The sequence below is a fragment of the Haliotis asinina genome, chromosome 16, assembly GCF_037392515.1.
Source record: "Haliotis asinina isolate JCU_RB_2024 chromosome 16, JCU_Hal_asi_v2, whole genome shotgun sequence".
Lineage (NCBI taxonomy): Eukaryota > Metazoa > Mollusca > Gastropoda > Lepetellida > Haliotidae > Haliotis > Haliotis asinina.
In genome coordinates this window covers 19,268,619-19,556,976 of record NC_090295.1, presented here as the reverse complement: position 1 = coordinate 19,556,976, position 288,358 = coordinate 19,268,619, and the positions used below count along the sequence as shown (strand labels likewise).

The window sequence follows — 288,358 nt, the reverse complement described above, 5'->3', positions numbered from 1 at the left end:
ATAGTAGTAGTAGCAGCAGTAGCAGCAGAAACACTGATAGTAATAGTAGTAGCAGCAGCAAAAACATTGATAGTAATAGTAGTAGTAGCAGCAGCAAAAACATTGATAGTAATAGTAGTAGCAGCAGCAAAAACATTGATAGTAATATAGTGGTTTTGTCAGTCGTAGTAGCAGTTGTAGACGTATTTGTAACAGGGACAACACTGCAGTAGTACATAAAAGCAGTAGGAGCAGGGTAGTATCACCTGCAGAAATAGCAACGCTAGCATACCGAACAGCAAAAGAAACGCAGGCTTCGAAGAAATGAAATGTCATATAAGTAAGTGTTCGTGTTTACTATTTAAACGTTTGACAAAATACTACAGCTGCGTTTCTTTTGCTCGTCAGCACTGTTGTAGTAGCTGTAGTTGCGGTTGGTCAGCACAGTTGTAGTAGCGGTAGTAGCGGTTGGTCAGCACAGTTGTAGTAGCGGTAGTAGCGGTTGGTCAGCACAATTGTAGTAGCGGTTGGTCAGCACAGTTGTAGTAGCTGTAGTAGCGGTTGGTCAGCACAGTTAACGCGGTAGTAGCGGTAGTAGCCGAAGCAGCAACAGTCGAGGTGAGGGACACGTCTGCATGTTTTCATGGAAATCTCAACAATTTTGCTCCCACAAATCAGAAAAGGCGTTTCACTATTACAAACAGCATACACTTATAATAAATTGACAGAATAAGCCAGTTTGAATGTTGTTTTACGTCGCGGAGTTACAGCAATATACCCAAAACATCTGGTGAAAGCTTGAGACACCATCTTCACCATCAGCATGGGAGGATGCATCACAAACCACTGTCTGACACTGTGACAAACGCATCAGCAATTTGCATGCACACCATGGCGTCAAGTCAGCTACCAAACTCCCAAACAAACACATCTAATGCCATGGTAAAGGCCACCAAGCCGGGAACATGGATAACCATCACCAGTATGCCTCCTCCCCCCTCCCCAATACACACGCATGTAAGAGCAGATGAGGCATGTGTGGATGCAGTTGTCGTGTCAACCATCTACCACGCCCTGTTCTCTACAGAGGCCACTGGCCAAACTGGCACGTTCGATAACCACAGCAAACATGCCCGTCATGTAAGTGCGCAGTTGTCCTGTTTTGGACGGTTGCTATGTCGGACAAACACAGTGGAATTTCGAAATCTCAGCGATAAACAAGTGGAAGGGTAAATAGAAGCACGGAGGCACATCTGCGCCGTCAAAACACGAGGTGCTGTTAAAATCATGATCTGCGCCATTTTGCAACTTATTAACCACGTTATATCATAGCGATCACCAGCGCAGTCTCAACAGATCAACATGATCCGATTACTGGACGTGTACTATGTTATGAGAATGCTTAAATATTCTGAAATATTTCAAAAGCTGAGCATTACAAGTGATGTATGATTATGCATTTTTATATAAAACTCTATCGGACTTTTACCGAACACAATGTACATAAAATCAGGCGACATCAAATCGTGATGAACTTTGAACTGTATTCAAGGCGAATGTTATGAATGAAACAGTAAGATTGTTCAGAGTTACCTCCCTTCGTCCTGAATTCCCGCAAACCTCGATGTTTGAACGTGACCTGAAGGACTATTTTTGTATGTCTGTTACACGGTTGATAGGAAATGTATTGCATATTAAAACTGAGAACAGGAATGTCAGGTCAACGGGTTGTTTGTCGTTTGGAAACAAACACATTTCCCAACCACGATGCCTTTAAAAATATTTCACGTGATTACAACAGGGCGTTATGAATGGCATCACGTGACTGTCCCACACAGTACTTGCGCACTGAGCATACATGTCATTTCAACATTCTCCAGTAAGTAGTTAAACACAGCCATTTGATCGATAACGGAGAGACTTGACGCACCCAACCCAACGAACGCTGTGCACTGGTACACACACTAACTAATTTCCACATAAAACCATATTGTTTGAAATAGAGCTTCGTAATTGCTTCCAACGTGCTATCAAATGACTCAAGCAAGCTTTGGTATTGAACAGCTCGAGGCACTGGTAAGTATCTAGGGCCCTAACGCAGGGGGAGGGGAAGGGGGCGGCGGACGTGCATCATAATTCTACCCTTACTCATCAGCGAGGAGTGCTCAACTTTCAAATTCCAAACGGAAACCTGTCGACAGAGATATGCCTGGAGGGATGATGGAAATTCTTTGTTCACTTATAGTATATAAGTTGGAGAGTTGTTAGTAATGTTGTGTGAGCTTATTGCGCACACGTCCTGCTGGAATAATTTTTGAGATTCCTTTATCTGTCACAAAAGACGTATTGGTTCTATTTTGCGAACTTGTTTCTAAAACTTGATTACAGTTTTTTTCATTTTAGAATTTCTACGAAGTGCTTCATAAACGTTTCCAAAGGTTGTAAAATATGGTTAAAATATAGTTATAACCGTTGTAGTATATATATATATATATAACTTTAAAAATTACGACTCCTTTACATTTATTTATTCTGTTCTGACAAGATAAAAATTGAAAAAAGGTACTAAACATATACAATATAAGACAGAGAGGTGCAATCGCCACAAGTTTCACTGAACAAGTTAACACCCTTCAAGATGTTGTCCACGTGCTTGAGAGAGATCACCAAAGCCTACCTGATTCTTCCCATTACCTGCTGGAAGTGAACAAGTTCGATCATGAACATAAATCAAGTTTTGCGAGAACAAAGGCCCGTGGGCTCGCGCTCTTCCCACCCACGCACACGTGCCAATCGGCTTTGTTGGCGACTGGTCACAAGCGGGGTCGGGCCTAACATTGCATGGCCCTAGCGCATTGACATTCCGCGCGTAACTGGGGACTCCCGTTCAATCGCAATAGGTTGTCTTCAAATGTTTGAAAAGCTAGCCACACAACGGGAACAAAGGGTACAAGATATTAATGCGCAATAAACGCCATTTTATTTGTTTCGGCAAAGTGTGTGGGTGGCTGTTTTGATGAACTCTTATCATTCGACCGATCGTTAGAATTACTCATTCGGGCGAGTCAATTAATTCTTTAGGAGCGCATCTGCGGAATTTTACATAAATCCAATTTCTATAATTGCTTTGTTCCAAAGTCGTGAAAACAATCTCTACATGCATAACACACACGGTGTACATACAAAATGTTAACACCTTTTAACATGGCCGACTAAAATAGGAACAATGATCAATAAAAACGGCACAGATGAACTCAGAAAGAATAACTGGATAGGTGTACAGAGATAGAGTTTAAATTCGTATAAAATAATTCCTGGTTGGAGATTTTGAAATTTTAAATTGGTCTGGTTACCTTAACCATGCTTCGCGCAGTTTTATCAGTTTCCGACCACGTTTTTCTCAGTACCGGGCGATAGGTGTAGGTAGAAGGCGAGTTGACTCAGTACAAGTGACAATTACTTGAGTCAGGCGTGGCACACGTTTGCACATCAATCAATAGCAATCGTGAGGCAGTTCAGCATCTTCAAGTATAGCCATTGATATATTCACAAAATACGTCCTTGGCTTAATAAATCCAATGGCTTGAATTGACCAGTGTTGACCAGTGCCTCAACCATACATTTAATTACATCATGATAATATTCCTCTGTTCCAAGAACCATGTGACAGACTGCGCCTGGTTCCGTGAAACGTGCCACGAAAACAGGGGACATGTTTCCGTTTCCCGAACCACTGTTCAGATACGCATTCCAAGGTTAACAGATGAACATCGTTTGTTAAACGTAGTTACTGAATAGATACACAGAATCCAACTAACCTTGAATCGAGCTGAGTTAATTGCCGCTCCTTCGAAAACACGAGGCATACCAGGACGTGTTGAAGCCGTCAGTAAAAAAGGTGTGGGGAATCCCCTGGTTCCCCGCTCACTGTGTCTAAGCGATAGCGATGACGTTAGCACAGCCGACGGCTGAGACACTGTCCCACGACCACGCCGACAGTGGCCCTTGCGGGTGGTTATCTGAGAAGCACGACTACCCGACTAACGATCTCTAATTCAAATCGTAAATGCCAGCCTGGCGACAGAGCAAGGATGGGATGGGCTCGATCTGAACTTAATGACCGGTCGTTACCACGTGGTCACACGTCTAGCGATATAATCAGTAGTATAATACTTGTAATATCAGTTCAGACGATTATTGATATCAGACAGCAAAATCGTACTCCAGATTCACAATTAGAACGGATTTTACCCAATATCGATCATGACGAGTTTTAGTGTGTTCGGTTTCTGAAGGGTTGAGGTATTCTCCTGTTCAACTTCCTTGTGTAACACCAAGAAAGGATATGACACGAATTACTGCCCGGTCGGCAGAGCGATCACGGACCATCGTTTTCGCGCCTTTTCATTGGTCAATGATAACCAGGAAATGTGTTTCCAGCCCTATACACAACGAATAAGTAGGTTAGATCCGGCCGACAGTTGTAGAGCGTTGTTGTTTCATCCGATCTAACAGATATGAGCAATGTCTGCACACCTATTCATTACAATGAACCTGTCGATTGTAAAAGTGCTATCTCACGATTATCATAAATATTTGATAATCACAATTGCTCTCAGTTATGAATACACAATATCTGTTTTAATAATATTTCTTGGAAAATTAAATAAACCCCCAAACCTCCGGTGTCAATAACATGTTTACAAAAGTCAAAATATTTATATGACTGGCCGAAGTAATTGTCCCGATATCTGTGATATATGCAAATTATGCTCCGAAAGAAACTAAGGCTAAAGTGTAGGGCCCCTAACAAGCATATTCATCAACTGGCTTCACACACTAACTGGTTACACCCTTCGCTCGACAATCTAATTTTTAATTTTAAGTTTTAAAAAAAAATAATTAAAAAATCACTGACTGAATCACAGACGTCAGTAGACAGATTGCGGTCATTAGTTATTTTATACGTCTTGAAGGTATAACACTCGTTTATATGAAAATATACTATTCAGAATCTCAACATCAAAATCATGCTTTCTAGCGATTGTCACAGCAATATCTGTTTGCAAATATCATGGTGAATAAAAATCACATTTGACAAACGCCCACTAATATACATACATATATATTGCGAGAGAGAGAGAGAGAGAGAGACAGAGAGAGAGAGAGAGAGAGAGAGAGGGCACAAGACATGACGAAGGCACCTGACTGACACATGCATATATTCTAAATAATGCTGACGTGATTTATATGTAAAAGTATTTACACCTTCAGGTGACATACTGCATGTCTGTCGTGAGATTCCTTCTGAGAAAATGTCGGACCAACAGCCAAACAACGTTTCCCTGTCTGATTTGAATTGAGAAGGGACTGTCATACAGATCCGGTTGTAGATAAAATCTCTCCACACCCAATGATGTTGACGTCATGTCGTCATGTGTTGATAGAACCGTTGTGTAGGTCGTGGTCTGTAGGTCTTTAGCCGTGCACGATCTGTATATCTGAGTGTCCTTTTGCAGACTGACGTTGTGTCATGACAAGGTGTTTTTCAAAGATCACTGGAGTTTGATAAATCAAGAGTTGAAAATGTCAACATGACATGTGAGAAAGCACGAACAACGTAAATGCGATCAGAAAATTCTTTGTGTGTGTGTGTGTGTGTGTGTGTGTGTGTGTGTGTGTGTGTGTGTGTGTGTGTGTGTTGCCAAACCCGGCATCTGTCCAATCCGGTAAATTTTCAACACCGGCATAAAATCTCAGCCCCCATCCATGGCTTGTACATTTACCATCATCTCTACAATCCATCACTTTGTCTAAACCGGATTATTTCTTCAGTCCCAATGAGTGTCGGTTTAGACAGCAACCACTGTATTTATGTATGTATGCATGCATGCATGTGTGTGAGTGTGTGTGTATGTGTGCGTGCACGAGCCCGCGTTCATTTGAACGTATGTCTGTCTCTAAGATAAAAGCGGCGTAAAATTACACTCGGCCACACAACTTTCAGTGTGGTCTGGTGTCTCTTATTCGTCATGCCTATCACTGCCTATCCCCCCCCCCCACTCCCCTCGCCACACACACACACACACACACACACACACACTTGAATAACCAAACAATGCAAACTAATTACCCATCTACTAACCTAACTTCAACCCACACATGCTGTACTACTCACACAAAACACATCAAGCCACGACAAACAACTGCCGCTGTGACAAACAACGTTCACTCACATCAACAAATCAATAACAAAAGAATAACATGAATGAGTTACGAATCTACCAGAACCATATCCCAACAGGACGTCATCCGTCAGTCATGTCAGCATAACAGAAACCTCCAAAATACGAAGAAAACAGATCCGACACGATTAAATCCGTTAGTCAACAAAAAACGACATTCAAAAACATCAACCCACAACAATCAGTCGCCGTTGTCTGTCAGTCAACAAATATGCCATTCAAACCACATGGACAAAACCAAAAACATAAAATACGAATGAACTGTGAACCTACCAGTAACATATCCAACCCGACTAAATCCGATAGTACAATGCCAGGCGCCGAGTGCTCCCACCGCCATGAAGAAGACTGAATAGTGCCGAGTCACTGGCAGCCGCTAGCCTATCCTGTACAAAACTGGGTGTGAGATCATGTGCCTGTAGTACTCTATAGTAGGTACAGCTTCATTGACAGGACGCCCACGCACACGGTGCGGAATGTCAGCCCAGTCGTCGCTGTTTCGACTCGGTGAATGCGTAGTGACACACTTCAGTCTAACAAGAAACTAGGAAACCGATATGTGCTCTACAATCCCAATTGTTTTTCCATGGGGTATTTTTACTGTTCTCTCTACTTCGACCCATTAGGTGCTAAGGGTGATGAGAAAAAGTGTGGGCAATGAATGGCTCACTCTGATCATGTTCAGTCTGTCTAGACCGTTTAGTTTACGGGTGAAACGAAACGGAGTGACTATGTCTACAATTAAAGTGATAGGCATCCTTCAATCTGCGTTAGAAGACTGACAAAATGGTTTGAAACGTATTGAATTCACTTTGATGAGACTCTCAGTTAGCCCAAATCTAGCAACACTTAGTTACCCTTCAGTCGTGAAAAATAGTATGAAAACATAGAAAAGCTGTATTTTTGAAGTCCAGTCAAAATAGAACTGTCTTAGTATTACATCGTATGAATTTTTACGACATCTATTTTCACATCTGTTGATTCCTCATTCATTCAAAAATCACTTCGTCCAGAATCAGTAATTTAAGAACGTTATCTTTTGCATCTTGAAACAAAAACAGGATCTCCGTTATATAAGACAGTCAGCCCTTTATGTAAAGCAATAAATAAACTGGTATTTTTGGATCACGGCTACTTATAAGTAAACACGTTGGGCGTAGTGTGTGATCGCCTGAGATCGTGTCCATTTTACACTACAGTAGACGTGTGTAAACACGTCCATTAAACCCATAAATTTCAACCTCCTCCCAAGCATTAACAGTTAAAACGTGCTTTGATGCACAGCTGTGTATAGTGAACAGGCGTACAATGACGATATCGGTAAGTCCTGTAAGTATAATGATATATGTTAGTTGTGGAAGCTTTGAACAACTCGACCAATCACCAGTCATACTTATCCATGTTCCTAGCAAACTGGATTAGACCATATGCCCTTTATCAGCGTAAAGATGCGTTCAGTGAAAAGACGATTTTTGTTAATACCTGACTACTTGACGGCATGTCGTAATGATGACTGGGATCCCGGCCGTCAGACCACTGTAGACAGTTCTCACAGCGATGTGCGCATGTAAACAGTGGAACCAGTCACGGGACTAAGAAACTGCGTGCTTGGGACGTCAGGCGGTTTTTGTCCCGGCATATTGCGTGGACTTATTTATAACGGCCATGGGTGGTGGGCAGAGATACAGGGTAAACCGGATGTAGAGATGACAATCACTTAAAGTGTCCGATTGTGCAAGCATACAATGGCAAGGCAAAACGTCTCCAAAACTGAAATTAATGGAGACAAGTCAGTAAATAAATTGTGAATCAAAAGCGTCATATTTAAGCTTCTTTCCTTAGGTGTGATATGATTATACACCAGTTTTCATAAGGATATTTGGACGTTCATTTCTACGTTGATACACAATGAAATTAATGATCCTGCCATGGATGGCGCAATGGCGTATCCTGTTTGCGACACCATCTATCATGGGACATTTTGGACGCCCCCCAAGCTTTCGTTTGCAAAACAAAATACAGCGTGACTTCTGAAATGAACACAGATTTTGAGCTATATTTTCTCAAAATAAGTGAGTTCAGTTTTACACCGCCTTTAGCAACATAACGGATGTTGACACCTAATTGGGCTTCACACATATTGTACCCAGGTGCTCGGCGTAACTACTAGGCTATCCCACGCCCCTTTCTTAGTGAGTGAGTGAATGAGTTGGGTTTTACGCCGCACTCAGCAATATTCAAGCTATATGGCGGCGGTCTGTAAAAAATCAAGTCTGGACCAGACAACCCAGTTACCAACAACATAAGCATCGATCTGCGCATTTGGGAACAGATGACACGTGTCAACCAAGTCAGCGAGCCTGACCACCCGATCGGGTTAGTCACCTCTTACGACAAACATGGGTTGCTATTCTACACCCCTTTCTCAAAATGAAATGGCATATTTTTTAACGGTCCACTATCAAATGTTGAATTTCACTCGTTGCCAGCACGTGACTATAAAGCGGTAAGTCATAATGTAATATTCAAAATTCCTAACATTTAATAATGTGTGAGGGTGGGACATATGTTCCAGCAACGGTGTCTATTAAACTCCAGGACATAACTGTTTAAAGCAATCCATTCTGGACACGTGGTGAAAATGACAAACGAGTCAGGTGTCAGACTGGCTGACTTGGTTGACACATTTCACCGTCGCTCCGTTACCCAGATCGATGCTCAGTATGTCAGTCACCAGATCGTCTGCTTCTGACTTGACTACTTTCAGACTACCGTCGTAAAGATGGATTGTTACATTCTTATTGCTTGGAGTATGTTGGCGGTGGGCTTTGATTACGATACTTGGTTTATCTGCATCACATCCGTAGAAGTGATGAAAGTCACCATGGACATACCCACCCACCTCTAGATGGCCGAACGGGTTGCCACTGAAACTCAGTTAAACTTAAACCGAACTCACCACATTCAGGGTAGTCTGTCGGACAGTCCGTGAACCATGCTAATTTTCCCTAATTCTTTGCCCTCGCTGCAGTGCTAAAAGCCCTAAAAGAAGCAAGGCTAGATTTACCCAAGTTCAGGAAAAAATCTCCCAACTATCTATGACACCTTTTTAATTTAAATGGGTTTATTTGTTACCATCAAAATCACATATATTTAGGGACTATGCGTTTGTCTACATTTGGGATAGCCTTGTGGTTGAAGCGTTCGCTCATCACGCCAAATTCCCGGGTTCGATTCCCCACATGGGTTCAATGTGTAAAGCTCATTTCTGGTGTCCACCGCCGTGATATGCTGGAATATATAATCGCCGTAAAACTAAACTGACTCACTTCACTTTGGTCTTTCCTTGTTTCTAATCAGGTACGCGCTGTGTGCTCATCGATTCTGTGTACATTTCAGTCTGCAAGAACCTGTGACCCAACATTGCAGGTGCTCTCGGTACTCAGTGCCCTGTACTGTACGAACAGTAAGATGCCGAGATCAACCGCTGTCACAAACAAATAACGCAAGTCATGCACCAAAAAAGCCCAGGTCGGTATGAGACAAGATCTCTTTAAGAATTTAATTCAAGTTCTTCTTTTAATACAGCCACGGAACAATTAAGAAAACAAGCCATCTGTGCGGTCGATTTAGTACACGCATCATTCTCAATAAACACCATAAACTGGGACAATAACATTGCACTTGAACGACAAGCACATGACATAGGGAGTGCAAGCTCATACACTGAACTTGTACTGGGTCAAAACAGATGTCGGGCAGGGTGAGGTGATGGGGTGGGGGACGGGTTGGGCTTAGGGTCATGAGGTGTGGCAGGTCAGCGTGAAATGTTGGCGGGGGTAGGGGATGTGGATGAGTATAGAAGTTAACCAGCGATGCGGGACAGGATTAAATAAGAGGGGGTGGGGTACAGGTTTCACTGGATGGGAAAGGACAAACGTGAAAGTGTTCGGACAAATATGCATTTGCAAAGGCAGGATTTGGAAGGATTTGGGTGTAGGGGTGGATGGGAGCGGATGTAGTGATTAAACCAGTGCTACGAAGGACAGTTGCGCTTTTTGATGATGTCCACATTGTAGAACCAGATGATTCTGATAGCTTCGGGAGGTCGTTTTCACTGGAGCGTTTGGAACATGCATGTGCGTGTGCTTCTCTCTGTACGAGGGTCTGTTTGTGTGTCACTCTGCATATGTGTTTGCCGTTTTTTCTCTGTGTGTCTCTATTTGTCTCTTTCCATTTCCTGGGTGTTTTTCTTTCTATTTGTCTCTGTGCCGTTGGTGTCTCACTCCCTGTCTGGGTGTTGTCTCTCTCTCTCTCTCTCTCCCCTCTCTCTCTCCGTCCCTCTCTCTCCCTCTCTCTCTCCCTCTCTCCCAGTGATAAGATGTCACGAAGTACGTGCAATGTAAAAGTAAAGATCAGATCGATGAGGACGTTACACTGTATACACAAAAGCTTAGTCAGTGCGTTCATGCGTGATGATGTCATCTAGTACACTACCCAGCGACTTCCGTTTCCAATTAAATCAGTGACTATATTCATAATTAAATAAAATCAGTAACCCTACATTTATAAGGACATCACAACGTTTTACGTACACCTATTTTTTCACTCACATGTGTGTGCGTGTGCGTGTGTGTGTGTGTGTGTGTGTGTGTGTGTGTGTGTGTGTGTATTCATGCATGAATGTGCGTGTGTAGGGGTAGGAATGGATACGGGTATATATGTATGTAATGATGCATATATTCATGTAAAACACACACGAGATGAAAAGGTAAACGTAAGCGAAACGTTATCTAACATTTATATATGACACCATTTATATAATCGGACATTGCAACACAGCCAGCATCACAGAGTTCCGGTTTGGAGACAGCTGTGCGTCCGATCCTTGAGTGGGTCGAGAGTTACAAAACTAAATACATTTACCATGATACGGATTCGTGATGACACCTTAAACCAGGGATAATCTGCAGCACATATATAGTCACTGTGCTTAAACTCACAATGAATTATCAAACGTCAGGTGAAAACATTATTTTAGACGCACGAAATGCGTTTAGGACATGTTTAAGAAAAATATTTAACTTCGTACATCCCATCTTGTGTCTTTTGACAGGTGTTAATTTAACGTGTAGTCTGTAAGTCTTTCTGTGAGACCATCCATACCGCTTGGTGCAAGGAGGCGGAGTGCAGTCGACGACGTTGTTCAGAAAGCGTTGCAGCGGGAGGCGTAACAGACTACCATTAACTTCGTCATTCATCGGAAAGGTTGTCAGTTTGAGTCCATAGAAGACTTTTGTCAGAATATCGCGTGTTTTGCAGTTCACGGTCAACAGTGCGTGAAAGGACCCCTTAATAAGCGGCGCGACCGGCTAAGAGGCGTCTGTTGTCTTCATGACGTCTTTGTGCGTCGTGTCGTCATTTGGTACAGACACAGGGGCTCTTACGTACACTGTACCCGATGTACGCCACAACACGGGTAGCTCCGTACTCCAAGTGTACCCTTTACGGGAGCATATCAGTCAAATAAGAACGTAACACAGATGGACCTAAAAAACAGCATGGCGTGACTTCTCTTTGTTGTCAAAAATCAAATCATGCGATGGGGATAAGATAGTTTCTAAGTAGAATATCGTTTTGGACAAGCCCAGCCCAACCAGGTTATTAATGAACTAGCTGTCCATGCACCAAGCAACTGACAGTTAATCGCATTTCAAAATTGTTTATAGAGAGTTTTATAGCCTCTCCTTCCCACTGTAAGGGGTCTTTATACAACAGCGTATATCCCCAACCAATAAGATAAATAGTTGCATTTCTCTGCACATCACACAGTAGGCTACTTTTATAACCCGGCCGCTTGTATATTGTAAAAGAATCGAAAATACGGTTGTAACGAAGTAAAACGAGTCACTTTGAGTTCGTGATAAGCTTAGCTAACTGTGCTTGCGGGCTGATAAAGGCAAATCTAGTTTATCTGTCTGAACCACATTACTTTTGCCCCCACCCGTGAAGGTCCTGGGGTAAAATAGGCCTTCAGCAACCCATGCTTGCCACAAAAGGCGACTATGCTTGTCGTAAGAGGCGACTAACGGGATCGGGTGGTCAGGCTCGCTGACTTGGTTGACACATGTCATCGATTCCCAATTGCGCAGATCGATGCTCATGTTGTTGATCACTGGATTGTCTGGTCCAGACTCGATCATTTACAGACCGCCGCCATATAGCTGGAATATTGCTGAGCGCGGCGTAAAACTAAACTCACTCACTTTTGCCCCCACCCAATCCTATTTACAATGCAACATCTCTAGAAAAAGTAAATTTAGATTTTATTAATTTGTTACGTTCATTGGAGCTCTTTTTCAGGTTAGACGGGGTTATTTTGTGCATCGGAATAATACACATTCAGGCATAGATATTCATTCTCGTCCTCCTTGGGAGAATACAGTCTAAGTTGGGTAGAAGGTTAACATTATCATTACCATCTTACCGGGTACCCATTTGTAGCTGGGTGAACACAAGCATTATCAAAGTCGCTATCGTACGAAGGCATCACCTGTATTGTCAATGCTCAGAACCAAGGGTAATAATACTGACTAAATGCATGGTCAAAGTGGTCAATTCTTTTTAAAAACGACCTTCAAACAATCCAGTATGTCTGGTGGTCATTGTCACGTGACGCTGACATATCCTCGTGGGCGTGAGACCGAAGGCTGTCCAGTGACCTTGACATAATACCACCTGCCGAAGTGACTCAACGCGCCCTTCCTATAGTCTGTAAGTGCGGGGGTGGAGGTCACTGAAATGGTCAGTGTGCCTGTTTATCCCTGGAATGTGCATGGGTGGTGTCATTAGGGTACCTTCCGGTCAGCCGGATATGATTTACGAATCTTTCGTGTTTGTTTAATGTTGCGCGGACGCTGAAGGCTTAGCAACAGAATAATAGCCAAGGGATTGCTACTCATGTATGTGTTGGTTGTTTATTAGTACAGCGTGTAGGTATTTGCTCGGTGGATAATACAGCGGGGTGTTCATGAAGAACGTCAGATGGTTTTGTTGTCTCAACGAAACGAGCGTAGCTGTGTTGACAATCCGCCCTCTAAGTTCTTTAACTATGAACCCTTTTCTGTTCATTTCAGAGGCTAGAAGCTAGTATGTCCGCTCTCGCGAGTCCACAGAATACGAAACGAGAATTCCTACCCTATGAAACACAAAATGATGATATCGTTTATCAAGAATAATCAATAAACACAACATGACGGTGCACAATTGGCAGAAGAGTCACGTCCACAACACGAGTGTGACATATGTTGCCGTGACACTTCACCTATCGCCCCGAAGATCCATACTGCAACAGGCTCCATTACAAACACTAGTACTGAAATAGAATATTGTAAAACAACAAATTCGGCGAAGCCATGCCGAGTCAAGAATTCTACAGTTCCGAAAAATAAAGATATTCTTTTCTATTATAATTAAGTGCCAAGGTCACAACACATCTTGAAATATTTTCATTTCAAATACTATATATCAGTTTTGCCTTCCACCATAGAGGACCAGCAGATACACAGACCACTAAAGTACCTACAAATGAACCTATGACATCATAGGTTCTTGTCAATAATAATTTTGTGTCAATACTAAATGCCAATCGTGCCTTCCACAACAGAGGACCAACAAATATACACCTCATCTGGCACGTCTACATCAAAGTACATCAATATTACAACATATAGGCAAATTTCATTTATCCAGACATTTGTTAATCCGAACATTTTACGCAGAACAAGATCCGTCCGGTGTAATGAGGTTTTATTGTGATGAATCTGTAACCTTATCATTAAACGATCGCAAGTGTCTTGATTGGCAGAAATACGGTCTGTGGTTGTGCTTAGGATTACTGCCCTTATCATCGACGAGTGTTGGAGTAAGTGAGTTTAATTTTATGCCGCTTTCAGCAACATTCCAGCAATATCACAGCGCGTGACAGCGGAAGTGGGCGTGAGAAGTCTTTGTTGTGCTTGTCCACTGAGACACCATGTCTCAGTTTATCATAGGTACCGCTTTCGGTCACATTTTTTCTAACCCGGAGCGCCTCAGTCCTAGTTTAATGCTTAAGGGAACGGTAACAAAAAGTACCATGTTTTAATATAACGCAGCCGGGAGTGAACAATTGACTGTCCGTAAACAAACCCTGTATCAAACACCACTGCCACAATATCAATCGTACATTATGCTAATAAAATACGACATAGATCCTCACCCTGTATGACACCTAGATAGTCAGCCCTGCTACACGGATGCCAGTGTTTATTAGTGTATTGCGAAATAAAGGCGTCAACGTGAAATCCCTTGTGAACCGCCTACACGTCACATCACCTGATGTCGTTCATGTCGGCTGTCCCAACAGAGAAGTCCACGTGTTTTTCGGATCAATGTTCTTCCATTCACCTGTACACTTTGCCATTGACTCACAGATTAATTTAGGTACATCGTGACCGACTTGTTTGTTTGTAGGTCTATTCACAGTGTGCGGGCTGCTGATAACGCTCGGTGCGGGACAAGGCGTGAAGTAAATCTGGCCATATCGAGCATTAAAACGTTAATTTAAAGTCACGAAGAAAAGTTGTGAATGCGTTGAATTTGACTGACATATAACCCCTGCAATTATTCTTTCAACAATATATCTCTCTACTCTGCTCATTTCTCAATATTTTAAATAAAATTAACATTTATTCAAATACATACTTTAAATAATCATGGCACAGGTCTAACCCGCGTGTAGCAACATCAAGGCGGAGACCTTATAAGAGTCAATCATAAATCCATGCCTGCACAACGCAGGATAGTGTTTGTGAATATTACTATATTTACAATATCACCCAAGTATCTCAGGAAGTATTACATAAGATATTAGCATTAATTTTTCATATGAAGTGGGCATTTAAATTTGCATTCATGTATATAGCAGTTATTATTATCATTATTTTATTAATGTGAGTTATTGTGTTGGTCTGGGAAAATGTATCATCGTTGAATACCGACAACACAAGCGTTCACATCAAAGGCACAACTGCATTTCATTCACCCACGAGTGAAATCGATATCTGAATGTGTTGTTTCAAAGGGAAGTAACTCGTGGTAACATAAAGGCAAGAAACCACCATTGTAACCCAGTTCGGTAATTACTTAACTAACGGCCCTTCTACATGTGTCATTCAACAGATTCTACCGATGACGGAATTTTACAAGCTAATATTATCTATGAGCAATGTCCCACAATGCAAAGAAACTAATTTCGTCAGCCAATCGGAAAACGTTACGTGGGTATGAATATCCAACAGACCTTATTTCTATTTTTGGAAAGTGTGCAATATCCGAGGTTAATAACAACTGCGCAAAAAGACCTGACGAACACGTGGCCACGGTGGGTTATATAACCCTTTCTAAATACTCATGACGAATAATGATAAGTGATAATTGATACGCTTTTTCTCCAGGCAGATTGACGATGGTTTGTTTACACTGGAGATATGAAATTTTGTTACAACATGCGGATTGTCGCTGAAAGGAATGTCAGTCTCAGATGTGTGAGAAATGTCGCGTGTGTTTATAACTCGTTGCTCTTGACTGCACGTGGAATGCTGTTCGTCAAATAATTCAAGCACCAACAAAGCGTTGTCGTAATTACATCACGAACGACGGCGCGTGCCAACACCGCCCTCGGCAGGTGAGACATAGCTTGGTTATCAAAACAACACGACGGAATAATGACATGGAAAAACTCTACAGCAGGTGCGAGCAAAAACGTTCCATAATTTACGTAGTTAGTGGAACTCCTCTCAGTAACCCAGCGCACCTGCCTGCCTGCTTCACAAACACAATTTTGAGTGACACTGTCGCATTTACAGACAGAACTACCTCACAAGCGAACTCACCTCTGAACATCATCTGGGCGTGTGTTTTTCAAGTCACATGAGGTTTTCGTTGTAGTTTACAACGCAGTAGACGAGACCGATGCTGGTTGGAACTTTAACCAGGAATTCTTAGCTCCAGGGAGTTGGGACGAGAAGCTTTCACATGAAGTACATGTATTGTATGTACATGTATTTCACACTAATGTGCGTTTTCAAGAAATTCCCTTTGAAAGACTTTGCACGAGACAAACGTACGTAATTGCTAGAATAACACTGGTATGACATGATAATACACAAATGCGTCTCAAAAACATTCAAACATTCTTGGGGATGGTATAAATTATACAAACCATCACAAAGTAATGATGAAATACAATGCAATAATTACATCAGAACTTACGGTTATTCGATATAGTCCATCCAAAAGGGTTGCTCGTCATGTCCAAAGGGTGAGGGCGGACTGAGGGTTGTTGCCTGTCCCTTCACCGTTCAGCGCCCCGACCCACAGCTTGTATCTCTAAGTGTGCGTCAGGTGAAACCTAAGTCACTCAATGAATCACACCTATACGTAAGGGTGTATTTATAGGGTTGCTAGAACTTTCCTATCCTCGTCAACCGAGCACTCCTTCACTGGAGGGGAACCCCGACCTAGTTTCAAAAATAGCAGTCTCCGCAAGCGGGGGATCTCCCAACCTGGCCCGAGTGCGCCCTCTTCACTGTCAGAGATTCGTCGAGTGTTTATATCATATAGGTATGGTCGTACAGATTCGGAGGTTTACGAGAAGTTAATTAGTATGATACTGCGCACTTTATATGACCTGTTTTGACTCACGGATAACTCATTGTTATCGATCCGTTCGCTTCATCACAACGGTGGTTTCTTAGCTTTCCAGCACCGTGTGAGCCTGTCTTGTGTTAACGCGCAGTAGGCAAGGCAGTTCGCAGTTTGTTAGACTAACGCCTAGTCTCTCAGTGTGTATATCTTTTATAGTAACCAACAGTCCCATTTAAGCTGAAAAAGCGCCCAAGGGAGACCAGAGATTCAGAACCTTGGGGGAGTCCAGACTTACTTTATTTATGGTTTTATAACCACAGAGAGTGCTAGGTTGTAACGACAATGAGATGGTTCTGGGACTGGGAGACGACAGGCAGGGTGCGCGTGCGTGTGCGTGTGCGTGTGCGTGTGCGTGTGCAAGCCTCGTTCTCTCCGTTTGTCTGTCCTTCTCTGTGCTTGCGTCTCCCAGCAAAGTGTTGTACATTCAGAAATAAATCCGAATACACACGAACCTTGTTTATGCAGACTCCTGAGTTTTCCCAGTGGTTATATAGCATTTGTTCGGATTAACGAAATCCACATTAATGAGGTTTCAATGTTATTTCTTCCGCTAAATGTATGTACTCATTTGGCTTACAGAAACAGAAACCAACGAATTATTATTTTTTCATCTATTGTGGTCTGAACGTGGACATTAATTCATGAGGTAGGTGGGACAAACAGTTACTTATTATGTGGTGGAGTAGCCAAGTGGTTAAAGTGTTGGCTCGTCACGCCAAAGACCTGGTTTCGATTGACAGCATGGGTACAATGTGTGACGCCATTTCTGGTGGCCCGTGATGATATTAATGGTGATGATATAAGTGGAATATTGTTGAAAACGACGTAAACCAAGACCCACTCACTCACTCCAATAGGTAGTGCATGTATTTTGTTTGTTTGTCGTTGTTGTTAGAGATTGATTACAATGGATGTACGGCCCGCACAGAACTGCCGAATGACTGCCAAACCTGCAAATTGTTTGAACCCTAGAGAAGAAAGGACTTTTATACGACGTTGGCTGCATTTGTTTTATTACTTTCATCATTATGGGGCGGTGGGGAAGCGACCGCCCGTCACACCGAAGGCCCGGGTTCGATTCCCTACATATATGTGCACTTTGTCGGTGGCATGAGTTCTAATCAGAACCGAAAAATGCCACCTTGTCCCCTATCCGCATTCTCCAAGTGCAGGTGTATGCTGTATTATTTAACATGGGCCAAACCCTGCGAAATGCACTTTTACAGGGGGTAGTTTCTCTCCGCTCCATGCGACTGTTATGGTTGTCTCTATTGTCCTGATTCTCCAAGTTGCTTCGATTGCCCTAGTTTTTCAAGTTTTCTCCAGTGTCTCAGATAAACTGATTGTCTCAATTGTTCCGGCTATTCCAGTTGTCTCCAATGTCTCCTATAAACTGATTGTCTCAAATGTTCCGAATGTTCCAGTTGTCTCCAATGTCTCAGATAACCTGATTGTCTCAAATGTTTCGTTTTTTTTTTCAGTTGTCCCCAATGTCTCAGATAACCTGATTGTCTCAATAGTTCCGGTTGTTCCAGTTATCTGACTACATAAACTGAAGTGACAACTAGCAAACATCAACGATGGGCCGATACTGGTGACATGGAGTAGACATTTTATTGTCGTAATGTCAAGCTTTGCATAGAGTGGACTGATTATTTATCAAGCAAAACTATTTAATGGAGTTAATCGAGCATGTCAGTAAAGAACAGATTCGCTCAAAGCAGTTCATGATGTTTGTCATGGATTGTGACCATGTTAGGTGGTAGGTTAAAATTATCAGGAGGGGCACGATTTGTGATATTATCAATCAAATTCACACATATACAGCTATTTACACTACCTAAAGTGCTATAAATGGAAGGAGAGATGCGTCAGCAGCAAACTGCGGGTAGACATGTGTTAGTAACGAGGTTTGATCAAGCCTCTAAAGTGTGCCCAGAAGGCGAGAGTAAAACGCATGTACAGCGTTGCAAATATTTAGCATGCTCATCCTTGCCTATGAAGGCTTGTGACAGAAACTTTAAGGGGCACCAAAAGCTTCGTATACCTAGGAAATACACTGGCTGCTTTCAGACACACAACAGGTACTTTGCAGTTGCAGGTTGCACATTTATCAGCTGAAGCTGTCTAAAGCGGCACTCATTGGGACTAAAGAATTAATCCGGTTTAGACAATGTACTGAATTGTAGAGCTGATGATAAATATACAAGCCACGGATGGGACTCAGACTTTATGCCAATATTGACAGCTTGCTGGATTAGACAGATGCCGGTTTAGGCAGCTTCCACTGTATACGTAATACATTTCCTGTGAATATAGACGCACGACGTGGTATAAATTAATATACATTTCAAGAGATCCAAATCACATATTTTGTACTTGGGATAGAACAGACAAATACCATTTGGTCACCAATCGGAACACATGGGTCAGTACTTCAAAAACTGAATTTGTATTTCTATGCTCCATGTGATTGTCATAGTTTTTCTTTTGTTCAGATTGTCGAAGCTGTTCCGATTGTCCTAGATACCACGATGGCCTTACTTGTTCCCGTTGTTCCACGTGTCCCAAAGTGTCAAATAAGACAACCTCACTTGTTACAGTTGACTCAATTGTCCCAAAATAACTCCTCATCAGTGGTCTCAATAGTTCCGGGTGTTTCGTCCCAGATAACTGGATAGTCTCATTTCTTCCAGTTGATCCAGTTGATTCAGTTGTCCCAAATTACTCTCAACTGTACCGCTTGTTCCAGTTGCCCAACTGTCCCATGTAAGCCAGTTGACTCAGTTGTCCCAAATTACTCTCAATTGTACCGCTTGTTCCAGTTGCTCAACTGTCCCAAGTAAGCCAGTGGTTTCAATTGTACCTGTTGTCCCAGCTGCATAAGTGGAGACATAATAGCAAATTGGCTATATTTGTTGACAGAACCGAACCAGTGGCATATTATCCAAATTATCTTCCTCACGATACAGAAATTGTTAATTTTGTCTTTGAGATAAGGGATTCAAATGCTGAAAATAGGTAATTTGGTGTTTATTTTTTGGCGGAGATACCAATATCACAAGCAGCTGAAAATCCTTCAGAAAAATGGTGACCAATGGTGTGGCATTAACCCCAGCCTTTTTCTCAGAGCACATATTACGTGTTCATGTTCGAGCCCTTCAGCTTAGAAAATGGATAACACATGGGTTAGCATGTCAACCAGGAAGTAATCAGCCAGCGATATAAAATAAAAGGAAGAGAAAGGTTATATTTCATCGATTTATTTTGCAGTTTCTGAAGGCTGACAAGGTGGTTCGGTAACCTGCAGGGTCACAGTTCCAGTAATGCTGTTCAATGTCCATCAGTATTTTATGAATGCAGAGATGCAATGTCTTTTAACCGGTTTGTCACCCTCTTTTGCCACCTCCTCCTTTGCCCAATCCGTCTTTGCCACCGCCACCCCCGTTGCTAAATCCGCCTTTACCACCGCCTATCTTGCCACCTCCCTTGCCCCCGTTTCCTTTTCCACCACCTCCTTTGCCACCTTTGCCGACTGCTTTGCCACCGCCTTCTTTGCCACCTTTGCCGACTGCTTTGCCACCGCCTCCTTTGCCACCTTTGCCGACTGCTTTGCCACCACCTCCTTTGCCGCCACCACCGTCACGCCCACCACAGGCTGACCCAAACAGAAGTGTAAACACTGCAAGAGAAACAGCATGTCAGTGGTTTGACATTACAAGCCATTGCATGCTGATGTCTTAAAACATCAAACAATTGCCAAGCATAGCTCAAAACTGCATTTAACTCTAGTTTCTGATTAAACAGTCAGAATGACGATGTTAAGTTAGGAACTCACCCAACCCTACTACGAGAGCAACTTTAAATATCTGCATCTTGAAGTGAACGCCTCACCACCTTTAGACCAAACGTTGTGGATGACATGCGGCAGCTCATAGTTCTTTATATACATATGAAACAGGAAATCAAAACACGTGATATCAATACTAACACTGGATGAGGCATGACACTGCATCCTCCTTTTGCACCGTTTCCCCCAGTTTTTGCTCCGAAATACCATTATATTACATAATGTCTCTTTGAAGTTTCTCACTTGTCATGTCATGTCCATCTTTCTGCTTGGTTATGAAGGCATGCTGTGTATCTGTGACTTAACTTGGAATCCCCGCGTTCTTACATTGTTGAATCGCCTTCAAGATATATTGAATCATCCAATCAGGTCCCAACAGTAGCTGTAAAATGGATTGGACTGAAGGTTATCTAACCTGATCTGACAATAAGGACACATCAGTGAGGATCTGCGATGTGCTGATACTGGTTACTTGGCGTAGACTTTTTATTGTCTTAATGTCGTGCTGCGTATTAAGTGGATTGTTTACTTTATCAAACACAAGTGCTGACGGTGTTGTACATTTGAATAACGGCATAGAGCATGTAGCTGTTATGTGGAGGTTAATGGAGTAAGTCAGGAGAGTTTCATTTCAGGCAGTATATGCAGTTTGTCATTGCTTTTGACCATGTTCAGTGTTTGTTTATATTGTGTTTCTACACACAGCTATATAGGATTCCTAAACTGGGCTAAATGGAAGGACAGGTAATTGTTAGAGGAACACATTACGTTTCATTAGGGAGGTTTGATGAAACCCCAAGCTTGACCAAGTGTGTGCACAGTGGCGTAAAAGTCACTACTATCTTGATATTGTTGGATTAATTGTAATAACTCATTGCTGTGGAAATACCCCACATCTACGTTTTTGGAAACAACAACATAATTATTATTAACGAATATTGCTGAGTGTGGCATAAAACTAAACTCACTCAAAATGTCCAAGTTGTTTCCGCTGTCCCATTAGTCCCAAACCTCTCAGATAACCTAATTGTCTCAGTTGTTCCAGTTGTCCTTAATAACACGATTGTCCCTATCATCCTAGTTGTCCCAATTGTCCAAGGTTGTCCCAACTGTCCCAGACAATACGATGGTCTGAATTGTTCAGGTTGTTCCAGTTGACCCAATTGTCAAAGATAGCCGATAGTCTCAGTTGTGCCTGTTGGCCCGAATTTCCCAGTAATTCAATGGTCTCAATTGTTCTGACTGATCCAGTTGACACGATTGTTCCAAACAAACCAATCGTCCTCTTTATCCCAGTTATCCTATTTGTCCTAATAAATCAATAGTCCCAATTGTTCCAATTGACTCAATTGTCCCTGTTGTTGCAGTACCCATTTCCTCCAGGTACCTCAATGGTCTCCAAGTGTCCCTGCTGTTGCAGTACCCCAATTCCTCCAGGTAACCCAATGGTACCAACTGTCCCTGTTGTTGCAGTACCCAAATTCCTCCAGGTAACCCTGTTGTACCAACTCTCCCTGTTGTTGCAGTACCCAAATTCCCCCAGGTAATCCAATGGTCCCAATGGTCTCCAATTGATCCTGTTGTTCCAGATGACCAAATTTGTAATGTGAGGCTTAACTGTAAACAGAACAAATACATTTGTAAGCGGAACCAGGTCACTTACATATCATCCAAATTACCTTCGTACTATGCAGAAGTTGTGCATTTTGTCTTTTGGATAAATGTATGCAATGCCATGAAATAGTGTTTTGGTGTCTACTTTTAGCGAAGATACGAACAGCATTAGCAGGTGAAAATACTTCAGAAAGATGGTGATCAATGGTTTAACTTTGAACATAAGTTTTTTCCTCACAGTATTCGTAAAAAAATGAGGTTTCTCGTTACATGTTGCTATTGGATCCCTTATCGTAGACAATGGATAATCCATGTGTTAACATATGTTTTACTTTGTCAACCAGCAAGTAATCAATCAGTGATATAAAATAGAAGAAAGGGAAAGGTTATTTTTCATCGTCTTATTTTCCAATTACTGAAGGTCTGACAATGTACAAGTTGGTTCGGAAAGCAGCAATGCTGTCCAATGTCCAAGAGAGGTTTGGGAATGAAGAGATGCAATTCTTTTTAACTGTGGCATCAACCTGTTGTGTCATCGTCTCCTTTGTCACCTCCCTTGCCACCGCTTCCTCTTCCGTCATCACAGCCGCCACGCCCACCATAGGCCGACCCAAAGAGAAGTGTGAACGATGCAAAGATAAGAGGCATATCAGTGATTTGCCATTGCCATAATTTGTATGGTGGTTCTTTTATACAGGTGACAACTGTCAAGCGTAGTTCATCAATTCATTTAGTTGCATAACAATTGAAACAATTAGTCTGTTACCATAGTTAAAACTGACATTCAAATTTATGATAAAACATGGGTTAATTCTTGGCAACATTTGTGATATTATCAATGTGTTTCTACACACAGCCATATACTACCTAAATTGCCCTAAATTGAAGGAGAGATGTTGTGCAGCAAATTGTAGTCGAACATAGTGTCTGTATATCAGACAGGTTGGTGTTAGAAGGTTAGGATCAAACGTCAAAAGAATGCACAGTATACGACAGTAAAATGCATGTTTATACCTCCAAATATTTGGCATTCTCGTCTTTGCCTGTGGAGGCTTTGGACAGTCACTTTGAAAAGGTCTTAAAAGTTTCTTATTGGTGAAATTCGCAAGCTTTGTTTAAGGCAGAAGGATTTATGTTGCCGTTGCACGTGTACATTTGTCAATAGACTTAAAACATTATGATGAATCGAGCATGTAAGAACAGATTCACAAAAAGAGGCACATGTCGTGTCATGGGTTTTGACCATGTCAGAACTATTCGTGATGTTATCAACATGTATATATATACACACAGTCTTTTACTATTCTTGATATAAGGAGAAATCTTGAAGCAGCCAATTGCAGGCGGATGCTGTGAAGGTGTATCAATTAGGAGGGTTGATCAAAGCTCAAATTTGGGACGGTGGACGAGGGTTAAACGAATGTCTAAGCCCAGAAATGGATACCTGCTTGTATGGTATGGGGCATTGTCCATTACGATAAAAGACCTCTCTGGTAGGACTGGTACTAACTAGTTTTTAACCCAATAGAAGAAAACCGCACCATTCATCTCGGAATGGTAGTCACTTATATCCTTGGACTTTGCCCTGAATACCAAGTCTCAGCCTGGGAGAAAGCCTTTGTTGGAGAAACCAGCATGGAGAATTATTAGTCTCTCTCCTTTCCCTAGAGGCAGCTTCTACGTGGCCCCTTATCACCCCCATCGGGTACTCACTGACTGCTGGCAGTGTACGAGGCATTGACCCAAGTACACTGGCTCGAACCCTTCCTCACGGTTCTTCTTTATTACCCTGAGAAAATTATTTCTCAAGCTAACGATATCAGGACGTTCAGAGAGTACCTATTCTCCCCCGAAATTTTCTGACAACAATACCCGAAAGAGTGTAAGAGTTGCCTGTGTGTGTACTTTGATACACCGAGGTTGTCTTGATTCAAAAGTTTTTAAAAAAAATTCACCCTGTATTTTATTTTCAGAAAAGAGCTTGTTGATCGACTGCCTTACAAGGTTCTTTTGATAGTTGTCCAAATGTTTTAATTTGTGTGATTTTGACACGACCCCTACCTGCTTTGCATCACCCTGCTTGTCAGTACCCTTGCTGATACTCCTAAGGCTTTTGATGCCCGCTTACGGAATGTATTCATGGCATAAAATGGTTTGCCCATTTCGGCTTCAGCACGGGAAAAATCGTACATTTTAATCATCAACTGTTTCACGTCAGCATTCAATTTCATTTCTCATCAGGCATGTATACCCCATGCACGACGTTATAGTGGCTGTTCCGTTTCTGCGGTTTCACCCAGCCGCGACTAATAACAACTTTTGCCTTTTCAATGATGATAGGTTCTTAAAGAACTTGTTTTGGTGGAGTCCGGAAAAAATGTTCAGATATCCGAGAGCTGTTGGGTATTAGTAAATGATAAATATATGTACTGTTTATATTTCTGTGGCAGTTTTATACAATGATAAAATTTGAAATTCATCGTCCATCTCTGACTCAAACGGACTGTGCTTGAAACCAGACCACAGACATTATCTAAATTACAAAGGGTAATGATTTGTATGTAATGATAATGATAATGATAATGATGGGTAATGATTTTTATGTAATGATAATGATAATGATAATGATGGGTAATGATTTTTATGTAATGATAATGATAATGATAATGATGGGTAATGATTTTTATGTAATGATAATGATAATGATAATGATGGGTAATGATTTTTATGTAATGATAATGATAATGATAATGATGGGTAATGATTTTTATGTAATGATAATGATAATGATAATGATGGGTAATGATTTTTATGTAATGATAATGATAATGATGGGTAATGATTTTTATGTAATGATAATGATAATGATGGGTAATGATTTTTATGTAATGATAATGATAATGATAATGATGGGTAATGATTTTTCATTTTAGATGCTGCATTCACAGCTATAAACGTTTCAGAGGACTGTGCACATAGTTTCATGTTTAACCCGACTTTCCTTCATTCTTAGCGTATTCGTGTTTCAATGAGTGAGTTAGTGAGTGAGTCAATTTAGTTTTACGCCGCAGCCAGCAATATTCCAGCTATAGGGCGGCGGTCAGTAAATAATCGAGTCTGGACCAGATAATCCCGTGATCAACAGCATGAGCATCGATCTGAGCAGCTGGGAACCGATGTCGTGTGCCAACCAAGTCAGCGAGTCTGACCACCCGTTAGTCGCCTCTTACGACAAGAATAGCCTATTCTACCCCGGACCTTCACGTGTCTCGTGTTTCAAAGTTTCTGCGACGCGGTGAATTTCTCTGTGTTAGACTTTCTTTTTTGTGTCACTATGGACTTTTCTCACAGTCATTAGATTTTCAAGGCGATTTCAACTTTATGAAGAGCAGAAGCTCCAGCATTTGGTGCCAACATTTCCAAACATTTGAAGTCTTGTAGGTGGTGTTCTTTCAACGATTTCAAAGAGAATCATAAGACTCTGATCAAACCGGTGTCAAATAAAACTCACTCGCATATTTCTCACCCATTTATTTCCCTAGCCTTAAAAAGCAAAATGAACCGTCCTCAATCACAACACGCGTTCCACCCGAGCTCCAAGTGCATCCACGACCAATTGCTGCCCGCATCACCACAGCTGGATGCACACATTCCGGGGTGACTGCACCGCCACAGGTGACTGCGCATGTGCGGCGTGAGTGCACCGGTGTAGGTGACTGCGCATGTGCGCCGTGAGTGCACCGGCATAGGTGACTGCACATGTCCAGTGCGAGCGGGTATCGACCAGACTTTGACACCGGGGCTGACAGATGTGTCGGGTCGTCGTCATCTTCAACGCGGTGAACGAGATGCCCGCAAGCTCGAGGTGCATGGCCAAGGTGTGTCCTCTGACAATAGGTGGCACTGCGTGCGACTGGACTCGCTAAGGGTAGATGAAGCTCGATACGAGTGTTAATCATCCCAGTAGGCTGATAACACGAACTATCAGACACGCCTGGTTGCAAAATATTAGATGGAACCGAAAGGTGGTTATGTCACACAGTGCATACGTTCTTTATAAACCCAATAACTGTGCTGCTTCATCCTTTACAATTAAAATTTAGTGCAATGAAATAACGCTGGCAATTATGACTCCCCGGGGAAGGTCACGGACTAGGAATTCCGGAAATATATTTGGGAGCATTTTTTGTTTTAGCACACTCATTATTCTAAAGTGAGTGAGTGAGTGATTTTAATTTTAAGCCGCTTTTAGCAACATTCCAGGAATATCATGGCGATGACACAGGAATTGGCTTCACACGCTGCATCCGTGTGGGGAATCGAACCAGGGTCTTCAGCGTGACAAGTGAACACTCCAACCACTAGGCTATCCCGCCACCTCCAGGATTCCGAAGACTGAATGTGTTTAGTCTAACGTCAATTTCAGCAGCGTTTCAGCTATATGGCGGCGGTCTGTAACTAATAGACCCGTGTGGTAGAGCAGGCCTTCAGCAATCGATGCTTGCCATAAAAGGCGACTATGCTTGTTGTAAGAGGCGACTGACGGGATGGGGTGGTCAGGCTCGTTGACAAGATTGACACATGTCATCGTTTCCCAATGTGCACATCGATGCTCATGCTGCTGATCACCGGATTGTCTGTTCCAGACTGGATTGTTTACAGCCATAGAGATGGCATGTTACTGAGTGCGGTGTAAAACTGAATTCATTTACTCACTGTAAATAACCGAGTCTGGATCAGACAATCCAGTGATTAACAACATGAGCGCCGAACTGCGCAACTGGGAACCGACAACGTGTGCCAACCAAGTCATCGAGCCTGACCAGAAAGACTTCCACCCGTATCCTCTATTAGGTTTCTTTCTAGTCAAGTGATATCACCAGAATATATATATTCCTCATCTGACAAGGATCAGTTTTAACACGTTGTTTTAACTGTATCTTAACAATATTAAAAGACATATTCAACTTCTAAACAAACCACTCGAAGAAATTCTCCCCCAAAGTTAAAGTCATCCCGTCAGTCGCCTCTTACGACAAACATGGATAACCGTCACGGGACATGATTCATGAGAGTTCGAACAGTCGGAAACATAACACGTTCAAGGTGGTTTTGTTCTTTCACTGAGTGGATGATAATCAGACTTGAACATTGTTAACACTCCAGGTCGACTCGGGCATAGCACAATCTGTTTGTGTTGCACGTTTGAGGTGTGGGTGTCACAGTCGTCTCAAACGTCGAAAGTTTAGCTGTACAAGTTGCGTCCCCGGGACCTCACAGAAACCCATGATCTTGGGTGCGAATGCAGATTTTGTTTCCAGTGCTAATTGGAAATTGCTTTCATAATTTTCTTTTCCAAATATAGTTTTCTGTCATTTAGATTTATATTTCAATTGTTTTCTGAAAAGTTGCCAAATTTCAAGAAGTATATTTCACTTGCCTTTTCATATTATTAATTTTCATAAGAGCCTAGCAGAAAGTCTAAAGGGGTGCTTGGGCATTGTTCGGTCATGTGACCCAGAGCACGTGCGGTTCGTGCAATCCAGCCACATGCTATGACAGTGGAGACGGCATGACGTACAGGTGTGTACATACTGACAAGATTGTTGAAACACTCATTTCGCTGAACGTCTCCTTTCAGTGAACGTAGGTCCAAAGGCTAATGGTAGATACCAGCTTAAATATCACAATTACTCTAGGATTTGTGAAGTATCGTGCTGACAGTGTCTAACCGTGGAGATCGCCGCCATATAGCTGGAATATTGCTGAGTGCGGCGTAAAACTAAACTCACCCACTCTAACCTTGGAGGGAGTCGGTGGGGTAGCCTAGTGGTTAATGTGTTTGCTCGTCAGTACGAAGACCCGGGTTCGATTTCCCCAGATGTTTACAATGAGTGAAGCCCATTCTCGTGTAATATGGCTAAAAGAACGGCGTAAAACTCCATTAACTTACCGACTGTGACTTTAATGTCGTCAAACAGTCACCAGTACACCAATACTATGTAAACGGCTGAAACATGGAATGAACATTACAAATATGCTTTATATTGAATAGACTTTATATTTAATGGTGTGAGTTTCTTGGATCTGTAGTTCATACATCAATACTGAGCTTGAATCAAGCTGATACACCGGATATAGTGGACATGCTGTTTTAAGAGGATTTGGACACAAAACATCACTTTTCTGTAGCATTTAAGGCCCTGTCTGTTTCTTTTTCATCCAAGTTATTGTGTAAATTGCCTTGACCTGTTTTACTCAACAGAGATTTAAGTATGAAAATACCATTATCCCGTTTACGAATGTTGCTGAATTTTTATATTATCTTATATTGTAATAATGATAGTTTCTGTTCGTCAGAAACCTCAGTGTTACTTTACTTTATGTTCGTTGGGACTTGAGGTGAGTGTTGTGGTGTTTGGGGGTTAGGATGTGCTTTTGTGTGGAGTCGAGGATTAGTGTTTTCTGTTACGGACGTTGCATGAAAAGAGAAATGCAGATTGCATTACTACCGCCAGTATGAAAGAACGAAATGATTACGCATGTTCCTTTAAAGAAATTATTTGTAAGTCGGATGAGCAAACTAACTTAAGATTTTGCCGAGGAGTCGGCATATCACAGATGAATAACGGTAAATAATTGCTGGATCCTCCCCATGGGATCTACGGGAACCCGTATTCTCAAGAAGAGGCACAAGTCATTATGTACTAGGTATATGTGCTAGGTATATGTGCTAGGTATATGTGCTAGGTATATGTGCTAGGTATATGTGCTAGTTATGTGCTAGGTATATGTGCTAGGTATATGTGCTAGGTATATGTGCTAGGTATATGTCCTAGGTATATGTGCTAGGTATATGTGCTAGGTATATGTGCTAGGTATATGTCCTAGGTATATGTGCTAGGTATATGTGCTAGGTATATGTGCTAGGTATACGTGCTAGGTATACGTGCTAGGTATACGTGCTAGGTATACGTGCTAGGTATATGTGCTAGGTATATGTGCTAGGTATATCTACAAGGTATATCTACTAGGTATATGTGCTAGGTGTATGTGCTAGGTATATGTGCTAGGTATATGTGCTAGGTATATGTGCTAGGTATATGTAGTAGGTATATGTACTAGGTATATCTACTAGGTATATGTGCTAGGTATATGTGCTAGGTGTATGTGCTAGGTATATCTACTAGGTATATGTGCTAGGTATATGTGCTAGGTATATGTACTAGGTATATGTGCTAGGTATATGTGCTAGGTATATGTGCTAGGTATATGTGCTAGGTATATGTGCTAGGTATATGTGCTATGTATATGTCCTAGGTATATGTGCTAGGTATATGTGCTAGGTATATGTGCTAGGTATATGTCCTAGGTATATGTGCTAGGTATATGTACTAGGTATATGTGCTAGGTATATGTGCTAGGTATATGTGCTAGGTATATGTACTAGGTATATGTGCTAGGTATATGTGCTAGGTATACGTGCTAGGTATACGTGCTAGGTATACGTGCTAGGTATACGTGCTAGGTATAGGTGCTAGGTATATGTGCTAGGTATATGTACAAGGTATATCTCCTAGGTGTATGTGCTAGGTGTATGTGCTAGGTATATGTGCTAGGTATATGTGCTAGGTATATGTGCTAGGTATATGTAGTAGGTATATGTAGTAGGTATATGTACTAGGTATATCTGCTAGGTATATGTGCTAGGTATATGTGCTAGGTGTATGTGCTAGGTATATCTACTAGGTATATGTGCTAGGTATATGTGCTAGGTATATGTACTAGGTATATGTACTAGGTATATGTGCTAGGTATATGTGCTAGGTATATGTGCTAGGTATATGTGCTAGGTATATGTCCTAGGTATATGTGCTAGGTATATGTGCTAGGTATATGTGCTAGGTATATGTGCTAGGTATACGTGCTAGGTATACGTCCTAGGTATACGTGCTAGGTATACGTACTAAGTATACGTACTAGGTATATGTACAAGGTATATCTACTAGGTATATGTGCTAGGTGTATGTGCTAGGTATATGTGCTAGGTATATGTGCTAGGTGTATGTGCTAGGTATATGTGCTAGGTATATGTACTAGGTATATGTAGTAGGTATATGTACTAGGTATATGTGCTAGGTATATCTACTAGGTATATGTGCTAGGTATATGTGCTAGGTATATGTGCTAGGTGTATGTGCTAGGTATATCTACTAGGTACATGTGCTAGGTATATGTGCTAGGTACATGTGCTAGGTATATGTACTAGGTATATGTACTAGGTATATGTACTAGGTATATGTGCTAGGTATATGTGCTATGTATATGTGCTAGGTATATGTGCTAGGTATATGTGCTAGGTATATGTACTAGGTATATGTGCTAGGTATATGTGCTAGGTATATGTGCTAGGTATATGTACTAGGTATATGTGCTAGGTATATGTCCTAGGTATATGTACTAGGTATATGTGCTAGGTATATGTGCTAGGTATATGTGCTAGGTATATGTGCTAGGTATATGTGCTAGGTATACGTGCTAGGTATACGTCCTAGGTATACGTGCTAGGTATACGTGCTAGGTATACGTACTAAGTATACGTACTAGGTATATGTGCTAGGTATATGTACTAGGTATATCTACAAGGTATATCTACTAGGTATATGTGCTAGGTGTATGTGCTAGGTATATGTGCTAGGTATATGTGCTAGGTTAGGTACCTATCCCTTTCTGTTAAGTGTTCTGTTTTAGTCTGAGAAGATACGTAACCTTTAAAAAAATAGAGCACAGCTTTGCTTGTGCTTGAGTTATTTGTTCTTTTCATCTAAATGTTCCGTCTTGGAATGACAAACTAGTTAATATTGAAGAAAGGGACTCTCAGTGAACTCTCAGATAACCGTCATGTTAAACAGGAAGGCATTCTGAAACCGTTATGTTTTAAAGCTTGAATGACATCTCTCCGTGAAACAGTTGAAATCTTTTCCGGCTGCCACGTGAAACAGATAGCTTGCTTCCCGTTATGTACACCGGTCCATTCGTCATCTCGACAGTGGATAGGCAAGTCCCCTCTGTGTTCCATCAACGTCTAGCAGCTAGCGGCACTCTGTGCATATACATACCTTCAGTTACACGTGTATGTGATGCTGATAGTTGAACAGCCCACAGTGTACCTCCCTGTTAGCTCCGGTGACACGAGCACGGGGTGGAGATGGGGGGAGCCACACGCAGTGTACCTCCCGATAGGTGCGGTGACAGGTGCACGGGGTGGAGATGGGGGAAGCCACACTCAATGTACCTCCCTGTTAGCTCCGGTGACAGGTGCACGGGATGGAGATGGGGGAAGCCACACGCAGTGTATCTCCCTGTTAGCTCCAGTGACACGTGCACGGGGTGGAAGTTTGGGAAGGCATACACAGTGTACCTCCGTGTTAGCTCAAGTGACGCGGGTACAGGGTGAAGATTGGTGAAGCCACCCATGGTGTTCCTCCCTGTTATCTCCGACGACACGTGATCGTGATGGAGATGAGGGAAGCTACTCAGTGTACCTCCTCGTTAGCTCCAGTGACGCGTGCACGTAACAGAGATGGGTTCAGTGAAAGTTTCGACAGCTGCACGTCAGATCCTAATTTTCCTAATTTTCAGATCCCACAAAGTATATTAAACTGCAACTCAAGTCTAATATGATATGACAACTTTCTACTGCCTGAAACCCCCACCCGACCCCTTTTGGATTATTTTATCGAGAAATGTGTTTGTGAAAATATTCGTTGGCTTGCAATCAGCATTTTGTTTTCATTTTCATGGGATTTGTATCCAACACTACGGGATTTTCTGTGTTTTCAGTCAACGTTTCAAAATATGTTCGGCACAACAATCACATTTTCATACAGAATTCCCTCCACTCGACAGCCATCCTAGAAAATAGTGAGTGAGTTTAGTTTTACGCCACACTCACCAATATTAAAGCTATATGGCGGCGGTCTGTAATTAATCGAGGCTAGACCAGACAATCTAGTGATCAACAACATGAGCATTGATCTGCGCAATTGGGAACCGATGACATGTGTCAACCAAGTCAGCGAGCCTGACCACCCGATCTCGTTAGTCGACTCACGACAAGCGTAATCGCCTTTTATGGCGAGCATGGGTTGCTGTAGGCCTGTTCTACCCCGGGTAGACCTTCACGGGTTACTAGGAAGTAGACATGCGTAAACGTGATCACCTCTGTCATCAGTTAACTGGCATTTAATCCCAGAAATAGAGTTATCTTATCTACAAATATATATCTACCAACGGAAATCTAAATGTAGCACAGGGCAATCCCAAGAACTGAGGACTCGCAAAACCATTCATGACTTGAGATGAGCTCAGTTAACGTTTTATCTGAGATCTGGAGGTAGATTATCTTACCAGCTTATTACACTAAAATCCCATTCACGAACACATAGCGTGCATGCTTTATGACAGCGTATCAGGCTAACGCTTAGTCTCTGAACATATTCTGATAGTAACACATCAACCAATTTGAACTGAAAAGGAGACCCACTGAGGTAGGAAATACTGCACCTGTGAAAATGTAGACTTGCTTTAGGGGTTTTAGCATTGCAGGAAGGGCTCTGTAGTAGGGGGAGTAACGTGGTTCGGTGACTGTGAGTGAGTTTTTGTTTTATGCCGCTTTTAGCAATATCTCACCAGAAATTGACTTCACACATTGTACCTATGTGGGGAATCGAACCCGGATCTTCAGCTTGACTAGCGAACGCTTCAACCACTCGGCTACACCACTTCCCCTCTTCGTTAAAGATCAGTGACATTGACCAAATTTTGAATAAGTATTTATAAGTATTTATAAGTATTTATAAGAATGAATAACCAGACACACAACACGGTGCATTTTCTGGACCACGGCCTCCTTTCCCAAAGCACTAAGGTGATCGTAAGTCACTGAGGTAACCTAGGTGGAGTGTTAAAGAATGGGATTTTTAAAGTGAACCTTAGTAAAGATTGCTTCGTGAAAGGAGCCAAATGTGCATGATGCAGGTGTTTAGAGGTGATGTCGTAAAGGACAAACCATATACTTAGGAATGTTAATGAACAGACTTTGTCGCTGATATTGCATGTAATTTATGGCATCGAACTACGTCTACTGTTTCGTAATAGTGACACTTAAACAAAGTACTCTTCAGAATCCTTTCAACTGGAAGGAAAGTTCCACCTCAGTGCACCTCTTGCAGAATAACAATCACCGTCAAGCATGTTTTCTCCCCCGTGGCTTATTATAATATGCAAGCTAATAAAAAGCTAAATACCAGTATTAACATTCTAAGTATTTCTGAATGAGTCATTACAAGTCATGCACCGTGGCATGACGCCATGCTACGATATTTAAACATTCTTAAAATGTCACATTTAATTCATGGGTGATGTCCTGTGAACTTTTGAATTAATGCGGAATTCCAGTCGTTTAACTGCTGTAAGCTCATCTAAAGATGTTTCAGTTAATCGACTTCGAGGTACACCGACTTTATTGCTGTCATTTTCAGACAGTTTCGTGAAATATGCATCACCTTCGGTCCGGAAAGAATAGCAAAGTAACAAAGAAAACCGGGACAAAAGAGTCTTTTTAAAGTGAAGTGAATCGATTTGCTCAGATTTTTTTCTCTCGTAATTTTGCCGTTAGTCACCAGTCTGTCCAATCAGTCCATTGATGACTGGACCAGTTCTATGGAATTGTACCGGAGTTTTACGCGATGCCATGAGGAATGTAACCTTGAACTCTGACCTATTGGCGCGTGCCATAACTGTCTCGCCCACGCACATCACGTGATCTAAGTTAAGTCAGGTTGCCCAATGAGGCTCGAGTGCAGCTGTGCGGCTGCGCAATGGGAGAGACAGCATCTGTCCACATATCGCTCAATGGTGAACGCATTAATTTGTTATCGCGCTGCACGAAAAATCGGTTAATGTATGTATGTGTGTGTGTATGCGAACAGTTTCCGTCTGGCTGGAGACTGGTGGAGGGAGGTGGGGGAGCCGGTGGCTGGGGGAGCAGGGATGGGTGGGGGCGGACAAACCGAGTCATCATCATCATCTGTTGCAGGGAGAGCAGATGTTGGTCCTGTCACTGATGGGATGGTTGACAGAAATCTGTTTGTATGCTCCTCAAGCGTTCAGTTGGATCTTCTGCCGAGTGGAATCGATTAGAAATAGGTAGTACGCAAATGTACTCTACGAACTTTCCCCAGGTGATGCAGTGCAGTTTCAGAAATCTCAAGCCGTTAATCTTTGCACTTGTGTCAAGCATACTGTACACAATACTTTCAAGTGCATATACTTGCATCTAATTAGACACGCGGCTGCGTCTTGTGGGAGTAGGGTTAATCGAAAGGGATGAAGTGCACTTGAAGTATGCAAACGTTTCGAATAACAGTTTGTGTGTTTTAGGCAATATTTGGTTCATACTTTTATTTTTGTTGAGAACATAGCATGGACCTCCAAACCCGAGAAGGCCCGGGATACAATTTATCTTCAGCAACCTGGACTTGTAAGAGAAGGTCGGGTGGCCAGATTCGTTACCTTGCTTGAAACGTCATCGTATCCCACCAAGGCAGATCGGTGTTCATGATGTTGGCCACTGCATTGTCTGGTCCAGATTCAATTGTTCACAGACCATCGCCATATAGTTGGACTATTGCTGAGTGCGGCATAAAAGTAAACACTCTTAGGTGGATCACGAAATACATTAGTTGTAGCGTATTACACAACAGGATACAACAGAATGAGTATGCTTGAAAGCATGTTTCATGTTTCTAAACATCACTGGCCGTCCTCCGCCGTGATATTTGCTGGAATGTGTAAAAGTAAACTCACTCACTCACTCCAACTGTATCATGACGGATATGAACAAAGTAGAGTGACGATGATTTTTACGACCCACGCACTTACATCAGAGACGTTAAGAGTGAGAGGTGGTCTTCGTGGACCGATGCTCATGATGTCAATCACTGGATAATACGACCAATATTCGCTTATGCACAGATCGCACCAGAAATTTGCTTGACACATTTTACCCATGTGGGGAATCGAACCCGGGTCTTCGGCGTGACGAACGGACGCGTTAACAACTAGCCCACCGCCACGTGTATAAAATTAGTGAACGAACACATCCTTGATTGATCCGAAGCAGCATGTGTCCATTTCATTTCATCACTTGGACACTCCTTTGAGAACGCTGTCTTTAGTGATTCACCATGACATCACGGTCTCGTTTGATGAAAGCTGTTATTGCCACAGTCAACCTGAAAGCAGTGGAATGACCTTCACCTTGCTGGAGAGAAAAACAAAGGTTTATGTCATGTTGTCCCGCTGGGAGACAATTGATGAGGACGGAGCCAAGTATGATGTCGTCACTGTTATTCATCTTAATACCTCTTCTATTGATGCTATGATCTTCTTACGAACACAAAAGGTGTTGTGGCCATAATATAGTATACTGTTATGTACAATTGGACTATATTCTCATCAAAAGAATTAAAAAGAACGTCGCGGTGCTTTCGTATATAATGCGAAATACGAAAATATATGGGTAATCTAGTTCGTTTGAGTAGTGTACATAATATAACAGTTTTGTATTAAAAGTTAAAAATAGTGAGCTTTTGAATCTTATGTAGTTCTAAATAGTAGGGTAGGCAAGAGATAAAAGCGTGAGTGGAGTTCGTGCATTTTACCCATGTCGGTAATCAAACTCAAGTCTTCGGCCTGACGATCGAACGCTTTAACCAGCCCTCTACCCAATGGCCCCGAGCGATGAGAAACACAGGAATAACGAATGTTGTCATTATTTATAGATCGTCGTTATATCGATAGAACATTGTTGAGTGTGGTATTGAACATCATGGAAACAAATGCATCACGCATTTAACACTAAGTGGGTGGATGTTGCTGTGTTGGAGATGAAGCGAATAACATATAGTTGCCAGTCGTTTCTCAGAGAATCAGATAACAGAACTGGAATCATAATCTTACTATGGAATAAGGGATACGAACCATGCTGGCCTACAGGCCTCCCCGGAGCCACAGTTGGCTGTGCCTTGAGTGATCTGTATAAAGATCTTCGAAACCGATCCATTGTCAATTTTTCAAGATTTGACAAGTCCGTCCATGGATGAATTTGATCGGCCATTTGCAACTAAAATTCGTTGAATTTTGTGTGAGTCAGATGTCATCTTTGAATTATATCGCCACTATGTGTATTTCGTACACACGAGCTGGTTTTCGTTTGTACTCTCCTTTTCAAATAAACTGAACAGAAGAATACCAATATAAGACATAAAGACATTAGGTATGTTGTTTTGAATGTTTCGCTCGCTCCGGGGGCTCGTTTGATCCAATACAGAGTTATGTCCCTTGGACACGCCAGAAGTCTGTGACTGTGGAATAGAATATCGCTTCAGCACCATATTTTCGCGTTAAAGTAAAGCGTTTGTAAGGCATCTCGCTGAAGATCGGGTCCATTTCCCCATACTAGAACAGTGTGTGAATTCCCTCAGTTCCTTCCTTCCACACACACACACACACACACACACGCACACGCACACACACATATATACTCAAAATCGACCTGCGGGTCCGATTTATGAGATCAGTCATCTATCAGCTATTACTAAGCGTATTATTCACGGCTCTTATGCACGTCGTGTAAGCACAATGACTGTCGCGTGTGTCACAGTACACATCAATATTCATGCACCTACAGTGCACGAGACATCACACCATCATATAACTGTTTTCAAGGTGCCACACGCATACATGTGTGAAGCAGGGGCGGAAACAGGTTTTTGAGAAGGGGGCAGGGGAAGGCACAAAATTTAGCAAAGGGAGGGTGCACTTTTCATTTTTACCCGAGTTTCAATGGTCATTTAATAAAATATTCATGGTCATTCAGGATCCCTGCAATCCACCCACCCCACTCCACCTCTGGATCTGCCCTACCTCTGGATCAGTCTGTGTGAAGGATATACATGTATTGATTTTTATTGAAGGTTGATATACTGAGTGCAGACAAAGTCAAATGCCCTATTTATTTGCTCCACGATTTTAATCTGAATTTAAGTCTGAATAAGGCAGACCGCAGGTATTTTCGGCAAATATTCCTATTTCACCAAGTGAAAGATATGGATCTTTTGTTTTTGGATAAATACACCGTAATCCCTCGAAACCGGCATTCACTGAGCATAATGCGTATTGCCGGTATAGCGGGTGTGCCGGTTTAGTGAACTTTTCCCTTTTCAACCTGAGTCGATCTTAAGTGTGCGGTAAAACACAACTGAACAATGTGTCGATAGTCGTTACATTGTCTATTCATCTATACGTGAGTGAGTGAATGAGTTTAATTTTACCCCGAACTCAGCAATATTCCAGCTATATGGCGGTGGTCTGTAAATGATTGAGTCTGGGCCAGACAATCCAGTGATCAGCAACATGAGTGTCGATCTGCGCAATCGGGAACCAATGACTTACATATGTCAACCTAGTAAGCGAGCCTGACCACCCGATCCCGTTTGTCGCCACTTACGAATACGGGTCTATACATCAATAAAGATAACATGAGGAAAATACAACGCAAATGTACGCGTACAGTACATCTTCCATTCACGTTATAACATAACCTATGAGGTGAAAAAGTCAGTAAGTTTAGTTTGTTGTTGCCTTGATAGACTGTAACCCATAACAAGCTGATTTCCGATAGAGGTTGACCCAGAAATATATAGGTATACACGAAACTGAACTGAGTAAATCACTGAATATAATAATCATATAATAATCATCAGTCAATAACTTTGAGCGCAGTTTCTGGCTTACTACAGAAAAGATGGTTCAAATGTGTGTTAGCAGCAGAAAGAAATAATGATTGTATTTCAGTAAATCCTCAGACTTTCCACTCTTTGATCTCATGATGGAGGCCTGTCTTCGTTCTCCGCACCAGAACATTGTTGGAAGTGGGCAGGAATTCTGGGTTTCCAGAAAAATATGCAACAATACTTGCCAAGTAGATTAGAAAAAAGCCAGCTCATAATTTAAAATCTGCTTTATTTGTGCAGCTGTCCATTTCAGAATCTTGTTTTCAGGGCGTCTGCAGCTTTCATTCATACAAGGGAAGATAACTCCGATTCTTGTTGCTAAGCGCTGTCCACATTCGGCACGACACTTCGCGTGTTTTACAACTGCTTCTGACAATTACGATAAATAGATTTGCAATTTTTATACCGCCACCAAAATTACAAAAGCGGGTCGTTAAATGTAAGGTGTCTTACATTCACGAATATTCTCCTGAGGTATTGAGAACAGACCTCGTCGATGCGGACATCTGACTTAAAATCATACAGACGTTGGACCAAATTGGACTGGTTTTTGATCGCTTATTACAATCCTTATTACTTGTAGTTGTATAAGTTGATGTCGATAACTCTGAAGATTGCTGAAGTTATTACCTGAATGCGCATGTCCTCATGTTTCTTCCCATCCGAGTAGTGGCGGCATTAGTGGTAGAGGGAGAAGAAGTATGTAGTACTAATAGCAGTAGCAGCACCAACAGTACCAGCAGTAGCAATAGTAGTAGCAGTAGTAGTAGTAGTAGTAGCAGCAGCAGCAGTAGTAGTAGTAGTAGCAGCAGTAGCAGCACCAACAGTAGCAGCAGTAGCAGTAGTAGTAGCAGTAGTAGTAGTAGCAGCAGCAGCAGTAGTAGTAGTAGTAGCAGCAGTAGCAGCACCAACAGTACCAGCAGTAGCAGTAGTAGTAGCAGCAGTAGTAGTAGTAGCAGCAGCAGCAGTAGTAGTAGTAGTAGCAGCAGCAGCAGCACCAACAGCACCAGCAGTAGCAGTAGTAGTAGCAGTAGTAGTAGTAGTAGCAGCAGCAGCAGTAGTAGTAGTAGTAGCAGCAGTAGCAGCACCAACAGTACCAGCAGTAGCAGTAGTAGTAGCAGTAGTAGTAGTAGTAGCAGCAGCAGCAGCAGCAGTAGTAGTGGTAGTAGTAGTAGCAGCGGCAGTAGTAGTAGTAGCAGCAGCAGTAGTAGTAGTAGGAGTAGCAGTAGTAGTAGTAGTAGCAGCAGCAATAGTAATAGAAGTAGTAGTAGTAGTAGCAGCAGCAGTAGTAGTAGTAGGAGCAGTAGCAGCAGTAGTAGCAGCAGCAGCAGCAGTAGTAGTAGGAGGAGCAGTAGCAGCAGTAGTAGCAGCAGCAGCAGTAGTAGTAGTAGTAGCAACAGCAGCAGAAGCAGCAGCAGTAGTAGTAGTAGCAGCAGCAGCAGCAGTAGTAGTAGTAGCAGCAGCAGTAGGAGGAGCAGTAGTAGTAGTAGTAGCAGCAGTAATAGCAGTAGTAGTAGCAGCAGCAGTAGTAGTAGCAGCAGTAGCAGTAGTAGTAGCAGCAGCAGCAGCAGCAGTAGAAGTAGGAGCAGTAGTAGCAGCAGTAGTAGTAGCAGCAGCAGCAGTAGTAGTAATTGAACAATAGCATGTATGTATGTATGTATGTATGTATGTATGTATGTATGTATGTATGTATGCATGCATGCATGCACGCATGCACGCATGCACGCACGCACGCACGCACGCACGCACGCACGCACGTACGTACGTACGTACGTACGTATGTATGTATCTATCTCAAAATGCGACATCGGTACTACGCCGCTGAAAGTATAAAGCGGTCAACGACCTTCACCTTATCATTGGAAAACAATCGACCAGGATAGGATGACTCGAATCATGGAGATATATATAGTTCCTAGTAATGTTGACGGCGACCTCGAAAATCGTTGTGATTCACAATGACTCTGGGATAAAAGTTTGGCTTCACGCCATGTCGGATTCATGAAACTAGAACAATTTTCTTTCGGAAACAAACAGTTGTTTCTTGCTGTGTTAAGTGTATGCTGAAAAACAAAATAAACGTTGCCCGGAAACGGAAACAGATTAGTCACCAATGGTCAGTTTGAGCAAATGTTGAGCTTCAGTTTATGACGAATGAGTATTGATTGCCATTTACTGTCATTGCTCTCTCAGTCTTAAACAGTGCGAGAGATGGGATGAGTTACCTTAGTTCAAAGACGCTTTGAAAAGTGTCTTACATCTGTGAGTAATCCATAATCATTTGTGTTAGAACTCGTCTCCAGGAACGCATTGTCATTCCTGTTATAAGAGGTCGGTTGGGTAGCCCAGTGGTTAAAGCGTTCGCTCGTCACACAGAAGACCCAGGTTCAATACCCACATATGGTTCAGGCATGCTCACAATTGTTGTGAGAGGTGACGAATGGGGTCGTGTGGTCAGGCTTGGATAACTGTTGGCTGGATCGAAGCTCATGATGTCGGTTCCTGGTTTGTCTGGTCCAAAATTGATTATGTGCAATGTTCACCATAAAACCGTAATAACTTAAAAATTATTGATTGATTGAGTGAGTGAGTGAGTGAATGAAGGAATGAAACAGCACCCCTATCCCCTCCCATTTCCCAAAATAAACCACAAATACAACAATCGACTGGCAGACAAAAATGTTACTAAAACAAAAAAATATCTATGATGACGGTGATGAAATACCACTTTGGACAATACTTCTACACGGCAATGACAGTCCGAGATTCATAACCGAGCACCGAAATAGATTCTAACCCTCTATCACAAGATCCTGTAATATCCAAGGGGCGCACATATGCAGGGTGTCAACAGGGAACACAAACATCCATGACCAATATAACATGTTGTGGAATTCTATCGCCCTTTGTTGTGACGAGTGGAATTGGGCCAGACAATGGCACACACATACATATATATATATATCCTCGCCAATAGGATCCGTCTAAAAAACTGACATGCCTAATGCGGGTTGCTTGGAAACCAGAGCGAAAATTCCATGCTTGTGTGTCTCGTCTGGCTTTGCTCTATGTCGTGGAACGTTGTTAATGCGGCAAACGTGCTTGTTTACACTTTGTCAATCACCCACTAACGTCTGAATCTGAGTTCAACAGTGACCTTGGGTTATCCTAGTTTTCTTCTTCGCATCGAAGACCGGGTTCGATTCCCCACATGCGTACAATGCGTGCAGCCCATTTCTGGTGTCCCCAAGTGTGACATTTCTGGAAAATTGCTGAAAGCGGCGTTGACCTTTCACATCCACACGCCGCACATAAATGAACAACTGTTCAGGGCGGTATCCAATCAAACGTACTAATATACCGTAATTCTTCAAACAAGCGCCGGAAATAAAGCAGGTCGCTAACAATTACAGTAATTACAGACCCAGTATAAGCTCCAACGCTCCTGGCATCTAATATATATAAGAGCCGGGTCTGGCACTTCGTTGAAAAAAAAATAACTACCAGGGCGTTTATAAGGAGAAATACGGTACTATCTATAATATGTGTCATGCAGCTATCTGTGTGGAGTTGCGGCCCTTTGTAACGCCAGAAACATATTAGCCTTTCTTCAAGTCTCGGTCCCTGTTGATAATGTTTCCAGGTTTGTCAACATCGACTCTCGTCGATTTTACTAAAGTCAAAGACCTGCATCACTAAGGGGTTTTCTCCAACATTTCGCAGGCACTAGGTAATGTAACTTGAATGTATGGATTATTGTAAGGGACGCTCTCGCGTTTGGAACGCGTTTATAAAAGGTGTTGAATATTGAAGCCAATTCACAACTCAACTCGTGTCGCGCGGATGGGATTGTTCTTCACCAGAGCTCCGTATCAATAGAGCGCCACGAGTTACTTCCCCTTCAAACACTTGGCCACAGGTGTTGTCTGTTGCAGATTGTTACACCCGAAACACTACAGATTTCAAATTACTTGTTTGAAAAGAAATTAAAACAAATGAGCTCGCATCTTTAAATAAACAGATTATTTTAAAATGAGTACGCACAGATTGAATCACTCCGTTGAAGTTTCATTCCTCTCATGAGTAACTGTTATCGTAAATGACTATCGATTGAAGGCATGACTGTTAACTATGAGCTGCGACTCAGTCCCTAAAAGCGTTACTCATGAGACTATATTTGTTACGCGGATTGGTATATCAGTGATGTGTCATCCAGGTCACGTGGCCCCGAAATCTGACCATCTAATTTCCCATAATCCCCAGACGCCTGTGTATGTGATCTGTTAATGACTAAAGCCCGACAGTCTGTACTCATCTGGTTTAAGGGACTGATTATTAATACTGTAAATCTAGTTTGATATTTCCTGGAAGTGATGAATCACAGTATGAGTAAGTCGACTATGAGTAGCCTATGCAGGTCTGATAGAGTTATATCGCAGCAAAAGTCAACACCTTCTTAGCCTGGGCACTTTAAGTCATCACCTTGTTAATATGGACAATGTAAATCAACACCCGTTAATCTGCACACTGTCAATCAACATTCCGTTAATCTGGACACTGTCAATCAACATCCCGTTAATCTGGACACTGTCATTCAACAACCGGTTAATCTGGATACTGTCAATCAACTTCCCGTTAATCTGGACACTGTCAATCAACATCCCCTTAATCTGGACACTGTCAGTCAACATCTCGTTAATCTGGACACTGTCATTCAACAACCGGTTAATCTGGACACTGTCAGTCAACTTCCCCTTAATCTGGACACTGTCAGCCAACATCCCCTTAATCTGGACACTGTCAGTCAACATCCCCATAATCTGGACACTGTCAATCAACATCCCGTTAATCTGGACATTGTCATTCAACAACCGGTTAATCTGGACACTGTCAGTCAACATCCCCTTAATCTGGACACTGTCAGTCAACATCCCGTTAATCTGGACACTGTCAGTCAACATCCCGTTAATCTGGACACTGTCAGTCCACATCTCGTTAATCTGGACACTGTCAGTCAACATCCCCTTAATCTGGACACTGTCAATCAACATCCCCTTAATCTGGACACTGTCAGTCAACATCCCGTTAATCTGGACACTGTCAATCAACATCCCGTTAATCTGGACATTGTCATTCAACAACCGGTTAATCTGGATACTGTCAGTCCACATCTCGTTAATCTGGACACTGTCAGTCAACATCCCCTTAATCTGGACACTGTCAGTCAACATCCCGTTAATCTGGACACTGTCAATCAACATCCCTTTAATCTGGATACTGTCATTCAACAACCGATTAATCTGGATACTGTCAGTCAACTTCCCATTTATCTGGACACTGTCAATCAACATCCCCTTAATCTGGACACTGTCAGTCAACATCCCGTTAATCTGGACACTGTCAGTCAACATCCCGTTAATCTGGATACTGTCATTCAACAACCGATTAATCTGGATACTGTCAGTCAACTTCCCATTTATCTGGACACTGTCAATCAACATCCCCTTAATCTGGACACTGTCAGTCAACATCCCGTTAATCTGGACACTGTCATTCAACATCCTGTTAATCTGGACACTGTCAGTCCACATCTCGTTAATCTGGACACTGTCAGTCAACATCCCGTTAATCTGGACACTGTCAGTCAACATTCCCTTAATCTGGACACTGTCAATCAACATCCCCTTAATCTGGACACTGTCAGTTAACATCCCGTTAATTTGGACACTGTTAATCAACATCCCGTTAATCTGGACATTGTCATTCAACAACCGGTTAATCTGGATACTGTCAGTCAACTTCCCGTTAATCTGGACACTGTCAATCAACATCCCTTTAATCTGGACACTGTCATTCAACAACCGATTAATCTGGATACTGTCAGTCAACTTCCCGTTAATCTGGACACTGTCAATCAACATCCCGTTAATCTGGACACTGTCATTCAACAACCGGTTAATCTGGACACTGTCAGTCAACATCCCCTTAATCTGAACACTGTCAGTCATTATCCCCTTAATCTGGACACTGTCAGTCAACATCCCCTTAATCTGGACACTGTCAGTCAACATCCCCTTAATCTGGACACTGTCAGTCAACATCCCCTTGATCTGGACACTGTCAGTCAACACCTCGTAAATCCGGACACTGTAAGTCAACATCCAGTTAACCTGGACACTGTAAGTCAACACCCTGTTCACCTGGAAACTGCAAGTCATTATCCTGTTAACTGGACAATGTAAATCAACACTCCGTTAACCTTGACACTGTCAACAAACAGTCAACAATCCGTTAATCTGCTTTGTAAGTCAGCATACCGTTCATGTGGACACTGTGCGAAAATACCCGTTCATCTAGACACCGTAACTCAAAACCCCATTAATCTGGAACACATTGAACAACTCGGGTCAGCGTGAGGATCGAACCACAAGACAACCCCTCCACCCTTTGTTCCGCAGGATCACACACACCACTTATTATCACACGCACGTACGCACGTACGCACGCACGCACGCACACCGTTGTAGAGAACCTGGCCAAATACCCTCCAACCCATTATTAGCATATCCACTGACAAGGAGAAAAGCTAAATATTAATAAATTTCTTTATTCTGGCTATCATTATCTATGGTGCAATGTAAGGTGTTGATAGTGAAGGTTCCTTGAAGATCTGCTTGAACCTTTGGTTGAACCACTGACTGAACCTTCCTCCAGGAACGCCCTTTCTCATTTTCTCCCGGGGCCTGTGGGAAAGACGGACTGTGGTAACTCAGAGACTCTCCAATTTGTCACAGGCTATCATATCAATTAATCATCTGTTCTCAAACTGAACCGCCCATGAAGAGCCGGGACAGAATTGGTCTCCATTTAGTAAGAGGATGGTCATGGTCTCTGACTTCGTTGACACATGTCATCGTATCCCAGTTACGTAGGTAGATGCTCATGATATGTTAATCACTGGATTGTATTTACTGGTATTTCCAGACCTCCACCATTCAGATGGAAATTGCGGAGTGCGGCGTAAAACACATTCTTTCGCTCATGGAAAAATTCAAAACTTTTAAAAGTCTGTTTTCGCAATATATACATTCAGGGCAAGCCAGTTTCACATCAACCTCTTCTAAAAACGTCCTTAGAAAGAGAGCTGCGTTTTACGCCACGTTTAGGCAATATTTTAGTAATATCAGCAGAGGTGGGCTTCATACATTGTAACCATCTGTGGAATCGAACCCGGGCCTTCAGCGTGACCACAGAACACTTTAACCACTAGACTGCCCCACTGCCCAACGTCGTTAAAGAGCACCCACGGTAACTTACAGGCACCAGACAGGTTCTCCCTCACTTCGCTCATGTCTAACATGTCTGTGAAGGTGACGACACTAGGGTGTCTGGGGCAGCTGGCGATCAGTCGGTCGAAACAATCCAGACCCTTAAACATATCCCTGAAACAGAAAACATTGCGAGTGGACACTGGTTGCCGCTAATCAGTCATTCAAAACCAGAAAGCAGGTTCGACAGCCGTCATCATGATTCTCACAACCATCACCATCATCACCATCATCAGCATTATCATCATCATCATCATCACCATCATCACCACCATCATCATTATCATCATCATCATCATCATCATCATCATCATCATCATCATCGCCACCAAATCCTCACCCATGGGTACATTGAGTGAACCCCATTTTCTAGTGTCCCCCGCCGTGATATTGCTGGAAAATTGCTAAAAGCGGCGTGAAACTAAACTCACTCACTCATCCATCCATCCATCCATCCATCCATTATCACAATCATCATCATTCACAATCACAATCACATAAAATACACTGTCTCTATAATGACCGCACAGCTTACTGACCTGCATCTGGTGCTGAGGGAGGAACTCGACGATGAAAACTTCTGTAGTTGACTGTTGCAGACAAGAAGCTCATCAGCCGGGTCTGCCACGTTGCAGGTGTCGCCAGAGTTGCTGTTGGTGGTGGTAACTAAACAGATGAAGGAGCATTAGCTGTAAGGGTTGGAGTGAAAAGGATGTAATATGAGGGGAACACCATTCTCTTGATGATTTCGGCTCAGTAACATCAATGTCATTAGAGAGTGAGCGAGGTTTAGCGCGGATTTAGACAGCATTCAAGAGTCACTATTCCAGTGACAAGTTACGCCATCGCCTCCATAACATTATGCCAGAACAGAAATAGTACGAACGCCTGAAGATACCGAGTGATTATAATTTTCTTAGCAGAAAGTAAAGATATCATGATATTAAGACACATAACTGACCTTCCACAGGTCCCTCATCGGGACCAACATCAGGAACGGCATTTGAACCTGAGAAAACATAAACGATAATACAATGCAATATAACAAGTGAAATCATCATCACCATCATCCATAGGACCTGTCAATGCTAAAATCATTATTTGCTATTGCTGCTGCTGCTGCTGCTACTACTACTACTACTACTACTTCTACAAATACTAGTACTACTCCTACTGCTGCTGCTACTACAACTACTACTACTGCTGCTACTGCTGCTACTACTACTACTGCTACTGCTGCTACTACTACTGTTGCTGCTGCTATTGCTACTACTACAAGTACTAGTACTACTGCTGCTGCTGCTGCTACTATTGCTACTGCTGCTGCTGCTATTAATACTACTACCACTACTACTACTGCTGCTGCTGCTATTACTACCCACACCACAATCCTTACTCCTACGATGCTCCGATGCTACACCACCACCAACATCTGCATCTCCTGCTACTTTCACTCCTGCTGCTATAACCACTTTTACTTACAGTGCCCATTAATCATCTCTCGTAGATTGTCAAGGTGCATAATTCTGCTCATGGCCATCACGTCTGGCTGGTTGGGACATTTGCTCATGATATCATCCAGACAGTTGAAGCCAGTGTTAGCCACCCTTGAAACAGACACAAACACAGTACGACCAGCTTGTCCAAACAGTCAAACTTGGCGTTACTTGGGGCTTTGGGGAAAGGGACCCTAGAAATGTCCCCATGTTAGTTACGTCATCCAATCTGCTCTTAACCAAGATGATGAGTGGCATGTTGATTTAAATCACTAGAGAAAGGTAAGTCCATTGTTCTCGGAGGCGTTTTATTAGCTTTTCTGATTATCTGACCTTGGACAATTATTTCTATTAAAAAAATATTGTATTTGTTTTGATAATATTCGTCATGCCTAATACATCACACGCGTATTAAATAAGCATGCCCTCATGGTGTAAGCCGTTTAGTCACTCTCTTAATGGCAGGTTTTTAAAATTAACTCAGTTAAGGTGATTAACCTAACCTGGGACTGAAGAAATAATCCGGTTTAGACAATCTGTCGCATTGTAGAGCTGATAATAGATGTAGAAGCTGTGGATGGGACTGAGATTTTATGCCGGTATTTACAACTTGCCAGATTTGACAGATGCCGGTTTTCACAGCTTCCACTGTAATTATTATTATCCCATGCTGTACGTGCTCATGGTTGGTCTTATGAAAGGAGGAGAAAGGTTGCATTTTGAGGTTTTGCAAATATTACAGATTGTGTACAATTTCATCAAAAACCCGTTCCCGATTTCCACGTGTTTCTCTCGCCTGGTTCACTCTCCAGCTCACCATCCCAGGATTCACCATCTCAGGAGCCTCCCGTCCCACAGTCAAGTAATTTAAATCCTCCCTCTCCCAGTGTTTATCAATTTCAATTCAGTTCTTAAATAACCTGAAGTTTTACAACTTACGTGTGGTTATATAAATAAAAAAATAATAATCGGATACAGATGGGCGGGTTTTACAATTTGGGTTGCATGATTATAGAGAATACACATACTTATTTTAGCTTCTTCTTTCTTATATTACATGCAGTAATCAAACATTTAGCAAGATTACACGCGTGTCTAAAATTCTTTAATTCATAACGCTGGATTAATTTAAAGACAGATGGATTTTTACAGCAATATGGGTCCATATAGTTCTGTCTGACATTCACACATAAAGGCCAAATCCAAACAAAGTGAAACTCTCGTCAGCATTATTGATATGCATTCTTTACTCGTATATTTATATATTTGTATATTTTTACATTCAATAGATAAAGTATGCGCAGACAAGCGAAAGTTAGTATTTTCTATAGATTCGTGGAATAGATTTTCCAAATCCTCCCGTTTCCAACGTTGGTCCAACAGACTTTCCCATCCAAGGGCGCAAATTCACACGTTTAATGAATAGAACAGTGCCCCGTGTATCCGAACACTTGTGTTTTTATTGAAATTGTCCGGGTAAACGAATTTTCGGATATCTGAACCACGGACCATATGTACATGTACACAATACCCCATAATGTCATCTAGCGTTAAATTCACCAACACCCACCCAAGTCCATGATCTCCCGACTACAACGTAAGTCCGAAGTTCCAATGTTATTCTAAGACTTACCCCTCAGTTAAACGTTTCATTCAAAATGCTACCCCAAAGCGCCGCTTTATTCCCAAACCTTTACCTTACTGAGATTTCCCGTAACCAAAGACAGCCCCAATGTGCCCACCAGACAAACAGTGCAAATAGACACAAAAGAAGCTATATACTTTACTTCCACCACTTTGTGGAGTTGAGAACAAACTGAATTGATTTTGACTAAACTAAATGTGACGTCATTTCTCCAAACAACGTTACGTAACGTCGTGTTGGTGGTGTGCGGTCCTCTGCATAGAGCTCAGGTCACAAATCAGTTGAAGTTAAGCGACGTAGGTTGCGGATGGTCTTTGGATGGGTGACCGTGTTTGGCAGTCTGACTCCTGAGAGTTTCTTGGACTTCTGTCCCACCCCACAACGAAGCAAATGTGATACATGTCTGCTAACCTTAGCCAAGTACGTTTCTTCCATATTGCCTCTGTTCATCCAGCAGAAAGTGGGTACCCGAAGGATAAGTGATGTGGCTGTTAACCTTCTTGCGCCTCATGGGCAGCTTGGGTTATCCAGGGTAATAATATCTCTGAAATCTGTTAGCGCTTCGAGCACGCTTCGGCGTGGAGCTTAGTGCAATATAAGAATCCATATTATTATTGTCCTCCAAATGTGCAGACAGACAGTTATGCAGACCCCCTGAGATAACAACCTTTATAGTTCAATGAACAGATTAGCTACTATCTGTTATCTTCACATTATAATGGAATAGACCAAATACAAAATGCAAGAGGAAAACTAAAGCTATATTATTTACTTTGAAAGCTGACCGAAAACACATTAACCTGACATTTGATTGCTGCAATATTTTCAAAAACATTTGGGTTTAACGTTCTCGTTCAACGAATTGAACAATATTGAACATATTGTCAAATGACATCAAAAGTGATTGGGGCATTTCAGAAATTGAAGCTCCTTCTAAACAGAAAAACACCAGTTTTTCATCAGGATTTACACCCAAATCTAGCAAGCAGCCACAGTTAAGACACCCTAACAATTACAACAAAAAATTGAACAAGAGTTTGGTACTTACATGATTCCATTAGCAGTTAAAATATGGAATAATATTCTATCAGCTATTAGGAACTGTTCTATCATTTAAATCTTATATCCATGTGAAAGGAAAATGTGCACCTAGATATCAATCATATGGAAATCGAAAGCTGAATGTTTTGCTGAACACAAGCCTGAGATGCATGAAGAGTACTCTTAATTATGGTGTATTTAGAATAAATATATAAAAATGACACATCATGTCAATGTGACATGATGTGAGAAAAGCTGTCATCACTCCCTTGCATACTAATCAAAGTAAACTCTTACAATATTCAGAAAGTATTGTTAAACTGAGACTGGTATGAATCTTATGTTACGTGGCAATGCCGTTTTCTGATAAAAAGGATGTTTTCAATATGTACATATCTATTTCTGCCATCTATCCATATGGGTCTAACAAAACAAACTTCTATTTACCCCAAATTAAACTTTTTCAAACGAACCTGTTTCAAGTTCACCCTACTCTGCTCATTGCGACAGTGGACTTCCACTATGCCTTAGGTGTTATCATAACTCACCTTCTAGTTCAATGTCTGTCAACCGACAGTCTGTCAAATGGGTGTCTGTCAATTGGGAGATAACTTTTATTCATTATTATCATAATGTTTCCTGACATTAATCACCCACCTACACATCTCGCTCAGATTCTTGTTTGGGTTTTGCTTTATAGTTTGCATGGGCTGGACACAGCTAATGAGTTGCCGACTGTGATCCGATGGGCAATTGGCATCAACTGAAATCAAGAAAATCACAGGCCTCTTAGCAGTCCTAGCAGTATTCTTGGCCAAAATGAGTGGAAGGCCTAAAATATCCATGTTTTATGAACTAAACGAATGGCGCCTACAGACCACAAATCACAACCGGTAAAAGTGGGCATTTGCTTTGTTCCAGTACAACCCAGGAGTGATATACAGCATATCTTACACGACTTTCAGAGCTCCACCAATATCATACATGAACTCAGTCTGTTATATCCACCCCAGACACTTTGAATAATGAAATAATATACATACATCCAGGTACAGACATTTATCACTTACGAAGTAAAATACACACCTCCTTGTCCAGGCGGTACCGTACCCGACGTACCTGTAAAAAAGCATGAAACAGTCATACAGGTGCGTTCTACGTAATGGGACGCTCCTCCTTAGAGAGAGAACATGATCGATTCTCATGGTGATGGCAATAAGGACATTTAGGTTTTGAACTAAAGCCCCAAAACTTTCAAGACAATACTGGAAAAAAGTCTTGACTCATAGTATTGAATACATAGTATGTTTTTCACCCATGGGCGTGATTTTTTAAAATCGCTGTCAGTTAGCGGAGTCAAGTCAAATCGAGCTGAAATTTGAGTCATGATACTTATTAACATTTCAGTTTTTCATTCATTTCCAACCTCCAAAACATTTATTCTGGACGAAATAAAACACTCTCTCCCATGGGCCTGTCCCTGCATCTTTATTTTTGCCAAATCTCTTGTGAGAGAGTGGCCACAGTGCGGAGAGTTTCTGGACTATTGTGAGTCCAGAATTAAATTGTGACGTGTTATACAATTTTGGGATCCTCACCAATAGTCTAGATTCTCAATCGTGGTCTGCCATTATACATTGCCTTTCAGATTCGTTTACATGGAAACAGTTTAAGTCATTTCTACGTGCAGACAGCATTATTTTCCTGTCCCTATTTGAAATCCCTGTTCTCAACGTTCCGGTGCAGCAATTCTTGATTAGACATAAAGATAGGAAAGTATAATAACCTGTCAATGGTACACAAAATCTGTTTTACTGTGCACAAGATTATATTAACTGTATTGGAGATGAAATATACAGGAAGAAAAAAGTATTGCAACACCGAAAATGTGTACCTATGAAAGTACTTCAAATAAAGCCATACAATTTTTGTTGAACAAAATAGTGAATATGGCATGTATGGAGCATCATACACAAATAACACTGTCTCAATGCTTATCTTGCGAGCATGAGAAACACATGAAGCAACGTACCCGTTCATGCAAAGCATTTCAGTATCTTAAGAAGCACGATATAGGCAGAATAAAAGTTAATTTGAGTGTCACACTACATTGCAAACAAACATTATAATTATGGTTATACTGAGCTATCAATACGTTTGTGCATATGATGGGACCACGACAAGTATCCGAAGCCAAACGATGGCAGATTATTGGAATGAAGGATGCAGGCCGTGAAACTGGCACGAAGAATTGGACCATTTTAGCACTGTAAGCCGAATAGTGAAGAGGCATCAACACACGAATGACGTCAAAGACCTGAAACGTACAGGACAACCCCGCTGCACATCCAGAGAAGATGCTGCAGCCTTTTAAGGCACGTACGGCGATCCCCATTTAAAAACAGTATTCACCTGCGACATGACAGGTTACCTAATCGACCCATATCCACCAAGACCGTTCGCAATCGTCTCAGAGCAGCTGGATACCTGGCTCCACGACCCATCAAGAGACCTTTGTTAATACCAGCACACTCGTTTGGCTTGGAGTCGCAATCGTCTGAATTGGAACCTGTGCACGTCACTGATGGTCGGTCAATGGCTTGGAGACAGCCAGGGACAGCATATGCTCAAAGGAGCATCCAGGAAGCTGTGCCACTTGACAGACAGTAGCGGGAAACCTTACCGGACATCGGTATCAACAGGAAATCTTGGACAGGGTTGTTGTTCCACATTGTGACAATCACACGATTCTGACAAGACCAGTTTACATGGATGATAATGCCCAACCGCACAGACCTCGAGCTGTCAGTGACGTTTTGGGATGAAGTGCCATCACTACTCTTTTTGGCCCGTTCATAGCCCGGATATGAACCCCATCGAGTATGTGTGGGATATTCTGGCCGTAGAGTACGTGAACGGGTACCTCCGGTTCAAAATCTGGCACATTGGGAACAGGCGCTGCAGGAGGAATGGCGACGTTTACTGCAACGTCTGATCCAACGTCTGATCCAGGGTACGAGGAGACATTATGATGTTATATATGAGGGGATACACAAGATATTGACTGTGCAGGAACTGTGATGATTACCCTTGGGTTAGAGACAATTGAAATTGCAGTTTGAAATTCCACCTAGTATTTCCGTTACAGCCATAGTTAATTGGGTAGCTGTATTTGTGAAAACTAGCCTTGTTTTGTTACAGAGATGAAATGCATTAAATGTCTCAATTTGAAAAAATTCACTTGTTATTCAGATTCATTGAAGATGATAAGGTTCACTGAAAAGATTTAGTCTGGTCTTTCATGCGCGAAATAACCACACTTCGAGTTTACACATGACTACTATGTTGACAATCGGGTGTTGCAATACTTGTTTCTTTATGTATATACATATCCTCTTTGTAAATTATATAATGATGCAGGAAATGTATAAAATTTAGTACTCATTTTGCATAATACAATTACAATCTAATACACGCCCTTTACTGTAAAGATAGAAATATTATAATATTTTTTTTCAATATGTATACATGAAACTAGAGCGGCTACTGTTAAAGCACAGACCTGGAATCTTTTATGTGCGCTTGTTTGGCCTTAGTCTGATCGTCAGTCTCATAATCAATGGATTTTCTGTGCATAGATCTGGAACCTTTTATGTGCGCTTGTTTCAACTTTGTAATTTGTAACTGACCTTTGGCCTTAGTCTGTTTGTCAGTCTGATGAATGGATTTTCTCTTCCATCATCTACAGACTGCCAACATCTTATTAACTAACATTAGTAATTAAACATGTCGAAAGGATCCGATAAAAAGAGCAGTAGTGCAGTGGCAGGGAGCCTGCCTATCACGCTAAAGGCCTAACAAATCCACGGTGGTAACAGCAAGTTTCGGATCCCGAGACATTTGCGAAACATTTTTGGACTCGATACTTAGATCCGCATTGTCTAAGTTCACTCAGCTAAAATGGGTACTCGTGAAGATGTGTTGGAGCGTTTCGTTCACTACGCCTAACAGCCAGCATGGCTATATAATCCTCAGATGAAATAGTATTGGAAAGTACGACAATGTCCTTTTACAGAGGATAGTAATGTACGTAGCACTGAGCAGGCAGTGTGCCTGGATATAAGTGCCACGTAAGCGACCATTACTATCACTAAAAGTCTTGATAACTGCTGGTGCATCTGTGTAAAAATAACATACTGACGGAAACAAATAAAGGAACACCATGGAAGTGTTTTGGGATATCTATTCTTAGATCTCCTTTCAAAGCGCCATTCAAGTCATGAGAACTGGAAATATTAGAGAGACACTTGAATCTTCCCGTGTTCTTATCTTTTTCATCTTTCAGTATATGTGTTAATTTATATTCTGCTACACTCCATTCACTTGGTGAATGCTCATAGAGCTAACCATCAAAGAAGAACACATTATTACCCCGGCTAACTCAAGCCCCCTGTGAGGCGCGAGAAAGTTAATAGTTACATGATCTGTCCTACAGGGTACCCATTTTTCCGCTGGGTGAACAAAGGCAAATGCATAAACATGCACCCTGTGAGTGGAGGAAGAGTACATACAGATGTCGTTGACCATAGTTCGGAGTCCATCCATGTTCAGGACGTTCTTAAAAGCCTGGACGTGAGGCGTGTGCTTGCAGTCATTCAGAACATCATCCACACAGCCAAGGGCAACGTTTGCAGAACTATTAAAGCATAGAAAAAATACTCAGTTTAGATTAAATCCATCGACGTTCTATGAACTGTCGTCTGTGCACACAGTTATTATCATAGGGCCTATTTATACAGACCACATGCCCACACAACTCGTATAATGAACGGATATTTCAGTTCAATGAACTGGTATTTTCCCCCTCGGTCATTGGACTCTAATCTCAGCGGCACATCGCATTATCAGTCTCAACTCACTGGGGATCATACAAAGTATGCGCAGACAAGCGAAAGTTAGTATTTTCTATAGATTCGTGGAATAGATTTTCCAAATCCTCCCCTTTCCAACGTTGGTCCAACAGACCTTCCCATCCAAGGGCGCTAATTCACACGTTTAATGAATAGAACAGTGCGCCGTTTATCGGAACACTTGTTTTTTTCTTGAAATTAAAAACACTAGGCGCACCGAGTGGGTTCATTGAGGTGCACAGGGTTGTGTACTGTACACTAGGGATTGTGATCACACTGAAATAATCTACACATAAATTTCATTCCAAGGGTTTTGCACCCGGTCACAGGTGGGACTGATCCCGACGCCTCAAGCTTGCTGAATCACTAGCCTAGTGCCTTTGCCAGCTCGCCCACTATGCCCCCACTTGGTAAGTACCTACTTTGACCAACGTCGGAGTACCAACACCGATGCACTAACCACTTCAGGAGAATCTCCCAATGAACAAACAGAATTGAGCTCATAAACGTGAGAGGCGACGGGAGGCAGAGTGGAATGTGTAGACGACTGACACTTAGTCTCTGAATATGTATAATTTTGACAGAAACAAAAAATACGTTTAAATTGAAAAGGAGCCCAGCGAGAAGGGACAATCAGAACCCGAGGAAATCTAGACTGGCTTCATGTAGGGCTTTAGCGTTGCAGAAACGGCTGGACTGAAGTTCATCGTCTGTGATGCACACTAGAACTGAGTCCTAAGTCGCTTTTGGCAAAAGTCCAGCAATATCACGTCGGGGGACACCAAAACTTATCTTCACACATTGTACCCATGAGGGGAATCAAACCAAGGTTTTCAGCGTGAAGAGCGAAAGCCTCAACCTCCAGGCTACCCTACCGCCCCAAGACACGCTAGAAATCTCCCGAGCTGCTAGCCAAGGCCATTGTGGGTCTTGTCAGCAAACATAAGCCGATGTTTGCGCTTGTAAAATATTCCACATTTAAAGTCCAGATGATTTACTCGTTACGTCATTAATTTTATACACACATCCCAATTTTAGAAGGGACAGTCCTTCACCCTGACGACACTTATTGCTGTTGATGGTATCGTGCACCATTCGCTTTCACATGCTGGCCAAAGATGGTTAAATGTCGTAAATGTCGTAAATGTCGTATTTGACGTCTATGGTTTACTTGCCCGCAAACTTCAACGTTGACGACCTGCGGGTTCAATTTCTCCAAGGGTTTCACGCAGGTCTGTATTCTGTCTTCATAATCTGCTGGACATTCACTGTCCCCTGTGAACGAAAATAAGCAAGGCTGAAAATGAACAGCCAATCGTGGTGTGTGCGTGTGTGCGTGTGTGCGTGTGTGCGGGCATGTGCGTGTGTTTTTTCATGCCAAAGGAATATTCCTCCGTGTCTCTGGAGGAGGCATAGGGAGGCAACTGCAAGACTAACTGCCACCGTTTCTGGGTGACCAGGAGTAAACATAAAGTGATTTTGGATATTCGGGTGTAATTGAGAATTTGGTGCCTTTGTAATGGTGAATACACGTTTAGCCTACCCGCAACAACAAACACACACTTACCGAGTACATAAGAGTACATTTTACCCCCTCAAGCCATACATATTAAAGAGTCGAACAGCTTGTAAGTGGAGACACATGAAACATCAGGCAGCATGATGGGAGACACTAATCAGGGGGGCTATTGCGTTATCGCGAACACCCGGTGTTCCTGATTTTCAGCGAACCATACATATCGTTTTCCGCAGCAGTGGCCATGAATTGTCAAACACTTAAAGGTCACATGCAACCAAAAAATAAAATATAATTAAAACACCATTATCACTTATTCATGACATATAATATACATTGCTGCATGTAAAAAAAAACAAACTTATAAGTGTACAATTGCGATTCAAAAGTGCAAATTGCACTTGGGCTTACTTCCCTTGAAACGAAGCCCTCGGGAGACCAAACCTAGTCATAACGGGTGCCTGTGCACTCAAGTGTAACGACGGCTTCCGACTGGCTGGTTCATTTGCTGATACGCTGAGGGCCATTGTGTGCACAGAAAGATGATCTGTTTGATGGGCATTTTAGAAGTATGGCGAGTCACAAGAAAGTAAGATTCTTTATGGATAACAACTCCTTTAATTGTACTTGATGCGCCGTTTCAGAGTGGATTCATATACTGTTGTCAAACAAGAGAAATTGTTATCCATAAAGAATGTATATAGTGATGTTGTGGTTGTGATGTTGTTTCAGAGTGGATTCATATACTGTTGTCAAACAAGAGAAATTGTTATCCATAAAGAATGTATATAGTGATGTTGGGTTTTGTGAATACATGTTCTCTGAAATTGCGTTCGATCCAATAAAAAATCATCTCAGTTGAGATGGTGAAATACTGCGTGGCTGGAAACTGTCATTCGTCCAAATACAAAGCAGGGCTTGAAATTGACAAGAGTTTGCACCAGTTTCCGTCAGATCCAGTCATCCGAGAAAACTGGATGTAGTTTGTCAGCAACCCACAGATATAAAAACATGCCATGTGTACAAGTATCACACCTGCCTAATTACATAATATGGGAGAGACAGGACTCGGGTGCACGAGTCATAAATCAATTTATTTTGTTTACTGCGTATAGCCTGATAGGTTCAAATTGCATGTGGCCAATGATTGAAGCTGTGTATTGCATAGTGTTTTTAGCAAACCGGCAGGCAGACATATAGGTGTCAATAAACAAGAGGCTGCTTACTACAATCAACAAGTGCTTTACGTAACGAGTAGATTATTTACTTGCTTGTGTACACAACCATGGTTAGACTACTGTTCACGACCTCATACTCCGGGTATACATACTGTTTCAAGCTCCGAGAACCTATTCACTGCGCATGCGTTATGAGCACAGCGCATCACAGCTGTTGAAACCACCTTTCCCCCCAACGCTGGGGGAAGTTTTATGAATCGTTTGAATTCCGATTTCGCAAGCTTTTATTTCATCGCGTTTTTTTCATATTTATAGGCTGAATAGGTATTTTTGATGATTTGTTTCAGTAATTGCATATCGAAAGGTATCAGAATCTGCAAAGCTGCGTTTTACGTTGCAAATGACCTTTAAGACCGGTTATCCACAGGCTTTGATGTTTTATGTTCATGTTACACTGTCATGCATACATCGTGATACTGTAAAACGGCAACATACACACTGTAATGCAGTTAAAATGTTATCCGCACATGATAATTCAGTCAAACGGTCATATTCACATTCTAATGCTGCAAAACGGGCGTAAACACATTGTAATGCAGTCAAACGGTCATATTCACATTCTAATGCTGCAAAACGGGCGTAAACACATTGTAATGCAGTCAAACGGTCATATTCACATTCTAATGCTGCAAAACGGGCGTAAACACATTGTAATGCAGTCAAACGGTCATATTCACATTCTAATGCTGCAAAACGGGCGTAAACACATTGTAATGCAGTCAAACGGTCATATTCACATTCTAATGCTGCAAAACGGGCGTAAACACATTGTAATGCAGTCAAACGGTCATATTCACATTCTAATGCTGCAAAACGGGCGTAAACACATTGTAATGCAGTCAAACGGTCATATTCACATTCTAATGCTGCACAACGGGCGTAAACACATTGTAATGCAGTCAAACGGTCATATTCACATTCTAATGCTGCACAACGGGCGTAAACACATTGTAATGCAGTCAAACGGTCATATTCACATTCTAATGCTGCAAAACGGGCGTAAACACATTGTAATGCAGTCAAACGGTCATACATACATTGTTAAGCTGTGAAACGGTCATACACAGATTATGATGTAAAACGACCACACACATTATGATTTAAAACGGTTATACACACATTAGTATGATGTAAAACGGTCATACACATATTGTTAAGCTGTGAAACCGTCATACACACATTATGATGTAAAACGATCACACACATTATGATTTAAAACGGTTATACACACATTAGTATGATGTAAAACGGTCATACACATATTGTTAAGCTGTGAAACGGTCATACACACATTGCTGTGATCGAAAACGGTCATACACACATTATGGTGTGAAACAGCCATACACACATAATAAAATACACATATTATTATGATATAGAGCGGTCATACACACATTACGATGCAAAACGGTCACACACATTATGATGTAAAGCTGTCATACACACATTGCAATGCTGTACAACGGCCATACAGACATTGTAATGCGATAAAGCGGCCATAGACACATTGGAAAGCTCTCATACACATATTATAGTGATGTAAAATGGTCATACGCACATTGCAATGCAATCAAACGGTCATATACACACATTTCAATGAAGTGAAACGGGTTCTTGTCAAACTTTCATACACACATAGGGCTGTTATCAAACGGTCATACACACATAGGGCTGTTATCAAACGGTCATACACACATAGGGCTGTTATCAAACGGTCATGCAGACATAGGGCTGTTATCAAACGGTCATACACACATAGGGCTGTTATCAAACGGTCATACACACATAGGGCTGTTATCAAACGGTCATACACACATAGGGCTGTTATCAAACAGTCATACACACATAGGGCTGTTATCAAACGGTCATGCATACGTAGCGCTGCTGTCACTCATTTGCGATGTTGTCAAAGTTGATTGTGGCTGCATTGGTCAACACCCTTACATACTGCAGATTCATTTAACAATTAGCCATTACTGCATGCCAAAGTACAAGTAGATTAGGGTGTAATTATCACACATAACTATGTCGTTATCTAGGCCTACCAATTGCACTAAGTATAAGGTCAGTACAGCAACAGTCTGTATGACCTTTCAGGCGGGAATACATACATTTTGCGTCATTCGAGAGTTCGGTAAGTTTAATGACAAAAGACAAACAGACAGACAGACAGACACACTGACAGACAGGCAGATCTTTCTTGGATATATTTGCTTCAGGGATTGTTTGACAGATTACGAACATTATGTACATGACTTTATGTCAGAACAGCAATAGCATTATCAGTAAACCAGGTATATAATTTACCCAGCAGAAAATTGAAGGTAGGGTGATGCTCTGATATATGACCCACCTTCATTAGGACCAGTTCCAGGCCCCTCGTCAGGACCACCTGTAGGACCCTCGTCAGGACCACCAGTAGGACCCTCGTCAGGACCACCAGTAGGACCAGCATCAGGACCACCTGTAGGACCCTCGTCAGGTCCACCTGTAGGACCAGCATCAGGACTACCAGTAGGACCCTCGTCGGGTTCACCAGTTGGACCAGCTTCAGGACTACCAGAAGGACCCTCGTTAGGACCACCTGTAGGACCAGCACCAGTACCTGCTCCAGGGCCTACACAACAGAATGGGTATCTCTGTTTTGATTGTTCAGAAATCGGAATCTGAAAGAAATCTTAAAATGGACTGTTCACAAGTTCCTAATATACTCAGGCCGTTTCATGGAGTTATTTCAGCTGAAGACCATATCTTCAGGAACAAATATGCTTCTGAATTCTGGTGTAGATGCTATCCTGGGATATTTTTCTTCCCACTGACTGTCATATTTTACAGTTCAGATTGTAATAATCATACAATTCTAAAGTGGGCAAGATATTGGTTAAGTTGAATGTGAAACAAACAAATGCTGACATATCTGAGCCACATAGCTCCTCGTCCGATCAATATTCAGCATTCTAGTCATTTGGGCCATCTCTGGACGACCACGACATACTCTCGCGTAGTCTTCCAAACAGTCCAGGGACGCTGTCACTGAGCTGAAACAAGGATACACATATCATCATCATCATCATCATAATCATCATCATCATCATCATCATCATCACCATCATCGTCACCGTCATCGTCGTCGTCCTCGTCGTCCTCGTCGTAGTCGTCGCGTATGCGTCGTCGTCGAAGTTGTCGCCAGATCGTCCTCGTCGTTCATGTCCTCATCTTCAAGAACATCATCGTCGTGGTCTTCGTCGTCGTCATATGGTTGTCGTTATATTCCTCGGTAGCGTAATAATAATCACAAAATGGATTTTTCACACAGTGTGTGGAAACGTTGGACAACTGATACCAGTTTCTGTATGAGCAGTTGTTCCCGCTCACCTGCATGACTCAGTTGCATCTGCCGTCCCGGATCCTATGTTCCTCATCGCGTTGCCCATATCTTCTACACATCTCTGGATTCGTAACATGAAGTCAGCAGGGCACACATCCTCCTCTTCCTCTTCTTCTTCCTCTTCTTCTTCCTCTTCTTCTTCCTCCTCTCCCGTCTCACCAATTTGAGGCTCTTCAGGCAACTCATTTGCCTCAACACCTGCAACAGATCAGTAGAATAAGGACTGGGGATGAGGGAAGACCTCCTCTTCAAAGGTTTCTTTTATTCTGTGTTTAAGCAGTTACTTGTCATTGAACCATACCTTCTTGTATAAAGTGTCACAGATATACAATGTTACTGTCATGCGTTGTACTATCATTACTTTCCACGCAGTCTCCCTGAGCAAATTCCCCGTCTGAATATATTCACACATGTATGCATACAGCTCCTTATTGTATCACATTTTGTGATTTCCGTAACTATACTTGCCTGTTCTGACTGACATATCGGTACGTCGACCGAATCTTTTGCACAGATCACAAATGATCTACAGGCCATTCTCACCACTTACAGATCATTCGCTTCAGAAAAAGACTATTCATTCCACTCACACACCGTTCTGTCCTTTCACAGACTTACAGACTTGCAATAGGTATCGTCGTAATGTCCCGATGTGATCGTGCCTATCGTCGAGCATATGAGGACATCGTTGCAACGTTTTGCTCAGACAATTCAGCGTTCTTCTAACTTTGCTGTAAACAATAAACATTCGACAGAATATTTTTACAATACGCTGTGTACACAGAGGGAACATAAAGACAAGATATGGTCATGGATGTAGCCATGACACTAATGTCTGCTATCGTCAGGTGCTGGGATATGTGAGGTATATTTTACTCAGTCGGTACTGAAACAGGGAGACAAAGGCAGATGTAGATAGAGAGTGCACATGTAACAAAGCCACCTGATATTGTCAGGTGTTGGGATATTTGACATATTCACTCAGTTCACTGTGAAACATATGGATCCAAAGGCATGGCTTTTCTGGATCACTACGAGATATTTACTGGCATTTTATATTCGATCTTCCCACAAATCTCTGCAGTCTGCTAGCACATCTTGCTATTCTATTGACATCATCAGGGGAACATCGTGAACGCGGAGCAGGATCCGTTGCCAGAGTATCTGTTTCAGAAGCTACTGTTTCAGGAACATCTGTTTCAGGAGCTTCTGTTTCCGGAACATCTGTTTCAGGAGCTTCTGTTTCAGGAACATCTGTTTCAGGAACATCTGTTTCAGGAACTTCTGTTTCAGGAACTTCTGTTTCAGGAGCTTCAGTTGGCACATCTGGACCTAAATAAAATCGACGCATTAAATTTGCCATCACACAATAACGAGATTTAATGCCTTAAATACAGAATTGGAAAAGGAAATTGGTTCTGGGCTGGTCCTGAATAACATGGTATTGCTCGAGGGCTCCTGTCACAGAAAGGAATGCGCGTCCTGACAGTGATCATTTTCATAAATCTTTTGACAGTCAATCACTTTCCAGAATCTGACGATTATGTTTGCCTGTATGGATGTAAATATGTGAAAGGATATTGAAGTCTTTGATGCGGGTAGTATACCTAGAGGGGAACGATCAATGACAAGGATCTTGGTGGTACGCAGGAGCTGTGATCGAATATCGAAGGGAAACAACTTTTTTTTGCGACAACGATAATCTATTGCGATCAACTGTTGCAATGGGTTTTTTCTCCATAAATTGTCTCATTTAAACTCACGACCCAAATGGATTGTACAGTTCATATGAAATAAAAAGAAGCTGAAGTAGTTTCAGTCTCTTTTAATTACTGACAAGAAACTTGAAACCCAGATCAAGTCAACAGTTAAAACATAAAGTCAATGAAGCGGCAAGTCTGAGCTCAAACATCCTGTATTGAACGGAAGTCAGTTCCTAAACTATCTGCCTGGACCTATTTGAGGAAAGGAGGAAGAAGAAGTGCACACTTTTGAAAAAGGGGGGAATGGGGTGAACATTCATTTTCACTCGTTTTCACGGATCATATAACAAACTTTCAGGACAAAATGTGGGGTGGGATATCGATATATCGATAGCTTTTCGTATCTGCCATCGATTAATTGCTACTGGAGACACAACTATTGTAATCCATCGATGGTCCGATGCATGGTTACGGTCTCAGTAATAGACCTGATGAATCCATGTTGCCATGGCTCGTGTGAGAATTTAGCATGATAACAGTTATATGCGAGTTAAAAGATGCACTAAAGCAATCGTTGCGATCTATATTATTAGTACAACTCGTTGACTATGTGTTGTTGCAACATGTCGAAACTGGATAGCTTACGTTAACTGATGTTCCTGCATGTTTCGGAGACTATCATGCAGGTATGAATGACCGCTTGGTGATAAGAGCCTCGGTGTCTTGAAATGCAAACATTGGGGTATTGGGGTATGTTTTCAATACAATGTAAGTAAAAGAAACCTTTTAGAGATCATATTGATTCTTAATATACTTACATTTTTGGTTGAGGCTATTCTGAATCATCACCATCTGCCCAGTCATATGTACCTTCAACGGTGGACAGTTTTCCAAAACCCTTTGCATACAGATAATCGCCCTCCTGCCCTCCCTGTAAACAGACAAACAATAAGTTAAATTGATACATTGTTTCTGGACTGCGTTTAAAAGAATATATTTTTATGGCATGAAAACACCGAAGAAGGAGTGAATGGATTATATGTAGACGGGTCCATGGATCATTACAGAGGAGTCAAAGGATTAAGTACAGGTGATCCCATGGACTGTGCACATATGGATATTTGGATAATTTCAGCGGAGTCCAAGGATCATGTACACAGGATCCCAGGGATTATGTACACAGAATCCCACGGATTATGTACACAGAACCCCATTGATTACGTACAAGGGAGTCCGTGGATTGTGTACAGAGGTGTACGGGATAATGGCGACGAGTTGATGAACTATGTACATGGGGCTAGGGATAAAATAGATAAGATGACGTCATGAGCAGTCCATGTTTTTCTTTCAGAGAAGACCGTGATTGTTTATTGAGGAATCATTTGACTGTGTTTTGTCGAAAAAAATGTCCATGAGTGTTTTTGTCGTTTTTAATTGCGGTGTGATGTCGTTTGAGATGTCGTTCTGTGAGAAGACAACCTTTTAGCACACAAATCGTGTCAACACTATTTGATTGTCATATATAATAAAAAAATGCTTATGACTGAGCTGGAATCGCAAAACGTCTTACGAATCATTAAATATTCTTTTGGTTCTTTTTTGCAGATCTTGTTGGCAAAACTCAAAACTCATGATATTGAGTTTGTACGAGGTCTTTGAATGGCAACTAGAAGTAATGCGAGATGCGACAAACACAAGGAACAGACTTTTTATAGGCAGCGATTTCGTTATTATGAGAACCCCGATGAAGGAGTTTAGGATATACTCCGAAACGTTGTGTTTCTCACATTGTAGAACGTGGCATTTACAGAACCCTTCATTACCAAGTGAGTACATCCATAAGTTATTGATTGATAAACCAGCCATATATACAACGGTCAACGTTCGGAACGTTACAACCCCATCCCTCCTCATCCCTCCAAGCCCCCCCCCCCCCCCCCCCCCCCCGATGGGCCTTAGCCACAGATCTGCATTGTATTATTTGACCCAATCCATTCCTCAGCTGGGTAGTCCAGTAGTTAAAGCGATCGCTCGACACACTGAAGGCTTGGGTTCGATTCTAAACATAGGTACTATGTGTGAAGCCAATTTCGGGCGCCGCTCTGTGATATTCCTGGTATATAAACTGTCTAAAAAACTGCACTCACTAACTTACACCCAAAGATTAGGTCACACGCACCTGCAGACATCGTTACGTGCTCCGTCACTTCCTATTCTGTTCAGTCTTCCATTACACGTCGCTAACTCCATCGCGGCATTCCGTATACATTCTTGGCCACGACTCACGCTGGCTGGAACAGAAGACACTCCTTTGTGTTACACGCTATAATGTAAATATGTGGCTAATTGTGTAGATCGATGCTCATGTTTTTGATCATTAGATTGTCTGGTCCAGACTCGATTATTTACAGACCACCGCCATATGCAGGAATATTGTTAAGTGCAGTGTAATACTCACTCACTATGTGGAGAGATGAAATAGTAAGTGTGACATATAAGTATACACCTTCATTTATTCAAGTTAGATTTCTGTAAATCGAAAAAATGCAATTTTAATAAATTCCATATGCATATTTTTTGTCTCTGGGAACTGTTTTTTACCCATGTCATGTGATATTTCAGGCTACAGATTTTCGAAGCTCTCTAACATTAACTTACGACCATCTTCGCTCAAAGAGAGCTCCAAAATCATTGCTCTAAACCATATCCGAAAGACGTCTAAATCGTCTTAAATCGATTTAAATTTATCTGACTGAAACTCGATTCTCTTTATCATGCAAGTGAACAGGATACTCCTTTATCATAGCTATACTCCTCCTTTCACAGACCTCTATGTCAACAAAAATCAACAAACATGTTGGCGCGTGATGGAATAGTCAATGAGTGAATGAAGTTAGTTTTACGCCGCTTTTAGCAATATTCAAGCAATATCACGGCGGGGGACTCCAGAAATTGGTTTCACTCACTGTATCCATGTGCGGAATCGAAGCCAGGTCTTCAGCGTGACGAGAATCCTTTAACCACTAGACTATACCATCGCCCTAGGAAATGTTTTGTTGTTATTGTTTGTTGAGTGTTGATTGTATGCATATGTAGCTTCATAATTGGGGTGCACCCTAAACCACTGACCACTGCTTTGATGATATACTATTCGTGAGAAATTAGTCCGTCCAGTGACGAACATCGTTTCATACGTTATCGAATGGTCTCATGGTTGTCAGTTGTCAGTAAAGAACCGACAATCCTCAGAAGATCCGATCTGACTTTTCCCAAATTAGCTATTTACGACTGTCAACAGCCAAGCATGGCTGTTCACTGGGTCCAGTCTAGTAAATTGATTTCTGGCGATCTCGCAGTTTTGAGCCAGAACTGGTTCTTAAACGTACGCTTGTCACAGGAAATCTGGTGCCGGAAGTAAGCTGGGACACGTCTAGTATATCCAAAGTTGGCGTGCGCAAAGTACCGGAAGTAGCTAACATGCCATACTGGGGGCATATTGGAACAAGAACCTGAACCTGAAACAACGCGTTCGCGTCTGTCTTTGAATCAGACTTAAACCATTTGTTGAGATATAGTCCAGAACAACTTGCCAGCGGCCATTTTGCATAACCTGCATTCGTCAAGAATGATAATATTGATAAGCATAATTCCTTTATCTAGGATGACGAATGCAACCTTTCCGTCATATCAATTGGGAAAGTGATTGCTTCTGTTAAATAACACTTCCTGCTGTTAACCTTTTTCATGGAACCTCGTATACGGCGGTCAATTATATGCTGAAATTACCGCAGTTAACGGCATGAACCATTGTGAAATACTTTAATCTATGTTGAAATTGCTTGCATATATTAATGTATGCATTCATTTCAACTGGCGACTTATGATAAGTGTATCCAAAATAGAAACCTTTACTTGGACTGTTTATCAGAATGACTGAAGTCTTTCGCGGTGAGAGAAAAAAAATGTTTTAATGCGTCCTAGGAAAAATACATTACTTTCCGTACTTGATGGTGACTGTACACCAGGGATAGTAACTTCAAAATGGTACTAGCCTGAAATGGATTTAACCAGACCAGACAATCCAAAGAAAATAATTCAATTTCTACTGATTGTTTTCCGCTGTTTTTGTGTCAATATATATCAACGCAGTGCTTTGATCTTGCGATGTGATAGTTCAATGTTCAAACTGTAATTGTCAAGTCAACATGTAAAGCTCTGCTTGCTAAAAGATACAACTGGCACATATACCACTGATTTTATCATCAATACAGAGTTCAATAAGATAATGTAACTAATTTGAGAGAGTTCACTTTTCAAATTATAAAAATAACAAGTGCAATATTCAGGTCTTTCGAAATATCAAGGAGACTTACAGGCAAACTGTTCGAGTTTTCTTGTCCTTTTAACTGTAGCATAATGGCTCCAAACAAGAAATGAAGAATGGTGTTAGACACAGTGACTTCTTAACTATAAAACTTTAAATTCTGACAATGTATGTAAGCGCAGTGTAAAAGCACAAACACGTCCTGTTTTGATGCCATAATTTGACAATTTTACAGACAAACTGATCCAAGGTTGATCTACTAGCTGATTGCTGTGAAACAATTTGTGACTCACCCAGTGCTGACAGTGCAAGAAAGACGAAGTTGTACAACATTGTACCTGAAGCTCCCAACGTGCGCACCAAGGGTCTTGAATCACTGCTGTGTGAAGACCTGCGTCAGCTTATACCCTAATTCTTCGCCACAAAGGTCAATCCTATATTGGAGAGCTCTGTCGTGACTGACATTATGGTTTATGCATTCGCAAGGGCGGATACCGACATAGTTTACAACAACGTGAAAAATTACGCTCTAACCTACTTATGTCATACAATAGAGTTACAGTTAACTGACTGTGTAATAAAAGCACACTTGGTCTGCAGCAGCCTATCCTGGGTGACAAGAAGTGAATGACTGGACCGGGTGGTCAGAATCGCTGACATGTCAAAATACAGCAGTTGCGTGCATCGATGCTCATGATGTTGATCACTGGATTGTCTGATTATTTTCAGACTGCCGACATATAACTGGGATATTACAAATAAACGTTTCTACATTGTTGATGTTTTTAAGTCTGCTTTAGGTTTCATTTTTTGTACTTTATAATTCAACTCTATTGATGGAGGCTGTACTTGAATAACAGCCAGAATTACCGACATCCTCACCTCAGAGGTGTAAAGTTGCAGAACTCAGGGGATCGTGCATGTAAAGAATCAGTGAAGCGGATGATGAGAGAACTCAGTCATGTGTAGAGATGTGCAGGGATACAGTACTTTAGTGTCTAAAGGATAGTGTCTGATGGAATGTGGATGGGAGTTTTTAGTAGGTGTGACTATATGTGATGGTCTATCGAGGCAGTCCAATGGACACGTCCAGAGATAGTATTATTGTTATGAAGGATTCTGAGGATAGTGTATTCAGAAGTATGTGTATATGATGGTCTGCCAAGGTTTTTGTACTCCCGAGTCCGGGGAATATGTTAGTGTGTCAAGGATTCCAGTTATAGTATATTCAGAAGTATGTATATGTGATGGTTGCCGAGGTTGTCCGTTTTTATGGACGTATCTGGGTATAATATTAGTTAGCAATGGATTCCGAGGACAGTGTACATGTGATGATCTGTCGAGACAGTTCCTTTGTATGGATCTGTCAAGGATAGCATCAAGCAATCAATACAAAGTGTAGTTTTTGGTATGCAAATCATGCATTGAACCCTTTACTTCAGAAGAAATATATCTTCCGCGTTTTCTGCATATGAATTCGGTCTTTAACGAAGGAAGTTGATCAGTAAGTGAAGACATTGTGGCGGCAGTGTGTGCATATGTGTTCCTAAAAACCGGGAGAGAGAGAGAGAATCATACTCTGATGGAATTGTTCATGATATGTCTTTGTGGAAGAATTATGACTTTTGCCTAGATATACAAATTTTGTAATTTTGTACATATTCTGTAATGGCGCCGTTTCGACATAGCTCCTAATGCTGTTATCAAGCAAGTGATGATATTGTCATAATTCTTCGTCAGCTCAACTTCTAAAATGCCCATTGAAGACGTAATTTTTGTTATTCTAATTAATCATTCCAGAAACATTTCTTTCAAATTTCAAGTACAAACATTCCCAAGGGATAAACACTCCCATTCAAGTCTTTACAACAAAACACCAAACATTATCAATCAGATGCGTCTTAGATATTTGTCTTTCTCTTAAACAATATCATGCCGAAAAGTGTATTGAAAATCAAATCGTTTTTCAAACTCACTATCATACTACGTTACTAACATGTACATGAATAATTGTACAGGAATAATGGCGAATGGGGGTTCAACTCTACACCAGTCTGCTACACTTTATGCTAGTGGACCCGTGAAGATCCGCGATAGAATAGGTCTTCAGCAACCCATGCTTGCCACAAAAGGCGACCATACTTGTCATATGAGGCGACTAACGCGATCGGATGCTCAGGCTCGCTGACTTTCTTGATACCTGTCATTGGTTCCTAATTGCTCATGCTGTTGATCACCGGATTGTCTGGTTCAGACTCGATTATTTACAGACCGCCTCCATATAGCTGGAATATTGCTGAGTGTGGTGTAAAACTAAACTCACTCACTCCGTTATACTAGTGAGTGAGTAAAGAAAAAACAATTTCTATGGATAGTCAACTTTAATACTTCAATGACTGCGACGTCGGTGTACGTACAAACACCGTTATCAGTTATCAAGGAAGCACCTTCGTCGCACTTATTGCAATAAAGAAGCTGATTATCAATATAACCTGTACAACTTCTTAAATGCCTCTCTAAAAACTAATGAGTGAGTAAATCAGTGAGTGAGTAAAACATTGTAACTAGAACCTTCAGAAGAAGTATGCTAGTCTAAAGTCATTTCATGTATGATCAAAGTATTAAACTGATTGTATGTTAAAAGTACACGATTACATGGCTGATCAAAATGCGATTAATTGTATGATCAAAGCATGTGATTTAGTGTATGATCAAAACATGCCATTAAACGTGTGGTTACTTCATGACATTTACATACTTGTGTATGATCAAACAATCATATTAAATGTATGATCAAAATATGAAATTAAATATGTGGTCAAAGTTTGCGATCATATGTGTGATCAAAGTATGCCATTAAATGTACGATCAAAGTACGGTTGCATTGCTGGAGAGTACAAATTATGGGCACGAAAATCTGAGGGAGATAAACGATTCTAACTTCGAGCAGGACCGAAATTGAGTGAAGTTCCGTGGAAAGCCTTTTTTTGACCCGATGACTATTTCAGGTATTTTAATCAAGGTCGGGGTTTGGATGAAACTCCATTGCTCCACACATATGAAATGAGACACGGCAGACATCGGACACTCACTCACTCATCCAATCACTCACTCTTCAAGTCACTCATTAAGTTACACACACTCTACCATCAAAAACTCCCCTATCTACTCACTCACACTTCCACCCACCCACTCACTTTCCGCTCACTCACTCGCTCGCTCACTCACTCACTCACCCATCCACTCATTCACTCGCCATTTTACCAACTGAACCACTCACCAACTCAGACTTTCAACATCACCTGTGATGATCCAGCCACAACGATCTGAGGTGATATGGTGATATTCCCAGGACGGATAGAGAAACCAGTATCCTAATTACCGCCTACTCACATGTCAGAATGAATGTCAGACCCAACAACCCAACATATGCATGTATGATAACTTAACTCTACTGGACTAGCATGTTGAAAAGCCGTGCTCTGCCAAATACGATATGCATATGTCAAAGTGCGAGTGAGTGCAACACATGTATGAAATATCCCAACTGCATGACGACCCAGAACCATCTGGGATCCTAAAGGTGTGTATGTGTTACAGCCAGACTGTGAAGTCGGTCATTTCGTGAAATGACTAAGAGGGTCAGACATTTCACGTCATTTTGTGTAACAACTATCAATATACTTCAGTCATTTCATAATTTCATGTCATCTGTATGTGATGGGTTCGTTTGGAAGTTTTAGTCATTTCACGAAATGACTGATTTAACAATCGGACTGTAACATATATACCCTGAGGTGGGGAGTGACCAAGGACATTCCCGGGAATCCATACAAGGATGTGTGATTATTCTAGCTGACCCCTCGTGCTCTATAATTGAATGAAACGAGCCATCAAGCTGTTAGGGTCAATGGGAGTCTCATGCATCATTGGTGTGGATCGCTGCTCATGTTTTCTGGTTGCATAATCTCAACCATCGCCCACTGCATTTATTGTTTTGAAGATGCGGGCAATAAATACGCAGTAAGTCTTTCGTCAAAAGGTTATAACAGCTGCCCGTTTTATAAGCGCATTTTTGCGATTGTTGTTGTATTCACTTAGGAAAAGTTTCTACATGAACTGGTATATGCACTGAAGTGTCTTTGGATCAAGCGTCTAAATAGCATCATTATTTGACCAATTCAGCAACGTGCATACGTGCAAGCATCCTTGTTTATAGGACCACTTCCGTGGTGTAGTGGATACAGCGTCCATCCGGAGAGCGGAAGGTCGGGGTTCGACCCCCAGTCGCTTCATACAATATACTTTGGCACTTGTTGGTCTCAACATGGCGCTCGGCATTAATGGCTTCAACGAGGACTGGTCGGCTTGGAGTCAGTACAATGTGTCTCAGTGGGGTATTACTGCTTAACTGCAGCATGCTATCTAAGGGAGCTAGCACTGTAAAACCAGCTCGAGAGCTACATGTAGTACCAGCAGCCGCACACCAGTGCACGTCGTCATCTGTGCAAAATATTCTTAAGTGCGTCGTCAAACCCAATTTCACCTAACCGCATCATGTATGTAGGCTGTTTTGCTACGATGACGTGTCAACCAAGTCAGTGAGCTTGACCATCCTGTCTCGTTAGTCGCTTCTTACAAGCATGGATTGCAGAAGGCTAATTCTAACCCGGATCTCTGAGAACGGCCCTATGTATTCATTCTAGAAACTGCAAGTCAACATAACCCTGGATCCCAGATGGTTCTGGGTCGTCATGCAGTTGGGATATTTCATGCATGTGTTGCACGCACTTGACATATGCATATCGTATTTGGCAGAGCACGGTTTTTCAACATGCTAGTCCAGTAGAGGTAGTTAAGTTATCAGACATCCATGTGTTGGGTTGTTGGGTCTGACATTCATTCTGACATGTGAGTAGGCGGTAATTAGGGTAGTGGTTTCTCTGTCCGTCCTGGGAATATGACCCTTTTAGTCAGTCACAACCCTTGTAGAACTGCAGCCACGACTGTCCATGTGTCCATCACCTCTCATCGCTGCGACTGGAGTAGGCGGTAATCATAATAATGATAGCATACTTGTAACGCTCATATATCCATGTTTATGCATGCTCAGAGCGCACAAAATAGAGAAGAGATTAAAGGAAAGAGCTATAGTTCAAAGGCTATCAGGGTAGTGCTTCCTCCGTCCGGCCTGGGAATATCACCGTTTTTAGTCAGTCACAAGCCTTGTAGAGAGCTGCAGTGAAGACCGTTCGTCCGTATGTTCATCACCTCAGATTGTTGTGGCTGGATCGTCATCACAGGTGATGGTGAAAGTTGGTGAGTGGAAGAGTGAGTGAGTGTGTGTGTGAGTGGGTTGGTGGAAGAGAGCGTGAATAAGTGAGTGAGTGAGTGGAGTCAAATCTAACGCACCTTGCACAGAACCTGTGCTACAAGCATGTTACCCCACCAGGAATTGCATAATCTCTCTGGATGCCGTCGAAGACGTATATACAGCAAAAATATATTCGAAAAAAATAAATAAAAAAGTAAATAAATCAATGAAATAAAACAAACAAACCAGCCAACACCTATCAATATGGAATTAAATATATCTTAATCTGTATTTGTCAGTTTAGGAGGGCTTGGTCTTTAAGTATTTATCACATTGCAGCTGGGAAATTGAGCTTGAAACGGGTCCCTGTTTATATTCCGAACCAAACCACTGCCTTCCAGTTGAAACAGAGGAAAGCCTAATCCAGTAATAGTACTATGTGACATGAATGATATTTTTGTTTTATACATTTTAATTTATATACGTGGGTACATATTTTAATTGTGTCCGTAATTTTTTTCCATATTAATGTGGAAATGGATTAGATATTGGAAGCCCAAGTCACCGTCTTGACACATTCCAATCCCCTCCCCCCACACCACCACCCTTTCTCTCTCTCTCTCTCTCTCCCCCAATATGTTGTCACAATGCATGAATGTATGAACGATCAAAAATATTGAAAATGATAAAAAAGACGGATGGTGTTGGCTTTTTCCTCGCTATAATAGACGATTTCGATGTGGACGGACAGAAGTACAGTTCGTTTGATTTCATTTCAGGCCGATGAATTGCTCACAAATACAAAATCTAACTAATGTAACAAAACCAAATTTGGCACAGTACCACGAAATGGATGAAACGGATGAAACCTACTGTTGAATTTCACTTTAAACAAAACTTTAAGTCGAATAAAGTGAAAACAATACTACGAGCCCTCATAAGTGTACCTTGCCAGATGAACAATTAAATCTCAAAATTGTACTCAACGTAGGATAAACATTCGTGTTTAAAAATGATTATGGTTTCGACTCTCTGTTATTGGTGTGCATTACTCTCTCTCTCTGTCTCTCTCTCTCTCTCTCTCTCTCTCTCTCTCTGTATATATATATGGAATAAAGTTCGAATCGTAGTACTACTGCTTATGTTGTATTTATCGTTGAAGCCGCGGTGGCTGAGTAGGTTAGGCGACATACTTTGTGTGCTGACGATTAGGTGCATGGCTCAGAGGGTGTGGGCTTGAATTCTGAATGTGATTCAACCTAACAAAAGTGCTACAATCCGTGTTTTACTGAGAAAGAACAATCCCAAATATAGCATGTGTTACATTTGTCCACATTCTAAACAGCATGGTGTATTCGTATACCGTACATACTATGCAAGCTCCCCTAGACTGAATTTAGCAGTCAGTGTTTTTTCCGTTTTCACGTTACAGTGACCATATGGCAAGTTAGAAGATAATTATATAATTATTGTAAACCATGTCGGTATCTCGGTCTGTGTATTAACGAGTCATAATGTCAACTGCGACAGAGGCCAGAACTAAGCGGATGTACAGTTGACATTTCAGACAGAGAATTGGGGTATAAACCAACATAGGTCTTCACACAGCTTCATTACAACATCCTCGGTACACGCGGTGCCAAGCTACGGAGCAATGTTGTCCAAATTTGTCTTCCTCGCAATACTGGCGTTGGGTAAGTGAAAGTTGTATTTCATATCCTTTAAACATTCATTTACATCGCATGGATCACTGGTTGTGTCAAATCACATGTTGATGTTGCAGAAATATTCTGAATGCTATTGGATACAAACTTGTACCTCGTGTTATCGTTGCCTTCAAAAGTTCGGGCTTCAAACAAATTAGAGAATACTTTTTTTTGTGAATGAAAATAGAAAAGGGCGAACAAACCAATTACCCAAAGATGACATTACGCTATTCCATGCAGTGTATGCATGATATATTGTAAGTGATTGTAAAGTGTCTAGGTTTATAGAAGCTCCAGCTTCTGTGAATAAGATTTCATGGCAATTTTAGACATTTAAAATAAACATGCTTCTGTATTTACTAAAAGTATTTCAATATCCTCTTGATCTTGACAAAGGTTTGATTTATCTCAACATTTGGTGTAAAATAGAAAGTTGTGACAAAGGTTTTTGCAAGGTTTCGTAACAGTTGCCCTTCATGATTGTATATTTGCACAAATGTAAAATATGTTCAAATAATCAACCCAGTGTTTACCGATATTAAAGGGTACTTTGTGTGATGAGGAGATGGCCACAACGCTGGAACATACACGTGTATTGCACGGGAAGTTTTTATGGAAATCTGGGCGCTTATTGGTCAGATCCGTCGGTGCTTTCTCTTTGTCTTATACCTTGTCGTCAGTTGAATCATTTTGTACATATTGCAGCTGTGTTTACAGGTGAGGACTGAGTGTATAGATGATTATGACAATGGTGACATGTGATTTACTTAGGACTTACTCAAGGAGTCCTCAGTGCATGTTTGTTTGCTTTGTTTGAGCTCTTCTTAACTCAAACAACTCACTCCCACATCGATAAAGTGAGTGAGTGATTGAGTTTAGGTTTAAGTAGCGCTGAGCAATATTCCAGCTTTCTTGCACATGGCGGATCATTAGGAAAGAAAGACATTTGAATAATACATGATATATACGATATATGATATTTAATCTACATGGCGCCTGCCTCCAAAAAGTTTTAATTTTTCTCAACGGCGCTGAAGAAGAGAGTGAGAGAAACCTGTGAAAGGAATTTTGTGAACAGGTGGGGCTTAGGCCGTTTTCGAAAGTATTTACAATTGATTTCTGTTATCGTGATATGCACGTGAAGAATCGATAATAATTATTATTGTAGGTGCCAGAATGGTATGACATGATTTAATGATAACTTGTCTACCAATGACCTGTATGCTTAAAATTAGAAATATGTGGGTATTACATCAATCTGTCAACCAACCAACATCCGAGGCAGGCGCCCGAGAAGAATCGGGTCAGAATTGATCTTTAGGAACCGATGCTTGTTCGAGTCGACTATTGGGAGCTATTCGTCTCTGTCTTAGTTGACACATGTCATCGTATCACAACTGGTAGATCGATGATCACTGGGTTGTGTGGTCCAGATTCGACTATTTACAGACCAGGATGTTGCTGAATGTTAAACAACTACCAAACAAAACAACCCGCAGCAGCAGAATACATGACACGATCTTTGATTGACCATCACGTGTTTCAAACTAGGAAGGAGCGGTAGGGTAGCCTACGGGTTAAAGTGTTCGCTCGTCACTTCCAACACCCGACTTTGATTCCCCATATGGGTACAATATGTGAAACCCATTTTTCGTGTCCCTCTGCCTTGATATAGCTGGAATATTGCTAAAAGCGACGTAGAAGCTTAACTCACTCACTCAAACTAGATTTTTATATAAATAAAGCAATATTAACTTTCTGGTTGAAAATAATTCCAATCAGAACGTTCATTCCAACATTTCAGACGTGTTCATGTTCAGATACATTAACAATGAGTAGGTACTTGGAACAACAATATTTCGCAATATGTACAATCAATTTTCACACAGAGTGGAATGGCTGCTATCATTATCACTTTAATTTCGTCTTAATATGTAACTGACCGACCTATACAGTGGCATCGGAAAGGTTAACAGCAGGAAGTATGTATTTGACAGGAGTAATCACCTTCCCAATTGATCTGACAAAAAGGTTATGTTAATCATCATAGCAACGGACTGCGGTATCCCACCCACAGAGCGTTCGTAGATTTACGCCATTCGTAAGTTCATGGTATAGCTTTACGATACGTCGGAACGGGCGCTTAAGTTTATGGGTTGAGGCAAAGACTTACATCGTTAGATGTGCATGTGCGGAAACATCGAAAGCAAACTGTCGTTCCCATTTTGAGTTTACTGCATCATTTGGAAGAACTTCACAGAAAATCAGTCTGTTAGAATGTATTTTATGTTAACACACAACAGTCAGTTATTTGTCGTATTTGTCTAAACAGGTAATATACCTCTGGCCGCAATGGAAATAATACTGCAAGTGTTATATGGGCAACAGCGGAAAGTCTGCAAAACAGCTCGGTGTAATCAGTTAAGTACGTTAAGAGGTTCAAGAAGTCAGGCTAGCTGAATTATGAAATTCATCACTGAGAGTGTGGGGATATCGTTTTCAGTTTGAATTGGTTTTTCAATCGCGATCGTATTTGATGAGCATACTATCGGAGATTTATATCATTGACCCATCAGAACTGTTGTTGCACACTAAGGTGAATCAGAGCGTTCAATAGCATGTTATGTTGGAGATGTAACCATATCAAAACAAGCAGGAAAAGGACAAAGTCTGACTCTACCTCTCGTAGTGGACTCCTGATTGTTTGATGCGATGCCTTCCTCAACCAAGGCGGGGCGGCGAGGTTACCAAGTGGTTAAAGCGTTCGTTCGTCACGCTGAAGATTCTGGTTCGATTCCCCACATTGCTAAAAGCGGCGTAAAACTAAGCTTACTCACTCACTCAACCAAAGCACATGCCCTGCAGTTATGGAGAAAGTTGCATGTCGATGACGGAGAGTAATGACCAGTTATTATCTTGTCCAGGGATGGTGACTCTCTGTCCACCACTTCATACAATCTTCGTTTGAACTGAGACAGACGTACAGGTTCCAAGAAAGAGATATGGTACCAGGTGTATATTTTGAAATGACGTACAACTGCAGACTGGGATTCCCAAAACGTCAAAACTTGAAAAGGTACCTTGGCATTGTTAATCCAACTTGTAGCAGCACCGAGTCGCGTCAGTTTTCAGGTTTCAAAGACGTCACCAAACTTTGGACGAAATATCGACTGATGCTTGACCCTTTGCAGTCAATGCATGGTTGTCCGGCGTGTTCCTCTTTCCTGAAATATGAAGTTTTAAATTCTTTACTTTTGTTTGTGCAATACATCAGTAAATGAACATTGTGACTGAGATAGTTAAATTTTATATTGAAAAAATATCGTATAATGAGATTTTTTTCAGATCAATTTCGACCATTTGTCTAAAATCAGCATTTTGCCTCTTCGTGTAACTCACGGACAATACATTTTTCCAGCCAGCGTCAGTCACAGTCAAGCTTGTGTACAAAGTGCCGCAATGGGTCTGTCGAGATGTTTTGAACCACTGGGAGCGTATTCCATGGGGAATGTAGCAGCGGAGAGGATGCCCAGCTTCTGCAGGTGAGAGTTTGGGGTAGGGTCTGGGATACCTTCGACAAAGTCATCCAAGGTAAGGGATCTCACTACAACGAAAGAGAGGGATATGGGGCGAACCCCTCGACAAAGTCACCTGCTGTAAAGGCGCCATCGAGGACGATATACTAGTGTTGGAATGTGAGATGGGTGGTGGTGGTGGTGGTGGTGGGGGCATCTTGCATAAAGGACCTCTCGAGGACGACGTCCAGAGCAGAGAGCTTACGGCAAAGAAAGGGTGGAAAGTAGGTGGGAGCACCTTGAATGGCGTTCTTCGACGTTGGTGTCGAGAGTAGAAGTGCACACGAGAACGATATGTTGGAAAGTGGAGTGGGGGCACCTTACAGGGACGATCTCTCGAGGACGGTGTCCCTGCGAAAAGAGCTCAAGACAACGAAAGAGTGGAAAGTTGGGGATGGGAGTTCCTCGCATGGATACCCTCGCGACAAAGTGGTCCAGGGTAAAGTGTAGACGAGAACGATGTGCTGGAAAGTGAGAGTGCGGGAACATTGGGGATTGTCACATGGAACACCCTCTTGGTGGAAGTGGGTTACATTCTTTTAAAGTTGTTATAATTGCGTATCCTTCTCAGAGTCACAAATCTTCCACACCTCGTTTTGCGTCATTGTGTCCTTTTAGAAGGATGTGAGTCAGTGTGTTGATGACAGAAAATGAAGACGTCCAGTGATATTGTATGAAGGAATCCATGGACAAAGTAAAGAGGAAGCGAAGACTAATGTACGTATGAGTTGATGGATCATGTGCAGATGCGTCCAGAACAGAGTCGAGTGGCAATTTACAGAGGAATCCAGTGAAAAAATGTAGAGGATTTTGTTTGAGCGTTAAGGATGTTGTTTAGGGGATTCCATGGATAAATTCTGAATAAATCTAGGGATAGTACATAGGAAACTCCAGGGGTAATGTATGGAGAAGTACTTAGATAATGCAAAGAGAAGTCCGGGGATAACGATGTACCGTACGAGTCCTTGGATAATGTGTACCGACGTCCAGGGGCATTATATGGATAATGTACTTGGATAACGTATAGAGAATTCCAGGGATAATGATGTATGTACGAGTCCTTGGATAATGTATAGATCTAGGGATAACGAGTTTGATAAAGTAAAGCGAAGTCCAGGCATAATGTATGAAAGAGTACTTGGATAATGTATGCAGAAGTCCAGGGATAACGTATGTATGAGGACTTGGATAGTGTAGAGACGTCCAGGGATAATGTGTGTAACAGTTCTTGGATAATGTAAAGAGAAATCTAGAGATAATGTATGTAACAGTTCTTGGATAATGTTTTGAGAAGTTCAGGGATAATGTATGTAACAGTTCTTGGATAGTGTACAGAGAAGTTCGGGGATATTGTATGTAACAGTTCTTGGATAATGTTTTGAGAAGTTCAGGAATAATGTATGTAACAGTTCTGGATAATGTTTTAAGAAGTTCAGGGATAATGTATGTAACAGTTCTTGGATGATGTTTTGAGACGTTCAGGGATAAGGTATGTAACAGTTCTTGGATAGTGTACAGAGAAGTTCAGGGATAATGTTTGTAACAGTTCTTGGATAATGTTTTGAGAAGTTCAGGAATAATGTATGTAACAGTTCTTGGATAATGTTTTAAGACGTTCAGGGATAATGTATGTAACAGTTCTTGGATGATGTTTTGAGACGTTCAGGGATAATGTATGTAACAGTTCTTGGATGATGTTTTGAGACGTTCAGGGATAATGTATGCAACAGTTCTTGGATAATGTTTTAAGAAGTTCAGGGATAATGTATGTAACAGTTCTGGATAATGTTTTAAGAAGTTCAGGAATAATGTATGTAACAGTTCTTGGATGATGTTTTGAGACGTTCAGGGATAATGTATGTAACAGTTCTTGGATGATGTTTTGAGACGTTCAGGAATAATGTATGTAACAGTTCTTGGATAATGTTTTGAGAAGTTCAGGGATAATGTATGTAACAGTTCTTGGATAATGTTTTGAGAAGTTCAGGGATAATGTTTGTAACAGTTCTTGGATAATGTTTTGAGACGTTCAGGGATAATGTGTGTAACAGTTCTGGATAATATTTTGAGAAGTTCAGGAATAATGTATGTAACAGTTCTTGGATAGTGTACAGAGAAGTTCGGGGATATTGTATGTAACAGTTCTTGGATAGTGTACAGAGAAGTTCGGGGATAATGTATGTAACAGTTCTTGGATAGTGTACAGAGAAGTCCTGGGATAACGGAAAGAGGTTTCGACGTTCTCCTATTATTATTGTTATCCTGACTTTATTCCATGATTCAAGCAAGTTGTAGTTATATAATGTGTATATTTGCAGCGATGGTGGCGAAGCTATTAGTTGCATGTACAGGCTGTTTGACGAATGCCCACAGCTGAGAGTAGCCATGGGGGGAAACCTGGAACTAATTGAAAACAACATCAACAAAGCGTGTAAGTATATAAAGAAGATAACATAAGTGCATTGGTTAAGTGCATTTTCCATGCGGTTGCAGAGTGCGCAGACAATATAATTATTATTACCCCTAGGGTCACATGACTTATCCTACCGGGTACCAACTTTCACACGTTTACATGCAAGAACATTTCTGAAGGGGAAGAGTCACACGTTTACATGCAAGAACGTTTCGGTAGGGGAACAGTCACATGTTTACACGCACGAACATCTCTGTGTTGGAATAGCATATGTATACATGCACGAACATCTCTGTGGTGGAATAGCATATGTATACATGCATGAACATCTCTGTAGGGAAACAGTCGTGTGTTTATATGCACGAACATTTCGATAGGGGAAAATTCACATGTTTACATGCACGAACATCTCTGTAGGGGAACAGTCACACGTTTACATGCCCGCGGGTGAGCATATGTGCAGTTGCATACAATAAACTGTATCTATGCACAAATACCTGTAATGAGGAATATGGCCACTTTTGTACATGTGCAAACTAATGAGATCGAATAGGTTTTATGCCGCACTCAGCAATACTCACGCAATATGCCGGTGGTCTGTAAATAATCGGGTCTGGACCAGACAATCCAGTGATCAACAACAGGTTCACTGATCAACACAAATTAGGATACGATGATACATGTCAACCAAATGTGAAGGTGAACAGTAGTGTGTATGACATGAAGCGCTAGAACTTGGAAAACAGGAGGTCCTGTTTTAGGGTGTTGGTTCCGAGTGTTTGGTGCCATGTCACGTCCTTGTCATTCATCTTCACGTCCATACAAACACAAATTATCACAGTTAGGATAATGACCACTGGTTCAAACTACATTGAACTTTTTAATAACATAACGGACAAACAACAACATTTCTGGTCTTGCCAATTACCAATGTCCTTTGTAAACCCCGTGTAATACATTTAATCGTGTTAAAGTGTGATTGGTTGTTTAATAATACATGATGATTCTATTCAGGTTTGGGTGTACAAACAGAAGCTCCTGAGATAGATGCTCCCGAAACAGAAGCTCCTGAAACAGAGGCTCCCGAGACAGAGGCTCCCGAGACAGAGGCTCCCGAGACAGAGGCTCCCGAGACAGAAGCTCCCGAAACAGATGCTCCATCAACAGATCTCAACACTATTTCCCAGTGTTCCCGTAGGGATGTCCGGAGGATGCAAAAATGCGCCAACAGACTGCGGAAATTTATGGGCAGATCACAAGTAAAATGCGGGTAATTATCTTGTGAGTGAGCGAGTAATGTTTTACTCCATTAATAGCAAAATTCCAGCAGGTATAGAATTAGGGTAGGGTAAACCAGAAAAAAGCAAAGATAAACAACATCTGAAAAAAGCACCTAACCAACCAACCAAAAAAAAAAAAATATATAAAAAATAAATAAATAAACAACAAAAACAACAACCAAAACAAACAAAAAAACCCAAACAAACACCACCACCCAAACAAAGACACAAACAAACAAACAAACAAAAAACAACAAACAAACAAAAAACCACAAATCTCTCTGTGTATATTTTCTCATTATGAAATAAGTGAATATATCAAATATCCAAACACTTGTCCGTATGTTGTGTATGTATTCTCTGCCTCAATGCATGTTTCCTTGTTATTACAACGAATTTTCGCTGTTAACAGTAAAGTGCGGAGAACCATGGATTGTCTGGAAACAACTACCCAACGATGCTCTGACAGGATGGGCCCTGCAGAACTGCCTCTGGATACAATACGAGAACAGCTCTTGCAGAACTGTAATTATAAAATGATTAAAAAATAATCAACATAAGGATGCACTTTGAACTTTTGATTTTGTGATCTGATTTGTAATACTTGATTGCTTTGTTGTTTTACGCCGCACTCAGCAATACTCCAGCTATATGGTGGCGGTCTGTGAATAATCGAGTCTAGACCAGACAATCCAGTGATCAACAACACGAGCGTCGATCTATATAAATGGGATACGATGACGTGTCAGCAAAGTCAGCGATCCGTTAGTCATCCTTAACGGCAACTTGGGTTGCTGAAGATCAGTTTTAACCCGGATCTTCATACTTTACATGTAAAGGTACGATACAGTGAATACTTTCATGTTCATGTTTCTGCTGCAGGCATTGAGACGAACGAGCTGCCTGAAGAATTAACAGGCGGGCCACAGATTGGAGAGGAGGTAGAAGAAGGTGAAGATGGAGAAGAGGAGGGGGAGGAAGAGGTGGAAGTGTGTCCCCCTGACTTTGTGTCACGGATGCAGAGATGTGTAGAGGACATGAACAGCGTCATGACGAGCTTTAGTTCAGGGTCGGCAGACTTAAATGATGTATGCAGGTGAGTGGAGAAGAAGGTTGATGCAGCAGCGATATCAGTTGTCCAACATGCCGGACACAATGTGTAATTGCAACACTTGGAATTTTATAGTCCCGGTAACACTACCGCTATCACCACTTTACTAGTACTATTTCTACTACGACTACGACTACGACTACGACTACGACTACGACTACGACTACGACTACGATTACGATTACGACTACTACTACGACTACTACTATCACCACTACTACTACTTGCTTGCCTTAAAAGGCGACTCTGCTTGTCGTAAGAGGCGACGAACAGGATCGGGTGGTCAGGCTCGCTGACTTGGTTTGTCTGGTCCAGACTCGATTATTTACAGACCACCGCCATATAGCTGGAATATTGCTGAGTGCTGCGTAAAACTAAACTCATTCACTCACTCACTCACTACTACTACTATCACCATTACTAGTACCACTACCACTACTACCTCTATTACTACTACTGCTGCCGCTGCTGCTACTACCACTACTACTTTTACTACTAGTACCACCACTACTACTATCATCACTGCTACTATTACTGCCACCGCTGCAACCACTTCCACTACAAAATATAGTCTATCTCCAACCGAAACGTTGGCGCCATTCGTACAATACAATCTTAAAAACGACAAAATATGTATACTCTACGATCACTTCTTGTTTGCAGCGCCCTGAACTCTGCCGTGACCTGTGTGGGCGACTACATGGAGGCTTGCAGTGACCGTCCAGAAACCGCCCAACTGTCCCGCATGCTGAACATGGACCAAATGAGGGCGCATGTGGCTACGATATGTCAGTATGCCTTTGACTCACATTCAGCTTTATAAACCTTTGACTGGTGAATTGTCGTAGAGGGGAAGACGATTACTTCAAAATGTGGACCAAAATAAGACAAATATAAACGAAAACGAAATATCCCATTATTGTTAAACTCTACACAACGCATACAAGTAAATCACGCTGAAGATCCGGTTTGGATTCCTCCATGGGTAAAATATGTGAAGACCATTTCTGGTGTCCTCTGTCGTGATGTTGCTGGGATATTGTTGAAAGCAGCGTGAAAATGAACTCACTCACTCAGTCCTCTTGATGGGCGGTGGAGTAGCCCAGTGGTTAAGCGTTTGCTCTGCACGCCGAAGATCCGGGTTCGATTCCCCACATGGGTACAATCTGTGAAGTCCATTTCTTGTATTTCCCGCAGTGATATTGCTGGAATATTGCTAAATGCGGATTAAAATCATACTCACTCACTCCTTACACGCGAAGGGACGTAAGACGTTTAAATTCCTTACCCGTTCATCAGTCATTGGACTGTCTTTCATAGCGTGCCAAAATACCTCGTATCTATTACATCAATTGTATGATAAACAAGTTAAATAATGATAAAAAAACGCCTGTAAACATAAGGGATGGTGGAGTATCATGTGTTTATGAAATCTCGTGGGAATTACTGAATATGAAACAGGGCCCTTATTCTCGAAACGTTCGTAGCCCTAAGAATTCTTAACTTTGATCGTAGCCAATGTGTTAATTATGGGTTTAAGAACTTCGTAGGGTTTCGGACGTTTCGACAAAAGCTAGCCAGAAGAACTGATATGACTAATACAGATATCCATATTGTTGTGTAGGTCCTGCAGGTGGTGCTGGAACTGATGGAGGTCCTGAGGAAGGTGAGTGCTGTGGCACTGCTCCACTCTGTCATTTTCTGCACCACTCTGTCCTTTTCTGCTAAGCATGACAGCATCCCATTGGTGCTTAAGATAGCATGCTATTTCCACTCTGTTATAATGTCAAGCGGGCGATAGCATCCCTCGGTAGCCATGTCTTCATTTTCTGCTGAGGATGATATCATCCCATTGGTGGTTTGGTCATTATGCTATTTCCATTCCGACAAAATCAAAGAAAGTATGACAATGTGGCAATGTCCCTTCTTGGATTTCATATTTGGAAGCTCAGGACTTATGGTGTTTATACTGATAAACGGGATACACTGATAAATGTAGGTTTAATTACAATGTGTGTATGACCGTTTGGCTGTATTACAATGTGTGTATTACCGTTTGGCAGTATTAAAATGTTTTTATGAAAATTTGGCAGTATTAGAATGTGTGTATGACCATTTGACAGTAATACAATGTGTGTATGACCATTTGACAGTAATACAATGTGTGAATGACCGTTTGCGGTATTACAATGTGTGTGTGAGTGAGTGAGTGAGTGTGAGTGAGTGTGAGTGAGTGAGTGAGTGAGAGTGTGTGAGTGAGTGTGTGTGTGTGTGTTTGTGTGTGTGTGTGTTTGTGTGTGTGTGACCGTTTGGCAGTATTTGGCATAAAGGATTAATGCTAATAAAATTATTCGAATGGATCACTGGACATCTGCTACAAAATCCAGAGCTCATGAATAAGACAATTACCATCTAATATTAGTGTCCTCGTGCGCTCTCGACCTGAAGCCATATTAGGATTGAAGTGTTCCCGAGTGTCCTGTTCGTGAGACACTGAATATACGCCCTGAGGAAAATCGCTCCTGCTATACACGCGTTCCATCCACAATCTTCTGAATTGTCAGTGGTGAATGAGTACTGATACAGGGACGGCTTTGAAATCTTGAATTCAGTTTATATCAATCTACAAGTGCATGCTGCTGTCTCCCCACATGGTCTCGCAACTTGTTGCGTTTACTTCAGAGTCAAGATTCTTTTTTAGTTTCTACATAAACCACGATCGGTGGTACTTGAGCCAATCGACGAGCAAGTATATGATATACCCACTTTAAGATTGTTGTTTAGATTTCTGTTTCGATGTGAAGGTATTAATACTTTATAAATGTAGACAGGAATTTCAATTCTTTTACCTTAGTACTTTTTATTTGTTTCTAAGGAAACAACAGACACTTCACAATGGAACAAATAATGGAATTATTCAGCAAATGTAGAAGAAATATGAATGTATACGCGCGTGTACTGACTCTCTGTGTATTATTATCCTCTTACCATGTATAGCTATACTCATCTTCTTTCTCAGGGGACAGCGAGTGTCCAGCTGGGTATGAGGACAGAATACAAGCCTGCGTGGCACCTATGCAGGCCATGAACCCAGAAGTCATGAACGTGGATAGCATAGACGATGAAACGTGCAGGCAAGTAAACCAAACAAATGCCAATTACACAGCATACTCTTCAAAAAACGTAGGGGATCGTCATTTTATTTACGATTAAAAACATTTAGGAGATTAAGGAGTCAATCAAAGTTGATATGATATTATTGAATGTTTTCAGAGTGCATCACCATTTGCACTTCCTTACAACCATAGTTATTTGGAATGTAGTCGCTTTTGAAAGATGATTGATGTATGGCATGCACTTTGCATGTGTACGATTTTCATTTTAAAACAAAGAACTAGAAACAAACTCTAACCAATGTGTGATACAAGATGAGTGTCAAAATTAATGTTATAAGTGGTTTCTCGACCTTCTTGAAAAACGTCAAAATAAAAAATGGGACCCCCATGCACGTGGGTTACTGCGTTGTGCATGTGCATATCATGCGTTGTGTTCAGGGGTGGTAATAGAGGGAAATGGTGGTGCGTTCATAAGATGTCTGTCCTTGAAACGTTTATTAACGTTTACACTTCCTATCCAAATTGAAAGTTTATTATCCCTACTTTTTTGAAGAGTATATTTAGCAATGGGTTGAAACTAATTTTATTTTCAATAGAAACGTGGACTGGTGAAATAGTTAAAATCAATGTCGATCCGATCACAAAGAAGACTGGAAGACTGATTTGTGCATTAATTATGTAAAGAAAGTGAAATTCCTCGTGCGTTAGCAGTGCCAACGTGAAACAGATTAGATTGATTCATTGAGTCTAGTTTTAGGCTGCTTTTAGCGATATACCAGCAACACCACGGAGGGGACACCAGATATGGCTTCGCACATTGTACTCGTGACGCATGACTTTGAACGCTTTAACCGCTTGCCTACCCCACTGCCTCTAAGGCCCGTGAAGGCCCCGGTTTAGAATAGGCCTTCAGCAACCCATGCTTGCCATGGAAGGCGACTATGCTTGTCGTAAGAGGCGACTAACTGGTGGCCAGGCTAGTTGACTTGGTTGACACATGTCATCGGTTCCCAATTGTGCAGATCGATGTTCATGTTCTTGATCACTGGATTGTCTGGTCCAGACCTCATTATTCACAGACCGTCGCCATATAGCTAGAATATTGCTGAGTGCGGCGTAAAACTAAACTCACTCACTCACTGCCTCTAAACAATCCCCAATCCTGCCATCCATTTCATTCAAGTCTGACTCTTTAGATGCTTTGGAGTTTGTAACAGATATCACCTCAAAACTAAAGATTTTACGATAAATATAGGTTGATGGTCGGTTTCGAACTTTTGCAATTTCTCGAAATCAAAAATCAATTTCCCAATCGATGATGATGTTTCTATATGTATCTATAATGATCTTATCACCCTTATTATTACCATACGTTTACAAATACAACGGTTTACCAATGGAAATCTGTGGGAAAGATTTGGAAATTCCCCTTCCGGGTCCGGAAGCGCGGGGTCCGGTTATGCGAGTCCAACTACTGAACCTAAAGTTTCGTTTCACTTAAAAATCGCCCGGAAGGCGGGATTTCCGGATGTGTGGGGTCCGAGTACACGGGGTTCAACTGTATATGCAAAGTATTCGATTCGGTCTACATTCGCTGTTTTCAGATCGCCGACATGTAGCTGGAAGATTGCTGACTGCGGCGTCAAACTAAACGCACTCATCCACTCTGTAAATGTTTGGTTGAGGCCGTGGACGGATTGCAATTTTTCAGTTTTTAAACTGATTACGTGGAGTGTATAAATTAAAAAGAAAACACCAACTAAATGGATATTGTAAAAATACCAATTGATTTGTCAATTAAATGACATGGAGTGGTGTTATTACAGCCCGGGGTAATGTTCTGATAAAGTTCATTCGATATTTACATGCAACATGCATCCGTTTCTATCCAAGACGAATCATGCAAAATGAGAATAATGTATGTTACCCACATACTCGGATGTGACCAGTGTCAGTTTTAGGACCTACATCATGAAATGTCATCGTGTATTGAATCTGATGTACAATCCCCGCGGGGAAAACGTACATGTGCATAAATTGTAGGAAGGGTCACTTACATTGCACATGCTCCACACATTGTACCCATGCGGAGACTCGGACCTGGGTCTTCATCGTGACGAGCGAACACTTTAACCACTAGGCTACCCCACCGCCCACCGACCACTAAATGGACAAAACAACATGAGCGCACGGTCGCTTCTCCGCTCGTATATCGCTCCTGACGTATGGTGAAATCAGTTATTTCGTGAAATGACTAAGAGGGCCAGCCATTTCGCGCCATTTTGTGTAACAACAATCAATATACTCCAGTCATTTCATGAAATTTCACTTACTAACTTAACTTCCAGGAGTTAAAAACTTTCAACATCACTTATTGTCAATAACAGAACCATTGTGACAGCGACTGTTGCCGTGTCCAGGGCAGCCACACCTCACAAACCCCTGTCCACCATATATAGATGAAACTAAATTTCATGAAATGACTGAAGCATGTTGATTGCTGTTACACAAACGACTGACCCTCATACTCATTTCAGGAAATGACTGAAATTTTTAGTCATTTCACGAAATGACGGATTTCACAATCTGACAGTAACACAATGCTTCGCGCGCAGTGTCAGGAGCGATCACACATCAAACACTATAAACACCCCCTGGCTCACTATAAACATTAGGTATATTTTCTGTAAAAAATAAAAATTTATATAATTACTAAACAAAACATAAAAGCTAACAGAATAAACACAAACCAAGGCATCCGGTGATTCATTCCTTCTACAATTTCTGAGGATGACATGTGGTCAACCAGGTCAGCAAGTATACATTACCCTTTCCCGTTTGGATAGCATGGCTGAGTGAGTGAGTTTAGTTTTACGCCGCACTCAGAAATCTTTCGTCTATAAGTCGACTATCTGTAAATAAGTCTGGACCAAACAATTCAGTAATCAACAGCATGAAAAACTATCTACGCATGTGATACGATGACATATGTCAACCAAGTTAGTGAGTCTGACAAACCGGCCCCGTTAATCGCCTCTTACGACAAGCATGGGTTACTGAAGATCAATTCTACCACGGATTTTACGGGTTGCATTTGTGGAACAAATAAACTGAAATGAACAGAACTGTTAACTTTAACGAGTATTTTTTTACTTGAATAGTGCTGCTAACGTTGCCTTCGACTGTTTGGAAGATATCATGGACGCGTGCAGAAACAACCCTGGCGTTCAGGCGTTTACCCAATTCATGAACCTGGATGCAGCCCGGAGTATGATCAGCGATGTCTGTGAGTACTCCTTATGTGGATCCTCAGGTGTCGCTGTGGTGTCTGGACTCCAGAAATAGGCTTCAGACATTGTAGTCATGTGAGGACTCAAACCCGGGCCTTCGGCGTGACGAATGAACGCGTCAATCACTAAGCTACCACACTGTCCCATTATGTACACAGCTGCACCCTCAGCTGCAGACAACTACAGTATTGTCAGATCTTTCAAACATTTCTTACTGTTTCCGTTTGTTTGTTGTTCAACGTAACCACAACAATATTCATGACATGTGAAGTCAGTTTGTAATTAATAGAACCTGGGACCGACATTCTAGTGGTAGATGTCATGAGTCTCGACCAATGATACGAAGTCCTACGCATGTGAGTCTCATCACACTGTCCGGTTTGTCGCATTTTACGACAAGCAGGTGTTGGTGAAAGCCAGTTCTAATCCGGAAACCACAATACATCTTCCTCTTTGTGTACTATATGCATGTAAGAATTGACTTAGTTTATAAAGGTATCCGATCCCCTGCTACCTTTTTTATCGGTTGCTGAAAGAATGCAAATATATCGATTTCGAAATTGTCTCACTGTTTGAAGTCTACAATAGTTCCGTTCTATCCAGACCCGTGAAGATCCGGGCTAGGACTGATCTTCAGTAAACCAAGCTTGCCGTAAGATGCGATTGACGGGACAGGAAGATCGGGCTCACCGACTTGGTTGACACATGTCATCGTATCCCAGTTGCGCAGATCGATGCTCATGGGGAACATTAATCACTGATTATCTGGTCCAGGCTTCGTTATACAGAGACCACCGCCATATAGTTGGAAAATTGCTGGTTGCGGCGTAAAACTAAACTCACTCACTGACCAATTCTATCCACAGTCCCTCCAATTCTATGTCACTACATGTGAATAAATGCATAATGAATGGTGACATCTATTCACACATTGACGCCACCGACAGGAATTGCAAGAAGACGGATGCCCATCACAACGGCGCAAAGTATTTTCAATCTCAACTCCCTGGGGATCATACAACTCTTGCAGTCAACTAGGCGCATCGAGTTAATGTGGCTTCCCCATTCTTACGAGGTACCCATTCCTAGCTGGGTGGATTGGGACACATAGTCACAGTACTTTGTCCATGGTTACTGCACGTTGCCGTACCCACAACTAGGTGTATGCACGTATTTATGTTCAAATAGTTTGTGTATTCTGAGCCCAATCATTTTTCAAATTTTGTCTTGAACGTTTCGTTTTCTCAAAACTTAACTGTCTCAATCACCATCACCATTACAATCGCTCGTCATCTCAAAGGAGGAGCGTCCCATGACGTATAACACACCTGTATGACTGTTTCGTATTTTTACAGGTGCATCGGGTACGCTACCGCCTGGACCAGGAGGTGTGTATTGTACTTCATAAGTGATAAATGTCTGTACCTGAATGTGAGTATTTAGTTCATTAGTCAAAGTGTCTGGACTATGAGGTGTGTATTGTACTTCATAAGTGATGATTGTCTGTACCTGAGTGTGAGTATTTTAGTTGATAAGACAATATGACTGGTTCATAAGTGATAAGAGCTTCACCAGAAGATTTATGCAATAGTTGATATGTAATATGTGTCTGAAACCCTATCCACAAAGTGTCCGTAGCATCATGCTAGTTTGAAGCCTATAATAAAACGTAGAACTACGATGGGTCATAGCGATGGGAACACTGTCTAGCTCGGGACCCACCAGATTCAGGGGTATGAAAGGTTATGACTGACAATAGATGTCGGTGAGCGTAACTCATGACATGCCCCTGAGCTCCGATCAACAAATCATTCGTAAGGTTACGACATGTCGTAACTGTATAGTTTATCCCAGGCTCACGTATGTCGTAACTCTACACACGCTTTGTGGCTAAGGACCCGGGGCCTAGCTTTTCGAAGCTCTCTTAGCGCTAAGATAGTCCTAAGTGCCATGCGTTAACATTAACTTACGACTATCTTAGAGAGCTTCGAAAATCTGGGCCCTGAAGCACAATGTCACTCATACATAAACGCCGTGTTAAATGACAAGAGGGACAGTTCTGTTCCCATATTTCCCATTGGTTTCCTTTCAAGTGAAGTTAGCCATTGCCACAGCAAATGTATTCAAGATTTCTTCAGACCAAGATGTCTGACACAGAACCTACTATTAACTTTTTGAAGTGAAGCTAACCGTCGATCTCTAATAATGGATGCTCTTCGTGAGATAAAATCTTTTGCGATGTTCACAGACTAAGCCGTGCCTTTTCTCATGAGATGTATGTGTTTTCTGGTTCTTCGTTTCGAATTATCAGTTTTCTTTTTTCCCTTCTTTCCATGTCTCGTGGTAGGAATGGGTGGTCCTGTATACGGACCCCTTACTTTAACCGGGAATGGCTGAAAGTGATTACTTCTTGCCCACAATGTCCCCGGTTATGATCGGAGAGTTGTCGATTCCTGGTCGTTTCTGTTTCGCAAAAGTGGTAAAGAACATTATAATTTTCCCCTCATTTTGACGATCATTGATAGAACTGTAAATGGGTCTGTTGTTTCAGTTGACGTCGACTGCCCGTCGGATCACAAGGCGAAACTCTTGGAGTGTATCGAGCCCCTGCAAAATTTCCAGCAGACACCGTATATAGGTGTTCAGGAGATGTGTAGGTGGGTACATAGCATCACATAACATGGAAGTGGCGGGATGCTGGATGGGCGGGGAATGGGGGTGAGATGGGATGTGTTGGCTGGTTTTGGGATGCGGGAGATTTTATGAAGTAAAGATGGTGTTGGTATATTATGTAACTGTGTAATGTGTGAGGTTCATGGGTGGATGCGGTGTTGCAGTAATAATGGAGGCGATGAGACATCTTGCGTAGGATTTGGAGTTTCAGAAGGCATGGAAGTAACGCTGAGATGGGTGGAGAGCTAGGTATTTGGGATGGAGATTCTAGAGTTACGTTGAGATGAAGAGGCTTTGGAACAGAGACGCAGAACAACAACGTTAATGAGTTGAGTTTTTCTTAAAAAACAACGACATGAAAGGAAAGATTATACTCACGTTTGGAGGTAACGCAGGGATGAAACGTTTTGGGAAACGTTGGGATGGGGATAAACCCGGGAGACCGGACGACTTAACAAAGCTGGCACGCGCAGATTGGGAGTTGGGATGGGATGAGAAAGCCTTGGTAACATTAAGATGAGTGATTTCTGGCAACGTTGGGATAAAGAGCCTTTCGGCAACGTTTGGCACAGGGGACCGGACAAAGGATAGGGAGGCTGGATTAGGTTGGGTTGGGATAGGAAGCTGGGTAACGTTAGGATGAGGAGTGAGTGAGTTTAGTTTTACACCGCACTCAGCAATATTCTAGCTATATGGCGGGGGTCTGTAAATAATTGAGTTTGGACCAGATAATACAGTGATCAACAACATGAGCATCGATATGCGCATATGGGAACCGATGACATATATCAACCAAGTCAGCGAGCCTGACCACCCGATCCCCTTAGTCGCCCCTTACGACAAGCATAGTCGCCTTTTATGGCAAGCAAGCTGAAAGCCCATTCTACCCCGGATCTTCACGGGTCGTTAGGATGATCAGGCTTTGGCAAACTTGGGGAGAGGTACTGGCGGAATGTGAGAAAGAAATTCAAGGGTATTGTATCCAGCCGTCCGTAATGTCTGCACAATTCCCTCTATAATAACATTCCACGATAAAGTAAAGAAATGTGGCAAAAATTTCCAAACACATTACCACAAAATATCATGGGAACCATACGAAGCATGTACACTATCCACAGTCCTTGGGCTTGTCAAAGCCCACAAGTAACGCCTCGTTGGAAGCCAGTGCTTGAGTGAAGGAAAAGGAAATGTTTTTGCAATTTTGTTTGATTTGCTCAAGAAACGTGTTGATGTCTGTTTCAAGGGTTGCTAACACCGGCTTCGACTGTGTGGATGACATCATGACCAAATGTGCCAACCAGCCAGACGTAAACGCTATGAATAATATAGTCAACTTCGACCACATACGGAACATGCTTCGTAAACAGTGTAAGTAGAACATTTGTCACATTGAACGTAGTTGTCGTAGTAGTAGCAGCAGTGGCAGCAGTAGTAGTAGTTGTAACAGTAGTTGTAGTAGTAGCAGCAGTATTAGTAGTTGCAACAGTAGCTGTAGTAGCAGTAGCAGCAGCAGTAGTAGTTGCAACAGTAGCTGTAGTAGTAGTAGCAGCAGTATTAGTAGTTGCAACAGTAGCTGTAGTAGTAGCAGCAGTATTAGTAGTTGCAACAGTAGCTGTAGCAGCAGCAGTAGTAGTTGCAACAGTAGCTGTAGTAGTAGCAGCAGTATTAGTAGTTGCAACAGTAGCTGTAGTAGTAGCAGCAGTAGTAGTAGTTGCAACAGTAGCTGTAGTAGTAGTAGTAGCAGTATTAGTAGTTGCAACAGTAGCTGTAGTAGTAGCAGCAGTATTAGTAGTTGCAACAGGAGTTGTAGTAGTAGCAGCAGCAGTAGTAGTTGCAACAGTAGCTGTAGTAGTAGCAGCAGTAGCAGCATTATTAGTAGTTGCAACAGCAGTTGTAGTAGTAACAAGTTAGGCGGCCAAGATGTAAGCATGCTGATGGTGAGGATGACACTGACATAACTGTTTTTCTGTGGAAATCCTATAAAAATTCCCTGCATAATAACACTGTTATAGAATCTTCTTTGTTTCACACCAGTCATTACAACTAACCTTACTTCATCCATTAAGGTATCGCCAAAACTAACGGCGGCGACGACAATTGCCACGTGGATGACCCAGCACAGGAACTCCTGAACTGCAACAGTCAGCTGCAAAACGCCGCGTCGGCGAGTTCCTCCCTTCGACTCAAATGTCGGTAAGTAAATTGTGAAGTCCGGTCTGCTTTATTTCGTTTGGTTTGCGTGAACGTGAAGAGATGATGATAACGACGACGACGACGACGCCGACGACGACGATGATGGTGATGATGATGATAATTACTGCGGTGATAATGATAATGATAATGATCTATATTTTTGTTTGTGTAAACATGACGGATGATTATGTAATTATAGTAAAGGTGATGATGTGGTGATGACGATGATAGGCTTTATTTTGGCTTGTGTAAAGTGAGTGATGATGATAATAATATGTGCATTTATAGTGCGCCAAACTCAACTCACGAGGTGAATGCTAATAGCACTAACAGTCAACGCAGGCATATTATTACCCCGGGTAGCCTTTATTTTGGTTTTCGTAAAACGAGTGATGATGATGATGATGATGATGATGATGATGATGATGATGATGTTTTCTCTTTCAGGGACATGTTCGAGGGTCTGGATTGTTTCGACCGACTGATCGCCAACTGCCCAAGTCACCCTAGTATCGTCACTTTCACAGATGTGTTAGACATTAATGAAGTTAGGGATACCCTGTCTGGCAGCTGTAAGTGCTCGTTAAAAACGCCATTGAATGAGCGAATATAGTTTTACTCCGCTTTTAGCGCTTAAACTTCCCATCCAAACTGAAAGTTCAGGTTCCCCTGTTTTCAACACGATCACATGGGTTAAAAACATTATGTTCATGTTGTTCCATAATTCCATATGCAAAAAGCTATAAATTTTGATTTTAGTATGTGACGAATAGCTTTCGTGCGATGACATTGATGTTCATCTTTCCCACAGGCCCCGGCAGAAAGTGAGAGGTCCAGGAAAGTTCAAGCGAAAGTACGGAAAAATGATCAATGATATTAAAGGAGCCATCCCTGTCAAAGTCATTCATTGTAACAAGGACATAATGATAACGGAAATAAAGGGAACTTGTTTGGACGTTCATAATTTTAACATACGTAATACTTCCCCACCACATATATTCGTGCATGAGTATGGTTTTACACCGCTTTTAGCAATATTCCAGCAATATCAGGGCTGGGGACACCAGAAATGGGCTTCACATATTGTATCCATCTTGAGATTCGAACCCGGGCCCGGCGTGACGCGCGAACGCTTTGATATCACAGCGCCCCAGCTTTGTCAAGAGGAAAGCCAAATATTGATGCAGGGTAACTTGCGACGTATCACTTTACTGTGCACTTCAGGGATATTGACTTACAGAATACGATCTCGAGGGTTTTGAAAAATTGCGCCCTGGTTAACAGAATCTGCACTAAGCGATGTACAGTCTAGTCCCGATTTCTCCAAACAAACTTAAGTCTGAGTTTTGACTTAAGTTAGTGTTTTTCCTCAAATTTGAGAAAATGCGGGAAAATACATTTCCTAGAATGAACTGAAATCAATATTAAACTCAAATATAGTTGACAATTTGATTTTGGTGGATATATTACTTAATGTATGTGGGCTGAAATACAGCTGCTTCAATTGTCAAACTCAGTTTGAAATTTGAGTAAAAACTTAAGTTTGTTTCGAGAAACCAGGGTCTAATCTACTGTGTCCTGCCTAATCTACTGTGTAAGAGAGTGTTGGCTTTCACCGCGCGGACCAAGGGGTATCGCAATACAGTATTCGCACTTGCGCAATGTGACTGACGACGAGGTGTTATTTTCCAATGTGGGGTCAGAATGAGTGGGGCCGCTGTGTTACTCCAGTGGCTAAAGCGACCGTTTGTCACGCTGACTCCACGGATGAATACTCCTCACTTGGAGACATTGTATCAGTTTGTATACGTCAGATTTGATACGCGTTTCCTCCAGTAACGACTTAATGGGAGTGAGTGAGTGAGTTTAGTTTTACGTCGCACTTAGCAATATTCCAGCTATATGGCGACGGTCTGTAAATAATCGAGTCTGGACCAGACATTCCAGTGATCAACAACATGAGCATCAATCTGCGCAACTGGGAACCGATGACATCTGTCAACCAAGTCAGCTAGTCTGACCACCCGATCCCGTTAGTCGCCTCTTACGACAAGCCTAGTCACCTTTTATGGCAAGCATGGGTTGCTGAAGGCCTATTCTACCCCGGGACCTTCACGGGTCACTTAATGGGAGGTAGAGAAAGGTAGGTGTCTTTTAGGACAAAATGAGGGTCATTTCAAAGATAAAACGAGCCTTTATTAGTGTAAAATGTACAATTTTCAGGGTTTTTCATCCCTAGTGAATCCTGAACATAAATATTTTGAACATGTGTTATCATGTTTTAACTCTAAAACCTCAGTAGTATACGGAATGGGGATTCTAACTCACTATCCGTATAAGCCATATAATCGCCAATTACGCGAATCTAGACACCCTTTTTAGAACCCACATTCCCTATACTACTACCTCCAACAGTATCTCTCAGAGCAGTGCATCACAGCATCAGTGTTCTATATCATACTTTCACAATACAAAATATATAAAGGTAACTGACAACCCTCATGGGTTGAAGCACATCCGTGTCAGGGCAGTTATTGAATTCATTTGAAAGCTGCAAGTGGTGAAACATATCAGTTTCTTACGTAGCATGTGCAGTTATGGAATGCGTTCACAAATGGACTATTTAGAGTGAATGTATTTGTGGTATGAAATACTGTAACTAGACACAATTATATTTGTTAGCAGACATTGCTGCTGGTTGGTGGAGACAGCTTTAACTTAACTCAAACTCTGTCTAAACTGATACTGTGACCTCCTCCTAGGAACTGCCACCAAGCCAGCGTCCTCTAATTCCTTCAGAAATTGCCTAGCTTTAGTCTTAAGCCTGGTAGGAACCCCAGGGTTGCTGATGAAGTACTTGTACTGCCGGACGTCAGCATCGTTAAGTCTGAAACGACCGCCTTCATGACGAAACTTCTGCCTCTTAATCTCAATTTCCTCCACGTTGCTGTCGATGACAACGTTGTAAAGATGGCGGAGGACGGGGTTGACAGCTGAACTGGTTCCGGTTGATGCTGGAAGGTCTCGCAACAACCGTCTCTCCATATCTTTGAGATGGTTGTTTGGAGTTAGCTCCGTGTATTTGACGATCATGTCTTTCTTGAGTATGTCATTTGCCTTTTGCTGTAGTCTTTGAGCTACGTTCTTCAGTTCTGAATTGTTACTTCTCTTTGCTGCATACAACGTATTCAAGTAATATGTAGTCGAAATAAATGAGTCCCCTTGTGACGTCATTTCGTCTTCTATTGCCTTCAGCTCGTTCTTGAGAAATTCGAGTTTCAGCCTTTTGACAAGAACAGGAAACCCGTCAATTTCTGTGATTCGGACTCTTTTCAGAGCTTCGATATCATCTTCATCCGAAATATCAGCAAACGCAATATCGCTTGCATATTTCGATTGAAACTGGCGCAGAAGCTTCTTCGCGACCAACATGTAGTCATCGCTGTCTGACTTAACTGCTTCGTTCCACCGAAAGTTCAGCTCGTAAGCTACCCTTTCCCTGAAACCTCCCCAGAGATCCTTATCGTCAAGTATGCTGCAAATAAGTAATGCTATAATGTAAGTATTGCATGCAGTCAGTGAGTTGAGTTCTGCGCCGCACTCAACAGTATTCCAGCTATATGGCGGTGGTCTGTAAATAGTCGAGCCTGGACCAGACAATTCAATGATCAAAAACATGAACATCGTTCTACGCAATTGATGAGGTGTGTCAACCAAGTCAGCGAGCCTGACCACCCGATCCCGTTAGTCGCCTCTTACGACAAGCCCTTTATGGCAAGCATGGGTTCCTGAAGGACCATTCCACCCCGGACCTTCACTGGTCAGTATGACATGCAATGTGTTGTAGTAGATAAATCTGAGTATCAAACCCGGTTGAAGTGAGATACAGTAGGTAACCCTGTGTTACACTACTGTTGTACACACTTGTCGGGCATTTGTCAACCTCGTCAAATATCCCCAAGTGGGCAGAATAAATCGATGAGAACTGCCGACCATCGAAGATTATGTCAGTGAGAACCAGATCCAACTTGTTTGTCGTTCGTCTGCTTTTTCAATGCAGACACGATAGTAATACAGGGCAGAACCAGCAGACATAGAGAAATAAGCCATTCGAAAGGCAAACCAGGGATCTGAAGCTACGAACTGACCAGCTGGTCCAGCCATCTACTACCCAAGTGTCAGCATTACTTCACCGTCTTCCCCTTGGACCCTCTGTTCGCCCTGTTGTATGTGAAGCAATACAAAACTACCATTCTTTGTTGACACTACGCCTTGTGTTGTTTCAAGATCCCCTTAGGTACTACACCTGCTAGTTACATCTTTGACTTACCTTTTCAGTTTCTGATACACCTCTGGTATCAAAATCCGTACATCTGCACATGCGTAGTCGATCATTTCCGGTGTTAATTTTTCTGTTGCCCAATAAGCAGCATTGCTTTTGCACAATTTGGCCTGAATCATACAACATAGAATCTCGTCAGAAAGGTTGTTTTACATTATGATGGTGCCTAGGTATTGTTTGCTTTCATTTTCTTCAACGCGACAATCAGCGATACTCCAACTATAGAGAATCCACTAATCAACGGCAGGAGCATTGGCCTATGCAACTGGAATACGATGACACATGTCTATGAAGTCTGCAAGGCCTACCATCCATCCGATCCCGTTAGGTTTATTAAAAAAAGCAAACCATCAAAAAGGGACAAACTAAAATACCTATGAATCGAGATGCACTGATTATAAGATAACCTGATCTACAAAAGAGAGTACAAACCGGGTTAATTTTTGACAAACCTAAGACAACGCAAGGCAGTGACGACATCATCAGGAACAACAACGTTGGATCACCGCATTTGTCACACTCCTACCCAGAGTCCCATGTTATGCTGAGTCATCACTGTGCCGGAGTGTGCAACTTTGCAGCAAGAAAGTGACGAAAGGACTTCATGTTGTCTGCACACGGGTCTAGCATTGCCCCGCCAACGCGGACTAAATCGTCCACGCTGGGCGACGCTGACAAATTCACAATTTTGTACCATGTGTTTCCGCTACACGTACATAATATCTGTGACTTGGTCCATTAAAATATTCTGTCGCTTGCTTTTAAAAATCACCCCTAAACACCTGGTGTGTACTTTAATTTCAACGTTAGTATATATACATTTAATATTTTCACCATTTTTTGCGTCATGTAGCTTGCATTATTTAGCGAACACAAGTATGTTACTGAAATAACTTTCCTTTCTTACAAGCTACGCGTAACCTACCTTGACATCTTCTTTTCCCTCAAGGGCAGAGACGTCAGTGTAGCGGCTGCAAACATCCATCAACTTCCGGGAATACGGGAGTTGTCTCCCTTCAGATTTTTCAATGACGAAAAGAGCCATCTGTGGAAAATGTGCAGTTACATGAAACATATACTGAGTAACACAATTCTTAAAACACCAAGATACAGCGTATATATAGGGATGGTTGAAATTAACAAGTAAAAGAGCAAATGGGATGCTCGGTAGGTAAGTGGATATGATGTTTGTCAAAGGCAGTAGCATTAGTTGGTTACATACTGCATACATACCACACGTTCCGAGAGGATCTAACTCGTGAAGGTCCGGGGTAGGTTAGGCCTTCAGCAATCCATGCTTGCCAAGAAAGGCCACTGTGCTTAACGTACGAGGCAACTAACAGGATCGGGTGGTCAGGCTCACTGACTTGGCCGATACATGTCATCGGTTCCCATTGCGCAGAGCGATGCGCATGCTTGTCTGGTCCAGACTCGATTATTTACAGACCGCCGCCATATAGCTGGATTATTGCTGAGTGCGACGTAAAACTAAACTCAGTCACTCCGATGGGATGTTTTAAAAGAGAAACATCACAGAGAGTAGTCACTAAGTACACAATCTAAGTTTACAGTAACAATCAGCCTTAATTGCTCCAAGGTTGTACCGAATGTTATACCTGTACTGTATGTATGTACTGTAATTCCATCCTTTAATGGGGCACACATGAACAGACACGCAGGTACAACCACAGCATGGGTAAACATTCATCAGACACACAGGACACATATAGCAGACACATGAGTACATACACAGCAGACATATGGTACACATACATCAGGCACATGGGTACACATATATCAGACACATGGTACGCATACATACATCAGACACATGGTACACATACATCAGACACATGGTACACACACATCAGACACATGGGTACACATACATCAGACACATGGTACACATACGTCAGACACATGGGTACATATACATCCGGCACATGGGTACACATACATCAGACACATGGTACGCATACATCAGACACATGGTACACATACATCAGACACATGGGTACACATACATCAGACACATGGGTACACATACATCAGACACATGGGTACACATACATCGACACATGAGTACATATACACCAGACACATGGGTACACATACACCAGACACATGGGTACACATACATCAGACACATGGGTACACATACATCAGACACATGGGTACACATACATCAGACACATGGTACACATACATCAGACACATGGGTACACATACACCAGACACATGGGTACACATACATCAACACATGGGTACACATACATCAGACACATGGGTACACATACATCAGACACATGGGTACACATACATCAGACACATGGGTACACATACATCAGACACATGGGTGCAGATGCGTCAGAGACGTGGGTACACATACATGAGACATATGGATACACATATAACGGACACATGTCGAAAATGTTTGGACACTGTAGTTGTAAGACATATACTGTAGACACAAAGGACACAGGTGTACACATGTGCATGCTGTAGTTACATGGCATGCAGTAACAATACTGACGGGGTGATTGTACATAAATGCAATATGGATAGGCGTTTACACAGATAAAATATGAATAGTGTGGTTTTACACAGATACAATATGAATGGTGTGGTTGTACACAGATACAATATGAATGGTGTGGTTGTATAAAGATACAATATGAATGGTGTGGTTGTACACAGATACAATATGAATGGTGTGGTTGTACACAGATACAATTTGGATGGGGTATTTGTGGCCTTGAACAGTGAAGCACTTTCTTATTTACTGTCAAAGATCAAGGTGAGTATTAAGTTTAATCGTTTCACAATACCTGCACGTCAAAAACATTGTTCAGCATGACATCAAACTGGCACTTCAGTGCGGCGCTGTCACCGCTGCACCCGTGAAATACCTACAAATGCAATTGCGAGTACGTTTGGTTTTACCAAGCTTTTAGGATTATTTCAACAATATCACAGCTGGAACGTCAGAAATGGTCTCCTATGTGAGGAATCGAACACGGATCTTAGATATGGCGATTGAAAGCTTTGCCCACTAGGTTACCTTACCACACCGAAGTGCATAGTACAGACGGCTAGTATATCGACATGGCGGAATATAGAGTCAGTGGTGAGAATATTTAAGATGTATTTTGACTATGTGTCTAATCAGAAATATGATCTCTACAATCACTTGACAGACATACCTTGACGATGTCTCGATTTTCCAGAAACGACTTCAGTCGGCCTTCAGTGAAGACTTTAGGCTCAACGAACACATTGAACAAATAGACAAAACCGTCTAGTTTGGCCACCTGGAGAAGAGTGAGAGGGCCCTTCTGTCCCATGTTGATCCCCTCGCAGTCCACAGCAACGACAGGCTCCCGAAGGAGGTCATCGACGGCCTTGACGCAGCCATCGACGTTATCCACAACCTTGTACCGTGTTCCCCCTTCTGCCATCTACAAAAACAAATAGAAAACAACCCCCGTGTCCTTGCTTACATTGTTCCTTTGTTATCAGTGAGTTCACTGGAATTCACACGACTGCCTAATTAGGAAGGTATGCACAACAGACTGGTGTCTGTGTCCTGCCCAGTACGAGACATTCCAAGTTGTTCTCAGGTCGCGAGAAGGGCAAGGGTTGTTATCTTAAGTCACACATAAATGTCACTCTCAAATTTTCTATGTACACTGCTGGGAATGCAGAACTCATTCATTCTTCGTGGTAGTTATTCTCTATCTCGAATAATATTGAATCACGTACGTATGACGTACGGAAATTACCGATATTTGGCGTATGTAAATCGATGGAAGGGAGATAACTGTGTTTTCCTTGTCTACAAAATCTAACAATGGCTACAAAATGAACATGTGCCTCAAACAATTCAAAATTAACATTGAGGTGTTCTGTAAGATAAACAGGTTGTTCACTGGTCCCTCAGAGCCCATGGGTTGATATGTGCTCGATGTTGCTTTACGTTACCGTCGTTCAGGGTACATCAACCCATGGACCACGAGGGACCAGTGAACAACTTAATTATCTACCGAGTACCCCAGTGTTAATTTTCAGCGGTATGAAGCACGGAAACTGGATCATTTTAAGGAATACCGGAGTTAGGCAACATCCCATGGCCAAACACTACTAACACGAACCAAACCAATTCTCACAGTTATGCATTTTTGCTCGCTTGTAAGCGGGGTACATTGAATGGCTCAGCCAATAAGAAAACGACATTTATGTTTGAGGTAAGATAATGTGATTAATACAGTGAGTGACACTGAAACATAGTTTCTGTATAACATGGGGTACATGAGTTTTTAAAAGCGTGCGCTCATCAAGCCAAAAGTCCAGGTTCGATTTGAACATGGTCTCTCAGTTACATCAAGGTGCTATGGTAACTTAGTTTGCTGGAAGTGACGTAAACAGCACATGGGTAGGGGAGATGATGCATAATCAAGCGTCCTCTTTGTAATGTTCTCAAAAGCGGACCCGTTAAGGTCCGTGGTAGAATAGACCTTCATCAACCCATGCTTGCCATAAAAGGCGACTATGCTTGTCGTATGAGGCAACTTACGGGATAGTGTAGTCAGGTTCGTTGACGTGGCTGACACATGTCATCGGTTCCCACTTGCGCACATAGATGCTCATGCTGTTGATCACTGTCTGGTCCAAATTGGATTATTTACAGACCACCGTCAAATAGCTGAAATCTTGCTGAGTGCGGCGTAAAACTAAACTGACTCACTCAAAAGCGACGTTAAGCCATATTCAGTCACTCACCTTCGGTGTGTCTACCTGCACGATCAGATCAAACGGTCTCACAGCACTACGCAGTGAGCAGCTTTCTCCGGACCACAAACCGAAAGCTGAAGTTAAGAAAGGCGTGTATTTGGACTCGTGTTATTGTAACAGGATATGGTGTATCAAACGCTCAGCTGAATTATTACAAGTAGCTGACGTAAGAATCACGCGGTCGATGTAATCAATCACTAGTCACTGTGTCTTTTCGACCTTGGACTTAAAACGCTCGACAATCTGTTCCCTTGAAGATTCGGATTTGAATCTATCTTCAGTAACTCATGCTTGTCGTAAGAGGCGACTAAAAGGATCGGGTGGTCAGGCTCGTTGATGCATGCCATATTCCAAATCGCGTAGGTCGGTGCTCTTGATGTTGATCACTGGATTGTTTGGTCCAGGCTCAATTATTTACAGACCGCCGCCGTATAGTTGATTATTGCTGCGTTTGTCCAGATATATAAACCTAAAGTGATAATGATATGATATAGGTTATTTATATAGCGCACATAACCACGCACTAGTGCATGCTCAAGGCGCTGGCATTTTTCCCTAGATCACTTGATGTCAATCTCAACAGCACATCGTATTTCAATCTCAACTCCCTGGGGAGTATAAAACTCTTGTTGCCATTTGGCGCACCGAGTTTATTGAGGCTCTCTCATCCTAACGAGGTACCCATTCACAGCTGGGTGGACTGCAACATATAGTCGAAGTACTTTGTCCAAGTTTACTGCACGTTGCTGTACCCGCTTTAGGTCATCTCTTGTTTTCTCAGAATAAGTGCATTTGAGGTTTTTAATTTGTAGGGACAGGTTTTACTTTTCGTTGGAAAGACCACTTCCCAGGTTTTACTATTCGTTAGTAAGACAGCTTCCCAGGCTTTACTTTTTCTCACCAGTGAAGGTCCCGGGGTAGAATAGGCCTTCAGCAACCCATGCTTGTCATTTAAGGCGACTATGCTTGTCGAAAGAGGCGACAAACGGGATCGGGTGGTCAGGCTTGCTGACTTGGTTGACAGATGTCATCGGTTCCCATATGCGCAGATCGATGCTCATGTTGTTGATCACTGGATTGTGTGGTCCAGACTCGATTATTTACAGACTGCCGCCACAAGTAAATGTAAATGTAAATATATAAATGTATATATTGCTGAGTGCGGCGTAAAAGTAAACTCACCCACTCACTCATTACTTTTCCTTACGTTATATGAACATCAACATTCAAATGATACGTGAGTGTTTGTAATCAATTGAAACATATCGTTCAAGTTTAAACTCGCATTGCAAATGTTTTATGTACCGGGATTGGAACCCTAATTCTCACCTATGAAGGCAGACGCTCTACCGCACGGCCACCGGGCCGACGAAGGTGGAGGGGTTAAATTATCTACTTATAGTTACTGAAATTAAATTGATGTTACGTGCGCTTCAGTTATTGTTATGTAGCTTCATTAAATGATCATCTTCATTGTAATTACCCATCATTGGCGGTATATGTTAGACAAAATACTTCTCCGAGGTTTTGGTAGACAATGTAAAACCATTGGGGTCGGGAAATCCTCCTCCGGTTCTACATTGGCTACCACAACCTCGGAGGCGTGCTTTCCCCTATGCATATAATATATTGACACTGAACAAAACAATACTGCAGTCTGAGTGATTGAGTAAGGTGGGTTTTACACCGCCTTTTGGCAATATTCGAGCAATGTCATAACGGGGGACACCCATGGTCTTCAAACAGTATGACCATGTCGAGAATTGAACCCTGGTCTTTGGCGTGACGAGCAAATGCTTTAACCCATACTCAAGAATCTGTGCCAAGGGGATCTGACCAGGATTGAAATCACCGTAAAACCCACAAAACACAACATCTGCCAATGACAGCTTTCTGGCTCTTAAATAAGACATGGTGTCGCACATAAAATGTAGTGAATAGTATATATATCTAACAACACTTATGTTATTATTGTGAAATCGAAACGGAAATTAAACCTATGCTCATTATCAGAAGTGGACGTGAGGAATCTAGACTAGCGTTTCGTCTCTGAAAATGCGTTATGAAAAAAATGGTAGCAACAAATCACAACATTTAAACCGAAAAGCAGCCACAGTAAAATGGGAGATTCACAGCCGCTGAATGGCAGTAGCCATAGGGATAAAGGGCTTGATGATAGGGTTTCGGGGACTGTGAGACAGACTAGTGTGTAGGGCTTGCGGAAAATGCAGATGCCACACTGCAGTGAACCGGCTTCCATTTCTCTCGATGTATTTCACGTATATCGAACAAAACCAACTGGGTGTAACAGATACGAGCTGTGACGATCATGCAAATGACCGAAATTGGCTGTCGCCTTTTCTCTTTCTTCGTGTTTTTGGGGAATAAGTTTAGCTTCATCATTTCAAGTCCAGTGGCACAGATCGATGCTCATGCTCTTCATCACTGGATTGTCTGCTCCAGACTAGATTATTTACAGGCTATCATCATATAGCTGGCATATTGCTGAGTGCGGAGTAAAACTAAACTCACTCACTCATCATCATTTCAAATTGCTTTACGTTCGTTGGCTGTTATGTTAAATGTGTGTGCTTGAATGTATTGTCAGAGCAGTTGTTGTAGTCAGGGTATGACAATTCCTGCCTCACTGTCCTAGCTGTTCTGTGTAATAGCCCCCAACTTGTTTTATGTACATTACATACTGCTCCAAAATCAGGGAAAAACAATTAGAAGGGAAAGAGACGCACTGGTGCTTTCAACACTTCCTTTCGATATATTTTCAAAGCAATCGTCATTAAGACCGCTCCTAAGGTTGAATGCGATTAACCATGTCGTGGGTATGAATTGCACGTGTTTGTAAACGTTTGTCATGAACAATCACTACGTCACATGGAGAGTGCATGCAAAACGTTCACGTAATGCACGTGCAATGTGTCGGAAACATGAGTAGAGACATCGATTATAAAAGGCTAAACCAAATTCATCATCTCGATCCGAAATTTACAACTGTCAAGATTGAATGTTGTACTAACCGAAACATCGACATAGGACGTTTGGAAGCAGGGGAGTCTCAGTCTGTCATTGCAGTCCACCATATCTCGAAGTATGGCGTTGATTTACCCAATTCAACTCGATCCAAATTCTTCATAGAAGGAGACGGCCAAGAATGACCACTCCTGCTCAGGACCAGTTCATCCGGGTGTCTCACCTACGTCACCGATTTGCTATATTGCAGTACAGGTACGCATTGTGGCAGCCCACTATGTAATAAGAACGCAGTATGTAATAACAACGCACTACGTAATAACAACGCACTACGTAATATAATCGCCGAAGTCTGAAGTAATATCTTCGACTTTTGAGCTTCAGTCATTTTCCACGTTAACGCAAAAGTACCAGCGCGCTTTGTGATAAAATCGCCCAAGTTAGAAAAGTTTTTGGGCTTTGAAGATTTTTTCACATAGGGCGTTGTTATTACATAGAGGTTTGTTACTAGACTAACACAGTTTGTAATAACCCTCTTTGTAACGGAATCGTCTAAGTGCAAAACTGTTTTGGACTTGGAATATTTGATTAGCCATATCTTACAATGGTTGTCCAATGCAGCCTCAGGCAAATCGTTACATCGACCAAATCCTGCGACCTCGCTCATCCAACCTTTTAACCGCCAGAGGGAGCTGTTTCAAAATAACGTTCGATAGGCGTCGTTCTCGTCAATGCAAAAGTCGGTGCGATACCCTCAGCATCCAAATACCTGATCAGAACCCGATCGAGCATCTATGGGACGAACGCGCCCGTGAGTGTCACCATCGTCTCACACGCTTGAAGAACTTGCCACAGCCTTGCAGGAGGAAACAACCAACGATCTGAGCGGCTTCAAACAGTGATGGCTGCAAGGGGTGGTGTCATCTGTGTACATCTGTGTGTCGAATTTTTGTCATCTATGTTCATGCTTAATCGACTGATGTGCAGCTGAATACGTGTAATAGATTCTCTCATGTTGGGCATATGCATTTCTTTATTTGAAGAATATATTTATATAATTGGGTGTAATGTTTCTTATGTTATATTCACAACCGCCTTGTGCAGAAACTTGGGAATCATCCCGCTCTGTATCTGTTGTCAAATACTTTTAAATACTTCCCGTCACAACATGATTTTTGTATTAAAGTGTAAGTGAGTTAGGTTTACGCCGCTGTTCATCCAGACGTCATCGTACACATGTGGGGAATCGAATATGTTTCCTCGGCCTGATGCGCGAACGCTTTAACCACAAGGCTACGTCGCTCTTTTATCTATGAAAGTAAGGTGTATGAACGTCAGTTGCTAACTGCCCATCCATGAAATATTACCTGTATATAGTGGTAGACACACACATACAATAGTGCAATACAGATACTTAAAGGGCGCTGGGGTGACCTAGTGGTAAACGTGTTCGCTCGCCACGCCGAAGGCTCGGGTTCTATTCCCCATATGGGCACAATGTGATATTGCTGGAATATTGCAGTGTAAAGCAAAAATCACTCACTCACTCACTCACTGATGCCCAATTCGGTCACTTCACTGACCAATTATTTCTAGTGAGTGGATGAATATGGTTTTACGACGCTTTCAGCAATATTCCAGCAATATCACGGCGGGGTACAAAATACATATGCCTCACGTGTAGCCTCGCTGACTTGGTTGACACATGTCATCGGTTCCCAACTGCGCAGATCGATGGTCATGCTGTTGATCACTGGATTGTCTGGTCCAGACTCGATTATTTACAGACCGCCGCCATATAACTGGCATATTGCTGAGTGCGGCGTAAAACTCAACTCACTCACCCACTCCTTTCCGTTGAAGAGAGCACAGGAACAAGAATTTACAACTCCTGTTATTGTTCATTATGAAAAAAACAAACAAAACAAACGATTTACTCTTTTATTTCAAATTATCCCTAATACTGTGCGTTCTAAATGTATGAAGTTTCCGTGTAGTCCAAGGTGGCAGTGTAGTCAAGGTGGATGGATGGCCTTACTTAAACGAGCCTGAAGAAAGTCAAACACAAGAATTATAAGTACATGTATAGGTTGAAAAGACATTTGTTTGAGATAAAGTGTTTGTCAAATGAGCCAGCATGACATATTTCACAACACAATGTTTTAAGGTTATCCAAAATATTTGGAAATCAGTTTATTCAACCTTAAATCAGAAGAGGTTCTTGAGAGGAACCAGACGAAGGGACAAGGAATATCCCAGAAACGTGTAAATAATCAAGAAGAAGTTGACGTCCATAACATTTTGTCGTATATGTTAGATCTGAAGTTATGGACTTTCTTGAACAGATTATCATTTTCTTCAAAATATCCAAGTGAGACAAAACCGATACTGTCGTCTAGAAAACAAATAAACTAGCAAGATTATAAAAGTTAATCCATGTCACCCGTTGGTCTCATGGACACTCTCTCCGTGTCTTTTCGGCATTAATGGACTTCCCAGATGGTCATGATAACAATTTGCGTCAACGGTAATGATTAATTTTGTCTTATAACTTGGCGGTGTGTGGGTTTGTGCATAGACCCATGGTCACAAGCCAGTTGAGGTAAAGTAACACTGGTCCCGGAGAATCCTTAGATGGGTGACTGTGTTGGGCAGCTTGACTGATTGCCATGCCACACAATGAAGCACACATGTGGTCTCACTCCAGGCGGGGCGGTGGGGTAACTTAGTGGGTAAAGCGTTCGCTCGTCACGCCGAAGACCCGGGTTCGATTCCTCACATGGGTACAATGTTTTAAGCCAATTTTTCTGGTGTCCCACCGCCGTGATATTGCAGGAATATTGCTAAAAGCGGCGTAAAACTAAACTACCTCACTCGGTTACATCAGGCAAGTGAGCATAAGATGATTTGGGCGTTTTAGCTCGTCTTTGCGCATCTCATGTTACATGGAAGCTCTTTATCGATACTACACACGTCTGTGTATGCTACGACATCAATATCAAGAAACATCTACATTATTTGTGACACGATGACAAGTGTCAATCAAATCAGAGAACCTGACCGCAAGATCCCGTTAGTCGTCTCTTCAGACAAACATGAGCTGATGAAGACCAATTCTAACTCTGATCGTCACGGGTCTGCAGATAAGCAGAGGTCAGTCTCGTACGCTCATTCGAGATATCCTTAGCTTTTAATGCCAACAGAAGTGCCAAAAATTACAATGGCAGATATACACTAAATCACCTGTAGTGTTGTATTCTCTGAGGACATAGGCACTATATACACAAAATATAGTTAGAGCGCTGCATTGTTTCGTTGTAGAGGTGTCACTGAAAGGTGACCTCCAAATGCATGAAGATTTGGAGAGTTGGTTCTGTGACCTCAATGAGGAAAGAACTGGAGATTTTACCAGCGCTTCAGCCGCCCAAACCTACGATTTCCATAATTTGAGCTGAAATACTGAAGAAATACTCACATACGGAGGACAGCTGTCCGCGCATTATGTGGTAGTATTGCATTGTTTGACTGGAAGCAAGGTTCGGACACTCGGCAATTATAGTATTCATGCAGACTCCCACTGCAACAACATCCCTGCGGTGAAAACGGACAAAATGCAACTGTGAAGAAATTTAACTCCACATCTCAAATGAACAGAATCATGGCTCTGCAACTGAACCACAGAACAAGTAAACTGTTCTGCGAAGTGATAGGATAGGTCCAGTCACGGTGCTTGTTCAACTGGGCTCGATTTCGTTAGAATGGCAAACTTCCATCCAGTGCACCACTTTCCTTCTGCAGGTTTGATTGAAGCAGTATTTCAGCTATATAGCGGTTGTCTGTAAATAATCGATTCTGCACCAGACAGCATGATTAATAGCATGAGCACTGACCTTCGCCATTGGGATACGACGATCTGTGTCAGCTAAGTCACCCGATACCGCTTGCAGAAGACCAATTCTACCCCGAATGTTCACAGGTGTGCTCTTCAGCAACCCATGCTTGTCATAAGAGGTTGGTCAGGTTCGCTGACACAGAATAGGCCTTCAGCAACCCATGCTTGTCATAAAATGCGACTAAGCTTGTCGTAAGAGGCGACTAACGGGATCGGGTGGTCAGGCTCGCTGACATGGTTGACGCATGTCATCGGTTCCCATATGCGCAGATCGATGCTCATGTTGTTGATCACTGGATTGTGTGGTCCAGACTCGATTATTTACAGACCCCCGCCATATAGCTGGAATATTGCTGAGTGCAGCGTAAAACTACTACTCACTCACTCCCTCTTTCGACAAGTATGCGTTGCTGAAGATCAGTTCTAACCCGGATCTTCACGCTTACTTCTGTTGGAGGCTGACACGAACGTCGCATACGCATGCCTGAATACCGTATTTTTTCTGTAACACTCACTCCTCACACGTGAAAAAAACATAGTGTGTTCAAGTTTTTTCGATTTATAATCAGATCTATATTCCAGCTAACGCTGCATGTTTAGAGTGACCATTCAGAGTGAGTGATTTTAGTTTTAGGCCTCAGCCAGCAATGTTCCAGCTATATGGCGGCGGTCTGTAAATATTCAAGTGATCTACAGTATGAGTATTGATCTGCGCAATTGGGAACCGATAACATGCGTGAGCCATGTCAGTTTAGTCTGACCACCCGATATATAGTCGTCTTTTATGGCAAACATGGGTTGCTGAAGACCTATAAATGAAGCCTAGAGGTGAAAGCGTTATTTCGTCAAACCGAGCCCGGGTTCGATTCCCGAAATGAGTAGAATGTATAAAGCACTTTTCGGGGATATTGGATGCTGCTTCTCGCCCACTAATTTTGGAATGAAAAATATCTAAAAATGAAATAGTTACCCGAAAAGATATCTTGGCTGAATTTCGATATGCCAATCCAATATCATTAAAACGATAGTGAGTGAGTTTTCTTTTACTTACGCCGCACTGGGCAATAATCCAGCTATATGGCTGTAGCGTGTAAATAATCGACTCTGGACCAGACAAACCAGAGTCAACATCATGAGCACCGATCGACGTGTCAGTACTACGAAATACATGCAGACTGCCGTCTACAATTATGCTGATTCTAAGAGGGGTGTAAATATTGTGAGTGAAATTTGTTTGTTTGTTTTGTCACTGCAATAACTCACGCGCAAAACTGTTCCAGTTGTTCAGGAGCACCAGTAAATCCACTCAACCTGGCTCCACAGGCAGCTATGTCCATCTCGTTATGACAGTTGTATGCGAAGGCCAAAGTGACTGGAAAGGAAGTCCCATAAATGTCAGGTGCATAGACGCACATGATATGAAACCGTGACCATCTGCTTCGAAACCTTACCTGTCACAAGATACAATTTAATTACTTTATAATAATTAATAATGGATTTCTGTGACCGACTGGTATCCAACTCGAAGCTGTCCAACGCCTCATCACAACGTTTACCCCGGATAATCCAAGCTGCCTGCATGATGCTAAGAAGGTTACAGTCACGTTAAAGAAGGTTATAAACTTCTCCCTCCTGGTACCCATTTTCTGCTGTGTGAGCAGAGGCGATCATAATCATGCGTCAGATTCAGAACATAAAGGATGATCGGAAAATTGTTGGCATGCATTGCCTGATGGATGGGATGTCAACTGTTCACGTGGAAAACAATATTCACTCAGGAACATGGGTACAACCGAAGTTGGTAATCGCTGAGTTGGTGGATAAGTTTAGTTTTACGCCGCACTCAGCAATATTTCAGCTATGTGGTGTCGGTCTGTATACCTTCGATCCTCGATCAGAAACGCCAGTGATCAGCAAACAGCATGATTATTGACCTGCAACAATTATTGACAATTGGGATACGATGACATGTGTCAACCAAGTCCGACCATCCGATCCCGTAGTCGCCTCTAACGACAAGCATGGATTGCTGAAGACCACACCCGTGAAGATCCGGGGTAGAATAGGTACACAGCAACCCATGCTTGCCATAAGAGTCGACTAATGGCATCGGGTGGTCAGACTCGATGACTGATTCATCAGTTCCCAGTTGCGCATATCGATGCTCGTGCTGTTGACCGTTGGATTGTCTGGTCCAGACTTGATTATTTACAGACCGCCGCCATATAGCTGAAATGTTGCTGAGTGCGGCGTAAAAATAAACTCACTCACACTCAGTGCTGAAGACCAGTTCAAACCCGGATCTTCACAGGTTTGGTAAGCATTGAGGTGTCCCTGAGGAAATAACGGTATTAAAGATGATACGTCATGAATTATAAATACAAGGTCTGGTAATTTAATATATTAATGATTACAATGTATGTCACAGTAAGTAAAACGTCGTTCATAGCATGTGTGAGAGGACGTTCATGCTCGGAACGACACTGCCTGGCAAGTGGCAGTGAAACGAATTTATTACCCTTTAGATTTGTATGTGCCATGCTCTGTAACCCTTTTCTCTTCTATTTCTGTAGAGGCGGTGGGGTCGCCTAATGGTTAAAGCGCTCGCTCGTCACGTCCACGGTCGGGTTCGATTCCTCACATGGTTGCAATGTGTGAAGCATGTTTCTGGTGTCTCCCAACCGTGATATTGCTAGAATATTGCTAAATGGTAAAAGCGGCGCTAAACTACACTCAGTTACTTGCCCTGTTTCTGACACGGTGTTGGACAAAAAGCGTTTCGCTGTTATTGTTGGAGCGGATGAACAATGTCGATCGATATTCAAAGGGACGTAACTCGTATCGGCCTAAAAGCCTTGTTACTTGAATTGATATCATCGTGGAGATCGAGAATGTTTCGTGAAAATAACAGTTTATTTCCTGTTTCGGATTTCAGTGGTAAGGCTGTCTGTACTTTCCACAGGACAGGATGGATTTAAGTGTTCTAATTTATTTAATTTAATTTAATGTCTGAAAGATAATAAAGTGTGGGAGTATTGCATTCAGATCTTTACGTTTCATTCCTTGTCATTTGCAAATTCACATGTCAACCCATCAAAGTTCTATTTTTATCCTGATATATGTTCAAAACATCAATGTGTGCGGAAGGTATTTTATGTACAGTCGTAGTACCAAAATAGTTCACGACAATCTACTCAAGGAAAGGAGTGTTTGGTGTTTTGTGGTCATGTGCTAAGGGCCCAGGTCACAAATCAGTTAGTTCAGCAATGTCGAGCGCGGATAGTCCATGGATGGGTTACCGTTGACGTCTGACTCCAGAGAGTTCTAAGACTTCAGTCCTGCCCCACAACGAAGCCCATGTGCGGGTACATATGGTCTCGCCTCAGGTAAGTAAGTATTCTCAAGAACATTGCCTCTGTTCACCCAGAAAATGGGTACCCGGTGGGATAAGTCATGGTCACGTGACGATTAATCTTCTAGCGCCTTACAGGCAGCCTGGGTTATCCGGAGTAATAATACTAGAAATCAGACAAACTATTTTCGAAACGTTCGTAGTCCTACGAACTTTTTAAGTCCATTCTTAACACATTGGTTACGATCAAAGTTAAGAATTCTTAGGACTATGAACGTTTCTCATGACAGCGTCCAGTGAGCAACAGTTTAGTCACATTGACATCAGACGGCATATTAATGATGTATTGTTCTCAGTTACAATGAGATGAGATGTATATATATGTTGAGATGAGTACTTGACGCATAGAAATTTTGAACCGCTTGTGTAGTTTCATGTTCAATCACACCACGGACATTCCAGTTTAGGGGAATCCGAATTTATTGATTCACACGAAGCACTTTGCGAAAAATATGTTCACGCCATGAGTTAATTTTCGTATCAGCTTCGTGTCGAGCAAAAGTAGTTTACATGTTTACAGTGACGCGCAATCAAGCAAATATTTAGCCTGAGCCCCGACACTGACCCCCCAAACCAAAAAGTCCTTTTTTCTTTTTCGAGGAGTGAGTATAATTTTACGCCGCTTCTAGCAATATTCCTGCATTATTAGTGCAATGAAATTAGCTCCACACATTGTACCCATGTGGGGAATCGAACTCGGGGTTTTGGCGTGACGATCATACTATTAGACCAACAGGCTACCCATCGCCCTTGTCTTGATAATGCCGAACACCAGGAAAGAAAACAATAAGTACCACGTACTAACTTTCAAAACGTTTTGGTAAGACTCAGATCGAGCTTCGGCGTTATGCTGACTCACTGAGATACGATTTATTAAATCTTTTCCAAAGCGGGTTGATTGGGATTAGATCCTTTCGAATGCCCTCAAACGCATACAGTCAAATAATGGCTAGCCATATAGCTGGAATACTGCCGAGCGCGGCGTGAAACGATAAACAAACAATAGTTATTTGAAAATAACAGATTTCACGGAGTTGTTTGGACATTCAATGAGATTAGCACCATGTGACTGGCATGCAATGAGATTAACAACAGAGAAAGGTGTGGTATACCATCAGATTAACTCCATGTGTCATACTTACCCATAGCAGAAAGCACGATGATGGTTTTGACGCCCATGATGCTGACGGGAATTGTCACAGCTGGTGCTGATTTTGTTATGAGGTTCTAGAAAAACGCCAACTTTTTATAGCCAAGTGCCCGTGAATTTCGTCATTTTCATATTCGCCTACAGTGACCTATAACTTTGATTGACATTTTTGATGGTAAATTATCTTTGCAAATTACCCCAAATTAGTCACTTCCACCGGGGCAATAGCCGACTGGTAACATAAGTGGAGGACTTTCGTTGCAGCACTGTGAGAATACAACTCTACAGAGTATTTAGTTTATGTTTGCCGTTGTAATTGTTGGCACTTCTGTTGGCATTGAGAGCTTCGGATATTTTGATTGAGTGTACGAGACTGATCTCTGCTTGTCTGTAGACGCGGAAAGATCCAAGTTAGAATTGGTCTTCAGCAACTCATGTTTGTCGAAAGAGGCTACTGACGGGATCGAGTGGTCAGACTCTCTCAAATGGTTGACACATGTCATCGATTCCCAAATGCATAGATCGATGCTCATTGTGTCAATCACTGGTTTGTCTGGTCCAGACTCGATTACTTACAAACTGACGCCATATAGCTGGAATATTGCCAGGTGCGGCGTTAAACAACAAACAAAACCCAAGAGGGTGCGTTTTCAAAACGCGTTTTATTTATCTGAGGTGAACCCCACCTGCACTAGGCAGAATTTTATAAAAACTACCCAGACTGATTTCAACATAATTTCTTACGTAAGGTTTATACGTTGATGAGTATAAGAAAAAAGATGAACGTAGCAATACGTATATTTTGTATAAACCCTGCATGCACATGTCCTGTCGTTGTAAGCTTGACACAGTCATATTTACAAATGACAAAAATTGCTGAAGATATACTATCCTCAAAAAGAGACGCATAGGTAATTTGTAATTTAAAAGAAATCTATACATGACCTATTGTGTTCAAACAGTCGTCAAAATATGCAACAAAAGTGATGTTAACATGGTTTTACACAACTGGACAAGTAAAAATCGATTTTACCTCAAAATGTTGATTTTGTTAAGATTTCTTACAAGGATTAGGAAGGCATCGCATCAACGCAACAGAAATCACCCTCTAGTAAAAATAGTGCGCTGTCTGGCAATACAAAATCCAGATTACTTTCAGAAATCGGCGTTCGGTTTGAATTAGTTTCAAGGTCAAATCACTACGTCACGTCCCGACTCTGCGACACGGAACATCGCCATTGGAGGAATGCATGCTTGAGATTACCAATCATTTGATGCCCGGCGTGTTAGTCTGAGTAAGACATCATGGCTTGGAGCTCGTTGCAACCAAACAGGTATAACACATGATCGTCCCCGTACAGGCACACTCCGAGTTACCACTGCAGCACAAGATCGGTATCTCCGGGTACTACAGTTGCGTGATCGTACTTCCACGGGTGAGAGCACAGCAGCCAGGGTGCCTGGACAACAGAGTATATCCGGAACAGGCTGAAAGAGATTGTTCTGAGAGCCAGGAAACCCGACGTCGGGGTCGTGCTACGTCATCACCATCGCGCTCAGCGTCTCCGTTATCTAAAAGTATCCACTTGGTTATATAGACATTACCCTCTTCTAAACTAGTGTACAATTTCACGCTCTAAAGTCTAATTGTGGACGAGTTAAATGTTGCTTGAAAATACAGCATTTTCGCAACAACTTTCTCGTCCAGGTGTTTATATTTGTGGACAGTATATGACAAGACATTTCATAAAGAAGTATTGATGAACTAAACGTGACGCATTTCAAGACGAATCTAGTATTCGTTAATGCAGCAACGTAGACATTTTCTTGTATTTTTTAATATACTCGAACGCTTCCCGAGACAAAGTCGTTCGTGGGGTAGGCTGTGTGGGTTCGATCTCTGACTTTCTGTGCTAGTGTATTGTTGCCTCACTCTTCCAATATGGGTTTATATCTCCGAGTTGATGGAGTAGCAATGCGGTTGAAGTGTTCGGTTAAAGTGTTCGCTGGTCACCAGCGTTCGATTCCCTACATGGGTGCAATGTGTGAAGCCCATTTCCAGGGTCCTCCGCACTGATATTGCTGGAATATTCCTAAAAGCTGCTTAAAATCAGACTCACTCATTCACTCACTCATTCATCGAACCAGAAGAAGGACCGGTAGGTTTGAAGGTCAGTTTTGGGGGTAAACATTTGCATGATTGTGTGTCTCTGTAAATCAGTCAACTACTTTTGTACGACACGAAACTGCTCACAGAACATGATAGGGAAATAAAATCATGAACATGTTTCTCACTGTTTCTTCTGAACCAATACATTTGGATTGCCCCGACCTGAAGTCCTTGACCTGACGCACTTGACCTGACATCCTTGACCTGACGCCCTTGACTTGACGTCCTTGACCTGACGCACTTGACCTGACGTCCTTGGTCTGAATGAAACTGAAACTGATGAAGTTTTCCATCATTCCAGCCCATAAAACTCATTTCATTCCTCTCCTTGCGAATCGTTTCCCCATAAAACTGACTGACTCATTCACTAACTGAAATACATACCATATCGCAGTCTAATAATAAGAAGATCCTACTCGGACCCCTTGTACCAATTCCGCCTGAATAGTTCTTGTTTCCGAAAGCCATTCAAGGCAGTAATATGTACCATCAACTGACATCAAGTGATAATGACTTAAACCGCCTTTTTCCGGTGTCGGGGCAGATCTGCAGACTCACAGATTCGTAGATTCAAACCGTCCAACTAACGGGATCGGGTGGTCATCCTCGAGACATGGTTCATGCATCGTATCCCATTTGCGTAGTTCGATACTCATTTTGTCAAGCACTGGGGCGTCTGATCCAGACTCGATTATTTACGGATCGTCGTGATGAACCTGGAACACTGCCGAGTGAGGCGTTACTCAACAATGGACATACGATAAAGGACAACCAAAAACCATTAATTTTATAATCGGTATCCCTACGTCTGTAAACAAAAAAGCATAACGAAACAAAAACAAACAAACAAAAGGCAAACTGCTGACACCGTTCGGCAGAAGAATAAAGCGCAGGAGCTGATCATTTCGAGACTAAAAACCTACCAAATTCAATGGAATCATTTGCAGATTATTTCATTAATATACAAACTTGACAGAATAAACTGAATTATGTGTTTATTTTCCAGATAATGATGAAAATCCTTGACCTTTATCTCCACGTGGGCGCTGGACGATCTGTTGACCACCGGCTGACAGCTATTAACGTCCATCAGGTTTGAATCATCCAGCTTAAATTGCAACAGATAAATGGAGCGACCTTTAAACATTCAGGGTTAGTAATTGTTCTCCTAAAAGGACACCTACACACATATTTATACACCAATATAATATAGTTGTGTTATAAAATCGATGAATAAACTACCTGGCAAAGGAAATTTGTCACTTTTAAAGTACTTGCCAAAAAGACAAATGGACTGTTACAGGTTTGAACCCTAGCAGAAAGCATTCCCCCAAACGCAACATTGTCCCGATGACGCAACTGTCCAAAAACTCGTGCAGGCAAACATACCGAGTAGCTGTTTCTCATGTTCCAATGTGTCGTTTAAAGTCCTCATTAAGAGCACAGAATATTGCATTTACCTCTGAGTATAAAATGAACTTACCACCTTTAGGTTTGTATCTGATTATCAAATTTTAGAATGTTCCCATATTTTGGTTTGTTGTATATTATATCCGTGATAATGCTAAAGCGGCGTGAAATACACCAATGCTACATTTAGCAAAGGCAATAGACTAATCACTCATGTAAACCCATTTGATATTTTTCAGCAGCGTTGGTCAGATGGAAAACTACCCCCTGGGCCTATATTTTCGATGCCCTCTTAACGCTAAGATAGTCGTATGTTAATGTTAATGTATGTCAGTTACGACTATCTTAGCGCTAAGAGAGCTTCGAAAATATAGGCCCAGATGTTACGTTCACCAGGGGGCGGCATTAAGGTCATGAGAATGTACCCTATCTTCTTAACATCGAGAGGCTAACAGCACATTTGAGCGTGCTTTAACGATAACCCCGTATGTGACCGATCATTATGTATATTTGTCACTTAGATAATTAGTGATGTTGATTAGTGTGTCAAACATCAAGCACCCCAACCTCACCCTGCCGAATGCGGTCCGAGTCACTCCGAATAATGCGTGAAGCGCATTTCTGGTCAGCAATCTCGAATTGGTGAACATCACCACATCAACGTTTGTCATGAACATCCCGTAAGCATGATAGTTACATTTTTGGGAGGATATAAATTTACGCGATTCATTTTCTTTGTACAATGACGCATCGATGAAATACCCTATCAATTCTTTTATGTACAATTTACGCTATACGATCGGTGTCATTTCAACGTTGTCATATGTCGTGATGGTTAAGCTTAGCTAACTAAATCTATGTATTTCATTATTTCACAGTCAGGGGGATATTTTCATCAATTATTAATTTTATAAAGGGCAATAAGATGTTTGTCAAGTGGCAAGACACTGACGTCATTACTTTCAAACGTGAGGGTACAAAACATTGGTACAATATATGATAGCTACTTCAAATGAAAGGCAGTCTTAAACATGTATGGTTTGACATAGCTCAACAACGAGCCTACTTCAATTACGCAGAATTCAAGGACGCTGATTTATGTTATTTTTGTAACGAATGTCAAATATATGGCCAAATCTTCGTTTTAGATCATTTTTGCAGCGTTCATTCCCCACATATGTACTATTAAAGGAACTACTCTTAAACGTCATAAACGTGAAAATAATAATCTATACAATGGAAGCTGTCATAAAAGGCATCTGTCTAATCCGGCAAAACTGGCGTAGAATCTCAGCCCCATCCGTGGCTTGTACATTTATTTTCAGCTCAACAATCCGGCATGTTGTCTTTGCGTGTTTTCATTTATTTTTGTCTGTTTATCTTGTTGCGTGAAAAACGCAGGATTCTCCGTTAACACTGACTTGACTTGGAAAGGACAGCGTTATTAAAACAAATTACTTAACTCTTAACTACGGTTCACGATTCTGCCAAATCATTCTCTCCCGCCATCTACTTGGTTGTATCGATCTCGATGCTGATAAATTTATAGATATATGGCTGAGAACCTACTACACTGAATACAATATACAATATATCTTTGCCTGTCCCGATTATGTCCTGATCAGACTAGATATTCTATTAGTTTGTGAAAGGCCTTGATTTAATATCTGTTGTTTACAGTCATTCCAGCTCAACTTAAAAGCGAATATGGAAATCTTGAAATCAGTGGACAGTGGCTTACTTTATCATGCATATGTCCTGCTTTTGAAATATACTTAGATATCAAACATGCTAACTCCATAATTACGCAAAGACGCTTAGATATGACATATGATTACACAATGTTGCCATATAACTTAACATACTGTCATAAGTCTGATTGATTTATGACATTATAATTGTTACATTGTTTACCCTTGTCACCACACCTGGTTATTTTATGACGTTTTCTCATTATAGTTTTTTCTCTCTTTATGTTGTACGAGAGAGGTGTTGCATGAGCCTTGGTATGTTCACCGATCCTCATCTTTTTGTATTTTGAAATACAATCTAAATTACAATCAAAATATATGTTGTAGCATTACTTCTGACTCAAAAGTCGAATCTACGCCCTTTCCCCATTCTCTGTTACATAATTGTTTGAGATACAATATCAGGTAATCACAGCCTTTGTTCTACTATATACAGAACTAGTATTGTGGGATATCAAAAAAGCAGTTTATGTCATCTGGTTGGCATTTTGATGACTACTCCATTTGATTGGATAAACGTTATACTTGACAACCAGGGTAAAATGGCTTCTGTTTAATCCACAGTTACATGTTAGTGAAAATAGTTGTTTCACTTGATGAAGGTGTATAAGAATTTTCCAGTTAGTACAGAAAGTTCTCACAAATGCTGAAACAAATGATGGCACAGTTTTGCTATGAAGTGCCAGGGAAAGAGAATATTACTCTGACTTAATAAGGACATACAAATGGTTAGATCTGAATTTGTACAATTACCATCACATGTTAAGTGAACGGTGAACAGCAAGGACTTGTCGGGTCGGTGTCAGTATAATGTGTCTGAGTGAGGTATAGATGCTTCACTGAGGCATGGTATCTCAGTGAACTAGCACTATAAAACCAGTTTAAGACTAGACTAGTACAAACAGCCACACATACACACGCATGCACGTTGTCATATGAGCGAAATATTCTGAAGTACGACGTTAAACCCCATTTCACCTCACCTCACCTCACCTCACCTCACCTCACCTCACCTCACCTCACCTCACCTCACCTCTTTTGCAATTTATTGCCCCTTCATTTCACACAATTGCGACGTTGTACTGCAAAGTCGTTCTGTAAAATGGAAAGAAACGTCTCACGCGATAGATAAAACGTTTTAACTATCATACAACGTCGTTCTGTCATACAACCATCTCATGTTGTGGATGAAAACTTTCAAATTGGTTTAACACACTGATATTTTGTTTTAGAAACCACAGGGCATTGACAAGTCACTGAAGAAGAAAAACACAAAAGCAACAGATTTCAGAGAACTGATTTTCTATAGTCAGACCAGCCTTCAACTGATTTAAACAGCCATGTCCATGAATCGAGGTAATACAGGTTATACCCACTACGGTGAACGAGGGTCAGGGCATTATGGCGCAACATTTTCCAAGCAAACTGAAGAATATGCAAAGCCTGCGTTTGACAAGGTATAAGCCTTTATAGCGGATATTCCTTTTAACGAGCCTGTTGGCAACATCGGCGACTACGGCGCAGGAGATGGGTCAACTTCGATGCCATTCCTGAGGAAAATACTAACAACTCTGAAAGAACGACAGTCCCCAGTGTCAGTTCAATGTCATCTAAGAAGGTCGAGCCTTAAACGACTTCAACTCTTTGTTCAAATGTATCTCTGGATTAATATCTGACCGTAAATCGTATCTTCTTGACATGGATAATGTCTTTGTTCTGGCATCTGGGGTAGACTTCTACAAGCAATGTGCACCGTCCAGGTCCACGCATTCTATTATGTGTATGATCGCTGCTCACTGGTTGTGGGAAACACCGACTCACTTCAAGGAATCAATTTGCTTTAATCAAGACAGTTGCGCAGAAGAAAGGAAAGCCATACAGGATCAGGGTTGTTCAGACTGGGAGACGTTTATCCTTGTGAGGAGTAAAGAACCCAAGAAAGATGGAGTTCTAGTTGCCTCCTTGTCGTGCGAATACTTTAGGGAATCGAGGAGATATTCTTTGCAAAACTTTATTCCTGTTTTGACAGAAGAGTGGAAAAGATTCCGCAATTCGGGTACCATCACAAATGAGGAATTCATCAACACAAATGTGCCTATATGCCACTACAACCTACAACATCAGAGATGTCAAAGCGCCGCTGGAAAATCCATCATCTCCGGTCTGGGTGTCGGGTCTGCGTCTTGTTTCAGCCGACGTCGTCAAAGTCAGAGACATGTACTACTCCACCTGGAAGGAAAAGAAGGAGCTGGAGGGAATCGATGACAGGGTTGGATTTGCCAGGGCGTATGTGGCAGCCCACAGAAACTGGAGCAACTTTATATTCATCGCCGGACTTTCCAACTCAAGGGCACAAGTTGAGAAAGAAGATATTGTTGACTGTTTCTTTGACCGAGTGCAGAACCGAATAGCTTGTATGAACCCAGAAACCTTCAGAGATGATAATTATGACAACTACCTTATTATTTCGAAAGAATACTACTAGTTACCTCCTGGGCTGACAATGTAATGTTCTTGGGAGGAGGTTGATGGTTGAGGTTGGGTGGGGCGGAGTAGGGTAGGGTGGTTGAGAGTCATTGTTATATTTTCCCCTTATCATGGCCAAGAAGCCGAGGTGGAAAATGTTTTATTAATGTTAAAAAGCACCAATAACCATGCATGCATTTATCCTTAGTTAATGTACACAAGAATGTGTAACTCGTTCACAGAACGGAACAATCACGCTCATAAAGTCTGACGAGGAATCATAGATGTTTGATCAGTTCCTTGAGACACTACCAGCTTTACAGTTCCACCACTATTTTATAGCTATGTTACTCACAATCCAAACCAATCACATTGGTGATGGTGGGTCTCTGAATATCCTTTTTAACAAGCAACATTTCTTAGCACTAACTTTCTACATGGTAGTCTGATGGTCGGACTGGCAGTGTTGATGTCGATCTACGTTAACGTATGTGAACATTACTGGCCAATTTTTCTCGAATACATTATGTGTAAATTCATTACAAAGTCGACATTTCATGTTAATATTTTCTTTAAGATTCACATGTGGCGATTGCTATTGAGAAGTGACTGGTCCTAAAAAGCAGAAAGGAAACCCTCAGTTTCACATTTTAGACCAGCAACTTCATCCAGACGAAGGAGTCGATTGGATTGCTATTCTATTCCATACACTGCACGTGCACACGATGGAGTGGCTTCTCAGAAAACTTCTCCACAAATGACTTACTCTAAGCAGACTGGTTGACTCTCATCGCTGTGCCGTCCAGCAGTGCATTACCATCAGTATTATCACCCTCAAATTTCAGATTGTGCCCAACAACCTTGGTACGCTTAAAATAGCTGTGGAATTACTTGCTTTCATCTTGAGTCTTGACGTGCATCACCAGATCATCATCCGGTAAATAGCTGTGGAATTACTTGCTTTCATCGTGAGTCTTGACGTGCATCACCAGATCATCATCCGGTAAATAGCTGTGGAGTTACTTGCTTTCATCGTGAGTCTTGACGTGCATCACCAGATGATCATCCGGTAAATAGCTGTGGAATTACTTGCTTTCATCGTGAGTCTTGACGTGCATCACCAGATGATCATCCGGTAAATAGCTGTGGAGTTACTTGCTTTCATCGTGAGTCTTGACGTGCATCACCAGATCATCATCCGGTAAATAGCTGTGGAATTACTTGCTTTCATCTTGAGTCTTGACGTGCATCACCAGATCATCATCCGGTAAATAGCAGTGTGCAAAAGTACAGAGTAAAATTCTAGCATGAAGAGCCTCCACATTAATTAAACTCTGACCTCTGGGCTCTGTTATCAGACATGATCCAACTGGTCAGGCGGTCAAGACTCTGGATATCTTGTTTTGTCCAGTCAACTAGTCCAACTGATGGCTTTGATGTTGTTTCTAGCATTACGCTCTGAACTCCAGAATGTGTTAATATATAATTTGACTCATGAAATGCTCCGAATAAAGACTGGCTACTAATCGATGCACTCTTGTTTATATGAAGGTATTGCGGTCTCAACCTAATTCCCCAACAACAAATTCTAGGTATTATAATTACACTACAACAAATACAAACCCTGGAAGAATTATTATAGTTTCCAGGTTATTATATATTCCAGCTACTATGGCGGCGGTATGTTTTATAGCTAAAATGGATAGAATTATCATTAAAACTACCGCACGTTATCAGACATTCATGAGCGGTCCACTGTAACTTGATAATGCCCGCAAATTGCTTAACGACGGGCCGTTATCAAGCCTGTTGTTATGTGACGTCATAAGTAGCTCAACTGTTGAAGTTCAATCACCTACGGCTCGTTTGAAATTGGGTTCATTATTGACCATATATCTGGCTCACATTCGTCACATGTGCCTGTGCCAACCATACCAATTGTACCATAAATGACAACATACAGCAATGAAAATATCGACTTGAAGTCTAACGTTGTTGATCACTGAAAACAATGGCGGCTGGTAGTATGAGCAAAGGTCAAGGTCGAATGTCGTCACTCTCAATAGTGACGTCATCTGTGTTGTTCTATGACGTATCTTTATTTGTAAAATGTGTGTCAGTGACCTCCGTAGTTTGTTGTTGGCAGTAAGTGCCTCTAAACCGATGCCGCTGTTTTTATTCTTATTTTATTAAAAATCTATTCATTTTAGCTATAATAACGATAACGCTGTTTTTCAGGGCATTATCATTTGCTGGAGCCCGCGGTCTTTTCAACTGCCCTCTTTCGTCGGGCAGTTAATGAAAGACCTCGGGCTACTGCAAATGATAATGCCCTGAAAAATAGTGGTACCCTTATAATACTCAAGTCTGGACCAGACAATCTAGTGATCAACTGCAAGAGCATCGATCTAAGCAATTGGGATACGATAACATGTGTCAACTCAGTCAGTGAGTCTGACCAGCCGTTAACAGCCTCTTTCTACAAGACTGGGGTACTGGCTGAAGACAAACTCTGGAACAAACAATCGAAAAGGAACCATTCCATCTCTTATATGAGATACTTTTGCTTGTGCCTGGTAACTCCTTCCCTTAATGTTCCCGTGGATATATTTCCGGTGAGAGTACGGAGTCCATAACCACAAAATGCAAGCCAAAATGGAGGCATATCACGTGGTCAGAAAATGAACATACAGTTTCCGATCTGGAACAGTTAAGATAACGCGAGATCTCGTGTACTGAAACAGACATAACGAGAACGGACCGATTCAACCGCAGACGGAAAAAGCATATGAAAAACTGTTACGACCTGTTGTTGAAACACATGTAACACCGCGGACAATAAATACATCTATTTGCTTCAGGAGATTATTTCCTGCTTTCAGAGTATCAAAGTACTCAATTGTGATCTTTCTGACAATTGGTATTAAACCTGTTAATGGACACGTCATTAAGTCATTATATATTAACACTACCAGTCATATTACTATTGCCCTTTCTTTGCAGTGAATGTGCCAGCACAGGAGCTGAATATGCATGTATAATGAGGAGGTGATAGAGTGCGGGGTAGAAAAAAACCCATCGCATTCAAGTCAGGCCAGCTCCAGTACCGGCGGCCTTTGCTATAACATACACAAGGAGCTCAGTTAAATGCCTCCTGGTACATCTCATGATTGAACGAGCCCCGATCTTAACCCTTTAGAGCTTATCTGGGACATGGTTGGTCATCGTGCGCAACAAAGGGACTCTCCTGTACAGAACCTGGCCCAGTTGGAAGCTTCTTCAAACATGGAATGGCGTTGGATGCCCCTTCAGAGGATCAGGAGGCACGCGGGGGTATGAGGAGGACAGTGCTGGCTTTTATACAGTCACATGGAGGTTACACTCGATATTGACCTTGAAACGCAGAAATTGTGAATGTTGACATTGATTTACCAATAAATTCAACATTAAATATTCCAGCTCCCTACATGCACACACATGGTTTTGTATGAAAATCAGTGTTTATTTTATTTTATTTATAATTAGTTAACTATAATCGTTAAGTCAACATGGATTCCAATCATTCTGCCGTTATATATGAATGAAAGAATCATTGAAACTCTTGTTTTCCATCGAGGTCACCACGATAAGAATTATGTCCGTGCTGAAAATACATCATAGCAAAAATACAGTTTTATGTGTGTATAGTTGATTATAAGCCCACATGGGACATAAATATGTATACATGAAAGATAGTCAATCACCTTTCACGTGTCTAAGTATACGAGATTGTTTTCAATATTCCTGTTACAGTTTTTATTGATATTTGTAAGTCATAGTTTTATGAAATTTTAATATTTCTCTTTACTTTTATTTAGTTTTTTACACACATAAACACACACACACATAAACAGGCACACACACACGAGCACATTGGTGTTTGTGGCGTGTCTGCGGGTTGTCTGTGGGATACAGAACAAACTTTATTGATAACAGCTTCTTTAATTCGTGCAAGCGACGTTTCGATACAGATTCTTGTACCGTTGTCAGGCGTCAAACGTCCGTCTCAAGAATAAAACGAGTAGTTATCCATAAAGCTGTTCTGTATTGTACTTCCCAACTTCTAAAATGCCAAGTCTTTGAAGGGCATTTAGAAGTGAAATACATAAGAATGAAGATTTTTTTTATGGATATCAACTTCTTTATATGAGAACACAACGTTTCGGAGTTAATGCTTACTCCTTCATCAGGTGGATGAGCATAAACTCCGAAACGTTGTGTTGAAGTTGATATCCATAAAAAAATCTTCATTCTTCTAAAATGCCACTCAAAGAAGTAATTTGTGGGATGCCGCCCACGCCTTCGATCAAACGGGAAAATGGTGAGAGTCATCCCTCCAGTTTATTATCAACTGAAATCTTGCGTAATGGCAAGAAAAGTACCATAAACTAACTATACATAAAGAAAAAAGTATTGCAACGCCGAAAATATGTACATATGAAAGTACTTCAAATAAAGCCATACATTTTTGTTGAATAAAATCGTACATATGGCATGTATGGAGCATCAAGCACAAATAACACTGTCTCAATGCTTATATTGCGAGCATGAGAGGAACATGAAGCAAGCTACCCGCTCATGCAAAACATTTCAGTATCTTAAGAAGCACGATATAGGCAGAACAAAAGTTGATTTGAGTGTCAGACTACATTGCAAAGAAACATTATAAGTTTATACTGAGTTATCGATACGTTTGTGCATACGTTGATGGGACCATGACAAGTATCCGAAGCCAAACGATGGCAGATTATTGGAATGAGGGATGCAGGCCGTGATATTGGCACGAAGAATTGGACACCATTTTAGCACTGTAAGGAGAATAATGAAGAGGCATCAACACACGAATGACGTCAAAGACCTGAAACGTACAGGACGACCCCGGTGAACATCCAGAAGAGAAGATGCAACCCTCTTAAGGCACGTACGGCGATCCCCATTTAAAAACAGAACTCAACTGCGACATGATTGGTTACCAAATCGACCCATATCCACCAAGACCATTGGATTTCGCAATCGTCTCAGAGCAGCTGGATACCTTGCACGACGACCCATCTAGAGACCTACACATAAGGCAACTCGTTTGGTGTCGCAATCGTCTGAACTGGAACTTGGCGTTATGGAGACGGATCCATTGGTCTGACGAGAGCAGCTTCCTTTCTGCACGTCACTGATGGTCGGTCAAGGGTTTGGAGACAGCAAGGGACAGCACATGCTCAAAGGAACATCCAGGAAGCTGTGCCATTTAGGGGTGGATCCATAATGGTGTGGGTGGAACTACAGACATTAGGGGGAAACCTTACCGGTCATCCGTATCAACAGGAAATCTTGGACAGGGCTGTTGTTGCACATTTTGACCAATCACCCGCTTCAGACAAGACCAGTTTACATGGATGATAATGCCCGGCCACACAGATCTCGAGCTGCCAGTGACGTTTTGAGATGAAGTGCCATCACTACCCTTCCATGGCCCGGATATGAACCCCATCGAGCATGTGTGGGATATAGAGTACGTGAACGTACAGTTCAAAATTTGGCACATTTGGAACAGGCGCTACATGAGGAATGGCGACTTTTATCGCAACGTCATATCCAACGTCTGATCCAGGGTACGAGGAGAAGGATGAATGCCGCTGGAAGATACACAAGATATTGACTGAGCAGGAACTGTGATGGTTACCCTTGGATTAGAGACAATTTGCAGTTAGAAGAGCCAGTGAGCATTTCCACTACAGCCATGGTTAATTGTGTAGCTGTTTTTGTGAAAACTAGCCTTGTTTTATTACAGAGATAAAATGCATTAAATGTCTCAATTTGAACAATTTCACTTGCTATTCAGATTCATTGAAGATGATAACATTCACTGAGAAGATTTTGTCTGGTCTTTCATGCGCGAAATAACCACACTTCGAGTTTACATATGACTACTATGTTGAAAATCAGGTGTTGCAATATTTTTTTCTTTATGTATATTTCTCATGTATAGCTGGCACCCGTCAGGGGTGTTTGATTAACCACCTGATTTTCATTATCTTCATCAATGAGATATGCTGAAGGGAAAGGAGGGCAAATGGTTTTTTAAAGGAAGCCTTTTGATACCATTACTTCTCTGATGTTTGCTGATGACAGTGGGAGATATGCAGAAGCTCATTGATAGATAGATATGGAGTGAAGATCAGTTTGAGAAAACTAAACTTAGAATTATTGTGTTCATAAGACGTGGCATTGTGAAAAGCAGTGAAAAGTGGTATATCAAATCGCAAGGCAAAAGTCAGCTCACATAAGTATCTAGGATTCCGGACGTTACCTGTGAAGATCCGTGTCAGAATTGATCAGCAGTAATTCATGCCTGTCGCTGATTTGTCATCGTATCCAAATTGCGTAGAATGATGTTCATGCTCTTGATCGCTGGATTGCCTGTCCCAGAATCGATTATTTACAGACCCCCATATGGATAAAATGATGCTGAGTGCGGCATAAAACTAAACTCTCTCACTATAGGAATCTGTTTCACATCAAGATTGCCATGGTGTTTGAAAGACACCTGATGAAGAAGCAAGTATTCGTTCTGAAACGTCGTGTTATTCACAATAACGAAGCTGACACCCATAAATCTTGCTTTTCGTATGCATTGCACGTCTAAATAGCCCCGAAAGATCGAAAAACCTTTGCACAGAAAGCTGAGAAGTCCACGTATCTTCTCATTCAAAAACTTCATAAACAAATTCAAACTGAAACTAACGATGCACTTTTGCTATTCGATGTATATGGTTGTGCTAGTATTTAACCTTGCTTCAGAAATATGGGTCCATGAAGAATCACACTGTGATGGAAACATTCATTTGAAATTTTGTAAAGGGATCGTGTCAGTCACAATCATATCATGTACAAATGCTGCAGTTATCTGTGGTGAACTTGGGCGATTTCCTCCGTTTGTTGGTAAGGGCTCTGCATTCACGAAGCATCCTTTACTAAGGTTAACCTTAACTCCCATTCTTTAATATTTCGTAGCAACTTACCACTTTTTGAAAATATACATCTTCTGTTTAAATGAAATGCCAAGCACATAACGCTCTCTTTTTTAGAATAAGAAGTGAGTTGTCAACCTTCCAAGTCTTCCTTGTGTTTGTTTACATTAACCCTTAGGGGTCACCAGCCTATACAGACAGTGGAGAGAGTGGGACGGACATTCAAGAGTGACAACTGCGTGATATTAAACATGATTATGGCGAGTTGTCGGAATTTATATTGTGTGGCGACTTTAATGCCAGAACTGGAAATGAATTTGATTACATCATAGATGATGATGTTGATTATTTACCAGTTGATGATGACTATACAACTTCTCTTGCCCCCGACATTCGCTAGATACTATCGTTAATAATTATGGTTTAAACCTACTACATATATGTAAGGTACTTAGTATCCATATTGTTAATATGTGATTTAAACTTAAAATTGTATGTTGATGCCAAAACGGAATATAAAAATAATGTTGTAAAAAAAGAAACGATTTTATAATATCAAAAATATGTGATAATATGAAGAAGTCTGCCGATAGGGAGCATGGAGACTGTAAGAGTATTTGGAAGACATTAAAGAAAACTATACTTGGGAATGCTCTTAGTTGTTCCATATCTTCTGTTATTTGGTGCGATTACTTATTTACTTTAATCCCAAACATCCAACATCTCTTACACGTCCATCAAAATTATATCACATCGTGAAAAAGGAAGGAAAAATTGATATAGGTTCACATTGCATCACGAAGTGGTTATCAAATCAGGATGCCTATTCTCTACAACGTCCGTTGAGATACCAGTTCAAACGCAACAGAGCGGTATGTACGTGTTTGGATCTAGCCGATGTATCCAACATAACCTCTGAGAATGATGGAGTCAAATACTTGCTAATAGGCATCAATGTATTTACATGGTTTCTATGGGTTGAACCCCTTAAAAATAAAACACCAGATGCTGTCATTAAAGCACAAGAAAAAATATTTTCCAGAGCTGGTCTACCACAGATTATAAGGTCTGGTAAAGGTCAAGAATTTGATCAGAAGAAAGTGAGCTCATATTTTAAAAGCAAGGGTATCACCTACTATGTTGCACAGAATGAAACCAAGGCATCTTATGCAGAGAGAGTCATACGGACTCTAAAGACTACCATGTACAGATATTTTGCATACAAGCAAACATACCACTATCTTCATATTTTACAAGATGTTGTAAGGGACTACAACCATAGGCTCCACAGATCACTGAGTAAAAGAGCACCCGCCGATATGAACAAAAACAATGAACCAGTTGTTTGGAAGGAACAGTACATTGATCCCCTCATCAAAAAGGTCAAACCCAAAGCTGAAAAATCATTGCCAACAAGAGAAAACCCTTCAAGTTCAAAGTAGGGGACCAGATTAGGCTGTCACATCTACGGCATACATTTCAACGTGATTATCAGGAGAAATGGACCGAGGAAATATTCATTATAAGCAGACGGTACCACAGAGATGGGATACCACTCTATAAAGTCAAGGATATGGCAGGGGATCACGTCAGTGGTCCCTTCTATGCAAAAGAATTTCAAGAAGTAGATAAGCAAGCTGACACCATGTGGCTTGTGGAGAGAAGGAGGGGTGTTTGTGAAATGGATGGGCTATCCAAAGAAATTTAACAGCTGGATCCCAGAGACAGATCTCCAGGAGGCATAAATAGGACAAACCTGATCCATATGTTCAGTTGATGTCTATGCACTACGGAGTCAATATCATGTCCTGAATGTGGAAAGGTATTTTCAAGGAAGGATGCCATGTGTCGTCACCGGCGGAATACACACTTGACTAAATCCAGTGGAGCATATCCACCACCACCACCACCACCAGTGCCACCACCACCACCACTGACACCACCACCACCACCACTGACACCACCACCACCACTACCAACAGCAACAGCAGGGATAGCATGTTTCAGAACAATTCAAGTTTAGCATCCCCTCTAATGCAGTCATTGTGGGTCCTACTGGCAGTGGTAAATCTATCTTTGTTTACATCCTTTTCATGCAAGGATGTATACAGCCAGAACCTAATCACATTATCTGGTGCCATACCCAATGTCAGTCCCTGTACCAGGTGATCATTGACCAGTTACCCAACGTGAAGTTTGAGAAAGGAATTCCTTACAACCTACTTGATATCTACTTGGATGCCAGAAATAACAACATGATGGTGTTGGATGATGTCTGAAGCTAGGGATGACAGACGAATTTCTCAGCTATTTACTCGGACCTCTCATCACAAGAATGCCATTATCTTCCTACTGTTACAAATTCTGTTTCCACGAGGGAAAAAATCACGTGACATAGCTCTAAATTCTCACTTTGTGACTCTGTTCAACTCACCTGTGGATAGACTACAAGTCCAACTGTTTGCCAGACGTATCTACCCAACAATGCTGACAGGTTTATGTCAGTGTATGAGACAGCTCTTCAAAAACCTTATGGCAGTCTGACACTTGACCTACGGCCCACTACCTTTGAATCAGAACGACTACAGCCAAATATACTCTCAAAAAAGTGACAGAGGTCCATCTCAAATGATTACAAAAGGACCGCCAGCATCAAGAGAGATTGAGACTTTCAGGAAAAGTTTGAAGGAGGAGCCAAATGAGTCCCTGAATCAGACGCCAGCAGACACTCTTCTGATACTGTCACCCTTGAAGACAAGTTTGAAGACGAGAGCATGCCCTCCTGTGACGAGTGTGAGGTTGTAGTTGAGATCAATCATGACCTCCAGCGTCATGTAAGAACCTGCTGTCCTGAGAATGAAGGTGAACCTTTAAGGAAATGGACTAAAACTGAATCCCTCAAAGAAAATGAACATGACATCCTTTGACCTATTCAAACATCTAAAGCCTCTGGCATTGACAAAGAGAAGTGAAAGGTATTGAATATATGTGGGATCAGACACTGAAAACCTGTAAGGGGGACATCTTGAGAAAGAAGGAGGAATGTGAAGATAAAAGCAAAAGTGAGAGATGGATTGAGAACAAACTGAACAAGATATAGAACATCTGACAATGAACTTTCAGATGATGAACTTTGATAATTCGTGAAAAAACACTTGTGGTTGAAAATGACACTGAATATCTAATCACTAACAAGGATGTATTTATGTTATATATGTATGTCCGTGTGTATCCCTTCTTTGTGTTGATGTCCTTATATAATAAAATATGTAAATAACAAAGCATGGCTGTTTCTATTTTTGTTTTTTCATTTAAACCTTTGTGATTCATAAGCAACCAACTTTAATTTGAGTAGTTCTTAAGCATTTACAATTACATGATTTGTTTACTGTACCAAAAGTCAGTTTTTTTCATATATGGAGACACTGCTATGACACTGATAATTACACTAACAACACTCATAAAGACTAACACAGTTCTAAATAAAAGTTAAGATATTTAATTCATGATTACACAAACGTAATCTGATAATCACAAAATTCTATTCAAATCTACAATGTAAGTTAATAGAAATAGCATCTGTATAAACTTTGTAACACAGATGAGTTTACATAAAGGATTCAAATATATTCACATTGACATAGGTAAGATACAAACAACAAATGTGAAATATGCGTCAGAATAACGAGGGTCTTATTCTTTCTTGTTAGAACAGACATATCTTCATATTGACATTCCCCAGTGCAGGTTAAATAGCCTACACACTGTGTTATAGTCATGTGTAAACAAATTCAACATTTTTGATTAAATGTAATTTTTTATACTTACCTGGTAGAAAGCCAACATTGCCCACTTGAGTGGCGCTTACTCAATTTCTCTCATAACACAGTCAACACAAAGTAGAGACACGAGGTCAACATACGGTCGATAGGTCACCCAGGTCACGAGATGACCTATACCTGTCATTATACCCGGCGAGGCAGGCCATAAAACCCTCAGGAAGGGAGGCTGGGCGGGAACTCTCGACTGTTAGCTTTCTACCAGGTAGGTATACGTTTCTGAATGCAAAACTACATAACCTTCTCACTGTTTTGAATTGATGTAGAGTGCATTGTTACATTTTTCACATACTTATCAGGGAAGAAAGCCAACATTGACCAGAATGGCAAAGAGGTGGAGGGCTGAGAGCGTGAACGAGAGACCTCGACCGTGCATCATCTCTACGCAAAGAAGAACCAAGAAAACCCCGGGGGAGCGACCTTGCGAAAGCATCCGTCCCCGCACTAGAGGACGGGTAGGACACGAACCACTGCCCGGACACCTCCGCTAAGGAGGGTGGAGCGGACGGCAGCCCCGGAGTGGAAGCCCAACATGATAAAAGACCGAAGGAGTGGAGAGAAACAAGAGAATTGTTTATTAACACAAACAAAGGCGAGGAGCTGAGGTACCTAGCGTGCTACCTACCGAGAGGCGGGGAAATGTAGGTCCCCTAAGGAGGGGCAACACCGCGCCAACTCAAAGGGTGAGGAGCACCCGTTCTTTGCTTGGAAAAGACCTTGGGCCCTAGTCTGGAAATGCCCACCAGATCCTCATTGGAGAGGGCTCTTAAATAGTGGTTGGCGAACACCAACCATGATGTCCGCCACCCAAACGTTGTGATGATAAGCCATGGTGGCCGAGACGGCCCTAATATCGTGTGAGTTAGTTCGAGGCGGAGCTGGCCTGTCCTGACTCTTGTAGGCCTCTATCAAGGCGGACCGAAGGCAGACCCCAAGCGCTCTCCTGTCAATCTCTCGTTTGCTCCTCTGGGAATGAGGGAGGAAGAGCCTTCGTCGCTCCTGTCTGAGGGAGCGGGTGCTGTTAGTGTATACTCAAAGCCCTGATGGGGCACACAGAGAGAGCGCTCCGTCCTCTCCAGGGTCTACCAAGGGCCCTAAGGACGGGATATGGAAGGTACGTCCCAGTTCATCTGCCTGCTGGTTTTTGCAGATGAAGTCGAGGGCTAGTCCCAGGAATGCAAACCCTCCGTCTGCAGCCTCAGATCTCAGGAGGTGGTGATTTGACAGTGACGTGGAGGAGGGAAGCTTCTTCCAGAGGCTCTTAAAATCTCATTCAGGAGCCCTCGGCTTGCGCCGACCATCCGCCTGTCGGAAAAACTTTAGATTAGTTTCATCAGCCCCGAAATGTTCAGTCCTGTCGACCTCTTCCTTACAACGGACATGATTGCCGCCAGATTGGTGTTAATGGACGAGGCTTTGAGCCCTCTGACTTTGCGCAGGTGAACCAGGTAGTCTATCTGAGGCTGAGTGGCAGAATCCGCCTCCACGCCGTGGTCTCCACAGAAGGTCGAAAAGTAGAAGTCGTAGAGCTGAGAAGTTTTCCTCTGTGAGGAAGCCAGGGCAGAGCCTACTCGTTTGGAGTATCGGCTATTCCTGAGCCCCCTTTGAATGCAAGCCCGAATAGATCGAATACCTGAGGGTTTTCGTGAATGCGGCCGTTTGGCTTGCTTGGGAGTAGGTCCCTCTGGAGAGGGATCTGAATAGAATCCTGCAGACAAAGTCTGTGAAGGGAAAAGAACCAGGGTCAAGCGGGCCACATTGGATAGTGTGTCGAGGGCCCAGGCCGCTGGGCCCTCACTAGGGAGATATAAATCGGGAGCTGGCTGTTCAGCCTTGTGGTGAACAGATCCAGCATGGGCCTGCCGAACTGGAGACTGAAACGTCCGCGGGTTCAGTTGCCACTCCGTTGAAGGAGCCGTGTCCAGTTGGGAGAGAGCATCTGCCAGGGATGTGAACCGCGCGGATGCTCAGGTGGAGCTTGTCTACCAGCTCGAACAGGCAGGGTGTCAGGTCTAGGAGAGAAGTGGCTGTGGTCGAGCCTTGACGGCTGATCGTCCAGGCTGCGGCCGAGCTGTCCGTGTGGACCAGTAAGATCTGGTGCCTGAGGGGAATGTGCCAGTGGAGGATGGCAAGTCGGATGGTGAGCAACTCCAGCACAATTATGTGCCGGTCCTTCTGGTCTGCCGACCAGGTACCTGCCGTCTGGTCCGACCCCAAGTGAGCGCCCCATCCTTGGATGGAGGCGTCCACAAAAAAGACTGGTCGGGGGAGGTGTTCTTAGGGGAACTCCTCGAGGACGTTGTCGACCACCTGCCACCACGCGAGGAAGTGTCTGAGGTGAGGTGGGACACTTACAGGGTGAAGACAGAGGGCCTCCCTCGCACGTTGAGGAACACCTGAAGGGGTCGGAGCATCAGCCTCCCCCTGACGGTCAGGTCCTGGGCTGACGTCAGGAGGCCCAGCATCCGCTGCAACTGCCTGAGGGACAGGGGCTCTGATAGTGCACGAGTTAGTAGGGGTGCTAGCTTTCTCATCCGCTCCTTGGCAATAAAGACCTTGAATGCTTCTGTATCCAGTATGACGCCTGTGTATTAGAGAGAGGTGGATGGAAACAGATCCGACTTCTCCAGGTTCACTAACCACCCTGGACGTCGAAGGAGGTGGATGACGAGGTCCCATTGTGCCTCGAGAGTGGAGAGCGAAGGGTTGTGAGTGAACCCATCGTCCAGGTACATGAGGAACTGTACCTGGATTTCGTGGAGGAACTGGACGATGGGTTGGGTCACATGAGTGAACTGCCATGGGGCGGACGAAATCCCAAACGGGAGGACATTCCATTGAAAGTGCCTGCCCCCCAGGTTGAAACGGAGGTACCTGCAATCCGCCAAGTGAATGGGGATGTGCAGGTATGCATGTTGGAGGTCGAGGGATACCATGTAGTCCGAGGGCTTCAGCAACCGCATGACTGATGGAATGGTCCATGCTCCATCCCCGCCTCCTTGGCAAAAATGGCTATAGCTTGGCAGGCATGAGTAGCTCAGCCCCACGATGGATCTTGCCTCCTTGTCCAAATGGACGAGGTGATTGTCTGACACCTTGTGGGGCATGCCTGCATATACCACTCGAAAGATGTCCGCGTTCAAGGAGGGAGGATCTAGCAGAATGGGCGAGCCACTGGAAGTCTGATCCTCTGTTTATCCGAGAGGAGGAGCTGAGGGATAAGGTGACCTGGACCGGCGGAGGCAACAGGCTCCTTCAGTTCCTTAACAGCTGCTTCGAGAAAGCGGTGTGGAGGGAGGACCTTCCGAGTGGAGAGAACCGAGTCTGAAAGACTCTCCTCTCGCCCTAGACACGGCGGAAGGTTGGTCCTCTACCTCCGCCAACACCACGCCAGAATACTCAGCAATAGCCTCAAGCCTAGAAGCAGAGTCAGTGAGTGGAGGGTTAGGTTCCGGAAGGATAGGGTCGCTGTCAATGAACTCCCGAGGAGGAGAGGACCTGGGAGAGGGAGAGTGAACAGGCATCTGTCTCCGGATGGAAGCCGCCATGGAGGCAAGGGGGCGGAGAGGAGCGGAGGGTTCAGGGGAGCCTGACGGCTTGGGCGGGCCAAGGCGTTGGTCGAAGATGGACTCCACAAGCCCTTTAACCGAAAGGAGAAGTTTCTCCCTGTCACGAGACTTCTTCGCTTTTTTATCCTTCCTCCTCTTCTTCTCCTTCCTCACCTCCGTTGATACGACCACGTCCACAGGACAGGCCGAAGGGGAGAGAAGGAATGGGAGCAAGAAACTCTCCCCTTTGGCATATTCCTAATGGGGTCCGACTCCAGTTCAGACAGAGAGTCAAAGTCCTCTGCCTCCTCGTGAATAACTAACTCCTCTGAGACGGAGGGAGAAGGAGGACGACGGGGTTAGGGAGGCACCGATAGTCAGGACGATGCCGAAGAAACAGGCGAACCTGTGGAAGCCGTCGCCTTCTTCCGGTGAGTCTCTCTCTCACTCTTCTTAAGTACTGCCAGGCACTGACGGAAGCCCCGCTCAGATAGAACCTCACACTCTGCGCAAGTGTTATCCAGGGTGCAGGGGCTCTTGCAAAACCTACACAAGGTGTGAGGGTCCCACTTAGCCGACTTCCGAGTGCCGCACTGAGTGCAGAAGGAGGTGAATACCATAGTGGAACGGACGGAAGCGTTCGCTACTAAAGGGTGACGTCTGTTTAAGCTCCGAGGGTGAGAGATCTAATCAGACGGAAGGTTTGCTATCCTCCTCTACTCCGCACAGGTGGCAGAAGAGGAACGACAGAAGAAACGCCTAATGAAGGGTCCACCTAGGCAGAGGGTCGACCTGTCCTCCACTACTCCGCACACAGGTGGAGGGGTGTGATAATAAAGGGAACTAACGAAGGGTCCGCCCAGGCGAAGGGGTCGCCTGTCCTCCGTCTCTCTACACAGAGGCAGAGGAGCTCGACGGGTAAGAGAACTAGCGGAGGGTCTGCCCAGGTGAAGGGTTCTCCTGTCCTCCGCCTCTCCGTCAAGGCGGAAGGTCCGTCTATCGGCCTATCCACCAGTGAGGAAAGCGGAAGGTCAACAAGGACTCGCAACAGTGTAGCACGTGCAAGAGGGACGTCGGCTGACCCATCAACAACAAGCAGGAGCGAGAGAGAAAACTTCCTAGTCACGGGTAACTAAAAGCACCCGAAACTGACTAGAAAGGAGAAAGAGAGAAAGATGCAAGAAACAACGTACACGCGCACAAGATAGAGCGACCATGCAACACGTCTTGACTCACTCGTCTCTAGTAAAGGAATGATGTGTATATTTCATCTCGTGACCTGGGTGACCTACCGCCCGTATGTTGACCTCGCATCTCTACTTTGTGTAGACTGTGTTATGAGAGAAATTGAGTAAGCTCGAGTCCACTCAAGTGAGCAATGTTGGCTTTCATACATGATAAGTGTGTAAAAAATGTAACAATGCACTCTACATCCAATTCAAAACAGTGAGAAGGTTATGTAGTTTTGCATTCAGAAACTTACATTTGTATATACATGTACTTTAAATAAGCTAGGTATAAAATGGCTTCCATACATCAAACAGACACACTATTGATAGATTTAACTGTTTGTATACGACTTTATCTTATAATGACCATGGGCAAGTGTGTGGATCCCATCAACTAGTACATAACGCTTGTCATCAAAGGTGAAAGCCTGACTTTATTGACAGCAATTGTTTAGAGCCGATGTTCACAGCTCCTGGTTTGGTTCATCTCATGTCGAAATTGAGTTTTGTGAAAAAGACACTGTTTTTAGAGCTTATGTCTCAGCTGTCTCTTAATGACTGTTTTGGAAACCCCTTTTGCTGTATGTTTTTTTCTGACATGACCATTTTTGTGTCATCATTGTCATGCTCTTTTTCTATTTTCTTCTCTTTGACGTCTTATTCAAAGGAATATGAATATAGTTTTGCACGTAGACCAACAAATTCCTCCATGATACAACCACCCAGCTCATTCACGAATTTCGTTAGGATTTTAGCACTGCTTTTGGAGAAAAGAGAGTGTTTGAAGGATAATTACTTGTATCAAACAGATACCTCTGTTCTCCTGTGTCATGCTTTTTTCTATTTTCTTCTCTTTGACGTCTTATTCAAAAGAATATGAATATAGTTTTGGACGTAGACCAACAAATTCCTCCATGATACAACCACCCAGCTCATCCTCGAATTTCGCTAGGACTGTAGCATTAGTTTTGGAGAAAAGAGAGTGTTTTGAAGGATAATTACTTGTATCAAACGGATACCTCTGTTCTCCTGTGTCAGCATACAGATCGGGAGTTTCTATTTTGTGACACAGGGAGTCAGCGTCGGTGAAGCACAGCAGTGATCAAACGTAGGCTTGGCGCAAAGCTTTTTGAGACGCTTAGCTGAATTCACCAGCTCTACCTTCATATGCTTTCTCACATTCATCATGGAACGGCCAAAACAGGAATTGTTCAATAGTTTGAAAAGGGCTTTTTCTGTTTCAATTTTATCTTGTTTTCACCTCTCTGTATTATATACAATGAAGGGACGTAACCAGGCCGCCTGCCTGAATTGAATAGATCTGTGAATTTTAGTTAGACCATTCCATGATCGAGATAGAATTGTAAATTTCTATAGTGTAACACGTAATTGTTTCTGTCAAACAAGTTAGACACTAGTTTTTTTCACGGGTTTCCCCTTCAGGTTTAGTTCTTCTCTCAGTTCCATTGAGTGTTTTGAAAGCATGTATCATGGGTTCAGGGGTTAGAGGGTAGTCATTGTGAAGCTCATGTAGATGAGAGGGGTATTCAACATCTACTTCTAGGATGTAACCAAACCCAGCATCCGGTAGTTGTACTCATGACATCAATTTCATCAACGTTCTCCACCCACGGAAAATCTCGTTCAGGCAGGGCTCGAGACATGGCCCAACCATAAAGATTGTTTGCATCCCAATACATGAGATAGCTTGTGGGGACATTAGGATTAAACTCTTAGAATTTTATCAAATGGTTGTTGCATGATGCATAGTTTGTTGAGATGCAGGATACGCCACCTCTCAAACCTGCTTCCAGAATGGGATGCTGATCTACATCTGTCAGGAGTTCAAGCTCTACCTGACCCATTTTCAACATGGCATCCCAACCGAACCCCGGAAATGTATAACAGTGGGCACTGTCAAGTTCATGGTTTTCAAGGCACATATCTCTAAACTTTTCAAACACATCGGTACACACAAGTAAAACGTCATTTTGCATCTACAAATCATGGTACTCCCCCATATTTTGTACAGGAAGTTTGGACCACACTTGCTGGTCGTGATCATAATCTTCATTGGATAATGTGAACCTATTGTAAAATTCATTTTGTTTTGGAAGATTGTTCAGCATGAATTTTGATTCGTCATTCATGAGGTCATATGGATAAACCCCCTCTTCAGAATGAATTTTCTTTGTTCATCATTGTCAAATTCCCAAAAGAAATGTTTGAATTTAGCACTGCATTTATCCAAGTTCATAATCTTTGTCTTGTCAATTTCCTCAAAATAATCATTAGGCATATTGTTCACCAAAGTATCCAGGGAGGTTTGAAGAAATTTCAAAGAGTCAATAAATCTTAGCGTGCCTAAAGAGAAAGAAATATTTTTCTCCAAATTCGAGTTTTCCTTTGTAAGTTTTATCTAAATGTTTTAGCAACAGGTGAGAATCATAATTAGATAAATTATCAAAGATGACGGGTAAATAGAATCCCTCCTTCTCTTGACTATTATCATGACTTTTGTTCTGATAGGTTTTGCTTTTTTTTAACTTTGATGTGCAGCCCCCCGATAATTGTGAGTCATTTTCAAATGATCATGATCCCTCACTTTATTATAGATTTATCTTATAGTACCGTATCTTACAAAAAAAGGAAGCAGTATTTTACCCCCTCCCCTTAACAATGGAATCGCCATGCCCAGTTCAAACCTGTCTCACCATAATCAACACCTGGCTTGGATTCATGTTGTAATCACACATGTCCTATAGCCACTGTGTACGAGAAGCACGACTGTAGAGATGTGTAGTACTGATCCTATTTCGCAGGACCCTCTATAGCCATACATAGCCATAGACATACACTGCATGTTAACGTGGTGTGACGGGACATAATACAACAGGCATTGAGGATGGACTATACAGTGTAACCCTCAGACAGCAAGGTTGTAATATTTTCACCTTCAGCTATCCCTACGTGAAAACCCTCCCTGAATAGCACGTCTAGAACCTAGAAAGGGCTCCTTTTCAATATTGAACGAAAAAATATAGTTTATGGCATATAACTTATTATAAATGATGTCAACACATCATTGATATAAATGAAATCATAAGGAAACACTCATTTTCCTTCTTAGATATCAGAGAAATATTATCGACTTTTTGCTTTATTCATCTTCCTCGGTGTGTGATTATGTGTTCCATGTTAGATACGTATAAATCCTTATGTCCTTACCTTATTTCTAATATGAAGTATATTAGCAAAACTAGAAATACTAATAACATATTTCCAAAATCTAGATTTACTTTCCTTATAATGAAAAAAATTTAAGTAATTTGTCTAACACTAACGAGTGAGTTCCCTTAGAAACTGAGCGCTGGTTTCAGTAACTCTATTCAAGATGCATTGCGAACATCAGAAACCAGGTTCTCGCATCATTTGAACGGGGACACTCTCTCATTTACCATGACTTACTCATTTCGAAGTGAGCTAGGGAATGACCTCCATATGAGACATGTACACTTCCATTATTCTCGTATAGTCGGGCTCAAGGCCATCAGTCGATCTCCCCTAGCCGGTGCATGAAAAGTTTTATTCTCACTTGTTGTGGGGGGTGTTACTGTTTTGTTTCAGTTTGGGTGTATTAAAAGCTCAGACATAATTCCTTTGACTTTTCGTTTATTTTATAAATGGGGAATGAGAACTGCCTCATTCCCAGTAGGGCGCTATCCTCTTTTCATTCTCATCAGAGTTAGAGTGGTCAAATATTTGTGTAAATTACAATGATTACAATGATATAATTTATTAAAAACTCTTGATGAAAATAGCAAGACCAGTTGTAACTGGGTTTCAAATGTTAGTACTTTGTTGTTTACTTGTGGGTATTCTTTTGTCTGGACTGCGCAAGACTTTGGTGATGAAGAGCTATTTCGGTCCTCATTAAAACAAAGATAACAAGATATCAAAACTGGCCCTCATTAAAACAAAGATAACAAGATATCAAAACTGACCCTCATTAAAACAAATATAACAATATATCAAAACTGGCCCTCATTAAAACAAAGATAACAAGATATCAAACTGGCACAATATTATTTCATCTTCATCCTTTTGATGTCATTATAACTGGATAAAATCAGCTGTAGAGCCAGAAAAATATTTAACATTATTAGAAAACAAGGATTTGATAAGAGCCATGTGTAAATTTAGACTTTCCCTACATAATTTCCATGTAAAGTTTTCCAGAATGTATAAACAAGAAGATATTGAACTAATTAAATGTGCAAACTGTAAATTGGGTTTTATTGAAGATATATTTGATGTATTATTAGTTTTCAATGAATATAAAGATCTGAGATAGGTAGATGTATCTTCCTCATATTAAATATGCCCAAAATAAATATGTTCATGGTAACATCTCAAAATCCGCTTGCAACTTTCTTAGAACATATTTATTGCTAGATATAATTTGTGTTCACGTGACATTATATACACATCATATATCAACTGTAAATTGGGCCGTAAGCCCGTATATTACCGAATAAAGCGTCTGTCTGTCTGTCTGCCGGTGTGTATTTCAATATGGTACAATATTCAGAAGCTGTGGATAGAGGAATCACTGAGTGAGTTTAGTTTTACGCCGCCTTTAGCAATATACCAGCAATATCACAGCGGGGGACACCAGAAATGGGATTCACATACTGTACACATGTTGGAAATCGAACCAGGGTCTTAAGTGTGGCCAGCGAACGCTTTAAACATTAGGTTACCCTACCGCTATAGAAGAGAGAGTGTGCAAGTTATGTTTGTACTTAACATACATATGCATACATGTAGTTGAGGATCGGATCCACGTTCTTATTAATTTATTTGCTCACAGTATCATGACCCTGGAACTCAGCTACTGAAAATACCGCAAGATCCTTTTAAGTTAAAAGATGTATACATACAGTGAGTTAATAAAATCAGTCATCATTAGCAGAATATATTCTACGGCCTCACCTTTGAGGCATAAGCATAGGTCTGGGAAACACGAAGGAAGGGAGGTAACCCAATCACATTTCACGTTGTGCAACGGTCAGTTACAGATTTTGTCTCGTCATCTGGAAAATATGATGTAATCTAGACAGACTCTTCAATGGCTTAGACAGATTTAGTTCTATGGTTTTAAAACATTTTCACACTCTGTCATTTGAAACTACTTCTTTCTTAATGAATAAGTACCTCGGTTTCAGAAGTAAGTTTCAGAAATTGAAGTGGTTATTTAAGGTTTTTTAATCCGTAACACTAAGCAGAGCTTATTTGATATGTGTATTTATCTATCCAAATTAATATTAATAGTGTTATCCGTTCTGTTATTTCAATTACACGATTCCCTTTGAAATTGCAGTGGAGTTACATATGATTGTTAATTAAATCAAATCAGTGTCTTGGGCGCAAATAGGCCTCTCACTGACCCATCTCGCCCCAAAACTGTAAAAGCACCCAATCAACCCACCCACCCACCCACCCACCCACCAACCAACCAACCAACCAACCAACCAACCAACATTGTTCATCACAAACTCAGATGGAATCATTCGACATGAAGGTCTATGGCTATATTCACTGTCATATCTATAACGTTGTTTTCACGACTAACACACACTAATAAATACGATAAAAATAAACTTAAGTAAAAAGATAAAATATAATAAATAAAAAACAAAACCAAAAACAATAAATTAAATAAACAACAACAATAACAACAAAAACAAATAAAAAACTCGTCATGTGATACAACACTTAGATTTTATTTGGGAATGAAACAATATTTTGGAATAAAATTCAATATTTCCATCAGATCCAAGGCTCCACATGCTATCCATTCCCCAAAGGAAGGATTGTACATGAACTTATAGATTGACAATAGAGTGAGTAAACTTGAGTTAAACTTATTTTCTGCCCTTTCGCCAGAAATGGACTTCACATATTGCACCTACATGGGAATCGAACCTATGCAATCTGCGTGAAGAGCGAAGCATTTAACCACAAGGCTACCCCAACGTCCCTTTGGCAAAATAGCGTCTGCTCTCCTAAAAGTCATAAACTATTTAAACAAAAAGTGCTGTTAAAACAGAGCGTATATAATTGTATATAAATGTATATAATTATACATGCTAGGTCCGATGTAAAAAAATTATCACGAATGTCGGTAGAAGTGCATAAAGTTCATTTGATCACCGCAGTGTCAATCACACGTGACGTGTACATTGCGTGTAAAATACTAATGTAAATCTCATTGAAGACATGTATTGAAGCGATAGTACTATGGTGAACCATAGAGTGCCAGTAGGAACACATGTACGTTCTTCGCAATGGCATTACATTGTGTAGACTGTTATTCATACTGATTATCCATGCTTATTTACGGACCGCCGCCATGCAGCTGACGTATTTTGGTGTTAAGGAACAAAGTATCAATTTTGGCTTGAGCCCTAATTATTCTCGATGTTCCTGTTTTTTTTCACCCTGTCTTCAGCCGACATTTCTCCACGGAGGACTGTCTCCATCATCTGTAACAAAGCAAAACGTATTCAGTGAACGGGCAGTTATGGCACAGGCGATGCAGGTGACACAAATGACATAGGCGATACAGGTGACACAGATGGCACAGGCGATGCAGGTGACACAGATGACATAGGTGATACAGGTGCCACAGATGGCACAGGCAATACAGGTGACAGTGATGACACATGCGATGCAGGTGACACAGATGACACATGCGATACAGGTGACACACATGACACAGGTGATACAGGTGACGCAGGTGCAACACACGACACAGGTGACATAAGCGATGCGTGTGACACAGGTGCCGCAGGTAGTCTAGTGGTTAAAGCGTTCGTTCGTAACCCCGAAGACACGGTTCGATTTCTCCCGTGGGTAAATGTGTAAAATCTATTTCTGGTGGTATTTTGAATACTGCTAAAATTAATCACTAAGCACACTCACTCTTGTCAGACTCACCTGTTTACGTTCTTCGAAGGTTCCTTTCTTTGCCAGCACGTAACTGAGTTTTGTGAAGGCGGCCTCTGTGGTAATATCGCTGCAATTGACCGCTCCAAGGCGTTCCAGGGCCTGGTGGACCGTGACAAAGAATCAGTCTTGTTTAGTTGCATTACAATCAAACTCTACTCTGAAAGTCCTAAAAGTATTTGAAGAAGGCTTGATACCAGACAAAACCAGTTAGTCCGAAAAGTAAAGATGGAAATGAAGCCAAAATGTCTCTTCAGATGCCGTGCAAAAGGTATAAATATATCTACAAATATAAAATTCATTTGACCACATGAGTGCCAATCGCCATGATAACCTTCATGCATGCATGCTGAAGTATTTTGAAAATAGCAAAGGTTATTCCAAAGTGGGTATGAAAGTTATAAAACCATACTTTGCCACTCTGATTGGGAATATATCCGAGAAGATCTGGGTTAGAATTGGCCTTCGGCAACTCATGCTTGCCGTAAGAGGCAACTAATAGTGTTGTCAGGCTCGCTGACTTGGTTGTCACTTTACAGCACATCCCATTTACTTAGATCGATGCTCATGCTGTTTGATCACTGGATTGTCTGATTCAGTCTCTAATATTTACAGACCGCCGCCATATAGCTGGAATATGGCTGAGTGCGGTGTTAAACAAGAAAAAAAGCAGCTGAACCAGATTAACACCTACCTTCGATGCGTTGTAATCTGACGTCACAGCCCCCTTCAGACACTGGGTCACGTTGGCGTAGAGGCGTTTTCTCTTTAACTGTTCATCACCCAGTACATTGACTATTTTGTCATCAATATTGCCGGACCCAAATGTCAGCACGACCACTGCATGTAAGGCCTTCACGGTGTTCCTCACCTGCAACATGAATAAAAAATCAGAATATTATCACGAAATGATTAAAAATCATGCAGAATCCTGAATGCTATTACCCTTTATATGTACATTGCCCATCGAACAGTTATCGCCCATACATCAGCATCACGCGTGCACTGTTCCGGTCAATTACAATTCCAGTATTTTTTCCCACGGTATTTGACAACAATCAAGGAAAGCAAAGAAATTGCTTCATGGTGAGTAAGATAGGAAAAATAAAATAAAGATAAAGTTATGAACTTGGTCGAGGGGATGTCCCACCACCTATATACGATCTCGTGATAGAAAACTCAAGTTCACATGTCAATAATTGTTTTATTCCCTATCAATCTACTGTTAACGAAACACTCATAGTGTCACACAATCAACATTCGAGGTTACTGTATGATATTCACGAAAGGTATGAGGAATTCGAATGGCGATCACTGTTACAGTTAGTTGTGAGAAAACGTCTATTTTTACTGCCGGGATGTCCTTCCACCGCAGTATATAACAACGTAAACACGATGGGCGGCAGAGAACGGGCGTACACATCGGTGAATGACATATTAAGAGTGAGTGAGTGAGTTTTGTTTCACGCCGCTTTTAGTAATATTCCAGCAATATCACGACGGGGTACACCGGAAATGGGCTAGGTAATTGAGAATCATGATTAATTTTGCTTCAATAATTTCACGAACGGCGGAATGTTTTTCTTCAAAATATGGCGATAACTGTTCGCTAGCCATTAGCGATATCATGAATGTGTTAGGATTGATAGAGGGTCTGTTTCTAGGTCTGTAGGAATCATCTATTTAAATCTAATGTTTATGTGACTTCCCCTGAAACAATGTTTTGAGGTGTCTACTGGTGTTGACCTTTAATAGAGGTCGCTTCCTTTCAAACTACCATATTAGCTAACTTACAGCATTGGACGTTTTTCATCAAATCCTGTGTGATTCGACCAAGTAAAAGTAACCTACTCAACTATTCTCATTTATTCATGCATGCTTTGTCGTCGCTGGGTTTTAAAAGTGTTTTGGGCCTGTTTGAATAGTGAGAACTTTCACTTGTGGGTAAACCCAGTTTATTTTTTTCAATTTACCCTGATAGCATTGGCTGTAGAGCTGGATTAAACCCCATTCCCAGATTCCACTGCACTGAATGTTCTACGTATGGGTTCTTGTATATTCTAAACCAAAATTTCAGCCTCTAGCCCTGTGATTATGTACTGGACATTGAAAAAGAGTGGTGAGTATATTTTTTTCGCAATAAAAAAGAATCTTCAACACGATATGTGATATTATAAGACTAACAGCCTTGTTTCGCAATAAACAAAGAATTCCCAACATGATATGTGATATTATAACATTAACAGCCTTGTTTCGCAATAGACAAAGAATTCCCAACAGGATATGTGATATTATAACACTAACAGCCTTGTTTCGCAATAAACAAAGAATTCCCAACAGGATATGTGATATTATACCACTAACAGCCTTGTTTCGCAATAAACAAAGAATTCCCAACAGGATATGTGATATTATACCACTAACAGCCTTGTTTCGCAATAAACAAAGAATTCCCAACATGATGTGATATTATAACATTAACAGCCTTGTTTCGCAATAAACAAAGAATTCCCAACATGATGTGATATTATAACATTAACAGCCTTGTTTCGCAATAAACAAAGAATTCCCAACATGATGTGATATTATAACATTAACAGCCTTGTTTCGCAATAAAAAAACTAATTTTCAACATGATATGTGATATTATAACACTAACAGCCTTGTTTCGCAATAAACAAAGAATTCCCAACAGGATATGTGATATTATAACACTAACAGCCTTGTTTCGCAATAAACAAAGAATTCCCAACATGGTATGTGATATTATAACACTAACAGCCTTGTTTCGCAATAAACAAAGAATTCTCAACACGATATGTGATATTATAACATTAACAGCCTTGTTTCGCAATAAAAAAACTAATTTTCAACATGATATGTGATATTATAACATTAACAGCCTTGTTTCGCAATAAAAAATGGAATTCTCAACACGATATGTGATATTATAACATTAACAGCCTTGTTTCCCAATAAACAAAGAATTCTCAACATGATATGTGATATTATAACATTAACACCCTTGTCCTCTCAACACTTTGCCCAAGTAGCGCTTCCTAGTCGAACTTGTGGACATAATGTAGAATGACGAAACACTTGACGCTTCAACTTCAACTGTAGGATATTTCTTCTTATAAACCCGGACTCTTTCAAGAGTCTGGGGTAAACCCGCCGTTCAAGAAAAAAGAAGAAAAAAAACCAGTTTCCGAGTGGTAAGAAGGATGGTAAATATAGGCATGGCAGTATTTGTTAATCTTCTGTCGCTGTGTGAAACGACACAACCGCACTGTGAAACGACACAACCGCACTGTGAAACGACTCAACCGCACAACATTATTTTGCTTTAAGAATGTGTATTTTATACGTGCCTGTTCCTCGGTTATTCCCGGGTAAATGACTAAGAGACCCACTTGACCCTTGGGACACATTTCCTGGACTTGCAGGTTTCCAGGTTTTCTTTCCAGGCTTTCCGTCTCTGGAATGAGCGAGCGAATGAGTGAGTGAGCTAAGGGATCGTGGGGTAGCCTAGTGGTTAAAGAGTTCACTCGTCACGGCGAAGACCCAGGTTCGAATAACCACATAGGTACAATGTTTAAGGCCTATTTCTGGAGTCCGCCGCCGGAACAAGCGAAAGCTTTTACAAGCTGACACGACTCCAGATAAGGCGGGTATTTGCGTGTTTGAGTCAATAAAAATCACATTTACTCGATTAATTTCAAATCTGGGAGTCGAAAAAAAAAACGCCTAAGAATCACTTGGAACCCAATGGTTCTACAATACCATGTGTACTTTACTCAACTAACTAAATTGACTAGTGTATGATAATTCGTCCAGGCGCCCGAACTCTACAACAGTGTTAGCAAACGTTAAGCAATGCCTATATACATATGCTGTTATAGTCATAGCCACTGTCCGGAGGTTACCGTAATAGTCACGTGACTTCAATGTTGAGTGTTTGAAAATGGCTGCCAACTATTTAGCAATATAAGAATTACTAAAAACGTAGGCCTGTTGAGAACCATTTATATTCACATACTTAAACGTGCTAATTAACCAATAAGGACAAGAAGTTCTGCGTTAAAGCACTCAGTTCTTTAAACTAATGGGGCTATACAAAATGCTAGTTTCTCCTCAGTGCAATTAAACTGTTTGAGAGGCATTCTAGAAGTTGCTGAGATAAAGATGACAAGAATTTTTATGGATGATCAACTTCTTTATTACAGGGTAGCGACGTTTCGGTATAGATTCTTATACCGTTTTCAAGCGTGTGGGGAATGGCAGGGGGAGTACAATATATATACAGCAGAGATGAGCATGTGATGACAATACAACAATAACAGGATTAACAATAACTATTTGAGGTAACAATACATTAGAGAAGTGTTGAGGTAAGCTGATTAAGGACTGAAGCCAGCGGGTGAGTTGACAGAAGCCAGAGTGAGATGAGTGGATTAATTGGTGGAAGCCAGGGTGAGTTGAGTGGATAAATTGAGACTGGGGGCCAGAGTGGGTTGATTAATTAGTGTTAATGATGCAGTTGAATGCCGGAGAGACAAAGACGCCTTGATCCCTGTTGATTGTTGGGTTGTGTCTGCGGATTTGTACTGCTTCAGCAAGTTTGCGTTGTTTGAAGTCATGTTTGTTGCTAGCAAGTGTTGTGACAGTGTCCCAGTTGATGTTGTGGTCAGGAAATTTGGTGATGTGTTCCGAAATGACTGATTTTGTGTCACCTTTGTTTGTGGAGGTTTTGTGTTCTTTGATGCGTATGTTGAGTGGTCTGGATGTTTCCCCAATGTAGTTGCTGCCGCAGCTGCAGCTGATGTTGTAGATGACGCCTTTAGGGTGTTGTTGTTGTGTACTGTGTTTCCTACCGTTGGCCTTAATGATTGTTTTGAGGGGTGTTCCTGTTGTAAAGTAGGTGTCAATGCCTGCTTGTTGCTTGAGTAGGCGACTGATGTGGTGTGATGTTTTGCCGGTGTATGGTAGTGAGATGCGTATGGGAGCGGGATCAGGCTTGGTAGTAGTGGGTTTGGGAGGTGGGTTGACAGTGGAGTTAATGACACGGTTAACAAGTTGGGGAGGGTAGTTGTTTAGTTGAGTGAAGACATGCTTGAGATGGTTTAGTTCGGGTTGAGGAGAGACAGAGGATAGGTTTAGGGCACGGCGGGTGAGGGTAGAGATGATGCCTGTTTTGCAATTACTCATACATAAAACAGACATGGGACTAAATGCCCAACTGCTTGAGCTGGAGCTCTTAAACTGGCTACCACACCGCCCTGAAGGTTTTTGCAACAACTCAATTTCTCCCCACTCGGACAGGTACTATTAGAACAGTTCATTCTTCAGCGAATCGGATACTATAATTTGCACGATATGAATTCTTACTGCTACCTGTCACCTTGGAGTCCAGTGTCACCAAAGGGGGCAGGTTGGGCGAGTCGTAGGCATCAAGGTCCACGCAGTCGGTCTTGACAACTCGGTTACCACGGAATGCTTTCTTGTTGAAACAGAGCAGTACCTGATAGGCGGTAAGATAACGTGGTTGATTGTGAGAGAGTGAGTTTAGTTTTGCGCCGCACTCAACAATATTTCAGCTATGTCGCAGCGGTGTGTAAATAACCTGGACCTGACAATCCAGTGATCAAAAGCATGAGGATCGATCTGCACAAATGGGAACCGATGACATGTGAACCAAGTCAGCGAGCCAGACCATCCGATTCCCATTATTCGCCTTTTAAAACAAGCAAGGGTTGTGACGATCAGTTCTACAGAGGTCCAGCAATATTTCAGCTATATGACGGTGGTCAGTAAACAATCAAGTCTGGGTCAGACAATACAGTGATCAACATCTTGAGCATCGAACACAGGAGTGAAAGGCTTCCTTGTTCGACGAGAAGACCAGAACCACAACAGCCATACCTCAGGAATGCCCAGCGTTGACACAATGAGGGAACACATGAGGTTCTCCGGGCCATCGCTCCTGCCGTCAAATATTGGAATCTGTGAACACGAAGGTAATATGTCTCAGTTGGAAACAGTTCCTCCGAGCTGGAATAATCAAATCAATTATCACTAAAATGTAAAAGAAAAATCTCTTGGTACATTTGTTCACCAATCTGCTGTCCCTCATATATACCCCCACCCACCCCTACAAACACACACCATCCAATATTAACGTATATAATACATACGTACAGGATGTACTATCTAAAAAGTTACACGTTCTTACAATACGATACATATGAAGATCCTGGTTTGAAATGATCTTCAGTAGCCCATGCTTGTCGTAAGGGGCGACTAACGGGATCGGGTGGTGAGTGTCGCTGGTTTGGTTGAAACATGTTATCGGTTTCCAGTTGGGCAGATCAGTACTCATGCTGTTTAGCATAGACTGTCTGGTCTACACTCATGGGTTATTACAGACCGCCGCCATACAGATGGAATATTGCTGAGTTCCGCGTAAAGCTAAACTCACTCAAGTAAAAATTCAAACGTCATATCGGCATTGGTAAAAACACGACCCATATGATGACGTATCTGGTGCTACTCTGGTAGTCTGTACATGCATAGCGATCTTATGATCCTATGTTCCGTCAAAAGATCCATTTAATCACAGCTTTCTCTTGATGCGGGCACACAAGTGCATAAGAGAAAACAAGAAACACTGAGCTCGGAAAGAAAGAAAAGTCTCATTGGGGAAATAAAAATCAACTGTTTAAGGTGTGAATAAGCAAACATACAGTTAAAGGCAGCTAGCCAAGCGGGTGAAATATGATCATGTTGGTTTTAAACGCAGTAAGGTTACCAGGTTACGTACACGGTGAGGCGGTAAACAGTCAAGCGTGAGGTATGAATGCAACACGACACAACCTCGCTCACTGAGTGTCAGAGCGCTGAATGACTCGGCGATCAGCTGATAGGTGCAAGTTTTCTTCATTGGATGTCGGTCAAAAACACTGGATTGTGATTCATGAATGACACTATTACGTTATAAATATGAACATGATACGGTTTATGAATTCTGACCATTTCAATACAGTATGTAAACAGTTATAATGGGACTATGCCACGGTTGTCTTACTCGATGGTTGCCACTGGGGAAACGACGTAAAGGTAAATTGACCATATATTTCATCTTTTGTATCCAAAAGTACTGCATTCTGTATTGGTTTTCAGTTAACCAACCTGTGCCCCCGTGAAGACAACTGGTTTACCGAGGTTTTCCAACATGAAGGACAGTGCAGAACTTGCGTAGGCCATTGTGTCCGTTCCCATGACAACCACGAATCCTGAGTAGTCATCATAAAATCCCTGTAACATTGGCAGCGTCAATGTGAATATGGGTTTCACGTCGTTTCACACATACACACACACACACACACGCACACGCACACGCACACGCACACACGCACACACACGTCCGCACGTACCTACATACGCACACACACATACATACACACGCACACACACACGTACGTATCTACACACAGACAGACAGACAGACAGACAGACATACAAACATACATACACACACATACATACATACATACATACATACATACATACATACATACATACATACATACATACATACATACATACATACATACATACATACATACATACATACATACATACATACATACCTTTATTAATGTAGCAATTTCCTTCCAGTTATCCTCATTCATCAATGAAGAGTCAATAAGCGTGTCAAGTTCGTAAAAATGGTACTTGATCGGTTCCCTGTCAACGGTTTTTGTCTTTCTGAAATTGTAACATGCTTCAGTCTTGAAATTATTTACATCTATTTACAGTACATCAATCAACTTAACGTACAAAAATATTGATTTGAAAACACATACCATGACAAAAATACTATACACATCTGCACCTGTATCACCTGCACTTCGTCATGCGCTTAAAACTCAATCAGTAACTTCAATAAAATAAAAATGAGTTCAGTTGTATATCATCATACACTAGGAAGTACCTTTATGTATTTTCAAGACAATACGAGTTTGGAGCATGTGATGGTCCATACGCCAAAATTGAGTCTCAGTTTTGCCTTCTGAATAGCTTCGAGAGTTGAGACTAGTCCAGGAGAGGAGAGTTTCAAGAGTACAGATTGAAAGTAAAGCACTTAAATCTCCACTCTGTTGGTGAGCTTTCTCACATTCACCTTATTCCCCACATGGGTATCATCTTTCTCTGCCATTGCTGTCTCTTACCTTGGTATTGCTACAATATAGACTAACATATACGTTAAACTTTTACATGTCTTTAATTTTTATGTTTTCTTCGGAAACAAACAAACATATGAGGGACAAAAGAGACGGAAGTATCCTAATTGAAGAAGAAATTAAAGAATGGCGGGTAGTACAAGATGCCTTTAATACCTTGTTGTAAAGCTTCTCATCTGTAATACTGCGTCGCCAAATTTGCGGGAGATCTCATCAGCCTTTTTCCTGTCACTGAGGGATACAATTGTTTCCAGTTCGTCGCTGACGGTGAATTTTTCTACGGGCTTCAGACCTTCCCCTGAATTGTAAAGAACATATGGATCTAGTGGCAAGTAAATCAACATCAGCTTGTGTTGGAAAAAAAAGCCTCAGCTTTTCTGTTCGTTGTGAGGAATACAATGTTTCCGTACATATCATTGCTCCTTCATCATTTCTACTTTATCTGATGAAGGAGTAAGGGTGTACTCCCAAGCGTTGTGTTCCTCTAAATAATGAAGTTGACATCCATCAAACTCCCTTCCGAGTGTCACTTATAAATGTCCTTTAAAGGCCTCTTTTGTGGCACTTCATACATTTTTACAATAAATTAATGTCACATGGTTGTAGACTGTCGTTACTCATTTTACTTACATGCATCTATATTTACAGACGACAAAGTCATCTTTGTTTTCGATTTACCACTAAACTGTAATACATGTGAACTTATAGATCTTGTGACAGCATCCGCTTGTATTAAAAACAACGGAATTTACTTAGTTGTGCTTGATACATTCTGCAATAAATGTGTCATTTCTGTCACAAGACACAAGTTCAATAAGGTCGACATTTGGGCAGTAAATTATTCTGATGTCATTGCAGACTAGCGTTACTTATTTTATTGCAGTCATCTATTTTTGCAGGCGACAACGCCATTTAGTTTTCGATTTAGTGCTCTCGTACACTTTGCTCATCAACTGCATGTGAAATGAAGTCCGTTTTTCGCTTTGGTGCAATACAATATAAACAAATCAAATAAAATTATGTAGAAAATTATTCATTTAAATAATTAAAAAGAATCATCTCCAGCTATTGTCTGCATTCATCGCTGTTTATATGCACATGATACCAAATATGACATCTTTACCCGTTAACCGAGAAAGGAATTGAGAAATCGCTTCGGATTCATAAAATGCGTATGACGACAAACTGAGAGAAGACAAGAAGCATATTCTTTGGAGCTTATATCAATCACTTGCATTTCGTCATGCGTTATCAAACGCAAGAAATAATAAAAAAAATAGGAAGGAAAATATTCCTTAAGTAATTACGTTTTGTGCAATACAATGCAAAAAATAAAATAAATGATAGTATAAATATACTGAAGAATTATATTATCACATAACTGAAATATATTAATCACCAACTGGTTTGGAGAGAGTACAATTATTTATAATTACTTGATACAAACCTGTAAAGCTAGAAAGGAATTGTGAAATAATGTCCGATTAAATGAGTATAAGGACATAAGAGAAGACAGCAAAAATATTTTGGTAAGCTTTTATCAAAAGTAATGTCAAAATATTCAGCAACAAAACACAAGCAGAAGTTGAAGGACTGAAGAAAGATTTGAAAATTTGAGTTAAAAGAAATGACACATTCTATTAAATTACAAGGCTGCACCACTGTCCACTTGAGGTCCAAAACACAGCTAAAATACATCGCCATCGAAAATAATCATGTCTTGATACCATTCCATTTGTAACCGCCAACACATATGTGTGTACATTGTCTGGAAAATTAAATTCACAAGAATATTTATCAGTAAATTAATGGCTCACTGTGTGTTGCCTCCCAATAAAAATGCTACATATAATACTATAAAAAGCACTAGTTGCATGGATACGTTCGCTTAATAATGTAATGTCCTATAACAAATATCCTATAAGATAAGATATACTCACAGAAACGAATAAGTAAATAAGTACAAGTGTTTCTTTATCAATTTCCTGAATTTCATCCAAAGTGCAATACATGCCATATGAAGATGAGAATAATGCAACAATTGTAATTTTATTTGGCCCTTATTCGTTCCCATTAAGTATATGAATTGGGATTTATTCTTCTGATATATTTTTATAGTGTCTGTGAATGTTAATTCACAACAAATAACAAGTCAAACTTTACCGTTGACTTTCATCCCGAATGTCCCTCCCGTATAGAGCACTAAAGTTGGTTTTGTCTCACAGGAAGTCATGTTGTGAATTGTGCTGTGCTGTGCTGTGGCTCCACTGTTTACATTTTGTTTGAAAGCCTTCTACTTATACCGTGTCGAAGCATTCCCCGAGAGAATATTATTAGCCTTGGGAAAGGTTGTAAGTACAGCGAACACGTGATAAATCATTTCGCTTCACTATCTTGTGCGGTAGGCATTGCTTTGGTATTTCCCATTCCCGTGAATTTCCAGTCAGTACAAACAGATAGACAACACCTTTTATAAATAGGCATGATGCTATCCGTGGTTAACCGACACCAAGTTCTTCTAACCCATTCAACCCTTTCCCACCCAACACAATCACACATACGCTTACCAACCGTTCACATCAATCACTACATTCATCCCAACAACCACTGGCGCCCACCCCACTACACCCACATCCACGTCTACCATCTACATCCACCATCAACCCCACCAACCACTATCGCCCCTCCCAACACAACCACAACTCATCCACGCCAACAGTATCCCCACCCCCTCCCCCTACCTTCACTTCAACTCTATCCTCACATTCCATATTCATTAAAAACAACAACACTATCACATCCACTTCATCCCTGATAAATGAAAAAGTAGGGCAGAAGAATTTCTGTGTTTATTATTGACCAAGACACAAGTTGGCCTGAAGTCAACTTAACTACTCTCAATTCTCGGGGAACGCGTATGCCTATGCTGCACGCTCGGCTAGACATCTGCTCCAATTCTCGGGAATGTGCTTCTGTAGAAACCTTTCCTGGGGAAAAGATTTCACATGTCCCAGAGCCTGGTATCACATGTGACTCTCTAAGACCTTGCCACTATCATTGTCTGGCCGATTTATCGCTTATGTGCATGTATCTACTGGTGATAAATAAAGAAATTACGAAGCTCGTGAAAACTAATGCAGAAATGAATGAGTGATTGATTTTAGTTTTACACCGTAATATTCCAACTATATGGCGGCTGTCTGTAAATGATCTAGTGTCGACCGGACAATCCAGTGGTCAACATCATGATCATCGATCTGCGTAACTGGGATACGATGGCATGTGTCAACCAAGTCAGCGAGTGTGACCACTCGAGCCCCTTAGTCACCTATTAACCATGGGTTATTGGAGATCAATTCTAACCCGGATCTTAACGGGTCGGAGAACTAAATTCCGTCCCATGTTTTAGAAAACAATTTCGGTCATCTCCAGAACAGAACTGTTATTTGTTTGCTCTCGAAGTTTCATTTCTACCAATTAAAACTTATGTATTCAGTGGTAGGTGATGAAGAAAGTGTCTGGATTTAGGTATTGATAATACCGAAGGAATCATTGCCAATCGGAGACTTAGACGAGCACTGTAAATCCGGTAAACATTCTTACAAGACGATATCCATGAGGATCCGGGTTTGAATTGGTCTTCAGCAACCCATGCTTGTCGTTAGAGACTACTAAAGGAATCGGGTGGTCAGGCCCGTTGACTTGGTTGACAAACATGTCACTGTATCCCAACTGCGTCTGTCGATGCTGACTCTGTTGATCAATTTGTTTCTGCTTAGATACCCGCCATGTTGCTGGGAAATTGCGGCGTTAAGCAACGAAAAAAAACCCCCAATTTTTACATCCATCGGATAAGATATCTTTTAGTATGTTTACGTCAGCCTGTGTGATTTTTAATTCGGACTGCTTTGATCTGTAATCTTAAAAACAAAACTGTGTACTTGTTTCATTTTGAATGTGTAAGTCAATTTATCATAATTATTTAAGTCAGAACTCTTATCAGGTGTTGTTATTCTTTTGGTTTTTATTGCTTGTGTTTTGTTGGGTTTTGTTTTACAGCTTTTCGTTATTAGTCAAACAACAAATAATACATTTGTCTTCAGTTGAATGATTTATTTTAAATCTTGTGTAAACACGCTGTGGTGTGGCGCCAGTACTGTAAGAAAAGAGTCGATACGGAAACATACATGGAAATCAGAGATTCTGTCTCATGTGTATTGCCAATACTGCTGAGAATGAACTTCATGTATCAGTGTAAAACCCGACATATACGAAGTTTTAAAGATTTGCTTGAATATTGGACTGGATTACAGAATACCCGACACCTTCTGCCATCTTTGAAAACAAGCAACTTTACCTTTGGTTAGGGTTATGGTTAGGGGTAGGGTTTAAGGGTAGGGTAAGATTATATGAAAATGCTTAAATGCCTTTACGGTATGGGTTAAAACAGCTCAGAATGAACGAGTGTGGACTACCCAAGAAAGCGTATTATATGTTAAGATATTTTGATGACATTGATATCGTTCACACTAAAAAATATTTTACTTTCTCATGGCTTTGGTTACATCTGGATTAAACAAACTGTTGGCAATAAACTCTCTATACAGTTGTTTGAAAATGCATTCATAAATGATTTCTCTCATGGACTTCCATCTTGAATAACAGCTCTAGATATGTGAGTGAGTGAGTTTGGTTATACGCCGCTTTTAGCAATATTCCAGCGATACCACGGTGGGGGGGGGGGGGGGGGGGGACACACACAGGCCTCACACATTATACCCATGTGGGGAATCGATCCCGGGTCTTCGGCGTGACGAGTGAACGCTTTAACCACTAGGCTACCCCACCGCCCCTCTAGATATGTGATGTATGGAGAACATAAATTCATATTTGAACCATTAAGATACCTGTATATCATATTAGGAGAAAGGTGCGCTCAACTTACACCAAATTCAGACGCAGTGTCTTGCCACTGCGGTAAAACCAGGGTAAGTGACAATCAATCGAACCAGATTTATGTTTCTGTCCTATTGGTAATGCCACTGTAGAGGATACGTATTTGTACAATGAATTAAGAACAACCTTTCTCCCGGAACACTTTTGAATATTCCTTTCTATCCATTAATTATAAAGCCTGTACATCTCAGGAGAATCTAATCAAACGGGTTCAGAGTTATATTTACCATGCATATATGAAAAGAAATATGTATTTAGAAACACCATAGACTTCGTTTGTATACTCTTGTTAAGTATGTATAATATGTCTTGTATATGGACCCTTGGCCTCGTTACAAATAAACTCCTTTGACTTTAATCCCAAATATAGCATATGTTATATTATGAGAAACACAAACAATGCTTATACCAATGAACGTGAAGCTTTGTTATCAACTACACAGATTGTGATTTTAAAGGTCAGGATACGGTGAACTAAATGCTGAGTAACACCACTTACAACATGGACACATTTTGATGTCATGATGACATTGCCTTCAGGTGTTGGAAGGAGCTTTTGAGTCCTCATCCTAAGTCGTACCTCAAAATCAAATTACATACCAGGACTGTAGATGTGTGTGATTTGCGGACATATCTGGGGTGGGGGTGGGGGTATTATGTTGGATATTATTTGACGCCCGAAAACATTTTTGCTTCAGCTGGAAGGCCAGTCAAGTACAACTATGAACCATGCCATTGTATTCAAATGTGGGGTTCTTGAGGGTCATATGTTGGTATTCAAGTACAAGGCAAAATATCAGTGTCTGAAACCAGCTCCCAAATCATCCAAATGTCTTTCCATATGTTACCAGCCCAAAATCGAATTATCCCAACCAGACACCAAGATATTGTGTATTCAGTCAGACCACCTAAATGTTATACCAGACAATCGGACTGGCTAGATGTATATTCTGACCGCAAGACAAAAATCTTGCCCGTCAAGCTGGCGGTCGGACGGGCCTTATTTCATACACTGATATTAAAGATATATAATTGATGTCAACGTCTTCTTTATTGTACATCCATAATATTGTGTCTGCTACATCTTCAAAATTTTAATATAAAACTCAGTTATACACCTACAAAAATATGCCATATCCAGACACCTTTCACATAAGAGATTAGTACTGGTCATTTATTAATATGTCCTAAAAGTAAATAAAGTCATCAAATATGAAAAGACGAACATTTTACTTTTTCTGTCCTCGTGTCTTTACTGTTAACCAGTAGCAGTGACGTAACAGTTTTCAGATTCCCCTTTTCTGTTCATCACTTTTATGAGTGAAATGTATGATTTCAAATGAACATTTTCCCGAAATGGAACAGGGTTGGTTAGCAAGCAGGGTGTTGTTTATCTGAATACCGCTCCGGAATACAAATAAGGTCGAAGTATTAACAGCCATGAGGGATAAATATGTTATTAGCAAATAAACAATGCGTTCTGCTGATAACATTAAAACTACAAGTGTCGGCAAATACTGGTTAGTGCAATTTCGTTTCAGCTGCTTACAACACTAATCTGCCTGACAATATGAAAAAAGAATGAGTAGATATTTCAAAATTTTCTTTGGTAAATCCATTATAGTGTCCCTATAGAAATGAAGTAATGACAGACAGACAGACAGACAGATTTTATTCAGTAATATTGGCCAACTGGCCCATGTTACAATGGTTGTTACAACACGTTTGTTGTCACGTGGTAAGAAAGTAGAAAGGGTACATTTAGGCACTGTTTTGAGCATTTTTTGAAAGTACACATTTCAAAACTTCTGCTATTGCTTTGACGGTATGTCTATTTTGTGAATTAAGTAAATTTACCATTTGAGATTTACATACATATTTGCCATCGAGAAATCTTAAATACTTTATTCTCAGATCATTAAATTCTGGACATTGCAGTAACATATGAAATTCATCCTGGACATGTCCTGTGTTACAGTGGTTACACAAAGTGTGCTGTCTTTCTGCATCTTTGTTTCGTCTGGTTGCATTCACATTCAAATTATGCAGGGAGATTCGAAATTTACAAAATACCTTCAGTAACGTCTTATTATGGAATAGGTATGTAATATACGATTCAGTGTAAAATCCTAATTTTACAAGACTATAATTACTCAAAAAATGTGATGCTTGTACATTGCCTCTCCAATTTTGAATGTAAATATCTGTTAATCTTTGCTTGAACATATACAGGAACAATTTCTCGTCTCCAACATTTTGATATACCCATACGTGAGAGTACCCACAAGCAAACAGTAAAAGACGAATATCTGAAACCAAATTCCTTTTACCTCTGTCGTCCAGATCTTTCAACATGTTATAACACTGATGTGGATACCTATTTGCACTCATTCTAACCAATTTAATCCAGTATGTAACAGCTCTGTATCTACTTAAAACAAACATATTGGTACGACCAATTTCGCCTAGTATAGCCTTATTCGCTGCGAATTTACCAACACACAGAAAACGTTTGAAATAGGATGTCTGCACCTTTTCAATAGAGTCGTGATATTGAAGGTCCCATATTTCCGATGCATACAATAAAATAGGTGCAACTTTACCATCGAAAATGTTACATGCTGCTGAAAAAGACAAGAACTTGTTCTTATAAAACAATCTGTATATGGGGAAAACAGCTTTAGAAGCCTGCAATGCAAGAGTACGACAAGCTGTGGACCAAATCAGCCTGGATGAGAACATGATACCTAAATATTTATAATATGATACAATTTTTAATTTTACACTACCAAATGTCCATTGTTCATTTTTTGCAACTAATCCCCCGTTTCTGAATACGACTATATTTGTCTTATCAAGATTTAACTGGAGTCCCCATTTTAAACAGAATGAATGCAGGACATTTAATTGCCTTTGCAAATTTACAACTGTGTAAGAGAATAAAACCACATCATCAGCAAACAGAAGCAGCATAATATCCATTATATCCTGGGATACAAATATACCGTGGGAACATTTTTCATACAATTCGTGTACTAATTCGTTTATAAAGAAAATGAAAAGAATAGGGCTGAGGATACAGCCTTGACGCACACCACTGGAGGTAAAAAATGACTGTGTTTGACAAGTTCCAATCTTGACAGAAGCTTTAACAGATTTGTACATACTTTCCAAAATCCGGAACATTTTACCATGGCAACCTTTACTCAATAGCAAGTACAATAGCTTCTCCCTGTCCACATAGTCAAAGGCTTTCTTGAAATCAACAAAAGCACAGTAAAACCGACCTTTCGGTTTAGACAAATATTTGGTGCATAAAGCATGCAAAGTAAAAATATTATCAACGGTAGCATAATTCGGTCGGAATCCAGCTTGTGCTTCTGAAATTAAATTATTTATATCTATCCATGTCCTTAAACGCCGCTCCAGAATCGTTGTAAAAAGTTTCCCAATACTGTCCAAAAGTGAAATGCCTCTGTAATTTGATGGGTTGCTTCTTGATCCAGTCTTATATAAGGGAAGAATAATAGCCTGATTCCATGCTTCAGGGAATACACCACTATCAAATATTTCATTAAAAAGTAAGGTTAAATATGGAATAATGGTTTCTGATGAAATCACATACAATTCTGCCGGTATGCCATCTTCTCCAGGTGACTTTCCTTTTTTAAGATTTTTAATTTCTTCCTTTATTTCTTCCTCAGTGATATTTTTACTAAGCAGATCATTTGCCCAGGGAGCAGAGGGACAAGTGTCACAAGAATGGCTTTGTATAAATTGTTTAACAGTGAGATCAAATTCTGTTTCTTCTCGTTCCAGAGCAGGATTTAATAGTTCTTTAAAATAGGAAAACCATTCGCCAGGTATAATATCTCCTTGATTGCTCCTGGGGTTCAGTGCTTGTTTAACGATACTCCAGAAAGATTTACAGTCTCCATATTTAGCTGCTAGATTTATCTTGTCGCTTTGGTTCAAATTGTAAGCAGTTCTCTTCTGGTCACAGCATTTCCTGAATTTTGATTTGGCAGATACATACTGTTGAAGATTAAAATAAGTCTTGTACTTTCTAAAAAGATTTAACATTTTATATTTCTCCTTCTTCATTTTCCTGCACTCAGAGTCAAACCATGGTGACTGCTCCCTTTCCTGTTGTACGTTTCCTCTTGTTATATTCCTCTCAGTTACATTGAAGTAACAGAACATAATAACGTCTGATAATTTCTTAACCGCCATATTTACATTTTCCCCCAAAACAGTTACAAAATCAGTTAACATTCGTTGCGCTGTTACACTTTTCATTGAATTCATATAGTCATTTACTTCCTTTTGTCGTAATGTTATATTGCAATGTTATTATGTTATTTACCGGTTTTGCTTATATCATTGTAATTAAAGTATGAAAACATTTAGTGAACTGGATCTTCATAACAGTTTCCTCAAGTGCAAGAAGGATTTAAAAACACAAACCGTTCATATCTATGTGATTTTACATTGCTGCAACCAATCCGGAGCGGAATGGATAATCTGACAAAATATTGATCTATAATTAAAATATATGTACTTGTAACTGCTATTATTTGACACTATTATTTGTTTTTTTAAAACTACCCGAAGTAGTCGATTCTCTGTGATTGGTAGCTAAGACATTCCACAGTTTTACTGCATCTGGGAGAAATTACTTGGCATGATTTGCACTTTTACAATCGGTAGTCTCCGGAATTATAGAGACCTTAGGAGGGACGAGATTACTCATATATTTTGGATTGAAACTGTTATTTATTTTGAAATAAAACTTTGATGTATCTTCGCGTGCATAGTGGTTGTAAATTTACCCCTTAGTAAATTTTGATATGACTCCTACCGCGAAAAGCAACGCAAATAGCTCTAATGCAGAAATACGTTTTGCAAGTGTCAATGCGTGCTGTTTGATACAACTGTCCCAAATATGACAATAACAATAAAAAAATAAGAAAAATGAACAGTTTCTACAGTGTTTGTAGGGTTTTACGTAAAAAAAACATCATTTAAGACATCTACAATCTGGTTTTATTGATACAATTAACATGATCAGTCCAGGAACAATCACGATGTTCCTGTAACTAAATCCCAAATATTTTTTCTATCCTTCATTTTAAATTTCGCTCTATCCTGGTCTGTACGTTACAAGAAAATTATATAGAATTTTTTATATCAGTATTAAATTCGACTTGTCAGCGCCATCAGAAATTTTACGTAGGTCATTATTAAGACACAGATCAGTTTCACCAGGATCGTCTATTATAACATGAAGATAAGTGCTATCTGGGAAAAGATAGCTATTGCTGTTTTGTAGTCTAGATGACAATATTACTCTTAAAATTACATGATATTTGTAGAAAATATACCAGTAACCTTCATTAATAAATAGCAAGTTTGTAAATACATTGATCATAGAATTACATTTACTAATATCATGTTTGTTTCATAGATGTTTCTTTGTTCACGTTGTTAAATCCATTATTTACAAATGACTACTACTAACTATTTATCTGAAGGTCAGGCAATTTTATTCCTGTCAGTAACCCACTTATGGGGTTTATGAAATATAAACATAAGAAACTATTCCAAACCTGACCATCATATTAACTCGGTGCATTGCAAACAATATACTAGTATATGTTAACAATATATATAAAGGATGACACTGAGAAAGATTATTCAGAGAAGAAAATGATTGAAAAATGAGCATAGTCGTTACGGTGTGGGTTATGCTTTCTGGAATATAATATTATGCTTTCTGGAATATATATAGATATATATCCAGGCACACACACACACACACACACACACACACACACACACACACACACACACACACACACACACACATATATATATATATATATAGGTTGTTTGATTGGTATTGACTTACGGCACGTAAGTACTCATGCAAAATGTGAAATTCAGCTGAGTGCAAACAAGACCAGCACATATCAACACTGATTTGTTGAGTAATTCTTAATAGTTGGGCTTTGAATACATGATACGTTTACTGGACTTTGCCCAGGATTTCTGAGGAGACCATGTAGCTTGTAGACTTTCAAAGTCAGGTGATTTAAATGTTGAGTTTGTTTATTCCACTTTAGAAATTGCTCTTTCATGATAGCGTAAAGAAACAAAATTATTACAGACAAACACACTATCTAAGCGTTTTGAAACAGATTAGCTGAACCTGAAGAACGCTCCTTCTTATTGTATTGCTGATACGAGGCCAATCTGTCACCTGCACAGATTCTTCGTTGCATCAGCTGACACTGAGTCAACCGATACAAGATCAACGTTACGTGACATGCTGATAGCCAGTGAAAATAATGCGGCCATTGACGCAACATGCAGAGGTGTGTCATGATTCCTCGGAAATCTTGTTTATTTGATCATGCGAGTTTGGCATCTATTTTTTTAAAAGACTCTCCGGATTTCAGAGAATTTTGTATCGTTCCACTTGGAATTTAGAGAGGCTAAAGTGCTATTAACAACAACCAAAACAAAACCCGGAACTAAACTGATATTCCGTTGTCATGACTTTCAAATATCTCTATTTTTCAATCAATGACATTTCTTACTTTGGATTGTGATGTTTTCTTGAAGATCCCCGTCTTTCCGTTGATGATGGTATGAAGAACCTTGGGTTTAATGCCAGGAGAAAGTGTGGTGAGAAATTTTGATGAAGGCAACAACCTTCCACAACCTTCCCAGTGTGTTCCCAGACCCAAAATATACAAGAAACACTTGTGTGTTTTTAAAATTGGTAGGTGTCCTCTAGAATGAAACTTAGATTATTAAAATGAACAAAAATGTAATTTGAAACTACAATCGCCTGTTCCGATAACTCCCCCGTCGTGATATTATCATATTCATAACCATTATCGAAGAGGCTGCGCAATACCGCCCTCGTTCGAGGAGGCACCTAGCCCGAAATGGACACATTTGCGTAGTATCCTTTTACAAGGTACTGAGATTCACATCGTCCCAGTTCACCCAGCTGTAAAATGGGTACCCGTGAGTATGTGCTGGCAATGGCTTGGTTCATTGCGTCTAACAGGTAGCATGGCTGTATGATTCCCAGGGACTTGAAAAAGTACCGGAAAGTACGATAGTGTCTTATGATCGGGGATAGCAATGTACGTAGCGCCGTGAGCAGACAGTGTGCCTGGATGTAGCGTCATATAGGCTGTCTGTTACTACTACTAGGTACCAGGCAGATCGTTTTCCATTTTATGCACATTTCCAAGAAACATTAAACCCTAATATAGGGATGTTTAATATTTCACACCACATTATACACATAATATTTTCGATATGACTTCGCTAATGACACCTTCACAATGATATGGAAGCTTTTCAAACATTGGACATCGAGAATACAGTAATACAAGACACTATTATGGATGACAACTTCTTTAATTCTTTTAACACGACGTTTCAAGGCTGATTCTTGCCCCTTCGTCGGGTGGATGAGAATACAGTAAGACTGACTACTTTTTCAACGGCCCTCGTTACTTACTTGAAACAAAAGAGAACGTCTAGGGAAAAATACACTTCGACCTCTGATTGCTTCTGAGCTGCTAGTATTTAGATAGAAATGGCAAAGGAATAAAGGAAATAATCTGAACGGAATAGCCAAGGAAAACGTTCAATCTAAATTTGATAACAATGTCACCTCAATCTACTCAATCAGGTAGTTATAAATTCAGCAGGTTCCATTCCCCTTCATGATTCTAAGATGCCTTGAGTTTTCACAGATTTGAATAAAGCTCAAACATTCATAAATGAATTTTTGTATCTGCTTCAAATGTTAATGACGACGGTAGGACTTTGTGACCTTTTAGCCATCGCTGTGTTAACAGTATTACAAATGTCATTGTAACCGAAATGAGGTATCTGATATGATTAAGACCTCACCAGCAAACAAATCTACTGGTCAACACATATAAGATGATCAACGACCTGGCAAATAACCCCAATTTGCATACTTGGGAACGCCCCACAGAACGATCCACTTGAAACAAGAGGGAGACAGGTTGTCTGATATATATCGAGAAGTTCATTTTCCCCGTGCGTTTCACGCATGAATTGTTATAGCACACTCGATTTGGGAACAGGTACAATCCCAACGAATTGAATCAACACAATATACTGAGCAAATATGTTTAGGACCACCGATCCATTTCACGAAGCAAATGACATTTTCCTGCTTTTTTTAAAAAAAAAAATTGTTGAATATCTAAAATGCTTGTCAATGCCCCAATCATCTATTTGCCTTCGTCTTAACTAAAGGTTAGCGTGGAATATCAGTATCTGATGCCTGAAATTGCAGTTTTATCATTCGAAGGAATATGCGGTGTTGTTTTAATGGGTAAAGTTGACTTTTCGTCTGCTAAATATTAAATAGATAATAACTACATATAGTTAATTGTGTTTCATTTAACCTTTTAATATGTTAAAAGTTATCTGTTACTGAATGGTGGTCGCTAAATCAGAGTAGCAAGGGGGAAATATTTTTATCCCATAATTTTGTTCCTATTTCTCTGTACGGGCTGATTTTCGTCCATAATTCCGCTGGTGATCGACCGGGAATACATGTCTTGGAAATTTATATAACCGGTTCCAGAGAAATGGTTAGTATTCAAACAATATTTCCAAATTTCTGTCATATTTTTATTATGGTCACCAAAATTGTGTACAGAAAACTGAAAATACCTTTTGACATTGATAAGTCAGTGAGAAATATCTTTGTATACAAATTTGTCGGTTTGGGGATTACTCAGTACCAGACTCAGTAGATTTATCAGTGACTAAAAATATAAAATACAGACAACTCACCAAAGATTACTCTTTTTTATGACAACGTATGGGAACAGTAAAAACCTGATATAGTATGTGCCAATTATTATACAAGACACAACAATGCTGGAAGATTAGGCGGACTTACTGCTTTATGCTTTAATTATCACTCTCTGAATCAGTCTCGGTGTCTGAATCACTTGCAAGTCCTAAGTCAATCACTAGTCTGTCAATTTCCCTTTCTACTGTGATTTCGCGTTGCCAGTAACCATCTTCAATTGTTTTAACATGTTTAAGACATTCCGACCATTCTTTTCCACCGATTGCAGACATCCTTTCATTTATGGCAACTCTTAATGAACTTTTTGTGAACTGCAAGTTTTGTGAAGCGACATAATTTTTCACATTTGCCCAAATTTACTCAATCGGGTTTAGTTCTGCGTGGTATGGAGGGAGACGTAGTACATCATGACCATGTTGCTTCAACATCGTGTCTACTCTGTAGACAGGGCCCAATTTGTTGGATTTTGCAAGAAACAATTGTTCGGCTTTAAGCATTTTCTCATCAAATGAGATATTGTGCCTTTGTAGCCACGTTTTTATGTCATCTTTTCTGTTGGCGGTTGTCGGACATTTGCCCACTTGCTTGCTACGATATGGTGCATTACCCATAACGATGACAGAGTGCAGCGGAAGGTTTGGGATCAACTTTTCGTGGAGCCATTTGGAAAAATTATCAAACTTCATCTCGTCATGATAGTCTGCTGATTCGAGTTTGGAATCAAAAACAAGCAAAGCATTTGTAACAAAGCCGTTTTCACCCCCTGCATGAACCACAATAAACCGAGGTCCGGTGCCAGACGGAGGTTGAACCCCATTTATTACGACTTCAACCTCAAGTTGCCAACACTTTGGGACAATGTGGTGTACATGCAACCATGTTTCATCGATAAAGATGAGTGTTCGCGTTTCTTCTCTGTATTTCTTTATTGCACGCAAGTAATGCAAACGTTTGGAAACAATGTTTTTACGTTCCATTAAAAGTCTACGGTTTGACTGCGTTTTTCGCCACCTAAACCCCATGTCTTTGAGATTTTTTCGAAAACATTCCTTAGAACCCTTGTAGTTCAACTGGCACTTTGCCATATCATACATCGTATCCAGAGTGGGTAGTTGTTTTTTTTACGCCATATAAACTTTGTACAAATTGACGGACTGCACATCGGTCGAAATCATCAAGTTTGTAACTGCAAGTTTTGGGTTTGCGCAATTTGGTGGGACTGATAACTGTAGTAGGTCCACTCGCACTCCTACCACCTTCTGCCTTAATGCGCTTTAAAGTTGCCGTTGAGAGTCCAGTAGCAAGGTTACTTTGTTAAAAGAGAATCTGCTTTGGTTGCACAATTTTTGTCCATATACATAACAACATCGCACGATCATCTAATACGTGTCTGGCAGTAGTGGGTCCGATGGCTTTAAAATGAGTGTATTAAAACGAATTTGTACATTTATAGCGAAACCTTTTTGTTAGTTGTATAATATATCACTGAGTGTATTTCTTACAATGCTGAAAACGGGTAGAAAACGGGTAGAAGGAGATCCAGCTAATTACATACCTATTGCTTTACTAGCTATCCTTGTGAAAATTTTTGAAAGAATAATTTGCATGAACGTAACATTATAAGTAAATTCCAGTCGGGTTTTGCTGCTAATCACCTTTTCTGTATGCTGTTTTGTGATATTTATAAGGCTTCGCGTGATCTTCAGTAATGAACATTTGGAATGTGTACATAAACATGAACATGTTAGATTTAACCAATCGGACAATACAGAGTGGCCTCATCATATAACTACTGTACTAGAAAAGGCCTCTAAAATAGTTCCTTCATTACAGGCTCCTACCTAGAAATATTCTCTCATTTATTTATTTATTTATTTATTTATTTATTTATTTATTTATTTATTTATTTATTTATTTGTTTATTTGTTTGTACAGTTATATAATCCATACAGGACACTGTCCGTATACACAGCACAATGAAAACAAACACAATATACTGGCGTCTCCTATTCTCGCGGTACTTACGGCAGTGTAACTTCAATCCCATCGAGCTGATCAGGGGTAGCTGTTAGAAATTTATATGCTTGCATTAATATTACATTCAAGCTTTCGAACGTTAAAGAGCTTGTGTGTTCTTTTGCAAGAATTACCCTGGAAGAGTGGCAAAAGGCTGAAGACAGTATTTTCAAAGTCGAGGACCAATACTGTCAGCGGGACGGTGTTAACGTCAGCCGTTGTTGTAGGTCCGCGATAGTCCTCGACCGGCAGTCATACTGACTCTTGTTATTTTGAGACGGTCCCTGACACTTAATGCCCTTGCAATACATAATGCTGTCATCCTGTCTGCCTGCCACGGGCTTAGTTTAGAATCTGAAATATCAACCATTATCAAAAATTTGTCAAAAAGCATTTCCCAAGCATTTTAGAATTTCTCTTCAACACGCCATGCATGTCGTAAGAGGTGGCTAACGGGAGCGGATGATCAGCCTCGTTGACTTGTTTGAAACGTGAAACCGATACTCATTCTCATTGATCACTGGGTTATCTGGTGTAGACTGGATAGTTTACAAACAAACAAACTGCAGTCTCCATGTAAAAGATTTCCTTTTTTTCTATTATCGTCGTTCTCTCATTGTTCTCTGCTTACAATGTTTGTAACTTAATTTCAGTTGAAAATGAATATCAGTTTCTGCTTGAATGTCCTGTTTGTGTACAACTTAGAGAAAGATATCTGCAGTCCTATTACTTTAAAAAAATTAACTAAATTTTACTTATTGTTTTCAAATTCAAAAGGCAAGATTTAGCTATGTTCATTTAACATGCCTCCGTGCACAGATTTTAACATAAATGCAAAATGAGACTCGGTCCGGGGTAGAATAGGCCTGCAGCAACCCATGCTTGCTATAAAAGGCGACCATGCTTGTCGTAAGAAGCGACTAACGGGATCGGGTGGTCAGGCTCGATGACTTGGTTGACAAACATGTCATCGGTTCCCATTTGTGCAGATCGGTGCTCTAGCTGTTGATCACTGGATTGTCTGGTCCAGACTCGATTATTTACAGATCACCTCCATGTAGCTGCAATATTGCTGAGCGCGGCGTAAAACTAAACTCACTCACTCACTGCAGTTTAGCTAAGTGAGCTGTTACAATTATATTTATATGTTTTATGCAATGCCTGGTTGTATATTTTGCATATACTATGTCATGTACTATTGGCCTTGACCTGATTAAGAACTAAAATAAAGCCATATCAATAATTATGCAACCTTACAATATTTCCACCATAAACGTGAAGATTCAGGGGTATAATAGGCCTTCAGCAACCCATGCATGTCATAAAAGGCGACTATGCTTGTCGTAAGAGGCTACTTACGGGATCGGGTGGTCACTCGCTGACTTAGTTGACACAGGTCATCGGTTCCCAGTTGTGCAGATCGATGCTCATGTTGTTGATCACTAGATTATCTGGTTCATACTCGATTATTTGCAGACCGCCGACATACAGCTAAAATATTGCTGTGTGCGGCGTGAAACGCAACTCACTCACTCCACCATAATGAAAATGTATACATCCAAATGAATAATTAGTACATCGAATACAGTATTGGTCAAACAATGTCGACAATATTAAGTGATTACAAATTTGGAAACAAATAACGACGGATACGTAAACTAGCCATGCAGTAAAACCGCTTGGCCAAAGACTAAGAAGGACTGATAACAGTGTGATTTATATGACAACGCTGTACGACGACAACCACAAGGCCACCACGTACCAGCCTAATCTGCCTGCTAAAGATAGCTGAATTTCCGAGGAATACCTTTTTCGCTCGTAATAGCGAAACTGCCTTTCCCGGGAAGTGCTCTGTGCGCGGGTCTGTCTGATGCAATCGACACAGTTAAAACTATATATCGTGTATGCTGGTCGGTCGTTCTTCAGTCAAACTTTAGGAGAGTCGGCACAACCATGAGCACGGGTGAGTTTGATCACACATCCTTGTATCACCATTATCGAGTGAGTGAGTGTAGTTTTACGCCGTTTTAGCAATATTCCAGCAATATTCCAGCAATATCACGGCGAGGGACACCAGAAGTTGGCTTGTATTGTACCATGTCGGGTATCCGACGTGACGAGCGAGCACTTTCAGTCCTAAGCTACCCGACGCTTCAGGCTTCCACAGAAATATTGTTGAGATTGTCTTGTAGGTTTTACTGTTTGTTTGGTACATATCCTTGTATACTCAGCGGAGATCGAAGCTCATGGTGTCGGTCATTAGTTTTTTTCGACAAGCATTATAGTTTATTCATGATTAGACGACAAACTGTTGTTTCGAGTGCGAGTGAGTATGGTTTTACGCCGCTTCGGGTAATATTCTAGCAATATCACGCCTGGGATACCCTTAGCTTAACACATAGCAACTATATGGAGAATCGAACCTGGGTCTTCGGCGCGAAGAGTGAACGCTTTAACCACTAGGCTAGCCGCACTATTTGTTCCAAACAGGTTTGGTATTACCTGTTCGCTATTGAAGGGATGTAAAGTAAGTGAGTATATGTTCACGCAGCTTTTAAAAATATTCTGGCAAAATTGACGGCGGAGTACATGAGATATGGGCTTCATACACTGTGTCCGCGCGGGGAGTCGAACCCGAATGCTTTAACCATGAGGCCACCATGCCGCCATGAAGGAATGGAAAGAAAGTCAAGGGTTAGGCATTGTGGAGAATTAGTCAATCTTTATTCAATCTTTACTTCAATTTTGTTACCTTGTCACACCAGGCGACATCTACACGTCGGAGAAGAGGGGGGACGATAAGGCTGGGGACGGTAAGAAGGAGAAGCCATTTAAAACCGTTCTCCAGGTAAGATTTTTTTTTAAATTATTTTTTTTAAAATGTTTGCATATTTGTTTGGGATTTAATTAGGTTTATAAATTCTTTCAGCGATATTTTTGGTCACAGAGCTGTATTGTTACTTTAATTTAGTCCTATCGGAAAGTTTTATTTAAGAGAGAGAGTTTATTTCAGGCTATGCGCCATATTGGGGGAGAGCCTTTCCCTACAATTTACGTTGACCCGCGAGACGACACGAAACTGGGCACGGTAAATATGATTGTAAATTTTAAAAAAAGGAAACAGGTTTCATGATACTTTTTTATGATTGCATGCAATCTTTCCTTAAATTTACAGAAAAGATTTATGGCAGACTTATTTACAGCAAGATATTAAATTAAGTAAAGCACAGAACTGATATCACAGGATATGTCACAGAGTATTATACTTAAAAGTAAATCACCACAGAATTAAAAACAGGATATTAAGTGAAACACCCCAGGGCTATGATAATGTTTTGAACAAAACATCAATTCATTTAACAAGCATCTCAGATTGTTGATCTTGCCATTTCAGGATTATAACGTCATTTCGAAGTCTCAGTACAAAAAGTGTTTGAAACTTTGGCAGAAGGAGCGGAGCAGCGCAGACTACAAATCTACTCGAGAGGTAAATTTCTGATTCTTTCACCTAAAACCCTACGTATATTTATTTGGGGGTTGTGGTTTTCTGATTGAAGCTGTGTGGTTGAAATCCAGAAGTGTTTGTTTGTGATCAGCAATGTTTGTTTATAAAACAGTATTAGCTTGAAATGTAACAATGTTTGTTTGCAACAAAAATATTCGTTTCAGAAGCAAAATTGCGTTTATTGATAAGGTAGCAGTGTTTGTTTGATTATATTTTGTATAACTTCCTTGGATGTATCCTGCGAATATGTTTATAATAAAATGCTGTCGGATTTTGAAGTTGCGATTTACCCGACAGCTGCGTTCGATGAATTATCCGGGTTCAATCCATTACGGAAATTCAATAAACAAAACCTTTAATATTCGATTAAAAATTATAAAATATTATATATCAATACTATATAGTTCTATTCGTAATCATAAACTGCGTTTTTACACCAACCCAACATCATCGTAAATCAACAAGCGCGAATTTCACCATGTATGTAGTAATACCTGCAGAACATGTGCTATAAAATTACAAGTGACTTACCAGCTTTTGAGAAAAGCCCTGACTTGTGTCGTAATGTTGAAAGCCCTATCGGCACTGTTACCTATCACGTGACATTCACAAACACTCCTAACGCTTCGCTGCAGTCATGTCAACGCGACTTCTGTTCATCGCCGCTCGAATCTTTTCAATATTCGTCTTGTTTCGGAACGGCACGAGTCGGTCCATAATGTTGATCCGAGCAACACTAAACGACGTTCCTTGAATCCTGAAAGCCCCAAATCTGAATCTGACACAACTAGGTTCCACGTTATGTTACACGAAATCATCCAATCTGGTCAAATGTTGACAAAAATGAATCGCAGCACACGCTCGGATATTCGTCCCCACTCGCCCGCCTGGACTTGTACCGGAAAAACCCGAGTTGTCTGCGAATGCTGTCATGAATCATTCGTCACCTCTCGTCCATTTTCGTAACCCCACCATTCCTGAGTAGGTGAGTTTAGTTTTATGCCGCACTCAGCAATATACCAGCTCTATGGCCTGCATGTAATCGAGTTTTATTTCCGGAAAATATGTTCATTTCAGATACTAGATATTACTGTATGTTGTCCCAAGTTGGTCATAAATAGCTCTGAGGCACATATGTTTTGAAATCTGCGATGTGTAAGTTGCTTTTTAAGTTTGGTGCATGTGATGATGTTGTGACGATGTTGCAGGCGGAGGACGCCCTGAGGACGGAGAGGAACCTGGCAGAAGCCAGGAAGGTGACAATCAAGATGGATTCCACGCTTCCAAAGCCGAAACTCGTGAGTCTTACCGCCGAATAGCCGAATAGGTGCCAAATTGCAAGTGTAGAGTGAGTGAGTGAGCGAAGTAGAAGTATTTTCTCTAACATATATACCGCCAATGATGGGTAATTATAATGTACATGATCATTTAATGAAGCTACATAACAATAACTTAAGCGCGCGTAAAATCAATTTAATGACAGTAACTATAAGTAAATAATTTAACCCCAACGAATTCGTCGGCCCGGTGGCTCAGCGGTAGAGCGTCTGCCTACGGATCTGAACGAATGATTGTTCGTTCAAAGTTAGGAAAAGTAAAACCTGGGAAGCGGTCTTACTGACGAAAAGTAAAACCTGGGAAGAGGTCTTTCTAGCGAAAAGTAAAACCTGTCCCTCCAAAACAAAAACCTCAAATGCGGTTATTCTCGGAAAACAAGAGTTGACCTCATGTATAGTGAGAAGCATACTTCAAGTTTATATAGCCTCCGTTGTTGTGTTGATGACTGCGATTTGATTTCCGCGTACCCTTACACTGCGTAAAACCTATTTCTGGTACCTCCCACCGTGATATTGCTGGAATATTGCTAAAATATCGCTCCAAATGCCGATAAATCATCACTTTGATATATAGTACAGGGCAGAATTTGTGTTTTAATGTCCCCCAGTGTACGTATTTCTTGTTGAATTCATACTAATCATGGGGATACTGGGGTAGCCTAGTGGGTAAAGCGTCCGCTCGTCACGTTGAGGACTGAAGACCCGGGTTCAATTCCCCACGTGGGTGCAATGCGTGAAGCCCATTTCTGGTATCTGTCTAGATGTTGCTGGAGTATTGCTAAAAGCAGTCTGAGATCTTGATTCGAAACTGGTTTGATCGTATTTTAACGTAAGGCAATTTGTTTCGGTTGAATGCGTGCTCGTGTGTATGTGTGTGTGTGTGTGCGCGCGCGCATGTGTGTATGTCTGAATGCGTGTGTGTGTTTTGTGTTTGTTGTGTGTGCGCGCGCACCATGTACATGTCAAAACAGCAAAAAGAACAAACAATATGTACATGTATTCATGTCTGTTGCTGCAGATCCGGATAAGGGAGGCAACTGGAAACCGCAATACCAGGGTCAAGGTTGAAGGATGGGTACATCGTCTAAGGAGGCAAGGTACAGTGCAAACAATGCAAAAAGGATTATTGTTTCAGAGTTCAGATGTCTGTGGATATTAACGTTGAGTTATCTTGTAACTAATTTCATGGTCATTTCAACATGGGTTCAGTGTATTTTCTTCACTCACTACTCTGACCTACAAGGGGTTGTTTTATACGCCCAGTGCCCAAGAACCTGGCACAGCAAATACAGCCTCATCTCTTAAAGGTCACATGCAACCAAAAAATCAAACATAATTAAAACACATTTATCACTTATTCATGACATATAATATACATTGCTGCTTTTTAAAAAAACAAATAAACAAATTATAAGCGTATAATCGCGATTCAAAAGTGCAATATTTTGTACTTGGGCTTACTTCCCCCGAAACGAAGCCGTCGGGAGACCGAACCCAGTCTTAACACCTGGATGTGCACTCAAGTGTAACGACGGATTCTGATTGGCTGTTTCATTTGCTGATCTGCTGAGGGTTCATTGTGTGTACAGACAGATGATCTGTTTGATGGGCATTTTAGAAGTATAGCGAGTCACAAGAAAGTAAGATTCTTTATGGATAACAACTTCTTTTTTGTGTACTTGATGCGTCGTTTCAGTATGGATTCATATACTGTTGTCAAACAAAATCATACACACTAAAACAAGTCGTTATCCATGAAGAATGTATATAGAGATGTTGGGTTTTGAAAATACATGTTCTCCGAATTTGCGCTCGATCCAATCAAAAATGACATCAGTAGAGATGGTAAACTACTGCGTGGCTGGAATCTGTCATTCGTCCAAGTACAAGGCAGGACTTGAAACTGACAAGAGTTTGCACCAGTTTCCGTCAGATCCAGTCATCCGAAAAAAGTGAATGTAGTTTGTTTGCAACCCACAGACATAAAAACATGTCATGTGTATCACACGTGCCTAATTACATAATGTGGCAGACACGGGACTCGGGTGCACGAGTCATAAATCAACTGATTTTCTTTATGTCGTATACTCTGATAGGTGTTAAGTTCAAATTACACGTGGTCAATGATTGAAGCTGTGTACTGCATGTTGTCTTTAGCAGACAGACATATAGGTGTGAATAAACCAGACACTGAGCTTTCTCTGTGACAGAGACTGCTTACCACAATCAACAAGTTTTTTTGACGTAACGAGTAGATCATTTACTTGTTTGTGTACACAACCAAGATAAGACTACTGCTCACGACCTCAGACGCTGGGCATGCATACTGTTTCAAGCTCCGCGAACCTATTCACTGCGCATGCGTTATGGACGCAGCGCAGCACAGCTGTTGAAACCAGTTTTCCCCCCAGCGCTGGGGGGAATTGAGTGAAACGTTTGAACTCCGATTTCGCGGGCTTTTTTTCATCGCGTTTTCTTCAACTTTATAGGTTGAATTGGCATTTTTTATGATTTGTTTCGGTAAGTGCATACCGAAAGGTACCAGAATCTGCAAAGTTGTGTTTTACGTTGCATGTGACCTTTAACCTATTTTGGTATGACCAGACCGCGAACCTAAACACCTACCCTCCAATCTCCGGGTAAGCACTATGTCCACTAAATGTATTTATGAAAAGAAAATAATTCCTTTTCAGGCAAGAACCTGATGTTTGTGGTACTGCGAGACGGTAGTGGCTTCCTACAGTGCGTGCTCCATGACGCACAGGTACGGATGAAATGGAACTTAGTTTGGTATACAGGGCCAAGGTTCTCGAAGCTCTCTTAGCGCTAAGATAGTCGTAAGTGCCATCCGTTAACATTAACTTACGACTATTTTAGCGCTTCAAAAATTTAGGCCCAGTGAACACGTTAGTACTACTCTCATGACGTACACGTGATCATGAAGGATTGGCTTGACTCGTGTATATGTAAGCAGTACTTCCAGTTCTCATGACGCACAGGTGAGCAAGATTTTCTGTGTGGTATCTAGATAAGCAGTACCTTCTGTTCTCATGACGTACATGCGAGCATGGCGGCTTAATTTTAGTGGTATCCAGGTTAGCAGTACTTGCTGTTCTCATGACGTACAGGAGAGCATGAGACTAGTGTGGCTAGTATGCAGGTGACTGCGATGAGTAATATATTGTAAAGTTTGATTGCGCATGACGTACTGTGTAGCTTGATTGTGTCATGACGTAATGCAGCTTGATTGATGCATGACGTATTGTGTAGCTGAATTGTTATATGACGTACCGTGTAGCTGGATTGTTACATGACCTACTGTGTAGCTTGATTGTTATTATGCGTATTGTGACGTGTGATTGCGACATGACGTAGTAGATAGCTGAATTGCTACATGACGTAGTGTAACTGTGTAGCTTGTTTTGTACATGGTGAATGTTTTTCTTTACGCTGTAGTTGTCAAGATATATTAATACACATGTATCGTCAAATAACGTACTTAGTTCAGCATGACGTATGGTTTACTGGCAATGGTTATGTGATGTACTGGTTGACGCTAAGACTTTATGGTATGACGGAAACAATATTCCATTAGTCAATGTCTGGGAGACCAAGTACACATACCGTTGTTCTTGTTATGATAGGACGGTGGGGTAGCCTGGTGGTTAAAGCCTTCGCTCGTCACGCCGAAGGCGGGGTTCCATTCCCCACAGGAACACAATGCTTAAAGCCCATTCCTGGTGTTCCCCGACATGATATTGCTAAAAGCGCCGTAAAATCCAACTCACTCACTCATTCACGAAGGTACTTATTAACATGTTCTAGAGCACTAAATATCAATAGGCACGGCGTCAGAACAGGTAATATAGGCTGATAATATCACTTGCCTTTTCTAGTGCCAGACCTACGAGGCCTTGACTTTGGCGACAGAGGCTACCATTGCTGTGTATGGCGTCATCAAAGAGCTGCCAGATGGGAAGACTGTAAGTTCAAAGGGATTCAACCCCACCCTACGTTCTAAGGGGGGTAACTCAATCCATATTTCATCTTCATCAACAATAATATTTCTTACGATACCACAGCTATAGATAGGTAGTTTGGTGTTTAACTATCGTGATGTCGAGCAATTGTGCTTTAAACCCAACCCTGTCATAAACATCAGCAATTACAGCAGGTGGTTGATACTAAAACATGATACCCATCACGAGAATTCTGATCTTTTGGCAACAATGTTACAGGCACCTGACAGTCATGAGCTGTTTGCTGACCACTGGGAGCTGATTGGAACATCCCCTGCAGGTGGCGCTGACAACTTGCTGAATGAGGTATGATGCCTAGGCAGATCAAGAGGGGGTAGCAGGGGTGTGTATTCAACCTCAGATAGTTGAAGGGATATCAGAACTTTTCATTCATGATTTTTTAAATTACTAATAACGGTACATACAGCTATGCTGTCTGACAGGAGCAGTGAACAAAACACCCGCATTGTCTGTACATCATCGCAGGTTCTCACATTTGGGCTGCTGTCAAACATGTTCAAAAGTTATTCGGATTCGAAGAACCTATCAGTATTTCGAGTCCAAAATAGATCTTCACCAATGTACAGGGTCAAACATTTTGAAATAAACGGCCAGTGGTCAGTCTGTGGTCAGCTAAAGAATTGAAGTACATATCCATCTCAGTCAAGGCCTTCACTCTCATTTGTATTGGTATAGACCTGATGGTAACATGTTCTTAAAAAGTTCATCGTGAATGGTTCATGTTTGTTATATTATAATGAATTTGTTAGTAATGCTTTTGTATTGGTAAGTAATGTATATGTTAATATTATGTTGCTGTGTTTTATTTTGTGTTTTTTTTTGGCACTGCTTTCGTTAATGAAATGTTTTATTAATTACTGTTTTTTCATAATATGTAATCAGTGTGTGTTTATCGTTTGTTTATGAAATGTTTATTATGTGTTTTACCAGGAGGCCCACGTGGATGTACAGCTGGACAACAGGCACATGATGCTGAGAGGGGAAAACGTGAGTTACACATACCAGGAATTTATCCATTCTAAATTAATGAATTTATCTATCCTTGTTTAAGAATTCATCATTTAAAAGTCCTCAGTGGTCGAAATGCAGAAAAATTCCTAAAAGCATGATTGTCTTATGTATTTTGAAAATGATATCTCATATTCTATGTCTACCCTCCGAACGTGAGACAAATTTACAAAAATATTGAGGGTAAGATGGGTGTTTCACCAAACCCAGATCTAAGAATTTACTATATTTGAGAAACCCTGGAGTAAGGTCATGGCATTGACGAACCAAGACACATTATCGAGGATTCTGACAAGCTCAAGGGAAGCAACTCAGACTCAACCATTTACCATCGCCGCCATATACCTGGGATATTGCTAAATAAGGCGTAAAACTGAGCTTATTCACTCTCTGACACAAAGGAGAAAAACTTCGTAACTGAAATTGATTAACAAACTCACCGTGAAAACAGTAGAAGATTTGAATGGGGCGGCTCCTTGTACTATACACGTTAATATGAAACAGTTAAGGGGTTGAAACTCCACCTTTGCCCCTGTATTAAAGTGCACACATGTTCAGTGAGTGGATACTGTGTTTCAGACTTCTCGGGTGATGAAGATGCGATCCGTCATCATGCAGTGTTTCAGAGAACACTATCAAAGTCGGGGCTACTTTGAGGTGGGTAGATCAGGATTATTTCCCTTTTCGCTCTGCTGAACACAGTTGCATAGGATTTCTGGATATTGATGGAATATCAGTACATGTGGCGTGAAATGTACACACTCACTCTATTCAACATACCCCGTGTTGGAAGCTGGGTTGCAGTCATTTGCAAGTCAACTTAATCAATCATGATCAGTTGGTGAGCGTTAGACTCCCATTGATAAAACCTTAAATATATGTCTGGACGCTGGCGTTTGTGTTAGTGTGGACTCAGACAACAAACAAACATATTTTGGTATTGCAGGTGACTCCCCCTACCCTGGTACAAACGCAAGTGGAGGGAGGATCCACTCTCTTCAAGATCCCTTACTTCGGGGAGGAGGTAAGTGAGAGTAAAAATTCAACACGATGACACCGATTCCAAAAGATGAATTAAAGTAAAATTTGTCGCCATAATTTCAAACTCTACCAAATATTATTTGAAAGGATTTCGAACGTGTTATTGACCTGATCCAAAGGTAAATTACCTAGATCCTAACTTGACAAACCTGTTAATAACTGTATGCGATTTGTGTTGTCACTATCATGAAAGGACGGTCATGTGAAGTTTACTTCACGGTAAGGGGGGCGGACGGGTAGCTTAGTGCTTAAAGGGCTCTCGTCACGGCGAAGGCCCGTGTTCGATTCCCCACATGGGTACAATGTGTAAAGCTTCTTTCTGGTGCACCCCGCCCCAACCCCCAATGATATTACTGGGATATGAGATAAAAGCGACTTAAAGCTAAACTCACACAATCACCATTTCACAGTCAACCAATCAACGAAAATGGGGTAAAACTTGTGATACCATAAATATCATATCATTGGAAATGTTATATTATTACACAATGCCATTTAGAAAGTGGTCAAATGCAACGTATGTCATATTTTGGATTTCACTTTCTTAGTAATGTACAAATTCTAGTACTTCTTGGGGTTGAGTCCAATCCGGGATTCGAACCCTCACCCTCAGAGTCAGGCACCTAATCGCCACCACACAATGTCAGCCGCCTTGCCCGCTCAGTCACCACGACTTCCACCGTGGAAGTTGTACTAGAATTTGTACTTTACTAAGAAAGTGAAATCCCAAATATGACATACCTTGCAAATGTTATATTGAATCTGTGATATTTTCTGGAGTAATGAATGACACTCTATTGTCTCCCATTGTCTCCCCAGGCTTACCTGACCCAGAGTTCCCAGTTGTACCTGGAGACTTGCCTGCCCTCTCTCGGTGATGTCTTCTGCATAGCACAGTCATACAGGGCCGAGAACTCCAAGACAAGGCGCCACCTCGCAGAGTGAGTGAGTGAGTGAGTGAGTGAGTGAGTGAGTGAGTGAGTGAGTGAGTGAGTGAGTGAGTGAGTGAGTGAGTGAGTGAGTGAGTGAGTGAGTTGAAGTGAAGTGAAGTGGGTAGCTAAATCAGTTAGTGGGTGGGTGAGTGAGTGGGGTCTACGACAATTGCCACACAGACAATTCTCACCTAGGGCAGTTCCCACACAGGACAATTACTACCTAGGACAATTCCCCCACAAAGTAAAAGCAACATGAAGGGCATAGTTCAGTTTCAACATTTATTCATTTTAACATATATACCATATATACCAGGAACTATTACCTTCTTCTTAACATGCTTTAGTATCAGTTTTACTGATCCTGATAACAAATGACAGTATTTAAGTGAGGAAGCACTATATTGTGACATACATAAGGATACTATACCTTTTAATGATATTGCCATGTTTCCATGTTTACTGATGTAGTGTGAACTCAAGTTCGCTACATTCTGATATTGTGGGTAAGAAGTCTAGACACAGTCTGTTGGGGTAGGGCGATTGACTGTGCATGTCAGGCAACCAACACACTATTTGGTTGTCCACTTGGTGGAAGTGAGTTGCATGTGGAATAGAGACATTTTATGTGCAACTCTCTAATTTACTTCAAACACTACTAAGTTAGATTAATGCTGAAAAACAAAAGGATGAAACTTATGGAATTCTACTGGTTTTTTTTCTAGCAAAGTATGTATGCTCACCTTATAAGAACATTCGCACTGAGATTCATCTCAAAATATGTATAGTTAAAACAGTAGCACCCAAGTTTATATCTTATCAGAGTGAATGTTGAAGTAAAAACTTCATATGGTATGGTGGGGATTATAGTGAAAATAACTGGGTGGGAATTGTCTTAGGTAGATATTACCCTAGGTGGGAATTGTCCAGGTGGCATTTGTCTTGGTGGGTTATTGACCGGGTGGGAATTGTCCTGCTCCAAGTGTGTGAGTGAATGGGTGAGTCCGCCACCTCGAGGTTTAAGTGTGTGAGTGAGTGAGCGAAGTGGGAAGCTAAATCAGTTAGTGGGTGGGTGAGTGAGTGAATGGTTGAATCACTCACCCATCACCACACTGTACACAGTGGAGGTATATTTTTGTTTTTTGCCGCTCCTATGGGAGAACCATGCCCGCATGCCTGTTCACCGTTATGCAGGAAAGTCCTGCTAATATCCATTTGTTCATTTTTTCCAGATACACCCATGTGGAGGGCGAATGTTCCTTCATCGACTTCGACGGTCTGCTTGACCGCCTAGAGGACTTGGTGTGCGACGTCGTGGACAGAGTACTGAAGAGTCCGTATGGTCAGATAGTGTATGAACTGAACCCAGTAAGTGGCCCACCTTAAGATGCGTGTGATCGCGCGCGCGCGCGCGCGTGTGTGTGTTTTTGTGTGTGTGTGTGTTTTTGTGTGTTTTTGTGTGTGTGTGTGTGTGTGTGTGTTTTTGTGTGTGTGTTTTTGTGTGTGTGTACGTGAGTATGATGCTTGTGAGCGTCTGTATGTTTGTGTGAGTGGATGCTTGTGTGAGTGCACACATGCTCCTGACAGGTTGTCTCTGTATTTCCATTCTTGTGTGTGTCTGTGCGTTTGTGTGAATAACGTCTGTGTGTGTGCGCGTGCGTGCGTGTGCGTGCGTGCGCGTGATTGCATACATTTCGAATGCACCATTCATTGCTCCTAATCGCCATAAAGCGGAGTGCCCTCTAAAGCGGAGTGCTCCCTAAAGTGGAGTGCCAGCTAAGGTAGAGTGCTAAGCCGGGCAATATCACCTTCTCTTTACTCCCTCTAGTCTGTGAAACAAGCTTAAGTCGTCCCTACTCGAAATGAGCAAAAACTGTTACATCAAACAAACTATCTTCAACTACTAGGGTACTAATATATTTATCAATAACGTCAATAATTACAATGACTGCAAATGACTCTTTGTCAGGCTTCACGCGGTACGTGGCACAGCGACGTGAAGCGAGCGCTTGTCCATAATATTTGTACGTGGACTCATTTTTTTCTCTCGCTTGTCCAGGACTTCAAGCCACCAAAGAAGCCATTCCGGAGGATGCAGTACACAGAGGCTCTCACCTACCTCAAGGAACACGACATCAAGAAGGAAGATGGCAGCTGGTACGAGTTCGGCGATGTAAGTAACATGTACATGCCTTATCACATTCGGCCATGCCTTGGGTCGGTGCCGTAGCCTTGTTTTTGAAGTGTAATGCTGAAGATCCGGTTACGATTAAATGTACCGCAGGGCTCTTCTTGTGACGTAAGTTTACAACTTTACGCTGGTTTCGACGTTCTTTTCACAGATTTAAATGATGATTAAAACATAATCACCCCTCGGTATGGCATTTCGTAAGTAGGGGAGTATTAAACAGTTACATCGATTAACCCACTCCACGGCACTGGCAAATGGTTGATAAAAGGCATGCCTCCCCAAATATGGACCACCCGAGAGTCCCTTTTAGAACTGGTCACCAACCCATGCTTGTCGTGAGAGACGACTAAAGAGATCGGGTGGTTAGGCTTGCTGACTTGACTAACACGTCTCTCGTATCCCAGTCGATGAGTGTGTTGTTGATGAAGGAATTGTCTGGTCCACACTCCTTTGTTCCAACCGCTGCCACATAGCTGGAATATTACGGGGTACGGTGTAAAACTAAGCTAGCTCACTCCTTCGTTCCAACTTCAGGACATCCCGGAAGCACCCGAGAGGAAGATGACTGACCAGATTAACGAGCCAATATTCCTTTGTCGCTTCCCAGCAGAGATCAAGTCCTTCTACATGCTACGTAGCCAGGTTGACCACAGACTGACAGACTCGGTAAGACCACAGTGGACGGTATGATTGCTATGTTCCAAATGGTTATTACATTCACTCGTCACACCTCAGAGTCTGGTTCGAAGCCCGACATAGCTCCAATCCAGATCCATTCACTTATACGAAAGTTCGTTTATTCAGACAAGATCAGAGAAAACCCATGTGTCTGGATAAGCGAGGTGCGACTGTTGACCATATATGAGGAACACATTCATATCTTATAAACTAATCTGTCTGTTTAGGTTGACCTCCTGATGCCCAATGTAGGGGAGATAATCGGTGGATCTATGAGGATATCCGATCAGAATGAGCTGGAGGCTGGGTTCAAGAGAGAGGGCATTGATGTCACACCTTACTACTGGTACATCGACCAGGTACGGCAATTCTCTGGCATTGTACATTCCAGGTGGTAAACTGGCTAAGAATACACTTCAACCAATACAGCATAAATATTGCGGAAATAAAGTAAAGTAGTATCTCAGTACTCTCAGTGCTAAGCAGTGGGTAAGGAACTTTGGAATGCCTGCTGACCAGAAGTAACTGACCTGACAAATTTCAAATTTCTAGTATCCATGCCTTGATTTTTTCTATTACAGAGAAAATACGGTACCTGTCCACATGGGGGTTATGGTCTTGGACTGGAGAGATTCATGTGTTGGCTCCTGAACAGATACCACATCCGGGAAGTCTGTCTGTATCCCAGATTTGTCGGCAGATGCAGACCCTGATCTAACAGACATTGCACCAGAACAACTGAATCGTTGTAATTTCCATAGATAAGGAGACATTCGTTTTTAAACGGCTGCTATGACACCTGCGTTCAGTGCATAGCTGAACAGCTTCCATAATGCTTAACTCCTCAATATAATCTTATGTACAGATTGTTCATGTTACCGTTAACATTTCGTTGCAAACTAAGCAAGATAAAAGTTATTAATTTGTATTTGATTTCAAGATTTTCGTCTTTTGTTTATGCATTCATTTAATGGAATAGGAGATTATTTGAATATCAATCTGTTATTTGTTTCAATCATGTTCTCTCAAATTCTCTGTGAACAGGCGTAAATGAATTACACCTTTTCACTCTTTTACTGTTTTATAGTTATGAAACAACAATTTTGGTGACAGGTGATTTCTTTGAAATGGCTGAAATTGCTAAAGAAAGGATTTCCTTAAATCGAATATCGAATGTATGTTTGTGATGGCCAAGGTGATACCACCTATCTAGCATTCCCAATGATTGGTTTAATAGTTGCACAGATATGCAAGTATTAAAACGAGATTAAAACATTTTACAAATGGCTGATTTTGTCAAAACAATTGAAGGTTTTCTAAGCTTTATCTAGTAAACATTTGTCATTTACTGAATAAACAACAAACATGTTCATAACTCGGCATTTTCTTATTTGTCAGTGTACGTGCGCATGCGAATACGTGTAAGTCTGGTGCGACGGGATGGCCCATTAATTTTGGAGGGTGAATGACCATCCCAAACCACCTCACCTCCCCACAAACGGCATGGAACATTTTCCTAAATCTCAATGTAGGGGATGTGCCAGCGTCTGTAGCACGTACTAGTTGCGTGGATATGTGCGCTATATAAATATCCTATCGTAATCCTGAAATTTTGCTAAGTGGCCTAAAACCACACCGTAGGAACCTGAAGGCTGAAAAAGGGATATAACCCATAGAAGTGTATCCTTCACCATATGTTAGGTCCAAGTCACGCTAAGGAACCATTGATAATATACGTACGGCTTGAGGTGATGATGATTTTATCATCGCACACAGACAGACACAGCGTTCAAAGCTTCTAATACCAAAATTGGTGACCCCCTTAAAAATCACCGTCCATGGATCTTATGGAGGACAGAAACCACTCCCAGCAACACTGCTACTATTTTTGGTGTCTCTGTGCTAAAACCATATTTGAAAACCAATCATATGTTTGTGAAAGACAACGTCAAACGTCCACATGGAATATTACGTAAGTGAACCAACTTTGTGGCAGCGATGAAATCATGAAGGTGTCACACACTGGGAAGGTGTTTGGTCAAAGGCTAAACATTGTCACTGGTTGCCTCATGCAACTCCCTAGAGCTCACTCTTCCCGGCCAAAGCATGTGTGAATATCTATGTAGAGTAGATTAGTTGTATTTACAGCTTCAAAGATAAATTTGTAATAAAAATTTGTAATAAATAAAGACCGTTCTTTGAAAAGCACACGTAATTTGCTCTAAATGTAAAAAAGGGTAAACCCCATCCACATCCCAACCCGAATCTTTGTTGTCCCTCACTCCAAATTAAGTTCCTCCTATCTGTGGAAATACGAACATAGATAGCGTAACACTGGGTGCGTGTAAAATTGGTTGGCATACATTTACTTGCTAATGGTGTGGAACGTTATATAAACTGGAGACACGTTGCATGTATTGATTACATCGTGTTAGGACGCGTACTTAAAGGGGCACTGATGCGGAGCGAATAATGTTTCTCACCAACGGTCTGATTACGAAACCAAACCGCAAAACGGTCAGCACCCGCTCCCTCGACCGTGACGGACCAAGGGACTGGGCTCCTGTCCACATTAGCAGAATTTCTTCACTCTAGGAACTGAGGAGCCCGGATGTCCATCATATGCCATTATTTAAAAATATCCATGGTATTCCTTATCTGATTGTAACAAAATATGTAGTTATTTTTCTGATGCCTGGGTGGTATAGTGACTGACGACAATTTGATCCTATTTCTGTGTTTTTTACCTCCATAGCTGGTGGGTGAGTGTGGGTGTTATGGGGGTGATGCAGTGGTAGTGCATTTCAGGTAAAAAAATCAATGACCAAAGGCATAAGTCACCTGTTCATATGATATATTCTTATGACTGATGTAGAAGCTTTAAAGAATATTATTGATTTTGCTGAGCAATATGTTGTTTCCATTGCACTTTTCTCTTGGGCTACCGAATCTTATTTCGCCAGACAGTTAATACTTTAGTATATACCGTGAATGCGGAGTTACAAAATGGCGGCCTCCGCAGAAAGCGTGAACTATTATCGATTGCTGTCATGATGTAAAATTTGCAAAGACTGTGTTGGAGTGTTACATTCAGCCATGCTGGGCGACATCCTGAGGGGACAAGAAAAATCTCCATTGGTTTTAATTGAAGGTAGAGTGTTCAGCTACATATACTTGCTCCCGAATCCGCTATAATGTGAACGAATCTGAAAATTAGTATATTTGTGGTTCGAAGTGTTTCTGGTACATTGAGAAAAATTTCAACAGAAAACTGAATGAAAAGGGCAAGTTCTGAATTATTGGAAATCCTGTCACTCGTGTGTGGGAAGTATTAAGAGTATCAGGAGTATCAGAACAAACGTTTTCCATAATCATAATGTTCATAAAGCAGTGAAAATGTTAGTTAGTTAGTTGAAGGTACATATCAGCAGAAAAGCTTAAACTTGCAACAATAAAAAGTCTTCCTGAGACAGAGTGCTTTTAGTTTGTTTGCCCCAGGCAGACCTGACTATCTGGTGTGTTTTGGCATATTTTGCCTGATTTTTTTATTATTAAGTACGATATGCGCCTACATAGCAGATTCTACACCAAAGAGTTGTAAAAAATAATTAATTTCATTCCACTCTGTAGTTTAATTTTTAGTACCAACCATCATTGAGAACATCCTTTTCTGTTCTTTCAATATTGTTTATCAATGCCATCAATATACATACACAGTCCTACCGATATATTCTGATTGCTTAAAGGGGCACTGAGGCGGACTGGTGTAAACTTTTGTTATTGTTTTTCTCCCGTGAGTACCCGGATGATATCCCAGAATTCATGACTGGTTCGTGACCTCTGCTGCGCAGTCCGTAAGCGCAACTGATAGTTTAATTATAGACAGATCAACTGAGGTGAAGTCATTTGTACTTCATTACAAATGTATTATGAAAACAAATGAAACACTTTGAAGGTTAATCATCTGCCAGCCGTAGAAATGGTAAAAAACTATTAGGACGGAAAAATAACGAAGCCAATGTACGTCTCTATATTTTGTCTCATAACCCTAATTAGTTCATTGTCATATTTGTATGATTCTGAAAATTAATAAAAGAACACACGATTTGCTTATACTCATAGTAAATTTCTAACATAACAGCAACATTTATACATTGTATAGATTGCCAATATGGATCCTATTTCACACACATACGCGATCTAGTGTGTGTTTTCTGTCATACAGATTCTGCTGAATGCTACAACAAATAAATTAAAACAAAATGCAAATAATGAATGTAAAACAGACTAATTTTATAGCAACAATGTCAGGCTACTACCTTGTTCAGGAATGTATCCATCAATATCCATGTAAAAGAAATCGTATTCCATTCATCTGCAGCTGGTAAATAATCCTGCTCTGTGTCGCGTGTCTTACAACTGTCTCATTTGCGAAAAAGTAACACATTGTTTCACGTCTTTCGTTGGTGAAAACTAGATAAACCTCTCATTGGTCTCCCAAGATAGCACACCTGGCAACTAATTGTATGATGTCCACTATTCTAAGTAATTTAGTTAACCAATATTGAGCAATCAATCAATCAATGCAAGGGTGGTTAATTCTTTGAAGGGAGGATGTTGTTTTTGCACTTACACTTTACGACAGGGTGTAGTCATCTACACACACTGCCTTTTGACAAATCCGCTAGAAGATAAAAGTAATTAATCAATCAGTGTGTTATCGGTTAATCCTTTGATCGATGTTTGTTTTTGTAACTCAGCTGATAAACCCTCTTGCATCACTTACATGCACATATTACATAACATACAATACATTTGCCATTACAGACCTTAATTTATAATGTTGAGTATTTACTCCAGACAGGAGAAATGCCAAATGGGAACCTTTGTTGAGTAACCGAAGTGGTGTTGCTACTAATTATACCTGTTATAAATTCATGAATTGACCATCAAGAGAATGATGACAAATAACACGTGTAGGTTTACACCATCAAACGCGAGTTACAGCAAGGAAAATGTAATCTCTGTGTCGCATGCAGCCTGAAAACACTTATGGGCCGAAACTGTTTTGAGGATACCAACGGAATTTCGTTACATAAGGAATACACACAGGCATTTGCTGTGTACTCTGGTAAATAGGTGAAATAAGTTTTTTTTTATGTAAGACAATTTTCAGATTTCTCTACCAAAGGCAAAGTCATCGTTTTTTTGTTTACGAATTCAAATAAATCAACTGTGTGTTTTATTATCATAAATAATAAACCATTGTAGCTACCATAGCTACCAAAATTTACGTATGCTATTTGCGATCACAGCTCAACCAACACTCAAAACTACCTAAATATAAAGCTTTGCAATCTTCCGTACTGAAACAAATGGCTTGCTACGTGCCTGTAGACATCATATTTTCATGATTAAATATCGAGGTTAAAAACACAGAAATAGGATCAAATTGGATCAGTAAGTATACCATCCAAGCATCCGAAAAGAACTACACTGCTGGGATATATGGTTACGATCAGACAAGGAATACCATGGATATTTTTAAACAAATGGCATGTGATGGGCATCCGGCCTCCTGACTGTTTAGGTGAAGAAATTCTGCTTATATGGACAGGAGCCCAGTTCCTTTGTCCGTCACGGTCGAAGGAGTGGGCGCTGACCAATTTGCGGTCTGCTTTCGTAATTAGACCGTTGGCTAGAAGCATTATTCACTCCGCATCAGTGCCCCTTTAAACAAATGGCATGTGATGGGCATCCGGCCTCCTGACTGTTTAGGTGAAGAAATTCTGCTTATATGGACAGGAGCCCAGTTCCTTTGTCCGTCACGGTCGAAGGAGTGGGCGCTGACCAATTTGCGGTCTGCTTTCGTAATTAGACTGTTGGCTAGAAGCATCATTCGCTCCGCATCAGTGCCCCTTTAAGAATGGCATAATGGCTGACAAAGCCATCTACAAACGCCCACATTTGAAAATCCAAAAATTATCCTTCAATGAGAAGTCTATTGAGAAATACATTTCTATCCCCTTATTAAGCATGTCAATTGTAGGAGCCATATGTATTGTACATAATGCAATGTAGACGTTAATATTGCGCATTCAGGAGACTTGCTGGGAGCAGTGAGATTATATTCCTTTTGAAATTGTACACATTTACACCTCAAAATACAGTTTTAAGCTACAATGAATCAGTGATCGAAATAACGGCTTGCCCGACTGCCCGTGGCCGGAAAATTTTGGGTCGGACTGCCTGGAAATTCTCTCCACCAGCCCGAAACATGGTTCAAGAAGAACCAATCAAAGAGAGGGTTACTTAAAGGTGGGCAGGCAACTTTCAAGATGGGCAGGCAACATTTATGCGCCACCAGCCCGGCTGTCAGTTAGAGTTGAAAAGTTATTTCAATCACTGCAATGAATACACTTTTAAGGCAGGTGGGGTAGGCAGGTCTGCCCAGGCAAACAAATTTAGGAGTCATGGACATGTTTTTGTGAGTCAACTTCAGTTTGGAACTTTCATCAAGACATCAAAATGTGATTGTATAATAGTAACAAAACCCAAAGTAAGGTAAGCTGGCAAGGCAGGTCAGGTATTTCAGCACTTGGCAGTTAGCATAATACACTTAGCAGATGTGTGTGCCCCATTCACAGCTACTGATCATGTTTTCATATAACATGGAGGAAGGGAATCGTGGCAGTAGATATAGATGTTTCCTCACAACTAGCTGTAACATTTATCGCCATTCTGAATATCTCATGCCATTCATTTATGTTATATAGTAACCTTGAATAATTGTTTGACTATTGAGTGTTTCCTTTAAAGTAGATTGATAGGGAATGAAGCATTTAATGACATGAGCTGCCTGCTATATAGGTTGTGGGATATCCCCTTTATTAAGTTAATTATTTTTAAAAACCTTTGTTATTTATCTGTAATTTTTCTCTTATGGTATTTACTGTGAAAACATTTCTTTTACTTTCCTTTATTGTAGTTAAATACTGTAGGGGGAAAATACCAGGATTGTGATTGCCTGTAACTGCGCATGTGTGATACTGATGTCTTGAAGATAGCTGTTACTGGACAATAAATGTTTGCTATCCAGTAATAATAATAATAATAATAATGATAATGCATGTTTATATATGTGCGCCCAATCCACCTCGACAGAAATGCTCAAGGCGCTACAGAGTCAAGTATGTACATATGTACAGAAGTGGTACTGGAGCACATTAAGGGAAATACTGCTGGGAGAAATGGGTTTTAAGTTTTGACTTGAACAAGTCGAAATTGTCTATAGTTTTGAGCTTATAAGGAAGTGAGTTCCAGAGAGCAGGGGCTGCATAGATGAAAAAACGCTGTCCAAAAGTTTTCAGTCTAAAGCTGGGCAAAGTGAGCAGGTCTTGGCTGTTGGAAAAAAGATTGCGTGAATTGGAGTATGATGATAACATGAGTACTCAAACTCCTTGGTAAAACAATACAGTCGTGGCAGTCATCATACAAACACTGAAGTTTAGATTATCTGAACTAAGGGCCCAGTAGCACTGCATCAACAATGATGAAAGCTTCCAAATTCACTGTGTGTCTGAGATAATTTGTGCATCAAATATTCAGGTTTTCTGCATCATGGCAGACACTGTCTCAGAAAAGTCACTTGACAAGCATGAAAGATAAACAGGGTCTTGCAATATTGTTTCAGATAGCTGTGAACTGCCAGGGCGTCATGTCATCCTCAGTGTTGTCAACTGCCTTGCTCAAAGGTGAGAAAGTATAAACGATCATGATTTATTGGTTATTATGGTGAACAGTGTCATTTCACATGGTTCTCTCCCAAAATTTAGACAGCCATATCACATGGTTGTCTCTCAAAATTTAGACAGCCAGAATTAGACACTAATGAAGGGGAGTAGTTAAGACAACGCCCATGGCTGAAATGGAACAGTCCTAATTAGTGCTCTCAGCTGAGTATACCTTGCTTGTATTGATAGAATGAGGCAAGTAGTAAGACCACCAGAAAACACCTTTAGAAGTCAGGATTTCTAAATTTTGCTGCAACAAATCTGTTGACGACAAGGTACACTTTCTCGATGACTGCGACTTTTGTTCAGATGTCCATGGTGGAAGTGGAACAGTCCCAATTAGTGCTTTCGGCTGAGCATACCTTGCTTGTATTGATAGAATGAGGCAGGTAGTATGTCAGCCCAAAACCACCTTGAGATGACTTTTATTCAGGTATCAGATATAATGGATGGCGAGATATGACCTGTACTCATCCTCTATTTTCAGAGATGATTTCAAAAGCTCAGTCAGTATTTATATTACGTAATGAAAGATTTGTGAAGCTTCTTGTTGCAGTAATAACATTTTTATGTGGCTTTTAACAATGTTTAAGGAGTTACTATGTCTCACAGACCATAGGGCCAGGTGGTCTACATTTTTTATTGTGAATTTTATGAGATTTTAACATGTCAGTTGTATGCCATGGGACACGCTAATAACATATTTTTCATCTTTCTTCTTCTATGGATAAGTAAATGTTCTTAAGAACTGTACAAGGAGGATTAAGTTTAATGATGCATGATATGTTTTCATTTGAAAATCTCACAAGATGAAGATGAAGAGGTCAACCCTTGTATCAGGCTTACAGATAAATGCAGAGCTTGATGTGCTAAGGACGTATGATCAGTGCCCATTAATCATGTTAATATATGTCAGTGCCAATATTAATATACACATACTGATAATGCCCTTTAAGTATTACGACCCGTGAATGTCCCGGGGTAAAATAGGTCTTCCGCAACCCATACTTGCCATAAAATGCGACTGTGCTTGTCGTAAGAAGCTACTAACGGGATTGGATGGTCAGGCTCGCTGACTTGGTTGACACGTCATCGGTTCCCAATTGTGCAGATCAATGCTCATGTTGGTGGTCACTGGATTGTTTGGTTCAGACTCGATTATTTACAGATCGTCGCCATTTTTGCTTGTTTAGTCTGTGGATGATAGTATGTCAATTGTAATATTGTTGGTCAAAATACTTTGTTTTTCATATCTGCAGATTTCTTTTTTCCTTCGATATAGTCAGCCTCGTCTGTCTGTCCGTCTGTCCGCCGCCCATCTGTCCATCCATCCATCCGTAATCATTTTGTTTCCTTAGCATAACCCAGGAACCGTTCAATATTTTTAGACCAAACTTGATAGGTATAATAATCTTAACCTATGGTTGTGCCGTTTGCTATTTACAGATTTTTGGCATTTTTATTTGTTTGTTTTTCCATGGAACATTTTGGTGTTAGTCTAATCGTGGGATAGGCTTCGTTTCCGGAAGAACTCAAAAACCGTTCAATATTTTTCTGCAAACTTGGTAGATATATCAATCAGAACCTGACGTGGTGCCTTTTGCTATATACAGGTTTTGGTGATTTATTATGTTTTCTTGGTTTCCATGGAAACGTTTCAGACTTCGTCTCAGAATGGGATGGGCTTCGTTTCTGCAGCAGAACTCAAAAACTGTTCAATATTTTCCTGCAAAACTTGGAAGATATGTATGGCAGACCCCAAAGTGGTGCCTTTTGCTATTTACAGGCTTTTGTGATATATTATTTTCTCGGATTCCATGGAAATGTTTTCGGACTTCGTCTCAAAATGGAAGGATGGGCTTCGTTTCCGGAGCAAAACTCAAAATCTGTTTTTTATTAGTAGTGGACGAAACGTGTATGCAAGACGGTCTCCCGTTTTGTGTACAAGTGACTACCTGAGAGGGGTTCACTCATACGCGTGACTGCCTGATCACAGAGAGAGAAATTCTGCATGTCACACAAAAACGTGTCTAAAAGTGTTATTTATGAAAATAGTGAAACAAAATTTGCTACAGTTATTGACTGATGGTCAAGTTTTTGGATGACGTGAATGAAAACATAAAAAGAGGAAATTAAATTGTCAAAAAATGAAAAAAAAATATGCAAAATTTGGGCAAGAATTGACAATATTCCACCAAGAATTTCACCTGTGTACATATTTTTCAGAAACTTACATTTAGTATTTTCTGAAAGCTCATTCATCGTAGATTCTTAATATATATGCAGCTTTCAATGCACACCAACGCACACCTGTTTGTTATTGTGTTGAAACATGTTTACCTTCTTCGAAACTGCGCGAACCGTCTCGCATAGAAGTGACTGGGTTAGCGTGTCATTAATGGGAGGTAACTGATGCCTAACTAAATGTCTCAGTCAAAACATCCGTCTTACGTCTTGGACTGTCTGAAGCGTACGTAATTTACATGGTGATATTTTTCTTGCATGAACCAAAGTTGTCAGGGTTTGGTGTCAATTTTCACCTATGTGCACATTTCACACAAACATGATTTTTATATTTTCTGACAGCCTATTCAATGCAGATTTACCTCGTATAAGTACTTGTTCGTGTACACGAACGCATATGTTTATTTTGTCTGCAAAAACTTGGCAGATATTGGTAAGCCATCAGACGAAAGGATTCAGACTTTGTCTCAAAAGTGAGAGGTGTGTTTTTAAGAGCACATCTCAAAAAGTACTTAATATCTGTTACAAAAACTTGGTAGATATGTGTGGCAGACCCCAACGTGGTGCCTTTCGCTATTTACAGGCTTTTGTGATTTATAATTTTCCGGGTTTCCATGGAAACGGAGGGATGGGCTTCGTTTCCAGAGCACAACTCTGAAAAACTTCTAATACCTTTGTGCAAAACTTGGCAGATATATAGGGGAGACCCTTTTGCCTTTTGCTATTTACAGATTTTTGTGATGTATCATTTTCCCAGTTTCCATGGAAACGATTCTGAGTTAGTCTCAAAATGGAGGGATGGGCTTTGTTTCCAGAACACAACTCGAAAACTACATTTACAATGTTTTGGCATTTTTGTTCCCCCGGTTTCCATGGAAACAATTCTGACTTAGTCTCAAAATTGTAGGGATGGGCTTCCCTTCCAGAGCACAACTCCTAAACCATTTCATATCTTTCAACAGATCTTGGCAGGTATATGAGATAGATCTTGAAGTGGTGCTTTTTGCTGTTTACAGATGTATGGCATTTATATTTTTCATGACTTCCACAGAAACCATTCAAACTCTAAAAACACAATAAGTAACTGTCAGATGATTTGTCCTTTCCAACATGTTGGGGCCGGGGGGATATGTCATCTTCTGATGACTCTTGTTATGACTTGCCTAACCTTTTATGTTCATAGAAAACACCATATTAAAACAAAAAGGTTGAAGTTCAAGTAAATGTACACCCATGATCATTGGCATTTAGCAGGTATTGATTTATTAAAACGCATGCAAGGGAATGTTGTAAGTTTCTTATTACAATAAGTTACGTTCATTTCAGTTTGATGAACTGACAAACATATTTATATGGACATCAGGGCCTAGATTTTCAGAGCTCTCTTAGTGCTAAGATAGTTGTAAGTGCCATATATTTACGTTGGCTTACAACTATCTTAGCACTAAGAGAGTTTCGAAAATCTAGACCCTGAACAACTATGCTTGGTTTTGTTTCATTTTGTTTCATATTCTGATTTTACTTTTATGCCACCATTTCTAGTTTTGTAATAAACGTCCATCAGAGTCTGCATTTTAGCATTGGTGTTTTGAGTTAAGTTTTAAGTTTATCTTCTTTGTTTTTAATCATTTTCAGACTGGAAAAAGTTGTGTTAGTAACGTATGAAAAGCCATCAAGGTACTTCAGAGATAGCCTTTCAGAAGACCTTCAGCAGAGGTGAGGATTGAATGAGTGAATGGTGTTTCATCTAGGAAGTCACACAGTGGAAGCTGCCAAAACTGGCAGCTGTACAGTCCAGCAAACTTCACAGTTGCTGACAAAGATTATTTAATGTTAGTTCAGTATGGGCATACTTGTACATGTAATTAGTAACTTGAGTCAAAGTGTGCAGGAATTGAGAGTACCATGTGATGCGAAAATATATATGAGATTGAAAAACTGGTTCAGTTCTAGTCGCAGGTAACTGTGTCACCTCTACAACCTGGCATGGTGTTGTCACTGCATTATTTCTGAAGTCCCAATGCTGGTTTAGACAGCTTCCGCTATAATTCACTTTCATTGTGGTAGCCATTAAGTAAACAGGTCTGTGAGTGAGTATAGTTTTACGCCGCTTTTAGCAATATTCCAGCAATATCACAGCGGTGACACCAGAAATGGACTTTACCCATTGTAGCCATGTTGAGAATCGAACCCTTGTCTTTGGCATAATGAGTTAATGCTTTAACCCATCAGACTATTCTGCCGCCCCAAACAAGTGGGTGGCGTATCAAGCTTTCTGAACTGCCTCTATGGTCTAGTGGATAAACATCTTCCTTGATGCAGAGTTGCCAACTGAGATGAAATTTCTTATTCGTTAATATTTTACCACACAGACACACACACACACACACATACACACACACACATACACACACACAAACACACAGAGCTCCCTTTGTGGCAGTTTCTACACTGTAAGTATTACTTAACTCTTGTAAAACTTCACATGGAGAAACAAAATGATATATTAATATTGTGGAGACAATTGTTATGTCACTTTTCAGCCTTACATGCTGCTTTGAAATGAATGTTTGATCATGAACCAACCAAGTTAGGTTGTGATGATTCGTCGGTATCATTTTGACCTAATCAAGTTAGGTGGTAGTAGCCTGTAGCTATGCAATAACCTTGATCTCAGTTGATTGTCAGATTTACTCTATCCAAAGAAAATCATTCCTGTTCATCATACCAGGTTCTAAATGCCACTCACAGAAGTGATTTAACTTACTGCTTAAAACCACGTTATCAGCCAGTCCAGGGGACATAACTCTATTGTTTTTGCTACCAGATGCATTGTCCTGAGATGATGCAGGCATTTTAATTTTTCAGAGTTGAGATTATTGACTGCAGCGATGACCCTCTGGGATGGCAGCGTGGAGGGTCACCCTCCACTGATGGGGAATTTCTCAAGATTGTTGAAGGTGTTATTTCCCCAGGGATTAAGGGTGTGGGACTTGTGATAGACTCGCTGACCCTGCACATCTTGAACCGACCTCCACCTTACACATGCCAGAACCTCCATGCTGTCAAGAGTGCCAAAATTAAAGGTACGAGTTTTTCTTCATCTGGACAGTGGTGCGAAAAGACATTTTCATAAATGATAAAAAAGAGAAACACAAAAAGATGGAGTTTTGAGTTTTGCACTGTATGAGAAAGTTTATCATAACTCTCATCTATATTTTTTATTGTGTTGATGTTGTCGTGAAAGTAGAATACCTTTACACATTTTCTTGTTGTCTCCTTTTAGTCTACAATTCTTTCATAATGTTCAGATGGTGAGATCTCCCAGACCGTGTGTCTGTTACATCGTGATCTCCATGACGACACAACTGTTGGACTCATAGAACATATGGCGACAAGCATCATCAAACTGTCGCCATGCAAGTCTTGTGACTTCCAGCATTCCTGTTGCATCGTCCACCAGCGTGCGTCGGGCAAAGTCATGAAAGTGGTATGATGGTTAGGGATGTAACAGTGCATCAAACTATTGATGGATTGTAGTTGTTGAGTCCTGATAGCAAATAGTCCATCAGTGCTTTAGTAGTATGTGTGACTCTCAATAGTTTAGTAATTGTCTTCTTTTCACGAATGCGAACTGCTGAATTTTTTTAAAACAATTATGTTGTTTTGTATTTTTTAATAGTTTAGGGCAGATTTGCAGCTTCATTGAGTTTATGTTTCAACTGTTTACTTGATCTGGTTTTGACATTTCTTATTAGGTATTATATAAACTATGCATTCATGTTGGAAATGAAGTGAGATAATTCAAGGAGAAAAAGTACTGCAACAGTATTGCAGTAGTTGGTCGCTATAGGCCTTCACTATCACAATAGTATGTTGCTATAGACTATTGCTATTTCAATAGTTGTTTCTCTCTTAATAGTCACTCCTAATATGTAGGTAGTACTAAATGACCTCCCTTGCCATTTTTATTAAATGAGTGAATGGTTTGGCATCAAATGAGTGAAAGCGAGTATTTTGGTTATTACTGTCCAACATAATTTGATAGAAACTGCCCTACAGTGTGACGACTCAACTGTGACAGAGGTATTAGCATTGTGACGTCAGAACTGTAAACCATTATGGTGTCAGTGAATGAAACTCTTAAAAAACAGGGCTGAAACTGAAAAATGTTGCTGGCCCTGTTAACCTGTAACCATCCCTGTTTCAAAAACAGGAAACTGAGATAAGGTGTAAACTTGGTCACTGACAGTATTGTCTAGACCAATCACGTTTAGTGATAGATACAAGGGTAGGCTGATCTGTGAAAGTCACAAATTTGATTGATCATGAACTATACATGCAGACGTCAGGCTACCACAGCTGTATACTATTTTCAAAATATCACCCGTAGTCAATGGCAAAAATATAAACACATGGAAAATGGGGCTGGCTATGGAATAAAGTTGCAAGTCTGTCATGTAACTAGCAAGCAGCAGGCCGTGGGGCAGATGCTATTTCATACACTGATGATGTTATATGTCTCTTGGTATTACACTGGTGTAATATCACTGTAAGAATATTACACTGCAGTATCTTCCATGGGCAAGTAATAAACAGTATTGCTTTACCACTTTGTACTTATGAATTGGGTATTACATTTTCTCAGTTATGTATAGATTCTAGATCGTTTGTTAGTTCTTGGATGGGACTCAACCTATGAAAAGTACTAGAATTTACTTTACTGAGAAAGTGTAATCCCAAAAATAACGTGTTACATTTGACTACTTTCTAGATGGCACTGTGTATATACAACCTGATTTTGAATAGTAGTAGCTTTTTATGTTTCGTGTACCTGAGTTCATGTTTGTAACATATCTTGTCTGTATTTGTCAGATAGAAAACTTCAACATAGATGAAAAGTTCTTCCTGAAGGAGGTTTGTGAGGCTGCGCCCACCTTCACTATGGTGATGCCAGACTCTGTGTCACAGGTAGAGGGAGTTGTTGTGTTTATCTGATCACTGCTAGAGATTTAGGAGCTGTTGTTGAATAGGCAGACATGATGTTGTTACTACTTGACAAGTAGTAGATGAGCCAATGAAGTGAACATGTTACTAGCAGGTGGGGTAAGTAATCTGGACAAATACAATTTGTTGCTACAGGCGGACTGGCGAATAAGCATGTGCAATACATGCTGACCGTGGTGTGAAATCATTACCACTACTGTTTAACATGTGTCTTGTAGAGCGATTTAGTTCAGCAAAACACCATCATGACACGATTCGTATGAGGAAATTGAACTTTTCAGTATTTTAAACGACAACCTGTTTCCCCCTTGTTTCAAATGGAATGTTCTGGAGGTCATTCCCATTTATGCAAATTGGGGTCATTTGTCAGGTCATGGCTCATCTAGTACTTGTCAAGCAGTATATACTATGACGATGACATCACAGTCAAACTTTGATTACATATTTAAGTGATATATGGTGTCATAACACTGGTTTTTTGTCATGTTCCACAGCATCGATGTTCTGATCAGTGCAGAAATATTTTTGTCAGTCGATTCACAATTTTCTGAAGTTAATCATTTTAGATGAAGGTATTGTGAGCTTATCTCATTGTTTTATTTCCTCATAATTGGTCTAGTTTTTCAAACCAAGCTTCTTTTAATCCTTTTCTCTATAATAGCAGAACTCAAAAGTGTAAAACTAGTGAACATGTCAGCATACAATTCCAAAAAAATATTGTCTTACCTCACACATTAATATTGTTTTCTGAGTGCTCCTCTATAATTTTCAGTGTACACTGCTTACAAGCAAGTTACCTTTTCTATGTCCCCTGCTTGGAATGCCAAATGATTTGACACTCGAATAATTAAGCCATCTTTGATATACGAATATTACCGATATTTTGCAAATGGAAGTCGATGGAATCAAAGTATGTAAATTTGTTTTTCTTGATAGTTTCTATGTCTTCTGAAAAGCTAGTATTGGCTAACTGCCTAGTTTTGGTGTTCCTTATCATATCCAATATCTGTGTTTCAAACAGTTTAAAATCAATATCAATATGTTTGGTAAGATTAATATGTTGTTTACTGGTTCCTTGTGGCCCATGGGTTCATGGATCTTCAATGATTGTTTATGTGCCCTTTGGTTCCAGGGAACATGAAAACAGAAGGTACAACAATCCATGTTCCCTCCCATGACCATCGAACAGCTTAGGTTAAGGTCATGGATTCCATCCCCGTCCTTGTCATCCCAAAATAGTACTTAATGGTCCCAGTCTGGTGCTCGGGATCAGTGAGTGTAACAAGCACATACTCGTTGGTTCAGAGTCAGTACAAAGTGTTTGATTGGGGTATTCCATAGAACCAAACTTATATAGCTGAGTGCGACTAAAACTACACTCACTCACTGGGCAAGTACAAGCAGCCACACATCAGTCCCTACTGGATTCTGTGGCAAATTTTTAAGAATTCCCCAGCAAATTTAAGCAAATTCTGTACCCTATTTTTTATTATTCTGCAAAACATTTTGTGGTTAAAACATTTAGGAAAAACAACAAAAAACACTATACGGACCTTCATAGTTTAATTCTCAAACACAGGTATAAAGCCAACAGTACACATCACATTTTGAGTAAGTTTGATCACAGAGCACCCACACCTTTTTCTGTGTTTGAGAATCAAACACTCACTGAAAGTTGTTTTTTTCTTCTCATTCGTAACTTTGATGGGGACAACAACCTCCTATTTCATGCAAATAACAATTTCATATTTAAACTAAATCTGAAATAATCTCAATTATCAAAATGATAGATTTTGAGAACGTAATTGCAGTGTCAAGTTCATCTTGTATTATTTGGAAAATGCTCAAAACATTGTTTATTAATAAAGTATCTAAAATCATGATTATTTTGATAATGTTGTAACAGTAAATATGTCAGTTCATTTTATGTTTAACTGATCCTACTTTTGACATTAACTCTACTTTTCATTTCGGCTGTCAGTCTGTTTTCACTCAGTTTTTAAAATAAGCAAATTTTGTGGCAGAAAAGAGGCAAATTCTGCATGGATTCTGCAAGAAAACATGTTTTCCGTGGACCAGACATTTTTCTGCATGGAAAGGTAAAGGTGTTTTCTGCGACCACGGAATCCAGGAGTGACTGACACATATGCATGCTTTCACATTGTCATATGGGCAAAATATTCTTAAGTGTGATTTTGAACACCATTTCACCTCACTTGTTTTTGGATTTTTGGTAAATAATTATGCCTTTTAGAAGAGGTTGCTATTGTGCAGCCATTGTTTCTCCAAGGATGGGTCAGTGCAGCATTACCCAGGGAACCATGCCGTCAAAGGTACATGTCATCATGGAGATGATTGACAGCCCTTACTTTTCTTACCTTACCTCATGGTAATATGGATATTACCTTCCCTCATCAGGCAGATGAGATCGACATGTTACTGGTTCATGATAACATTGAACAAGGATACATATTGACCACGTTTTCCAATCATATTGGATGAGCAAAGGTAATATGGACATTATCATGAGGTAAGGTAAATATCTAAATATCTACAATATTTTAGCAATTTGCGCCTTTACTTGTTCAATCCTAGATTGATAATTGTTTCATCTAAACATGTTGTCTGAAAAGAAACTAAACATTACAGGCAGATCCTGCAGCAAACCTGCCATTCAACCTGAGCCTGACGGACAGCGAGAGGGTAGCAAGGAGCCAGGTTAAGCTGCCGTACATAAAGGATAATGAAGGGTAGGTTCTGGAGTCCTTTGGTAATGGTAGCATCTTTCAGTGGAAATTCTTTGCCTTATGATAGCTGGGGCAGTTATTACACCACTCACACATATACAGACATTCTCGTACACATGCTGTTATGGAACTGGATTGTCTGTAATTTGTAATGTTATTGATTAAGTGATTTTTGGTTCACAATGTTTTGAGTTTTGAGTGATAGTTATTATGGGTCACAGTTTGTATCATGGTAAAAGTGTTTTGGCAACACGCCTTTAAGGTTGCCTCCCTTTGGTATGTGTTTTTACTGTTGGTAAACACAAGGCCGATCGCGTAGGTTCCATTCTTTGCTGGAATGCTCAAGGACCAGTGACTGTATATATGTAAAGCTGGTTGATGTGTTGATACACATACACAGACACACACACACACACACACACAGAGAGAGAGAGAGAGAGAGAGAGCGAGAGAGAGAGAGAGAGAGATTGTATATTATGACTTCACTTAGAGTTATCAGAGTTGTCATTATTCAGCCTACCAACATCTGTCTGCATTTTCATCAATATTCAACCTAAATTCAGGAAAACTGTGAAAGATCTAGTAGAACTGTTTCTCTCTGAGAACCGAGACTATAATACATAATATTGAATATTCTGTGTTATATTTTGCTGGTTCTGAAGGGATTCCTTATACCTAGTCACGACAAATCATTAACCATAACATTGCTCACTCACTCTCGTCTGCTTAAGGGGAATGTGAAAGATCTGATTTGATGAGGTTGAGTAATTATATGTTTAGATTTAAATAAGGATAAGTTTTTAATAAGTCCAAATTTTATGACTTTAAGATGTAATGAAGTGATTGAATGGCCTGATTTTAAAGACAGACTATCATGCCACTCTTCTCTAATTATCAATACTGCATTTCTGTCATTAATTCTGGCAGCACCCAGCGAAGCTACCCTATAATATATTTTGAACAAAAATATGTATTAAGGTTACAATATGAAATTCAAATGTTTGAATTAAAGCAATGAGGCATTAAATCGACTCTAGCGCCCCCTACTGACCAAACTGTATTTCATGTGAACCCCACAGAGTTATGTCCCTTGGAATATCCTATAATGTAACTTGTGATTGAAACCAGTTTGGCAAACTCTGACAAAACTCTGACAACAGTTTTCAATGTAGGAGCAATAATTTACACTCAATATATGGCAACTGTTTTCTGTTTTGTTGAACACCATTTCACCTCACTTGTTTTTGGATTTTTGGTAAATAATTATGCCTTTTAGAAGAGGTTGCTATTGTGCAGCCATTGTTTCTCCAAGGATGGGTCAGTGCAGCATTACCCAGGGTACCATGCCCCCTACTAGCGCCCCCTACTGACCAAACTGTATTTCATGTGACCCCCACAGAGTTATGTCCCTTGGAATATCCTATAATGCAACTTGTGATTGAAACCAGTTTGGCAAACTCTGACAAAACAGTATGCAACAGTTTTCAATGTAGGAGCAATAATTTACACTCAATATATGGCAACTGTTTTCTGTTTTGTTGCTGTTTGCCTTGAAGTTATCTATTTCAGACAAGTTGTAATACATCCTTTGTACATATATATATATGCTCCCAGGGGGAAGTCTGAGCCTCAGGGAGGAGGGAAAGTCTTCTATCAGCCTGATGATGCTGATGACTTCGATGAGGAAGACCCGGATGAAGACCTAGACATCTGAACAGCAGGAACTCTTTTATCCAGACAGTCAGAATGTTGATATCTGAAGGACCAAAAGCATGTCAGACAATCATATGTTGGTTATTGTTGCAGTTATTTTCGGGGACATGTTGTATCTTGAGAATGTTTCGTCTGTTTTGTTGAATGTCTGTTTTGTGGATATTGTGCTTTCTGAGGCTAGACAAAGGGTAAACAGGGGCATATAAATGACCATTCTTAATTTATGGCTGGGTGGTGAGGTGATGATGATTTTTAAGGGGAGGGAGGGGTCACTAATTTTGTTATGGGGAAGTATAGGGTCATCAGTTTTGTGCACATGTATGATTTTATTTCTTGTTTTACGAATCCACCTGCTGTATTTTTCAAGAATAAGAAAAAAAAAAAAATTTATTTACCCTGCTAAAAAAATAAAATCCTCATGTTTTTAATGGGCTAAAAATGTAAACTCACAAGAAAATACTTTTAAGGTTGTTTTTTGACCCATATTCACTTCATAAACTGCCTAAAGTAAAATGCTTTGAGTATTAAGAAGGATTATTACTTTGATTGGAAATTTAAATTTTTTTTAAACACCTGCCTGCCAAGAAATAGAATTGGTCTGACCAAAAAATATTAAAAAATATATGCTGGGAAATTATCGGAAGGGGGAGAAGGGCTCATTGATTTTGTTCATGACATGAAGGGGAGCGGGGATTCAGTGATGGTAGTGGAGTGTGAGTTGGGGGGTCATTCATATTGCACATGCTTGTCCATTAAAATCATCATCATCACTCAGCCATAGATTATGAATAGTTCCTGATATGGATTATACTGCTGACAGAGACTCCAAAGCAAGTCCATACTTTTATCATGATCCAAGGTTTTAATTATGAATAAACATTGTTTTTATACTGTCAAATTTAACACAGGTAACACTCACATGTAATTTTAATAAAGGCAATTTATAAACTTTGATGTAACATTGAATTGTGAAAAGCAAATATTCATGTAAAGCAATTGTATTTCAATTTCATCACCAAAAAGAAGTAAAATGGGGAAAACAACTTTTTCGCTGTTGCAAGAAATATCAACTGATATATATATATAACTTTATGTATCTAAATTGATATAAAGTACTGTGAATAAAATGTGTTGTATTTTATTTTCAGACCTATTAGTCATGTTTCCATTCAAAATTCTTTTTCCCGAACCAAATTGATGTTCGGCATGTCAGAAAATTACCTTCAGTTGGACATTTTGTGTTGATACTTTCATCCTTTTGATATGAATTGTTTTGAAAAGTGCTCGTTAGTTCAATTAAATTAAGTTTAGTTCAACTGTTTATTCCAGTGTAAATAATACTATGAACAAAAATATGTACATTTTTTTGGTGAGATAAAGCATCAAGGATTGTCCTGCTTTAAGAAGTGCAAATTTTACAGATGTTGCAGAGTTACAACGATATTATTATTTGTACAGGCGACAGTGTTATGGTAGATGTAAAGGTCTTCAAGCAGCGCAAGCTGGGCAAGTAGGACAGAAATTGTTATCATCTTCAGTGCTATGGTAATCAAAGATTTAACATATTCTTTGTTTGTAAAGTAATCCTCAGTTAAAGCTGACACATAAACGTTTATGTAAGATTTGAAACATTAACAGTATCGTGTCAATTACCTGCTACCTTTTTTGGGTTATTGTTTGGCATTATACTCATAGTATGATGTCAGTTAGGCAATGCATGTTGCCTAGTAACAGTTGTCAATTCATATTGTCTCTGTGATTTGTATTACTGTTGCTGAATTGAGCATGCCGATACATCAAGTAACACTGTGCAGATATATAGGATATGTATAGATATATAGTAAGCACCAGGGATAAATCTAATTAAGCCGGGAATAGAGTTACGTCAAGGAAACACAAATAATGAAGATGTATCTAGGAAACTCCAGCATTGCCAAGATATGGAGGAAACATCACCATTGCCAATACATTTGGGAAGCCAGGGCTACATATTTATATGTGGGAACAACAGCATTGCTCATATATTTGGAAACTGCAGGACTACAGATATATGTAGGAAACAAAAGGGCTACCAGTACATCTGGGAAACTCCAGCATTGCCGATATATGGAGGAAACATCACCATTGCTGATACATATAGGAAGAAACAGCATTCCCTATATATATGGAACACAAAGGCTACAGATTTGTATATGTGAAACTGTAGGATTGCAGATATATGTAGGAAACAAGGGCCATCAATATATCTAGGAAACAGCAGGGCTACAGATATATCTAGGAAACAGGAGGGCTACAGATATATTGGAAGCCCTGCTGTTTCCTAGGTATATGTAGAAAACAAGATTGCTACAGATATAGCTCTTGGATATATAGGGTTCACTCCCAAAAGGCAGACACTCAGTGAGGATACAAATTAGTTGAGCTTACCCACAGTCACTACAGAGTGTAGTAACAGAACAGAACAGAATGTTGTTCTAAAAAAACACAAAAAGTCGTACATACAGGCATAACAGGACAAACTGTCATATATATTTGGATAATTTGAGGATCAGTGGTTGATAGTCACATTTCACGAGAAAATAAATTAGCAGATTGAGGAACTCGCACAAATATTTTGGTAAAAGTTCTTTTTGTTGTTCAACAAATGATGGATATTTTAGGAAATGTATGGAATTCGTGAAATATAGCTTGATTACAAAGATTACTAAGTTGGTTTTCTTTCAAAATATTTAGCCAGCAGGTTGTTTCCATTGGTAACACATGATTTATTGTCCTACGGTTTGTTAGCGAAATTCTACTTTAAAAAGGCACTTTAAGATAAGGTCGAGGAATAAATACATTCTGATACATTAAATTATAAAAATCCTTTTGATGAATGAGTAAACTTGAATTTGAAGATTATACACACTGGTCTAAAAGCGTCCTCTTCATATTATTCTTGAACAAAGTAACGTCATTAGCATATTTAGATTCCCATACATATGGCATTCACAAGTAAATATATGTTGATGTACATATATATGTTTATGCAATATGTCTTAATTTAAAAATCTTAATCAAATGAATTAATAAAACTATACTTATACCTAATGTTGTGTTTTCTTATCTGGGCACGTAACATTATTGTCAAGTGTACAGCTTAATTAATCTTTGTGCAACCAACCATACAATGTGTTGTTTTATGCGGTCTGTCTTTTGGGAGGTCTGTCTTGTGGGAGGTCTGTCTTGTGGGAAGATACCGGAAATACTAGAGCTACAACTATATCTAGAAAGTGTCTGTGACATATGTACCTAGGAAACACCAGAACTACAAATATATATAGGACTCATGGGATTTTGTCCTTGATTATTCTGGGCTGCAGAGCTCACACCACCTGACTTAATAGGTAGTGCAGTTTGTTACACTTCCTATGTCTTCACATTATATGAATCCATGACAGAAAACGTCAAAGAGTGCCGAATGAGTCGATGAGAGAGTGAGAGCGAGTGAATATTCCAGCCATATCGTGACTAAATCAAATTATAGAATATAGTAATTGATCCTTTGTGTGGAATCTGTTGACTTGATTCAATGTTCGTAGAGTAGTTATCCCTTCTCCAGGATGCGATGACCACTGTCAGTACATCATATTTGTTTAGATATAGCGTGTCTGTTTTGAGTCAGGCTGATGGGATAGCCCAGATGTTAAGGTGTTTTCTCGTCACACCGGAGACCCTGGTTCGATTCCCCACACGGGATCATTGTGAGAAGTGTCCCTTGTTGTGATATTGCTTCGAGAAACAGTTTTAATATTCGGCAGTGTATTTTACCCCTGAAAAACAACTTTCAAATAAGCGATACAAACTGTTCGAAATGCAGTTATGTGTGTGCATGCATAGGGTCCTTAAGAATGTATCTAAACTTGCATACATGGCTTAAGCTCGGAAAATTTTATTTGGGGGATACAATTTTAGGAAACTCCATTTTTTATCCATATGAAAAACGATGATAAACCGAAACCTGTCAACCAGTCGCGACATAAGAGAAATCGGTCATTGTCAGCCTTTGTGAAACAGTTGGCCATAATTACACATTTCATTTTGGTGAGTACTTTCAGTTTTCAGATTTTTGTTCAATGACTGAAACACCCAGTATTCAGATATGGAATGTGTTCGTCAAGGCTGGCATTATGGTGAGTGAATGATTAGTGAAAAGAAAAATCACTTTTAAAACTACGCTCGTCTAAAGTATTTCTAAAATGACACCCCCAACCCCCATACCCATCCATGACATCAAAACAAACATGAAAAATCTGCGAGGCCTGTCCATCTCTATTTGATTAGACTCTAGCCTATACCAAACAAAAAACATAAATACAGTGTAACCCACTTCATGGAATAAATTGTATTAATCATGTCTTCAACATTTGGCAAGATATACATGAAAAGGCAGATCCAGTAGCACCTCCTTGGCATTGTACTGAAACAGAAAAAGTATACATGCTGTTGGTGTGGAACTAAATTGCAGCTATATGCGTGTTCATTTTATTCAAATTAATTGTTTCAACAAAAGTAATGAAAGCAATTATTTTCGCGTAAATGTATAATATTATAAAACATGTAGAATACAATTTGTGACTGACAGAATGTTGAAAACGGGTCCTAATTACCAGAGGTTTAGTGCTGAAATATAATGTTGACTGTACCATTGAAATACTATTTGTGTGCACTTGAGTGAAAAGATAGGATTTCATTGTGACTTTGCCATGGAGTATAAGGATAGTGCTGCTGATGTTGACTATGCCATGGAATATAAGGATAGTGCTGATGTTGACTATGCCATGGAGTATAAGGATAGTACTGATGTTGACTATGCCATGGAGTATAAGGATAGTGCTGATGTTGACTATGCCATGGAATATAAGGATAGTGCTGATGTTGACTATGCCATGGAATATAAGGATAGTGCTGATGTTGACTATGCCATGGAATATAAGGATAGTGCTGATGTTGACTATGCCATGGAATATAAGGATAGTGCTGATGTTGACTATGCCATGGAATATAAGGATAGTGCTGATGTTGACTATGCCATGGAATATAAGGATAGTGCTGATGTTGACTATGCCATGGAATATAAGGATAGTGCTGATGTTGACTATGCCATGGAATATAAGGATAGTGCTGATGTTGACTATGCCATGGAATATAAGGATAGTGCTGATGTTGACTATGCCATGGAATATAAGGATAGTGCTGATGTTGACTATGCCATGGAATATAAGGATAGTACTGATGTTGACTAAGCCATGGGGTATATGGATAGTACTGATGTTGACTATGCCATGGAGTATAAGGATAGTGCTGATGTTGACTATGCCATGGAATATAAGGATAGTGCTGATGTTGACTAAGCCATGGGGTATATGGATAGTACTGATGTTGACTAAGCCATGGGGTATATGGATAGTGCTGATGTTGACTATGCCATGGAATATAAGGATAGTGCTGATGTTGACTATGCCATGGAGTATAAAGATAGTACTGATGTTGACTATGCCATGGAGTATAAGGATAGTACTGATGTTGACTATGCCATGGAGTATAAGGATAGTACTGATGTTGACTATGCCATGGGTATAAGGATAGTACTGATGTTGACTAAGCCATGGGGTATATGGATAGTACTGATGTTGACTATGCCATGGAGTATAAGGATAGTACTGATGTTGACTAAGCCATGGGGTATATGGATAGTACTGATGTTGACTATGCCATGGAGTATAAGGATAGTACTGATGTTGACTATGCCATGGGTATAAGGATAGTACTGATGTTGACTAAGCCATGGGGTATATGGATAGTACTGATGTTGACTATGCCATGGGTATAAGGATAGTACTGATGTTGACTAAGCCATGGGGTATATGGATAGTACTGATGTTGACTATGCCATGGAGTATAAGGATAGTACTGATGTTGACTATGCCATGGGGTATAAGGGCAGTACTGATGTTGACTGTGCCACGCAGTATAAGGATAGTCCTGGTGTTTACTGTGCAATGGAGTGTAGGAATAGCGCTGTCATGACTGTGCCATAGAGTTTAAGTATAGTACTGAGGCTGACTGTGCCATGGCATAAAAAATAGTACTGATGTACTATGTCAGGCACTGGAAGGCGTGTATTTGGTGTTGTCTGTGCCGTTTTATAAATGATAGTTTTGCTGTTTAATTTTGCCATTGAGTGAAAATTGAGTATTTTATGTTTACAGTTGTGTTATTGAGTGAAAGGCCAGTATTTGATGTTCACTGACAATCATTGTCTTAGAATTATTTGTCTTATTATTTTCACTAAGCGAAATGTGAGGATTTATACCATTTAAAAAGTAGGGGATTTTGGATTAACAAGATTGATAAAATACAAATGATGAAGCCTAAGAGGAAACAGATGATGAAGAGAAAAAAAGGGAAAATTTATTCCATTCCTTTGGAAGTGTTTCACCTGTATTGATATATGTTACTTTTTCACCTTTGCATAGCATGGGCAAGTGGTATGCTCGGAAAATGGAATATTCCCTACATTTTTAAATTGTATATAATGAGGGACAGGTTGGAATTTATTCATGGACAGTATTGCAAACTGAACACGTTATTTCTGATGTACTTACGGTATCAGAGCTGACAATATGTCGGAATTTCCAAGACGCTGATGTCCTTGATCCCGGGATAGAAGTTATTATACCCAAGAACTTGAAGAGAGTTTTCTCCTGGAGAGAAAGTACATACATGAACAGCAAAAGACAGTGTAGGTCGGGGGTAGAATTGGTCTTCAGCAACCCATGCTTGCCATATAAGGCGACTATGCTTGTCGTAAGAGGCGACTAACGGGTGGTGAGTTGACGTGGCCTGTATTATCACGTTCGAAACTGGTAATTCAATTTCCTCTTAGTGATGCAGAAAGATGCTGGTTAAAAAGCTTTAAAAAGTCGTACCGAAAATTAAAAGCTCCCCCATCGCCCCTGGATAATAAATGACACAACATAGTTTTTCAGAAATAATCCGTGAAGGCCCCGGGGTAGAATAGGCCTTTAGCAACCCATGCTTGCCATGAAAGGCGACTATGCTTGTCGGAAGAAGCGACTAACGGGATCGGGTGGCCTACCTCACTGACTTGGTTGACACCTGTCATCGGTTTCCAGCTGCTCAGATCGATGCTCATGTTGTTGATCACTGGATTGTGTGGTCTAGACTCGATAATTTACAGACGGCCGCCATATAGCTGCAATAGCTGCTGAGTGCGGCGTAAAACTAAACTCACTCACTGATCTAACTGACATAAGTAACCTCAGTTCGTTTACTGACAAAATCGCTCGATTACTCACAAAGTCAGAAACTCACCCACCCGCTCAGCAGTGCTGCCATTCAATGACTCAACCCCTCTCACTCATTCGCCCACACCAACCTGCGTTGTCTGTTGAAAACGTGGTGCTGACGAGTGGTATACAGTTGTCATCTGAGACAATGGCCTCGACACTACGATGTCTACCGTCGGTGGTGGTGCTGTCGTAGCTGTACGCCGTTGACGCAATGGTGTTTACGTCGTAACCGTAAAAGGAAGGGCCCGCAGAGACGGCGCGTCCTGTGGAAAAAAACCCAAAAAACTTTGTTTAAGACACGGAGACAGGGAGGTTAAAATAATCCCGATAATGCCTAGGAATAAGCTGTTATTGTGATGGTAGGGGATGAAACGTCTAATAATGAAAGGATAATGAAGTTATCGATAAATCGATGAATATCTTACCTTCGAAACATTCGACACAGCTTATGTTTGTGTATTATCAGGATTTTTCAATGTCTAATGGGGGAATTCCATTTTGCGAGCATACCAGAAGCCAATGCCTACCAATGCATATGGGAAAAAGTAACATATACTTAGGGAAAGAATTAAGGGAACATATCAGAGTACAAACTATCCCTTTTTCCCAGATTTCGCCACAAAATTTTATCGCACCGTATGTGAAGAAATCTGAAAAAAAATTAAAGGAACACTTGTGCTTTCATGTGTTGTCTTATTTGTTTCCCTAAGTATATGTCCACACAGATGAAATGGTATTATTTCTCTTCATCATCTCTTTCGTCCTTAGCTTCATCATTTGCATTGAACACCAGAGTGACTTAGTTTGGTTTTACACCACTTCTTGCAGTATTTAAGCAATATCACGGCGGGAGACACCAGAAATGGGCTTCACACATTATACCCATGTGGGGAAATGAACCTGACGAGCGAACGCTTTAACCACTAGGCTAAACCACAAAACCGTCCCGAAAACACCGGAACAATATCCCCTACTGTTTTTAATAGTATAATAAAGACGTTGTCAGTCGTAAGTATGTTATCTTCTAAAGATTGAACACAGATTATTTGGCATTACTGGGATTTTTTCACCCTTCCATCCCTGACTGGAAAGGGTCACCCATTGTCTTAAACCATGTTCATGATAGACCAGTTGCTAAATATAATGTTCACTCGGCTGTGGATCCACGAAAGTGCACTGATCTGTGACTTTCATTTTGCCTTAAAGGGCTCATGATATTCCGTAAGACAACTTAATGCCTCTCAAAGACAAGTGAGTGAGTGAGTGAGTTTAGTTTTGCACCATACTCGGCAATATTCCAGCTGTATGGCGGCGGTCTGTAAATAATCGAGTCTGGACCAGACAATCCAGTGATTAATCGGGAACCGATGACGTGTCAACCAAGTCAGCGAGCCTGACCACCCGATCCCGTTAGTCGCCTCTTCCGACAAGCATAGTCGCCTTATATGGCAAGCATGGGTTGCTGAAGGCTATGCTACCCTTATCTTCACGGGTCTTAAAAGACAAACTACCGTCAGTGAGGGCATCGGATTAAACCTCGAGACAATGTTGATCGCCATATACTTGCCCATGCCAGTGTTAGGAAACAGTTGGTGAGAGGGCACACCGTGCATGATGTATTACATTTCAGGGAACAAACCCACGTCTGTAAGGCTCGCTGACGTTGTTGACATATGTCTCTTATCCCAACTGCGTAGATCGATGCTCATGCTATTGATCAGTGGATTGTCTGGTCCAGTCTCGACTATTTTCGCCGTCATGTAGCTGGAATATTGCGGCGTTGAAGAACATGCCAACCAGCCAACGTCTGAATGTATTTTGTTCACGTTGGCCCGTCATGTACAATTAAACCGTGACCGGGTGATTCTGACTGTGAGTGAACTGACGCTGAAAGAACGCGCTGTTTTCACTTAAAGAGCTCGGTATGAATTTTGATAAAACAACGAAGGGGAGCTTTTTGTCAATATGATGTGTCTAAGTGGGATTTGAATTTTACACCACGACAAGGCATCTCGGTGTGGTTGTACGCATGGAAGATAACATATGGGTCGACAGTGCTCTAGCAATATTTATCCGTACTAACCATATTATGCTGCGACAAGGTATCTCTATTGGCTAGAACTTGATGGTTACGAATGGGTGAGCGATGAACATAGAAGAACCCTGTAAATGATTGGATCTGGACCAGGTAAACCAGTGGTTGATAGAGTAATGTCACACAATCAGTATACATGCATCTATATGTAAGGTACACCGACGGTTTTTATCGACAAGTGAGACATGCAAATGTTACCGGGGGCCTCCTCTGCTTGTAGTCTGATTGAGGGCTGGACGCAGACAAAATCAAACCTGCGTCGATATATTTCTATAATGACTTACGTGGAACACAGATATTCTCCTGATCCTTGAAATTTCCTTGAAGAGGGAATGTTGTACAAGTTCGTGCCTTTGAGTCTATGTTGTAACCAGTCCTCTGCAACAACAATCATTATTATTTAGAAATAACGATTACAATTCTTTGTGACGTATACCCATATTATTTATCACTCGATACGAAGAAGTGCATGCCTTGGAAAGAGTGAGTTCAGGTTTACGCCGCGTGAAATATTCCAGCAATATCACGGCGAGGGGACACCAGGGGAATCGAACCAGGGGTTTATCTATTAGGCTACCCCACTGCTTCATATGCTTTACAGGTGACAATGTAAAATAAAACAAACTTTTGCTTGTCCGCTGAGACATGCAACAACTAATTGTCGTAAAACACTTCCTTACCTTTTGGTAGTCATAGATTACTTTAGTGGTTCCACAGTTCTTGTTCAAGCAGTCACCGGTGAGGAGGTACTTTTGATTGAGACCGTCGTAGACCATTTGGTGCAAAGCCTGAAACATGCCCCAAACAACCAGGAGATATTAGAATATGTCAATTCAGAAAGATTTGAATGGCGACAACGTTTCTCAAATTCCAAATTAAGAAAGACAAACATGTAAAAGTTGATGCAAAACAGAAACCAGTTTTAGAACAATCACACCCCGTAGTATTTCTTAGTACAGAACGTGGTGGCGCGTGGAGTCCTCTACATAAAGCTCAGGTCCCGGTCAGGTAAAGTTGGGCGCGGAGAGAGCTCTGATGGGTGACCGGCAGCTTGACTCCTCAGAGTTTGTAGGACTTCAGTCCTACCCCACAACGAAGCACGTGACACGTGTGGTCTCACCTTAGACAAGTGAGTTTCTTCAAAATTGCCTCTGTTCACCCAACAGCAAATGGGTACCCGGTGGAATAAGTCATGTGACAGGCTGTTTTGACTGTTAGCGCTATGAGCACTCACCTAGTGAATGGAGTTTGGCGCCATATAAGCGCACATACTATTAAGATAAATGTACCACGAACTAACAAAACATACGCATTTGCGGTACAGTGCGTAAAGCGACCTTCACGCGACAAACCAAAGTTTGACGACTCATGTTTTCAAACTCGAGTTTGAGAGTGTGAACATTCCCAAAACTCGACACCAACGTCAGTTTCAGACTTGTTAAACCGTTGTCGAGAAAAAGGATCACTATTCTCTGCAGCGTTCTGTGTTGTCAAGCTCAAGATTGACGTGTGAAGTGCTGTTGAGAAGCAACCAATCTCAGTCAACGAATCGCGACATGGCGGTCAAATAACACGACAGTTTGGCAACATGTGCTTAAAGTGTGAAAATGCGAGTGTGACAACTTTTAAATGTGTTGTCATTATCATTAATCTTGACTGAAGTCCCATAAATATTTCAAAACGCAACCAATTTTAGAAAAATACCATATTCTTCCAAAAATATATGCAACCCAATTTTGAAGTTTAGAACATTTGGCCATAAATTACCAATTGAGACTGGCCTATGGTTGGGCACTCCACGTGAAGACTGACAATGTCCACTTTCAGTATCAAACACTGTTGGAGACGAGTTTCACTACTTGTTCAGATGTGAAATTTTCTCCAACGGCGACTTCTCTGAACACTAGAATTCCCAAATTTGTCCATCTTTAAGAAGCTCTTGTCCACTACCACCAAAGGCGACCTTATCGACCTTTTTATAATTATTGAATCATATTTTTAGTGCATTTAAGAAATGAAATATTGTTACTATCGTATATCGTGCTATCGTGTAAGCTGCTCTCTTATATATTATGTAAATGTATATACGTCTATCTCATGTACCGCTGCTGGCGGTTTCTGGAGAATAAAATGTTGGAGTTTGGAGTCTAACTGTAGTTTGCCGTGTGAAGGCCGCCCCTACTTCAGTGGGACTTCGAACCAGACCCTTATTAACACTTTGATACATGACAGACAGACCTTGGCTTGCAGGTGCTTGAATATTTATAGTTGGAAACACAGGAGTGAGTGAATGTGGTTTTGCGCCGCTTTGTACAGTATTTCAGCAATATCATGGCGGGAGACACCATGTGGTGAACCGAACCTAACGAGCCAACGTTTTAACCACTAGGCTAAACCACAAAACAGTCCCGAAAACAACGGAACAAATGATATTATGTTTTGATGTCTTTCAAAAATAAAGATGAATTTAATGTAAACTGTGGCGTTTTTAGTAACTGAGAAAAATAAATCCTCTTTAGAAGCCGTGACTGAAAAAATACCACTCGGGAGAAGATAAGACAGGAATCCTTTCTGTTACTGCAATAACAGGAATCTATTATAACGACATGGTTGAAATACCACCTTGAGGTGCGTTGCTTAACTATAGACGTACAATGCTATTTCTTTTGAGTGGAAGATATCGTAACTGAGATTCCCCACTTCCAACCCCACCATCAAAATTGGTTAGAATCTCACATTTGATGATTGGTTCACTACAACTGATCAATCATCGAAAAAAATTGATCAACTTCTGATTATGTTTGTTAATGAAAAAAAAGGAGAAAACAACATGTAAAGTGCAAATAGCACCAAATGCATTTACCGATTTTTTAAGGATGCCCAGTACGTTACGAACATAAATTTCCTGGAGTCTTTAAGATAAATTCAGTCATGACAAGTAATGAGCTTGTAGTTCCTGTGAAATGTAACAGACAAAACCAACCTTGTGAAAAATGTTAATGCAAACCAGAGTCCCAAAATTATTTGTGTTCGATCATGAGAAAAAAATGGTCGATTGTTTGGTCGTTTAGTCATTGCGACCATTCTTCGACTACTTCAGTGAATCGGGACCTCCGCTAATATTTATATGTAAGATGTTTGCCGTTTGCCGTTAGAACTGCCCTGTGGTGTCATGATAACAACGTATGGTAATGATCATAGTTTTATTAGAGCTTATGGATAACAACTTCTTTATTATGTGATCCGCAAAGACGTTGTTATCCATAAAATGGTGTTCTTGTTTATCGTGGTCCTCACAAAATGATGGAAGTGCATCGATGATCGTAAGCAAGTGTTAAAGAATGGAAGTTATGATTTCATAAGTGCTCAGATTGCTTTGTATAACATAATCCTGCCATTTGGGATTTTCAGAAGAGAATCTATCCATGCCAAGTTACCGTTCAGCCAAATCATTCATGATCATGCGTGTCGTTCTGTAGAAACCGAAAACATAGCTTTGAAGTCGACGGAGAGGAGATAGTGACTGCATGTGCTAGCGAATGATTGACGGGTTCTGTACTTACACGCAATTTGGTCGTGGAGTTGACAAAGGTTACATACTGGAACGCGTTGAACTGCATGGGTGGGCAACAGATGACACCGCTGGCAACAGCCAGACCAGCGAGGAGTAGTGTTACTTGCAGGATCATTCTGGAAGAGTGTCGTTGGAAATGTACCTTTGTCACGTCCTCTTCAAATATCCTCCTGTGGAATGAAATTTGCCTTTTATCCACACACAGGAGCAACACGTGATACAACTGTGGATGTCAGATGACATGTGTATGAAGAGTGCAAATTCTCAGAATGTAAATGATGTACTTTTCACCAAGTAAGAAATGAAGCTCTCGACGTTTTCTTGACAAATTAGTTCATGCTACGCAGGGCGGATATGTCACAAGTACCAACTCCACCCCCAACCCATGAGCAGCCAATGCCTGATGTAGCTGATTGGATGGATATCTGGATTTCGTGATTTGTGCTTGATAGCAAAGTGTTGTACCCAACAAACGTACCAATCGTAAAGAAGTTTGTAAAACATGAGTGAACACTGTAGCTTCTCCGTGTAATAAAATATGATAATAAAAAAATTCCTAAATTTCATCCAATTCAGAACTTAGAAGTCATTGTTTAAACCATGCATTAGTTGAGTAGAACTGTCTAAAGCTGACGTATTTCATATGTGAATATTCTGGTTAAAATACTGACTGAGCTATTTGTCCATCATTACAACTTTCTTCACACTGCATTTGTAAAACAGCGTCCGTTAGTCTGTCGGTAACTATCATACTGAGAACATATGTTTTTGACACTGGCTTTGTCTGAGCGGCTCTGAAGAATTGGTTGGGAGAGGCACTTTAGTTTTACAGATTACGATTAGAAATGCAGCAGAGAGGGTTCGGGTGATCCTCTCACAGTAAGGCTGTTAATGTTCATCATTAGCTCAGGACCCTTCCTCCTTTCACAGGCTGTACAGATAGCGAATATGACTTCTCCCATGAAACGCTGCCAAGTCGAACCACCAAGATCTTTGCAGAGAATGTGTAGACTCCCTAACACTGCATCCTTCTGCACTACCCAGAGTGTCAGAAGGGTTGTGCTGCCTGTGGAGAACTCGGTCACAAGCTCCTAATCTGCACTAAGAGATCATGAGGTACCAAACCAAGGGCATCGAGAGCAATGGGGAATCTGACGCCAGCGTACTTGACATGCTTGACACTTGACAGGTTTACTGCTATCTTTAAATTAATTCGAGAAACAAAAGTCATGTCCGAACATTTACTTTAAAATCAAAGAAGCTGCTGTCTCATCACCAAGGACATCGAAACTAATCACATTTTACATTTTTGTTATTCTCTATGTGACTTTAAAATCAAATTGTAATAATAATACTCATTATTTAGAGCATGTTTTTATTCAAGTATTCTGCTAGCGGTGGGGTAGCCTAGTGGTTACAGCGTTCGCTCGGGTTCGCTCGGGTTCGATTCCCCACATTTTTCTGGTGTCCCCCGCCGTGATATCGCTGGAATATTGCAAAAAGCGGCGTAAAACCAAACTCACTCACTCAAATATTTTGCTCCCTACTCATTTTACCGGAATGATCAATCCATATCCTTTTCGCAGCTGTAAAGAGACAGTTGATAACCACATGTTCTTGGCTTGACATTCTTTGAATGCTTCAACAGTTTCTGTGTCGTTTTGTAGATTGGTCATTGTCATACATGGTTGTCATCATTTAAACGGAAATATCTTATCTGCATTGAATGAACATCAATATGAATTAATAATAGTTGAATTCCGCAGACCGAGAATATAATAGACAGGCAATTTAAGACTTTAAGTAAGAATACAAAACTTGCTACAGGAAATCAGGTAACTACAGATGTTCAGTTAACCGAACTGGGGCGCATATAAGAACCTGCCACCCGATGCAGCCGCGGAAAACAGTGTCCAGTCTCCACCTCTTACTGTCGAATCGTCATGCTCGAAATCCTCTGACATTCTTCATGGAGTACGTGTATCAGTCTCTGCAGATTGCGAACTGGTCGAGCTCTTGAACTTGTCATCCAAAGATGTTCGATGGCATCCAACTGGTGATTCCGTACGTACCACAGTAACGTTTCGATGACGTTGCTCTGCAAGTGATGGCTGGGGAATGGTAAGGTCTGTCGTCACCGCCCACGCTTATCGGACGACAAGGGGATGGTTATCAACAAGGAGAACGTCTGTGGTATCAGTCAATTCCTGTTGATAAGGTAGACCACTTGCTATCCTAGGGGATGTAATGAGATCCAGCTGGCAGACATTCTTAAACACGTCACCACACCTTCACGGAGGGCCACCATCACAGGGATCAGCCGATCTCATGTGCCTTGTAAACAACCGCCAACAACATCCGTAATACCATGCAAGGAAGGGATGTCTGACCGGAAGACCTTCCCTCAGATGGCATCAGTGTAGTGCCAGACTCCATATCACTATTACCGGCACGGTGTTTCGTAATGGAACTGAGTCTTGCCATGGCCAATGATCTTCTTTGCTGTTCCAGATCCTCCTCACAAGTCGACGTACAACCAGGTGGTTAATGTTCAGTGTATCACTGATGTCTCGACAGGTTACTCCTTAAACCGTTAACTCATCGTATATTTTATGAAAGTCTGCGTCTTGTCATGTCAGAAAACGGTTAAATGGTTAGCACCGGCGTCTTTCAGGTCAAATCAGAGATCTGAAGTGCACACACTGCTATAAGTAAATGTACTGCCCAGAAGTGTTTCGCAGTACATGAATATGCGATCATAGCTTTTGCGATATTGCGTAAAGCATATTCTTTACGTGTGCGTTGGACTATCCAGGTCATCATCACTTGCCTGAACCACAATTGTAAAAAGTGCCCTGAATTCATTAATCAATGCTCCGTGTATAGAAGCGTGGACCCTGGTAATGGCAGAAGGTATTTTAAGTAAACGTGAGTTTATGGGATCAGTAACTACTCTAAAAGACAAATCACACCGTTATGATCATTCGCGGTACCTATTATCGGTGTGTAAAACAGTGTCAAATATTTGAATGCCGGTCGGGTTAGTTCAGCCTGAAAGTTAGTAGCCCACAAAATAAATCATTAGCCCAAAATATGAATCCAGAAGCTAAGAAAAAGATTAAGAAAATAAATGAGAATACCATGTTGTCAGCATGACATGTCAGCATGACACGAGTCCCCATCGCACACTGGGCCCTTCGCAGTCACGCTGTAGTTGAAAGATTTAACCTAATGTTAGCATTAAGTTTACATCTATTTTAGTATAGTATTTCAAATTCAGATGAGTTACGATCAACGACATGAGTGACAGACCTGTTGTGTCCGACCTTCATAATACAAACTTCACAAACTAAAATGGTAAGAAAAAATGCGATGCTATTGATATGAAATCTGTGGCTTCAGAGGACAGCACTCTGAGGCAGACCCAGTTAGTCAAGGTGAATGATGTGTATAAGTCTTTCTGACAGGTTGCATATTGAGATTATAATAAAATCAGATATGACGTGCAACAGGACTGGTATTGACGGGGATATGTTTTGATTTCCAAGTCACGCCCACAATATGCAGCAACTCGATCTATGTTTAACCTGCGATGTGTCACTGATGTCTTACAGAATCCTCACTCAAGGCTGAATAATACGCATGACCCGTTCTGGTCAGCTGTCCAATCCTCCTTTGTCAAACATAGGGATTTCTAATTCAAATATAACACAGTTCAACGGCATTATTGCATTCATTCCATAGAGAGTTTGGAATTTTCCCGCTGTATAGGAATCTCTATAGTCTGTATGCAGTGAAAACGTACCGATGAGCTACCCTTTAAACAAAAGTGTTAAAGAAAATAAAGCGAAAAAAAGATTGCGAATCCTAATTTTATCTTGCCAACTGAGAATTTAAATCTCAAAATTTTATTCAACGTGGGATAAAAGTTGTTTAACATAGTTTCAAACAGCAGTTATGAGTTTGTATCACAAGGGGGTAAGCGCAGTAGTTGGAACAGTGAAACAAATTAGACAGCAACTTGACCCAGTCGGGATCCAAAACATTGCGAAACACTTGAACAAAAATGAAGAACACAACTTCAAACCGAACTTAACTTGTCTTCCCGAGTGAAGAACGGAAATATCCGAAGATTTCTGAGAATTACGAAGTTTTTCGAATGCATATCTTAATACCGGTTTTCGGTATCACAATACATTTCGTTTTCATGTCTGAACCGGTAACCTGTTTTATTGCCCAGCCCAAATAATGACCAAATCTATATATAAACTATTATGAAGTGGAACAATGTTGGGGATATCCGGCCAAAAGGTGTTGTTGACAATGAGTTTCCTTACTTACTTAACTAGTTTTACAACATACCAGAGACATCTTACCAATATTTGCAATTGTCGTTTGATACCATAGGTTTGTCAGATCAAAGTACCCTACTTTCCATCACGTCATTTACAATATATATTTAAGGCTAAATCATTTAGACCTTTAGACCTTTCTGCCTTATTAATTTCTCAGGTTGCATTTATCGTTAGGTCCATTAATAACTTCATAAGTTATGATGATTTTGAGGCTTGTTCCAAAGATAGTCAAGATATTTTAGAAGAGCAAGGATAAATCAAGATCTCAATGACCAAACAGTTATCACTTGTATGAACTTAAAACATCGTAATATGATATGGGGTTAGATTTGCATAAGATCCGTCGTGAAAAGGAATATGAGTTGTTACATCTAAATATCAAAGATTATCAGTTCTGTCCATGTCCCAGTCTGAACATCTCTTGGTCCATCATGCTGAAGTTTATATATACTGTATCTTTTGAAATGATTAAAGAGTATTTATACAGCACTGACTTCCACCACACTAAGGCAATGCTCAAAGCGCTGACCAGTCACAGTTCATATTTACAAGATAATACATGGATTTATGAAACATATGGTTGAAAGAGGTGCGTTTTGAGCCTCGCTTTGAAGAGAAGCAGAATTGGTACTAGTAAAAGCAGAATTGGTACTAGCTCTAGATCAAGAGGCAGAGAGTTCCAAAGGGTAGCAGCTGCATACTGAAAGGACTTGGCACCAAACGATTTGAGTTTACAAGTAGGCATGGACAGGAGTAACTGAGCGGAGAGTTCTTGAGGGAGTGTACAGTGTCATGAGGTCTTGACGACAGACAGGTCTGTGTCAACATTCATGTATAAAAGCAATCAATTAAGCTACAACATGAGTGTTCATAAAGCAAATATGACTAATACAAAAACTGAATATTCATTCCACTTAATCTCCCACAGACGCACTTCTCTGTCCTGCAAATATAATCTGGTCACGTTACCAACTCTGGTCGCTTTACAACACCTACCTTTCACTCTAGTTCGGCATTCAGAGCTCACATTGTTAACACAGACCTTTTGTGATGACAGTTGTATGTATTTCAAAATATGTACTGGCATGACACTTTCCACACGTCTCTGATTTTCCCATAAAGCAGACATAAAATGGATCTCTACAGTCATTTGGTTATTACGTAGGAGACAGAGAGCCCTCTCCTGAAATACACCGACTGGTCGGTCATGCCCATACTTGCTGTGCAAATGCATTTGGTGAAACGTACATGTCTGCATTGCCATTTATTGTGTCGCGTAACAAGATACTGGACAGAGCATCCCGTTGAGCCATGAATACGGGCTATACGCCATCTTTGAAAGCAAGCGTTAGGTTAGGTTTAGTGTAAGGTTTAGGATTAGGTTAAGGGTAACGTTTCGGGTATGGTTTATGATTAGGTTTAGGGTTAGGTTTAGGGTAAGGTTTAGAGTTAGGGTGACGTTTAAGGTTAGCTTTAGGGTTAGGTGTTCGGTATTCTGTAGGTTTACAAAGTGATATTTTCTCTGAACACATCAAATGTCACTGCATTGAAAATATCACCTTCCACTCAGAACTATCAGTTTTTCACATTTAAGTACATAATAAATATTGATACGATTCTATAATTGAAAGGTATAGCTTTGCGACCTTTCTTTAGGGAATAATATATGCTGGTTGTTGCTGATGTGGATATTTGTTCTGAGACAGACAAATTGAACAATAAACACACAAGGCGATGATTAAAGTTATCTGGACCTCAAAACGTGTTCTATTATACTTCAACATGTTCAGCATCAGTTATGTTTCAGCTGTCAGGTAACACGTGGTTAGAATCAACATTTGTAACTTAACAAAATGTGGAGTCAGTGTAGGAAATTTCACTGATCATATTTTATATGTAACTTGCAGTATCGGAATCCTTCAAAACTGATTCCATAATTTTCAAGTCAGCATTGTCAGGTAAAATCGATTTTTCACTTTTTTTACTAAAACGTGTTATCAACACCTTTGTTGCATATTTTGATGACAGTTTGAACACAATAGATAATTAATATATTTTTAAAATCGCCTATGTGTTTCTTGTTTTGAATAGTATACATTATTTGGTGGAAGTAAATTCAATTTTCGAATTCTGGTAATTCCTTTACGTGTTGGTAGTTGATATACCTTTTGGATTGCTGATAATATTCTCTTGCTACCTTGGGATGAGCCATGACGTCAAGAAAGCTAATTTGATTGTATATTCTTCTTCTACCCGACATTAAAGAACGACTAAACTCAATTTAGTCTCAATGTACTCTTTTAATCACTGCATATGTAAGACTTCTGGTTAGTCATAAACGGAACACCATTTAAAAAAAAAACCAGCAACAAAACTTGTGATTAATTAATACCAAGCGCTTAAAAGTTGCTGAAAAGCCGTCTGCTTCTCTCTCGCCCGCAAACGAAACCGCAGACAGGTTACGTAACTCAGTCGCCAGAGCCCCACAGTGACGTCATAGAAGGAACGATTTGCAGTTAGTTGTATAGAAAAAGCTTAGGAAGCCCGTCATTTTGCTGATTTCTCGACGTCAAGAATTGTTGTGTTGCCGTCAATTGCTCCTTGGGGTCGGGTGATGGTGTCACTATGCACAGATTTCCATCAGACTCCGTAGTTTGTGCTTAAACTGGTCGTTTGTGTGTGCGAAGCGAGCGTTGTGAGAGCCTGTGGTATATACTAAATCGGATGGTTCGCCCCTTACCACGCGTCCAGGATAGAAAATGGAGTTCAAGTTTCATCGAGTTTATAAAATGAAGTCTGCTTACTATACATTGCTGACCAAAAGGATTTTGCATGAATATAACGCTTTCTTCCTCGGAAACGAGGTTGTTGTCGAAGAGACAATATTATCGTAAGTAATATTATATTGACCCCCGCCTTGTAGTTAAATATGTATTTGAATCATAACCAAAAGGATTTTGCATGACACAACTTGTAACGCCCTAGTGTATGTCGTCTGTATTGTTACACTTCACGACGAAAACAGTGATTCTGTTGAAAGCTACGACAACTTGATAAAAAGAAAATGCCAATATTAAAAATAAAACAAGTTAAAGCTATAGGTGCAATGTCAGGCTATTACCTAGTTCGAGGAATGTATCTATCAATAACCGCAAAATCGAATTATCTATAATTCATCTGTAGATTTCCCAAGTGATGGGTCTTTTAACAGTCTAATATATTAAGGTTCTACACGAAAACGTGATGTATCGTTTCAGGTTTTTCACATTGCTGTACAGTGTATTTGGTGACCCAAGATAGCACACCTGGCAACTAATTGCATGATGTGCGTCAGTCTTTTAAAGGACCACTAAACTCAATTTTTGGTACTCCATTTATCACTGCATATGAAAGACTTTTGGTTAGTCATAAGTGAAACACCATTTGTAAAAAAACAACTCGTGGTTAATTAATACCAAGCGCTTAAAAGTTGCTAAAAAGCCTTCTGCTTCTCTCTCGCCCGCAAACGAAACCGCAGACAGGTTACGTAACTCAGTCGCCAGAGCCCCACAGTGACGTCATAGAAGGAACGATTTCCCGTCAAATGTATAGAAAATGTGTAGGAAGCCCGTCATTTTGCTGATTTCTCGACGTCACTAAAGACATGCCGAATTGTTGTGTTGCCGTCAATTGTTCCTTGGGGTCAGGTGATGGTGTCACTATGCACAGATTTCCATCAGACTCCGTAGTTTGTGCTTAAACTGGTCGTTTGTGTGTGCGAAGCGAGCGTTGTGAGAGCCTGTGGTATATACTAAATCGGATGGTTCGCCCCTTACCACGCGTCCAGGATAGAAAATGGAGTTCAAGTTTCATCGAGTTTATAAAATGAAGTCTGCTTACTATACATTGCTGACCAAAAGGATTTTGCATGAATATAACGCTTTCTTCCTCGGAAACGAGGTTGTTGTCGAAGGGACAATATTATCGTAAGTAATATTATATTGACCCCCGCCTTGTAGTTAAATATGTATTTGAATCATAACCAAAAGGATTTTGCATGACACAACTTGTAACGCCCTAGTGTATGTCGTCTGTATTGTTACACTTCACGACGAAAACAGTGATTCTGTTGAAAGCTACGACAACTTGATAAAAAGAAAATGCCAATATTAAAAATAAAACAAGTTAAAGCTATAGGTGCAATGTCAGGCTATTACCTAGTTCGAGGAATGTATCTATCAATAACCGCAAAATCGAATTATCTATAATTCATCTGTAGATTTCCCAAGTGATGGGTCTTTTAACAGTCTAATATATTAAGGTTCTACACGAAAACGTGATGTATCGTTTCAGGTTTTTCACATTGCTGTACAGTGTATTTGGTGACCCAAGATAGCACACCTGGCAACTAATTGCATAATGTGCGTCAGTCTTTTAAAGGACCACTAAACTCAATTTTTGGTACTCCATTTATCACTGCATATGAAAGACTTTTGGTTAGTCATAAGTGAAACACCATTTGTAAAAAAACAACTCGTGGTTAATTAATACCAAGCGCTTAAAAGTTGCTAAAAAGCCTTCTGCTTCTCTCTCGCCCGCAAACGAAACCGCAGACAGGTTACGTAACTCAGTCGCCAGAGCCCCACAGTGACGTCATAGAAGGAACGATTTCCCGTTAAATGTATAGAAAATGTGTAGGAAGCCCGTCATTTTGCTGATTTCTCGACGTCACTAAAGACATGCCGAATTGTTGTGTTGCCGTCAATTGTTCCTTGGGGTCGGGTGATGGTGTCACTATGCACAGATTTCCATCAGACTCCGTAGTTTGTGCTTAAACTGGTCGTTTGTGTGTGCGAAGCAATGGTTGTGGAAGCCTGTGGTGTATACTAAATCGGATGGTTCGCCCCTTACCACGCGTCCAGGATAGAAAATGGAGTTCAAGTTTCATCGAGTTTATAAAATGAAGTCTGCTTACTATACATTGCTGACCAAAAGGATTTTGCATGAATATAACGCTTTCTTCCTCGGAAACGAGGTTACAATATTATCGTAAGTAATAACATATTGACCCCTATATTGACCGATTCCAAGACTGAAATTGTTTTGTTATAAGCAATGTAATGTAGAATCCTAATGTCCATCAATAAAATACATATTTTACTACCAGTAGAAAGTAATTTTGATTTTGTAAGTAGGTGAAAACACACTTAAATAGCCTTCATCCTAAGACAGGGCGCCGCCATTTTTGAAAATCGTGAAGTCACGGGCTAAAGTCCGTTAGAATTATTGAGATTATGATTTGTTCTCATCACGTTAGAAAATGAAAACTACTTTTATGGGTAGTTAAATATGCATTTGAATCTTGGCCAAAAGGATTTTGCATGACACAACTTTTAACATAACACAAGGTGGGGGTCGAAGTGACAGTTATATTGCAAGCAATGTTATATTGACCTCCACCTCACTTCCAAGAGTGAAAGTTTTATGTTATAAGCAATGTCATTCAAAATCCTATTGTCCATCAATAAAATATATATTTTACTAGCAGTAGAATGTAATTGTCCCTTTGTAAGTCGATGAAAACAAACTAAAATAGCATTCATCCCGAGACAGGGCGCCGCCATTTTTGAAAATCGTGAAGTCAAATCAATTTGAATTAATGAGATTATGTGTGGTTTGTTCTCATCAAGTTAGAAAATCAAAACTACATAAATGTGTATTTGAATCATTACTAAAAGGAGTTTGCATGACACAACCTGTAACATGACCTAAGCGAGGTCGGGGTCGAAGTGAAAATACTGCGCGATAAATTTCTTCACTTGCTAAATTTACTTGGTTTGTAACGTTCACTCACCAAAACTACCCTGGCACGAAGAGCAAAAGCAGTCTGCAGTCCTGACAGCCTCCACAGCGAATTAAAACACCCGAAACCAACCTTCCAAGACCTTAACGAGTACCCACCTCATCTAGTCAGCAACACCATCACCAAGACCCTGAAAGAAACTCCCAAGTCAACTAAACCAGACCCTTCCCCCATCAGAATTAACATACCATACCATGGCCAGATAAGTCATCGCATCAGCCGTCTCATCAAGAAAACAACAGGAATAGACGTCACCTTCCGTAGCGACACCAACCTCAAAACGCTACTATCAGCTAATGGACGCGGGCCAACAACACCTAAATGCAACAATCCAGCAGGATGCATCTACCAGATCCAATGTAGTTGTAAAGAGACATATATTGGTGAAACAGGTCGACCACTGACTATCAGGTTAAAAGAGCACAAAACATCACTTCAAAATTTGGATCAGAAGTCTGCCGTATGTGAACACATCATGCACAACCCCAATCACAAGATTGTTTGGGACAACACCAGGACATTAGTTAGGAACGCCAGTGACTTCAAAAAACGCAAGCTCCTAGAAGCCATTGCAATCAAGCGGAACAAGCCCTCAATCAACAGAGACGGAGGTGTTTACTTACCCAATGCATGGAACCACCTTATCCTCAGTGACTAATCTTTATCCAAACATCTTTACCAGTACTCGTTAACATCAGTTGAAGCCTGTACATAAGTTGAAGCCTGTACATCAATCAATCGAAGCCTGTACATCAATCGAAGCCTGTACATCAATCGAAGCCTGTACATCAATCAATACAAACCTGTATATCTTGTTACCCATTGTTATCGGTCTACTGTTCTGTGTATATATACTACAACCCTTCAGTTTTTTCCTCACCTCACCTGAAGAAGAGACTAGAATCTGTCTCGAAACGTTGTGACCTTGTATAATAAAGAAGTTGAACCATAAAGCACTTTTAGTTTGATTCCTCCAACTTCTAAAATGCCTTTGAAACAACTTAAGTGATATATAATCCATCTGCAGATTTCCCAAGTGATGTGTCTTTTAACAGTCTAATATACGAAAATGTGAAGTATCGTTTTTGGTTTTTCACATTGCTGTATAGTTTCATTGGTCACCCAAGATAGCACACCTGGCAACTAATTACATAATGTGCGTCATTCCTTTTAAAAAGTTATTTAGTTTGCCAATAATGACCAATCAATCAATGTATTGGCGGTTACTCCTTTGAAAGAAGGGTGTTGTTTTACATAGACACAGACACGACAGAGTGTATTCAGTATAGATTAGTAAATGTACAGACATAAACACTACCTTTTGACAAATCCATTTAAATCCCCATAACACCAATCAATCAATCAGGTGTTATCGGTTAATCCTTTGGTCGATCCAGACAAAAGAAATGCCAAATGGGGGCCTTTGTGGGGTAATCTAAGTGGCGTTACCACTAATTATACCTGTTATAAATTCATTAACTGAGCATCAAGTGAGTAATGACAAATAACGTGTAGGTTTATACAACCTAACACGGATTACAACCTTGGTTGAAATTTCGTTTGCGGCTGAGAATAGTGCACTGTTGACAAAAAGGTCGATGTAAGGTAATTAAAGATCGAAATGAGCAGTTTTAATGACGGGGTTTCATTTATAACGATGTCAGCAACTGCTTTTGCATTTGTACCCTATTAGAGTATATGTGACCTTTAAAAAGTAATTTAATTTTTCACAAGAGCTTTCGCGATTTCAAGTTTGTCCAAACCTGTAAACGAAATAGTTTACCCCCTGAAATGTAGATGAGTTCTGCATAGACCCTCTAATCTGTATCTACTATTACGTCACGGAGACGATTGGTTGAAAGTTTGTTTGCGGCTGGGAATTGTGCACTGTTGTCAAAAAGGTCGATTTAAGGTAATTAAAGATCGAAATGAGCAGTTTTAATGACGGGGTTTCATTTATAACGATGTCAATGAGTCATTTATGCCTTTGCACCCTCTGGAGTATATGTGATCTTTAACTGGTGCATATTTTACTGTCTCTTCATAATTATAATGTTTCTTTATGTCATCATTCAGTTTATTATGATTATATAGTGTATGAAATAATTTTCAATGAGCATTATTTCGTTGGTTTATTCTGGAAAGAGCTCATCTGTGTAAATACTTGTACTTGAATTTTATATGGTTCCCAGCGGTTCCCATAAACCATGAATTTGAATTCCTCAGAGAAGTAACTATCTATAAGAATTTTAATTTCGATTTCCAATTATCTCTATTTTTTAAAACCCCATATTTCGGAAACATTGGAACGACTTGACTTAACCTTCTATCTGTTGGTTACCATTAGGTGCTCTTTTCAGCTGGCCGTGTATTGCTTTTGTAATATTTGCAATCCCAAACATAACAAATGTTTGAAAATTATTTATTAGACTTTTTCGGACTTTTTGTAAACCAAAAGTCCCAAAAGGTATATAATCTAAATTAATCTGTGCGAAGTTGGATCAGTTAAATCATCTGATTTGTTTTATTCTTTTATAATTCGTTTCAGCGAGTACACGGTGTGAAGACTGAAAAATATCTGAAGATAACGGGGCAAGTCCTCCAATGCTATCCATTGTGCGATCACTCCTCACAAAATACAAACCCGAAGCCTCATTTCCTCCGGGTTCCTCTCTATAATTTACATCACAGTTTTGGATTTTACCGTCATATCAAAGGATTTCATTCGTACAATCCTCTTCATGTTCAGATATAGACATTTAATGTTCTATAAAAGGAAGGACAGCAGTTTCTGCATTTTAGGATCTTCCAGAAATCAAGAAATGAATGAAGTGTGCTTCACTCGTGGTACCGTACCGATAGGGGGAAATCGAAATCGGGTCTTCGGCGTAACGAAGTGAGTACGTCTTTGATCCGCATTTCGCAGTATTCCAGGAACAGAACACCGGATTTGGGATTCTCGGACTTTACCCATGTCGTAATCAAACCCGGATCCTCGGCTTGATGACCCGTGAAGGTCCGGGAAGAATAGGCCATCAGCAGCCCATGCCTGCCATACAAGGCGACTGTGCTTGTCGTAAGAGGCGACTAACGGGATCGGGTGGTCAGACTAGCTGACTTGGTTGACACATGTCATCGGCTCCCAAATTGTGCAGATCGATGCTCATGTTGTTGGTCACTGGATTGTCTGGTCCACACTCGATTATTTACAGACCGCCGCCATATTGCTGAGTGCGGTGTAAAACTAAACTCACTCACTCACTCTGGTATGGCTTAATGACTCGTTGGAATATATTGGCAATGTCTGTATAATAATAAAATTAATACACGCGCTTCCTACAAAGGCCGTATTATATATTATATGAGGCCGCGCATCTATGAATACAACAGTGCATGTTATCTAAGCTAAGGTTCAGTATATGAAACTTGTTGTAGAAAGTCCCAATTAGTATGGTTTCCCTTTTTGACCTTGGAATAAATTTCGGCGAAGTGACAAGTGATAGGCATAGGCGAGGCTGAGTTGTCAGAATCGAGCCCACCTGTTAACGGGTGTAAAACATTTGGCGTCAACTCTGTGTGCAGACTCTCTCTGTTTTGTCACAACCCTTAGTGTTTAGTACACATCCATGAATCCGTTGGTACATGACCAGATGGTGACTAAGTGCAAACACCAAGTTGCGGGTTCAGCAACGTGCAGTGAACCTGGACAAATATTGTAACCATGTGTCCTGGCCCCAGCTGTGAATGGGTACCTCGTTAGAATGAGAAAGCCTCAATCAACTTGGTGCACCTAGAAGCAGCAAGAGTTGTATACGCCTAAGGGAATATGATGTGCCTTTGTAGTTGACATCCAGTGATCGCGGGTGGAAATACCAGCGCTTTGAGCAAGCACTAGTTGCGTGGATATGTGCGCTGTAAGTGTCCTATTATGATAATAATGCAATCAATTCCGGAACGCACAGTTTGAAACATCTGCAATTTCATAAAGTACGTTGGTGAAAATGAGCGATAACACTCTTCCATAACACCGGAAGTGATGTATTGGCTGTTGTGTTATGGTTAACAAGCTGAATGATTGAACGGCGGGACGGATCAGTAGCAATATCAGTTCTTCGGCCCATTTGTCCCTCCAGTATACGGCTTGAGTATGTAAATAATCGATTCTGGATCAGGCAGTCCAGTGATCAACACCAACGGCATCTAGTGTCAACTATGTCAGCGTGTCAGACCACCCGTGTCTGACTACTCGCCTCTTTTAACTAGCATGGGTGTTTGAGTATCAATTCTAACCCCAACCTTCACGAGCACCAAAGAAACATTATTCACGTGACTTTTCCAAAGGACAGAATACATTTGTGGCTTGTTGGCAAAGAAATGAGATCGATTGCTTGAGGATGTTTATATCATGTTTTGATAAATAAATCTGTTCATATTCCTAAGGGTCGTTGGGGTAGCCCAGTTTTTAAAGCGTTCGCTTGTCACGCTGAATTGTTTACGTATTTCTTGGTCCCAGTAATACATAAGGACACAGGCAATAGCTGGCAGTAACGAATCAGCAAAAGTTGCTCAAACTGACAGAAGCGGAGGCACACATGCTATACGTCGAACTATAAGTGAGTATATTTGGTATTTCGCCGCTTTTAGCAATATTCCAACAATACCGCGGCTGTGGACCCCAGGAGTGAGTGAGTGAGTGAGTTTAGTTTACGCCGCACTCAGCAATATTCCAGCTATATGGAGGCGATCTGTAAATAAGCGAGTCGGGACCAGACAATCCAGTGATCAACAGCATTAGTATCGATCTTTGGGAACTGATGCCATGTGTCAACCAAGCCAGCGAACCTGACCACCCAGTCCCGTTAGTCGCCTTTCACGACAAGCATATTCGCCTTTAATGGCAAGTATGGATCGCTGAAGGCCTATTCTGGACGGGTCTGGACACCAGGAATGAGTTTCACACATTGTGCCCTTTGTGGGGAATCGAACCCGTGTCTTCAGGGTGACGCGCGGACGCTTTTACCATTAAGCTACCCCACTGTCCCTCTAAGGACGAGGTCGTTAGTCCATGGCCATTGTGATGTTAACACTCAGAGAAGAGTTTTATCGATCTGTTCACCACAGACCACGCGGTCTTGATCAGGCCAATATGTGCCCAACTTTCGGTAAGAATTGAAATGTTTTACGAAACTTCATTCAGTTTGAATGCCAATTGTCTTAACAGACCATCGTCACAATAAACTGAATTTATTCCAACTTTATTTTCTTTTTAGAGCAAACTAGAATTATCCACCTGTGAATGTTGGAAACACTTATTCAAAGTTGGGGTAGATGGGGTGCAATGGGCTAGCCTTGTGGTTAAAGTATCCTCTCGTCACGCTGAGGACACGGTTTCAATTTCCCGCATTTGGGATAAAATCAGTGAAGACCGTTTTGAGTGTCCCCCACCCTGTTGTGGATTTTTGCCAAAACGGCATAATTCCTTTCATAGATTGATCAGGGAATAATTTATCAGTTTTCCATCTACCAAGTGCAGCTCATGGTTTGGTACTGAGGCCGTGGCGTATGATGGTCTGGACATTCCGAGCTGTAAAAACCTACCGATGCTAATCTTGTACCGGAACTAAAGTGGGCCCCGTCTCGCATATACCAAGATGACGTCAGCAAATTGAGCCGGAAACCGGAAGTAACGCATCCCGAGACACACAGGCCCTATTGCCTCTGTCAGAATAGCTATATTCTGACCTGCATATCACTTGTTGGGTGCAGTCAAAGTCATGGACAGTGAAAAAGATTGGATTTGTATATATATAAGTTCCGTTGTGTACTTGTGTAGAGTTCGCACAGGGGTTTCTGACGATCCTTGGGTAACTTCGAACCCTGAGCAATCTAATTCGTTGTTTATCCCCAACAGTATCACAGTTAGAAAACCATCCCTATTTAACTCTGACTGATTAGTCATAAACTGAACAGGTATTACAGTTTGTGGCTTGTTCCTTATGCGCAGCGGTCAGCCCATGTTTCAACAGAGGAAAGCCACAGTTACCTCCCTTTGACTGCTCAAGCACTGCTTTCCTCGCCCACATGCCATTTACCAGATCACCTAGAATAATCGGAGTGTTATATCCATTTCATATCAAGTCTTAAGACGATAACTCTGCGTTGCTCGTCCAGGGTTCCAATACATGTGTTCTTCTTTCGCATGTCATGACATGTGTTCTTCTACTTGTTTAGGTCCCCTAGATTCATGGCATTTAAGCCCCATATGCCCGCAGCACAACGCAGACTTCACTTGACATGCTGGGCACTAAAATCAGTTTTTTAAACACATTGTCTTGTTTAGTGCTGCGTAAAACAAAGCCACTCTCTCACTTAAATACATGGCACTGATTTAGTGTTTTGTCAAGTGAATGGTTTTGAATTTTTGTTAGAAGTCATATCGTTTGTCACAAGCAAATCTCCGTTCCTTTAAAAGAGTAAAACATAAGTAAAAACATAAAAAACATCACATTTAACGAAAGAGACAAAATAATTGTCGCTTAGTTCTAAGCCTGCATAAGGGCAGTGGTGTGGCAAAGAAGTTTGATCGTCCGCTCTTTACGCCGTAGATCCGGGCTGTATTCCTTACAAGGGGGTTCCCCGCCGTGATATTGCTAAAAGCGGCGTAAAACTACATTTACTAACTCACTCCAAGCCTGAATCCGGTATAACCCACATGCAACATTGCGGATTATCGTCAATACAGTCTAAGACACTTTTTTATATGAAATTCGTTTTATTATTAATCATATCGTGAACATCTTGCAAGATAGACAATCTTACACTGATTCGATAACTACATATGCAGGTTCCGTTTCCTTTCAACAATGACTGTCCTGAAACAGAAGAAAACAAGTTCGTGTAGTTTTTGAGGAACTCCACGTAGGTGTCGTTTTAAATTCCATAGTGGCACATTTAATATTTTAGTAAATTACAGGCTTTAATGTTTTAGTATAACGAAAGTAACTCATAATTAGGAAACAAACAGAATAAATGTTGGCAAAATATTTACGAAACATTATAGTAAAACCATTTTACTGGCATGTCATTACTTCTTTAAGTGGCATTCTAGAAGCTGGTATGATGTGTCCCTGCCATGTATATATTTCTCCTTGTGCATATGTTTAGCATCTTTTGCTTGATAACGGTGTAAGAATCTACACCGCATTCACTGCAAGAAAGAAACAGCAAGAAAGAAATTGTCTAATCATAAAAGTCTTCACCCTTGCCATGTCATTGTCAGCGTGTAATGTTGAATGTGCCATTGAGTGAAAGTTCAGCGTTTAGCTGTCACTGTTCTGCTGTTTGATGAAAAAAGATGGGATTTATGGTGGAATAATATAGTCTTTTTTATGTCTTTGTATCCCATTTCAATAATAACGCATTTTCTATTGCGCACTACTCGCAGTTCTATGCTCTGTGCGTAGCAAGGGGAAACCTGGGAGAAGACAACGGTCTTTATGTTTAACTTGAAAGACAGGGTAGACAGTTCCATGTTTGTGCTGATGCATAATTGAATGTTCTTTTGCTAAAAGCTGAGGGCTGAATGTTTAGAACTGTGAAAAGTTTTTGCTTTCGTAAACCTCAGAGGACTCGGAGGACGAAAGATGTTGAATAGTTGCGGGTAAGAGGAAGCAATTTTGTGAAACACTTGTAGGCATACAGAAGTATTTTACAGTCAATGTGGAATGAAGTTAGCAATCAGTGGAGCTCCTTTTCAGGACTGGTGAAATGAAGTGAAACGTTGACGCCTTGGATGTGATTCTGACATCAGTGGCAGCGATATGGCGTAAGCATTTCAAGTTCCACGTATGTGTTGGTAATCACATCATCAAGCACATACAAAATTGCTTACATATATGAGGGTGTACACATGTATATAGGCAGAAGCTAGGTGAAAACGTTGTACATGTAATTTTTACTGAACAGATTAGTGTAAGTCAAATTGCACGTGTTCTAAATTGAAATGTGAGAGTATTAAGAGACGCCATTTCAAAGTAAAATAACCAAATTTATTTGAAATCCTCGATTATATCTTGCTGTTTAAGGCTTGAAGTACAGATGAAGGTGAAAGATGGTATATGATGTTGATGGTCTCATTGAGTGAAATGTTATTATTTAATGTTGAGTCAGAGTGAGAAATGTGAATGTTAGTCATCATGCCTTCGAGTGAGTATTTTTTATTTAATTCTTATTGAGTGATATTGGTATGTTATATTGTCTGATATGTAAGAATTTGGTGTTCGCAAAGTATTGCGGAACATCTTTACTAAGTACGTACGGTATCAGCTTCAGCAGTAGGGTGGAATGTCGAAGACAGTGATGTCCCTGATGCCGGGATAGAAGTCGTTGTAACCGACGATGTAAAGAGAATTTCCTTCTGAAGAGGAAGAGGATATTTCACAGTCAGCAGCTTTGCCTTGTATACTTTTCACGTCACACTGAGCAATATGTGCAATATCACGACGGCCTGATAATAATTTGATCTTCGCCAGGTAAAGCATTTGGGAGATTTTCATACTGTGTTGAACACCAGAGGTATAAAAGGAAGTTATAATATCTCTAAATATGATTCACATTTGAACGCGTTGCGGCATCTACACACACTTATGATATGATTGAAATTACATGCGATGGAAAAGAATATTGACGAATATTAAGACCACAGATTCTGCCACGCTTTGTAAACTTTGCTGACACGACAAAATCTGACAGAAGTCGAGATTAAGTTTACATGATCAACGATATTTTTGATGCCCTGTTCAAATCGGGAGTTCACGCTTGCCCGTTCACTCAATATCTCGCTCATCTCCGTTCTCCCAAACAGCCTTTCCGCCATGTAGGTGGAATATTGCAGAGTATTGCGTTAAACTAAACTCATTCATACCAACCTCCGCCTCCTGTCGTGGTCCTGGTAACGACTACTGGTACACAGTCACTCTCAGTCACGGTAGTCACGACGTTCTGACGCCTCCCGTCGGCGGTGGTGCTGTTGTAAGTGTACGATTGTGAATTCAGTCTGTTCCGGTTGTAGCCATAAAAGAAAGGGCCCAATGACACAGCGTCGCCTGAGAGTAAACATTATGTGTTATGGATAAGATGCGCGTACATTTCACAGCATATATGAACAAGTGGAAACATCCCCAAACATTTCCAAACTGTATGCTTGTGAGTCAGCTATATCGAATGCTTGTGAGACCGTGATTTTGAATAAATAAATAAATAAATAAATAAATAAAAAAATAAAAAATCAATCAATCAATCAATCAATCAATCAATCAATCAATCGGCGATGGGATCTGAGGCCTGTAAATGATGTGATTCCGGACCAGCTACATCGGTGGTTCATAACACGATGACGCATAATCCGTATATCTATACTTAACGCTCACTTACGTTATAATCGAATGTATATAAATGACCAACTCCGTTTAGAGTTCGAGGGACGGAACATATATATACTGGTCGATATATTTTGAAATCACTTACTTGGAACACAGACACTTTGCTGATCCTCGAATTGTCCCTGAAGAGAGTATTTTGAGCATGTGCGTGCCAATGCGTCAATGCTGTACGCAAGACCCTAAAAACAAAACAGAAATTGCTATCATTCCTATACTTGTGATTACTACCACCCAGCATTGGAGATGTGGTGGTCCAGAAGGTGAAGCGTTCGCTTGTCGCAGCGAGGGTCCTGGTTCGATTTCCCACATGGGTATTGGTATTATTATTTGGATCGACATGCATGTTCAAAACGCTTTGATTTTACCTCGCTCGTTCGGTGTCAAAGTCAACGTCGTATTTTCAGTCTCAATTCCCTGAGGATCGTACAACTCGCGGAGTCACAAGGCGCGCCAAGTTAATCCTCAGGAGGTATCCATTCACGACTGGGTGGACTGGTATAACATTGGTAAAAGCGACGTAAAATCCAACTCACTCACTCACTGTCACCTTACACGAAGACGTAATTTTGTTGGAGTGAGTGAGTGAGTAAGCGCCGCAGTCAGCAATATTCCAGCTATATCGCGACGATATGTAAATAATGGAATCTAGACGAGACAATCCAGTGATCAACAGCATGAGCACCGATCTGAGAAACCGACAACTGATGACATGTGACAACCAAGTCAGTGAGTCTGACCACCCGATTCCGTTAGTCGCCTCTTACGACAAGCACAATCGCCTTTTATGGCAAACATGGGTTGCTAAAGGCCTATTCTATCCAGACCTTCACAGGTGAAAAATGTTCATAGCATGAAGGTTTAACCTCATACGAAAGCAAGGGCATAAACGAGTGATATACAAAACGCCTCTTGCCCACTAAGGCACTATACAACAATTTATCGGGGATATCACACTCCAGACGTAAAGAACTTTGAAGGGCTTCCTTACGTTCCTGTAGTCGTAGATTACTTTGGTGGTTCCGACGAATTTGTTGTTGCTGCGGTCGCCGCTGACGAGGAATCTTTCATTGACAGCGTCGTAAACGATGAAGTACAATGCCTGAAAATACGCATGATTTTGATTGAAAATATTCAGAATTGTCCAAAACAATAGCAAGAAGTTTGCATAATGTATAAACGAAAAGAAGTGCAAAAAGAATGGTACAAAAATACCCCAGGGACAGGTGTTGTACTTTAAAAATGTAGAAAACGGATTTACTAAAAATCATAATCGGCATGTTCTTATTTAGGAAGAAAGTAATTTTATTACACTTCAACAATATTTACGAAAGAAAATTTCTTTGGATTTAGTTTTTCTAAAAAACATGCATAGATGATGAAAGAATTAAGATATCCTTACATAGTGCCATGTACATATACAACCGTTTCCTTACAATGTACAAAAGGGGATCAAACACATTTCATTTCGACCTGACGCCGGCTGAAGTTAAATTCGAAAAGTGGAAACCTAGGTAGGAGAAACTTTAAAACAACATGACAAACTATTTTGTATTCTTCAGTTTGAAACAACCATTGATGATAAACTAAGATGACTGTTTACCAGGCTCTAGATTAAATTGACTGTTGTCGCTCCCCACAACCTAAATCACGTCATTCTCAATAACTGATGGTTTAAATTCATTGACACATGTTAGGAGGTTATGGTATGTGATTTTATATGTATATATACAAACTGTACTTAAGAATCGTTTATATCATATGCCATGAATATTCTGACAACCAACATAACAATAGCAAATTGAATACATTTCCCAATCGAACAACATATTACACAACGCTACTCGGCCGAACATTGGTGGGCAGACAATAAGTCCACCGGGACAGTATGCCCTGGGACAAAAATCCCCGAGGCTAAATGCCCCCATGACAAAAAAAAAAAGAAAAAAAAAAAGACATTGCAAAAATTTTACCCATGGGATAAATACCCTCTCGTTTGATGTTGATTTGACAGGTGACAACACGATATCTCCTAAGCAGTTCCTCCCACTTCTGACAATGCAGGTAAATAACATACATGAAATCCATATACACCCAGCATTTACGTCGTAATACCCAGGCTCCTCAGGGACGATATTGTTATTTTAACAATAGAATGAAGTCTGCTAAATATCGTTTCAGAGAATAGGCTTTATCTGTCAGCGAGTATTGCGTTTATTAGGATGACCATCCTTCACCACCTGTATATGAGGGGTTAAGATGGTCACGTCTAGTACATCACACTGCATCATGGAAGTTCTTAGGAACAATAAAAGTGGTGTCAGGCTACCGGTACATAGGTATGTGTTTACCAAGAAAATTCCAATAAAAGTCCTACTTGGTTGCAGTGGTCAAATAGATTAGCATTTGTTGTCCAGGTATTCTCCACACACTATGATATATGTTGCTAATGTTCCCCAAAAAGTATATTGTACACCGAGGGTGTCTTTTTTTGTCATTGGGGCGTTTAGCCAGTGTCCTCACACAAGAACTACATACCATATGAACTACATGTAATGGTCCCGCTCACAGATTAACTACATTATAAGTTGTTCACTGGTCACGAGGGGTCCATGGGCGAGGGGAACATAAACAAACCTCGGGGGTACATGAGCCCATGGACCCCGAGGGACCAGTGAACAACGTATTTATCTTACCGAACACCCGAGTTTTAATTTCGAGCTGTTTGAAGCACTTCTATTGAATGCGAGGCGAATCGCCATTTTGCAGACGACACAATGTAAACAGATTTAGAGTTATCTCCCTTCCATCGATTTTCAATCTCAAAACATCGGTAATTTCCGTACTTCATGCGTGATTCAATGGTATTCGAGATAGAAGTACTGCCGTGAAGCACCAGAAGAGTTCGGAATTCCCAGTCGTGTACATTGAAAATAATACATCGCCTGTAAGCGGGGTACATTGAAAATAATAGAATAGCGCTTAGCCAATCAGAAAGCGTCATTCATGTGTGAGGTAAGAATAAGCTGTCATGTTGTTCTTACGGAAGTAAACCATTTAGCCTAGGGTTAGTTTGTCTGAGCGCTTTTAGTCCTTGTCGGCCTATCACTCGAATATATACCCATACAGTCACTCAGTTGAGAAATGGAAGCTTTGATCTGAAATTATCAAAATGAACTTATCTTTCAGGACCAAGCAGTGTTCTGATAGCGATGGTATATTTACGACCCTTTGGAAAGTAGCACCTCCTCAATATCATGTTCAGCGTTACAAAATAAAACGTGTTTCGTTGCCTTTGCTGGATCTGTCCCGACAACCACTAGGTTTTGAATCGATACTAGTTAGGTTTCATTGTTTACAATATTCATACAATGAATCAGTGCAATGCTGCAGGCCGTCGTGGTGTTAAGACAGAAGGGTCGTATATTCACCGTATTGCAATAGTAATCGGTCAACAAATGAAAGGTAACGATTGGGAAGTTGAAATCGTTCGTTTTGTCATACAGCCTTGTGGAAAGTATTTACAGTTTTACACGAACGCAATACTGACTGAAACAAACGTAGACTCCATATACTTTGTTAATATTGTAATTCTTCTCAGGTCCAACATACTTCAATTTCATAGATGATTTAGTTATGTCAAGTTAATAAAATCGATTCATTTTCACAATGCACTGACTCGTTCTTTTTCAGAGACATCCATTATTTCAGCTGAAGCATCCGTGATAACGCTAGTCGTTCTTTTTAGGTCAAACCGAAATAATTTCATGCAAGTTTACAGAAAGGGAATGAGGACTACAACTGCTTAGTGTATACATATTGTATTCATAAAATGAAAAGGACTAGGGACAAAATCGTACAACTAAAAAACACCCCTCCCCATAGACATTTACATTAACAATTTTCAACACAAGCAAGTATGGAAGAGACACAGAGAAAGATTGACAGTTTAGGGGAAATATCATTACAGAGTAAAGAAAAGACTGTTATACTGTATGTGTGCAGAAATGAGACAACTGGAATCGTTTCGATTTGCTTACATGCTGATGAACATTTTAAAATATAATACATGTAATTATTTTACTTTTAAGTTTTAAAGAAGACATAGTGTAAACTCATAATTACAAGCAGTTATATCTTGAATAGCTTTAAACATGACCTTTCTGTGTTGATTGTATAATGAACAATGGTTGAACCATGGTTACCGGAAGGTACTTACACGCAGTGTTGTCGACGAGTTGACATACGTGACATGCTGGAATGCGTTGAATTGCCTGGGTGCGCAACAAATACTGCCACTTGCCAAAGACAGGCCAGCCAGGAGCAGTGCTGCTTGCAGGATCATTCTGGATGGGTATCACTGAAGATGAATCTGTACCAAGCCCTCTGCCAAACTCGCCCCGGACGAAGGAAACTTCCAATCTGTGCTTCTTTTATCCACACAGGAGAGCATCACGTGATGCCTGGGGCTCAGGTGACACGTTGATGTAGCAGCCTGATGTTATTTTTTCTAAAAGCAAAATAAATCTCTCGACCTGAGCCCCCAATTTTCAGGTTCCAGAGGAAAACCTGGGCCTTCGTTTACGAAAGGAGCGAACTCGGTTAACGCAACCCTTGGTCAACAACGTTGTATCGTATCCCGCAGCATGGCTTCTCGCTCCTTGTATCAGTCAATGGTCTGTTGCATCAAGCCTTGATTACATACACGTCGCCGTAGAACAGGCAGACAAATAGAAACTCTTACTGGTACCACCATCATGAACGGCCACTGTCCATACAAAATATTTTTGGTATGCTATTAAGATAGCGATGATGCAACAAGTGTTAAGCTTTTCATGCAGATTTGTAATTTCGTCGGTGGAAGACTTCATGTGCATATGCTGTTATGTTTCTTAATTCCTTCACGTTATCAGAAGGGAATTTTTAAATGGTTTAAAATAATTTTGGATTACATATTTAACTCTCTCATCACCGTAGATTGTGCATATTATCATAAGTGATATTCGACATTTCATCGCTGTTACATTTCTCTCACTACGCTTTATTCGCACTGAAACTGGTGGCATTGAGCTGGTAAACAAGAAAATATTTATTTAAGAATCCCATAGCGTAGTTTTGGATGATTTCTATCACATGTTAAAGCAGATGTCTTTCATTTTAACATAAGACATACATGGAGACCCGGGTTAGAATTGGTCTTCAGCGACCTATGCTTGTCGGAGGCGACTAACGGGATCGGGTGGTCAGGCTTGCTGACTTGGTTGACACATGTCATCGTATCCCAGTTCCATAGATTGATGCAACAACCTTTTCCACAAGTACTATAATAAACATGTGGTTGTGGTTTTGTCGCTTGTCCACATATTAAATGTATACTGGAACATTGATTATACCGCTGATTTTATAGTCAGTAAAACCATTGTAATGGACCCGGGGTAGAATAGGTCTTCAGCAACCCATTCTTGACATAAAAGGCCACTATGCTTGTCGTGAGAGGCAACTAACGGGATCCGTAGGTCAGACTCGCTGACTTGGTTGACACATGTCATCGGTCCCCAATTGCGCAGATCGATGCTCATGCTGTTGATAACTGGATTAAACACAGACCGCCACCATATAGCTAGAATATCGCTAGAGTGCCGCGTAAAACTAAACTCACTCACTCCCACAATACCATAGAAATATCACTGAAGTCTTCCTGAAGTACAAGAAATATTTTTCTGAATTAATTATGTGAATTATGTGCCGAATTCAGATGAACATAACCAGAGCGGAAGGTTTGTTGTTGGATCAGGCAATCCAAACTTCAACAACACAAGCATCGATCTAGTCAGCGAGCCTGACCACCCGATCCTAATACGACAGACTGAAGGCCAAATCTGTTGTTCGAATTCTGTGTCCCGTTTCATAAAGCAGTCGTAAGTCTCACATGCATGTTAAGTGGCCTTAACTGGGAATAATAGGACTAGGGGGTCTTTCAAGGACAATGCAATATTACATCCTTTTAAAACTGTTCCTGTACGTATTCGTTTGTTTCAAACCCCCGTACCGTTTAATAGACCAGTCGTAGGTCATACTTGCGTGTTAAGAGGTCCTAACCAGGATTAATAGGACTAGTGCGTTTTCCAAAGGCAATGCAATGTTATATCCGTTTAAAACTGTTCGTGTGCCTAGTCGTTTGTTAGAAACCTCCATACCGTTTAATAGACCAGTCGTAAGTCATACTTGCGTGTTAAGTGGTCGTAACCAGGATTAATAGGACTAGGACGTTTTCCAAAGGCAATGCAATGTTATATCCGTTTAAAACTGTTCGTGTGCCTAGTCGTTTGTTAGAAACCTCCATACCGTTTTATAGACCAGTCGTAAGTCATACTTGCGTGTTAAGCGGTCTTAACCAGGAGTAATAGGACTAGGGCGTTTTCCAAAGGCAATGCAAGATTATATCCGTTTAAAACTGTTCGTGTGCCTAGTCGTTTGTTAGAAACCTCCATACCGTTTTATAGACAAGTCGTAAGTCATACTTGCGTGTTAAGTGGTCGTAACCAGGAGTAATAGGACTAGGCTGGTTTTCAAGGGCAATGCAGTATTACATCCGTTTAAAACTGTTCGTGTGCCTAGCCGTTTGTTGGAAACCTCCGTACCGTTTAATAGACCAGTCGTAAGTCATACTTGCGTGTTAAGTGGTCGTAACCAGGACTCATAGGACTAGGACGTTTTTCAAGGGCAATGCAAGATTACATTCGTTTAAAACTGTTCGTGTGCCTAGTCGTTTGTTGGAAACCTCCATACCGTTTAATAGACCAGTCGTAAGTTATACTTGCGTGTTAAGTGGTCGTAACCAGGACTCATAGGACTAGGCTGGTTTTCAAGGGCAATGCAAGGTTACATCCGTGTATAACTGTACGTGTACGTATTCTGTGGTTTTAAACCCCCTTAATGTCGTAAGTCATACGTGCGTGTTAAATATTCGCAACTTGGAGAAATAGAACCAGGGTGTGTCTGAGGCAATGGTATGTTACATCTGTGTAAAGCCGTTATTGTGCGTATAGTTTTCGAATGGTGTAGATATATGCAGCCTTACTAACATCACAATGAAATAGGTCTTCAACAAAACAATGTGTGAAGCCCATTTCTGGTGTCCCCCGCCGTAATATCGCTGGAATATTGCTTAAAAGCGGCGTAAAAATAAACTCACTCACTCTTCAACAAAACCAACAAATCATAGGAGAGTTTGCCTAACATTATTAAAGATAGGGCACATATGATTCATGCATGGGCCAGCGCTGCCAGATTCTTTCCCCCCAAACGCTCATGGGTGCTATTGTTGGACACTAATAGTTGCAACAGAAAACCAGTCAACTGAGTGCTCATGCGCGTTATTTATCATTACTGCTTCCGATGTTTGATCATGAACATTCGTCCTACTCAAGGACGATAAAACATTGTGTGTTTGTACAAGGAGACAGTACAGTTGGGAACATCCATATGGCCAAAGGTCAGTAATGGGACTGGGGTGGGGGTGGGTGACCCAAGGGACAATCCGTCACGCCGAACAACTGGGTTTGCAGCAACGTTGCTCACCAAGATCGAAACCTGTATCGGGTGTACAGCTTGCAATATTGCCTGAACATTGCGGCGTAAATTCTCACTCATTCACACTCTACTGAATTTCTCGACCTGGCCATTGTGTAATTGCTCTACTTTTAAGACAAAACATGTCTTAAGAGGATGTAATTGTCCTCCAGACATGAAGTAAATGTGCTTGCTGTCATCTCAGGTTTACAGATGCCCCAAACAAGACAGAAAGAATTAACGAAATTGTTTTTCCCCGTTAGTAATCCCTTAGGTTTCAATGTCAAAGTAAATGAAGGTCGTTTAACGTTGCTTGCCTATATGTAGCTCTTGTTGGCTGTCGAACAGAACGTAGGAATTCAAATTAAAAATGTCTATGAGTAAGGAATAAGTATAAAACATGTTTTACTCTGCATTTCTACAAGGAAACGAGACTGTGATGTTTTGAATGAGTATTTGAATCTTTAGATTTTAGTCTTTCGACGGGCTTGCATATGAGTGGTGATACATTTGTGATAACAAGTTGACTGTGTCGTATGTGAGTGAGTATAGTTTTGCGCCGCACTCAGCAATATTCCAGCTATATGGCGGCGATCTGTAAATAATCGTGTATGGACCAGACAATCCTGTGATCAACAACATGAGCATCGATCTGCGCAATTGGGAACCGATGACATGTGCCAAACAAGTCAGCGAACCGAACCACCCGATCCCGTTAGTCGCCTCTTAAGACAAGCATAGTCGCCTTTTGTGGCAAACATGGGTTGCTGAAGGCCTATTCCACCCCGTGACCTTCACGGGTAGTGTCGTATCTGAAACGACATCATGTCTTCATTAGTATTTCACACTGGTCATATTCCAGATTACATTCGTACGTCTGGGATTCATTTCATTTCTTTACGATATGGAAATTCCATAAAAACCGGAACCGTTGATCAAAATATTTTGACATATGTTCACGACTTCATTAAAGAGACAAGAGGCTTCATGACAGGTCACTATAATCTATAATCTACATAAGAATGTACCTTATCCATCATACCTGACACACTTCATATTCAGTGGCATTATCATTCTATCATCTACTAGTACATGTATTTCTATCGTGCTTATATAATCGTTTTGTGATTTGTGTATTTCTGGAGCGGTATTTATATGTGACGAGGCTTTTTGACCAATCCAGTTCGTGCACAAGTTAAGAAAAAACAATGTTTAATCCATATCGCACCTTAAACAGATCATAGGAGCTTCAATGAAAACGGGATTGGGTAGACGTGCAGTGAAAAGATGTGTAAAAAACTGCTCAGTGACAGGGAAAGGTCAGCATGAAATTAATTAGGATTCTTACGTAATCCAGCGTTACACTTTTTGTCCCACAATGGGCACAGCCCAGTTTACGTAAACAGGACGTTACGTAAAAGACGACGTTGCATGCTGGCCATGAGGAGAAATGAAAAACGAGTAATTATAAAATGGGAAAAGTAATTTGTTTCTTTAGTCAGTTGAATATACTTTTAGTCAGGTTCTTGGTCATGTTTGTGTGTGGTGTTTTTGTGTGTGTGTGTGTGTGTGTGTGTGTGTGTGTGTGTTTGTTTGTGTGTGTGTGTGTGTATGTGTGTGTGTGCAATGTGATAATAATCTTTATATGTTCACACAAAGCATGAATAACATACCATTGCATAACTCTAAAAGGGTAAAGTAATTTGTTTCTTTAGTCTGTTGAATTTGTTTTAGTCAGGTTCTTGAGAGGCATATGGAAGATGGTATTCAAGTACAAGACAAAATATTGTGAATATCTGCTTCTTGTTTAATCTATGCACAACGTTACACGGCCATTTTTCGCCCCTTCTTCATTTGAATAATGATTCATAAAAAAAAATAATATATAGATAATATCATTCATGGTGGTTTTGAATTTGACCACTAGTACTGCATTGTGTCTTATATGTAAGAGGAAAGCAATACTTTTTAAATGTAATAGCTCATTCTTTTTTATGTTACATGTAGGACTGACCACGTTTATTTTTGTTTTACGGATTTTTGTCCTCAGGAGGGAATGAAAAATAAAAACGTCACCTGTCAGAGTAATCTTCCTTTTAAATCCTAAACGTATTTAACTTTTGGCAACTAATGAAGTGTGTATCGGACACAAAAAAAACAAAAACGAACAAAAACAATTTGGTAAGTTTATAATGTTTCGGCCAATAAAAACTTAAGGATTTTAATTTTTCAAAGGTAAAAATCAGTTCTTATTTTTTTCTTATTCTTGAGGTGGGATCCGTAAAAGACGAAATACAACTGGTCTGGTCTTGTTCTATTATACCTTTACCTCTACTCCAATATACTGAACTTGGCTTGTTTTTCTGTAACATATGAATACAAGATTATTCACGAACCATAATATACCCTTCTCTCTGAAGCCCTTTACTTTGTGGTTATTAGAGCACCTGTATTACAACATTAGATATTGGTCAATTAGAACCCACAACCCACAACCCACAACCTCGGGTGGAAGCCGCGGTGTCTGAGCATGCAAGGCGGCTGACGTTGTGTGCTGCCGAATATGTGCCCGTCTCAGAGGGTGTGGGTTCGAATCCCAGATGAGACAAAACTAACAAAACTCCTAGAATCTGTACTATACTAAGAAAGCGTCATCCCAAATATGACATGTTACATTTGGACACTTACTAAATGGCGTTAGTAATGACATTTCTTTGAGTAGGGAAAATGCGCATAGAGGAATATAAGCCTCATTGGAAGCGTATCTATGCCATGTTCATGTCTACTACTACTGTCGTTAGTGGAGTGAACCGTAGGAGATAGGACTTAAACTTTAACTGAATTATAAAATTCTGATGATGTACTTTAAATTCATAGTCTACATCGCTGCCACTCCTTCATCTCAAATATTCGGTTAAAAGTTGGAAGGTCAGCCAGATGTAATGTCTGATGCAATAATCGTTAGAATTCCACACAATCTCCCATACTATTTAGCTACTAATAATCATCCAGACACAGATTCTTCAAATGCACTAATCAACACATCAGTTTTGGGAGGTATGTGCAAAGAGGTTCGGAAATGTCCAGGTGGGATAATGGCAGATGGGTTAGGGACCCATGCAACCCGTTGAGCACCCTTGTCAGTTCTGTTGCACTCGTTGTCATGTACAAGGCGAATGAACACCGAGGCGGCAGTGCAGGGATTCTGTCACATCAATCATATATATATTTTGTTTGTGTTTTCGTGTTTTGTGAGGCGGATTTCCTGCACCAAGTATCTCTCACATGGCATATGTTGTTGGGATCACATATATGACCCTTGACATGCTAGAATATTCCCAAAACCGGCATAAAACAACGCTCGCTAATTGATAATGCTAATTGTTCATTTCTTGATAAGTTATCACCATTATTACAGTCTGTAGTATTATACTTATCCATATTTGCATATAAGTTGTATACAGTGACTGGGCAGACCTGACGGCATAGCGAACAGGGATGGCTCTTGAAGCACGGGCTATATCCTCGATTATCTCTGAGGCATACATTCCCGTAAATCTCCACAAGTACGCTGGATGCATCTGCGGGTAGGTCTGATGATCGTAAAGTGTGTTGCCTCTCTTTGCTGTTTTATTATTATTTTTTTTTTATTCATTTAGGTGTTCGCGCTGGGAAGTTGAGCGTCCCAATCGCAACACGTCTAATCCTAGCTTACACCCACCTCTTTCATTTAACTAATTAAACTTTGCCGCACAATTCTTGAAGAAGTACCCTAACGGTGATAGAAGGTGTTTTTGCGGGTACTTTTTAAGTTTCAGTACTGTCAATGTTTCTGTATGAATTTGTCCCTACATCAAAGGCGCACAGCGAGCAAACCCCGCCATCTTAAGCCAGGACTATACTTTGAACTCAGAAGGATATGAATCCAAAGGTGGTGAGAGTGATTTCTGTAGATTTTATCGGAGGCGATATGCAGATTTTACCAGTGTTTATAACTCCCGAAATAACAAAGGTAGACAGCCGGACTAGTAACCTACCGGTTAGTGCCTGTTAGGCTTTCAGAAGTAAACAACAGAGAAATCAGTGTTCTGAACACTCTACTGCGTGTATTGTAACGTCAAGGCTAAGCTGTATGGCCTGGTTTAGAAACTAGAAAGCTGTTGTACTTTTTGCCTCACAATCACAGAGTCAGCATGGTCATGTCAAAACAAAACAAAACACACACACAAAAAAAAACAAACACTGCCAGACCACCGCACAGGCTACCCTTGAAATTTGACCGTCCGAGATGAAAACAGACCGTTCTGGACGGTCGGGTAGGCGGGAATTTTACCTACTTTTACACTGACGCCTCTGAGGATTGGGCCATGATCTGTACTGCGGAAGCTGTCTGGATTCCTGGGTACTTTCTTCGATGTGTTCAGAACTCATGGTTTCACATCAGTTATTGCAGCAGGGCAGTGAAATGCGTGAATAAAGATAGTAACGAAGCAATCATTTTTACTGAGTCGTTGTGAGCCATGAAGGCTATTGAGACTGGAGTAAATGGGTCCAGAAATGACATTGTTTATGCAATCGTGAATGTGGACACATATCTGAATATTGAATATATATCTTGTGATATTGCATGGGTACCAGCTCATATCCGATTGCAGGGTAATGAAACAGCGGATAATCTTGGCAAGTCAGGATTGCTAAGGGATGAGGTTGATAATTTTGAATTCAGGCCTCGCCAAAGAGATTTCGAGAGATCCACTTGTGGAATGTTGGATCTACTGGAAGACATTTGTGCAGACTTTGTCGTTCAGTAAAACAAAAATTCACCGTTGCAAGATACATTCTTCCTTGCTGTAACACTGGGGCCTAACGCCCTATACGGTTTTATCCAAAGGCCTGTATTAGAGTAGTTCAGGCAAATATGATATATCTGTGCATATGCCGCCTAGTAGAAACATCAAATCAAACATATGAATTGATTTAAATCGTTTTAATATTTCTGTCTCAGTTATTGTGTGTTTTTGTCAAAGCAAAAATAGGTTGCATGATGTATTAATCACGGAAGCGTAGTAGGGCAATATGTTTTTGGGTCTCATTATCTCCTACATAAGACTTAGTATCTCCTACATAGGACATAATTTCTCCTTCCTACGTAGCAATTACTATCGCCTACGTGGGACTTCTCGTTTGATCTTCTACGTAGTACTTGATATCTCCAACGTGGGACATACTATCTAGGAAATATTATACACTGTGGGAGATAGAGAGACAAACAATGTCACGACCCTCAGGAATCGTATCACTACGTAGGGCTTAAAGATCACATGCAACCAAAAAATCAAACATAATTAAAACACATTTTTCACTTATTCATGACATATAATACACATTGCTGCTTTTAAAAAAACAAATAAACAAAATTATAAGCGTACAATCGCGGTTCAAAAGTGCAATATTTTGTACTTGGGCTTACTTCCCCCGAAACGAAGCCCTCGGAAGACCGAACCCAGTCATAGCGGGTGGATATGCACTCAAGTGTAACGACGGCTTCCGATTGGCTGTTTCATTTGCTGATATACTGAGGGTTCATTGTGTGTACAGACAGATGATCTGTTTGATTGGCGTGTTAGAAGTATAGCCAGTCACAAGAAAGTAAGATTCTTCATGGATAAAAACTTCTTTTTGTGTACTTGATGCGTCGTTTCAGAATGGATTCATATACTGTTGTCAAACAAAATCATATACACTAAAAGAAGTCGTTATCCATGAAGAATGTATATAAAGATGTTGGGTTTGGAAAATACATGTTCTCTGAATTTTCGTTCGATCCAATAAAAAATTATCTCAGCAGAGATGGTGAACTGGAAACTGTCGTTCGTCCAAGTACAAAGCAGGACTGACAAGAGTTTGCACCAGTTTCCGTCAGATCCAGTCATCCGAAAAAAAATGAATGTAGTTTGTTTGCAACCCACAGACATAAAAACATGTCATGTGTATCACACGTGCCTAGTTACGTAATGTTGCAGCCACGGGACTCGGGTGCACGAGTCATAAATCATCTTATTTTCTTTATGTCGTATAGTCTGATAGGTGTTAAGTTCAAATTGCACGTGGTCAATGATTGAAGCTGTGTATTGCATGTTGTCTTTAGCAGACAGGCAGGCAGACATATAGGTGTGAATAAACCAGACACTGAGCTTTCTCTGTGACAGAGACTGCTTACCACAATCAACAAGGTTTTTTACGTAACGAGTAGATTATGTACTTGTTTGTGTACACAACCAAGATTAGACTACTGCTCACGACCTCAGACGCTGGGCATGCATACTGTTTCAAGCTCCACGAACCTATTCACTGCGCATGCGTTATGGACGCAGCGCAGCACAGCTATTGAAACCAGTTTTTCCCCCAGCGCTGGGGGGAATTTAGTGAAACGTTTGAACTCCGATTTCGCGGGCTTTTTTTTCATCGCGTTTTTTTCAACTTTATAGGTTGAATTGGCATTTTTTATGATTTGTTTCGGTAAGTGCATACCGAAAGGTATCAGAATCTGCAAAGTTGTGTTTTACGTTGCATGTGACCTTTAATGTTTCCTCCGTAGGACTTGTAGTACTTAATATCTACTACTGTCGGGCGCAAATAGATCCTACTTCTGGTCCAAGTCGCCATAAAACTATATCACCACCACCACCGAGTTATAGATGCAACCACTGTACGAGCGAAGATTCACGGGAACGTATACACTGGAGATTACCGACGATGGGAAGAGGAATGATGCAGCCGGAAGTTCAAACTTTGTGGTAGACACCTAACAGCCGAGCGCTATTGTCATGATACGCCGAAGACACGTGTCATAATAACATGTTTCCACTGTTGAGGATTATACGCTTGAGGATGAGGATTAGACTTGATCATCAGCAACCATGCTTGTCGTAAAAGGTGACTAACGTGACCGGGTGGTCAAAATCCCTGATTTGTTGACACATGTCCTCATTATCCAAATTGCGTAGATCGATGCTCATACTGTTGATCAGTGGAATTTGTGCTCCAGAATCCGTTATTAACAGACTATCGCCATATAGCTGGAGTACGGCGTTAAACAACAAACCAACCAAACAAAAGGTCCGCAAAAATTCATCTTCAGAGTCCAGGAAAATAATCTCTTTCTTACATTCATGTTAGAAATTCGAAACAAAAATGTCAGTTTCGATATGGCTATAGACAATTAGATACGGAGATCCTCCGTCACCGAGTGCGCACTGGCATGCCGTGCTTAAAGCCTTCGCTCGTTACGCCGAAAACGTCACGTCGGAGTCGATTCCGCACATAGTTAAAATGTGTGAAGCCCATATCTTGTGTTTCCCAGTGTGATATTGAAGCGGCGGCGTGGTAAAAACCAACTCACTCACTCTAACCCAACAAGGAGACGTATTTGTTTTGAAGGTGAAATAGTTCGAGCATGTACGCTTAACCTAACCTTAAATCAAGAGAATGTGGTGCACAAAGCGTATATTCTCTAAATCCACCGGTGTCCCCGCCGTGATATTGCAGGAATACTGCTAAGAGCGGCATAAAACTGTACTCATTCATTCAATATGTGCCTCTCACGCTTGTTGCTAAGCCACTAAGCTTGAGAATCGTCCAAAAGAGCGAGACGAAACAGCAAATGTCCATGTGTAAGTGATGATATCCTGACCCTGTCATTGCCACACTGTACAGGTGCTATTGCTCTACGCGATGTTAACAGCAAGTACGGGAAGTAAATCTCAGCATTCAGATTTGTGTGACAACAACTGTTTTGTTTAACGAGAATAATGTCGAGGTCGAAGCATTATCCCTTTGTCGTGATGAAAGTAAGACGTTTATGTTCCACGTGTAGGTTTTACGGTGGCATTTACTTTTATAATTATTTCTAACAATTTATATCTCGTTCCTTGGCTGTCACAGAACGTTGATCGAATAGGAGCCTTGCAATCTGACCTACATGTAGGCCGGTTCGTTGTCGGATGGTGTCTGATGTATCCGCGTCTTGTCACAACTCACAACTCGTAATTATAAAGCGGTTGAAATGTTTGTCAACGTTGCATCGTCAATTTTCACGAAACCTCCACTCACAAATAATCATAAGTTTAAAGCGGGTTACACCGCTTTCCGCAATATACCAATATACCAGCAATATCACGCCCGGGGGGGATCACGCCCGGGGGGGGGGGGGGGGGGGGGGGCACCACATGAGTACAATGTGTTGTGTGAAGCCCATTTCTGATGTCCCCGCCGTGATATTGCTGGAATATTGCTAAAAGCGGCTTAAAACTCAACCCACTTACTCCCTCGTTCACTCATACACTCAGTGAAGCAAGTCTAAACTGTCTCCATAGCTGAATATTTCTTATACTCACTGGGACTCGTTTTAAGTTGAAATGTAGTTCGTGTTTCTGTCAATATTTAGTTGTTTTTCATTTTCACAGAATATACATTAAACTAGAACATAACCCGAAAAGTAACCCACTAATCTGACGGAGGCAGGGAGCAGTTGTTTTTTTGTCAGACCTGTTCTCTGATTCACACCTTTCCTAACTGAATGAGAACAAAACGCAAGTGCAACATTCAATCATTTACACACCGTGTCACTTCAGATATTTAGCATCAGTCTCAAGATGAGAGCATGTGATGCTTCATATAAATGTGGGAATATATAATAGCAAATATTATTAGTTTCGCTTAACAGTGGTAACACTTGTGGCATATGGCGGCGGTATGTAAATGATCGCGCCTGGACCACACAATCCAGTGATCAACAGCATGATAATGGGAACCGGTTTCATGTATCAACCAAGTCAGCGAGACTGACTACCCGATCCCGTTAGTCTCCTTTTGAGACAAGCATGGCTCACTGCAGGTCAATATTCTAACCCTGACCGTCACATATTGGCCAGGTAATTAGCTTTTTCACTCAGTACACGGCAGATATTGTTCATTGAGAGAATACTTCCGAATGAAATTGACAAGAGGGATGACCTTGATAGGGCTGTAACAATCCATCGAACTGTCGATGGATTACAATTTTGGACTCTGAGATTGCAATTTATGGATGGTGGAAGGGAAAAATGCATCGATAGTATGAGTGACTGTCGATAGTTTAGTAATTGACTTCCGTTGACAAATGCGCTAGGTACAGGAAATTCCAGGTTCGTTCAAAACTTGGTTTTGTCGGTTATTATTTCATATAAACAATCATTTGAGAAATGACTTCATATTTCCAATAACAGTAGAAAAGAGCGAATGTGTGTAAATTGTTAATGTCACTCTGTTACGCAGTGTTCTATCAAAACTAAACTGCTCGCCAATCTAACAGATACAACATGGAAGGGGTCGTCAAAAACACGACCGCTCCCGTCCGAAGTTCTACCAAAACTCTTGAAAACTGCTATCGGGGGAAAAAACTCGTGCAGGCTCAACTCCACGTGTTTCACGAAGTCAAGAGTGTTTTCGCGAATGTTCGTATTTCAGAAACAAAACGCAGGCGAATACTCTACGTTCACAAACACCGTTCCTTCTCCTGAACATTCCCCCCTACAAATGATAGATCCAAGTCTATCATTTCAAATGAGTGAGTTTACTTTTACGTCGCATTCAGCAATATTCCAGCGATAAGGCGGCGGTCTGTAAATAATCGAGTCTGGACCAGACAATCCAGTGATCAACAACATAAGCATCGATCTGCACAACTGGGAACCAATGACATGTGTCAACCAAGTCAGCGAGCCTCACCACCCGATCCTCCCGTTAGTCGCCTCTTACGACAAGCACAGTCGCCTTTTATGGCAAGCATGGGTTGCTGAAGGCCTATTCTACCCCGGAACATTCACGGGTCCATTTCAAATGAACGAATCAATCACAAAAACAGTACATAATATATAAATATATGTGACAATGACGCAACTAAACTTCAGAAAGTCCACACACTTCCTTAAATACAAAGAAACACATCCTGAAAGAAAGTTCTTGTAATATCCAGTCCTGGAAATGGAAAAAATGCAAGTCTGTTCATAACACTTCGTTAAGTATACTGTTCAATGTCACAAAACAGTTTATCTCCTGAAAAGAAAAAACATGTCAATATACAGTCAATTGAATACTTCCCTTTAATGATTATGTCCTGGCTTCGATTCCATCGAATCGTCCATCCCTGAATTGTTCTTTAAATCCTCCATCCATGAATTCTTGAATTCTTTCATCAATAGTCCTTAATGTTTGAATATTCCACACAAATTATGTTTCACTTAATTCCATGAATCCTGTTTCTTGAATCCTTCTGCTGCTCCTCTATGAATTCCTCTGCTGCTTGAATCCTTCTTACGCTCCTCTATCCGCTCCTTGAATCCTCCTGTTGACCTCCTGTCCGTTTCCTGAAGCATTCTTCGGTGTTGGTTTCTGACACATTCCATTCAAGTGGACACACCTTTGTCACTGGTCTTGTCATAACGCCTTGATTCGTCTGTATGTCGACAACTCGAACATGCCCATCTCTGCCTGGATATGTCTTTATGATTCGTCCTGTGATCCAGCTCCCTCTTGGTGATTGCGGGGAAATAACCACAACAACATCGTCAACCTCAAGATCACGACTTGGTGTAAACCATTTCTTCCTTACTTGTAGAGAAGGAAGCCATTCAGACATCCACCGTTTCCAAAAGTGGTGTACAAGTTCTTGGACTCTTCGCCACCGTCTCCTTGGGCTGAATTCTGCATAATCAACTGACTCAGGAGCAAAGTTTCCACCACACTGACCGTGAAGAAAATGATTTGGTGTAAGTGGAACGTCATCATTTGGATGTGTGCTTTGGTAAGTTAAAGGCCTTGAATTGATCAATGATTCAGCGCCAGTAAAGGCAGTGATAAGTTCTTCATCAGTAATGTCACTATTGCCTAAGATTGCATATATAGCTCTTTTTGAGGCCTTGATCATTGCTTCAAAACTGCCACCAAAATGCGGAGCATATGGTGGGTTGAATTTCCAAACAACTCCACGATTTACCAATGAACTTTGGATATGATTTCTATCAAGTTGGTCTACAAGTAGTTTCAACTCTTTGACAGCTCCTGTAAAATTTGTTCCATTATCTGACACCACAACACTAGGCAAGCCTCTGCGGTTTACCATCCTGTAAAAGGCATTTAGGAATGAGTCGCTGTCAAGACAATATGCCATTTCCAAGTGCACAGCTCTCGTTGCCAGGCATGTAAAAAGACAAAGATAGCGCTTAACTCTTTGTTTTCCTCTACCTTGTATTGTCATGAAAGGTCCTGCAAAATCAACACCAGTTTGATCAAACGCCCGTAACGAGTACTTCAGTCTAACCTGTGGAAGTGGAGCCATAATCTGCACAATAGGCTTCGCCTTGACTCTGCGACACCATGGACATTCCTTTTCATATTCACGGATTTCTTCGCGAGCAGATATGATCCAGTAACGTGCAGATAGTAATGCAAGAATCTGGTTTGTACCAATGATGTGCTTTCCATCTTCATGGCATTTTTTCACTATCAGTTTTGTTACCCAGTTTCTCCTTGGTAATACTATAGGGAACTTTGCATCAAATGGTAAAAACTTGGCATGTTGCAATCTACCTCTACATCTGATCAACCCATCTTCATCAAGCATGGGATCCAGTCCAAGGAGTTTACTGCTTGTCGACAACTGGTTTCTATTTTCCAGAGCGGAGACATCCTTGTTAAATTCTTCCCTTTGTGCACGGCTTATGTGATAGATCTCTGCATCAAGAAGCTCCTCATAAGTAAGTTCTCCAGAGATTCTCAAGCTTAGTTCAGACCTACTGTTGTTCACGAATCTACAAACCCATGCAGTAATCCTTAGGAGTTTTTGCCAATCTGAATGTCTCCTTGCATCAAGCCGCCAACACCAGTCAGATGTCACTAATGTATATGACTGCCTTTTCATTTTTCTAGGCATTTTCACTTCACAATCATCTGATGCAGGTGTCATCACAGTTTGTGTTGGTTCTTCAGCTACATCTTCTTCCAGAAAGTCAGGCCCTGACATCCATGCTTTGCCTTTAAGATCAGCAATTGTTGCACCCCTGGACAGAACATCTGATGGATTTTGAAGGGAAGGAACATACTTCCATTGACTAGGAGTGGTGTATTCTTGGATGAAAGCTACACGATTGGCTACAAATGTTTTGAACTTGCGACTGTGGTTTTTTATCCAACACAACACATTTTGACTATCTGTCCAAAGTGTCACAGCAGCAATATTCATTTCAAGAGCTTTAAGAACAGGCAAGATCAACTTGACTCCTAATACTGCCGCCACCAACTCCATTCGAGGAATGCTGACTGATTTTAGAGGTGCCACCCGACTTTTTGATGCTGTTAATCGACTGGTCTTTGTCCCATTTTGATAGGTAGTCACACTATATACAACTGCCCCATATGCTTTTTCTGATGCATCAACGAACACATGCAATCTCCTGTTTTCAATATCCAAACTGAATTGCAAGCACCTTGGAATGGTAACACTTTCTAATTCTTTCAATTGGCTGAGCCAAAGCAATGCTTTTTGTTTCAAATCAGTTTGAAGCTCTTCATCCCAATCTAAGCCTTTAAGCCAGATTTCCTGCATTAAGATTTTTGCTGTGATGATGAATGGTGCCACAAATCCCAATGGATCGAAAACCTTAGCCAGTTCTCTAAGAAAACCTCTCTTTGTAAGTATCCAATTGTTGTGTGCATTGGTATTATGAAAGCTGAACTCATCATCTTTAGCAACCCACGTCAGACCAAGTGTTTTAGCAGTAGGCAACTCGTTTCTACCAAGATCAACTTCAGTAGCTCTGTTTTCTATTGGAACTCTCTGCAAGACTTCAGGAGAATTGCTTAGCCACTTTCTTGCACACATTCCTGCATTTCCCCACAACTCCGAAAGCTGTTCATACAGCTCAATGGCTTCCAACTCATTTCTAACAGAGTCTATGTTGTCATCCATGTACGTCGATTTTAACACAGTTTCAGCAGCTTTTGGTAAAGTGTCTTGAAATCGTCGGGCATGTTCTTGTGTGATGTACTGAGCTAAAAACGGAGAAGCATTGACTCCAAATACTACTCGCGAGAACTGGTAAATATCTGGTCTCTCATTCTGATTGTTTGATCTCCAAAGAAATCGAAAGAATGACTTGTCTTTTGGCAACATTTCTATCTGAAGATACATTTCTGCTATATCGCATACTATGGCTACTGGGTATCTTCTAAAGCGAAGCAATATCTGAAAGATCACCTTGTAGTTTGGGACCTTGGTGAATAGTGTCATTCAGTGATGCGCCTTCACATTTTGCGGATGCATCAAAGACAATTCGGACTTTCGTGGTTTCCCTATCTGGACGCACGACAGGAAAATGGGGTAAATACCATCCACGTGATGAATTGTTTTCATCAAGAGACACCTTTTCAATGTAACCTTTCTCAACATAATGAGATATGATACCATCATAGGTTACAGCAACCTGTTCATTCTTTGATAACTTCTTCTCTGTGTTACAGAGGCGTTTGTAAGCTATATCCCAGTTGTCTGGTAAAGGACTCACACTCTCCTTCCAAGGAATGCCAATTTGATATCGACCATTTTCAAACTTGACTGTGTCTTTCACAGATGCTAAGACAGATTCATCATCCTTGGTAAGGGTTGATGTGACAGACGGAACGTCATCAACTTCCCAGAGTTTCTGTAACATTGAACTCAACTCAATTTCCCTATTGTCTGTGAAATATGTGCCTGCATTGTGACGAACATCTCTGAATCCTGGTATTCTACCAACACAGGTCCACCCTAAGGGAGTCAGTCGTGCTATTGGATCACCTTCTTTACCAATGATATCCTGATAGGACCTATGTAGTTCAAGATAGTCCATGCCAATAAGGAGATCTATGATATGAGGAGACTTTACCTTAGGAAAATCAATGTTTTCAATGTGTTTCCACCTACCTGCATACTTACGGCAATCAACAACTTGCATCTATCCAGTAACCCTAGTTGTTGTCAAGGCATATATTGTAGTATTAACTGATCCATCCAAACTCTCTAAGCCAACCTGAACTGACATGGTGTCCAACATTTCATGTTGCCCATTGAGGACATTAACAGAAACTTTTTGTGAAGGACCAGATAAGCCTAATTCTAAGGCTGCATCCCTGTTGATATAAGTCTGTGTACTGGCATCATCTAATAGTGCATTAACAATAATTCTTTTGTTTCCATTCTTAAGAACTACTGGCACTGTCCTCAGTGACAACAACGTTGACCTGCTGGATTCAGATGAGGACATTGTAACTACAGGTGGAGACTGTGTGTCATGCTGTTTTTGCTTTTTAGTTTCTGTAGCTTCACATCGTTTTGTCGAGTGAAGAAACCTGTTATGTGATGCAGCACAGTTATCTATTCCACATGTGATTCTACGATTACAACTTTTAGCCTGGTGGTTAGTGCCAAGACATCTGAAGCAAAGGTTTAATTTTTTAGCAGTTTCCCATCTATCGGGAACACTCATCAACTTGAATTGTTTACACTTCCAAATGTGATGACTGTTTTTACAGAGAGCACACTGAACTCTCATGTCAGTCTGTCGATCACCAAAGAACGAACCTGATTTGCTCTGACCTCTAGCTTTAGTCTTTCCCTTCTGGGATAGACCATGCAATGTTTCTGATGCCATAACACTAAATTCAGTCTCTTGCAACACCCATTCACGCAGTGTTTCCACTGACTCTTGGCGTTCTCGGTCAAATACCCATCTGTGATAATCAGTTAACATGGACTCTGTCATTTTCTTTAGTAACTGATTGTATAATGCTCCACTGCCTAACTCTTCTAGCCTGTCAGTATCTCTAATATTGATCACGACTATGTCCAGCATGTCTGCAAACCTCTCAATATCCCTAACATTGCCAGGACGAATGGGCCTAAAGTTGGACACTTCTTCCAACTGTAAGGTAACTTGGCGTCTTTTGCCACCATATTTCCTCTCCAATCTATCCAGTGCTACGTCATATGCAGCCGCACTATGACCCAAGTCTTGAATGACTTTCACTGCGTCCCCAGTGATGTACTGACGTAACTGTAAGAGCTTATATTCAGATGTAGCTGGAGCCTTGTGTACACAAGCCATGAAAGCCGCTTTAAAACCTTCATACTGTTTGACATCACCCGAAAAAGTAGGAATGGAAACACGTCTCAATTGCCTCCACATATCATTTCCCAAATTGTAACTGCTCGTCGCTACATTTTCTTGGGAAGCTGTGTGCCTAACATGTTCTTGCGTAGGGGTTTCCGGCCTATTCAACTGACCTAAATCAATTGCATTGACTTGTGACATCTGACCTGAGTTAGCATCAATTAACCTAGACTGTGGTTCCACTTGCTGTGTGTGAGAATTGACAACAGGAATATACTTTCCTTTTTCAACCCTAAGCAATCTAGATATTCCAGTTCTACCACTGCTAAATGAGCTCGCATCTGACCTAGCTCTCAAACACTCTTGAGCTCGTTCTTGTACTCCATTCCCAATTACTTCCATTTGGGTAATCTCGTCTGTAACTTTTGTCATGTTATCTCTATCTCCTATTCTTTGAAATGTTACAGACAACGACACACATATTTCGATAGCCCGCAGCTGATAATCATTAACTATGTCAATTGCATTTCTGATTTCTCTCCGGTTCTGAACATTCTGTTCATCAATAAGTCTCTCAAGTCTATTGGTTGCTTTAGTAAATGCAGATTTCGCTGTAGCCTTTTTGCGTTTAAGTTCTGCTATCTCGGTTACATAGTCACGGCCGTCATGGTTAATCTGTTTTGGTCCTGTTTGTGACATGTTTCAGTGTGTAGATTCACTAACTAATAGTGATCTAATCACACAGTACAATTGTTGACTACCTAACTTCAATTAAACTTACCTTAATAAGCGTCCGCACAACAACAACCACTAACGTGCGAACTGAGCCCTATTCCCAGATATAACACAACATTAAACTTAACAACCACGCTCTGCTACCATTTTTGTTACGCAGTGTTCTATCAAAACTAAACTGCTCGCCAATCTAACAGATACAACATGGAAGGGGTCGTCAAAAACACGACCGCTCCCGTCCGAAGTTCTACCAAAACTCTTGAAAACTGCTATCGGGGGAAAAAACTCGTGCAGGCTCAACTCCACGTGTTTCACGAAGTCAAGAGTGTTTTCGCGAATGTTCGTATTTCAGAAACAAAACGCAGGCGAATACTCTACGTTCACAAACACCGTTCCTTCTCCTGAACACACTCCATAGAACCTTCCTTTAAAATCCTGGGTAACATCTAGCCGTCTAGCGTGTGCTTTTATGAAACACATATTCTCACGAAATGTGTACAACTGATACGTGGGACTCATAAAAGTTCTGATTATTGTCCTTTTTCAAATGAGTCATTAAATTTTGAGAAATTTATATATTGTTCACAAAATTCAAACTGTCAAAAGTCACTTGTCAAGGAGAACACGAATATCGTCAATCCACTTTGTAATCTACGAGACGCCATCAATATAACATCACCTTCAGAGGCGGAGGACTAACTTGAAGCCATTTGTGACATGGTCCTGCTGACGACAGATATCAAGACTTTAATTTGTAACCGGAAGAGACGTTATCCGGTTTACTTTAATAATAATAATAAAAAACATGTTTTATTGCTGATTGACTTTGTATTATGTGATGCGGTGATCTGTATGAATTTATATGTTCTTACAAAAATGTAGGGGAACTGTGCTTTCAGTGTACAATTGTCGAAATCGGGAGATATATGGAATTGAACCAATATTGATACACACATAATGGATGCTTTGAGAATGCATCACCACATGGATTTCCCTCAAAGCATAGCTGTTCGTTTAGTTATCCCTCTTGTTAGGTGACTGGAGTATGACATGAAAATTTCAGGTTTACAGTTTTCAGTCAGTAGTGTGTGATTTGACCCAGAAAAAATGGTCTGCAGTGACTTATCGACCTGCTTGAAAAACGTCAAGATTCATTATGACACCCCATGCACGTGCTTCCCATGCATCGTGTTAGCGTGTGATGATAACGTGAAATTATGCTGCATACACAAGATGAATGTCACTGTAAAGGTCCTCAATGGGCTCTCTCTCTACCAGACTTCAAAGTTCAGGCTCCCCTGCTTTTTTGGAAGAGTATATATTGTGCATTAAGTGTGTATTTGTACTGAGAACCGGGAAGGCAGACAAAAACGGTTTACTGATATTAATTGGTTGTCCGTAGCGGGGTGACATCGGGCAGTAGGAACAAACTGTAATTGAGTCTTGGAGACATATAAATATCAAGACAGACAGAAAGCATCATCATGACTTGAGGGGAGATTGAATGGTCTGAGGGAGATACAACTCGGACTATGTAACAATGGGCAGGGCATTAATGTAGCAATGGATTAATAGAGCCAGGTGACACTGACAGCAAGGTACCGACCTTGTTCTCTATCACAAAGACAAGGATTTATAGTCCATCAAGGCTTAATAATTATGTGTAGTTTAGGACATCTGAAACATAGTCCCGCAAAACAGTCACGTTTCGTTTGGGGTTGCGGATTTGATGAATTATTCGCTTTGATGCAGGAAAGGTTGGGGATAAAACTAGGGCGGGGGGAGGGGAAAAGGGGAGATTCGGGGAGACGGTATACAGGACTAGCGTAAAGTGATCAGAGGTTGCTTCGGCCGAAGACATTCTAGGATAGATTACAGAACGCTTGTTAAGCACCTGAATTCTTAGAACTATAACCGTTGGTGCTAAATAAAACCCAGAAGATGATTGTTCCGGGTTGTCATCCACCTGTGAAGTTGGATCAAAGAACCAGGCTAGCTAGTCTGGAAACGTTCGTAGCCCTACGAACTTATTAAGCGCATTCTTAAGACTTTGGCTACGACCATAGTTAAGAATTATTAAGGCTACGAATGTTTCGAGAATAAGAGCCCAGGTTACAGCTTGGAGTGACTTTCTTAAGCTTTCTTTTGGCGGGGAACACCAAAAATATGTTTCCCACATTATACCCATGTGGGTAATAGATCACGGGTCTTCGGCGTGAGGAGCGAACCCTTTCACCACTAGGTTACCCCACAACCCCACTTTGCTTAGAATTACTTGTTTGACCTTATCGACCACAAAATAATAATAATAATAATACCGCCGTGGATAAACGTTTGCAATAAACATTATTATTCTTGCTATCTGCGCTACTGAAATGAGCGTAAACAAATTTGCATAAATTGATCGCAAACTTATAATACATACGGTTTTGAACTAAGTGTTACTTGAAATATATAATGCATATGCAAAGTTAACTACACTATCTAAAAGTATTTCAAATAAATTCTAACTGTATTTACTGTAACAAACAACGAAACTTTGTCAGTATACATCTTAAACACAAATCTTGTAATGTTTGATACAGTAACACTGCCATATCTATATAACTCAGATGCCCATGTTTCCCCACTTAAGTTCAATATTTCTGGCATTCTTGTTGTAATATTGGTGAAATATTGCGGAAGTTACCTTGAAACATATGAAGTGCACCTTCCAATCACTAGAACTAGAGAAAAGAATCTTGTACTTGCGAAACAAAGTAGATTTACAGGCGACGTGAAATGTCATAGCTGACAAGAAAGCATGACAGACGAGGAAGTTTTTTTAAAAAATGTTTTTTATTATTGCACTACGGGGCAAAATAAGGGTCTATCCATGTAGGGGTCACTCTAAGGTAGGTACGTGAATAAATCATAAAAAAATATGGGATGTGGGGTAGGGTAGGAGTGGGGGTGGGTGGGGGGTTGGAAGGTTGTGTTTGGAAACGATGCAGGAAGAAGCGATGTGCCTGGGGGAACTGTTTTCGTGGTCCACGGGTATGAGATGATTCGCTGTACTGGAGATTTTGTATTGATTCCAGTGCGGCCGAGCTGTATCTGTGAACTTGTGCTGATACTGATAGAGGGTGATCTGCAAGTTGTGGAAATGGGGAAAGCGAAAACATGCATATAGCATGTGCTGGGTCATCCACAAGACATTCGTAACGTTACGACCTGTCGTAACTCTATTCGTATGTATGGAACAGTGCTACGAACTTCATGTGGATCGAGTCCCAGATGTTTTTGTTAAACCGTTTACTTTCGATGATAGTTCAGGCACTTGATTCAACTGACTATAGTGCACGCTCCACACGACACAATCAGTATCTGTGGATGTAGTGTCTCGACTTAGTAAGTGAGTATGGTTTTACGACGCCTGTAGCAATATTACAGCAATATCACAATAATATCATAATATCACAAAATGTGCTTCACACGTTATTCCTGTGTTGGCATCGAACCCAGGTCCTCATCGTGACGAGCGAACAGCATAAAAAATCTGCTCTTCCCAATTAAACCTATCATATGTAACACCTGTTTATGGACAATTGGCTGAATGTGGTGGCACCACTGTAGATGGTAGAACGTGTACGGTACACATTCCATACCACATTCTGCAACATCAACCACTATTACAGTGGAATTTCACTAATCTATCATATAGACAGACAAGAATGAGCTTCGTGTCACATCCTTGAGTGAAAATGGTACTAACTGTCAAGGTTTCAGTAGTATGTCAGACCCTGAAGCAAATATATCCAAGAACGCGAACGCAAGTCTATGAAATGTGTCAAGTCTAGATTTCCACGATGAAGATCGCAGGGCTCTTTTTCACTATATTTTATTCATTATATTTCTGTAAAACACGTAAGTACTTATGTCAATAAATTCATCCTACCCTCCTCTTTAGAAACGTGGGGTCGGTGGGTAGCCTAGTGGTTAAAGCGTTCGTTTGTCACGCCGAGTTCGATACCCACATGGGTACTGTGTGTGAAACCCATTTCTGGTGTTCCTTACCATGATATTGCTGGAATATTACTAAAAGCGGCGTAAAACCAAACTCATTCACTCATTTGAAATGTGCTCTTTTGTATGAACTGTTGCTTCTTTCATTTATCAGTAAAACTGTCTTATGCTGAAAACATTTGAGGAACCTACGCTGACATAAAAAGATGTGCGGAAAAAATAATTAGAAAATACATAGGTATGTTGAAATTGACAGACAAAGCAAGCAGGTATACGCTCTGTTGCTGCTTTTCCCAGTAATTGCGGTTTAACCATGAATCAAGTAATGGAATGAAACCCACCCATTTCGAAAACTGTCTTGTGTCTTGTATCAATACAGAAAAGAATGAATCACGTGTTATATTACTGACTGAAAATGGCACCAATTGTCAGATCCTTGTCTTTGTCTGTTAAATGGGTGAATTTGTGTGCTGGCAATTATGTGCCTCATTCTGAGAGTTTGGATTCGGATTCCTGATGAGACTAAAACCTAAGAAGTTCTAGAATCCGTATTTATCCGAAAAAATGTAATCCAAAGAGGAATTGTTAAGACTTAAATATTGTAGGCTTAAGAATGTCTTAGAATTCAGTTTTGTCTGAATTTGTGTTTTGTGTGCGTATCTCAAGACCACTTCGAAGATGGTGAGCCTTGGGGAAACAGTACGAAGGTTAAAGAAACAGTACTAAGGTTAAAGAAACAGTACTAAGGTTAAAGAAACAGTACTAAGGCACAAAGACCATATACTTTAGACAAACTCTTTACAGATAAAATGTCCAAGATGAAATTTGTGACATAAATCAAAACTGGCAGTGTGCTGTATTCAGTCAGGGTCCATGCAGCCAATATAAAATATTTCGTTTTAAGGCCCAAATCCTTTGTAAACGTTGACTTTGGAAGTGCAGGCACGACGTACACTTTCAAATGCTTTCATGAAACCATGGTGCTTGTGCGACCGTGTGCATGCGTGTGTGCTTGCGCGTGCGTGTGTGTGGCAACACTTATGGACAGGACAACCTGTCAGAACGCTACATCCAAACCGGAAGCTGCTGCCATTGTCACCGAATGCTTGCCCAGTGTCCTTCAGGACCGGGGCCTAGATTTCCAAAGCTCTCCTAGCGTTAAGAAAGTCGTAAGTTACTGTTAATGCCTGACATTTGCGACTCCCTTAGCGCTAAGAGAGCTTCGAAAATCTAATAGAGCTTCGAACTTTATTCATGTGTTGTTGCACTTGTCTTTTTAGCTGATCGGAAACGTGTTCGATCGGGTTCAAATATCGGCAATGAAATGTGGAGTCTTGTTTAAATGACAGTCCAGGACCATGTAGCTAGAACTGCCCCTGGATGACAATCAACTGAGATCGACCACAGTCCCTGAATACACAATCCCTGTAATTCTGAAAGCAACAAACACATTGAAAAGGACCTCCAATGAATTCAGAAATTCAGAAAATGAGGAAATCGGGAAACCTTGCTTCTCCTTGAGGTTTTGAAGGTTTTTGAGGTTTGGCGGAAAGGAAATATTGGGGCTCAGGGGCTGGAGAAAACATTTGGACTCTCAGACAATGTCTGACGAATTCACTGAACTCGTACTACTGATGTGAACCTTGCCCATGGCACACAAACGTTGCTGATTTGATAATCAGCTTGCACTATGATTATACGTGTAAATTTGATGCATCTTCTGTTGAGCAAGGTCAGTGCGTTTGCATGGCTAAGTTGATCTTGGAACTATTGCTCACTATGGGTTCACGATTTTACTTATGCTATTTTATAACGTTTTCGAGTCGGTCTCCACGACTATGATCAAACAGCCTGTTATATTTAAACAGCATTCCCGTCACTGCTTGCATCACTTCAGTTTGCCAGTTGGCCATCTGCCGCCTGCAGGCTTGGAAAACCAAAAGGCCTTGAATAAAAAAGCAGGCCCGATTTGTTGCCGTCAAACCTAAATAGACTACACTTTACACAGCTTCACACTGTTTCTACAAAATTAAATAGCCAAGCTCCTTGTTCAGAGTTTTTGTTTTTATACGTTGAAGACTGATGCTGACATTTCAATATAGACTAACAACTACTCTCTGAAATGAACATATTTTACTGACAACGTTCATAGTGAAAAAAATAATATAATGAAATGGAGCCCTGAGACTTTCTTCAAGCTAAGGAAATCTAGACTTGCCACATGTTTATAGACTTGCGTGGGCTTTCTTGAACATATACTTCAGGGTCTCTACGGCTGACTAATTTCAATACACAAAGCGCGTAAATACCAGGAAGTGAAACTATTATCGTAACATGCTGGATCATAGATGATTCCAAACGTTAACAAAGAAATAAAATATGGAAAATGTTAAAGTTAACACCCCTCCCCTGCCTCCCCTCCGGGCCTGCGGGCCTGCGATTATTTCGAACGCTGATTCCAATTGATTTTACTTGAAATGGACAGATCTGCTTTTTTGCCTTTTGACAAATGAATAGTTTTGTCGGAAAGAGTGACGGGAACAAACCCTCCAAACGCTAAACGTAATAGTGATGACGTGAAGTAGTGAAGTAGAAAAAAGTAATGTGCAAGGATATAGGCACAGTAACTAGCTTGTTATGCTAAATCTTCATACGTTGGCCATGCCAACTTGTAGCAACGTCGAAAAAGGCAAATACATCGAAAGACACTTTTCTGAAATGCTTTTTATTTATTATGTCATGAATAACTTGCAAGATACACATTTTCACACATATGCTCGTCCCGTGTCGTTCCAGCAATGCTCTGAAATAAAAAAAAATAAATGTTCGGGTAATTTGACCAAAGGCATTTTTTTTGAAAAGTTGCTTTGTGTCACATTGAAGATAATAAATGAAACAAAGCTATAGTTTTCCCAACATAGCTAGGCGAGGAGTAATTCGTGGGGTGAGGTGTGGTAGACGAGCTGTCTATGGCGCCTGGCTAGTAATCCAGCGAGTTCCAGGTTCGATCGAGCTCAGATGTGACCGGGTGTAAAAACCCTTTCAGTGTTGTAGCAATCCCCTGTGTTCAGTACACAACCCTGTGCACTTGAGAGAACACACATTGCGGGTATAGGAACCTGCTTTAAACTAGGACAAAGTATTGTCACTATGCGTCTCAATCCATTCAGTGCGGATGGGAAAGCCGCAGTAAGAATGTGCATCTAGTGGGTGCACGAGTTGTGTGAACACCAGGAAGTGGAGACTGATAATATAAAGTGCAAATCAGGCTGACATCCGGTAAGTCTTGTCAGTGAACATTTAATATTTACTGTTATGCTATTGGGAAAAGAGACGGGATTTGATGTTGACCGACTAAAATGTTGGAAATTAAATAAATGGATATTTGAGTGAAAAGCCGTAATTTGATGTAATCTAAACGACTGAGTGAAGGTTAGGTTTTCCCTGGTTGTGAATCGTTCTAAATGTGAATCGTTCGTGTTCACTTTTGTGTTTTCGAGTGAATCGATGTTATTTTATTTTCACTGAACATGGTCTTAAAAGCTATGGAATGGAAAAGAAGGAATCTTAGTATGAATGTCATTACTAGTTGGTGAACATCATAGCTATACAACTTCACTGTCATGTCACGGGGTGAAGAATCTATTGTATGGTGACCGTGAAATGTCAGTATTTAATTTGCGAAAAAAAACCATAGAAAAGATAGAATTTAGCGTTGCTTGTTATATTGATATATCAGTATAAGGTGCCTGTACCACTGAGTAAATGGATGCTGGCTGTGGAATTGAGTGAAAGGTTGGTTCCAACTATTGTGCTTACCCCGTCGTAATATAAGCAAGTAAGAGCGATTTGAAACTTTGTTCGTTTGTTAAGCAGCTTTTGTCCTAAATTTAATGAGATTCTGAGATTTAAATGTTCAGTTGGTGATGTCAAATTATGAGGATTCGCAATTTTGATTTCACTTTATGTCACTTACCTTTTCGTTTAAAGTACAATTCATAGGTACGTTTTCAACGCAAACAGACTACAGTGATGTTGACTGTGCCACTCTTCTTATGTTATAAGTTAGAGAGAAATAGGAGTCTTTATATTTCATTGCATACGAGTGAAATGTCGACATGTGAGTGAAAGGCTGGTAGTGGTGTTGTGTGTGCCATTGAGTGAAAATCATTTTAGATATTTGTAGTAGTGTCAGGGAGAGACATGTGAGTCGCTTGTGTTCACTGCAGTGTTTCTGAGTGAAAAGATGTTATGTGATCTTCACTGAGTGACATTTTGGTAGTTTTGGAGTTGTAGGTTAGAATATGCTATACTGCAGAAAAAATATGCACTTACGGGATTACTAGATAGTATTAGACGTCGTCTGTGTCATGAACTTTGTTGTGTGATCTCTCCGCGTAACACCATGTTTACGGATCCTTGTGTCAGTGAAAGAAATACGAGTTCTCTCTGTTTACTGTTGCGCCTTCGAGTGTATCTTTGTTATTTCATTTTCAGAGACTGAAATGTTATTATACTTAGGTCCAAGGTTATTGTTTGGTTTACTGCTCTCTTCTCCCAAATGAACGTCTTGATATTTGTCGCTATACGTACGGTATCAGACTCAGCAATAGGACGGAATGTCGAAGAAGGTGTCGTCCCTGAGGCCAGCATAGAAGTCGTTGTACCCAACAGTGTAGAGAGAGTTTCCTCCTGAAGAGAAAGTTTACAGTCATCAGTTTTGCCCTGTCGTTCTTCGTAAGATTCAGTATGGTCACATTTAAAGCAGCATTATTTCAATATAACGGGCTCAGGGTTGGCATGCAGTTGTTTCACACACCGTGTACAGGGGCACACTTATATATCTAGTCAGCGTGCCAGACCACCAGAACATTTTGTGGTCTCTCACAATAGCACAATAGGAACCAGTTCGGAGATGGAAGACCTGGGTAATCTGGTGGTCAAAGCGTTCGCTCGTCACGTCGAAAATCAGGGTTCGATTTCCCGCATCGGTACAAAAGGCGAGGTCCATTTCTGGTGTCCCACGCCTTGATAATGCTTGAATATTGTCACAAGTAGCGTAACACGGAAAACCACTCATTCGTTCTTTCGCACCGAGGAATAAAATCTCCGACACGCATTTTAATAAATAGCTGATTGATATGAAGTTAACGAGACTAACATAGACGAATTCCTTATGCAACCTCTCCGGTTATATCACCAGTTTCGCGATCCATGTCTCATAATTAATAACTGCTTCAGACAAGGAATTGTTCATATTAAAATATTAAATATTGTTTCAATGCTGAACGTAATACAAAATTTGATATTAAGAGCACAGTACTTGACTAAACCGTGTCATCCTTAGCATTTCAAGACAATGGAGAGAAGTCATATAAACAGCTGGTCACCCAAGCATAACAAATGTATCGATATGTTCTCATCAGAACCATCTTAATAAACTCACTAAAGGATCGAGATCATTTTACGCTCGTCTCATATCGAAATCCAATTTTCCAAACGTATGCGATAAAGGGGAAAGTCAACTAAACAATCATATCAATTGGAAGAACATACTGTCGCAATATTGACAAACCATTCAAGACACAAAGCTTTTGAATTTTCATTACAAATTTGTACACAGAGTTATCTATACAAAACTAGTTGAGAATATCTATCACGTGTAAGTTGAATGTCCAACCATTAAATTATTCTGGGAAGAATTTACCGGATTTGTTAATCATGTCCGACACAGAACATTCGTACTCCCAGCTCAGGATATACTATTTCGTGCCAATAGTGACTCTATGCTCAACCAGCCAAGCTCCACATTTTTGTACCAGGAGTAACTCTATGCCCAACCAACCAAGCTCCACATTTTTGTGATAAGGAGTGACTCTATGCTCAACCAGCCAAGCTCCACATTTTTGTGCCAATAGTGACTCTATGCTCAACCAGCTAAGATGCACATTTTTGTGCCAATAGTGACTCTATGCTCAACCGGCCAAGCTCCACATTTTTGTCATGAATATCAAGGATGAGAAACCAAGTTTCACCACTTATATAGGGTTACTAAAAGATGTACATGGCAATGAGAATATATGGCTAAAAAGTATTTCAATGTGAATCTGTCTGACAGAAAATGGATTATACGCCAGCAAGTTCTGTGATTGCGATAACGAAATAGTGTTTCTGCCTTTGCCCCAGTTTTTGCGTGTTTTGTTTTTTCCCCAGTGGATATTTATAAAGTGACATGTCACTTATGCTATACCATTACAAAACCTTGTCCACAGAACGCTTCATGTAAAGTGTATCCAAGTGAATGTGAATTTATACAAAATGTGAAAAAAGTAGATAGCTTATTATAATGAAGTAGGCTCACAACTACACAAATCTCCAATCGTAACTGATGTGCAGTGATATACTTAAAATAATGTTACAAAACGGCATCTAAACAAACTCTTTAAAGAATGGAACTGGTAAATCCTGACAAAATGAGAAGGCGCCCTCCCTCGCCTTCTAAAACGATCTGGCGCAGAATAATCTTGCTTACTCTTTTTAAAAATTCAGCTCACAGGCGGCCATATTTTTGACGCACCGCCCAAAGTTGTTCATGTACTTTCGATCATTCGAAAACTCAACACTACGGCCATGTTCCTACTTAACTCCACTCACACGCTCACCCATACCAACCTTTGCCGCCGAATGTGGTCGTGGTGATGGTGATTGGTATGCAGCCGTCCCTTGTGACGGTAGCGTCGACGATCTGTTGCCTACCATCGAAGGCCGTGCTGTTGTAGGTATAGGACAATGAATTCAGCCTGTTCCGATTGTAGCCGTAAAAGAAAGGGCCCAAAGAATCAGCGCCACCTGCAGTAAGACAGGATGCGAATATTTCGTTTCAGGTGTTGGTAAGATGTGAAACATTCCAAAATACTCTGAAAGGGTGGACTATTTGTAAATGTTTTGCACAACATGCATTGGATCTAGGTGGCATAATTCCCCCGTCGCAACTCAAAAAATCAAACTGAGAAAGTAATTAAAGCGAAGGTGGTAACTGAAATGAAATCCAGTGAACGGTTCTGGAGATACCTCGCTCACAAGGGTAAAACGTTAAATTTCCCTTGTGACCTTGTAATGAAGGTCAACAACCTTGACTGGGACCTTTTCTATTACTGTGATGAATCCAGGTATCAAAAGAGAAAAGAATCTGGTCAGTGGTACTTAAAATGTTCCAGTTCGTATGTACGTACGGACGGACAGAGCTTAGTTCTGTATATATGAAATATATTATTACAGGTAGGCATGGTTAGGGAGGCACCCTTTCGCTGGTGCGGATCCGAATCGGTATGGATCCTGGTGATTAAAATTTGAATGACAATGTTTAAAGGCACCATATCACACCACACTTCTCTAAAAGGTAAATAATCCATTCCTATCTATCAGCCATTAGGGAAGCTTCCATATAATCTATCACAATGTTAAAGAAAAAACTACAAGTGAATTGATGCAAAGATGCATAAATCGACTCTCACACCCTTTACCAGCCGAACATTATTTCTAGCGATTCCAACTGAGTTATGTCCCTTGGAACGTTGTTTACGAATGTCATGTTGTATGCATTCCATGTATGGCAAGTGTTCTCCGCTTTGAAGCTCTTCGTCTCGAAGTTTCAATTGTCGATTTCAGTCGTAGGGGATAATAAATCTTTTATTTCTTAAATTGCAAGCTAAAGTGAAACTCAGTGCTTATGTCCCAGTACGTATAATGTAGGCCGAAATATTGTCAAAAGCATGTGAAGTTAGCCATTGACGTCGCCAAAACTGGACCAGGTATTCTCTGAAACCGCACTTTGCAGTTTATGCCATTTCTGAAAGCTCTGTTCCCTTTGGAAGTCGAGAAGGCTTGTCTTCACCTTGCACGTCAGCACGCTTGTCAGTGTTAATTCATAATGGCGACATTTTATGTTTACATTTCAAGTGACAAGGGCAGTAAATTTTAACACACGTGCTTTTCACATAATTGTGTAGAACGATTGTCACATTGTTGATCATTGGTTTGTGGTGGCAAACAAAAACCGGAACATGCTGGACATGATTATCCCTAAGGGTGCTAAAGAAAATGTAGAATCTCAAAAGGAACAAACGTTCGTTTCCTTTACCGTACATTTACAGTTTGAACCTATGGGGTGGGCTGACGTCTTGCAAACTATCAATGTACCCGAACGTGTGACATCTTACTCTTTAATGGTTAATTGTGTTAACAGATTCTTTCATGTGTATACACTTACGCCTTCAGTCACTATTTTATCTCTGGTGGGACTCGAATGTTGCCAAATAATGCGAAAGCATTATGCTTTCAGTTTTGCCCCTGGGAGTAACAGATAATTACAACAGTGACAAACGTTATGGATAACAACGTCTATTTCGTTAGTGCGACGTTTCTACACAAAGTATTGTGCCGTTGTCAGACAGGGTGAATCACGAAATAACAAAAGTAGCTGTACTCCCCAAATTCTAAAATGCCACTCAAAGACAGTACCAGATAATTATACATAGCAAAATCATGTGGGTTTTGCTTTTTCGGTCTTCTCGAAATCAAATCCCACTTCGCATTTGTATCACGAATTCGAGATAAGCTGAGAAACATGTACTGGTAAGACAGAAGCAGCCCGAAGAGAGTGCAGGCATTGTACCTTCGAACTCGAGGTGTTGCTTTTCGAGAAAAATGGGTCAACTCTACTTCTGGAGTACGTTCATGGAAACTCATCTGAACAGATTTCGTTCGTCATGCACAATTAAACCACCTCCGTTGAGAAGAGGATGGGTTGTTTCCCTGAGAGTGTAAGGCCTGTGGGCTTTGGGCCGTATCAAGATGGTACTTGCTGTTGTTGACCTTCTTTCTTGGCATCATGCAGAAAGACAAGGACAGACAGTCTTTGTAAGTAAGACGTTCTGAGCTGGATATACTCGTACAGGCTAAGCTTCTAAGGTATCTGTCAGCTAGCAATTGTCACTGATCGGCAATCTTTCAGCCACACAGAAGAGGTCCGTAAAGGAATGAATCTGAACCACGTAAACTGGCGGTTGATATCGTGAAGACACATAACCAGTAACGAATCAGCGAACGGTTATGAGGGACCTTCTATGTTTGGAGTCTATCGAGGGATAGAACATTCAAACATTTGTCTATAAATATAGCCACTTATTTCAGGTTACACTTCTGAACTAATTTTTGCAAACATGCCATACTGGTTAAAGGTACTGTTTACACATGAACAGATGTATTGTAAAACAAAACCGTAACGTTAGAAAGTACAGAAAATGATGAAAATAAGAGAAAGCTTGGTGTGGTGTGATTTGGCGAACTCATAACAAAACATTACACCATAACACAGATGTTCACATACATGGTATTTTTTCATGCGTTTCAGGAAACTGATGAATGATCCTCGTGCAATTCAGTTGCATACAGTTTGCAGATGGTTCTCCAAGTTAGTAGAGAAATCAATCTTTCATGTAACCATATAAATATACGTAACAAACAGTGAGTGTTTTGAGTGAGTCTTGAAGAGAAGTAAATTGTTAAATGACTTACTTGGAACACAGACATTCTCCTGATCCTCGAAGTTTCCTTGAACGGGGAATTTTGAACAAGTCTTCGACTCTGTATTAATACTGTAACCAACCTTCTGCAAACAAATCATTTTCATTCAGAATTATACTTATTGTAGTTATTTTTGACACACACTCTACAAACAGAAGCAGAGTTTATATGATACTGCTCGGAATGAAATGTTATTTCATGGAAAGACATGGAAATTATAGTGACGGTCAACATAAGGAGGGGTTCGTACGGTCAACTGAGAGTGTGTGCATTGATTGCCTTAGTGCACTGGGGCAGTGAACGAAATCCAAGATTGGGCTTCTTGCACGGATGCCGAAGATGCGTCGACGTCTCCAAACTGTTAATGAACCTCTGTTGTGGCGTTAGGATTCACTAATGCACTGGTGAATCGCTGACAAGCTTTGCAAGATATGTTGCACGATTCATTTGTTAAGTTTTGATTCATATTTTGACATATATAGACTATTTTGATATTGCACCAATATTTCAGGTAATGCAGTTTTTTTTAGAGCTCGGTTATAATCAACTTGGCCCCATGACGGATACTTCGAAAGAGCCTCGATGACAAGTCTTGCCTGCTTTATGCTTCTGCTCGAACTGATAGAAATAAGCACCCCGACATGTCTCAAAATGAATGGGCCCCCGATCTGGGGCATGATCGTGTCGGGGTCGTGTGCAAAGGGGATCCTCATGTACAGATCCTGGCCCAACTCAACTGAAAGCTGTTTTACATGAGTGATGCTGTAGTCTACACCTTCAGAGTATCACTCATGTAGAGGCTGACAGGGGGTATGGAGAGGGGAATGCTGGCTGTCATATAGTCACGTGGTGATCACACTTGGTATAGTACGTGAATCGTGTAAAACACGGAAAATGGCATTTCGCAAGTTCACATTCACCAATAAATTCAACATCATAATTCTAGGCCAATATTTCGACAGATATGGCTTTCTAAAAATCAAGAGACCCTTCTGGTCATTGTTGGCCGATTATGCCATTCTTCTCTCACTTTTCGTCCTCTCACTGTAAAACAGGACGGAGCATCAATGGATGGCGCATAGCCCACTGAGAAACCACGTGATAATATATCTTAGATCCAGTCGTAAAGCACTTTGGAGGTCATCCTTACCTTCCTGTAGTCGTAGATTACTTTGGCTGTCCCTATGAAAAAGTTGTCGTCGGGGTTGCTGCTGACGAGGTATCTTTGATTGATACGGTCATAAACAAAGGAATGCAATGCCTGAAAATATATACCAATATGACGGGGTTGTCAGTTTGGAGAGATTTGCATTCAGACAGATTTTCTTGACTCTCAAATTTATGCTAGATAACACATCAAACATAGCGTCGTTAGTGGTCTGATGATGAAAGCTCGAACTAATTCGAACAAACTCGAGCACGATAAATCTACCTTTATCTGACATAACACACGAATGTCTGCATCAGTGATACTCAATATCTGTTGCTGCTTTCGAAATATGCACTTCCGCTTCTAAGCATCAAACCTAATAATTATTGACTATTAACCGTCGGTCATCCTGCATTATGTTTCCTATTTAGACATACGACATCCAAATTGAACTTCTGAGATGTTGTAATGATATTTCTGATTAAGAAATCTGACAACAGAAGAGAACAAGAGAAGACATGTTTATTAGTCAAAATCATGTTAATTCTTAAATTATTTCAAAAGTTGTAGAATGCTAAAAGTACAGCTTATCAGCTTCAGTGCCATTCTGTCCAAGCTAAAGCTAGAGAAGTGCATGTCCATGCCACATCTGACCGATCAAATTATTACCAAGCTCTCTTTTTTAAATCCGGTTGGGTAGTTTAGTTGTTAAAGCGTTCTCTCGTCACACCGAAGATCCGGGTTCGATTCCTGCAATGTGTGAATCCTATATGTGTTCCCCTCCCCCCTCCCCCCCCCCCCCCCCCCCCCCGCTGTGATAATACTGTAATATTGCTAAAGGAGGCGTAAAACTGAACTCATTCATTTATTGCATCAGGTGGTTATCAGTATGAATTAAGAAATACAGTCCGTTCTGCCACCGTGCATTGTGTAATATAGCACACTGCGTGCGAATGCTTTAACGATATAATAGTTCAGGGCGAAAGTGTGATTTATTACACTATACATGGTGATAGAACGAACTGTATTTCTTTTCTAAGATGCCGTATGTAATAATTTCTAAGCCTAATTTCGATTAATGGCAGAAAACAAACGACGGTGTCTGTGACCTAAATTAAGAATCCTCGCACAGGGCTAACTAACGCGCTGTTCTTTTGACGTCTCAGTCCCCGACGTTAGACAAACCATACTCGAACATAACTCCCCCCCACCCGTCAAAAAAAAGAAACATAAATAAATACAAAATAAATAAATAAAAAAAACAAAAATCAAAATAAAAATTAAAAAAAAAAGAAAAAAAAGAAAACACAGTTTGGTGACGGTTTATGTTCGGGTTAAATATCTTCTCTAGATCATTTTAATTACATCTGCGATTCTCTTAAACCATACAAGGCAATATGACCGTCTCATTTCTACTACCAACGAAGGTTTAGATCAGCACATTCAGCTGAAGCTGACTAGTCATGCGACATTCCACGATTGCATTGTGGGAATGTAAACATTGCGAACATTACAGTGTCTCTGTAAAATTGTGAGTCGAACTGTGAGACATTTTATCTTTCGTAAAACATAAACGTAGTGTTTTCACCAGTGATGTTAGCTGTGTCATGCAACTGCAAACCAAGAAACGGAATGCGACGAAGCAGTTTACTGTGACGTCGGTTACACTGTGACGTAATGCAAAAAAATCGATTTCGAGGGGGCAGACTGGAATGACGCAGTGACGTGAACACATTGTGACGTAATGCAAAAAGTGCACATTGTCGTCTGATCTTTGATTGGCGCCTTTGATCTTTCACCGAAGCATCTTAGAATGGAACATACAGGATGGAAAGGCATTAGAAAGTAAAACAGTTTCCAGTTTAAGATACTGCATTTAACAATTCCATATAATACCCAAAGACGATTGTTACAAAGACTGGTTATTCAGACACTCTTATTCATTCAATGAAGATGTTAATGGACCTGTTATTTTCATGCACTTTGGGGTGTAACTATGTTATGTTTCCTATTGTATTTGTGGTAATTTGTGTCACCTTACGAATTATTCGTTTCTAGAAGTAAATGTTTATTGGTTTGTTGTGTTTGTTTGTCTACCCCTGCACTCAGCAGGATTCCAGTTATATTACCATAACAGATTTTAACATTCTGGACCAGATAGTCCCGTGACCTACAGGATGGGCATGTAGGTAGTTGGGACACGATGACATGTGTCAATGATCTTATCAGGACAAATGTTTATTGGTTCCCTTGGGAAGCTTATGTTCTGTTCTTCGTTAACCTGATTTTTAAGAACACATTTCTGGATATTAACATCTTCTATTCTAAAGCAGAATTCGTTGGCAATGACATTCCAAACCAAAGCTGTAAAGTAACTGGAATAAAAGAAACGTATAACCTTGCGTACATTTTATGTGCAATCATTGTAATCTGATCCGCTAGTCCATCGTGGTACTTTGCGCAGAATGTTGCAAAAGGATGGACTCATGATGTAATGAAAATGATAAAAAATTAAAAGTATAAAAAAGACAAAGAAAACCCCCAAAACAAAACAAAAACAAAACAAAACAAACAAACAACAGAAAACACACACCCCAAAAAAACAAAAAACAAAAACAAAACAAAAAAAAAAAAACAAAAAAAAAAAAAACAAAAAAAAAAACAGCTTCAGCGTCACTGAGAATAATGATAATGTCACTTGCTAGTGATGTCATGTTGACTGGTGACGTCACAGTGTCCGATGGCATCTCAGTGCACCAATGAGGATAATAATGAGATTTGACTGTGACGTCATGTTGACCGATTACGTCACAATGTTCCTATGACATCTTTTCAGAAATTAGATTTTGTACTTTGGTAAAAGAAATCTTTTCTAAGCTACTTTTATTAATAGGAATATTCTTATAACATGTCATCTAGGAGACACGAATTGCAAAAGTCTCCGATTTAATATGTGACATTAAAACCTGATGTAATGTCACAAATAACTGAACAAGAACAATAACGAGTGAATGAATATTTTTACGCCGCTTTTAGCAATATTCCAGAAATAACACGGCAGAAATAGGCTTAACACTTAGTTTCCATGTGGAAATAGTAAGGAACCTAATTTAATTTCTGAATAATTATGGTTGAGTGAGTGAGTATGGTTTTACGCCGCGTTTAGCAATATTTCAGATATATCAAGGCAGGGGCACCAGAAATAGGGATCGCACATTGTACCCATATGTGGAATCGAAGTCGAACCATCGGCGTGACGAGCGAACTTTTTAATGACGAGGCTACCCCCCACCCCGAAATAGTTATGGACAGTATTTGTTCAAAGGCGTTGTAACGTGTACGTTTTACCTACGCCATAATTGTTTGTCTTTGGCGGGCAATTACATCTCCAAGAAGAACATATTAATCTTTTTTTGAGCTGGCATTGCCATCAGAACTGTCAAAGGCTCTTGTATTTACAGGTGTGGAGAAGAGATTCTTTTCATAGAACTTTAGATATCTTTTTTAGTTGGAGCAAAGGCTTTCACGTAACACGTGTCATTTATCATTTATTCTGGGATAAGCCCAAAACATCTGGATTTTACGAAGAGGAGTGACAGAGTACTTACATACATGTGCATGTCAATAATCATTGGCGGATCCAGAGGGGGACTTCAGGGACTCGAAACAACAACAACCCCCTTCCCGCCCCCTTTTGACTTTTGATCACACTGAAGATTTTTTGGGAGTTGGTGGAGCCAGTGGGGGTTGGCACCCCCTGAACCCCCTACTTCCAAAGTTCCTGGATCCGCCCATAGAGATGATTGTACTTACACGCGCCGTGGTCCTGGAGTTGACAAAGGTGATATACTGGAACGCACTGAATTGCTTTGGTGGACAACAGATGCTTCCACTTGCAACAGACAGACCAGCGAGAAGTAGTGTTACTTCCAGGATCATTCTGGAGGGATATCGTTGGCGATGTATCTGTACCATGTCCTCTGCTGAACCCGTCCTGAAAAAAAAATTAGAATCTCTTTTATCCACAAAAAGACGCATCACGTGATGGAACTGTAGATCTCGGATGACGTATTAATATAGCATAAAATCCAGAATGTAAATAATATGTCACTGCTTTTTTCGAAAGAAATCTTTTCATGCAATCTGAAGGACAGTAATACCACATAAAAAGGCACAACCCTCCCTTTTGACAGCCATGCCAATCATTGGTCTGCTAGATCAAGACATGATTATTCACGGTCTGTCGGCAAAGAGCTGACACACTGTGTCGCGAAACAATGGAATATGACAGAATATTCAGTCTGAAGCCCCCTGACGTCTGCAGATAAATACACCATGAGAATAGTTCGCTTAAACAATGGTCAATTAACCCTTAATTAAACCCAAGCGGTATTTCTTCCATATTCTAAAAGTAAGTTTTTATCATTGCCCTGGTTCTGAGAATATAGACACGCATTAAAACAAAATCAGCATAACTAAATACGAACTTATCATCTACAGACAGACCCTGATATTCTGCAACACATATGATTTAGTGATAGGTACGCTTTTTTGCAAACGAAGAACATCTGTTTCTGCTGACACGCGAATTTTATACATGAGTATGAAACGCAGTTCAAAACGTTGAAAAGTACTTACAGTCCAAAAGAAGGAAACGAGTCTCTCTGGAAGCAAGTCTTCTGTGCAATCAAACTTGAACTGTAACTAGATCAACAACTTCAATTGTCACTGAGTCCCCCAGCCAGACCCGTGAACAGCCAACCACTCTTCTCTTAAAATAGAAACGCGTTTGCGCGTATCCGATGTAAAGCACAGTTTGTATGCTAAGTGTTAAGGCAGGAAATATGTTTGCGAACTGTCACCTCAATGCTTAGTTGTTCCTAACAGGATTTCAACGACAGATTGTTTCCCCGCTAATCTCCCTGAAATTTCAGTGTGGAACAAAACGAAGGTTGCTCAAGTGTGAATGCGACTCGTGTTGAACGCATACTTTCAAAGCAAGAATCTTCTGTGAATACTGACCTCACTGGTCAAAACGGAAACCACTTTCATTAAACATTTTGACAGGGGAACAAGATTTCGAGACTTTAGAAATATCAAAACTGAGATGTAGCTTCTTTAGCTTATTTATTAAGAGGGCAAAGAACTTGGGTGTGAGAACGATGATGCTATTTTTATGAGAAAAAAATTAACACTTTTTATCTGGACAAGAAAATCCAGTGGTCAACATCTTGAGCATCGATCTAAGCAGTTACGACACAATGACTTTGTACGTCAAGAAATGACAGTAAAAGTGGATTTTTTGACGTGCGCTGTGCGTAATGAAAAAGTTTTGGAACATGAAGCTGCATCTCGAGAAACACCAGTACGCTCGTCATCATGGGTGATAACACTCGCACGTAAATTCTTAAAAAAAGAAACCAACTAGCATGTGTGTGTGTGTATGTGTGTGTTGTGTGTGTTGTGTGTCTGTGTGTTGTGTGTGGGGAGGTACACGCCAATTCGTACTTCTAAGAACATTGCACATGAATATAATAATTTATTACAATTTTGATTGCAAAGCACAATATTCTTTGAAATCATAATATTTACTCACTCATCTAGACTTTCCTAACTTTCCAAAATATTAATGTATGTATTATATGCTCATTCTTTCTTCATATATGTGGATGTAGGCCATCGGCCCGTGATACAGATACATCATAGCGTAAAATATCAACATAGCAAGATTTCGAAAGACCATAGGAGTAACATTACACATTAGTCGGTTGAATTTACACACGGTTGGATGAGTGAAAACATCTGCGGGAATAAAACGGTTACGTAGGTCATCGTAAGCAGTGCGTATCAACAAGAAATGAAACTCATTTTCCACGTAGTTACAGGAACACATTTCACACAATCTTAAGCTTTTCTATATTCTATTTCTATATTCAATTGGTGTGAACTACACCTGGATTTAGCTACAGCAATACGGAATTTCTTGATATCTATGCAATGGAGATATGGCTCAATACCAAATAGAAGTTTACATTGAGAAGATGAATGGGTTTTAGGGCCAGTAGACAGCGAGAAATGCCATTCCTGTAAATATATGTTTTGGGCTCTAAATGTGAACTCAGAAATGAAAAGCTTTACATTGGGTATGAATTGATTTTCCCATACGTACCCAAAACCAAATGGATACAATAAGTTTTTCAGTTTTGATGTCCAGTTAATTTTACCATTTGAATCATCTGGCAGTAGTAAATTGTAGCATTTCTTAGGAAAACGTGCAGAAGGCATGTTTAACAGTTTGTACCAATACATAATACAGCGTTTGTATGTAAAGATATGCATGGGATATCTCCCGATTTCGCGATGTACAACCTGACTGGGATTACACAGTTTAACACCGAGATGATATTTACAGGCTAGGGTATGAACTGTTTGAATAGTTGCATTACTGTCACAGTCTAGACCCCATACTTCAGCACCATAAAGCAAAATAAGCATTACTTCAGTGTCAAATTCTGAACACATCACATTTCATATTTGCAAACTTTGAAGAACTTTTCAAAATACCAAACAAAGTCTTTTTTGGATTGTGAAACAGAGTTCTCAAAGTGTTTGTACAATGTTTGTGGAAAGACTATTCCTAGATATCTATATGATGAAACACAGTCAATTAGCTTACCTCCTAATTACCATCTATCGTGCTTAGTAATGGCACCATCATTTCTAATTTGGCAAACCTGTACTGGACAAAATTAGTTAGAGATATTTTCTCAGCGTGTCAATAAATACATACATCATTATTCAAAATTTAAAAAAAGATGATATATATCCCTAACTCTTTTTGTCCAGGACATATACTATCACACCCAAACACATCTACCATATACGTGCATTGTGAATTTACATTTACATTTTTGATACTCAACAATTTTGTGTGTTTCATTATACAGGGACTAAGGGAACTGGGTATCGTCATAATGGAGTCCGCCTTGTGATGGATATTCTATCCTTGAATGTGATGCGATTAAAGATTTATTTTAGATAGACTTGGATTCATAGAAAACATTTCAAGAGGTAGTGGAATTCATCCGTTATAGCTACGGCATACAAACTTTACATGTCCTAAATTCTCTCCCTATGCCAAGCCCATCGGAAACAAATACACTCACAACCTAAAGAAGACGGGGTAACATTAATTTTCCTGAAAGTAAACTACTGCCCAAAAGTCCATTCATTCCGGGTTAGAATATAGATCTTCAGTAACCCATGCTTTCCGTAAGAGGCGACCAATGGGATCAGATGATTAGGGTTGCTGACGTGGTTGACACATATTATCGGTTTCAAATTCCGCAGATCGATACTTATGCTGTTGACCACTGGATTGTCTGATCCAGACACAGCTGACATGTTGCTAAGCGTAAAGCGTAACTCACTGCCCTCAAATACATGGGTATCTGCAACGCTTATATAACAGGAACACGTAGTCATCAACATCCCCCGCATTGCCTCCAGTTTCAGTCTTAGTCACATTTGTTGCCATGGAAACGCGAAAAATATTTTATCAAGAATACCCAAACTACCACAAGGCACTAATACACCATCCGTTCTATCTATGTGCCATGTTTGGTGAAGAAATATTGAATGGTTTGAAAGTTCTGCTTCGGAAAAGATAAATGTTCACGGGCGGACGGGTGCATTTTAATACCCCACGCAAAAGGCGCGGCGGGGCATAAAAAGAAATCCCAGGGTCTAGATTTTTCGAAGCTGTCTTAGCGCTAAGATAGTCGTAACTGCCATACATTAACATTAACATACGACTATCTTAGTGCTAAGAGAGCTTCGAAAATCTAGGCCCAGACGTGTTCGCCACATCACAAAGTCGTATCTTCCCAAAGCGTATCCAGTCTTTTCTTTATTACATTCAGTAAGCTGCAACGCCAATGACAGATAGTATTGTATTATACAGGAGGCTTAGAACTATGAATCACTTCGGGAACTGGTCAAGGAAGCATTGTAATTTACACATCTTGAATGTATGTGCCAAAACATCTTTTAAACATCTGTGACACATCTAAATATCAAAAAATACAAATATCTACATGCTCTATCTATTACTTTACCTCACACATGTCGTTTTCTGATTGGCTGAGCCAAGCAATGCATCCCGCTTACAAGCGAGTAACATTTTCTATGTTACCCGCTGCAAATACCAAACTGTGGAAATGTGTTGGGCATCTGGTGTTACTGGCGTTTGGACTGTTCTTATTATGATCCACTGCCCATGTACACTCTACAAGTCGCCGCTCTGGTGCAGACTTGATAGAGATAATCACCGAGTCCCACGGTAGCCATATGTCCAAGATGACGCTATTACATGTATATGTATCCATCTATACAGGAAAAATAGGGATAGGGATAAAGAGCCCTGTCTGTATGGCAGATTATACTGTGTCGAGATGGTTATTTGGATGTCAGAAATGGCTGGTTGCTTATAACAAAGTATGTTACGAAACTCCCGGAAACAGAAAAATATAGACATTCTAACATAAACATAATCTATATTTCCTTTCTTTTCAGACCCCCGTCGATGTCGGAAGTTCTAAGTACTTCAGGAACAAAAATGTACTTTGGAGTTTCGAATTCGATGGGTACCATCGTCTATTGTGATACCTTTCACTCGGTGATGGCCTGCAGCTACCTACATCGGTTAGAACAAATGCGAAAACACAAACACGAAACTGATTTGATCGTTGCTTAACGCCATACTCAATAATATTCCAGCCATATTTCGGTGGTCAGTAAATAATATATCGAGTCCGGACCAAACCATCCAATGAGAAACGTAAATGTGAACTTTGGGTCCCAGTTGCAAAGACAATGTCAAATTTAAGTGGGTTATATTTCGTTATCCTGTCCCTTTAAATGTAACTCATCTTTCTCATGCGTGACTTCCTCCTAGATGTAACAATAAAATGACAAAAGACCTTTGTCACAGACACAAAGTGCCGTGATGAAATGAAAAGTAATGTATCAGCTATGAGAAAGAACGCCGTACACGAAATAGAGCATTTGTTTGTTATGTAAACAAGGCAAAGGTCAAAATCTGTACTGCAACATGTGTTATATATAAGATTATACTTTCTCAGTAAAGTACAGATTAACAATAATGGATAAAAGCAGAATATATATAACGTGCCTTTCCAAATCCTGCTCAAAGTGCACGGTGGGATGCTAATACAGCCCAATCTTGTTCTTGCAGTCCCGGATAACCAAAAATGTCCGTGAGGCGCTGGAAGATTAAAGGTCTCACTCGGTATTCATTTTCCGCTTGTTGGACAGAGGCAACTTTCAACACACGCACTAATGTAAGGTGAGACGATATTTACCACACGTGCTTCTATGTGGGGCACGACTACCGTCCTAGAAACTCTCAGGATTCAAGCTACCAAATACAGTGACCTTCCCAAGATCTCTACGCGCCCAATGGTGCTAAAGTTCTGTGTTCAGGACAAAACACCGCCACATTCTAGTACTTTTTTGTCGGGTATTCGAACAGACACCCTCAGAGTCAGGCACCGAATTGCCAGCGCACGAAGTCAGTCGCGTAACACACTCAGCCAGCTTAGCTCAAAATGTTAAAGAATACGTGTCCGACTTCACGTTTCGTGGACGCCGCGGTGGCTGAGTGGGTTAGAGTTAACCCAACAGACGTACAACAACCTCTACTTAACTGATAAAATGTAATCACAAGTAGAAATGTGGACGTCAGCACAGCTTAAATATCCCTGCCTCTCTCACTTTGGGACATGGAAATGACTGATACATATGAACAGTTCACAAGACTTACTCATTGACTCCACCATAGATAGGAAAAGTATTTCCATTTGCTGATTACATTAGTTTATTGAAATACTGTTATTAATTTTTGACTCCACGAAAATCTGACCTTTGAACGTTACTGTCTCATGATACACACAGTGAAATGAACGTTGGCGAACAAAGTTAACATCACACCTTTAATAATCACATTTTCCAAACAGACAAAATAACACAAGGCACATATGTGGGTCACGATGTATTAGTTTGGTGAGCTTCGGACAAGACAACCACCAAACACATTTTGCAACAAGTCATGTTTCCATGGTAACAGCAGACCAAACCAAACCAAAGCAAAACAAAAGAAAAAATCGCCACCTCATTTACTCATTCCCTCATACGCATTTACAAGACGTTTGACGGGACTGATGTTACAATGTATGGCTTTTGTCTTGGGACTTGACAGGAGACCAGTCTAAATCAATCGGCACGTCATAATCTAAGGGCGGTTGGTGTAGGGTGAGGTGGAGGTAACACTAAAACTGCATAACAGCATAAAGTCTTTAGTCTGGTACTTTTAACGCGAGAAATCTGTGTGTATATTTTCAAACATTCATGTCAACTAATTAAAATGTGTTGTTTCACATTAGGCAAAACGAAATTCATTTTGAGTAGACTAACCCTTTAAATATGCTGTTTATTACGAAATATAATACTCTACTATTAACATGTAGGTTTGGGTATATTCCACTATTGGGGTGATATATTGCGGGAATCAAGTTATATGATTGTGCGTGGATTTAGAAAATGCTGTACATTCAACGGTCGAGTTCTCATATTGTTTTGAATTCAGTCAATCGTTTTTTTAACAAACGGTCCCTGTTGTGCAACTAAAATGTCGGAATTTGAACAGAATACCTTTACAGGTTATTCGCGGACGAGTCACTGTGCAGTCATCTTGGAGGCATATGTGGTGCCATTTGCGCGTTGACATGGAAACCGTTAGTATTTCCAGTTGATAAAACATGAGCACAAAAAAAATTCTTAAAGTTTATTGGTCAATGATACCTTTAACAAGTTTCCGTGTCACCCCTCCGTGGAAGATGACAACTGGAAAATTTATTACCCGCTACCACCGTGACCGGACAAACTCTCCGCCGAGGTGTGTCGCTGACAATCGTATGAAGTCATGATATGACGCATGTGTATCAGGGCGTGGAGTCATCCGACAGATGACGTCCTTACCTTATCAGCTTGTTGACGGGGTTAACCTCTTTGGTCATATGGACAAGGCGTCCGATTTCGAATCAGAAGGTACATGGTTCGAATCCCAGCGTGGGCCTGGGACATTCTACGGCCGCTACACATGCATACGCACTTTAAATATAAAGCAGTTTTAAACTTGCGAGAATATGTTTCACTGATTTAAACAAATCGAGATAGGAGGCAGACGCCACTTTGTTTATATGTCAAATAGTCTGTAGCAAGTCCTTATTTATTATAAATGTTTTGTACATTTAACATAGCGGTAAGAAAAATACGTTGTAAATTTCTCACCTCGCGTAATAAAGTCTGATGGACGCATCTTTGTAGCAACCTACCAGGTCTGGTGGCACTGCTGGAAAGAGGCGTACATCAGACGTAATCCCTCAAAACTTATAGTTTCGTTCATGAGGACCTCAATGCGGAGAACGTAAAATCTTCACCATAGCTAACATCCAGTCGAACACCAAATTGGGTAATCGTCAACCACCACATTCACTCTGTGGGAATGAGTGAGTGAAATTACATAGTCACTTCGGCAATGTGTCAGCCATAACCTGACTAAATACAATTGTACAAGTCATAATTCGTAATAAATAATCTAAGCAACGAAGACCTGTCAACGAAGGACAGTAAAACAACTAGACTATCACAGTTTTCAATTTAGATGTAGTAACTATCACTCTCTACAAACTTGGTGAATGGGAGTGAGTCAGTTTAGTTTTACGCCGCACTCAACCTTATTCCACGGATGTGATGGTGGTCTGTAAATAATCGAATGTGGACCAGACAATCCAGTGATCAAATACATGAGCATCAATCTGCGCAACTGGGAACTGATAACATGTCAGCATGGGTATGAATTTACGCAACTGGGATGTAAGTCAACCAAGTCAGCGAGCTTGACCACCCTATTCCTACTGAATGGAACGAACTAAAGTAACATCAGACGTTTGATAAGGAGCCTCGTCAAATGATAGATTGTCTAGAGAATAGAAGCGTACCGTCGCGGCATTGACTTTTCATGGCAAATGACATGAGCTGTGCGCTTCACCCAATCATCCACCGACTTAAGCTTAATCTCAGTTAGATGGCCCCGTTACACTGTTAAGCGAAACGTTTCATCTAATTTTATTTACTCAATGACATACAAATATCAATAGTTTGGACACCCTTTATTGAGTATCACCATTTTAAAAAAATAAAGATGCTCAAATACTATTAGTATGATCAAAACTACTCGTCAGTTTGACAAGCCTTTAGTTTACTATTATTTCCAACACCCCCTTAAAATTAATGGAACGTCCCTTACACAACATTAGCATATTCATAAACGGTGGAATGTGGGAGCATGTCCTACCTTGAGTTGGTGACCGGCACTTAAGGGATATAGGCGGCACAGAAAGGTCTCTATGATCACTACTGTTCCACTGGTGGGCTGGACCCAAGTTGGATCATTCATGCATTCTTGTCAGGCGACCGAGCGCTTTAGACTCACCGACCTTGCATTTTTGGTCCTGTGAACAAAGGTCAAAGTCCTCTCGTTAACACAAGTTTTGCCCCTCATAATTCTCGTTTAACTGGATATGCATGGAATCTGATTTCGTCATAATAACTGTTAACCCTTGTTAACCCGTCCCTTGTTATGCGGTATGTACGGAAGTGTATTAGGGCCACGGTGAAAACGTTTTTAGTATCTCCTACGTAGGACTTACTGTCTCCTACGTAGGACTTACTGTCTCCTTACGTAGGACTTAGTATCTCCTTCGTGGGGCTTAGTATCTCCTGCTCGATACGTGTTAATATACATTAATCTGAAATGGTCAACTTAGTTCCACCAGACACGGAAACCATTTCCTTTGTGACTGTTTCAGTCACATTTTTAGAGTTTACAGCCATGTGTTTCATTTACGTTTAGAGTATGCAGTTATGTGTTATATTTACCATTATAGTCTTCTATCATGTGTTTCATTTACTCTGGAGTCTACTGTTTCCTTCACCAGTGGACCCGTGTGTTCAACCATACTACCCATCAAAAGTTTACACTCACTAGTGTAAGTGTAGCTGCATATTTCAGTTAACTGTTCTAAACTAGATTTTGCAAAATATTCCATACTGGTTAAAGGTAATTTTTACACATGAACCGATGTATAGTAAAACAAATTCGTAACGTTGGCAAGATTATAGCCATTCGTTCAACAAATGATTAAACTCGGTGAATTCTTATAAAAACTTTACACTAAAACGCAGCGGTTCAAATGCACGATATTTGCACATGCTTTGCAGCTGTTTGATGAATCATCCTCGTGCAATGAATCTGCATGTGGTTTGCAGTTGTTTCCCCCAAGTTGGTGGAGAAATTCAGCTTCGTTGTAACCATGTATACATATATAACATATAGTGGGTGTTTTAAGTGAGTCTAGATCTTTGATGGATAGTGTAATTGTTGCATTTTACTTTCATGTGTTGGACCGACTGTTGTACTTCACTGCCTCGCGTTCAGTTTGCCCTATTGTTACGCATTGCGGTTAATTCACTGTTACATGTTGCACTTCGTTACATTTTTCTATTATGCGCTGGCTATTTCAGAGGTCGTTGCATATTAGTCATAATCTGCGTGCACTGACGTGTCTATCGGTGGCTTTCTGTGCGTACTTATATCCTTATACTTCTGCAAACATCTATACTGACAATCCTTTGCCTTTTTTAATTTCGTATTGCTTTACGCCTCATTCAACACATTTCCACCCGAGTCAAGTCAGCGTGCAAACGATTACGAAAAAACAAACCGCAAAAGAGTTTTATATCTGATACAACCTAGCCTCATATGAAGACAAGGAAAACGTTCGGAGGACGTGTCATAACGAGAATTTCATATCAGAACCCCACCCTCCTCTGTCTGTGTGTGTGCGTGCGTGAGTGCGTGAGTGCGTGTGTGTTTCTGTGTTTGAGAGAGTGAGAGAGAGAATACCCATAACAGCAATTAGATCAAGGTCCACGTCACCCAACACACACACACACACACACACACACACACACACACACACACACACACACACACACACACGCACACACACACACACATACACACAATAACACTGTGTAGTAACACCACGTTAGTATCATAAATATGCATTGACGTGCATTTCTACTTTCTAACTCCCTGCATAATCAAACAATTCTCAATATAATAACCACACTTTATAATCCGAACCTTTAAAAGGATATATTGAGTACTACGTTGCAGATAGTATGTTCTACGTAGGAGATAGTAAGTCCTACGTAGGGAGATAGTAAGACCTACGTAGAAGATAGTATGTCCTACGCAGGAGATAGTGATTCTAAAAACAGTTTTCACTATGGCCCTACTACGCTTCCGTAGGTATGTCCTTTGCGCACCCGTGAAGTGTTTTAAACGGGACTTCATCGCATATAAGTACACTGAGCAGTAGTGTTTACGGAGAGATGACCTCATCAATCACATAAGCGTGCTAGATTTT

The 288,358-nt window shown here is 40.7% G+C and overlaps 13 protein-coding genes and 1 pseudogene across 21 annotated transcripts; 5 read left to right on the top strand and 9 right to left on the bottom strand.

Moving 5' to 3' along the window:
• Positions 1–20,362: 20,362 nt before the first annotated feature.
• On the bottom strand, positions 20,363–23,085 carry LOC137267659 (acanthoscurrin-2-like). Its single transcript, XM_067802133.1, has 3 exons — positions 22,962–23,085; positions 22,333–22,440; positions 20,363–20,655 (listed from the first exon to the last, which is right to left on the bottom strand). Exons 1-3 carry the CDS (start codon positions 23,083–23,085, stop codon positions 20,363–20,365), a joined length of 525 nt encoding a protein of 174 aa, XP_067658234.1.
• A 19,717-nt stretch (positions 23,086–42,802) lies between these two features.
• On the bottom strand, positions 42,803–44,515 carry LOC137267658 (uncharacterized). The gene has a single exon (XM_067802132.1). It carries the CDS (start codon positions 44,513–44,515, stop codon positions 42,803–42,805), a length of 1,713 nt encoding a protein of 570 aa, XP_067658233.1.
• Positions 44,516–44,888: 373 nt separating this feature from the next.
• LOC137268040 (uncharacterized) lies at positions 44,889–67,293 on the bottom strand. 2 transcript variants are annotated; one of them, XM_067802541.1, is made up of 18 exons: positions 67,180–67,293; positions 64,742–64,853; positions 63,381–63,493; positions 61,906–62,191; positions 61,478–61,590; positions 60,847–61,057; positions 60,385–60,509; positions 59,984–60,088; positions 59,825–59,935; positions 55,893–55,992; positions 54,379–54,503; positions 50,894–50,926; positions 50,465–50,570; positions 47,108–47,232; positions 46,587–46,634; positions 46,165–46,291; positions 45,615–45,739; positions 44,889–45,040 (listed from the first exon to the last, which is right to left on the bottom strand). In XM_067802541.1, exons 1-18 carry the CDS (start codon positions 67,217–67,219, stop codon positions 45,024–45,026), a joined length of 2,022 nt encoding a protein of 673 aa, XP_067658642.1. In that variant the 5' UTR covers positions 67,220–67,293; the 3' UTR covers positions 44,889–45,023. The 2 variants fall into 2 exon arrangements, with proteins under 2 accessions (XP_067658642.1, XP_067658641.1); XM_067802540.1 differs by having other exon boundaries at positions 59,825–60,088.
• A 6,371-nt stretch (positions 67,294–73,664) lies between these two features.
• LOC137268060 (uncharacterized) lies at positions 73,665–94,527 on the top strand. Its single transcript, XM_067802561.1, has 16 exons — positions 73,665–73,894; positions 77,325–77,448; positions 79,800–79,912; positions 80,909–81,164; positions 81,587–81,699; positions 82,057–82,270; positions 82,949–83,073; positions 83,910–83,951; positions 85,305–85,419; positions 88,563–88,687; positions 90,047–90,079; positions 91,243–91,348; positions 92,608–92,732; positions 93,431–93,557; positions 94,005–94,129; positions 94,369–94,527. The coding sequence occupies exons 1-16, from the start codon at positions 73,855–73,857 to the stop codon at positions 94,383–94,385; spliced, it is 1,800 nt and encodes a 599-aa protein (XP_067658662.1). The 5' UTR covers positions 73,665–73,854; the 3' UTR covers positions 94,386–94,527.
• Positions 94,528–96,275: 1,748 nt separating this feature from the next.
• Positions 96,276–101,357, bottom strand: LOC137267657 (uncharacterized). The gene is made up of 4 exons (XM_067802131.1): positions 101,103–101,357; positions 98,825–98,944; positions 97,888–98,009; positions 96,276–97,092 (listed from the first exon to the last, which is right to left on the bottom strand). Exons 1-4 carry the CDS (start codon positions 101,355–101,357, stop codon positions 96,276–96,278), a joined length of 1,314 nt encoding a protein of 437 aa, XP_067658232.1.
• A 6,245-nt stretch (positions 101,358–107,602) lies between these two features.
• Positions 107,603–114,258, bottom strand: LOC137268436 (uncharacterized). The gene is made up of 4 exons (XM_067803003.1): positions 114,122–114,258; positions 110,831–110,939; positions 109,151–109,266; positions 107,603–107,723 (listed from the first exon to the last, which is right to left on the bottom strand). Exons 1-4 carry the CDS (start codon positions 114,156–114,158, stop codon positions 107,710–107,712), a joined length of 276 nt encoding a protein of 91 aa, XP_067659104.1. The 5' UTR covers positions 114,159–114,258; the 3' UTR covers positions 107,603–107,709.
• Positions 114,259–120,800: 6,542 nt separating this feature from the next.
• LOC137267656 (uncharacterized) lies at positions 120,801–121,945 on the top strand (annotated as a pseudogene).
• Positions 121,946–143,313: 21,368 nt separating this feature from the next.
• Positions 143,314–173,058, bottom strand: LOC137267955 (60 kDa lysophospholipase-like). 7 transcript variants are annotated; one of them, XM_067802415.1, is made up of 10 exons: positions 172,693–173,058; positions 152,957–153,098; positions 152,207–152,324; positions 151,746–151,871; positions 150,480–150,560; positions 149,946–150,078; positions 147,929–148,035; positions 145,252–145,428; positions 144,549–144,659; positions 143,314–144,094 (listed from the first exon to the last, which is right to left on the bottom strand). In XM_067802415.1, the coding sequence occupies exons 2-10, from the start codon at positions 152,974–152,976 to the stop codon at positions 144,017–144,019; spliced, it is 951 nt and encodes a 316-aa protein (XP_067658516.1). In that variant the 5' UTR covers positions 152,977–153,098; positions 172,693–173,058; the 3' UTR covers positions 143,314–144,016. The 7 variants fall into 7 exon arrangements, with proteins under 7 accessions (XP_067658516.1, XP_067658519.1, XP_067658515.1 ...); XM_067802418.1 differs by having other exon boundaries at positions 149,952–150,078; XM_067802414.1 differs by lacking the exon at positions 172,693–173,058 and adding an exon at positions 170,016–170,839.
• On the top strand, positions 170,321–184,770 carry LOC137267954 (asparagine--tRNA ligase, cytoplasmic-like). The gene is made up of 18 exons (XM_067802410.1): positions 170,321–170,619; positions 171,422–171,504; positions 171,670–171,744; positions 172,051–172,143; positions 173,370–173,459; positions 174,517–174,595; positions 176,192–176,262; positions 177,395–177,481; positions 177,737–177,823; positions 178,469–178,525; positions 179,126–179,203; positions 179,493–179,570; positions 180,407–180,528; positions 181,752–181,887; positions 182,579–182,692; positions 183,245–183,376; positions 183,616–183,747; positions 183,970–184,770. The coding sequence occupies exons 1-18, from the start codon at positions 170,610–170,612 to the stop codon at positions 184,099–184,101; spliced, it is 1,656 nt and encodes a 551-aa protein (XP_067658511.1). The 5' UTR covers positions 170,321–170,609; the 3' UTR covers positions 184,102–184,770.
• Positions 184,771–186,355: 1,585 nt separating this feature from the next.
• Positions 186,356–204,039, top strand: LOC137267910 (elongator complex protein 5-like). Its single transcript, XM_067802352.1, has 8 exons — positions 186,356–186,539; positions 191,082–191,142; positions 195,061–195,141; positions 196,294–196,511; positions 196,737–196,915; positions 198,301–198,396; positions 201,082–201,182; positions 202,794–204,039. Exons 1-8 carry the CDS (start codon positions 186,485–186,487, stop codon positions 202,891–202,893), a joined length of 891 nt encoding a protein of 296 aa, XP_067658453.1. The 5' UTR covers positions 186,356–186,484; the 3' UTR covers positions 202,894–204,039.
• Positions 204,040–207,246: 3,207 nt separating this feature from the next.
• On the bottom strand, positions 207,247–216,100 carry LOC137268841 (ependymin-related protein 2-like). The gene is made up of 6 exons (XM_067803406.1): positions 215,906–216,100; positions 213,023–213,130; positions 212,627–212,720; positions 210,334–210,510; positions 209,540–209,638; positions 207,247–207,351 (listed from the first exon to the last, which is right to left on the bottom strand). The coding sequence occupies exons 1-5, from the start codon at positions 216,029–216,031 to the stop codon at positions 209,544–209,546; spliced, it is 600 nt and encodes a 199-aa protein (XP_067659507.1). The 5' UTR covers positions 216,032–216,100; the 3' UTR covers positions 207,247–207,351; positions 209,540–209,543.
• Positions 207,638–208,177, top strand: LOC137267655 (uncharacterized). The gene has a single exon (XM_067802129.1). The coding sequence runs from the start codon at positions 207,638–207,640 to the stop codon at positions 208,175–208,177; it is 540 nt and encodes a 179-aa protein (XP_067658230.1).
• A 16,794-nt stretch (positions 216,101–232,894) lies between the features above and the next one.
• LOC137268606 (ependymin-related protein 1-like) lies at positions 232,895–239,895 on the bottom strand. Its single transcript, XM_067803178.1, has 6 exons — positions 239,770–239,895; positions 236,542–236,652; positions 235,639–235,732; positions 235,041–235,217; positions 234,431–234,529; positions 232,895–232,985 (listed from the first exon to the last, which is right to left on the bottom strand). Exons 1-5 carry the CDS (start codon positions 239,893–239,895, stop codon positions 234,441–234,443), a joined length of 597 nt encoding a protein of 198 aa, XP_067659279.1. The 3' UTR covers positions 232,895–232,985; positions 234,431–234,440.
• A 25,858-nt stretch (positions 239,896–265,753) lies between these two features.
• On the bottom strand, positions 265,754–286,334 carry LOC137268537 (ependymin-related protein 1-like). Of its 2 annotated transcripts, XM_067803108.1 has the most exons (8): positions 286,219–286,334; positions 278,421–278,486; positions 277,596–277,776; positions 273,783–273,893; positions 272,624–272,717; positions 269,720–269,896; positions 267,641–267,739; positions 265,754–265,850 (listed from the first exon to the last, which is right to left on the bottom strand). In XM_067803108.1, the coding sequence occupies exons 3-7, from the start codon at positions 277,755–277,757 to the stop codon at positions 267,651–267,653; spliced, it is 633 nt and encodes a 210-aa protein (XP_067659209.1). In that variant the 5' UTR covers positions 277,758–277,776; positions 278,421–278,486; positions 286,219–286,334; the 3' UTR covers positions 265,754–265,850; positions 267,641–267,650. The 2 variants fall into 2 exon arrangements, with proteins under 2 accessions (XP_067659209.1, XP_067659208.1); XM_067803107.1 differs by lacking the exon at positions 286,219–286,334 and having other exon boundaries at positions 278,421–278,574.
• Between the last annotated feature and the right edge of the window lie 2,024 nt (positions 286,335–288,358).

Bases quoted from the DNA above. Each gene is read 5' to 3' on its own strand.
- LOC137267659 (XM_067802133.1), bottom strand. From the start codon at position 23,085: ATGCCTCTTATCTTTGCATCGTTCACACTTCTCTTTGGGTCGGCCTAT. The intron at 22,441-22,961 runs GTTGATGCCACA...TTCTGTTTACAG, and splicing joins AGGAGACGATGACACAACAG to TTAAGCCTCACATTACAAAT. The intron at 20,656-22,332 runs GTTGGTACAACA...TTTCTCTTGCAG, and splicing joins GTACTGCAACAACAGGGAGA to TGTTTACACTTCTGTTTGGG.
- LOC137267658 (XM_067802132.1), bottom strand. From the start codon at position 44,515: ATGACTTGCAGTTTCCAGGTGAACAGGGTGTTGACTTACAGTGTCCAG.
- LOC137268040 (XM_067802540.1), bottom strand. From the start codon at position 67,219: ATGTTGTACAACTTCGTCTTTCTTGCACTGTCAGCACTGG. The intron at 60,510-60,846 runs GTGAGCGGGAAC...TCCTTGTTTCAG, and splicing joins GATGCAACTGAGTCATGCAG to CTCAGTGACAGCGTCCCTGG. The intron at 50,927-54,378 runs GTATGTACTCTT...GCTTTTTTACAG, and splicing joins AACTATGGTCAACGACATCT to GTACGTCGGGTACGGTACCG.
- LOC137268060 (XM_067802561.1), top strand. From the start codon at position 73,855: ATGTTGTCCAAATTTGTCTTCCTCGCAATACTGGCGTTGG. The intron at 91,349-92,607 runs GTGGGTACATAG...GTCTGTTTCAAG, and splicing joins GGTGTTCAGGAGATGTGTAG to GGTTGCTAACACCGGCTTCG. The intron at 92,733-93,430 runs GTAAGTAGAACA...TCATCCATTAAG, and splicing joins GAACATGCTTCGTAAACAGT to GTATCGCCAAAACTAACGGC.
- LOC137267657 (XM_067802131.1), bottom strand. From the start codon at position 101,357: ATGGCAGAAGGGGGAACACGGTACAAGGTTGTGGATAACGTCGATGGC. The intron at 98,945-101,102 runs GTATGTCTGTCA...CATTTTCCACAG, and splicing joins AAAATCGAGACATCGTCAAG to ATGGCTCTTTTCGTCATTGA. The intron at 97,093-97,887 runs GTAAGTCAAAGA...ACTTATTTGCAG, and splicing joins GTGTATCAGAAACTGAAAAG to CATACTTGACGATAAGGATC.
- LOC137268436 (XM_067803003.1), bottom strand. From the start codon at position 114,158: ATGGGCGTCAAAACCATCATCGTGCTTTCTGCTATGG. The intron at 110,940-114,121 runs GTAAGTATGACA...CTTCCTTTCCAG, and splicing joins CATCGTGCTTTCTGCTATGG to TCACTTTGGCCTTCGCATAC. The intron at 109,267-110,830 runs GTGAGTTATTGC...TTTTCACCGCAG, and splicing joins CAACTGGAACAGTTTTGCGC to GGATGTTGTTGCAGTGGGAG.
- LOC137267955 (XM_067802411.1), bottom strand. From the start codon at position 155,033: ATGACTTCCTGTGAGACAAAACCAACTTTAGTGCTCTATACGGGAGGG. The intron at 145,429-147,928 runs GCACGTATAAAA...TTCATGTTGCAG, and splicing joins CGGGAATAACCGAGGAACAG to GTGAGGAACACCGTGAAGGC. The intron at 144,660-145,251 runs GTAGGTGTTAAT...ACGGTCCACCAG, and splicing joins CAGATTACAACGCATCGAAG to GCCCTGGAACGCCTTGGAGC.
- LOC137267954 (XM_067802410.1), top strand. The intron at 178,526-179,125 runs GTGAGTTACACA...ACTGTGTTTCAG, and splicing joins TGATGCTGAGAGGGGAAAAC to ACTTCTCGGGTGATGAAGAT. The intron at 179,571-180,406 runs GTAAGTGAGAGT...TTGTCTCCCCAG, and splicing joins TCCCTTACTTCGGGGAGGAG to GCTTACCTGACCCAGAGTTC.
- LOC137267910 (XM_067802352.1), top strand. From the start codon at position 186,485: ATGCTGGGCGACATCCTGAGGGGACAAGAAAAATCTCCATTGGTTTTA. The intron at 195,142-196,293 runs GTGAGGATTGAA...TTAATTTTTCAG, and splicing joins TCAGAAGACCTTCAGCAGAG to AGTTGAGATTATTGACTGCA. The intron at 196,916-198,300 runs GTATGATGGTTA...TGTATTTGTCAG, and splicing joins CGGGCAAAGTCATGAAAGTG to ATAGAAAACTTCAACATAGA.
- LOC137267655 (XM_067802129.1), top strand. From the start codon at position 207,638: ATGGAGTATAAGGATAGTGCTGCTGATGTTGACTATGCCATGGAATAT.
- LOC137268841 (XM_067803406.1), bottom strand. From the start codon at position 216,031: ATGATCCTGCAAGTAACACTACTCCTCGCTGGTCTGGCTGTTGCCAGC. The intron at 212,721-213,022 runs GTAAGGAAGTGT...TTGTTGTTGCAG, and splicing joins TAATCTATGACTACCAAAAG to AGGACTGGTTACAACATAGA. The intron at 209,639-210,333 runs GTTGGTGTGGGC...CTTTCTCTCCAG, and splicing joins GTTTTCAACAGACAACGCAG to GAGAAAACTCTCTTCAAGTT.
- LOC137268606 (XM_067803178.1), bottom strand. From the start codon at position 239,895: ATGATCCTGCAAGCAGCACTGCTCCTGGCTGGCCTGTCTTTGGCAAGT. The intron at 235,733-236,541 runs GTAAGGAAGCCC...TTTTGTTTTTAG, and splicing joins TAATCTACGACTACAGGAAC to GGTCTTGCGTACAGCATTGA. The intron at 235,218-235,638 runs GTAAGTGATTTC...GTTTACTCTCAG, and splicing joins GCAAAGTGTCTGTGTTCCAA to GCGACGCTGTGTCATTGGGC.
- LOC137268537 (XM_067803108.1), bottom strand. From the start codon at position 277,757: ATGGTACAGATACATCGCCAACGATATCCCTCCAGAATGATCCTGGAA. The intron at 273,894-277,595 runs GTAAGTACAATC...ATATATTTTCAG, and splicing joins ACTCCAGGACCACGGCGCGT to GCATTGCATTCCTTTGTTTA. The intron at 267,740-269,719 runs GTTGGTATGGGT...CTTTCTCTTCAG, and splicing joins GACCACATTCGGCGGCAAAG to GAGGAAACTCTCTCTACACT.